This window comes from Nothobranchius furzeri, chromosome 10 (genome assembly GCF_043380555.1).
Source record: "Nothobranchius furzeri strain GRZ-AD chromosome 10, NfurGRZ-RIMD1, whole genome shotgun sequence".
Lineage (NCBI taxonomy): Eukaryota > Metazoa > Chordata > Actinopteri > Cyprinodontiformes > Nothobranchiidae > Nothobranchius > Nothobranchius furzeri.
Window position 1 is genome coordinate 44,894,335 of NC_091750.1, and position 285,113 is coordinate 45,179,447.

The 285,113-nt window shown below is 42.8% G+C and overlaps 15 protein-coding genes across 30 annotated transcripts in view; 8 read left to right on the forward strand and 7 right to left on the reverse strand.

Moving 5' to 3' along the window:
* The first annotated feature begins 6,055 nt into the window (after positions 1–6,055).
* On the forward strand, positions 6,056–30,311 carry LOC129152418 (V-set and immunoglobulin domain-containing protein 10-like 2). The gene is made up of 12 exons (XM_054730513.2): positions 6,056–6,290; positions 6,836–7,210; positions 8,109–8,384; positions 13,816–14,091; positions 16,835–17,104; positions 17,182–17,439; positions 17,519–17,809; positions 17,916–18,269; positions 25,753–25,875; positions 25,953–25,977; positions 26,048–26,142; positions 30,102–30,311. The coding sequence occupies exons 1-12, from the start codon at positions 6,221–6,223 to the stop codon at positions 30,245–30,247; spliced, it is 2,559 nt and encodes an 852-aa protein (XP_054586488.1). The 5' UTR covers positions 6,056–6,220; the 3' UTR covers positions 30,248–30,311.
* A 195-nt stretch (positions 30,312–30,506) lies between these two features.
* On the reverse strand, positions 30,507–40,446 carry chek1 (checkpoint kinase 1). Of its 2 annotated transcripts, none has more exons than XM_015960710.3 (14): positions 40,293–40,446; positions 40,062–40,105; positions 39,289–39,403; positions 38,458–38,566; positions 38,262–38,326; positions 38,123–38,192; positions 37,853–38,041; positions 36,585–36,689; positions 36,417–36,500; positions 36,256–36,322; positions 36,010–36,178; positions 35,734–35,865; positions 30,972–31,073; positions 30,507–30,825 (listed from the first exon to the last, which is right to left on the reverse strand). In XM_015960710.3, the coding sequence occupies exons 1-14, from the start codon at positions 40,347–40,349 to the stop codon at positions 30,736–30,738; spliced, it is 1,398 nt and encodes a 465-aa protein (XP_015816196.1). In that variant the 5' UTR covers positions 40,350–40,446; the 3' UTR covers positions 30,507–30,735. The 2 variants fall into 2 exon arrangements, with proteins under 2 accessions (XP_015816196.1, XP_015816197.1); XM_015960711.3 differs by having other exon boundaries at positions 40,062–40,130; positions 40,293–40,443.
* Positions 40,447–46,119: 5,673 nt separating this feature from the next.
* cfb (complement factor B) lies at positions 46,120–66,605 on the forward strand. The gene is made up of 19 exons (XM_054730507.2): positions 46,120–46,196; positions 46,418–46,476; positions 47,361–47,567; positions 47,672–47,857; positions 48,112–48,288; positions 48,997–49,083; positions 49,272–49,411; positions 58,311–58,455; positions 58,624–58,752; positions 60,401–60,511; positions 60,626–60,760; positions 61,120–61,226; positions 61,669–61,798; positions 64,492–64,630; positions 64,750–64,826; positions 65,621–65,721; positions 65,819–65,948; positions 66,037–66,086; positions 66,294–66,605. The coding sequence occupies exons 2-19, from the start codon at positions 46,425–46,427 to the stop codon at positions 66,465–66,467; spliced, it is 2,277 nt and encodes a 758-aa protein (XP_054586482.1). The 5' UTR covers positions 46,120–46,196; positions 46,418–46,424; the 3' UTR covers positions 66,468–66,605.
* A 9,410-nt stretch (positions 66,606–76,015) lies between these two features.
* layna (layilin a) lies at positions 76,016–84,432 on the forward strand. 2 transcript variants are annotated; one of them, XM_015960715.3, is made up of 8 exons: positions 76,016–76,444; positions 76,566–76,586; positions 77,236–77,533; positions 79,894–80,051; positions 80,130–80,174; positions 80,256–80,312; positions 80,387–80,483; positions 83,292–84,432. In XM_015960715.3, exons 1-8 carry the CDS (start codon positions 76,369–76,371, stop codon positions 84,190–84,192), a joined length of 1,653 nt encoding a protein of 550 aa, XP_015816201.1. In that variant the 5' UTR covers positions 76,016–76,368; the 3' UTR covers positions 84,193–84,432. The 2 variants fall into 2 exon arrangements, with proteins under 2 accessions (XP_015816201.1, XP_070411786.1); XM_070555685.1 differs by lacking the exons at positions 76,016–76,444; positions 76,566–76,586 and having other exon boundaries at positions 76,625–77,533.
* Positions 84,433–88,221: 3,789 nt separating this feature from the next.
* On the reverse strand, positions 88,222–112,117 carry alg9 (ALG9 alpha-1,2-mannosyltransferase). Of its 2 annotated transcripts, XM_015960716.3 has the most exons (15): positions 111,767–112,117; positions 110,864–110,999; positions 108,735–108,869; positions 108,490–108,560; positions 108,119–108,207; positions 107,317–107,452; positions 107,131–107,218; positions 96,024–96,129; positions 95,237–95,359; positions 93,739–93,893; positions 93,519–93,648; positions 93,287–93,434; positions 90,128–90,257; positions 89,919–90,049; positions 88,222–88,802 (listed from the first exon to the last, which is right to left on the reverse strand). In XM_015960716.3, the coding sequence occupies exons 1-15, from the start codon at positions 111,904–111,906 to the stop codon at positions 88,679–88,681; spliced, it is 1,842 nt and encodes a 613-aa protein (XP_015816202.2). In that variant the 5' UTR covers positions 111,907–112,117; the 3' UTR covers positions 88,222–88,678. The 2 variants fall into 2 exon arrangements, with proteins under 2 accessions (XP_015816202.2, XP_015816203.2); XM_015960717.3 differs by lacking the exon at positions 108,490–108,560 and having other exon boundaries at positions 111,767–111,904.
* Positions 112,118–121,050: 8,933 nt separating this feature from the next.
* On the reverse strand, positions 121,051–124,861 carry fdxacb1 (ferredoxin-fold anticodon binding domain containing 1). Its single transcript, XM_070555686.1, has 5 exons — positions 124,383–124,861; positions 124,148–124,304; positions 122,731–122,934; positions 122,457–122,615; positions 121,051–122,382 (listed from the first exon to the last, which is right to left on the reverse strand). The coding sequence occupies exons 1-5, from the start codon at positions 124,558–124,560 to the stop codon at positions 121,215–121,217; spliced, it is 1,866 nt and encodes a 621-aa protein (XP_070411787.1). The 5' UTR covers positions 124,561–124,861; the 3' UTR covers positions 121,051–121,214.
* Positions 124,857–129,438, forward strand: si:dkey-71l1.1 (mitochondrial import receptor subunit TOM40B). The gene is made up of 11 exons (XM_015960719.3): positions 124,857–124,949; positions 125,091–125,209; positions 125,474–125,668; positions 126,868–126,935; positions 127,021–127,113; positions 127,213–127,314; positions 127,401–127,506; positions 127,675–127,797; positions 128,015–128,091; positions 128,162–128,264; positions 128,359–129,438. Exons 3-11 carry the CDS (start codon positions 125,485–125,487, stop codon positions 128,496–128,498), a joined length of 996 nt encoding a protein of 331 aa, XP_015816205.1. The 5' UTR covers positions 124,857–124,949; positions 125,091–125,209; positions 125,474–125,484; the 3' UTR covers positions 128,499–129,438.
* Positions 129,439–129,651: 213 nt separating this feature from the next.
* Positions 129,652–135,229, reverse strand: bicdl2 (BICD family like cargo adaptor 2). Its single transcript, XM_054730510.2, has 10 exons — positions 135,100–135,229; positions 134,134–134,543; positions 133,480–133,695; positions 133,261–133,377; positions 132,682–132,828; positions 132,283–132,429; positions 131,948–132,022; positions 131,130–131,212; positions 130,735–130,849; positions 129,652–130,656 (listed from the first exon to the last, which is right to left on the reverse strand). Exons 2-10 carry the CDS (start codon positions 134,377–134,379, stop codon positions 130,486–130,488), a joined length of 1,317 nt encoding a protein of 438 aa, XP_054586485.1. The 5' UTR covers positions 134,380–134,543; positions 135,100–135,229; the 3' UTR covers positions 129,652–130,485.
* Positions 135,230–135,326: 97 nt separating this feature from the next.
* On the forward strand, positions 135,327–137,292 carry mia (MIA SH3 domain containing). Of its 2 annotated transcripts, XM_015960723.3 has the most exons (5): positions 135,327–135,461; positions 135,589–135,672; positions 135,786–135,919; positions 136,831–136,941; positions 137,019–137,292. In XM_015960723.3, the coding sequence occupies exons 2-5, from the start codon at positions 135,624–135,626 to the stop codon at positions 137,040–137,042; spliced, it is 318 nt and encodes a 105-aa protein (XP_015816209.1). In that variant the 5' UTR covers positions 135,327–135,461; positions 135,589–135,623; the 3' UTR covers positions 137,043–137,292. The 2 variants fall into 2 exon arrangements, with proteins under 2 accessions (XP_015816209.1, XP_015816208.1); XM_015960722.3 differs by lacking the exon at positions 135,327–135,461 and having other exon boundaries at positions 135,474–135,672.
* A 1,941-nt stretch (positions 137,293–139,233) lies between these two features.
* Positions 139,234–139,849, reverse strand: cryabb (crystallin, alpha B, b). Its single transcript, XM_070555231.1, is given in 3 exon segments — positions 139,234–139,637; positions 139,639–139,655; positions 139,727–139,849. Coding segments are annotated over 3 exon segments (240 nt in total). The 3' UTR covers positions 139,234–139,537.
* Positions 139,850–141,527: 1,678 nt separating this feature from the next.
* dixdc1b (DIX domain containing 1b) lies at positions 141,528–154,379 on the forward strand. 6 transcript variants are annotated; one of them, XM_054730514.2, is made up of 22 exons: positions 141,528–141,723; positions 142,343–142,472; positions 142,655–142,780; positions 143,436–143,676; positions 145,919–145,972; positions 148,436–148,537; positions 150,204–150,289; positions 150,413–150,510; positions 151,491–151,574; positions 151,798–151,851; positions 151,986–152,036; positions 152,127–152,231; positions 152,330–152,383; positions 152,675–152,746; positions 152,836–152,907; positions 153,003–153,068; positions 153,169–153,321; positions 153,409–153,472; positions 153,560–153,656; positions 153,753–153,861; positions 153,990–154,069; positions 154,153–154,379. In XM_054730514.2, exons 1-22 carry the CDS (start codon positions 141,661–141,663, stop codon positions 154,160–154,162), a joined length of 1,971 nt encoding a protein of 656 aa, XP_054586489.1. In that variant the 5' UTR covers positions 141,528–141,660; the 3' UTR covers positions 154,163–154,379. The 6 variants fall into 6 exon arrangements, with proteins under 6 accessions (XP_054586489.1, XP_054586490.1, XP_054586491.1 ...); XM_054730515.2 differs by having other exon boundaries at positions 153,172–153,321; XM_054730516.2 differs by having other exon boundaries at positions 150,210–150,289.
* Positions 154,380–156,353: 1,974 nt separating this feature from the next.
* dlat (dihydrolipoamide S-acetyltransferase (E2 component of pyruvate dehydrogenase complex)) lies at positions 156,354–166,453 on the forward strand. Of its 2 annotated transcripts, none has more exons than XM_015960726.3 (14): positions 156,354–156,744; positions 158,207–158,308; positions 158,384–158,508; positions 158,600–158,753; positions 161,864–161,990; positions 162,504–162,697; positions 162,930–163,065; positions 163,172–163,239; positions 164,522–164,635; positions 164,943–165,050; positions 165,127–165,245; positions 165,677–165,839; positions 165,916–166,052; positions 166,132–166,453. In XM_015960726.3, exons 1-14 carry the CDS (start codon positions 156,502–156,504, stop codon positions 166,259–166,261), a joined length of 1,920 nt encoding a protein of 639 aa, XP_015816212.1. In that variant the 5' UTR covers positions 156,354–156,501; the 3' UTR covers positions 166,262–166,453. The 2 variants fall into 2 exon arrangements, with proteins under 2 accessions (XP_015816212.1, XP_015816213.1); XM_015960727.3 differs by having other exon boundaries at positions 164,525–164,635.
* Positions 166,454–172,976: 6,523 nt separating this feature from the next.
* Positions 172,977–182,670, forward strand: zgc:165604 (immunoglobulin superfamily member 11). Its single transcript, XM_015960734.3, has 7 exons — positions 172,977–173,058; positions 173,686–173,840; positions 173,927–173,993; positions 174,067–174,198; positions 174,712–174,867; positions 178,326–178,448; positions 182,040–182,670. The coding sequence occupies exons 1-7, from the start codon at positions 172,995–172,997 to the stop codon at positions 182,240–182,242; spliced, it is 900 nt and encodes a 299-aa protein (XP_015816220.2). The 5' UTR covers positions 172,977–172,994; the 3' UTR covers positions 182,243–182,670.
* An 11,611-nt stretch (positions 182,671–194,281) lies between these two features.
* LOC107386383 (pecanex 3) lies at positions 194,282–219,170 on the reverse strand. Its single transcript, XM_015960736.3, has 35 exons — positions 218,786–219,170; positions 217,751–217,959; positions 217,555–217,660; positions 216,541–216,580; positions 215,905–216,000; positions 213,949–215,670; positions 212,207–212,336; positions 211,900–212,069; positions 211,431–211,488; positions 211,217–211,358; positions 210,946–211,103; positions 210,646–210,799; positions 210,053–210,085; positions 209,755–209,926; positions 209,516–209,626; positions 207,835–207,926; positions 207,649–207,758; positions 207,351–207,456; positions 207,186–207,278; positions 206,936–207,086; positions 205,206–205,350; positions 204,843–205,020; positions 204,608–204,716; positions 204,275–204,404; positions 204,136–204,194; positions 203,824–204,039; positions 203,418–203,671; positions 200,150–200,380; positions 199,946–200,049; positions 199,725–199,872; positions 197,689–197,919; positions 197,309–197,583; positions 195,828–196,000; positions 195,357–195,745; positions 194,282–194,650 (listed from the first exon to the last, which is right to left on the reverse strand). The coding sequence occupies exons 1-35, from the start codon at positions 218,936–218,938 to the stop codon at positions 194,495–194,497; spliced, it is 6,804 nt and encodes a 2,267-aa protein (XP_015816222.1). The 5' UTR covers positions 218,939–219,170; the 3' UTR covers positions 194,282–194,494.
* Positions 219,171–235,085: 15,915 nt separating this feature from the next.
* Positions 235,086–285,113, reverse strand: part of nrxn2a (neurexin 2a) — a 143,027-nt gene continuing 92,999 nt past the window's right edge. For 3 of the 6 annotated variants that reach the window (XM_015960739.3, XM_015960738.3, XM_015960737.3), the window contains 6 exons: positions 260,605–260,786; positions 247,552–247,723; positions 243,897–243,986; positions 239,212–239,540; positions 237,721–237,805; positions 235,086–236,081 (listed from right to left, as the gene is read on the reverse strand). In XM_015960739.3, coding sequence (XP_015816225.1) covers positions 235,279–236,081; positions 237,721–237,805; positions 239,212–239,540; positions 243,897–243,986; positions 247,552–247,723; positions 260,605–260,786 — 1,661 coding nt within the window. In that variant the 3' untranslated portion in view covers positions 235,086–235,278. Of the gene's footprint in view, positions 236,082–237,720; positions 237,806–239,211; positions 239,541–243,896; positions 243,987–247,551; positions 247,724–260,604; positions 260,787–281,271; positions 281,678–285,113 lie in introns of those variants that run through there. The other 3 variants (XM_015960742.3, XM_015960741.3, XM_015960743.3) reach the window with 2 other exon arrangements.

Genomic DNA, 285,113 nt, shown 5'->3' on the forward strand with positions numbered 1-285,113 from the left:
CAGACTGGTCTCGAGATGTCTCCAGGTCACCACAGTTGTTTGCGTCTTAGGAATAACTCTAAAGGAGTTGAAGTTGGTTCAGCTTTGTTCTGGAGGAACAGTTTGCGGTATCAGCTGTAGCATGCAACAGGTTTTGACAGCTTGTCAAAGATGCAACGGGAGCAGAGTTTTCCTTCGATGGCCAGTCAGAGTTGGGCTCAACTGAATCCCTCGGGAAGTGATGCTGTTTAAATAATGGCCATATTTTGGTTTACTGATAAGTCAGAACTTGCCCTGTAAAGAGAGTTTGCCAACAAACTCAGATACACACCTCTCTCAGATATGAAGATGCTGATTTTGTGGATAAGAAAATATCTATGTGCAGTGATGTTAACTTGCGTCACGGAGATATGGTGTGTCTTGTCCAGTCAGTGCGCTGATTAAATATATGGGTCATACATTCATTTCATCCTTGTTAATCTGCCAATGTAATAAAAATATTCATTTCAACTTCAGTAATTTAAGCACAGATCAATCAAAACATTTCATTTAACCCTATTGTCCATTTCATTATATGATTAGTTACTCATATTGTTCCGTCATTCCATCTTTGAGTCTCTTGCCAGGAGAGGGAGTGCCCAGCTGTTCCTGATCAGCAATCAGCAGGGTGTTTCCTATTTAAGGTGGATGGTGGACACAATTCAACGCCGGAAGATTGCCTCAGCTTGGTAGTGCCCAGCCACTTGTGTTTAACCTCTAGTATCTCTAGGATTTTTATGCTTATAGTGTTTGCTCTAGGTATTTTTGGATTTCTGACTTTTGCTACTACCTGGAGCTTATTTTGGATTATCTCCCTTCTTCAGGATTCCTGTTCGTTCTCTGGTCGCTAGCTTTTGGATACCTACCTCTGGACTCCAGAATTTGGATACTCTGCACGCGGACCATATCACCAATCTCCATAACTCTCCTCTCTCATCTCAACCCAGTGCCCCAGCCACCAGGACGCCCCGCTTACCTCCACCTGTGCTCCCTCTCCTGCGCTTCCCCCGGCTCTCAGCCTGCTCCCTCCTCCAGCCAGCAAACTCTCGTCCCACAGTAAGTCCCGCTGAACACCTCTGCCTAAATGGATTTCCAATTCTGAATCTATGCTCACCAGTGTTCTCCCTCCTCCAGACGCTGAGCTGTCGTAGCAATTCCAGCCACAGATATTCTGTGCATCCTCAGTTCCTTAAATAATTTTTTTACCCCGTTCTTGGTCTGTGTTGTGTTCTGCATGTTGTGGGTTAGGTACCTTCCCCCAAACATGACAGTCTTGTTCTGTGAATAAATGCCAGTCTTAGATAAGAGTGAGCTTGCGAGGGACCTTGGCCAAGCAACAGTATCTTTCTTGCAGTTTAAAAGCACCAGTTAAGACTTATGTCTCCAAATGGCCAGATACTGAAGAGGCCAGACTGTAGGTGGAAAACTGACCATTCCTGGAGGCTACAGCAGTATGGGACAGCGGTCCCCCAGCAGGTCTCTGAGGTCCAGTGACCAAAGTGCACCAGGCTAAAGACCAAAGGTGACAGATCATCTGCTGCTGTGGCCCCCAGACTCTGAACCTATCTCCCCTGAGCCTGAGATCAGTGGACTCAGTGGTCTCCTTTAAAAAGTAGCTAAAAACTCACCTGTTGAGGCTGGATTTGGTGTGACTTCCTGTTAATTCTTCCCCTCTACCTTCTTTTCATGCTGCTGTTTTTACCAATTCTGCCTTTCTCTGAATCCCACGATTACCTTTTCATATTCGTTTTTGTCTTCCTATTTTCATTTTTACCCATTTTTATTACAATATTTAACATTTCTTTTATTTTTTTATCTTGAGATGCGCCTCTTCTTCTTCAAACACATGTAAACACTGTAGTACAGAGTATTTTGATGCAGGCAGTCAGTCACTGGCGTAAATCAGCATGCAGCTTATTTAAATTCCATGCCCTAGCCAAGTGACAGGAAAAAAACGATTTCCATTCTGGGGCTTTATTATAGGGTTCGGCATTTATCAAGGCCCCTGGGCTATTGTGAGCCCCAACAAAGTTTTATAGAGGCTCACTCAATTTTAAAAATGAGTAGTTTTAGGCCCTCTTTGAACTCTGCCAGATCACACCATACCATACCATTTTATTTTAAATGTGCTTTCAACATGGCATTACAACCAACCAAAGCACTGAACAAAAGAAAACAACAAAAGCATTAAATAGTCGTGTCATAAAAACAATTAAAAAATAATACAAATACAGGCCATTTTACCATTTACAATGTGTTTCTCTCCCACTTAGTTATTAGTCTCTCCTGGTCACTTTGGTTCACACTCTCCTCCTCTGCTTGGTTTTCCCTTCCCATTTAGTTAATTGATCTCACTATTCTCTCCTCAGTTCTCTCCCACACACCTGCTCCTCGTCTCCTAGTCGCCCAGCCCTGTGTATATAACCCTGTCTGCAGTGTTTTGGCGGTCCATTGTCTGTGTCAGCGTTGTTGTTTTTTTTCCCCACTAGGTCTCTAGTTATCTGCTCAGAAAGTGAGCTTTTGGTTTTGGCAGGGTTTAGATATTTGGCTTGGCTTCCTGCCCTTTTGGATTTTTTTTTTTTTTTGTTCCCCATCCTAATAAAAGGAATTTTTATTTTTTACATCCGCTCCTGCCTCGTGTCGTTCTGGGTGTTCTGCATCTTGGGTCCTAAGCCCCTTTTATGGAAATTTTATGTCTATTATTTCTTGATCATTGATTCAATCAAGTGAATGTAATATGTATTACTCTATGCCTCTTTGCATGCCCACGTATTCAGACACACCCACACAAGCCACTCACACACACACACACACACACACACACATTCTTGACTCTCCCTACACACACAATCTCTCTCTCACTCCCATTTCTTATCTTTTTGTTTAAATAAAGTCTGTGACCAGATGTTCGGGGCATTTTGCTTCGTGCATATGCCACAGTTATAACTGGTTGACTTGTCTGCTTAATGGTCTCTCCTCTTCGATCAGGAAATGGGTTATTGGTAAACATACAGATAAAATGCATAGCACCCCCCTTGCTCTCGACGTGACATTAACATTGTCCCCTGTCATGGTCTGCATCCTGCGGCGTCTCCCTCATGTGTCTCCTTGTGTTCTCCATCCCTCTCTAGGTTTCCCTCATGTGCCTCCTTGTGTTCCCCAGCCCCACTCCTGGTTCTCTCCTTAGGTTTCTGTGCCCCTTTAGGTCTCCAGCTCCCACCAGGTTTTCCCAGGTTCACTTATTCTTTAGTTTTCTTTATATTTATATCATCTAGCTAATTTTTCCCTGTAGTTTCTTAGATTCAGGTTTTCTTCCAGGCCCTTCCCCACCGGTTTATTAATCTCCTTTCCTCTTTAGATCATTAGTTATTTGTCTTGTTCTTCTAGTCGTTGGGTTTGGTTTTCATCCATGGGTCATGTTTTATTTACCCTCCTCAGCTTAGTTTCCTCTCCCTGATTAGTAGATTGATTTCACCAGGTTTCTCTCTCCCCACGCACCTGCAGCTCATCTCCCAATCATCCTGCCCCTGTGTATAAAAGCCCGTCTGCGTCTCAATGTGTTGTTGGTCTGCTGTTTGTGTCAATGTTTTCTCCAGGTCAGCTCTTTAAGTGTGCTCTTTGCCTCTAGGTCTCTTGGGGTTTTTCATACTTGGATTTTTGGTTTTAGCTTCCTACCTTTTGGATTTACTTTTTGGACAATCGCTCCTAATAAAGGATTTTACGTTCATTCCAACTCCTGCCTCATGTCTCCCTGGTTCGGCATCTTGGGCCCTACCCCCCCCCCCCCCCCCCCCCCATTCACAGTGTGACAGTCTCATGAGTAAACAGGAGAAAATACACCAAAGAGACAAAAATGGTTGGCATATTTTATGTTGCCGTTGTGGCAAAGTTTTGCTTTTTCACTAAGAAAAGTATTTACATGATATTTTTTGTATCCCTTCCAAAAAAATAAAACTGTCCTGCTTATAAACTGGTCAGTGGGGTCCAACACAGGTTACAACCCAACAGGTAAGGAGAGAATGGAACTAAAGAGGAGCTAACCAAGTGTAACCTGTAATAGCATCACTGACACAGGAGTCATGCAAAAAAGAAAACTAAGACCTGACTCTGATCCTCGGTTTTCTTGTCACAAGCCTTTACTGTCATTCTGACTCCATTACATAAGTCAAGATGAGAAAATTACCACTTTCAAAATTCCTGAACAGACATTTACCTTGAAATGTGGGTGGTTTGGGTGGAAATCATTGTGTAAAATCTAAAAATGAACAGTCCAGTTGACTATAAATTTATAAAAGTTCAGCTGAGGATCTCTAAATGAATCCCATGTACTTTCTATAGCTATATAATTAAATAATTCAACAGAGTAACAGGTTCATGTTGTGTTAAAGTGGATTAAAAAAACCTTCAAACAAAAGCAATAAAATGATTAAAACACCTCTTGAATATTCTGTTTATTGATGTTTTTAAGTGTGGCGTGGCAGATCCTAACTACAAACCTGAGTCTGTGCTGAGTCTGCCGTCCCCTGCCATGTCAAGAAACCCGATCTCTGTCCTGCATTCATTCATGAAAATCATCTCGCCTTACATTCTCATAGCTGCACTCAGCAGGCCCTCCTTGTCACGGTCTAGGGTGAGCTGCCTGTCAGTAATCTTGTCCTCTGAGTCTTGTCTGCAGGTGGGCGTGTCTGAGAGCAACCAGCTGCAGCTGATCTTGTCATCAAGGCCCAGGGGATTTAAGGAGCAGGGTGACACAACACCACGTTGGATGATTACTCTGTTTGGGTTTCATTCCTCATCCCCTCGTCTCCATAGCCAGCTCGGATTCCTGCACTCCAGATCACACTGCCGTTCCCCTGGCCGCCCGCTCTCAGCCGCTCACCCGCCCTCACCTGCCTCCGCTCCAACCTCACCTCTGGACAAACTGTTCGTCGCCTCCTGGATCTCCTCAGCTCTCCTGGACCTGATCAAACTCCCCTCTGAGCCTCCTACCGCTACCGGAAACGGCAAGCCTTCGTCCACATCAATATCTCCACAAATCCCTCTGGAATCTCACCCTGTCTCCCTCCTCAGAAACCCATCCTGGAATCCTGCCACCAGTATGCAGCGCCTTCAGTTCCTGATCTCCTCTTTAGCTCCTTCATTTAAAATAAACCTTTTACACTTACCTGGTTTCCCGTGTGTGATTCTGCATGTTGTGGGTCAAGAAACTGCCTCCCAACATGACACTCCTCTTAATGCTAACTCATCACCCACATCATACAAAGTCGACACAAAATATTTCATCAGTTGTGTAAGGTTTAGAAACATACTGACTCCACATGCAGCTTCAAAATTTTCACATGAAGCATAAAAGATTTCTAAACATATTTAGGTCTTTAATGATATTTCTAATGAGAGTATGAAATTTAATATTTAAAAGGACCAAGATCACAACATCGCCACAACTTAATGAATGACTTCCCTTGATCAGCTTGAACAGTTTCAGCAAATCTTATATTTACAACTTTTTGTAAATGTTTGTCTTTATGCCAAAAATGCATTTACTGGACCAAAGAATGCCAGAGAAAATCATGGAGAATGTAATTTTAACCCTTTTTAATATCTTTAATTATAATGCATCCTTTATAAAAATGGCTGCAAAATGCATTCTGCGTCCATCTGCATGCACACTGAAGCCAGACAACACAGCTGGGTTGCATATTGAATGATTCTTTCTTGTTTGATGAGCTGAAGTCAGCGTGTTGGAAACAAACTAGAAACAGTTTAATAAAAAAAAAGGAGAAATAAAGGAATGATTCACATTAATCAAACCTGACGTTAGATGCATTTGATGAATGTGTGTTTTTAGGTGCACAGAAGTCTCATCCGTCCACCTACATGTTTGTTTTGCATAATGAATGAGCTCTGTATCACTGTGTTATTCTAACCTCACCGAAAGGACAGAGAGAAAGGAAAACACATCAATAATTGAGCCCAAATCAGTTTAGTGACCCTCCATCTCTCTCTGCCCTCAGTCTGATGAAGTCAGTGCCTTCAACTGGACTCTTCCAGGAACCTGTGGATCAGCGAAATGTAAAAGCCCAACTCAAACAACGAGCGAAGGAGATCACAGGTGTTTTATAGGTTCAGGATAATTTCATTTTTGTTTCTGTAATATTTTTGGGAGTAAAGACGCTGCTGGACCCAGGATCATCATGATACCATGGTGGCCGAACTGCTAGTGCTGGCGTTTCTACATCTAACAACCAGTCCATTCATCTCTTCTGTGCATGGTAAGAGTTAGATTTTTTATTATATTTAGACTGAGTTCAATTGTAGCTCCATCTGAAACGGTTAGAATCTCAACTCCAGGCAAGAAAATCTGTTCTTTCTATATAAATGAAAAAGTAGGGTTACTTTTATTCTTTCAGTCTGTTGGATACATTTTAGTCACAAAAAAAATCTTCAACAAATGTCAAATTTAAAATCTTGTTTTATACTATAACCGTTACTGACTGTAACGTAGTTAGATTCATCAGGATCTAATTTTCTCTGGTGTTCTGTTTTCAGTTTAGAATTAGATGTATTGTCCAATTCACAGCAAATTCAAAAACAATTACATGAAAATGTTTGGTAGGTAACAGACCAATGAAATTAAAGGAGGAAAGACTTTTTCTATAAAAAGAATGAAAGAAGAAGAATCTAGATTCCTGTTTTGCGATCACACTTTTTTATCTTGCAGTGAAATCAATCCTGCAGTAGAGCACCAGCAGAACAACTGACACCACCATCTCTATTTCTCTCTCTCTCACACACACACACACTTCCTGGCACACAGTGTATCCTGTCCCAACTGCAGGTGTGGAGATCAATCAGGGCTGGGAGGTGATTTATCGTGACACCAATGTGTTTGGAGTGGTTGGAAAAGCTGTGATCCTGGAGTGTGGAACCACCCTACCTGATTTGTATATATGGAGCTTCACCAAGCCCGGCACTGAAGCCATCAAGGCAGTGGTGTACAACTTGGGGAAAGGACCGGTGATCCAAAAGTTGGCTGAAACGCTCGGACAGCTGACGGTCATCTCAAACAGTGCAGCTGTGAGCATCGAGAAACTTCCTCTGGCTGCACAGGGCCTGTTTACCTGCCAGGCTTTCTATAACATCAACGTGGACCCTAAAGTCTACTACTACTACGTCCACCTTACCGTTAGAGGTAAAACCAAGGAGCACTTATCTTCTACAGACAGAGGTTTAGCTTGGATCTGGAATGAATCCTGTTATTTTGTTGAGTCCTGCATTCACAAAAAACAGAAACAAACAAAGATGATACTTCAGGTGGTTTTTGCTATTTTGGTTATCAGTTTGTGTACAAATGAATGTGTACATGCAGTAGAGCTGAATGATTTTTTTAAAAAAAGATTGAAATGCGACTTTTGATCAATTTTCTTCAAACCAAGCTTTAGCACAATATTCACAGTGACATTATCCAACATACCAGGAGATAACACATGTATCATCAAAGTGGTCCTAGAATTTAAAACCAGTTTTATCTTGTTGCTGTTAAGTATAGGCAGCTCGGGGTGTCAAATGTACCAAAAAGCCTGTGCTGTCTCAATCCTGCTTTCCTTTGTAAATGATTAATGTTGTAATGGCTATGGAGGAACAGATTGTTCTGAGAAAAGTTGGTTTAACACGTCGTAGGCTTACAGACACCATCTTACATTAGCATGTCCCAACCCACAAACAGTAGAATGTTAGCCCAAAATAGTGCCAATACTGCAAAACGCCTTTGTGGAACAAGAGGAAAACAACAATGAAGAATATTGGAGCTCTCAAGGTCCAGAATGTACTGAACAATCCAGACTCTGAATGACTGCCAGATAGGATCTTTGTTCTCTTCCTTGTTTGTCTGTACACCCCCAAATACACACACGTCGGAGTGCCTGGGCATTTTCTCTCTCAAAAACACCACTATAACCCTGAACAATGATGCATTTTACATGCTTAATTTGAATTACTGTAGCTCTGCCACTGTTTATACCATAAGAAAAAACAAAGTTATACATGCCCACATATGTTGTAGGAATTAAAATGTCTTTTCTTTCATACAGTCCCAGTCACTAAGCCATACCTTTTGCTAAGTGATGCTTCTCCAGTGGAAGGATCCACCATGTGGATGCGATGCGGTTTGGATAACGGAACTGAGCCAATCCGGTATGTGTGGCAATATGAAAACCGAACTGGGAACGTCACGACCTTTGCTCAGAGCAGCAGCAACATCATCAACATCACCAACGTTAACAGGACCAACACTGGATGGTACCGATGTGTGGCCAGCAACGACGTCAACAGTGAGACCTCAAGTCGATTGTGGCTGGACACCATCTGTGAGTAATAATACATTTGATTTCATTTGTGTTGATCCTCATCCCAGCTGCCCTGGTCATACAAATTCCACCCATACATATTTTGAATGGAACCAGTTACAAATGGCAGCCCTGGTGGATTCCAACCCTCACCAAGGGTAGGTCCAACATATTATCATATCATACCACTTTATTTATATAGCACCATTTAAATTGCCGCGTGAAAATGACCAAAGTGCTGCAGGCAGGTTCATTGAAGACAAAACAAGACAAAAAATAAAACAATGAAAGTTTTACCTCATTGTAAAGCAGCAAAAGCAATGCAAACAATAAAAAAGACAATAAATACAATAAACGAGTCATAAATGCAGGTCTTTAAATTATATTTAAAAACTGTCAGAAAGGATGCCTGCCTAATTGTAAAGGGAAGTGAATTTCAGAGCATGGGGGAAGCATTGACAAACGCTCGTTCACCCCGTGATTAGTAGGACATCCGGGAGGTGCAAAGTAGCAGGAGATCAGCTGACCTGAATGTACGCACAGGTACATAGATGTGAGGAGGTTGGACAGATAAGGAGGTGCTAAGTCATGTAAGGCTAAAGTCAATTACTTAAATCATAAACGGAAGGTAACGGGGAGCCACTGGAGATGTGCCAGGACCGAGGTGATACGGCTACATCGGTTTGTGTTTGTTAAAACCTAACAGCAGCGTTCTGGAAGACCTTCAGCCGGTTCAGGGCTGAAACAGATGTACCAACAAGGGGTGTTTACATAGTCCAAATGAGAGGGGATGAAAGCATGTATGACTCATTCCAAGGGCCTCCGTTTCAGGTTTGGTCTTAGATGAGTTAGAAGACGTAACTGATAAAAACAAGGCTACACCACTGAGTTTATCTGAGGGGCCAAGAGGTCGGCATCCAGTTTTACCCCTTCAGAAAACCTGGGGGGGGGGGGGGGGGGGGGGGGGGGGACGACTCAATATGCAAGGTTGGAGGTCGTACTTGGAGATATGCAACTATTGCCGTAATGAGATCTCTTTGGTGCAGTGATGGAATGGCCTTACCATGCTTTATCCAATCACAACAGGTGACAGCAGCCAGTACCGGTCGCTCGTGTACGTCAAAGTTATATTTCATAAGATGATAATCAGGGTGGGGGACGCTCCAGGAGTATGGGGTGGGTGGCTTTCTGTTAAGGGCCATTCAGTCCCTTTACCAGAGGAGCGTGAGTTTGGTCCGCATAGCCGGTAGTAAGTCGGACCTGTTCCCAGTGAGGGTTGGACTCCGCCAGGGCCGCCCTTTGTCACCGGTTCTGTTCATCACTTTTATGGACAGAATTTCTAGACGCAGCCGTGGTGTGGAGTGTGTCGAGTTTGGTGGCAGGAGAATCTCGTCTCTGCTTTTTGCGGATGATGTGGTCCTCCTAGCTTCATCCAGCTCTGACCTTCAGCTCTTGCTGGGTAGGTTCGCGGCCGAATGTGAAGCGGCTGGGATGAGGATCAGCACCTCCAAATCTGAGACCATGGTTCTCGACCGGAAAAGGGTGGCTTGCCACCTCCGGGTCGGGGGAGAGGTCCTACCTGAAGTGGAGGAGTTTAAGTATCTCGGGGTCTTGTTCACGAGTGAGGGTAGGAGGGATCGGGAGATCGACAGGCGGATTGGTTCGGCGTCTGCAGTGATGCGGACGCTGAGCCGATCTGTCGTGGGGAAGAGGGAGCTGAGCCAGAAAGCCAGGCTCTCGATTTACCGGTCGATCTACGTCCCAATCCTCACCTATGGTCATGAGCTTTGGGTAATGACCGAAAGAACGAGATCGCGGATACAAGCGGCTGAAATGAGTTTCCTCCGTAGGGTGGCCGGGCTCAGCCTTAGAGATAGGGTGAGGAGCTCGGACATTCGGGAGGGACTCGGAGTAGAACCGCTGCTCCTCCGGATCGAAAGGAGCCAGTTGAGGTGGTTTGGGCATCTGGTCAGGATGCCTCCTGGACGCCTCCCCGGGGAGGTGTTTCGGGCATGTCCTGCCGGCAGAAGGCCCCCGGGTCGACCCAGGACACGTTGGAGAGGTTACATCTCCAATCTGGTCCGGGAACGCCTTGGGGTCCTGCCGGAGGAGCTGGTGGACAAGGCCGGGGAGAGGACGGCCTGGAGCTCCCTAGTTGGGATGCTGCCCCCGCGACCCGGACCCGGATAAGCGGAGGAAGACGAAGACGAAGACGAAGACGAAGATAATCAATAAAACGATTTATATAAAATGGATCCAGAAGTTGTAGCCCGTCTCTACCTACAATATTTTGATATTTTTCACCCTGTTGGTGGTTTTACTGAGCAGGTGCCACTTTTGTCATACGTTTATTTTAAAAACATGTTTAGACTGTTCAGAATACAAATCCAGGCTCTGTCACATTTGATTGTTGTAATTAAACTTTGTTGGTGGGGAAGTCAGAAAAGGATCAGATCATTTTGTTTTTCCCTCATTTACAGTGACGGAGATAACGGCGCTGTGCCGGCGCAGTGCGCCTGGCTCCGGTGTTAATCAAGTTAAATTATATCTCTTTGCAACAATTTTCACAAGAAAACAGAACAGTTAAAAGCAGGGCTTGTGTTTTGTTGACCGGACAGTTCCCGTATTTGACCGTTTATTTTGATGGAGAAAAAATAGAAAGAATTACCCCGACGCATGCATACGAAGTGACATTTTATTCGTTACGCACATCGCAGATGTAGCTAAATCACTCATGAAAAGATCCCCATCTGAACATCTGAGCTGGACACTGCTCAGTGCAGCTCACTGTCAGCGTGTACGTATGGTGCACAAAGAGCTGAAGATGTGGAGAGGGGCTTGGAGCCCGTCGCAGAACCTCAGCGCATGCAGCAAGATTCCTCCGACTGAAGCAAGCGTTTTCCAAACCTTGTTTCTCAGAGAGACTTGTCACTAGAAAATGTTCCCTGATTATGAAACTTTGGCTGAATAGCGCTTGTTCCTGTCTCCAATGTGGCGACACATCCAGGAGCCGTCTGAGGAGAAGCCCAGAATCTCACATCCTCTTCAGCTCAGAAAGCGCCTATGATTACGCACAAGCGTGACCCGTCAACCCGGTCTCACAGTAAGACCTTTCTGGACCTGTTCAGGTTCACGCAGACAATCTTTACATTTAGAATTGGCATACAGATGTAAAATTAATGCGGTAAAATATAAAGCATTTTATTTAAATATCCAATCGTTATTTTACAAGCACAGAGAGCCGCATCAGATGGATGGAAGAGCCGCATGCGGCTCTAGAGCCGCGGGTTGCTGACCCCTGCCCTAAACACACATGGACACACATGGACCCCCCATAAAAAAATAGGAACCGACTCCCTAGTCAGCCACTCCATAGGCACTCCTTGTATTGTCCATGAAATACTGCAGTGATGTGTCAACTAAAACAATCATACATCCATAGCCTTGAGATACTCAGCATTATTCTTGTCAACCCCCAGAGTGCCGCCGCATGTTTGATGACCTCAGCTACCTCTACTCTAGAGACTGGCTAATCCACGTCTAAGTCTCCTTGCTCTGGTTCCTCTCTAGAATAGCTGGTGGGATTGAGAAGATCTTCAAAGTATTCTTTCCACCACTTGAATTCATCCACAGTTTACACCAGCAGCTCTCTGTCCCCATCATAAACAGTATGAATGATTGCCGCTCTTTTCCCTGAAGTGAAGGATGCTTAGCCAGAGCATCTTGGAGCCAATTGAATACCATTTACCAAAAATGCCATAATTGTCCCTGCTGTACTTGGACCTGAGATCCATACACCAGCCTTGCCCTGTTGGTCTCCTTCTGCCTGACACCTGCCCTAACCTCTGATGTTCACCAGCATGTACGGGTGCTCCATCAACCTGTGACAGCTGCCTGAACAATACAGGGTGGACCATTTATATGGATACACCTTAATAAAATGGGAATGGTTGGCGATATTAATGTCCTGTTTGTTGCACATTAGTATATATGAGGGGGCAAAATTTTTCAAAACGGGTGTTGACCACGGTGGCCATTTTGAAGTCGGTCATCTTGGATCCAACTTTTGTTTTTCAATAGGAAGAGTTTCGTGTGACACATCAGACTTATTAGGAATTTCACAAGAAAAACAATGGTGTGCTTGGTTTGAACAAAACTTTATTCTTTCATGAGTTTTACAAGTTTCTGACCACTTATAAAATGTGTTCAGTGTGCTGCCCACTGTGTTGGATTGTCAATGCAACCCTCTTCTTCCACTCTTCACACACTGATAGCAACACAGCAGGAGAAATGCCAGCACAGGCTTCCAGGATCCGTAGTTTCAGGTGCTGCACATCTCATATCTTCACACCATAGGCAATGCCTTCAGATGACCCCAAAGACAAAAGTCTAAGGGGGTCAGATCGGGAGACCTTGGGGGCCATTCAACTGGCCCACAACGACCAATCCACTTTCCAGGAAACTGTTCATCTAGGAATGCTCGGACCTGACACCCATAAAGTGGTGGTGCACTATCTTGCTGGAAAAACTCAGGTAACGTGCCAGCTTCAGTGCATCATACTCTCCAGTGACATATGGCGAGTGCTACAATGTGGGCTCTTGCAGAATGAAGCTAAGGCAGTCACTGATGTTTCTTCATTAGTGACAGTTTTCATGCGTCCACATTTTGGCAAATCCAACACTGAACCAGTTTCACATAATTTAGCAAGCAGTTTGCTAACGGTAGCATGGGAGATGGGTGGTCTCGTAGGGTGTCTTGCATTGAAATCTGCTGCAATGACCCGGTTACTGAGTTCACCAGATATCAACACAATTTTGGTCCGCTCCTCACGTGTTAACCTCTTCGACATGGCAATGGCTATGAACAAAGGGATACTTGTAAATAACTCTTGAAAGAATAAAGTTATGTTCAAAGCAAGCACATCATTGTTTTCTTGTGAAATTCCCAATTGGTTTGATGTGTCACATCACCCTCTTCCTATTGAAAAAACAGAAGTTGGGTCCAAGATGGCTGACCATGGTCACCATGGTCACCACCCATCTTGAAAATTTTGCCCCCTCACATATAATAATGTGCCACAAACAGGATGTCAATATTGCCAACCCTTCCCATTTTATTAAGGTATATCCATATAAATGGCCCACCCTTTAGTAAAATGGAACAAGGCCCAGTTACACTCAATGTCCCTCACAGGCCTCAGGCAAAGTTCTGCCAGAGGTAGAAGTTGAAGACCTTATCAATATTCTCCCTCCAGCCATTCCCAGGAGACACTCACTTTATGTTTGAGCCTACCAGATGTACATTGAATTATCCCTTCCCATCTGATCCAGCTCATTATTTTTACCTGTAGGTCCAAAAGAGTGGTTTCCCAATGTAAATAAATTAATTATGTCCCTGCTGCTTATGTATCTGAGTTTCTTGGCTTCTAAATGCATTATTTTTCTTCCCTAGTTGGTCCAGACATTCCTCAGATAGAGGTGACTCCGTACAGTTTGACGGAACGTGGATACTCAGCTCTGGAACGAGAAACTGTCTCACTGATGTGTCAAGCCCAATCCAATCCAGTCAGTCAGTACGTCTGGTTCTACAACAACTCACAGGTGTACGCCGGGCCACAGTACACCATCACCAAGATCCTTCGTATGCACACTGGAGACTATGCCTGCTTAGCTCAGAACACCTACCTGAACACCCGCTCCAAAAAAACCATCAGCCTGACTGTCTACTGTGAGTGTGACCTTTGACCTCAGATCACATTTTACATGTCTTTTTCATCAGCTGTGTGCTTGCTGTGGTTTTCATTTACAAATTGAGATCTTTCTTCATTTTAAAAGTCTTCTCTTTTCACTGTTTCACTCTGAGCTCGTCTATTTTCCCTCTGTCTTCTAAATATCAATCTTATCCCCTCATTCATCTAACACTCCCATACACACAAAAACAGCCAAGGGAGACACAGCAGACCGAGTCTACCTTTTGGAGCTTCGAAGAAGTTGTTGGGACTCTGACAGGTACATCTCTGTCTCAGCCACTCTTAAGCTTGACAGGAAGTAGTCTTTAGTCATTGATGTAGCTGAGCTTTTGCCTTTTCACTTGGTATCTGGAGGTTTAACAATACATACAATCTCATTAGACATCTTTGGGTGGACCAGCTTCATCCAGTGAACAATTACAAGTAAGATGTTAAATAAATATCTTCTTGATGGGAGGAGTTCGGTGATACCATGGAGCAAGACTTCCATACAGCTTCGAAGAGATTCTGGTCCACCATCCGGCGCCTCAGGGGGGATAGCAGTACGCTACCAACACTATTTATAGTGGGGACGGTGTGCTGCTGACCTCTACTCAGGACGTTGTGGATCGGTGGGCAGAATACTTCGAAGACCTCCTCAATCCCACCGACACGTTTCCAGTGAGGAAGCAGAGTCTGGGGACTTTGGGTTGGCCTCTCAAATCTTTGGTGCTGAGGTCACTGAGGTGGTTAAAAAGCTCCTCTGTGGCAAGGCTCCAGGGGTGGATGAGATCTTCCCGGAGTTCCTTAAGGCTCTGGATGTTGTGGGGCTGTGTTGATTGACGCGGCTCTGCAATATCGCGTGGACATCGGAGGCAGTCCCACTGGATTGGTAGACCGGGGTGGTGGTCCCCTTATTTAACCCTTGGGGCAGCAGTAGCTCAACAGGTTGAGCAGGTTGTCCAGTAATCGGAAGGTTGCAGGTTCGATCCCGGCTCTGGACAGAGAATTCTGCTGTTGTGTCCTTGGGCAAGACACTTAACCCCCCTTGCCTGCTGGTGGTGGTCGGAGGGACCGGTGGCGCCTGTGCTCGGCAGCCTCGCCTCTGTCAGTGCGCCCCAGGGCAGCTGTGGCTACATCGTAGCTTATCACCATCAGTGTGTCAATGAGTGTGTGAATGGATGAATGATACACTGTAGTGTAAAGCGCTTTGGAGTCCTTACTCTGAGAGGCGCTATACAAGTGCGGGTCATTTATCATTTAAAAAGGGGGACCGCAGGGTGTGTTCCAGCTACAGGGGGATCACACTCCTGAGCCTTCCTGGTAAGGTCTATTCAGGGGTTCTGGAGAGGAGGGTCCTTCAGATTGTTGAACCTCAGATTCAGGGGGAGCAATGTGGTTTTCGTCCTGGCCGTGGAACACTGGACCAGCTCTATACCCTTAAGGAGATGATGGAGGGTGCGTGGGAATTTGCCCAACATGTATTTTGTGGATTTGGAGACGGCGTTTGACCGCGTCCCTCAGGGGGCCTTGTGGGGGGTATTCCGGGAGTATGGGGTACCAAGCCCTCTGATACGGGCTGTTAGGTCCCTGTATGACCGGTGTCAGAGCTCGGTCCGCATTGCCGGCAGTAAGTCAGGTTCGTTCCCAGTGAGAGTTGGACTCCGCCAAGGCTGCCCTTTGTCACCAATTCTGTTCATAACCTTTATGGACAGGATTTCTAGGTGCAGCCAATGTGTGGAGGGCATCCGTTTTGTTGGCCTGAGGATCAGGTCTCTGCTTCTGGCAGACAATGTGGTCCTGTTGGCTTCATCAGAACGTGATCTTCAGCTTTTGCTGGAGCAGTTCGCAGCCGAGTGTGAAGCAGCTGGGATGAGAATCAGCTCCTCTAAATCTGAGACCATGGTCTTGATTTGGAAAAGGGTAGAATGCCTTCTGCGGGTCAGGGATGAAGTCCTGCCCCAATTGGAGGAGTTTAAGTATCTCGGGGTCTTGTTCACGAGTGAGGGAAAACGAGCATGAGAAAGATAGGCGGATTGGTGCTGCATCTGCAGTCGTTGTACCGGTCTGTCGTGGTGAAGAGAGAGCTGAGTCAGAATGCGAAGCTCTCGATTTACCGGTCAATCTACGTTCCTACCCTCACCTATGGCCATGAGCTTTGGGTAGTGACCGAAAGAACGAGATTGCGGATACAAGCGGCCGAAATGAGTTTTCTCCGAAGAGTGGCTGGGCTCTTCCTTAGAGATAGGGTGAGAAGCTTGGTCATTCGGTATTTCGAGAGGGGCTCTGTGTAGACCCGCTGCTCCTCCACATCGAGGAGCCAGTTGAGGTGGCTCGGGCATCTGGTCAGGATTTCTCCTGGACGCCTCCCCGGTGAGGATTTCCGGGCACGTCCAACTGGGAGGAGACCTAAAGGTAGACCCAGGACACGGTGGAGGGACTATGTCTCTCACCTGGCCACGGAACGCCTTGGGATTCCCCCGGAGGAGCTGGCCCAAGTGGCTGGGGAGAGGGAAGTCTGGGCCTCTCGCCTTAGGCTACTGCCCCCGCAACCCGACTCCGGATAAGTGGATGAAAATGGATGGATGGATGGATGGATGGATGGATGGATGGATAAATATCCTCTTGTGAATTATTGAAGCATCCAAAACAGAGGTGATATGCTGTTATTATCCCGATGTCGTATATAAACCCAAACTTTTATGCACCACTGCCTTGCTGCACTGTGCTTCCTCCCTTCAGACCCCCCTGATGGATCCCCCTCCTGCTCTGTGGAGGCAGCTCTGAACCACACCTTTCTTAGACTGGTCTGCTCCTGGCCCGGTGGATTTCCTTCTCCTTCCCTCCTTTGGACCGGAGACCTGATGCAAGCAGGACAGCAAACAAGTCTACAGAGTAGCTCCGCTGTCGTCCTGTTGTCTTCTAAGAGCCTGACTTCATACGGCAGCTTGTTTACATGTGTGGGCTCTCATCTTGTGCTGAAACAACAGACAGAGTGCAGCACTCGCTCATGTGAGTGCAAAAATAACATTACAATAATTAAAACATTCATTGATTCTGTTCTTTAAGGATTTATTTCCCTCCATCAGATGTCCCTCCAGCAGAGCCAGTGTGTTTTGCCTATGCGACCAACAATCAGCAGTATCTGATGCTGTCCTGCACCTGGGATGGAGGGGCCCCTAAAGCCTTAGTGTGGTGGGAGGGACCAGGGGGTCAGAATCAAGGAGGACAGGAAAACTCCAACATCCTGGTGCTTCGCTATGGCACCGCTCGCAGTGGGAATCCTTACACCTGCTATGCTAAACACCCACTTCTGCTTCAACCAAAGACCTGCAGCCTCACACTGGGTCAGTCCTCGTTACAGTAACGTGCAACAAACAGCAGATAGGTTTGCTAATTTACCAGTTAGTGTTTTTCTACATGCAGAAGCTCCTGTGTTGCTGACACAGCGCAGAGTCGTGTCCGTGTTTGAGGGCAGTGATGTGCAGCTCACCTGCAGCCTGAGAGACAACTATCTTCCTGTCAATGAAATCACCTGGTTTAACAATCAGGGTGTCAGTGTCCAAGACAGGTCCAAGTACCTGCTGCTGCGGACATCTGCGTGGGCTAACCTGACCGTGAAGGACACAGACGTGATGCAGGACAGCGGCGAGTATAGATGCTCCACTTCAAATGCCGTGGGAGGAGCAGACATCAACGTCACTTTGGTGGTCAAGAGTAAGAATCTGTTTCATCCTGAATCCAGCCGAGTTTTGTCAGAGCTTTTTTCATCGGCTCAAACCAACAAAAGTGTCCTTTTGTGTTTGTTTTGTCTCTATCTCAGAATACCCCATGCCCCCTAACGTAACCCTGGTCAGAGTGATGTACAACAGCCAACAGCGTAACGAGGTGGACCTGGAGTGGACGGTAGAAAGTCAGGGAGATGGAGGTTGGACAGGTTTCTTTTTGGAACATCGATGGATGTCAGAGAAGCCAAATAAAAGAACAAGAAGCAATGACTCCCAAGTGCTGAGAGAGGAGAGGGCTTCCTCCCAGGACTGGTACATCAACATCATCCAGGATCCAGATGCCAGGATTTACACGGTACGAGGACTGACTCCAACCGTCACCTACCAGTTCAGAGTCACGCCTGTGAACTACCGCACCATCGGATATCCTTCTGCAGCAAAGACTCCAGGTACAGTGAAGAAGAAACGAGTTTCTAGGCAATGTTTAAATAAATAAGCTCAATAATAACAGACAAAACAGCAATTTTATACATATTTGAAGGGTAACAGGTGAGTTAGATGATTTTATATTTTTAAAAGTTTTTTAACGACTGTTGCTAATGTCTAATTTTTTTCCACTTAGGTGAAAGACACTCAAACAAAAACAAACAACACACCTCCTGAGACTCTTCTCCTCTTTTTCTCTTTTCTTTGCCTTCTCCATAAACTTTCCTTAAACCATTTATGTTGCCTCTCTTATTGATCACAACAGTACACCAAAGGGGTGCATCGCAAATCTTTAGGTGTAATTTGGAGTCAGTGGAATAGTGAGATGGTTAAGCTCAAAGCCAGAGTCCTCAGATAGAAACTTATTAGGAGACCAAATTTGAAAATACTATTGCGATTTGCAAAAAGTCTAGAACAATTACTGGTCTGGAGTTTCTCTGACTCTCTCATGTAGAACATTTCCTGAAATTTCTGGTTGAGGGGAAAATGCTCCCTACTAAGTAGAACTAATGTGCACTCAAAAAATAACAGTGATACAACCAGAATTTTTTTAACCCTTGCTGATCTTGTACGTTTGCCCACTAACAAAGACATGATCTCTCTAGAATTTCAGTGGTAGGTTTAACTGAACAGTAAAAGACAGAATAACCTAAAAAATATGCATCTCTTAAAAGTTATTATTCCATTTGTATTTTCATGCAGGAAATATGCATTTGATCCCTTTGCAAAATTGTGCTAGTAGTACTTGGTTGCAAAACCTTTTGTCAGGACTCCTCACCTTGGCTCAATGTAGTGAGCAGTGAGAAGGAGTGTAGCATTTCACAAAATGCGGAAGTGCTAGCGACGTCTTAAGCTCTGTCAGCTCCAAAAGGGAGAGACATGCACGCACAGACGGAGACATTTTGCCCTCATACTTCTCCATCTCCTGGGGAGTGTTGCACAGCAATTCCCCTCCAGGACAACAGAGGGCGTAGCACTGTTCTGTGGTATCCTGTCAGGTTTCCGGTCCAAGATAGTGTGTTTATATTGTGGTTTTTGTATATAAGAGACTTTTTAACACAGACAAATTTGTCTTTCATTCTCCTCCACCTCTTCATGGGCTCGCCCCCTCTAAACCCACGTTTCCCATCATTTCTGTCCACAAATAAAACGCTTGCTGTGTATCGTTTTACTCCTCCAGTCACGGGGGAATTAACCATTCATATTTTTTAGAGTTTTGTCGTGAGGTATTCTTCAAGCTTCTCCGTGTCTGCCGCTAGTTATCCTCGGATCTCTTTATGTTTTTGAGGGTGCAATGGTGGCAGTGTAGACGACAGCAGTGCCCTGACCAATCACAAAGTTGCGTTCTCCATCTCGATGGACAGACATTTAGAAAAGAGAGCTCGACTCCGTCCGTCCTTGTGAGGGCTCTCCGGCAGGCACGCAAGGATGGATAATGGCATTGCATGTCTCCGCACTGACGCAGACACAGAAGCTTGACTCAGGCTAAACACGCAGTTAATCTAGGAATGCCGGCACGAGCCTCATAGAGGAATAAGGACGGGGCGACGTTCCAGAAAGTAAAAGGAACAGGCTTACTGTTAGAACGTTGCAGATGGTGTTGCTCTGGAATCGCCCAGCGTGAGTGATGAGCCATGACAATGAAAAGGCTTGAGCTGTGGCCTTCCGTCTGGAACTGGATCTGCAGCAACAACCAGGGAGCCACTGGAAGAGGTGAGCATGGGAACTCTAGGAGCGCGACATGAGGGAGTGAGCCGATGTGCTGAAAAAGTAAAAGTTAAACCAACTGAAAACACGCTACCGTGCTAGATGCCGTTAACCGACCCAAACCAGGAATGCTAAGCTATAAGGTCAGAGAGCGAGTGCTGAGCCCCGACTGTTTTGAGGGACTTCCTGAAATAGTGTGAGCATGATGACATGGAGAGGAGGAAACCGGTGCGGGGAATGCTGGGAAGTAGAGTTCAGGTGGTGTCTGGTGTAGAGCGGATGGCTGGAGGACTGGAATCGTGACAGGACCCCCTCATCTTAGGGACGGCTCCTGACGGTCCAAAACGGAACGACTAGGAGGACCTGGGGTGGCGAGTACATAATCTGAGAGCTTGGAATGATCTGACCTGACTGGGAAGGAACAGACTTGACTAAAGGGGTGCAAAACTTACCTGATAGAAAGGGACTTGACTGAAGGGACTGGACGTGACTGGAAAGAACTGACTTAATTTAGCTGGACAGGGCTGGAACATGAAGTGAATGGAAAGGATAGGTAAATGACTTGACCAGGCTTGACCGGGAAAAGGACTTGGCTGGACTTAACCGGGAAAAAGACTTGGCTGGACTTGACCGGGAAAAGGACTTGGCTGGAAAGGACTGGAATGCCCGGGACCAAGCTGGAAAGGACCAGACTGGATCTGTCTGAGACCAACTGGCAGGGACTGAGTTGGACATGACTGGAAACGGACAGGGCTGGAAGGGACAGGAGTGGACTGGACCAGAACTTGACTTGAGAGGAGTGGACTGGATCGGAACTTGACTTGAGAGAAGTGGACTGGACTGAAACTTGACTTGAAAGGAGTGGACTGGACTGAAACTTGATGGGAGTGGATGGAACTGAAGCTTGACTTGAGTGGATAGGACTGAAACTTAACTTGACAGGACCAGACTGAAAGAGGCTGGAACTGGAATGATAAGGACTGGATTGGAGTGAAAAGGACTGGATTGGGGTGAAAAGGACTGGATTGGAGTGAAAAGGACTGGAATGGTCCTTATTGAAAAGGGCTGGATTGGTCTCAACTGAAACCAGCTAGAGAGGGCAGAATCTGAAAGAATGGGAATCTACTTGACTGGAAAGACTGGACTGAAGGGAACTGGAGTGGACTTGACTCAAAGGGACTTGGCTGATGTAGCGTCACTGAATGGCCTGATTCTTGACCTCAGGTCAGAGACACAGCCTGGGTCACCTCGATCCTGGCTGCTACGACAATCTACAGTGTTTCTTTCACAAGAGACTGAATGTCTGTCTACCACCCCTTTAATCTGACTGCCTTTATCTGACTGCTGTTCCATCCGCAAGACGAAGGACACTTCAAGATTTAAAAGAATCATTTTTAATACACTCTTTTCACTGTTTATTACAGTGTTCATAAATAATCATCATGGTTCATTTTAACGGTGTTTAATTACTGAAATGAATTATTATTCTTTGGTCAATAATAATAATTATTTATGATAATCAGTAATGTTTAACAGTGACAAGAAGATCATGTGCACTTATACACAACCATACAAGGCACAGTAAATCAGGTTAAGGTTAACTGCATTCACATGATTCTTTTCTCATCCACGAGCTTTCTATCTTGGGAAGGCGGGCTTCTGAGGTATGTCAAATCTTCCTGTCAAAACCTGATTCATTAGACCAGGAAATGCCCATCTTATAAAACAGAACTCTCTGAATTTAGCGAGTGGGTTCTAGAGAAGTGGGACACACGCTCTTTAACCAACACGCAATTTCTGTCACGTTGGCAGAATTGCTACGGCACAACAAATTAAACCTGCAGAACAAAGCTGACGCAAACTCCTTCAGAGTTATTATTTTTGAGACGCAACCAGTTTCATCAGTCGTGGTGGCCAGGAGACATCTCAGGACCGACTTGGTCGCACTAAGGTTCTTCTACCCACCTCGTGCTTGGGGTCATCATCTCCTCCTGACATCTCGGACCAAAAAGGGGGTCTCCTAACTGGGTGAGGTAGACACTTCCGACAGATTGCGTCTGAATGCTCTTTAAAAAGAACAACTTTAGTTTATCTGCAAACCAAATTCTTTCTACCCAGAACGCGTCTTCTCTCAAGATACACGTTCTGAGAACATTGCATTCACCAGCAAGAAAACACACTTCATCTTAGATCCATCCAACACAGAGGTTGTTTTAATACCAAAGTTTTTAAAAATGGTCTTTTAAATTGTCACATTTAAATTGTTTAGTAATACATTTCTTAACTTTTTAAACTTGAGTCTTCATTGAAATAAACACAGAGTGGGTGTATATTGATCACTGAACGAACAAAGATCTTTAGATCTTATGAATTAACAGATAACTTTGCTATTAAATAAAATCTTTAAAATTAAATATTAATGTTTTGATTAAACATAGACCAAGCCAGTTGGTGTATGAATTTCTATCCATTATATTTATATATCTATATATATATATGCATATAATTTCATTTGTCAATATGTTTGATCTCTTAGGAATTAAAACATAAGCTGAATAGCAACAGCCTTTAATTCCTAAATATGTAGTTTATCAACACTACACTGAGGAGGACTTGGTTGGAAGGGGCCTGACTGAGAGAGACATGACAGAAACTTGGCTTGAAGATACTGGACTAAAAAGGACTGAATTGAAGAGAACTGAACTTGGCCGAAGGGACTTGTCTAAAGAGGACTTGGTTGAAAGGGACTTAACTGAGAGAGACTTGACTGAGACTTGACTTGTCTTGAAGAGGCTGTACTGGAAAGGACTGGACTGAAAGAAACTGGAGTGGACTGGAGTTGGCTGAGAGAAACTTGACTGAAGGAAACGTGGATGGAGAGAACTGAGCAGGACTGGAAAAGTCTTGACTGGATCTGACTTGTAGTGGCAGCTGATCAACTGGGCTGGAAAGCTGACTGACTAGACTGGACAGCTGATTGACTGGACTGGAGGACTGACTGACTGGACTTGGAGACTGACAGAGTGGACTGGAAGGCCTGGAAGACTGAGCTGGATGGCTGATTGGCCGGAGAGGAAAGCTGGCTAGGTGGAGGGGAACCTGACTGGAGTGAACAGTTTGACTGACTGGACTACACAGGGTGGGCCGTACGGGACCGGACTACACTGAAAAGAAAAATTCATTGGTCCGGACATAACCGGACTGTCTCAAAAAGATTTTCAAATTGGACCGGACGAAACCGGACTGGACTGAGTTGGGCTGGATGGAACCGGACTGCACAGAATTGAGCCGGACGAAACCAGACTGTATTAAAATAATTTTATTGGTCCAGACAGAACCGGACTGAATAGGAAATTACTTAAATTGAGCCAGACCGGACCGAACTGAAACAGGGAAGGCCTCAATGAGGCCCGTCTCTAGTGGGGGACTGTTGGCGCTGGCGGTAACTAACAGTGTGAAACAAGCACAAAGGCGCGTGGTCGCTTGCACATCGTCGAGTCTCTTAACTGGCTCAGTCATCCTGTCAGGTTCCTCGTTTGGCTCAACCTAGTGAGCAGTGAGGAGGAGTGTAGCATGTGACAAGACCCAAATGCAAAAGTGCTAGTGATGGGTGACGTCTAACAAGCAGTTAATCGAGGAATGCCGGCACGAGCATCGAATGGAAACGAGGATGTGGTGACGTTCCAGAAAGTAAAAGGAACGGGCATTCTGTCAGGAGGTTGCAGATGGTGTAGAGGAGCGTGGGAGCTCTGGAATCACTCGGCATGAGTGAGAAGTCGTGACGATGAAACGGGTTGAGCTGTGGCCGTCCGACTGGAACTGGATCAGCGGTATCGACCAGGGAACCACTGGACAAGGTGAGCATGGAAGCTCTAGGCGCGCAACGTGAGGGAGTGAGCCGATGCACTGAAAAAGTATAAGTTAACCCAACTCAAAAACACGCTACCGTGATAGACGCCATTAGCAGACCCGAACCGGGAATGCTAAGGCCAGAGAGCGATGACTGAGTCCGATTTTTGTGAGGGACTCCTGAAATAGGTTGAGCGTGATGACATGGAGAGTTGGAAATGATGCGGGGAATGCTGGGAAGTGGAGATCAGATGGTGTCTGTTGCAGAGCGGATGGCCGGAGGACTGGAATCGTGATGCCTTTACTGTCAAACACGTACAGTAGGTGTTCTCTACTCAGTAGGTGGCCTCAAGCTTTGCACATTTCGGGGGAACTTGTCTAACTCCTCCTTGCAGATTTTTTTTCGAGTCTTTGTTATTTCATGATTGATGTTTGGCAATTGGAATCTTCCATTCTCTCCACAGATTTCTTATGGGATTAAGGTCTGGAGACTGACTAGGTCACTCCACCACAACCCATTTTCAGTATCTTGGCTGAGAGATGGAAGTTCTCACCCAAGACAAAGCATAATGCTTTCACCTCCATGTTTTACAGCAGGAGCTGTGTTCTTGGAGCCAGAGGCAGCACTGCTCCTCCTCCGAACACAGCTAGTTGAGTTGATACCAAAGAGCTTGATTTTGATCTTATATTACCATAACGTCATCTAAATGACTCACTCCTCTGAGTCATTTAGATTTTCAAATGTTAACTTCAAACAGGCCTGTACATTTGCTTTCCCCGCAGTTCCACCAGCAAATTTCTAAGACATTTCTGAGAGGGGAAAAGTGACAAAGAAAATTTGCTGAAACGGTTCTTCTGTGCCAATTTATGCAGTTAAGAGGGTGGCTGTGTGACACAGAATGCAGTGTTCAATTATCAGAATATATCTTATTTATGACACCAGGTAGGAGATCTGAGAGGCTGAGGCTGCTCTTCAGTATTCAAATATTCAAACCAACTGTCAGTGATCTTGCAGGCCATAGTATTTTATACAGGTATCAAGTTGAGAGGGTTCTCAATGTCAACTTGTTAACTATATCAGAAACTCTCTGGAGCAAATAACTTGCTGATTGATAGAGGATCAAATACTTATTTCCTTAAAGAAAATGCTAAATCATACATTTTTATGTACTTTTGTGGGTTTTTTGCTTATTGCTTTTTCTCCCACTCTTCAAATAAATCTACTATTGAAGTTATAGTGATCGTCTCTTGGTTAGTGGGCAAATTCACAAAATCAGCAGGGATTCAGATAGTTTTTCCCTTATATGTAAAAAAATATTGGTGTATGATAAATCTATTGGGTTCAACAACCTAAAAATGATTTATTTTCACTTTACCACAACACTCATTATAGGTTTTGATCAGGAACAACAAATCAGAGCAAGGAAGGAATCAAACAATGGATTTTTCTAAAATATCTGAACCACAGATACCAAAGATTATCCACCATTTGGAGAAAGCATTGACAGATGCAACTCTGCTGATGCATATTCATATATATTTTAACGATAAGGGGTCCTGTCTGCAGACCTAGAGGGCTCTGATGGTTGGCCACTGATAGCATAGTACAGTGCAGCAGAACTTGCTTTGTAATACACCCCTTTGCACATGCTTGATGGATGGGTTGGTGGTTTTAAACCCATGTACTATTGATGTTTCACTGACATCCAACTTAAAACATTTCATGTCATTTGCATTCACAAAAACATTCTCATCATTTTTTTTTTGCATTTTGTTTTATAAATGTGGCACATTCATGGGTTTGGAACCACCCAAAAGGATTGACCATCTAGCTTGTATGTTTTTAGAGGTGTGCCATTTTGCAATGTGTGTAACTGTGATGTGTTGCAGCGGAACCACGCTCCAGTATGTACCCCGCGGTGATTGGAGCTGCTATAGGCGGGATGCTCTTTGCAGCCTTCCTTACATTGCTGCTCCTCGTGTTCATAATCCGAAACCGTCACAACAACCCCCGTGAGTCCCCTGCCGAAACTTCCTGTTGATCACAAAATCACTGAAACAGAGTTAAGGTTCTATGTTCTCTCCCACAGGACTACATGACATGCTCTTTGGATTGTGAGTATTCTTCAGCATTCACACCAAAAGGAAAATGCTAATTCTCATTTTGTTTTGATGTATTTTTCAGGCAGCACAGCCAGTCAAGAGAGAACATTAACTTTCCAGAGGATGAAATGATTAGAGAGGCAGGTCTAGAGGAAATCGGTGGATCACCTAGTCCAGGTGAGATAACCTCACATCAAAAATGTGATTATACATAATTAAAGACAAATTCTATGTGTCAGGTTCTCTATGGCAACAGTGGATTAAATTTACGAGCATGAGTTGGGATAACATGGTCCCTGACTTTAATGGTTTCAGAGATTCAGGTTTTAGACTCAACTACTGCAACTCTTTTTAGGTCAGTTTGACCACTTCCACACTGTCAAAGCTGCAGATGGTGCAGAACGCTGCTGCAAGCTTCATTACCGAAGTGATAAAATGGGAGAGCATCACTCCAGTATTGCATGCATTGTGGTGGCTTACAGTAAAACATTGCATTGAGGTCAAGATTCTGGTATTTACCTTCAAGTCACTAGCAGGGGCTGCGCCACCTTATCTATCATGACTACTGCAGAAACACCCCCCGTGAAGATCACTGTGCTCCGCTGCCAACAACCTACTGCTTGTTCCATGATCCAAATGTAAGAGTCGCGGAGATCGAGCTTTTAGTGCTTTTGCCCCAAAATTGTGGAATCTACTGGAATTAAGACTCACAACTTCACTTAGGGCCTTTAAAGCTAAATTAAAAACACATTAGACTCACAGCACCCCATCAGGCCATTGATCTGACTGTTTTAACAATTTTTTTCTGTTTAACAGATGTGCCTGGCTTTTAGTCTTGTTTTGCATGTAGTTTTAGCAAAATTAAGATTTTATCTGGGATTTTATTGCTTTGGTACTTAACATGAATTCATGTATAGTACTTTTTAGTAAATTATGGGTTCACATACAGGTACTGGTCATAAAATTAGAATATCATGACAAAGTTAATTCCATTCAAAAGTGAAACTAGTGTATTAGAATTATTCATTACACACATACTGATATATTTCAAGTGTTTATTTCTTTACTGTTGATGATTATAACTGACAACTAATGAAAATCCCAAATTCAGTATCTCAGAATATTAGAATATTGTGAAAATATTAAAGATCCCTGGTGCCACAATCTAATCAGCTAATGAACTCAAAACACCTGCAAAAGCCTTTAAATGGTCTCAGTCTAGTTCAGTCATGGGGAAGATGCCTTCTCCAGGTCAGGGATGAGGTCCTGCCTCAAGTGGAGGAGTTTAAGTATCTCGGGGTGTTGTTCACAAGTGAGGGAAAAATGGAGCATGAGATCGATAGAAAGATGGGTGCTACGTCTGCAGCGATGCAGGCATTATACCAATCTGTTGTGGTGAAAAGAGGAATGAGCCGGAAGACTGGGGACACCGTCTCTCGGTTGGCCAGGGGAATGCCTTGGGATTCCCCTGGAGGAGCTGGCCCAAGTGCTGATGCTTCTCACACCAAACCTTCTGTCAGGAATCTTGGCGTGACCTTTGAACCAGCTCTCACCCTGGATTCTCATGTCAGTTCTCTTGTTCGCTCTTCCTTCTTCCATCTCAGGAACATTGCTAAGCTGAGTCCCATTCTGTTCTGCTCTGAACTTGAGACAGTTATCCACACCTTCATCTCCTCACGCATAGACTACTGTAACTCTCTTTTCACGTGTCTGAGCAGAACCTCCCTGAACCGTCTACAGGTGGTTCAGAATGCCTGTACTCGGCTTCTGACCAAGTCCTCCAAACACACCCACATCACCCCGCTTCTCCTCCAGCTTCACTGGCTGACAGTCAGCTTCAGGGTTCATTTCAAGATCCTGGTTCTGGTCTATAGGGCCTTACATGGACAAGCACCATCTTACATTGGTGATCTTCTTAGTCCCTACACCCCCAGCAGGTCCCTGAGGTCCAGTGATCAAAGCCTACTGGTTACGCAGCACCAGGCTAAAGACCAAAGGTGACAGATCATTTGCTGCTGTGAACCCCAGACTCTGGAACTCTCTCCCCCTGAGCCTGAGATCAGTGGACTCAGTGGTCTCCTTTAAATAGCAGCTGAAGACTCACTTGTTCAAGCTGGCTTTTGTATGACCTTCTTCACCACTCTCTCTTTATTCTGCTCTCCCCACCTATTCCACCTTCCTCAGGATCCACTGATTTCCCTCTTTCCTGTTCACTCTCTCTCTTTCTGAACTATTTTTAATCACAATTGCCTATATTTTCTCATTTTAAATATATTTTTTAACATTTTCTAAATGCTATTTAATATTTTTACATTTTTTTGCTTTTGTGAAACGCCTCGTGATTTTTATCTTGAGAGGCGCTATAGAAATGATATTTTCTTCTTCTTCAAGCTGGGGAGAGGGAAGTCTGGGCTTCTCGGCTTAGGCTGCTGCCCTCGCAACATGGACAGATAATGCCCATTGACTCATTTAATATGGTTTCGATATAAAATGGGAGGTTCCCACCATTTTGACCATGTCACATGTCTTGTCACGCCCAGACAATCCAAAAATAGGAAAAGAGGCGGAGCTGTTACAGTTGGAACAAATGAACCAATGTAGCTACTAGCTATCTTAGCCTACCCAAGAAGCTAAGAAGGAGCTCTGGGGTAGCCAACCCACACAGCCGCTTGGCTTCCGTGCGAGGCTGTAATTCCATGATTAACATCAAAACATGGACACACAGAGGACACAAAGTTCAGAGAGTTTAAATGGCTGAACATCTATTAACATGAGGCCCAGGCTGAGGCCTTTCCCTGAACTAGCTCCTATTGCTAGCTGGTGGCTCTGATGCTCTTTAATTATTCATAATTTCAAGCATTTAATACACTTAACAAAAGAATTACAAAAAAAGCACCCCCCTCAGAGTTGTCATGAATGTAAACAAGATCTATTAAACCTAAACTGCTTTGTTTTTTTTAAACCAGGCTGTAAACGTGTTTATTTCGGCTGTGAAAATGGCATTTTTAACATGGGACTCATTGAGTACTTGCTCTGTTTTGGTGCCAACCCTTAGCAGATGAGGGTGGAACTGCAAATATTGGCACTTCCTTGTTGGGAGAAGTTCTGGATTCAGGGGGTGACCCCTTGGCACAGACATATGCAAGACCTGGTTTCAGCTGTCGCTTTCCTCGTGTCAAGCCCCTCCTGAACGAGACGGCATCAGAAGCGTCTCTGGTCTAAAGACAAAAAGGACTGGACTGCTGCTGAGTGGTCCAGTGTTCTCTGATGAAAGTAAATGTTCAATTTCCTTTGGAAATCAAGGTGCCAAAGTCTGGAGGAAGAAGGGAGAGGTACAGAATCCACATTGCTTGAGATCAAGTGTAGTTTCCAGTCCAGTGGTTGGGGTGCCATGACATCTGCTGGTGTTGGTCCATTGTGTTTTCTGAGGTCCAAGGTCAACACAGCCGTCTACCAGGAAGTGTTACAGCACTACACGCTTCCTGCTGCTGACCAACTTTATGGAGATGCAGATTTCATTTTCCAACGGGGCTTGGCACCTGCACACAGCACCAAAGCTACCAGTACCTTGTTTAAGGACCATGGTATCCGTTTTGATCGGCCAGAAAACTCACCTGACCAAAAATCGACTGGGTATTGTGAAGAGGAAGATGAAATACGCCAAACCCAACAGTTCAGAAGAGCTGAAGGTCACTATCAGAGCAACATGGGCTCTCATCACACCTGAGCAGTGCCACAGACTGATGGACTCCATGCCACGCCGCTTTGCTGCAGTGATCCAGGCCAAAGGAGCCCTAACTAAATATTGAGTGTTGTACATGCTCATACTTTTCAGTTGGCCACCATTTCTAAGTCCTTTTTTTGCATTGGTCTTAATCGACATTCTAATTTTCGGAGAAAATCTAGGATTTTCATTGTCAATTATAATCATCAAAATTAAAGAAACATTTGAAATATATCTGCCTGTGTGTAATGAATGAATCTAAAATACAAGTTTCACTTCATGAATGGAATTACTGAAATAAATCATCTTTGTAATCATATTGTAATTTTGACCAGCACCTGTTTTTGGGTACTGTACTCTGTCAGCATCACCTTACAACTAACTAGTCTAATCACATTTCTGTCTCCCCCAGGTCCAACTGTGACTATACCCCGAGCTGCCTCACCCCTGAGTGCCACTCCCAGTCCCGCCACCCCTACCATCAGCCATTCCCCTCCCCCTGGAGATGACAATGAACCAGTCAGTGTCACCATCACAGTCAAAGCTACAGGCTCCTAAAACTAAACTAGATGCCTTAGGCAGAATCTGAATCATAGAAAGTTATAGAAAATTATTTATAAACTTTCTTTATTAAACATATTTCCATGTAATTTAGTCATAAAAAGCATAAATGACTCAAGTCAGTTTTTTTTGTATGAATCATATAATTTAGCTTGCAACAGGTTTCACCAAGCTGTACTCATTTATCTCTGAGACTTTTGAACAACAATAAAAACTGTTTATGCTTCTGACATCATTTAATCACTGAAATCCAACATAAAGGGGTGTTTTAATAATTTATTCAACTTTGGATTGTAACACAACAAAGAAAAAGCAAACACTTGGGTCACAACGGAAGGTTGAGTAAAACCATGTCAACCACAACTCTGCTCTGATAAATATCCTACTTTGAGCTTCCCTAATAACAAAACTAAAACCACGATTCACCTTCGACACGTCAGCAGAACAACAAGTCCACTTTTAGACGGGCTGTTTGTAAAAACGTCTCATGGAACTAAAACCTTCTGAGTGCTGACGATGTCAGCAAGCTTGTGTTTTATCCTCACAAAGACGCGCTTGAACTCCAAACCGTCACCCTGAAAACACACACACACACACACACACACACACACACACACACACACACACACACACACACACACACACACACACACACACACACACACGTCAGTTTCAAGGAAAAACTCAAAGGCAGAACAGCACACAGTTCTGAGAGAACAACCTTAGACAGCCTGAAGTCCAGCAGCACTCGCTGGCTCATTTCTAGTAGATGGACTTTGAAGATGAGCTTGTTGTTACGTTTGTCCAGCATGCTCACAGTCACCTGAGAGGCAGAGATCTGTTAATCAACAAGAACGTACTAAAGGAACGGGTCTGAACCAGTAGTCTTTGTACTTCCTGGTTTTTGATCATTCGTTTTAGAAGCAGAAACCATAAAACCAAAATGAAAGACATCTGGAGTTTTACATTAAATAATAAAGTGATGGAAATAAGTTAACCAACAGAACTGACGAGCTTCAAATTACACATGGACTCATGGACCCGTTTGTGATACACATAATGAAAATGTAGAAATTAAATAAATAACACGCACACATTACGTTATCCAAAACTGGACCAGACAAAGTTACCAATGTCTCCACGTCTGCAAACAAACAAAGCTGTTGACTTGTTAAGGATTCGAGATCCAAGGATTAGAATCTTTATTCTGTGCAAAAGAAAATGTTGTTACAGCCACCATGAAACTCTTACCTCGTCACCCAAACTGCCAAACTAAGCAGGAATAAAATAGATAAGATTAAATAAACATAAAAAATGCTATCTTAAGTGTAGACTGTACAGAAAGTTGTGGTACACACTCTGCAGAGAGGGTTGTGGAGTCCGGGTAATCTTTGAAAGTCTTAACTATGCCCTGCAGGCATTTAGGATCCCTGGTGCTGTTCCCACACCACACTGTGATGCAGCTAGTAGCTGCTGAGGCATATTTAGCATTAAAGCAAACACAATGGTCCTTGTTGTCAGCTTATTGAAATGAACATGTGTGATACCCAGGGCTGGGTTTGGATTTTTTCTGATAACAGTACCAGTATCTGAATGGCACTTTTTGGGGGTATCTATACTTTAAGGGTTAATTTTAATAGAAAAAATTACTTGCATGTTTTTTTATTTAGTACATAAAACAAAATGACTATTTTTCTTTGTGCAAACAGTGAACTATAATTAAGCAAACATCTTTCTTTTAGAGAAATAATTATGACACAATTTTCTTAAGTAAATTAAATAACTATTTATCTTTTAGTGCAAAACCAAAGTTTAAATTCTGAAGGTAAAGTACTAACTATTATCCATCTATCTATCAATTCAATGCCCCCACGACCAGACTCCACTTATCCAGAGTTGGGTCGCGAGGGTAGCAGCGTAAGCCAAGAAGCCCAGACTTCCCTCTTCCCAGCTACTAGGGCCAGCTCCTTCAGGGAATCTCAAGGCGTTCCCTGGCCAGCCGAGAGACGTAGTCCCTCCAGCGTGTCTTAGGTCTTCCTTTAGGTCTTCTTTCGGTTGGATGTGCCAGAAAACCTCACCAGGGAGGCATCCTGACCAGAAGCCCGAGCCACCTCATCTGACTCCTTTCGACGTGGAGGAGCAGCGAGTCTACTCTGAGCCCCAACCCAGCCGCTTCACACTCGGCTGCAAAACGCTCCAGTGAAAGCTGGAGATCATGGTCTGATGAAGCAAAAAGGACCACATCATCTGCAAAAAGCAGAGACTCAATCCTTAGGCCACCAAAACAGATCCCCTCAACACCTTGGCTGTGCCTAGAAATCCTGTCCATAAAGGTTATGAACAGAATCGGTGACAAAGGGCAGCCTTGGCGGAGTCCAACTCTCACTGGAAATGAGCTCGGCTTACTGCCGGCAATGCGGACCAAACTCTGGCACCGGTCATACAAGGGCCTAACAGCCTGTATAAGAGAGCCTGGTACCCCATACTCCTGGAGTACCCCCCCACAGGACGCAGTTAAACACCTTCTCCAAATCCACAAAACACATGTAGATTGGATGGGTAAACTCCCACACACCCTCCAGGATACCCCTAACCCCCAAATTCCACTACCTCCGCTCCGCTCCGGCACGAACTCCGGAGCAAAGTCGGTCCCGTTGTAGTCAATCAGAGCAATTCCACTACTGCGGCCGTGCTCCGGCAGTGCACCGCCCTCTGTTCCGGCGTCCAGCATGAATCGATCCTATTTTTGCCGGACGCCGAAGCACCTCCGCAGTCAATGGACAGGAATCACAACTGCCCAACAGGAAAAGGAGCAAGCACAACTTCCGTTTTTCACAATAAATCGATAAACAAAAGGCGTTTTTTGTTTCATATGCACAAGTTTAACAACCTTTAACAACTATCAATGGCGGCTGAACTTTAAATGCACAAAAGTAAGCCATAAATACAGTTTCCACTATCAAAATAGTCACACTTTGTTGATCTAAACACTGCTGACCTCTCAACATAAATGATGGGCAGATTAAAGAGTTCATTTCGATTCTTCTCCCACACAACGGGTGTTTGGATCTAACTTCCGCGTTTATTGCTCGGACTGTATCGCAAGATCTCGAAAATCCCGCGCATGCTCGTTTGCCCACCTCAGGTCTCCGCACCGGAGCGGAGCCGTTGTAGAGCGGGTATAGTATAATTTGAGTTCGGAAGCGAGCGGCTGCGGAAGGCGGGGGCGGACCGGGGCGGAGCGGAGGTAGTGGAATTTGGGGGTAAGGCTGGTCCAGTGCTCCACGGTTGGAACACACTCTGCGGTCCCCTCAGACTGCCAATCCAGTGGAACTGTCCCCCATGCCCATGCGATACTACAGAGCTGCATCAACCAACACAACCTCACAACATCCAGAGCCTTACCCCCAAATTCCACTACCTCCGCTCCGCTCCGGTCCGCCCCCGCCTTCCGCAGCCGCTCGTTTCCGAACTCAATTTTACTGGTACCCACTCTACAACGGCTCCGCTCCGGTGCGGAGACCTGAGGGGGGCAAACAAGCATGCGCGGGATTTTCGAGATCTTGCGATACAGTCCGAGCAATAAACGCAGAAGTTAGATCCAAACACCCGTTGTGTGGGAGAAGCATCGGCATGAACTGTTTAATCTGCCCATCATTTATGTTGAGAGATCAGCAGTGTTTGGATCAACAAAGTGTGACTACTTTGATAGTGGGAACTGTATTTATGGCTTACTTTTGTGCATTTAAAGTTCAGCCGCCATTGATAGTTGTTAAAAGTTGTTAAACCTGTGCATATGAAACAAAAAACGCCTTTTGTTTATCGATTTATTGTGAAAAACGGAAATTGTGCTGGCTCCTTTTCCTGTTGGGCCGTTGTGATTTCTGTCCATTGACTGCGGAGGTGCTCCGGCATCTGGCGAAAATAGGATCGATTCTATTTTTGCCGGACGCCGGAACAGAGGGCGGCGCACGGCGCCGCACTGCCGGAGCACGACCGCAGTAGTGGAATTGCTCCGATTGACTACAACGGGACCGATTTTGCTCCGGCGTTCGTGTCGGAGCGGAGCGCAGCGGAGCGGAGGTAGTGGAATTTGGGGGTAAAGGAACTCCGGGTGAATCTTATCCAGCCCTGGGGCCTTCCCACTGAGAACTTTTTTGACCACATCAGTGACTTCAGCCTTAGAGATTTTAGAGTCCAACCCAAAGTTCCCAGACTCTGCTTCCTCACTGGAAGATGTGCCGGTGGGATTGAGCCACGCTGTTAAACCTCTGGTAGGGTCACCCATGGCAAACTATCATCTATTCTATAAATATGAAACATCTACTCTTAAAAACCTGAATATCCCAAATAAATAAACAAACTGTACAAATAAGAGTTACAGTATCTTTCTGGAGTTTCCCCCTTTCAGAATGTATGATTTTTCAGAAATCCGTAAAAGTGATTGTCTCATCATGTACTGTGATATAACCTAAGCAATAATTAAGTTTTTGTTACTAAGCACGCCCCCTACACCACAGAGCTCCATGCAATAGGAAACTGAGCGCCAACTAGAACTAACCAATAGCGTTAGACTACCGCTTAGACGCTTCAAATTTAAGGAATACCTCGGCTGATGCAGAGTTGATGAACTTTTTACGGACAAGTAAGTCTCTAAAATATAAATATATGCAAACACAGCATGACATGAGAATAATACTTGTAAAACAACGTGTTTTTACTCTGCGTGTCGGCCACAGAAGCACATAAATAACAAGAAAGGTGAAGTCGCCATCTTAAAAAACTGAAGAAATTATTTGTGTGATATGCTTGTCAGCCACTAGATGGTGCCATCGTATAAGAGAAATACTCCTAACAGAGACTTTAATACAAAATAAACTGCGTAAAAATGAGTCTTGATCATCTTTCTTCGGAAAAACTAACCTGATGACACCTTCAGTGTTGCTGCTGCATCAAAGAAAGGTTGTAGACGCCAGGCTGAGTTTGCTCCTACATTATTTATTTATTGCTGCTGAAGACTGATATTGCTTCAGCTGCAAATAGATGCCATGGATGATGAGATGCTTTATTAGATATTTCCTTATTTAGCAAAACAAATCCTATACCAGATGTCACATTTAGCTCTTTTGCTGATTAGCTTCACCAAATGCAGCCAAACCTTTGATGTTCTTTGCAAAAGGCGTTGCTATAAACGAGAGGCAGGGCTGTGCGTGAGACCCTGGTCATGTGACGCACAGCAGCAGGAGGAACTGAGTTTTGAGGTTCTTTAACAAAATGCGTTTTACTGAGAAAGGACAGAAACCTAAAAAACAGAATTCCACATCTAACTGAATGGAATCGAGGAGCAGAAGACAAGAATGGCGTTTTTTTTTCCCTTTCAAGTAAAATAAATAAATAAATAAATAACTAATAGACGTCCATTTTTCTTTTTGAATTTTTTTCTGAAATGAAATTTAACATATGAAAAGTAAGCCCAGATTTACCTGTTTGGTGCAGGTGAGCTTGAAGCCGAGCGTCATGCCGTCACACACTTCTTTCAGAGCGGATAGGGAGGCTTCGGCGTTCACGTTGGTAAAGAAGCGAGTCATTCTCCGCACCAATTTCTGCCACGGAGACTTTAAAAAAAAAAAAGAAGAACAAAGTTAAGATGTTGCATCTGAGAGGGACATTTAGAAGCAGCATCGACCTGAGAAGCAGATTAAAACTCCCACGCATCATCATCAGGAACATAACCAGGTATGGGAACTCCTGTCATCTACCTGACTGGCTCCCGGCGTGCCAACTAACTGACTCCCCAGCAGCATGTGCTCCGGTTTGGTCGGCTGAGAGAAGCTGACCTGACCGTCAGCTGAGCTGATCACCAACATGGCTTCCCAGTCACCTGCTGCCAAATCAGGTTGAGAGCTGGAAAACTGCATCCTGTCATTGCTAGAGAGGGGAACACATCTTCAGCTAAGAGACGGATGGATGTCTGGAGATAAAACATCAAGACAGAAAGCTCTGACCTGTTTGTTTGAGATCTAAGCTCCACATCAGTGTGACGAACTTGGTTTCCTGTTGACTTTTGAGACCCTGCAGACATGGAGATGTGATTTATCAGAGGGAGAAAAAGGGCCAACATTACAGCTTGAATGTGTCTGGATCAGATGCTGATGACATCACCCACCTTGTGTGAACCAGCGGTCTTTTTTTATGTCCGAAACGGTGATTCTTGTATCGGGATTGGGAAGTAATAACTTGGATAACAAACCTGAGGGAATTAGTGGAATAATCATGAATTAGTAACAGTTTTAATATCATTTTAACAGCTTTTTCAAAAATGTGTTAGGCTTACTAAGAGGCAGCGGTTGTATTTTCTTCCAGGGAGGAAGGTAGGTTTTTTTCTGAAGCCAGTCTGAAAACTCCTGACAGGTCTCGGACGGCTGATCCCAGGGCAGCTCTAACAACAGCACATGTTCTGTTAGCTCTTCACATCATACCGCTTGTGTTTCTGTTTAATTCTAATACATCATGCTAGTGTCAAATAAATGTATTAAAGGCATTTTCTTAATCTATAATAGTTTAATGGTCATTACAAAACAAGTTTAGGAAGTTCTTTGAACTAAATCTGTCTCACATAAAGAGATCTCAACAGTTTTGAGCTAGTTTTTGAAGGGCTCTACTCAGTACTTGGACCGGTGCAGCTCAGCCCAACCACGTTTTCCAAAGGAAAGGGTTCAGTACTTTCCCTCTACTTTTCCCAGTATTTAGTCCCTGTTCCATTTAGGTACCTGTCAAGGCTGAGTCGGGCCAGCATCGCTACTGTGGCCACTAATTGACTAGGGGGCGGAGTCACTGGGTGCTCCAGAAATTTCTGCCTGCTGCCGTTTTCTGGTTCAGATTCTGACAGAAATCCATAAAACTGAGCAGAATGTCCAACAACATCACCCTTTCTGTGCCGAGTTGTGTTTCTGTGTAACATACAGATCACTTTGCACCTATGAGGGGTGCAAGCACACTCTGTCATAGAGCTGGCATGGAAACACTCAGGTGAGCCGACTTAACCCACACTGTACAGAGCTGTTTTAGGCTGAGTAGTGGTGTCCTTCGAACACTAGTTTTATTGTTGACAGTTTCAGTACCTTCCAGAATGAGCCATTTTAGGACTCTGTCACTTTAAGAAAACAAGCAGTTGCTGGTCACACCCACCCACCCCCCACTCAGGTTGCTATAAGCTGAGAAGCTCTGACAGCCAGAAGATGCTCGGAGTAGAGCCCTGCACCCCTGGTAGCAGCTCTTTAGCACGTGAGAGACAGTTTACTTCTACTTTCCCCATTTGTGACATCACAAACAGGGACTTTCTGAAACGGCTTGTTTTAGGCACATAAAACCTAAAAACCACACGAACAGAAAACAGATGGATGGATTTTTTTTCCATGTTTGGAGAGTTTACAGAGCCAGTCGAGACCCACATGGTAGCACAAAAGTTCGATTTTGCATAATATGTCGCCTTTAAGTTATTAATTCAAATTATGAAAGTATAGAGCATTGATCGGGATGATTAGTCTGTTACACTAAAACCCCCTGAAAGACAGCGGGTGCCTGGACCGTGTGGGATCTCACCTCCAGCTAGCATGGCCGTCAGGACGATGCCACAAGCCCAGATGTCTGCAGGCTGAGCACTATACTCTGATTGGCTGAGAAGTTCTGGAGCAACGTAGGGAAGAGTCCCACAGAGTCGGTTCAGCTGGCGCTCACGTCCTTTGAACCGAAACATGGTGGCTAGGCCAAAATCAGTCAGCTTTAAGTTGTCTAAAGGTTAGAAGATAAAAAAAAATGATGCATGGTTATGAGAAATCATTAAAAAAAAACTGTGGCACTCTATTTGCCCACCTTTGTCATCCAGCAAAATGTTTTCGGGCTTTATGTCTCTGTGGGTGATGCCAAGGCTGTGGAGGTACTCCTGAGAAGAAGCAAATAAAAGAATAAAAAAAGAGCCCGAATCAGGCAAACAACACAAACATTCACCCACCACAGCTGACATTAGCTGCTGGAAAAACCTGTGAGCATCCCTCTCTGGCATTCCCACATCAGGCTCTAAAACACCAGAAAGACAAGAACTCGAGTTAGGCAGGAACTAGTTAAGATAATAAACTGATCTGCACTTCACAGACACCAACAGTCTGCTGCAAAAATACAGTTTTATCAGAGAGCCCGCAGTGTTTTACCGATCCGGTCAAACAGCTCTCCTCCGGTGCAGTACTCCAGAAACAGATAAACAGTCGCTCCTTCTTTCCGATGCCCAAAAAACTTCACAATGTTGGGATGGTTGAGCATCTGACAAAGAACAAGGTTGTATTTTTAATCACTGATTAGGGCTGCACGATATTAGGAAAACATGCAATGTCCGATAGTGATTAATATTGCGATGATGATATTACTTGCAATAAATAATAACTTAACTCAGGAACTAAAATAATAAAAAAAAATATATATATAAATAAATTTTAAAAATGACAAAAAATTTCTTCAAAATGACAAAAGCAAAAGATGTGAAGAAAAGACAATCAGTGGAACCCGGGAAAAGCAGAATCAGCAAAAAGAGCAGAAAAAAGCTAACTTAAGGTGTTTGCTAACCATCAAAATTAAGTGCCGTCCGCCTCGGGGGCGGGCATCTAACCTATGAGAACCCATCCAATTGGCCAAATGGGTGAAAAGCTGTTTTATTTGTTAAAAAAACATCACACTTCCGTTTGATTGACAGAACGCATTATGTGTAGCAAACATTTGACCCGGACCCGAATAAGCGGAGGAAGATGAAGACGAAACATTTGAGCTGACCATTCATTGCAATATTTATCTGTTCTTTGCGATATGCATATTGCACATGCTGATATCGCGATAACGATATATTTACGATATATTGTGCGGCCCTATCACTGATTTCAAACGTTGAACCAGCACACTTTGTTTATTTCTAAAATCAGAACAGAAGTGTTTGACTTAAAAATCCTCAGAAGAAGGTAAATGTGTTTTCTGCAGCTCAGTAAGACAGGTACCTTATGGACGCAGACCTCCTTTTTCACGTTGTCTGCACACTCTTTAGACTGAGAGGTATCGACGACTTTCACTGCCACTGCCTCTTCAGTGTGTCTGTTCACCAGCAGCCTCACTCTGAAAGAGCATGGTTCAGAACAAAAAGAGAAATAAATCAGAATTTCTATAAGAAAGAAAATAGAACAGACTTTTGGAGTAAAACAAAAACTAGAAACGCACCGGAACCGGACAAATGTCAGCCTGATTAGCTAAACTGGTGATTGACCAACCCAAAACTCTACTTTTCGGATGAGTGAACGCAATAGAAATGACTGGTCCATGAACTCACCATCAGCCCTTTTCTTTAAGATCAGTAAATGCCGCAGATATCGGCCTACAAAATCACAACCGGTGCACATCTGATAAAGGTGATGTTTTTTTTTTTTCCTATTTTTACTTCACCCTGTGTCTTAATGATTTTTAGCTGTTATTTTTGGGAATTTTGTTGTATTTCCTTTTTATCTTTTATCTGTGTTCGACATGTTTATATAACGCCTGTTTAATTAACCAACATTTTTAGTGTACAGCGCCTTGTTTGGTTGTAATGCCTTGTGAATGCGCTTTATAAATAAAATTGGATTGGATGGTGTGAATTACAACGTGCATTTAACCAGAACTTAATTATTAAACAAAAGTAGCTTGAGTAAAGAAAAACGCAGCTCGACTTTAACCTGCATTAAGGTTTGGTGCAGCATTTAGCCCAGCAGCTACTGAACTATATATATGATGTTCTTACTCTCCATATGCTCCTTCTCCCAGAGTCTGAACGAGGTCCCAGTCCTGGACAAAAGGCACCGCCATGATGCTTCAGTAAACACAAAACACACAACACGTATGTAACGTGTATAAAAAAAACTCATCATTAAAGACAAACAGCGCCAAACTTTAACGTTTGCAGGATGTGAAGCAGCGCTAATGTCACGATGCCTCCATATCTGTTCAGCGATGATTCATGTGACTGTCTTACCTCCACCGCCTTTTCCCTGAGCTGCGTTTCCCACATGTGACGAGTCACAAAACACATTTATTCTAACTCCGCCATGGATGTGCATCTGTGATAAAGGGGCACAAATTTGGCGCCTTGTTGTTTTACCGGAGACATTGCGTCATTTCCTCTTTTTCTTCTACGCTTTTGCAGGAAACCTACAGCAAGCGCACACTTCCGCCCCCCTCTGGTGAAATAGTACACAGCACCCAATCATCCACCTGGTTCTCCCTGAGCTGTTCAAAGATTAATGAATGAAAGCCGCTGCTGCCTGCACACAAAGGACTGTAGGTCAAAGCATACTCAGCACAGGACATGCAGATATACATTTTACAGACCACACTTGCATTGTAGGACGTTTTTATCTGCCATGTAGAATAAAATATGCCGCTATAATACCCATTCTGTTGTGCACATTGTCCATGAATTGTCGTATGAATTTCAAAAGTGTGATATGGCGCAACTTTGCACCATTTGTTTATTTATTGTTTGTGACATCACAAACAGGGACTTTTTGAAACAGCTTGTTTTAGGAACATAATTCCTAAAACCAAACACTGACAGTAAATGGATGGAGTGTGATTTTCCAACCTTCTGTTTGAGAAACTGAACAGAAAAATTCTTTGCTAAATCCTGGAGGAATAGAGATCTAGACCGATCCTTTGTGAGTGGATAATTTTTTTGGGAAAAGGGCTCAAAAATGTGTTCAGTCCATGAAATGAAATGTGTTGTTTTTGACAGCTATTATCTAAAAATCTAAGTGTGTAAAATATGTATCAGACGGATGAGCTGTTACCAGGCGTGTCCAGTAGAGAGAGTGAGAGAAAGCATCTCAGAGTTGGAAACCTCAACATCATACATCTGTGTTAAATGTAGATCAGCCACAAGAGACACAAAGATGATATGATGCGCGGTTGAAAACATCCAAGCACCAAACTGAGACAATATCAGTAAAGGATATACTTTTTCTTTCAGTGACTAACCTCTTATTATACATATGAGATTAATCTTCCAGGTGATCAAGAAGAAAATTTACGTAATTACCTGCTTAGCTCATGTAGAATGAGAAGAAAAACAATCGAGATTCCAGTTTGGTTCTTTCTAGTGTTTCATCAATAAATAACTCAACATGTCAACAAAGCTCAAGTGTTTGAGGGTGTGTTAGTGACATTGAGAGGTGGAATGTTATGAAGTGGTTACTTTTAATAAAATTTCAACTAAATATAAAAGTATTCAATAAAAATATGGATTAGCAATGTTATTGAACCTTTAATATTTGATTGATGATGAAACTAGGTACTTTGGATATGCCAGGGAACCAAAACCTTATAATAATTTGACACAGAGGCAAAAATGTAGTTTATAAAAATCTATTTATTACTATATTTCTAATACTAGGATGACGCAGGAGAAATGATTATAAATGGTGATATAACCCTTCCACTGTCTTTACGGGTGACCCCGCGAGGGAAGTTGACTATTGAGCAGGGTTGATGGTTTATCCCTTGAGGTCCATGTAGCAGGGGTGAGGTGGTGCTCACTAGAGCCCTGCACGGAAGCCCTAGGCCCTCGGGTCAGCCCGGCCCGACGGCCCTCAGGCCAGGCTTCGGGCCAACGACTGTGTAATTACCTCGGACACGGGCCGTGCGCCTTTATTTTTAATTGAATTCATTAAAAAAATTGGAACACTTAAACCAGGGGTCGGCAACCTGTTCCCATCAAAGAGCCATTATTACCCGTTTCCCACAGTAAAGAAAACAGTGGGAGCCACAGCAGCAGCGGCGTTGTGGGCGGGGCCTACCCTCAGACAGCAGAGAGCTGCTCACAACAGGTGACAGCAGCCGGTACCGGTCGCTCGTGTACGTCAAAGTTATCTTTCATAAGACGATAATCAATAAAACGATTTATATAAAATGGATCCAGAAGTTGTAGCCCGTCTCTGCCTACAATATTTTGATATTTTTCACCCTGTTGATGGTTTTACTGAGCAGGTGCCACTTTTGTCATGCGTTTCTTTTTAAAACATGTTTAGACTGTTCAGAATACAAATCCAGGCTCTGTCACGTTTGATTGTTGTAATTAAACTTTGTAGGTGGGGAAGGTCAGAAAAGGATCCGATCATTTTGTTTTTCCCTCATTTACAGCGACGGAGATAACGGCGCAGTGCGCCCGGCTCTGGTGTTAATCAAGTTAAATTATATTTCTTTGCAACAATTTTCACAAGAAAACAGAACAGTTAAAAGCAGGGCTTGTGTTGTGTTGACCGGACAGTTCCCGTATTTGACCATTTATTTTGACGGCGAAAGAATAGAAAGAATTACCCCGACGCATGCAGGCGAACTGACATTTTATTCTACGCACATCGCAGATGTAGCTAAATCACCCAAGAAAAGATTCCCATCTGAACATCTGAGCTGGACACTGCTCAACGCAGCTCACTGTCAGCGTGTACGTACGGTCCACAGCGAGCTGAAGATGTGGAGAGGGGCTTGGAGCACGTCGCAGAACCAGAGCGCATGAGGGAAGATTCCTCCGACTGAATTCAGTCGGAGGAATCTTCCCGCTGATCTGAATCTGATGCGGCTCTCTGTGCTTGTAAAATAATGAATGGATATTTAAATAAAATGCTTTATATTTTACTGAATTAATTTAATATCTGTAAGTCAATTCTATGTAAAGATTGTCATTGTAAACCTGAACAGGCCCAACCCAGTCTTACTGTGAGACCGGGTTGACGGGTCACGCTTGTGCGTAATCATAGGCGCATTCTGAGCTGAAGAGGATGTGAGATTCTGGGTTTCTCCTCAGACGGCTCCTGGATGTGTCGCCACATTGGAGACAGGAACAAGCACTATTCAGCCAAAATTTCATAATCAGGGAACATTTTCTAAGTGACAAGTCTCTCTGAGAGACAGGGTTTGGAAAACACTCGCTTCAGTGGGAGGAATCTTCCCGCATGCGCTCTGGTTCTGCGACACGCTCCAAGCCAATCTCCACAACTTCAGCTCGCTGTGCACATATGCGCTGACAGTGAGCTGCGCTGAGCAGCTCAGAAGTTCAGATGGGAATCTTTTCTTGGGTGATTTAGCTACATCTGCGATGTGCGTAGAATAAAATGTCAGTTCGTCTGCATGCGTCGGGGTAATTCTTTCTATTATTTCTCTATCAAAATTAAGGGCCAAATACGGGAACTATGCGGTCAACACAAGCCCTGCTTTTGACTGTTCTGTTTTCTTGTGAAAATTGTTGGAAAGAGATAAAATTTAACTTTATCACCAGAGCCAGTGTGCCGTCATCTCCGTTACGGTAAATGAGGGAAAAACAAATTGATTGGATCCTGCACGTCTTTTAACACATTTTTCAGGATTGACGCACTTTGTTTTCATTTAGTTGGTTAAAAAAAAGTCGGGCTCGGGTCGGGCCAGAGAATCCTGAAAACCTTTTCGGACCGGATCGGGCTGGGGCTCCACCCCCTCGGGCCGGGCCGGACACGGGCTCAGATTTTAGGCCCGTGTAGGGCTCTAGTGCTCACTCCTCACCCCTGCCACATGGACCCAAGAGATAAACCATCAATCCTGCTCAATGGTCAGCTTTCCTCGCAGGGTCACACCCATTAGGACAGAGGGACGGTTAACTTAATATCAACTGAGACAATGAATAAACTCTGATGAAATATGATCTCAGATGTTAAGAGTCGAGTTAAATGACTCAGAAAAAGGGGATGTCTGAGTTCATAAAATAAATCTGGTTAATTAGTTATCAAATGAATCTGAACCCTTTCTACACCAGTGGTTACGGTACCCGTGTGTATGGAGGCTTCTCGGTGATCCGGCTGGTCACAAAGTCTTCTTGGCTAGCGAATAGCTTGACTTCTGGATGTCACAGGCCATATTCCTCTGAATCCGCACCAGCTGGTCAGCCTCCTGGGTCTGTCGGACTGTTTCACGGCTGATGAGTTGTTTTGCAGAATAAACAAATAATAACTGGCTGTTTCTGAAAAAGGATTGCTCTTCATGGGGCTAAAATTACTCTACTGAAAAATCTGGCTTGATTTTCCACAGGATGGTAATTTAGCATAAGCTGGAAGCTTAGCTTGAACTGTTTCTTCTTTTAAGGATTTGCTGTTTATACGTTTTGGACCAACTAGACTGAAAAAAGTTTAATAGGCATTTTCAGAGTCCTCAGACCTCCCCTTTCTCAGACACTTATAAAAGCTTATTTCAATTAATATGTGAAATAAATAGATTAAACAGTCATTTGTTAATACTGATATTAATATGTGACATAGCTGATAATAGATCACTATTAAATCATCAAGTAGTCTTGTTTGGTTTATTTAAGATCAGAAATACGACATTTCAAAAATAAACATTCATGTTGATTCATTCATTACTAGAAAGCAGTCAAGGCAATATTAAATCTCTTTAGGTAAAACAGTCATTGTGGATAAAACACAACATTATTGTTAATAACTTGTAAACTTAGGAAAATATTTATGAGACCAAATGAGATTCTTTATTAAAGGCACAAGTCATGTCTTGTGAGGGACCTTGTGCTTCTGCAGGCAATGAAGCAGGGGAGATATTGTTATGACAGCGTCTCCAGATGGCGGAGCTAGAGGGGAGTAAACAGGATATTTGTTATGGTATGAAATGACATCGTATTCCGGGCAGATAAGCCAGGACACTTCCGTGTTTGGTGACCTCTGACATTGGCACAGGAGTTAAGTACCCGCCCCGTAATCGGAAGATTGCAGGTTCGAGCCCCGCTCAGTTTGTCACTGTCATTGTGTCCTTGAGCAAGACGCTTAATCCCCCTTGCCTGCTGATGGTGGTCGGAGGGACCGGTGGCGCCAGTGCTTTGCAACCATACCTCTGTCAGTGCTCCCCAGGGTAGCTGTGGCTACATCGTAGCTCATCCCCACCAGTGTGTGAATGACTGATTGTGTTGTAAAGCACCTTGGGGGGGTTCCAGAACTCTAAAAGGCACTATATCAAATACGAGAAATTTATCCTTTAATTTACTGTTTCTTACGCTACAGAGGTAATGGACGTGAACTTTATTATGCTTCAAACTCCACTCTCTTCTGTTTATATTGTCCAAATCAAGGGTTCCGAGGGCTTTTAGAAGGTAAATAACAAACAACTACAACAACAAGAAATCTAATTTATTGAGAATAAAATACAGTTTTACAGCTACCTCTGTAGCAGTGACCACAGCAGAACTCAATGAACTTCCTTTGTTCCTTCAGATTAAAAGTTAGGTCATATAAGTGAACAGCGCAGTATAAACAATGGTTTCCAAACCTAAGAGTTTCTTGCCTTAATTGTGCAAATTTTGATTTAGTATTTCCAGCAGTTTGAACCCCCCCCCCCCCCCCATTACCCTTTTCCATCGTACTGAAAATTAGCGGCTGGTATGGTTGCCCCATCGGGTTGCCCTCGCGGCCTGCCTGTCTCTGCTTTTGTCTACATGTTGTGTGTTAACCTTGGTCGGGCTGTGCTGCAGAGACAAATTTCTATGCTCCAGGATGCTGGTGCTCTGACAATAAAGCTGATTCTGAATCTGATGCACAATCTTTCTCTTTCTGTTTTTCTTTTCATTTCAACATTTCAGCTTTAATCTGGACTTTTAGTGTTCTTTTCCTTCTCAGTGGCTCTAACACACCGTCACACAAATGTGACTCGTTTTTGGGAAGTGAAGTCAGTGTTTGTCTTTATTTCACAATGACTGTGTTTTTTGTTTCCAATGTGACTGTATGAGCACACAGAGGAAAACCCCAGATATTTTAAAGAGCCTTTGGCCTTAAGTCAGTAGGCACAGAATTAAACCCGGACAAACGTGGAAATCCTTAAATTCAAACTTTTGTTCCAGTCGTTGTGCTTGGTAGGTCCATTTTTTTCATCTTCAGGCAAAAGTTGTAATCAGGTCCCTTCCAATTAGACTTTTTTGAGACACATCTATTGATTCCCTCTACTGGTTACAAAGTTAATAAATAACAGAATAATCTTTGTCCTGGCCTCCTCTCTGGACATCACTGTCCCTCTCTTACATAAAGTTCCTGCCCGCACAGTTTCGTCTCATTTTTATACTGTTTCCTCTTTTAGGTTAAACATGAGGACATCTGCGGACAGGTTTGCTGCTCTCCTATGTCTTCTCTGTTTGGGTGAGAAACTTAACTTCTTAACAAGACAACTCTAAATCTAAAATTGAAATTCATAAGAATATCCTTGTGTTTATTTTGTTTGAACACGTTTACATGTGAATAAATCTGTGAGCAAACAATTTGGAAATGTTAAGATTTTTAATTTTTATCAGAAAGTGTAAATAATCTTAATGTTTAAATGCACATTAAAAAAGTAAAAGTAGATAAAATTCAAATCTTTTATTTTTTTATAACACACACACACACACACACACACACACACACACACACACACACACACACACACACACACACACACACAATCTTAAACACCAACATCCAGCTCTGTCTTTAGACACAATGACAGTGTTTTACATGACTTATGTCAGTCAGCTGAATAGTAAATTAATTAATCAGGCTAATCAAATTGTGCTAAATCAGGAGAAAGGGTGACTGTATGATTTCCTTTTTTTGTTCCACCCAAAATTACAAACCTGTGAAAAGCTAACTTTATTCCAAAGAAAGATAGATAATTTATCTAAAAGTGGTGTCTTGTTCTGCTTTGAAGTTTGGAAATTTTTTAACTTAACAATTTGTACATTTTATATGATGACAAATGGTTATACAATCATTTTGTTAAAAAACAACCATGGAATTGGCTGATGTTAACATATTAATCATAACTACGGTAACTGTGTGTAATGTAATTATGAGGTAAAACAACAAATAAAGTACCTAAAGTGGGCACTTTCCGTTTCCTTAGAGCCTCCATCAGGAGACATGATAGGTGTACAGGACTCAATAAAGCAGATTTGGGAGGAAAATATTCATCCTGTTAAAGAAATAGCAGATCAGATATGATACATGTATTGCATTCACTAAAATTAGATCTGTGATCTTTACAGTGGTTGAGGTGCAGTGTGATTGCACCCAGACAAGCATTGACATCATAGGTGGGAGTTATACACTGACCAAGAACCTGGAGAAAGGTAGCCTGCTGGTCTATCACTGCCCTGAAGGACAATATCCATACCCCACCTTGACCCGGCTGTGTCAGGCTAATGGATCCTGGGGACCTCTACCCAAAAAAAGGCCAGCACAGATGTGCAAACGTGAGAAAAAATATTGTTTTCCAATTGAAGAGTAACTAATAGCCAGAGAACCAATAAAGCGGATCCTGTCTGCTCTAATTCTGATCCTTTTGTTGTGTTTCCAGGTGTGACGTGCCCAGATCCATTTGTTCTAGAAAACGGAAACGTTTCCCCTGCTCAGGAAAATTACTTTGTGGGAGATGAAACCACATACGAGTGTTACTCTGGATACACGATGCGAGGTTCATCCAGCCGGATCTGTTTACCAAACGGGAAGTGGAACGGCTCCACTCCCATCTGCAGCCGTGACTGTAAGGAAAGATTTGGGTTTGTTTCAGTGTCTTTATTCAGCCTTTTCCAAACCGATATTTCAAATGAACACATAAAATATGAAAATTGTATGGTAAACAAAGTTGTTTCCATGATTTCTTTAATTTCATTGATGCAATCTTCTTAAAATTAATAAATTTATTGAAAGAATCATCCTCATTTCCTTCTGCCAGGGTTTTAGAAAGTAAAACAATGACTTTTTTGACTAATGGTGTATTTTATTTTTCTGCTGCAGCTGGAGAAGCTTGTCCTGATCCAGGGATTCCACCTGGGGCCTCAAGATTGGGAAGCATGTTTGGTATTGATGACAAAGTGAAATATGCCTGTAATGGCAAGATGTTCCTGGTTGGCTCCAGTGAAAGAGTGTGTCAGGAGAACGGCCAGTGGACGGGCAAAGAGCCGGAATGCTACTGTAAGTCAGACATGTAGATTTTCATTTGGTTACGAACTGTATGGGGAGCTGAATGTAAATTTTCAGATTAATTTTCAAATTAAATAAGTAAAAAAATTGCATTTATTTCTAAATATTTATTTATCTAATAAACATTTATTTAATAATATTTTAACAAATGTGGAATCTTTGAAGTAAACATTTCTAAATATTTATTTATCTAATAAACATTTATTTAATAAAATTTTAACAAATGTGGAATCTTTGAAGTAAACTTTTGGCTAAAATACTAATTCAGTAAAACAGATATAGCCTAAACAGTAAAGAGAACCTCAGACTCACGTTGATGGTGAGATTGTGAGTCTGTTCAGCCACGGATGGTTTATAAAAGTGAGGGTAAAATACAGACCAGGCCTGTGTTTTAGGCATTTCCGGGCCTCACTTATCCTGCTTTAATTTTGATGAGTTACGTCCTTTTTTTTATTTCAGTGTTTGAATTTGAACAAAAATTTAGTTTAAAGGTGCATTTCTGTTTGTATTTCAACACTTAGATGTAATATTAAATGTCTTTAAATTATAAGATTTATTGAAACAAAATTATGAATATTTGACATAAATATTTGATTTATGTTTAAATATTCGGTCATGAGATGTCATTTCCTTAAAAACGGGGTGAAAATGACTAAATGTCATAATAAATGCTGAGTTTTTGACCACTGTTTGTTGCAGTCAAATACACCTATGATACTCCACAAGAGGTATCAGAAGCATTTGGAAGTGCAATCAAAGACAGCCTCACTACTATGGAGTCTCTGAGTAAGTTTCTGCTCCTAATGTGATTATCACGACTATATGATAACATTCACCCTGACCCTAGCAAACAAAACAAATACAGGATAACATTTAGACAATTTAGCTCTGGTTAGATCTTTATAGATAGCAAAAAAAAATTATGAAATGTGTTTAATCCATTTTGCACAATAATCATGTTCGTTGTGATTCAGATGATACGCAAGGCGGGAGAACGATTAGGATTTCCAAAGAAGGGACGCTCAATATCTACATTGCTGTGGACATTTCTGAGAGCATTGACCAGAATCAGTTTGATAAAGCCAGAAATGCCGTCATAACGCTCATCAAGAAGGTACTAAAAATACACTAAAAGACTGGGGCTCCTGGAGGATGTTGCATTTATAATTTGTTTGTTTGCAAAAGGCTGACCTGTTGTTTGTGTTTCTCCTCACAATTTGTAAAATAATAGGTGTGTCATTCAGTTCAATTCATCTCAATTCAAAAGTCAGTCCTTAGTTCTAGGGTTCATTAGATATTGTTGTAACTCTTATTTAAAATAACAACAAGTTTCCAACCTGCAGCAGCCCACTGGCTAACGCTAACAAAGAGCTAACGTTAACACAAGCCAACTGATACCAAATTATGCATTTAATTTGTCCTCGGAATTCGAAAATCCCATCTTCCAAGTAGGAAAAATGTAATGAAACTCCAAGTCGGACCTCCCAGTCGGAAACAAGTCAGAAAGAATTTCAGAACTCCGACGTCAACACACAAAATGGCAGCACTCCATATCAACAACAGTAAGTTTTGGTTGGAATGTGTTTATTTTACAAGATGCATTTATAAGGATGTGTTCAAAATCAATGTTACATGTAGTGCTTTCAACTAAAAGCTTCTCTCTTGAAACATTTTTGAAGAAGAGCTTTACATGTGCTAATTAGTCATCTGTGTTTGTTGAGAGCTAACAAAACAGCAGTTTTCAAGGGCGTCACCATATTGGAATCCTGACTTCTCTGACCACAGTAACCAGAACGCGGTTAACTCGAGCGTGACGTCATTCCCACTTTCCGAGTTCTAACTTCAGAGGTAAATCGAACGCACCAAAAGATCAACACTATGGGAGAAAAATTATTGTTACTTATACCTCCAGCAGTAAAAGAGCCAGGTCACACCATCAGTTGGATTTTGTAGCTCCGTTCAGCTCCCTTCGGTGAGTGTAGGCCTCGCCGATGTTCACGGACAGTGACAGAGAAGTGCCCGGCTGGCCCATGACCAGAGAGTTGCAGGTTTGATGAGCTACTGTTACAATTAACAGCTGTTTCCATAAAGCAGATAGAGACCTCCCATTACCCACACCACAAAACTATTAAAGCTGTTGTAAAGAACAAGAAACAAGCTAGGTTTTGAACACAAACACAGTCACAAAACACTCACTACCCTCGGGTGTCTTCCCTGAAATGCTTCTGCCGGAAACGAAAACCCACAATGCCGGAGGAAACAAGACATTGCTAAACCACTAGCGGAACAAATCAGAGCCGAGCCGGGGGTGGAGTAAATGTCCGGGCCCTCAAAACCCAAGTAAGAAAGGTCATGATAGCACGATTTCAGCAGTGGCAGCCTATGCAGTTGGTTCCTGGGCCTTCAGTGCCAGTTTACAGACCTAATGTGATGTTACAAGAGTGGCGGACTGGCCTGCTGTGATTTCTGGTGAAGCTGGTGCTGGCCTTCCCCCCACCCCAGGCTGCAGGAACGTCCAGCCTCCCACCCAGTGGACCGGTATGGCCACATCTAATTTTGGGGTTTTCCAGTCATGTATTAGTCGAAAACTCAGAGATTTCTGATATATCTGTCCGTCCTCAAACATCAGCCATCCACATCCACCCAGCGCTGCCCCTCCTGATATGCCGGACTCGCGCTCCATGAGGGGCCATTATCTGCGCACAAGGTGCATCGCTGCGATGAGGCGTGCTGCGCATACAGCACCTTCAAACCAGGCACAGGAGGGGTAAAAAGAGACAAGTTATCCGACACCGTGCTTGTTACCGACTGATAGCACCAGCATCTGAGTGGTTAAAGGCCCCGACAGGCAGGTATCCATGAAGCTGGATAAATGGCACCAAAATGGAAATACGAGCAAGCACAAAAAGACGACGTCAAAACAAGAGGAGTGTGCTTGATTTCAAAGTGGGCACGTTGAAAAAGCAATCTAACAAAATCCTTTGTGGTAAACATCCCAGCTGCTGCAGATCATGAGACAGAGGAGAGGATTCTGTCTGGATGTGGACTCACTAGTCGTGTTTTATACAAATGAAAAAAGAGAGAAGCTTGTTGGAATACATTTTTCGGGGGGTTTCATTACATGGTGCATGCATGCATGGTGGCACAGTGGTTAGCACTGTTGCCTCGCAGCACGAAGGTTGCAGGTTCGAAACTCGGCTCGGCTGCGGCCTTTCTGTGTGGAGTTGCGTGTTCTCCCCATGCATGCGTGGGTTTCCTCCGGGTTCTCCGGTTTCCCCCACAGATCACAACATGCCCTATAGGTTATAAATTGTAAGTCGCTTTGGATAAAAGCGTCTGCTAAATGAATAAACATAAACATAATCATGCAGCAGCAGATTGTTTATGAAGAGCACCAATAGAGGAGGGGGTGAGGGATCGGGTGACAGGACGCTGTGTAATTTAGAGATTAAGAATAGATGTCTGTTTAATCTAGTTAACAATTAAATATTATGAAGGGCATTTTGTGTAATGAGAGGGAACACCATTGTGACCCCCCCCCCCCCGTTTCAAACCTCTACATTACAGCCGCATGATCAGCAGGTAAAAATGAGTTTATTAATCTGGTTTACTGTGTAAATAAAATTAATAACACTCACCAAAGCTGCTGATTATTTATAGATGAAAAACATCCTATTCTCTGCATAGGAAGACTTCAATAATTTTGTCATAGAGCTGTCTCTGTGTTTTAGTTCAGTGAGTCCTTTTCTACGGCCATGGAGGCCAAGGCTGAGCCGCCGCTGGCTGAGACAAACAGTGACGGGTTGGGCGGACTCCCGTAATGATGATCAGCTTCTCTGAAACGGTCTGGCTTGAAAATGGAACTGAAATAATCCCTGAGACCAAATCAATATCTCCTTCTCCATTAGGCACCTAGTTTGCTATCTGTTGGCAAGTGATGATGATGTTGGTGGACGGCTGGTGACGTTTTACCCATAACACGATTTCGGAGATCCACTTGTAAATTTGCAGGTCATAAAGTTACACGTGAGAGTAGAAATAAAGCCTGTCATGCAGCTCAACATTTTAGTCAACATTTACACCAACTACACCACTAAAGTCAGTCGGTTTTTAGTAACTGTGACTCATTCCTGACTGGGGAAACCTACATAAACCCTAAATAAATATGCATGAAAGGAATTTTGAAGAATGGAAATCATTCTCCTCTGAACACAAGCTATGGAAGTGCTTGTCTTGTCCAGCATACTTGGTTAGTGTTAGAGGCGCCATTCCCTCTCATCTGCCTCTACAGCAGCAGGCCCTTCCCAAGGCCGGGCCCGGGGACTGCTTGCACCCCCAGCTCCCTCTGAATCCCCACCCCTGTGTTAAACACTAGTTTTATAGGCCCAAATGCCTTTTGTTGTCTGTCAGTGATGTGCGATACCTCTAATTTTCTTTCCCATCCAATATAAAGTAAAATGAGATCCAGTCTTGGTGAGACTGAACTGATACTTTGATCAAAGATATTGTAAAAGAGTTAATTTACATCTAATTAATGGACCGTGAGATGTAAGATTCCATAGTAAATATGAAATCAATCTTATGGACCGTTGGGTTATTTTAACCAGAAGACTGGAACTTTTTATTGCAGGGATTATGTAACACTTTGTATTTACTGAGAGACAAGAGAAGAGAGATTCACATTTAAAACATTTAAGAAGATTTATTTCTAAACAATTTTAAAGAATTTTAAACAAGACTAACTTTAACTCTAAGTGATGAATGGATCTGGTGTCAATGAGATGTGAGATGAATGGTGTGTGTGTGTGAGTGATGTTGTAATCAGAACTCTCGTATCCGGAGAAGCAAGTCTGAATGATGTTGTGAAGTTTTGTTTTTAGCTATGATCAGGGTTTGATCGGAGTTTCATAAACACATGAGACGCCATATTGTCGCTCCACACATACCCTTGAGATGAGACCTCCGTACAGATCAAGACTGCCAGGTCCTCGGACCCCCCTTTGGCACCGGAGCCGGTGAAACAGCGTCAGCAGTACGACAAACTAGTCTTTGGATTGTCTCCAGGTAAAAAGCAACAGTTGGTTCACAGCATCAGATGGACCCCCCTTGGGTCAGTGAGTTCAGCTTTTATTCTGAAAGGAACCGCTCCTTGGTTGGTAAAATGCAACAGATTTTATCCATCTTGTTGGTTCTTTGCTTAAAAAGGAAGTCCGGATGGCCGGTCTGATACTTCGCTTAAAATGCGGTGAACTGCAGTGAACTGTAGAGAACTCAGAGAACTGAACTTAAGATGGCGTGGGGACTGGTTTTATTAATCTGGATGTTTTGATTTCAGGTCGAATCAAAGTTGGCAGATTTATAAACACCACAGAGACTATGCCATGCTTCAGAAAGGAAGGTTCTGATTGGATGAGTAAACAATGTGTCATGCGTGTACATTACGTGTAGTCAGAATGTCTAGTGCAGTTAGATTAAGTCATATTACTTATTAAAGCATATTAATCATAACAATGTTATTTCAAACTGCTGGAAATACTAAATCAAAATTTGCACAATTAAGGCAAGAAACTCTTTGGTTTGGAAACCATTATTGGTCAACATTATATTATTGACTAACACTTTGTTTGATTAGCTTCGAAGTTATGCCCCTGGTCGCTGTGGAGCTCGGCCGGGACCCCAAACCGGGTGAACATCTCCTCCACCAGCTTCTCCGCAATCGTCGACGCACTCTGGTCCGGCACAGCGTAGACTTCCGGCCACTTTGTGAAATAATCCATGGCCACCAACACGTACCGGTTCCCTGACTCCGTAACAGGGAAAGGCCCTAGGACGTCCACTCCCACTCGCTCCATCGGGGCCCCACCAGGTACTGTTGAAGAGGGGCAGTGGAGCGTTGAGTTGGGCATTTCTGTGCCGTGCAGGTGTCACAACAGTGCAGATGAAGCTCCACATCCCGTTGACAGCCAGGCCAGTAGAACCGTCCTCTGAGACGGAGGAGGGTTTTGGCATTCCCATAGTGGCCGGCCTCCACCGAGCCGTGGACGAGCTCGAGCACCTGCGACCGCAGCGACCGAGGCACCAACAGCTGCAGGAGATCTCTGCCCTGCCCGGGGGCCCGCCATCTCCGGTACAGGAGGCCGTCGTGGGTCTCCAGGTTGTTGTACTGGGAGTAGTAGGCCTTCACTTCGGGCTTCTGTCCCGACACCCCCATCCAGTCGGGGCGTTGCGCCGCCTCCAGCCAGTCCCCCACCTGCACCAACATCGTATCGGCCTCCTGTTCCCGCTTCAGCTGCTGCGGGGCCAATGGGAGCCATCCCCCTCCGCTGGCTGTGGCCTGAGCAGCAGCCACCCCCAGCGCCTCCTGGACCCGCTCCTCCTGTCGCAGACAGTAGCGGCACTCGACGGCCATGCATGGCCTTCTGGAGAGGGCATCAGCGTTGCCATGCTGTCGACCTGCCCGATGCTGGATCTCAAAGTCGTAACCCTGAAGGACCTCCAGCCAGCGGGCCACCTGACCCTCTGGGTGTTTGAAGTTCAGGAGCCAAGTCAGAGATGCATGGTCAGTGCGCAGGAGGAACCGGCAGCCGTGCAGATATGGCCGGAAGTGCTACACTGCTTGCACCACGGCCAGCAGCTCCCGCCGGGTCACACAGTAGTTCCTCTCGGCTCGCCCCAGAGCTCGGCTGAAGTATGCCACCACTCGTTCTCCAGCATCATCCTGCTGAGAAAGGGCCGCCCCGACTCCTTCATTGCTAGCGTCAGTGTCCACAATGAAGGGTTGCCGGGCGTCGGGGTAGGCCAGGACTGGGGCTCTGGTGAGGGCCTCCTTCAGCAGTGCGAAAGCCGCAGCGCAGGCATCACTCCAGCCAAACGGCTGGCCCTTGTCGGTTAAGCGGTGGAGGGGCATGGCTGTCGTTGCGAACCCCTTAATGAACCGACGGTAGTAGGAGGCTAGGCCCAGGAAGCTCCGCAGTTCTTTGACGTTCGAGGGGGTCGGCCAATCCCGGACCGCCGCCACCTTAGCGGGATCAGTGGTGATACCCTGAGCGCTGATCACATGGCCTAAGAACGTAGTCTCTCATCAACAGCCGGCACTTCGCAGGGTTGAGCCGCAGCCTGGCTCGACGGATGGCACTGAAGACCTCTCTCAGGTGGGACAGTGCACTGTCGAAGTCGCCACCTTGTACCAACAGGTCATACAGGTACACAACACAGCGGCTACGAGGGATGTTCACGAGCACCCTCTCCATCAGCCTCTCAAACGTCGCTGGTGCATTGCAGAGCCCAAAGGGCATGACCCTGAACTGCCACAGCCCCTGTCCAATGGTGAATGCAGTCTTAGGCCTTGCTTCAGGGGCTAGCTCCACCTGCCAGTAACCACTGCATAGGTCGAGGGAGCTGAACCAGCTGGAGCCGCAGATGTAATCTAGGGCCTCGTCATCTGCGGAAGCGGGTACGAGTCCTTCTTGGTGACTGCGTTGAGACGGCGAAAGTCACGCAGAACGTCGGGCTGCCATCCTTCTTCCCAAAAGGACCACAGGTGCCGCCCATGGGCTGTTGGACGGCTCGATCACCCCAGCCAATGCCATCTCACGGATCTTTTCCTCCGCCACCTGCCGTTTTGAGAGGGGCAGCCGGTGTAGGCATAGACGGATGGGTTGGGCAGAGCAGGTGTCGATAGTGTGCTGGACCAGCCCTGTCTGCCTGCAGTCTTTGTCACTGGCGGCAAAGATATCCACATTCTCATCCAGGAGGCACCTCAACTGCTGGCGCTGATCACCGTTGAGACCTACGCTGCTGCGCTGCCACAGGTCACCAACAGCCTCGGTTGTCTCGGTCAAGGGAGATTTGTTGGGCTGAGGGGCCGGGGTTGAGGGGAGTAGAGATGACCTGGAACCACTGGCACCCGAAATCTGCTGAGCGGCAGCTGCCTGACGCCTGTCTCTGGTCCCCTCCGCTCCCTGCTTTTGCCTGCACTGGAGTGCGAGAGCCTCTGTGCCAAGAGTGATAGCCCGCTTTGCGGTGTCGACGCAGGCCCCCCAGCGGGTCAGCAGATCAAGGCCGATGATGCACTGGTCTTGAATGTCAGCCGGCCAGAAGTCGTGAATCAGCTCCAGATCCCTCACTCGGATCTGCAACGGTTTCTTCCCCCGCATATCAGTTCTCTCTCCGGTCACTGTCATCAGCTGGGTGTCGGTAGGCGTCCAACCCTTCACCAACAACCTGGACATTCCAGGGAGCACGCCAGGTCATATCAGGGAGATGGTAGACCCCGTGTCAACCAGGGCCCGGCATGGCTGGCCCTCAATGCAGCAGCTCAGGTAGAGTCCCTTGAGGTGCCCAACCTGGCCCACCACCGTGCATCGTCCTTGGAGGGGGACAAGAAGCTGGGGCGGTGGTCCCCTCACTACACCGCTCCCACCCGGTTTCCCAGAGTCTCCGTAGTTCTGACCGTCGGGGCAGGTGCCGGGCAGTCTGCCGGGCAGTCACGCGCCACGTGGCCAGGCTCATCGCACCGGTAACAGCGGTCAGTGGGACGACGAGGACGCCTCCAAGGCACCGAGGGCCACAGCTGACATATCTCTGCGACCGCCCCCTCCCCATTGCAGTCTGCGGCTCAGATTTGAGGGTAGCTTGGGGGGGGGGGGGGGGGGGGGGGGGGGCACCTGCTGGTGGGGTGGCGAGGTGAGCACCAGCGTGGCCCTTTCAGCCTGAAGGAGCGCCTCACTCAGAGTCTGAGGCATGGCCAGGCGGACGTGTTGGCGCAGTCGCTCTGGGAAAAGTCCTCGCAGGAAAGCATGCAGGCTAAGCTCCTCCCGGGCTGCTGCTGGGAACTCTGGGTAGCCACGACGAGCATACAGCAACACATCCACTGCAAAAGTGCCCAGGCTCTCCCCCGGCCTATGGCTCCGGTTGGTCAGCAGCTCCCTGCTCTGATCAGTGGAGTGCCGCTGCCCAAATCGCCTCTCGAGTGCTGTGGTGAGGGCCCGGAGCTCATGCTGCTCTGACGCGGCTAGGTCGAGGAGTACCTGCAGTGCATCTCCTTCCAATGCTAGCGCTAGGTGTGTAGCAGCTTCGCCGTCGCTCCAGCCATTATGTCTCGTGGCTAGCCGTACTTGTGAGAGGTAGGGCTCTAGCGGGGTTGGCCCGTTATACTTCGGTACTTTAGCTGGCGTAGCAGGCATCACTCCTCACTGTTGGGGGCCCGGTGTGTCGGCCGCCGGAGGCAGCCCATCAAGCATTGCCCTAGCGTCGGTCACGGCGGGCCGCCGCCTCGGTGCGCTCGCGCCATCGGGACCCATCGGGGAGCTTACATGGCCGCTCACATCCTCTCTCTTCAATCGCCAGCTTTCCAGGCAGGTAATGTTCTCCTCGATAGCTTGCTCCAGCCTCCGAATGTCTCTCTCCATTATGGCGAGGGTGAGTATCCCACTTCTGACACCAATGTGGTGAGCTCAGTCACGGAGGAGACAGAGGTTTCTTTGGGAGCACCCGTTTAATCTTAAACTCCTCAGCGCGGCCACAGCAACAACAAAAAAAAAAGGGCGCGCTCTCACCGGAAAAACATTCGCCGAGAGAGCGCGTCACCCGTCACCATAACAACATGACAACAAGCACATAACTGTAATAACAGAACAAACCCCGAACAGCCCTGGCCCGCTACAATATATTTAGGTTTTTACATAGACACACATTTGACATACTGCAGATAATGTGAACACACATTGTTTCAAACAACTCCAGAGGAACAGGCCTTTAGAAGTTCATTTCATTATGAATTACAAATCATAATCTGACGGATGTTTCTTGGCAGGAGTTCTTGGCTTGGTGCCTGACCACACTTCTGGAAACGTTCTGCTGATAAATGCATCAATTACTCAACAAAACCATAACTAATGTGAAACGTGTTGCAATAACAAAAAATAATTACTGCTATTTCACAAGTTTGCCTTTTTATAAAGATGCACCAAAATAAATAAGATTACCATTTAACTTGAGATCCATATCCACAGATTGCCAGATTCAGTGTGTCACCAAACTACGAAATCATCTTCTTCTCCTCTGAAATTTATGAAGTTGTCAACATTCATGACTTCTTTGACCAGAGAGCTGATCTGACGAAGGTCATAGAGGATTTAGAAAATTTTGAAATAGGCGGTAAGTCATGTAAACACAGACATTGTCATTGTTTCTAGAGACAGAGCTGGATGTTGGTGTTTAATCCAGTGTGTGTGTGTGTGTGTGTGTGTGTGTGTGTGTGTGTGTGTGTGTGTGTGTGTGTGTGTGTGTGTGTGTGTGTGTGTGTGTGTGTGTGTTCATTTAAAGACAAAAACACTGGAACAGATCTAAATCTGGCTTTTGTTACTTTTGAGAAACGGATGTCTTTCATAAAGGAGCAAGCTGGACCTGAGGGTTTTAAGGAGCATCGTCACGTGCTGATCATGTTTACGGATGGTAACGTTTACATTTCTTACCAACATCCAGTCATAGACTCTGATGCTGCAAAAACAAGGAGGATTTTCCACTTGTTCACTCACAAGTTAATAATAGCATTGTCGCTACAGTTTCAAGTTAAAGTTTAAAAGAGCTATTGTCTCAAAAGTATAGCAGTGACTGACATTACTTGTTTTATTTCTTGATTTTTCTTTTCATGAAATCTGTGTTATTTATATATATATGGCATAAGAAAGTGTTATATTTTGTTACCATATTAGTTTAGCTTACAAAGTTGCTTTAAAGCAGAAATCCAAAGTATTTTGTCAGAGATAATCTTTTATGGGGTGATAAATACGGTATGTATTTTACCATTTAGAGGTTCTAAACATATTTTATTAATACATTTGCAGTGGTCTATAGTAGAAATGAATGCCTTGTAAGTCACTTTTTGTGGGGGAAAAAACTGTGGTGCACTTGTTTTTGCATGGACAACGCAGCCAGGGGAGAAAGTAGCTTCAGACTACAGGATTTGGAGCCTTATTTCCTGATATTTGGACATTGGCTTGACTAACACATAGACTGGACTAACAGCAATGCAACTCTAACAGCGACTTTGTTTGCTTTGCAACGTTGATGTTTTATCTCCACAAATAACACAAACCTGAAGGAGTTCTGCCGTCTTGTCGAGTTGCTAATGCTAATGGTTAGCTTCTGCTAGTTGAGAGGTTCTCTCTGTTTCCTGGACGCAAAAGTTTTTTCCGTGCTCCATACAAAAGTAGGAAATTACTTCATTAGAAAAAATATATGTATTTTGTTGACTAAAATTGCTTATTTTTACCAACTACAATTACTTGTTATTTTCATTGACTAAAATGGGACTAAAACTAAAATAAATCTAATGACTAAAATTGGACTAAGATTAAAATTAATTTTTAGCCAAAAAACTAAGACTAAAATAAAATTAAAATTTCCTGTCAAAATTAACACTGCGCAAAACAACAACAGATCTCAGTCGTGGGGCAAAACTGTTGTCTTTCAAACTGTCTCCAGCATCCACATCTTTTTGTACAACGAACAACGTGACCTACTCACCGCAACGAATGTCTGTCAATGGGGCAGTCTGCCATTAACCATCAAAGAAGATGCAAACACATCCTTATTCTAAATAAAGGACATAAGCACCTTTATCTGCCCTTGACTCACAGAAAAGTCTGAATCTAAATAATCCAAAGTTCATGACAAAGCAGTTATTATTATTATAATTATTATTATTATTGTTGTTATTATTGTTATTATCATTAATAATAATAATAATAATACATTTTATTTTCAATGGGTCGCTGCCATCTTGGTGGTTTGACTCAGTCACAGGAACATCCCGCTCACCATACCGTTAGAGCGTTGTGATTGGCCCACCTAACCAATAAAGCGCTGTGATTGGCAAGGCACAAGATTGTTCGGGGCTGCTGAAGCTCTAATGGAGCAAACATAATTCCTGAAAGGGGGAAAACTCAGGATTTCTGCTTTAATACTGGAAGTTCAGTGTCAAAGTAATAAATGTTCCTTCTATTTATCACTGCTAACCTCTCAATGACTCTTGCATAGGAGGAATTATGTGCTATTGTTGTTATGTAGCGCATACAACTGAATGAACATCTATTTCCAGGTGCTTATAACATGGGCGGTTCTCCCAAACCCACTGTGGAGAGAATAAAAGACATGGTTTATATGAATCACACAGAGGGCGAAAAGGCTGGATCCAGAGAGGAATTCCTTGGTGAGTTTTCTTTCTTTGTGTGCGCGGGTTTCCAGAAAAAAATTACTTCAAAAACATTAAAGCTTTTTCATCTCATGCAGATTGACTAAACTCTTTGCTGACACTTGTTTGCAGACATTTATGTTTTTGCTATCGGGGCTAACATCTTTGACGATGACCTGCAGCCCCTTACTTTAGGAACAGGCGAAAAGCACTACTTCAGGATGAAAGACATCACAGAGCTGGGAGAGACCTTTGATAAAATAATTGGTAGGTTGTAGCAAGAGCACACTGCTTGTGTTTGTGTTATAAAAACATGAGTGATGGAAGATAAATGATGATCATAACCAGAAGACCAACATGGTTCATTTAGTTCCAAAAGTACTGAGGATGCAGGCAGAAACATCAGCTGATCTGACATCAATGAGGGAAAAATGATGAAGTGGCTCACTGAAACAGTGCAGTGTGATTAAACTTAATGTTAAGTGCTCAGAACACCAACGCCTCAGGAGGGAAATAAAGTTTAGCTCCAGACACGAGATAAAACAATAACTGTTTTCATTTCTGAGCATGTGTAATAATCAGAATGTTTTTCCATTCATTATTTGCTTTCCTCTATTTTTATGCAGATGAAAGTGAAGTTGTAGGTCTGTGTGGTCTTTACCAAGAATACAATACAGTGGACAAAAACAGCATACGAAAAAGGTTTCCATGGATGGCATTTGTCAGAAACACGGTGAAGAATTTACTTATTATGTTAACTCAACTCATTTTTTAAACACATGTACTGAAGCTAATGAGTCGTCACATTCTGTTCTATGATTTATGTAATGTGAGAGGACCCGAATTAATGTAATGGCAGCAGTTAGGGAGAGATTCAAATGTATTTTAATAAAACGAACTGAAAACAGAGCTCTGGTTAGCAGACGAGTAACAGGTTAGAGAGACAGAGCAGACAAGGAGAGTTGAGAAAACCAGTAGACTTGAAACATGTGAAACCAGGATCAGAAGTCCACAACCCAAAGACCAGAAGCATTAACAAAAAGGAACCTAGAAGCTGTAATGCATGCATATTTGCATTTTGTATTGTTGATTTTATTTTTATTTGCAAAGCTGTACAATTGGGGTGTTAATCTGTAGACCTAATGTAATGTTAGTTTTCTCTTTTGCGATTTAAGGGACTAAAATCAAAGATGTGCCTCGGCTCTCTGGTGTCACCGGACTTTGTGTTGACCGCTGCTCACTGCTTCACTTTTGGTGATGAACCCGAAAATGTGGTTGTTGAACTTCAGGGATCAGGTCTCAAAGGTAATAATTGATACTTGTCTTCACTTAGCTCATTAGAACAGAACATGCTGCCATTTTATCATTATCCACTCAGCAGTTGTATACATAATAGATTTAGAAAGATTTAGTTTAGAAATTTTGAACAAAATTTCTGTTGAAATTTTAGGCACAGTTAATAACGTACCTATTGTAGATCAGATTAACATGCTAACTGCCAGTCTGCAGGTGACCTAATCAAATTGTTTCCATCTCAAAACCACTGTAATGTCATGCTACTTTCTGCTCATATGGGTCAGAGCTGTTCACACTGGAGTCTAATGGCAGTCACACTTACTTTACAATGTGAACAACCACTCCAAAAAAATGTATGTTTGAAAAACTTTGAATAGAGCACCAGGACTGATGGTGTGAACATTGCCATAGTCCATCAAGATTTTACAAGTGGTCCCTTCACTAAAGGTGAAGTATGTGTCTTTTTTCTGGAGCACTTTTTCCATATGGTTAATGTGTTTTTTTGTATTTAAGAGACTTTTTAACTGGGATCATTTTTCCCCCTCATTCTCCCCCACCTATTCATGCGCTCGCCACCTCCAAACCCATATTTCCCATCATTTCCATCCACAATAAAACATCTTTTCACTCCTCCAATCACGGGTGAATTAAACGTTCATATACAGTTTCTCTGCGAGGTATTCTTCAAACTTCTACCGCATGTCTGCCGCTAGATAGCTTCGGCTCTCTTTATGCTTTTGAGGGTGCAATGGCGGCACTGTCGATGACAGCAGCGTCCTGACCAACCACAAGCTTGCGTTCTCCGTCTTGTTGGACAGATGTTTAGGAAATAGATCTCGACTCCGTCCGTCCTCGCAAGCCTGCTGGAGAGCCCTCAAATGGCTTTGCGTGCGAGAATCTGTCCCGACGCAGACTGAGAAGTATAAATTAGGCTTTACAGCATGATAACTATCACGCAGTGCCTCACGCTGCTCTCTGACTTTCTGATCACGTGACCATCCATCTGATCTCAACGTACAAACAAAGACCAAAACTCTCCAAACCCATTGTGAAGTCAACAAAACAGTGGAACAATGAGGCTGTAGATGAGCTCCACCCATGCTTAGAAACCACAGAGTGGGATGTCATCAGGGCTGCCTCTGACAGTTTAAGAGTTCACAGATACGGACACCTCATACGTCCACTTCTGCTAGGACAGCATCATACCATCACTAGGGTGAGTTATAACAATGACAAAGCCTGGTTTACCCCAAATCTCAAACAGCTCTGGTTAGAAAAGAGAGAAGCTTTGAAAAGTGGAGACAAGAACAGCTAAATACTGCTTCAACAAACAATTGGTCAAAGCTAAACACCAGCATCTCGACAAAATGCAGCAGCAAATCTCTGAAAACAAGTCGGCCTCTGTGTGGAAAAGTTTCAGAAACTTTATGATAATCTGCTCTTGGCCCACAACCTAAACAACTTCTTTTGTCAGTTTGATGAGCCATCAGGCAGGTAACACACCTCCAGTCCCAACAGACATTGGTTACCCACCCCCCACTCCAGAGCCATCACCATCGCTGTGGAATTTACCCTCAGCATCCACCTCGTCACCCCCCACCTAGGAGGTCCTCACATCCCACTCCTCCACCACAACCCTACACGCAGATGTGAGGAAGCAATTCAAGACTCTAAATGCATGGAAAGCCTTCCACCATAGTCCCTGTCCCCAAGAAGCCAATGATCATTGGACTCAATACAGAGCTGTGGCTCTGACATCTGTGGTCATAAAGTCATTTGAGCGCCTGGTTCTCCCCCACCTCAAGACCCTCACAGCTCCCCTCCTGGACCACATGCAGTTTGCCCACAGAGCCAACAGGTTTGACGGTGCCATCAACAGGGCTCTACACTTCATCCTGCAGCATCTGGACCCCCCGGGTACCTACGCCAGGATCCTGTTTGTGGACTTCAGCTCTGCTTTCAACACAATTCTCCCAGACTTCCTCCAAGTCAAACTGTCGCAGGTGAACGTGCCTGACCCCATCTGCAGGTGGATAACTGACATCCTGTCAAACAAGAAGTAACAAGTTGGGCTGGGGAAGAATCTCTCTGACCTGCGGACCATCAGCACCGGTTCCCCTCAGGTTTGTCTTCTCTCTCCTTTGCTCTTCTCCCTACACACCAACGACTGGACCTCCAACCACAAGTCTGCCAAGCTTACCAAGTATGCAGACAACCTCACCATCATCGGACTCATCTCAGGCAGGGATGAGTCTGCCTACAGAATGGAGGTCAAACAGCTGGTGTCCTGGTGGAGCCACAACAACCTGGTGCTAAATGCACAGAAGACAGCGGAGGTTGTTGTGGATGTTATGAAGCAGTGGGAATTTCCCCACTGTGGGATCAATAAAGTTTATTCTATTCTATTCTATTCTATTCTATTCTATTCTATTCTATTCTATTCTGTTCTATTCTATTCTATCAAATAGTAATAATCTAAAATGCTAAGAAATATTTGAGATAGGAACTTTTCTGAGATGGAATAAAACTATTTTAGTTTTTGCCCTACTGTGGCTTCAGCTCAGCTTTTTCAAACTGAGGTTAGTTAAAGATCTATGATGGGAAACCCGATTGTTTTAAATCCATGAACAACGACAAAAAAAGTTCCTTACGCTTGTGTGATAATGAACTGTATGTATCATATTGGTTGTGTCTTTCTACAGAGAAAAAAGTACGAAAATTCACATTGCACCCAAAATATAACCTCAAGGCAAAAGCAAATGAAGGTGTTCAAGAGTTTTATGACTACGATGTGGCTCTCATCAGATTGAATGAGTCTGTACAGATTTCTCCTTTAGCAAGGTAAAAACCTACATCTAATAGATGCAGCAGTTAGTGTGGGGAACAGCATCATATTCATATTTCGACTTAGCAACTTATCCAGCAACCTTGTTTTCTTCTTTCACGTGAATATTTTGCAGACCCATTTGCATACCTTGCACCCAGGAAACAAGTGATGCTCTAAAACTGGTCGGGAAATCAACATGCAAGCAACAAGGTGTGGTAACCACCAGTTATCTCCGTCACTAATGTGAATGAAAATATGCTTGTTTATTTCTACAGTATAATTGATGTCAAGTATCATAAAATAACACTTCTGAATGTGACTGATTGTTGTTAATCTGTCTTTAACTGTTTGTTGAAACAATAAAGCAAGAGTAGCTCCATAGATCCAGAGTTTTCCAACCATCCAATTAAAGCTCCAATTCCAAATCTGCAAAACAAGCTAGCTTAAAACACAAACACAGTCGCAGAGCTCTCACCCATCCCGTTGGTTATCAGCCCCAGGCCACGTCTGGTGGATTTGGAACCCGCATTTCCAGAGACTAGAGAGGGCTAAACACCAGTCACCGTTTTCTAGATGGGTCTTTTGTTGTCAGTGATTTCAAATGGTGTTTTACTTTTTGGGACTCTGGTAGTTTGTCCTAAAATTGAAATGGTAGCAGCCGGCTGTTTCTCTTTCTCTGATATTATTGAGTGGAGAACCTCTCACATCAGTGGTGCGGAGAACCCAGATGATTGCAAAAGTGCGGAGGTTCAGTGAGACCTTTAACCAGATGGTCTAAATGTTGCTTTTGGTCTGAGCCGTGTTACTGGCAGTGGCTTTTACATGCGAGAGAACCACTTCATTTTTTTAAATCTTTGCATTATATCTATAGCTATACTACATTAGAAAGATGTTTTAAGGTTTAATTTGTTTTTACAGATTTGCCAAATCAGCTTTAATTTCTTCTCATTTGAATAAAATAAAATACAAATCAAGTTAATGTGTTTTGTCCTTTTGTTTCACAGAGCAGCTTCTTTTAAAGGATCAACTGGAAAGACTCAGTTTTCTGACCAGACAGAATTCTTTGGTAGCTGAAAAAGATGTTTTTGCCAAGCTTGGAGGAAATGTGAGATGCACCTCCTCTCTGTGTGTTTGCATGTGGGTTCTTGCTTATGGTTTCACTTTTACAATTATATTTCATAATATTTTACTGCCCAACATAGAGGAACTTATGCATTCAAAAGGCTCTGAATGCAAATGGGATAACGGCTAAAGATCCAAAGGTGGCTGTGACCGATAACTTCCTGTGCACTGGTGGGCGGATTGAACAGAGAAATCACATCGCTTGTAGAGGTGTGTTCTCCCCATCTTATATCTATATGCTTCCAAATAAACCTCGGTTTTGTTTATTAACCCTGTATGTGGGGATTTGTTGAGACAGGTGATTCTGGAGGTGCTGTCTTCAAGAACTATGAGCTTCGCACTGTACAGGTGAGTTGCAAAATAATGGTAAATCCGTCCATCCATTATCAACCCAGCTATCCTTGTGTGTGTGTGTGTGTGTGTGGGGGGGGGGGGGGGGGGGGGCTTATCTCCAGCATTCAATGGGCAAACAAGCAGCCCAGAAATTATTGTAAATATTTGTTAAAATAAGGGTTAAGTACCAAATCTATTACTTTATACACTTTTTTCCCACAGATTGGAGTGGTCAGCTGGGGGACCCATGACCTCTGTAGCACGGGTGGTCTGGTTGAGTCCAATGACGAATCCCGAGATTTCCACATTAATTTGTTTAAAATGGTGGATTTCTTTAAGTCTGTCCTTGGAGATGACAGTCAAGAATACACATCACTTAAATTCCTGGATGAATAGAAACACTGTTTTGCTCTCTTAAAAACTAATACTCTGACTCAAACTCATGATTTGTCTCGTCTCGTTCACGTTTTCAACCCATGATCAAACAGACTTTGTTTCACTGCAATCTGTAAATAAACACAATGGTAAAAAGTTTCCTTTTTTTTTCTTTCTCGTGTCCTGTCTGGCTGTGAAGCAAACAGAATTAAAGTCTGAATGCTGGTGACAAGCCTTACAGATTTACTGTCAGGTGGAGCATCAAAGCGTCTGCTTTTAATGTCACGCCTGACACCTAAAACTTTATTGTTATTGTTTTTGAATGCTTTATAATTCTGACCAGACACGAAGACAGAGGTGGAAGAGAAATGAAGAAACAAAAGAGGGGGGGGGGGGGGGGGTCCACAAAAATAAACAATCAATGATGAACAAGAGTCTGCTTCTAGACCTGCAGAAAGAGAAAAACAACACTCAACAATACAACAGGAGCAAACTGTCACTGCATCAGCCTGATGAGGAAATATAAAATTAACATTGTTTTACTGAACAATCACATGATAATAAATCACAGGGCATTGTGTGCCAACCATAGCCTTAAGACATATGTTGAACGTGCCCAAGTCCATACTTACGAGAGCACCATGTGAGCATGTGTGTGTACACGCGCTTGTTTATGGAAGGTTTCTCTATAGGAGTGTCCAATAGAGAGTGAGGGGCCACAGATCTGCCCCCAAAGATGTGTAGTGTAGGAGATGGAGGGAGCTCCAAGTCCCAGAGATCCAGGAGCTGCCCCCAGAGCGCAGGGACCCCAGGGAGACTACCCAGAAAGCCCCCCGCCCCCCTCAAGAGGCGCAGAGGATTGCCCCGGGGGGCTACAACCAGCAGCCGGCAGAGTCCCGGGAGATATCAGCGGCAAACCCACAGGCCCGCCCGCAGCCTCCCACCCCCAAGTCGTCTGAGCCTGGAACCCAACGACCCGGGATCCAGGGACGACCAGCCCCGCCGGGGACCCAGCAGAGCCCAGGGACTCAGGCCCCACTAGGCAGCCACCGGGATTAATTGGGCAGACGCCAAAAATCTTTAACCCCCTGACCCGGGAGCCGCGAACACTCAGGCAGACCAAGGCACCGCACTCCACACCAAATGTGGCAGGGGGAGGGTAGGCGAAGATGTGTAGCAGCACAAGAAGTCCAAGGAGAGGGGAGGAGTCCAAGACCCTCCCCTCTCCCTCCCCTCTCCCCTCTCCAAAAGCTGAAGTTGGACTGCAAGCCACTTTGTTTTGTTCATTCTCAGAAAAACACTGTTAGAACTGTGTGATTAAAACTGTAAAGGTTGACTTGTATTAGTGGAAGCCTGGATGATCATTCTGAATCAGTCGCTGGCTTGTTGTAAATTGCAATTACTTTTTAAAATGTTTTCCTTTTTTTGTCTCAATATAAAATAAGTATACAAACACATTTTTTTAAAACTTTATGCGATAAAATAATGTCTGATATTCCCGTTTCTGTTTTTTTGTTTGTTTGTCTTTCATGTACCAGCTAAAAAGGTCTTGCATAAGTCTGAACTTGCCAAAACAAACTATTGAAAAGACATCAGTTCCTGTAAATGAGGTCAAATGTTCAAGTCCTCACCTGAACTGGACCAAGGACAGAGAAAAGTCAACAACTGGCCCAGGTGAAACCAGAGAGCAAAGCTAAACAGATATAAAAGGTTACAGGAGTATTGAGAGTAAAGGCACTATTGATTTTATATGTTATAAATGAAATACTGATGCATTTAAAAAAATTACTTTAGGAAAACTCTAGGGAATTCTTCGGCTGATAATTCAAACATCGCAAATCTCAACAAAGACTTAAATTATCTGGAATTACTTTTATAATCATTTAAGTTGAAACACTGATACATTTCTGTGCAGTGAGGAGGTTGCAGGTTCAAATCCTAGCTACAACCTGTGTGGAGTTCAGATCCTGGAGAGTCAGATTGTGGAACAGAACAACACAAGTTGCTGCTCATTAAGCGTTGTAAACTCAGAGCTGAACTCCTGAATATATGAGCTAACATGAGAAAATAAAGAAATGCCGCAACAGCAGATAAAGTTAACTACACTGTTATATTGTTCATGTAAACAGCACTTTATAAACAGTTAGCTGCACAAACAACCCTGGGAGACTTCACGCCCGTGAATTACAATAAATTCCTACCAAATAAATTATAATTTTGTACATTTGTAAAATGCTTTTCTGGGTCAGGAACAAACCTGTTTACACTACAATCCTTACACTGATGGTGAAGAGCTACATTAAAGCTCCAGGGTGCACTGATAAAACATCTTGGATTGATAACTACAGGCCAGTTGCCAACTACAGGCCAGTTGCCTTGGCGAGTGTGTTGTCCAAAGTGTTTAAGCAGATTCTTCTGGAAAGACTCAGTGATTTTGTAGCAACAACAGATAATAAATTCCAATTCTCGCGCTGCTCTGGGTGGCTGCATGTTGGAGTAGCTCTGTTAACTACATGTGTTATGGAAATTTTATTTCTCATTACCTTAGTCCTATTAACAGACCCATTAATTGAATGTTCTGAAAGCATTCGCGCGCGTGCGCGCGCACACACACACACTCACATACACCCACTCTCTCTCTCTCTCTCTCTCTCTCTCTCTCTCTCTCTCTCTCTCTCTCTCTCTCTCTCTCTCTCTCTCTCTCTCTCACATGATCCACTCCCATTCCTCTCTTAAGTCCTATTCAGATTGACATTCTGGAATATGTGTGGACAATTCAGTCCAGTTTTTAACCAGAACTGTGTTTTCAGACACACCACTTTTGTACCTGAACTTGTCCTTTCGGCTGCCTTCACACAGCAGGGAAAAGTTCCAGATATCTGAGGGGGAGGGGGTGGGAAGGCTGTACCCGGATATTGCGTAAACATAGTGTGGCAGGCGTTCATGCGTCATTTCCCCAAACAAAGCTATCCAGTCAAACATGGCAGACGGAGAGATAGAATTCCTCTCACTGATCGGACTTATGTTAAGCATAATTCTGCACACACAAAGATGCATAAGAGACCTGGAGGGTGAAGCTCAATGGTTAATAAAGGAATCACGGAAGCGGTGTGAAGTGCTCCGTCGTGCATCTAGGAGACGGCACCGTAGGAAGCGAGCTGCCATGGTTCGCTGCATGCTGCAGAAGCAAGCTATACGGCATATATGGAAACACCGCTCACCCTCACCGTGAGTAGGTCGCGTATCTCGGAATCTGTCCAGTTGTTAGACATGTTGGAGATGCTCTGCAGAAGATGTTCGCCTTCTTTCTGCTGGGTTTTTGTGCTCAGGAGGGACATCACGTGATATACCTTCCCGGTCACGTGATATATATGTAATCTAGGTGCGCACAGCGTCACCCGGTCCCCTCCCCCTCCCCCTCTTCCCTGTCCAGAAATCGACCTCAACAGTCTGAAGCAGCCACTCTGTCCGTGACAAGTCTGGTCCTGTTACTAGGGGCTTCGTCTGGTTTAATTACGGAAAAGGTTATCTGGATGTTTGTATTCAGACACTAAAGTCTTATGGACAGAGTCCCGAACATTTCCGTTTTTCATGGCCTGTCTGTTCAGGGCATTTGCCCTGGGCACTTGCCACTAAATCATGATTTGGTTGTATGTCTGCCTTATTGATTCTTTTCTCTCTCTCTACCTGAAGGAAATGGGTTTATTGGTAAACATATTGAAAAAATCCTTGACGTAATTTTGTCCTTCGAGCCAGGGTCCCGTCACCTCGCTGCGCCAAGAACCGACACCGGAGGACTGTCGACAACCTAAATCTCCTCCAGCGCTGAGTTTTGCTGGGGGGTTGGCGTGAGGGTCTTGACATCTCTGGGAGGAAATGCGGATCCATGAACTACTCAAGACCTGAAGTGGAGAGATTTGGTGAGACAAGTTTGTTTTTTGTCGTTTTTGTCTTGTGGTGCCAAGAGAAAATCCTAGGTGACCAGAGGTTAAATTTGCTTTTGAGCGTTTGGCCGAAAATATAAGCATAACTCTGTTTGGCTTGGATTTTGAGCATTTTAGGCAAAATTATAAACGTGACTCTGTGTCATGATCCACGAGCTGAGGTGAGTGCTCCTCCTCACTAAACCACCTTTGAAGTTCTTTTTCCACAGGTGAGGAGCGCGATGGACACCAGCTGTGCGGCATTCGTAATCAGAGGCTCTGGTATAAAAGGAGGATGGAGACACCACTCAACGCCGGATGATTGCTACAGTTTTGGTTAGCTCCAGCCTCTCGTATTAGCTTGTTCGCTCGTTTTGACTTCTTGTGTTTGGATTATTGGATTTTTGACCTTGGACTGTTTTCTTGGATTATGACTTTGGACTTGCCTCTGAACCCCTGTCTGCTTGCACCATTTAGGAATACCATCACCTCCTTAACCTACTCCTCCGAGAACCCCGGATCTTCAGGACCCCGTCCCATCCTCCTCCACGGCTCCTGCTCCTCTCTTCTCCACTTCCTCACCCTTCCCACTCTGCTGGACCCCTGCCCTCGCTCACCTCGGCTCATCACCTGCCCCGCTGCTTGCTGAGCTGGAACTCTGGACTAACGCCTTACGGCACCCTACTCACTGGACTTCCAGTGCACCTGCAGTTCTCGTTCTCCAAATAAAAGACAATTTTTCTTTACCTCCTGAGTCCCGTGTTGATTCTGCATGTCTTGGGTTAGATGCCTCCCACAAGTCATGGCACTCTGGTATGATAACTAAGAGGTTAAACTGGCTTTTGAGCGTTTGGCCGAAAATGTAAATGCAATTCTGTTTTGGCTTGGTTTTTGAGCATTTTAGCCAAAATTATAAATGCAACTCTGGTGTGATAAAGTTACAAATGAATGGACCGGTGTGATAACTAACAGGTTAAATTGGTTTTTGAGCATTTTGGCCAGAAGTATAACCGCAACTCTGTTTTGGCTTGGGTTTTTGAGCGTTTTGCTTTGAATAGAAATGCAACTCTAGTTAGCTGTTGTTGTTTGTTTGTCTTAGGCCTAGTCCACACGTAGCTGTTTTTTTTAAACGAATACCCGCCCCTCCAAAAACTTGCATCCACACCACCTCGTTTTAAAAAAAAACTCTGTCCACACGTACCCGGATAAATACGTTGTTAAGGACATGCCAGACCTGTAGGCGGCAGTACTTCCCCCGTTCTTAACCTCGTCCTTCGTCTGTGGTCTTCGGCAAGGAGCAGTAATTCCACTTGCAAAAACAAACAAGCAAAAAGCGCTTGGACAATTGGTAAAGCGAGCGCAGCTCTGAGGGCATCCATGCTGTCGGCTAGTGTAAACACAGGTCGCACACGTGATGTCAGCATTTTTTTGTCGCGGAAAGTGACGTTGCGGACCTTAAAACTCCGGTTTTGTCTGTCCACACGCAGACACCCAAAACGGAGAAAACGCAGATCTTCACTTTGGCCGGAGTTTTTAAAAAGATCTGTTTTCGTGTGAAAAAACTCCATTTTCGTGTGGATGACAGGCCAAAACGTAGAAAAATATCTAGGTTTTGGCAGATCCCCGGCTACGTGTGGACAGGGCCTAACAGCCACTTCGCATATTAGATTTGAGCTCTTAGACCTTTGAGATTTTGATGTTTTTGAATATTGGATTTTAGCATTTTTACCTTCCTGCTCTTGTTCCCAGAAAAACCTCCACCCTTATCTCAGACTGGCAGCATTCTGGAACTCCAACCCCGCTCCTCTCTCAGTCTCTCCCTTGCCAGAACCACCTCCGGTAGCCCACCTATGCTCTCCTGGATTTATGTCTTCAAGCTCAGCTACCTCCACGTCTCACTCTTTGGATCTCAGCCTCAGGATGACCCCTTCAACCCAGACCGGACCACTCCTCCTTCGAGCGATTCCCTCTCTCCAGACTAAGTCCTCCACATAATTCTGATTCCCTGTTCCTACCCTCGAGTTGGATCTACCTCCTATCTGTCCGCAGATCCCCGCACCGGATTCCTGTTTGAAGATCTCAGCTACGTTTATGCTGCTCCCTTGGTTCCCCTTTTAATAAATTATTTAAACCTTTTACCCAAGTCTCCGTGTTGATTCTGTATGTCATGGGTTAGATGTTTACACCACAACATGACACATGCAGTTCAAGCTAAAATTCAAGACAGAAGTATTGTCTTTTTTAGACACAGGCAAAGAGTAAAAATAATGAAAAGTTCACAGCTAAATCCAAATGGTATTAAATGAACAAAGATGAAATGTTTTTAGATGCCAACATGTTTCATCTGCAAGTAATGAATGGTGTGCTGTAGACTAAAGCCAAACGTCTTCATTAGAAAAATTAAAAATATCATTATTCCAGCAGGAGGATCATGCATCATGACTTATTGCCATGCAGTTGTTGCATTTATTATCAAGAGCTATTAAATATTTTGCTCTCAAGCCTTTTTCCAAAGCTACTGACTTAAAGAATTACTTCAGCCCTTAAAAGGTTTCATCAAAACTCTTTTATGACTGCTCAGCTCTGCTGATGAAGCCATCCTGCTCCCCTCAGGTCAGGGACTTCAGGCCCATTTCCAGCTCCCGCTGCAGACGCAATGCGGACGCTCTATTTGGCCGCGTGCCCAAGTCAGATCATTTAAATTGAATTTAGCGGAGAGTTATTCTTTTGTGTAATTAGGTTTTGTCTGACTCTCTCTGCCTCAAAGATGACAAGGAACTGAATTTGTCACTTGTATTTTTACAGTCCTCCTGACACAAACAAGGCCATTACACCGAGAAAGATTTGTTGTGGTCAGAGGCCTTTTACGTCTTCAAATTATTTAATTTTACCATCTAACTATACAGCTTTCAATAAAAAATATTACACTTTGCAAGCCTCTTTACTAATGTATGTTGGCTGCAGCATCGGAGTAGAATGGAACAGCGGTGGATTTTCAGCATTAATGGTGGACACGTGTGTGTGCATGTGTGTGTGGAATGGGGTGTCTGTAATTTACTGGCCTCCCTTGGGACTGTTCATTTGGTTTCCCTTTAACTAATTGGGAGAGAGGGAGGAGGTCAGAGGGATGAGAAAAGGAGGCAGAGACGGAGGAAGTCAGACTGTGAGAGGAGGAGGAACAAATGGGAAAAGTTTAATTGAATGAGAGTCTCTTCAGGTCTCAGATGCTGTAAACATGGAGGTAATTTAATCCAGGGATCATAGCTTATTTGATCCCTCCTGAGGACTCTCTAACCTCTCAGTCTTCTCTTCTGTGTCTCAGATAATGCCATTGGCTCATACTCCGCCTTCAATTTACACAAAGCTGAACCCCAGCCTTCCATGGCATCAATCTGATTAGTGGTGTTTGGATAGATCACCATACATAAGGACTGCATTTTCAGGATAAATTGGCTTTCTCAGCCCATGCTCCCTATTCAGTGATAGCCCACACAGCATACTCTCGATGAAGCATCCTGCTGTTTAACTCTGGCTGATCTGTCTCAATGCGAGCCCTAAATCAACCTTATGGGCCATCTCAGAAATTGCTACCATTAGGAACTGCATACATACTCTTTTCCTCCTCTTTTAAGCTCTAAAGATGCAGATTGCATACATTGAATCAATGGCTTCTGCTGATCCTGCTGCTTGAATATGAAATTAAAAAAAGGGCAGCAGAAACCATTTTTGTTGCTAATCCTTTAAATTGATTTTTTCCCCTCCTATGACAATGTTTGATGATTTTATTTTAAAGATTTTATTCTCATGTCCTGCTGCGTATAAACACAACCCGAGAGCAGATGTGGATTCTGGTCCGACTTAAAGGAACATTCCTGCATCTTTTGAAGGATTTTTTTCTGTGGATAACTACGAATAATTAGCACCTTACTGTAGATAGCTTCCTAAGCAAACTCGCACCAGAGAAATACAATTTACAATCAAAAGAACTGATGGGCTAAAGGCTAGGTCAAATAGGAAGGCTACTCCTGGAGTCTTTCAGCTGTTCCAAACTCCATTTTTTCATAGTGGTTATTGCAAAGTTTATTTCATTTATGAAGTTTGAAATCTGCCGATTTTCACAAGCAGTGAAGTGAAGCTTGGTTCTTTACCTGAAAAGGGTGAATTGACCAGAGGTGTGGACTCAAGTCACATGACTTGGACTCAAGTCAGACTCGAGTCATTATTTTAATGACTTCTGACTTGACTTGATAAAATCTATAAAGAATTACAACTTGACTCCGACTTGAACGCCAATGACTTGCGACTTTAATTGACTTGCATCTGTTGACTTGATGATGACTTGAGCATATTTGATATTTTAGCACAAAAGTGGCACGACATGGACAAAAATCATGAATCATTCTTGGTTCTGGGTTTGATTTACTGCTAAATGCAGCAGCACTTTGATTAGAATCCGTTTCAGTTGCACTTTCTTCTTGTTTGAGCAAATAAATGAAGCTTTAAGAAGCTTTATTTCTGGAATTCATTCATCATCATTGTTATTAAATTTAAGTTGGACAGATGACTTGATTATGACTTGAAAATTCAAAGTTAAGGACTTGAACTTGACTTGAACTTCCACATCATTGACTTTGGACTCGACTTGGACTTGGTTGTCTTTGACTTGGAATTGACTTGAGACTTTACCGGAAAGACTTGTGACTTGCAAAGCAGACTTGGTCACACCTCTGGAATCGACAATTCCAAGTCAGAGGAGAGGTCCTACCTCAAGTAGGTGAGGTCAACGTCTTGCTGATGAGTGCAGAAAGAAGGGAGCGGGAGATGGACGGATGGATCGGGGCAGCATCTGCAATGATGATGATGATTCTGGGCGGTTGTGGCGAAGAGGAGATAAGTCAGAAAGCAAAGCTCTCAATCTTTATCTGATGTGTGTGTGTGATCTGTGGGTTCTCTTGTCTCAGGTCCGCGTGTCACTGTGATATAAGAGATGGCATCAAATGCAACGTTAGATATTTCATTTAGTCATCAGATATTTGTCCAATCTCATAGCTTGTTACTATAAAATGAATTTTAGAGGTTATGGATGGCCACATTTCACTTTGGATGTGGATCAGCTTGGTCTATATTGATGAGCCAATAAAGGTTTGTTCTAAAGGACAAATTTCAGTGTTTCAAAACTGCTGAAAAGCCCATAAATGATTATGTATGGATCCATATTTCAGATAAATTATTTTTAACTCGCTGTTTCACCTGCAACCTCCTAACTGACCACTTTCCAGTGTAATAAACCAGACTCAAACATGGACAATGCACATAGACAGTGTTCTGGGCTGAAACATATTTATTTGAGGAAAACATTGATGTTTGATTTTAAACACATTCATGTTTGATGTGGATGTGAAAACAATTCACAACTGGAGCATCATCGACTTAACGTGTAAGGATGCTGCAGCGTAGATCTGAGAAAAAAATGATTTAAATGATCTCTGATCGAGTTAGAGGAGATCATTTTCATGTAACACTTTTGTAATGATACCAAAAGCTTAAGTAATAAAGGAATGAGTGGAATCTGCCTCTTGTCAGCGTTTACGATGAGAAGCACTTGCATGATTAGATGTCTTGGAATCGATGCAGCCTCTTCTCTTATCATTAAGGCTGCTCTTAACAGATTACAGCCCCCTCCCAAACCACGCACCGCCTTTACTCCTCCTCCTCCTCCTCCCTGCTTCTCCTGCACAATTTCAGATCCTCTCTTTCACCAGATACAACAGGAACATCAGGAGACTTTCATCTCTAACTCTTATTTTACTCAGATCCTCTTTGAATTTAACATTTTTAGAGTTTTTTCTCCCACCACAGCTCATGTCTTAGAGCTCAGGTGGGGGTTATTTTGTTTAACTTAAACTAGTCTGATGAGCTGACTGATGAACAGAGAACAAAATGAAAAAAACTAAACTAAAACACACAATTTGGTTGTAAACAGCTGATAGCTAAGAAAGATGGACCTGGTCATAATTCATTGTTTTTTTCAGTTTTTGTGTTTTCATCTGTCTGCAGCTGCAAGCCTCATTACAGGTAAGCTTCTCACTAAAATACACAAAAACCCTCGCAACAAGGACTCTTCATTAAGCTTGCATATCCACTTTTCCTCATAACCTATTTTCCTGACTCTACGCTGGATGTTTGGCTTCTGAAGCAGACTTATTTGAAGCTAGAGGTAAACATTTTTCATTATTCAAAAAGGTCAATTTAGTCAGTTGTACTCTAGGTTTCAAAACTGTGGCCCACGGGCCACTGGTGGCTCTTGATTGCGATTGATAAAAGGTAGAATTGTGTCCCACCAGAAACAGACCGATGATGCAAATAGACACTTTATTGCTGTTAGCCAAGAAAGTTGAGTGTTGAAGATATAAAAGATTAGTAAAAGTACTTTTCTTTAATTATCCAAGCCTATGACCTATTGTCATGTCAACACAAACCTTCACTGAGATTTACTACAAAGCAGAACTGTGAGCACCTTTCATTAAACTTGACTAAATGAAAAGAAAAGTGACCCGCACTCTGTTCTTGTCACCAGTAGAGGGTTGCAATTTAGTTTTCAGATCAAAAACCCACAAAACAATTGAACCATCAGATATAGAGCAGTTGATGCTTTTGTGTAATAAAGCAAGACAAAATCATTTTGTGTCTCACATCAACAAAAATGTACAATCTTCGTGTGTGTGTGTGTGTGTGTGCGTGCGTGTGTGCGTGCGTGCGTGCGTGTGTGTGTGTGTGTGTGTGTGTGTGTGTGTGTGTGTGTGTGTGTGTGTGTGTGTGTGTGTGTGTGTGTGTGTGTGTGTGTGTGTGTGTGTGTGTGATTTCAGGCCAACGGGTGTGCAAGGCAGGAAAAGGCAGGCCGTGTTACAAGCTGGCCTATTTCTCGGAGCTCCGTTGGAAACTGAACTTTGCGGAGGCGGAGCTGGCCTGCAGGCGAGACGGGGGGCGGCTGCTGAGCATCGAGTCTGAGTCTGAGCAGAAGGTCATAGAGCAGCTCATCACAGAGCTCCGCCCATCAGATGGAGACTTCTGGTTAGGACTCCGACGTAACCATGGAGACGAGGACAGCAGCTCTGACTGTTCCTTTCAGTACTACTGGCTGGATGGCAGCACGTCTACATTCAGGTGGGACCAAAGAGGAAGACACAGAGGTATAAAAAGTATTCAAACTTGTGTACTCTGGTAAAATGTGGTGAAGCTTTGATCAAGTGCAAAAACCTACTCAGGTAAAAGAAAAACTATAACTCTCAATGGTGTGGAACACTGAAAACCCATTTTTCATGAATATTTCTGATTGTAATCATCACTCTGAGGTTTTTATGCAGGCTGAACATGAAAATAGTCTCCTACACCTGTCTCCTGCATCAGCTTCTGACAGAAAATAGACAGTGAAACTCTAGGATTAGAAAAGCCTGACATGTACGTCACACTGTCACTAACAGTCATGGACTCACCCATTATCACTCAGGACGGGGAAGGCTGATGTTGGTTTAGCGTCCAGGAAACAGCAGAGAACGTCTCGACTAACAGAAGCTAACTGCTAGCAACTCCACCGCAGAGCTCCTTCAGGCTTGTGTTAGTTGTGGAGATAAAACATCAAAGTTGCAGAGCAAACAGAGAAAGTGGTAGAGATGTGCTGCTGTTAGCCAATCAGAGGAGAGATGTATCAGGAATTAAGACTCTAAATCCTACCTTCTGAAGCTCTCCTCTGATGAGGCTAGTGATACTAGTGATACTAGCACCAGAAACAGACGCATCGGGGCCTTTTTTCCCCAGAGTACAAGGCATTCATTCCTTCTAGAGACCACTGTAAATGTATTGATTAAACAGGTGTTCCACACCTTTAGGGCAGCTTTTAAAAGGCTTTCTAGTTTAAAGACAATTTTCCTTGTGGCTACATTTCTAGAGTTCCTTCTCAAAAAGACTAAAAACAAAATATGAATTTTGTGGTTTTTTTTTATTATAATCTGTTAATCTGAAATTAATATCTACATTTCTTTGTTTGGTTTACTGTATTTGCTGTTCTTGCTTCTGTAAAGCACTTTGAATATCGTTTGTATTTGAAATGTGCTATACAAATAAAGCTGCCTTGCCTTGCCTATATGCATGGACGTAATTTTGGGGGGGACAGGGGGGACATGTCCCCCCCACTTTTTCCAAAGTCAAGTTTTGACCCCTGTACTTTTTACCATCCAAAAACATATAACGCTATATTAAAGTGACACTGGTTGTGCTCTACGACCAAGCGGAAAACAACCATTTGTGTTGAAGCCCATTTGCCATTAGAGCATACTGTAAAGATTCCCCCCCCCCCCCCCCCCCCCCCGTGTCTCCCCTACTTCTAAAGTGAAAATTATGTCCATGCCTATATGCATTGCATGCAACCTAAACAGGTTCAGGTAAAATTGCATGGTGACGAAGTGATTAGCACTTTTGCCTCGCAGCACGAAGGTTGCAGGTTCGAAGCTCGGCTGCGGCCTTTCTGCGTGGAGTTGCGTGTTCTCCCCATGCATGCGTGGGTTTCCTCCAGGTACTCCGGTTTCCCCCACAGATCACAACATGCCCTGTAGGTTATAAATTGTTTGTTTATTCATTTAGCAGACGCTATAGGGCATGTTGTGATCTGTGGAGGAAACCAGAGTACCCGGAGGAAACCCACGCATGCATGGGGAGAACACGCAACTCCACGCAGAAAGGCCGCGGTCGAGCCGAGCTTCGAACCTGCAACCTTCGTGCTGTGAGGCAACAGTGCTAACCTCTGCGCCACCATGCAGCCCAAATTGTAAGTCGCTTTGGATAAAAAGCATCTGCCAAATAAATAAACATAAACATGGACAGCTGGACTCAGCTGCTGCTTATGAAGAGATGCCTTCACATCTATCAGTCATCCTTTTAATGGGATTTCATTTACCTTAAAGTTACGTGAACAACTTTGGACTAAAGATCTGCAACAGAATCAGTTGATGACCCAAATTTGCTAAAGTTAGTTATTGATGTAGAGCAACAGGCTAATATTTCTATCTAAACTGATGTTTGGTATGAATTTTCAGCAGAATTGAACTGAACCAGGTTCCTGCAGTGTTTTACTAAATAAAATATCGAGCAATAATCCGGTTAAAGCAACCGTGGTGCTTCAAGATTATTGTTGTTTGGTGCTGAAAATGAGCTGAAACATTACAAACACACAACAGTGAGGTTTTCTTCACCCCTATCAAAATTTATAATAATGCAGTTTTCCGTTTAAGCAAAAGGACGTTACCATGGGGCGGTGTGATATTTCAGTTTTTCTTTTTTAATATATCTGCATACATTTCTAAAATTCTATGTTTTGCTGTCAATATGGGGCGCTTTGTGTACATTATTGAGGAAAAATGCATTTAATTGAATTTAGCAAAAGGCTGCAATGTAACAAGGAGTGAAAAATTGACAGGGGTCTGAACACTTTCCGTACCCACCCATTGTATTATTGTATCTGTGTGTTTCAGGAACTGGCACCTGGATGAGCCGTCGTGTGGCTATGAAGTATGTGTGGTTATGTACCACCAACCGTCTGCTCCCCCAGGACAAGGAGGACTCTACATGTTTCAGTGGAACGACGACAACTGTGAAACCAAGAACAACTTTATCTGCAAATACACTACAGGTACATAGGAGGGCTAATCGGCCTCTGTTTCACATTGAGAAGGGCCTAACTGGATGTCACCTTTGGTTTTCTCCTCAGAGACACTACTGGACCCCACTCTGTCTCCAAACTCCACTCAAACAGGTGATCATTCAGCAGTCATGCTGCAGTTGGAGGTTCCCCTATTTAGAGACAAACAGAGTCTTAACACCGTTTTCATTACAGACGCCTTCTTCCCATCTGTGCAGCCATGGGGTCCAAGTGATCACAACAGAAGCACAGGTTATACTATTTTTTATTTAAACTGTGACAGTGATCACTAATTCTGCATTTCTAACACTGAGTCTGTTTTTCAGTGGTAAATTTAGTTTATGTGATCATTCCCACAATCCCACTCATCCTGCTGCTGCTGACAGCGATGGGAGTTTGCTGCTTCAAGCTGCTACTCAGGCGGTGAGAACACAAAATCAACACAACAAAGGCTACAACACCAATGGGAGTCAGAAATATCACAATACATGAAGAGTGGGTGGTTGTGTTTAGGTGAAAACAAAATAAACCAGATAAAAAGTAGGTGAACTGCAAAACGTATAGATACCTTCTAAATTAAAAAGAAAAAATGTTGTCTATAGCGATGCCTCAGCAGTTTTTGTAGCAAATCAAATCTACTGTGGAACTGCTTTGACAACAAACCGTATCAGACGTTTACCAGAAACAGTTATAGTTCTACAGAAATGGCTTCTTTGGCCTATTCTTGTAAACGCTACAATCTTATGGGAGATCGTAACATGATCTGTTGGGACTGACTCTCAGCTGACATCAAAAGTTATTGTTTCTGAATATCTGTAAAACTGTCTGCTTTAAAGGAATGTCTGATTTTTCTACCCGGAATTAACTTCACTTCAAAAGTTAGTCGGATGTAAATGTACATCCAATTATTACTTTCCGAGTTTGAATAAAATCCAGCCAGTGGTGCAGGCTAAATGTTGCTGAAAGACAAGCTCACTCTGACAGAAATGTTAAAATTCTCAATTCTGCACCAATAGCCGTGTTTCCACTATAGGAATTTCTGGGAAATTTCTGGAGAGGGGGAAAGTTACAAGGGAAATACACTGCTCGGTTCTCTCAGCCGTTCGGCCCTTTCAGAACTTTGCTAAGATGTCAACATATGGTAACCATTTTGGCAGTGAGCGACATCCCTGATTGGCGCCAAAAGGCAATTTAAAATTAGTCATAGTGTGGCGTAATTTCATCCATTTACTGGACAGAGATAACAGCTGTGTGTGTAGTAAAAAGTGGTGTTCAACGATGATCAGAAGAAGCACCAGTTGTTTGGCTACATCTGCAAATTAGTTGACCATAAGACCCGCCCAGTGACTCTACTGGGCCTATTCCCAGTACATGCCCCAGTTTAGGTACTCGGTTGGTCCCTGAAATGGCTTGGAATGTGATTCTTTTAGGCAAGCCTCATGAACTGGAGATGAGGGCATGCCACGAAGGTCCGGTAAAGTTACAGAGAAGGTCTGATAGTTGATATGGGCCATTTGTCTACCTATAGCACAATTCACACGGCAGGATTTTCAATTTTTTCACAGTTTTTAAAGCATGGGAGACCACGGTGGTAAAAAAAATAAAATCATTAATTCACCAGAATGTGTCCTTTAATGTGTAATAGGGGTGTGTATATGCAAAATTCTGTCAATATGACAAATGTCACAATACAGGGGAGAAGATTTGATATATTGCGATACAATTTTAAAGACAGCAGTAGCAGGTTGTTGCTGCTGTTGTGTCCTTGGGCAAGACACTCAACCCACCTTGCCTGCTGGTGAATTGTGTTGTGAAGTGCCTTGGGGGGTTGTAGAACCCTAAGAAAATGCTATAAAAAAATAAAAGCCATTTACCATTTAAGACAGAGTTTAATTGAAAAACTATTTCAGGACACATCTGGTGTTATCGCCAGATCTCATTTTCTGCCAGAGTGAAGGCGGTAAAAGCTGTATTTTGATTTGCACCAAACAAAAGTAATATTGTTAACGTTTCCAATAAACTCTCAATTTAAAAATAGTAATACTCTGCTTTTAATGATCAATTCAGTGTCATAACACAAAATGTTGCTATATTTCTGTATATCTACATTTTCTTACATCTCTAGTGTGTGGTGTGCAGCAACTCGACCCAAACTACACAATAAACACAAAGTGATTTCACTCACTGACTTTTCCTGGTCTAAAGAGAAAGACCAAATATGACTTCAAAGAAAACAAACATGGTGGAGAAGGAGTGCTGCATGCTCCCCTTACTTTGATTTCTAATAGTCAACACATCTCATTCAACAGTCAGAATGTTTATTTGTCTGTGGAAAGAAGACTAGCCTGAATTTTCCACCACTAAATCAGCTGTGAAACGTACTTTCCGCTGGCAGTAAAACGTTTTTGACGCGTCCCAGAAGAAAAGGCACGCCATCATTACATTTCAAGCTTATTTTTTACACGTTACGGTTCCAAAACATGTCAAACTCCACAGTTTAGATTGAGCCAGACAAGAGGTCAAACACAAGAAAAGTGTAAATTATCCAGAAACTTTCAAAGTAAAAGTCCCGTGCAGATGAACATACGTCATTTCCTGTTAAAACCCCTGTAGTCGATGTAAACACAACAAAAAAGAAGCCACAGACCTTTTTGGATACTTGCAGCTGTCTTTCTACTTGTTTGTAATTTTCAAAATCACGCGTGGTGTTGCAATTCTCCTGTGATTTTGTGACCTCAGGATCAGTTGTGTGGAACGCTTTCACTCCCGTTTTGTGTCAAAATCGCTCCCAGTTGGAAGGGAGCTCACAAGTAAAATGCCTCTATTTCGTTACACGGCACTTTCGTGTCCCGTGGAAAGAAGGGGTTAGAAAATCAAACATGTTCAAAAGCCAGGATTTATGATCGGCATGTTTCCAATATGTTTCCTGCCCTAATCTACCTGATTTTGTGGCTCACTTCATTCTTCAGCAGGTCCTCAAGATCTGCAGAGGCCTGTGAACCCACTGATTAAAATCAGGCGTGGAACACAGAAACCCCTGAAACAAGCCTGTCATGGATCCTCAAAGAATCAGTGTTTAGGTCTAGCTTGAGTTGTCTTTTTTTATTTACAAGAGTGTGTGTGTGTGTGTGTGTGTGTGTGTGTGTGTGTGTGTGTGTGTGTGTGTGTGTGTGTGTGTGTGTGTGTGTGTGTGTGTGTGTGTGTGTGTGTGTGTGTGTGTGTGTGTAACAGAAAGAGGAAACAACACAAATCAGAAGTATGTCAGACAGAACCTGGAATTGGCCCCAGTCCAACTACACCAGACGTCTACAATGTCATTCGCTCTCAGAAGGATGACGACCTGGTCTCAGCTCGGCCTCACACCAAAAACACCTCCTTTTTATGCTCTTCCCCCGACACGCCAACAGGTGACTATGACAACCTGGGAGGTCGGGACACAGAGAGTGGCTTTGTGACGCTGGCGAGCACAGAGAGTGACTTCCTAAACTTTGATCTTGGCGAGCTTAGCTTCGGGCGTCGTGGGACCCATGACTTCTATGACGGCAGCTTGGGTTGTCCAGGAAAGAGAGCGCTGAACGATAACAGTCTCGGTCGTCCAGGAAAGCGAGAGTCGAATGACGGCAGTCTTGGTCGTCCAGGAACGCGAGAGCTGAACGACAGCAGTCTCTGTCGTCCAGGAACGCGAGAGTCAAATGACGGTAGTCTTGGTCGTCCAGGAACGCGAGAGTCGAATTACGGCAGTCTCTGTCGCCCAGGAAAGCGAGAGCTGAATGACAGCAGTCTCGGTCGCAGTGGAAACAGAGAGTTTTATGACAGAAGCATGGGCTGTCGCACCACTAAGAGTGAGCACTACAGCAGCAGCTTGTACACAGACCACGGTCTATACGACAGCAGCTTCCGACCAGGAAGTGACCTGTATGATGGCAAGCTAAAACCTGGAGGTCAAACAGGAATGGTTGACCTCTACCAGACTTACGTCACCAGCGGGAAGCACAAGACATTTCACACTACCCTGGGAACACAGCGAAAATCCTTCCACACAAATCTGGACTGCTACAAAAATGGGCTGAACCTGGATTCTGGAAGGAGGTATTTTAACGAGCAGGACTGGATAAACAGAGAAAGTTACTGATCTTCCTTCATGACTCACAGTGCATGTCTTAATGTTTGTGAGATTTTCCATGAGAAGTGTGAGAATGTGAAACATCTTAAAGGTGCATGAAGTAAAAATGAAATCCTGTGGTCAAATCTGGGCACTGCAGTCCATGTATCAAAAGCAACTGTTGCCAGTCACAGCGCAGCACAATGAGCAAAGACGAGTCATACCCAGTAAGTTGGTAAGAAGGTAAATACACTTCACTCTAATATTGAGTTGTTGGCAATTGAAAATGCAGTTTGAGAAATTTTAGAGTCGATTATTTTTTACTAAGTGACCGTAAGCATTGTTAGCTCAACGTTAGCTTGTTATTGTTGTTAAATATTAGAGTAAAGCAAAAAGGTGCAGTGGTTTCTTAGGGGTAAAATAACTTCTGAGCCTTTTTCTGGCCAACATTGTTTTCACAATGCCGTTGTCAAATTACAATTGCCAGTGCAGACTTGGCAACCCCGTAGTTTCACATACGATTGGTTCTGGAACAAGGAGGTATGGAGGTGGGACATATTGTAAAAGATTGTGTCCCTCGTCTGCCTCTTTAAAAGGAGAAAAACTGACCACACAGTTGGCTGAGAAGGAAATCTGTTCCAATAGCCCTTTTGAGAGGACACCATGCCAGCAAATCACACGGTGTGTGGCAGCATGGCAATGCGGGAATTTTGCAGCATTCGTGCCGCCACCCTTGGTAGTAATATTGCCGCAACACCGGACTTGTGAATCAGTGGCGGCTCCAGAATTTTCTTTTTCTGCATGTGCTATGAAGGAGCTAGTCTTTTAATTGAGGGTGCTTTGAAGGAAGTGGTCATGTGTACCTATTGTTCTCTAAAACACCTTGAACACTAGCAGATACGCATGCGTGCACAAAACCTCAACATCACCTGAAACAATCATTAATGTACATCATAAACAAATGAACAATCTCTTTTCCATGAAATCATAAACACATACAGCCACACAGAAAACCATCTATAGTGTTGCAAGGTTAGCTAACGTTAGTGTTAGCATTTCCAGCAGCTAAACCCTCGACTGCTGTGGCGGTTGAGGGTTGACTCTCTTCATCCAGATCCGTAGGTTTTTGTGGGTCTGAGACCACTTCCAAAGATGCATTCGTTTCTGACTGAACCCGTGGAAATGTGGGCAACAAAAACCCGATCCATTTTACCACTTGCTCTACCTTTCACTCGTTCGCAGGTGGAAAATGAGGTCAAAGGTTAACATCAATTTCCTGTTTTGATGTAAGTTTTTACTATCTATATGATAATTTACTGATTATTTTTGTTTTGTATGTTAAATATTATCACATCCACATGTTAAATTAAAATTAAATTGTAAAAAAAAAAAAATCTAATATTTACTTGGGGGTGCTATGGGGATGCAATGACTAATCCAGGGGTATCTATAGCATCCCCTAGCGCCCCCCTGGCGCCGCCACTGTTGTGAATACATATTACACCTTGGTGCAACAGAGGGTGTTGTTAATTCTGAGCTCTGGCAGGAAACTTCATTAAAAACTTTTCATAAAAATGAAAGTAAACATGGGCAATATGTTTCGCTTTTTGAACAGCATCAGCTTAGATGATAAACTAGAGTGATGCAGAGCTCTGCAAGCTTCTCTCCATTAGAGATGGAGGTCAGATCACAGTTTACATGGACTGTGGAGGACAGACATCTTTAGGAGCAGCTTGTGAAAAAACCTAATGAGCGCAGCTTTGATAGCAATAAAAAGCATGCTATGCCCAAGTTAAACGGAAGTCCGCTGCAGCGCAGAGACCTCCCCATACCACCTTTATAATGTCACTGTGTAATTTTTGTAAAAAGGACATGATATGCACCACATTAGCACCATGGTTTGACCACTTAGAAACGACCTATGGCTCCCAGATGCCAGCTCAGCCTTGTGGCAAGTTGGCAGCGTTGTTTTCAAAAAGGGGCTAATATAACCTTCCTTCCGAGACATTAGACCATTTTGTGATTATTTCACTGTAAAATTCTTACTTTGAGAGTTGGTGATTTTTTTTTCTTTCTTTCTTTGCAATTGTGTGTCTCCAGCAAGTCACCAACAGCTGCAGCCCAGTGAGACACTGGATAGGATTAAATGAGCCCAAGGCTTCATAAAGTGCTGCTGCTCCACCTCAGGGCCAGACAAGGGCTTGCTTCAGTTTGGACCAATAGTTATTTTAAAACGTCTCAGTATCAAAGCCACTTTGTTTTCTGATGTTTCAATGGTTTAAATAAATCCAAAAGATGGCACTAAAATTATTTAGTGGAAATATAATTACTTAGTAGAAATATTCCTGCTGGTTGCATGAACCATGAAATTTAGGGGATTGTTAGAAGATAGCTGCACTCAGACTAGCTGTTAGCTTATCACTCCTAAAGAATGTAAACTGTTTCTCAGCGTAGAGGCTGTTCTACTATGTAGCAAATGTTAAAGGGGTTGCTTTTCATTTTTTATGTAAAACAAAATGCTAAAATGCATTTAGGATTCAGTTTAAATTGTTTTTGGTCTGTGTATTCTCCGTCTTTGCACCCTAGTTCAGTGATTAGTGATATTCACTCTTTTCTGAGACTACTTTCAGGTTATTCTAGATTCAGGTCTCTAAAGAAACCCTGTGGATTACTGAGATTCAGAATGTTCATTGCATGGCAGGTTGAGACAGGGATATTAAAGATTAATATCTTTACAGCCAAGAAAATCTAATCAAAACTCTGTAATGCATCTTCTTGTGGGTCCAGATGGAGCTACGGAGGACCGAATAAAATGCTTCAATCGATTTGATGTCATTTGGATAAAAGAGAATAATAGAAGACAGAGATTGAAGATCATGGAGTTAGAATCTGTGGCTCCTTAATCCATCCAGGGCTACACGCCACTCTAGGATCACAAATATGAAGCTGTTACAGTTGAATAACATTTTGATTAATCTATGCACCAGGTTTCTGATAAAGATGCATGAGAAAAAGAAGCACCTGGGCCAACTGCATGATTTGTTATCCTCTTTATAACCTTTTCATTGTTGAATAGCATTTTAGAAATCAAATTGATTGAGCTGAATTCCTTGTCACACAAGTGATAGAGCCCCAAATGTCACCATTTCTCAGGATTTTTACATTTAACCTTCCCTACAACAAAAATATCTTTAATTATCACAGGCAGCTCTGAATAAACAGCTGATTGATCTTATAAAACCTCTAAAGTAGAGAGCAGACAACAGTGTGTGTGTGTGTGTGTGTGTGTGTGTGTGTGTGTGTGTGTGTGTGTGTGTGTGTGTGTGTGTGTGTGTGTGTGTGTGTCTAACAGCTTGTTTGCATGGTCTTGTCATGCTGTCCTTGCTCGGTCAGATCATTTGAGGTCATCGGCTAAGTTTTATGGGCCATTCCCATCTGTACCGGGTCGGCCCGGGCCGGGTAGCCCTAGTCGGCCCCAGCCTGGCCCGGTTGATTCCACACATCCTTGCCTTAAGCCCATGTGGGCTGATTCTACCCACCAATCAGAGGCTTGCTCTAATGGAAGGTGTGAATTTGCTGTCAGCAGTGGGTGTGTTGGCCTGGTCGGCCTGAAGCAGACCCCCTCGAGAAGAGGGCTGATAATGAGCCTTGGTTGGCCCGGAAAAATACCAGGCCACCCAGATATGTAAACAACCTACGCTACCCGGCCCGTGACGACCCGGTACAGATGGGAATGGCCCAATAGTTGTTTGGAGCGACTAAACATTTTTGAATCTCACACGTTCATTTATAATTTAGAATAAACCAAAATCAGCTATTTTATTTAAAGCCGCCTTAAACTGTAATGAAGGCCTGTTCCTCGTCACTGTGGTTTGGTTTTCTCTTGAGGAAATAGAAACAAAAATGCTTGCTTCAGTGCCTGCAGCCTCTAGATATCGGCATGAATCGACAAAAGCGTTATGTGTTCAGTCATCTGGATGTTTTCTGCTCTAAAGTAAAATGATTTGTATGTTTGTTACACAAGAAAAAGGCTCAAATAAATAAATAAATAAATAAATGTTGGCAGTCAATAATTTTTTTATTCATATTTCAAGGTAATTTAGAGACAACCCCTTATTTTTACTCCTTTACAGGATGCCTTAGGGCAAATTTTCACAGGAATTCTTCTATTCAGGTCATATTTTCAAGTACAACATAAAAATAAAAACACTTATGCTGCAGACCATTACAGGTGAATTTAGTGCAACATCCTGCAAAGAGCATCCCTCATTGAGACAATTATACATAAAAACACAAAAGAAGTAAAAAAAAAAAAAAAAAAAAAGTCCATCGGATGGCTGCTACCTGTACACGTTTTCTCTTCACTCACAAACACAAGCCTGACAACAGCAGACGAGAGACGAACGTCTTTAAAGGGTCTGAAGTCTGATGATGTGAATCACATGCATGCTGACACAGAGGCCAGCTGTTTAAAGAGGACGTGACAAACTTCTCTTGTCGGATTCCGTTCTGAACGTCAGCCGTTGGCTCGCTTACGAGGCTGCTTTTGCCGTCGGGGTTTTAGGATGACGTAGCGCCTGTAGGTGGTGTGATGGTCGGAGAAAAATGGGATGTAGAAGGCTCTGAAGACAGGAGAAGACCTAACAGAGAAAAGGTGTCAGCAGTAAAATAATTTAAGGTCCCCATAATCCTTTAGGCGCCAAAGTCACAATATTGCGACAAGCGTCATTGCTTAACGAGCCACAGCTATAAATATGATCCCTCGTGGAGTTACTACTTTACATCAGAAGATAGTGGGCATGTGTAAATTCAGGGTGACCAACACTTATGGGTGTGTTTATATTGAAAGTTTCTGAGTTTTTAGGGTTTGAAAATCGCCTACTGCCAAGAGGTTCCCGGTAGGGGAGAGGACGAGACGAGGAGGTGAGTGCAGCACGAAGAGGGCGAATATTAGAGGGATAACACTTACAATTGCTGGCAGGTCTGGTCTTTGTTGACTGATCTCTTTGTCTGGTCATTACTGACTTCGATCAGGAAGCAAAATATTCAAGCTCTGATGAAGAATTTCACTCATCCAGCCAGAAAGATTGATCAGACAGCTGGTGCCGCATGAGAGTAAGGTGTCTGGAGCTCACAAGCTCCAAACGTTGGGTTTGATGTTTGTTCCACCGTGTTTGGGACATGGTGGATGTAGAAATGATGGTTAAAAAACACTGCTAACCCTAACCACAGCAGATGCACTTTATATGGAGATCCAAGTGTGCCACATAATCATCAAAATATTCTTTCCCTTGGATCAAATGATCATTATATTCAAGGGAAGGACATCCCTGAAGCCGTACAGGCCCAAAGAAACCAGACAAATATGGCTAAAAAGCATCTCTCTTGAATGAGGCCAAAATAAAAATTCTAAAGATACAATATAAAAGATAATCTATGAAATTTAAATGTCTAAGGAGCTTTATTTGTACATATAAATAAAACATTTCTAAATTTGATGAAAAGTTCTAAATAACATGTAAAAAATGATGCATTCCAATACGGCAGCCTTGTGATGTCATAATATCCAAATTAGATTGGCGAACACAAACTGTGAGTCCTGCTGAAGATTTTTCTCATTTACAGTTTACCTTCATCTCCAACCAGTTCCAAGCTACAACCTTTTGAAATATTCATGTCAAAATGGATTATTTTCTTGAAAAATCTCTGGCGCCCATGTTAAATGCAGAAGAAAGAAAACAGATTTGTGAAAATACCTTGATGCTTGAAGGAAAGGCTTAAAGGCAATGACGCTCCACTCCTCCTTGTTTGATGAGTACCGTGGCTCGAGTGGCGTCTCCTCATCCGTCTCTAGATCCACCAGGTAGTGGCACTGTTTTACATCGACCTGCACAAAAAGAGATCAATAGTCAGTTTAACTGCAGGTAAACTGGATGCCAAACATCTTCATGACTCAGTAACTCACGTATCTGGACGGCTCCTCCAGGTTCTGGTCATTCATGTTAGCCGGAATGATCTGTGTGGCCAGAGGCCCCGGGGCGTACGGCTGAGGAAGCTGCCCCTTAAATTCAGACTGGATGAAGTGCAGCTGCCAGCTACAGAGACACAGAGTCACTTATCAGGAGACCTACGACACACTTGTATCTGAAATAAATCAAAAATCTGAATCCCCTTTTTAGTGAATCTGCAGAATGCAATGCTAAATTGTGCTAATGTTTTAAACACTTTCCTCAAGAAAAGCGTTAGCTAAATGGTGGTTCATCGCCTTAAAACAGCAGAAGTAGATGGAACAAGATCAAATAAGTCAGCTAGCCTAGAAATCTAGACAGAGAGCAGCCAAAGCAAAACAATTTAGCTCTGCATGTCTGAGTAGCCACGCCACTTTGGAACCTCCGCAGCCCAGGCCAGTCAGGTGGTTGGCCAATCACAGCACTCTGTCAGTTTTTTGGGCCAATCACAGCACTGTCAGTTTGGTGGGTTGGATATTACTGCGACTGAGCAAAACTAAGATGGCAGAGGCTTGTATGTAGGCTTCTTCTTCCGGCTCTTGGAGAGTACAGACGCTTTTTTCCTCCTCTCCTCCCTTTCTTATCCCAAGGCTCTTTGTCTGTCTTTGGGCGTACGGCGCTTCAGCATTTTTTCTGGAAACTGGAAATTATTAAAAATGGACCTGGTCAGTTGATCTCTCAATGCGATTGACAAGATTTTTTCAACGATGAGAGCGGGAGAATGAGCTCCCGGATGCACCTCTGGGACAGAGCCAGCCGGGCACATCATGGACTCCTGGAAACAGTGGAACCTGATCTGCCTCCCTCAACTGTCTGTAGAGGATTCTGAAGACGTCTGGATTTCGTGGTGTTGGTGTCGGGATTCCTGCTGTTTGGCCTTAGCAGTTACCTGGCTTACCGGAAAATTAATGAGCTTTCGGGGAATATTGGCTCAATCCCGGAGCTCAGGGATGGATTACACCGCGCTGTGAACGCACAAAGTCATATAATTGTCGAGATGAGTCGTAAGCTTGGAACTTTGGCTGAGATTCAGGCTCTGGCACAGAAGGTTGATTCCATCAAGGAGCGAGTTGACGGGACGGCACGGTTGGGAATAGATTAATTTACGCCATTATTGGATTTAGAGGGGTTGGAGACCAACAGAAATTTAAGACAGAGAGGAATTTATCTCTGTCTGACCCAAAAACAAGTTCTTATCTGAATCGGGTGCCCTGTTGCCTTTGAGCCTGTGAGGCTGAAGTGATTACTCCCCCTCAGAAGAAATGTGGAATGCTGCCGTCACCATGGCAACTCTGTCTCCCTATCCCAGCCTGGGCGGGACTGCGAACGGTGAAGGCTGTGGAACAGTTTCCAGAAGTCACTGTGCTCTCTAACCCAAATACCTCCCTCCCCTGTCCAAACGGAGGTGACGAGCGCTGCTTATCGCAGCTGTGTGCACTGATGTGAGGAGAGTAGAGACTTGGGCTTCTCTTTGACCAAAAAGCAGATAGTACGTAAACGTAGCTAATAAGTCGTGACCAGACTACACATTCAGATTTATAGAATGGACTGCCAGACTGTAAGTCAGCATCTCACAGGACTAATTTGTAAATCGTCCCCGTGAGGAAGTTTCCAGATCGTCTCACTACTCCTGGGGGATTTGGGTGAGCAGCAGCGACATGTTTAAAACATTTGCAAGACAAAAGTTCACACGAGCCTCAAACTCATCACAGTTACTTCTTCGTTTATTTTCACCAAATGCAACGACACATTTGTTAATGCTAAAGGCAGACTAGGCCAGCGTTTGTCCCTGCAGGCCCAGCTCGTGCCACATGGATGCCGTAAGCTCCATTTTATTTTTGTGGCCCATCCTGTTAGATCATCGCTCTGTGATGGCCGGTGTTCGAACGGACGGTGGGCCTCACGAAAGTGAATATTTTTTTCTTTATAAGTCAGATTGGTTGGTGTTCCCCTGGCAGCTTGGTGCCCTACACACAGTGCTTGATGCATGTGGGTTAGGGTCTGCCACCTTTACAGTAGGACGAGTTGTTTTTCCTCTCAGTTCACTCAAAATAAAACCCATTACTGTTGAAAAGAGTCATCATTTGGAAGGTCCAAAGAGCCACCTGTGACTCGAGTGTCAGGATGCAGATCGCTGCCAGACAGCCATAGCAGCAATTAAAAAGGATTCCCAGTTTAGTTGTGCTATTATTCCAGGATGGTTAAGGGAAATTGTTCAACTCCTGGAGCGTCTTGGGCCAAAAGTCTGCTGGAAAGTCGTGAGACATTTGTGCAGATTCATTTAGATTGTGCACATGTGCCTTGAATACAAAGGAATAAAAGTAAATCTGAAAATGTACATAACTGTCTTGTTAAAGACCCCCATACAGAAAAGGAAAACTTAAGAGACAGAGAGAACTCTTTCATCTTTCATCATTTTATCACCAGAACCCCTTCCTTTCACCACATCACGCCGGTTCTCCAGCAGCTTCACTGGCTCCCAGTTAAATTCAGGTCCATCTTCAAAATTCTCCTCCATACCTTCAAAGCAATCCACAACCTCTCTCCTCCATATATCTCAGACCTTATAAGTATTCACACCCCGTCCCGTTCACTCAGATCTTCTTCTTCCATCCATCTTGCGGTTCCTTCTGCCCGTCTCGCTACCATGGGGAGCAGAGCTTTCAGCCGCTCTGCTCCTCGACTCTGGAACTCACTTCCCCCAGACATCAGGAACGTCGACAGTTTTACCCTTTTCAAAACAAAACTCAAAACACACACGTTTAAATCTGCCTACAACCTCTGATTTTATTGAAATGTTTCTCTCTGTTTTTTCTTCTTTGGGTTTTATTATTGTTTTATTGTATTTTATTACGTGTTTTGTGTAAAGTGACCTTGGGTGTCCTGAAAGGGGCTTTTAAATAAAATGTATTATTATTATTATTATTATTATCATCTAGCTAAAAATCTGGAGATTTTAATGTTTTAGTAAATTATCTCTTCTTCGTTTCCTTAATCCCTTATTTCTTGCATTCTTTTCTCTCTAAACCAAATTTTCTTTTTAGGCCTCCCCCCAACATGACAGTCATTTAAATCATCAGAAGAGAAACGCTTCTGTAGAAGTTGTGGGTACTGACTTGTGTGGCAGGAGGAAGCTGCTCGGGAAGCGGAACCACTCTTTACCAACACACACACTGACGGGTCTCTCATCAGGCACCGAGTGTAGCGCCGGATCCTTGGTGATGCGGTGGAACTCTGGGTACAGGTCCAAAGGAGCATGGTAGCCTTCAAGTAGAGGAAAGGTTCAGCCTTGTGTTGTACAAAACTGTCGATCTGCGTAGGGAGAGGAATGTGTGTTTAAACACACACCTCTGAAGAGGGCAACCGAGCGAGACAACGACAACACGGCAAAGACAACAACTGCACTTAAGGCCAGCCAGTTGGAGGAGATGGTGTAGTGCTCCAGTCTGTACCGTTGGAACAGGAAATGGTAGCATTTCTGAGAAAAATAAAATAAAGAATCCTTTTATTCTGATTATTATTAAAAAGAAACCCAAACACACCAAATACAGCAAACAGAATCTCAGACCTGCAGAGAAGAGAGAGCTACTGCCCCGCTGAGGCAGATGAGCGGGTAGATGGGAAAGAGGAAACGCTCTTCTTTGTGAGGCCTAGTGAAGAAGACCAGCATCCACAGATACATGGGAGACAGAGTCAGCCAGTATGGGCGGCCCAGGTTCTGCACTGCAAAAAATAAAATAAAATCACAAGAAGATCGCATTTAAATCAACACTAAAGAGTTTATACCACTTTAAGCTGTGATTCTTGAGCATATCAACTTCACATTAGACAGCACACTGCTGCCCTCTGGTGACCATGGCTTGTATTTGAGTGTGGCGTGTGTGTAGAAAACCTTTTTTTCTTTGTTGGTGCGGCTAATATTGAGGTGCGCTCTATAGTCTGGAAATTACGGTATATGTTGTGTGTGTGTGTGTCTGCTCTGTCTTCTCCATCCCCAGTGAGTCGTGGTGGATGGCTGCTTATACTGAGCCAGGATCCTCTGGAGGTTTCTTCCTGTTAAAAGGGAGTTTTCCTCCCCACTGTTACTAAATGCTTGCTTAGTATGAGGATTGCTGTAGTCTCTGACACTAGTCAGTGACTCGATGCAATTTGCTGGGTTCCTTATAAAGGACTTCTTTCTGATTGGTTTAATGAACTGACCTGTATTGGAATGTTTTATTATGTGAAGTGCCTTGAGACGACGCTTGTCGTGATTTGGTGCTATATAAATAAACTTGAATTCAATTGAATTGAATTGAAAGTCTCAACAGAAATCGAGACTCATCAGACCAGACAACATTTTTCCAGTCTTCAACTAACCTATTTTGGTGAGCTGGTGCAAATTGTAGCCTCTTTTTCCTGTTTGTAGTGGAAATGAGTGGTACCCGGTGGGGTCTTCTGCTGTTGTAGCCCATCCGCCTCAAGGCTGTGTGTGTTGTGGCGTCACAAATGCTTTGCTGCATTCCTCGGTTGTAACGAGTGGTTATTTCAGTCAAAGTTGCACCTCTGTCAGCTTGAATCAGTCGGCCAGTTCTCCTCTGACCTTTGGCATCAACAAGGCATTTCACCCACAGGACTGCCGCATGCTGGATGTTTTTCCCTTTTAACACCATTCTTTATAAACCTTAGAAATGGTTGTGGGTGAAAATCCCAGTAACTGAGCAGATTGTGAAATACTCAGACCGGCCCGTCTGGCATCAACAACCATGCCACGCTCAAAATAGCTTAAATCACCTTTCTTTCCCGTTCTGACCTTCAGTTTGGAGTTCAGGAGATTGTCCTGACCAGGACCACACCCCTAAATGCATTGAAGCAACTGCCATGTGATTGGTTGATTAGATAATTGCGTTAAGGAGAAGTTGAACAGGTGTTCCTAATAACCCTTTAGGTGAGTCTATAATGGAGTGAATTAAAGTGCGCAAACAAATGATTCAATTAAATATCCACAGAGGGCCGTTTGTTGCTCTGTGCAGCTTCCGAGAGCCTCTTGTGACTCACAGCTCATCAAAAAAACATTCAGTCCTCACCATTGAACCTGTGCAACAGCGTTTCCATGAGAGCAGTGAGCGGCAGGGAAAGCAGTGCCAGAACAAATACCAGATTAAAGTTCAGGACGCCGTTCGTGAAGTAGAAATGCCATGGCTCCGTACCTAGGAATGGAGTGAAACCAATCATTAAAAATACCCCAGAAAAATCACAGACAGGTGTATTTAGAATAAAAATATTGAATATGTCTGAAGTTTTACTAGAAAAGTATGTTACACCAGCCTGCTTCAGAGGAATATGTCACGATTTGCACAAGAAGTTGCTGTTACCTAGTTGGGAAAACCTAAAAACTTCTAAAATACAACATCTAAGATGGTTTATTAAAGTTGTACTTTGATGAAAACCAATTTTTAATTATTATTTTTGATTATAATTAGTCACTGTTTTTTTTTTCATGCAGCCTGGACATGAAAATAAGTCTCCTAGAAAATAGACAGTGAAACTTTCACCCATCTTAACTTGTGACGGGGACGGCTGTTGTTTTAGCATCCAGGAAGCAGCAGAGAACATTTAGCAGAAGCTAACGGTTAGCGTTAGCAAATCCACCACACAGCAGAACTCCTCCAGGCTTGTGCCATTTGTTGAGATAAAATATCAATGTAGCAGAGCAAACAGTCAGTGGTAGACAGCTTGCTGTTATCCAATCAGAGGAGAATTATCCAAATATCAGGAAATAAGACTCCAAATCCGGCTCAGCTCAACTCTGATCAAATTTCAGGACTGATTTTGACACCAGTATGAAATAATGTTAAGTGTTTTGTAGGTTACCATACAGATCAGGTCCATGTGGGGTGAACACGTTGTACAGGAGGATGTTGAGTGGAGCGATCACTAGTTTGCCATAGAACAGAGAGTCTACTGTCACCAAGGGGACCTGACAACCACAGAAGAAGAAAAAAGTGGATCAATCTCCGTCTTGTTAACCAAGGATGTCCAAAGTGTGGCCTGTGGGCTGCTGGCAGCCCTCAGTCATTTTATGTGGCCCTTGAATGAAATAAATCATATTAAGTTAAACTGTTTATTTAACCCTCCCACTGTCCTATTGGATGACCCCGCCAGGAAAGTTGACCATTGAACAGGATTGATGGTTTATGTGAAAATGGTGAGGTGGTGCTCACTCCTCACCCCTGCCACATGGACCTCACGGGATAAACCATCAATCCTGCTCAATGATCAACTTTCCTGGAAGACAGTGGGAGGGATAAACACCGAATTTGCGCCAATGACAAAATCCACAGCTGATTCTTGAGCATTTGTATGTTTTTGTTTTCCATGTGTAACCCATAAGCTAGAACCTTAATGAGGTATTAACTAATTGGCTTACTAATATGATCCATCCTCAATTTAGATAAAATATAAAATATAAATTAAGGAAATTAACAATACTAATTAATAGATATCTAATTAACTAATAGATAATTTCATAATGAATTATTGGAAGGGTGAATAACTAAAATAACGAGTTTAATATTAAACATCGGTTAAAACAAGAATCTTGAACATCACTAACAGAAACAGAAGAGGAAAGCTGTATACTATTGGTCCAGGTGGGAATCTGAAATTTCATTGGCTGAGAGAAATAAGTCCCGCCTCCGCGAAATAAAACCGTGCGACGCAGCTGAGCGAGAGGAGAGACAAACGGCTGTGCAGCACGCAGATACAGAAAGCAAAGACTGAGCGGTTAGAGAGAGAGAGAGAGAGAAAAAAAAACAACGGTCGAGGCCGTGAAGAACCCTGATTTGGGTGCCGCATAGATAGAGGGAGAGGCGGACTTGACTCCTTCTAATAAGAGCTAGGAACTTGGAACCAACGCGGTGAGTAAAGAAAAAAGAAGAGAAAAAGCTAACGATGCAACTTAAAAAAAAAAGGAAACTTAAATAGCTTATCAAATTAATTCCATTCTTATAGATTTGTGTGGAGACGACAGAGTGAACCAATCCTCTGTAGGAGGGAACCGTTGGAGCGCGTTGGTGAGTGAATGAGATTAAATTCAGTAAATTATTAAATTCAAAAAGCTAATTACAGCAACCGAGGTGACAGCAGTGGGCTGCTAGACGTTAGATCCCAGGAGTTAACATCTCAAACTACCAGTTAACGGTGGTAGGGCATATAGGAGTTAACGGCTCAAACCGCCAGTTAACGGCGGTACGGCATATAGGATTCCCAGGAGTTAACGGCTCAAACCGCCAGTTAACGGTGGTACGGCCTAGATGTACAAGGTCCTCAGGGGCGTTATAGCTAACGCCATAGAATTAGCAATGCGTCCCTTAACCAAACATTTAATAATAAAAAAAATAGATAAATAAAAATAAATAAAAGCTAACTGATTAGGGAGGAATTATTTTACAAAGGTGGACCAAAGGACCAGAATTTATATTTTGTTGAATTTTGTTATAGAACATTTTATTTATTTATTTATTTATTTATTTATTTATTTATTGTGTTACAGATATACAAGGTGTCACAATGCTGTATAGAAACACAACTAAATGTATCCTTGTTGTCATGAATGTATTTCTTGTTGAATAGTGTAGAGTAATAGAATCTAACTGAGCCTATTGAGCTGAACAATTGTTGTCATATGTAATTATATTTCCAGAGCTACTGAGAATTATTTTAATAGACAATCAAATTGATGTTATGTTAGTTGAACTGTGAACCCAAACATGATTGGCTATGCCAATAGAGTGAAGCATTTGTTTAAGTCTGTAAGACTTTATGCTGTGATGTGACGAGAAGGGTCGATGCCAACTCGCTAACAGTCCTGTTGTTTACAGGCTGGGTTTTTTTTTTCCTTGGGTTTGATCCCGACTCCTATGATCGCTCACTTGGAACGAGAACTGGATTTCTTCCTGACGAGGGAGATGGCGAGCCTTAACCACTGAACGAACCAGGACATCTCAAGTAACTGAAGAGCAGACTGCTCTCTTCTGTGAACAATCTCAACGGTGCGGTAGGAAAAAATCGCACCACCGGACTCTGACTTTCACCCCAAGCGTGGGGATTTGACTTGACGCCGGCTGACTTGTGACTCATATGATCAAATCTCATACCGAGCATTTTACTATTGTCGATTGTTTTCATCTGTTTTTGTGTGTTATCTTTATGTGTTATATTTCCCATTATTATTAAAATTTAGTATATAAACCGTTTCATGCTATACCCGTGACTCCAGTCATTCTTAAACAACCTCCAATTCTCCCCGAACCTAATTATTGGCCCATTTGTTTATTTTTTCTTTTAATTATCTTATTGTATCCTGTAATCCGGTTACATAAAACTTGGCGAGCCAGCCAGGAGAATTGTAGAGTTGTTACCTTAGCTAACCATTGACTGACATCATAAGAGTGCCTGGAGGTCACAGTGGTTTGCCATTTTGGCATTATTGGTACTTTTGAGTGTTTTAAAATGGAAGTTGTGAAAACAGAAAAGGTCAAAGTTTCAAATGCTGTTTTAATCAGTGGGTTAACTGATACAGACCTTGATAACGAAGTCTTTGGGTTTATGGAAGGATTCGGACCAGTTAACAGGCGCATTAAGTTACCAAACTGTGATCAGATTATTGTGGAGTTTCAACATGAAGCCACTGTTAAGGAATTAAAGAAACAATGTTTACCCTATGACAAACCTTGTACTAGGAACCCAGATGTTTTCTTTCATATTCAAGACCTAGCCAGCGCGTACAGTCTAGAAACTAGCACATCTGCCACTGATGCCTATCTGTCAGAGCTCAGGGACATAGCTGCGCGTAGCAATCAATCATTTAAAGACCTTCTAATGGAGGAACTGGCAAAAATTGGGGAATCTTTAGGAAGGGATACCCATGCATCTGAACCAGTCACTGAACCAGAGCCAATGCTCCATAGTGACCAAGTTACATATTCCCTGCCTTTAACACCAGAAGTTAACTATATGAACAACTCAAAGGACAATTGTCCACCTACAGAGACTGGAAAACAAAACCCTTGCATTCCACCAAATCTTTTAAACACACCTGAGGTTCAGCGAGTTATTGTGGAACACATTGTTAAAAGCAGTGAGGTTATCCCTCCGCCTACTTCACAATACAGACTAAAACCGTTCTCAGGGCGAGTTCCACACCCTTCTTTTGAAACTGACTATGATACTTGGCGTAGTAGTGTAGTGTTATGCATAAATGATCCTTCACTCACCAAGTCCCAAATTGTACGAAGAATCGTGGAGAGTCTGTCAGCCCCAGCAGCGAGCATCGTTAAAGCTCTTAGTCCAAAATCCGACCCGGAAACGTACCTTGAACATCTCGATTCAGCTTACGCAGCTGTCGAAGACGGCGACGAGCTCTTTGCTCGCTTCTTAAACACAAACCAGGACAGTGGTGAAAAACCTTCCGATTACTTTCAGAGGTTATACACCTTGTTAAACCTAGTTATTCAGAGGAATGGAATTTCCTCCAGTGACGCCGACCAGCAGCTGCTCAAGCAGTTTTGCAGAGGCTGTTGGGACAGCTCGCTGATTTCAAACCTGCAACTCGAACAAAAGAAAGACAACCCGCCTCATTTTACAGCACTTCTCCTCAAACTGCGCACTGAAGAAGACAAACAGGCTACTAAAGCAGCACGCATGAAACAACACTTAGGGGCACAACGAACTAGAGTGTATTCAAATGTGCAAACAACATGCTCTCAGAGTAAAAACACTTGTGAACTGGAAATAGATGATAACTGTGATGACTTACGCAAACAAATCGCTGAGCTCAGGAGCCAAATTGCACAGCTTAAGGTTAACAACACAGATAAAAAGGCAAAGAAAACTCAAAAAGAGTCAAAACCCCGTGTGGGGACTAAAATTCCAGATGAGCCCAAACAGATTCAGCAGATAACAGCAGTGGTGCCCAGACCAAAGCCTGGATACTGTTTTAAGTGCGGAGAAGATGGGCACATAGCTTCTAGCTGTAGCAACGAGCCAAATCCAGCACTAGTTGCAACTAAAAGACTTGCTCTTAGACAGAAGCAGCGCGAGTGGGAGATGTCAAAGCCAATTGCTCAGTCTCCTCCTTTAAACCGGTAGAAGCTCCTATCGTGGGACAGATAGGTGCTAAAGTAGAACCAAGTCCCTCTAAGGAAAGGACAGAGAGACTTTTTTGCAAGCCAGTTCATGCTCATTCAGTGCCAAAACTTCCCAAAAGATTAGTGGGTGGGCGATGCACAGCTACAGTCTCAGTTAACAGTGTTGAATGTAATTGTTTACTGGATTCAGGGTCCCAGGTAACCACCATTGCCAATTCTTTTTACCAAGAACACTTACCTGACCTCTCAATTAAACCCATCAGTAATCTGTTAGAAGTCGAGGGCGCAAACGGTCAAGCAGTTCCTTATTTAGGATACATAGAGATAAGTGTCACATTTCCAAAAGAGCTCGATCAGTCTGGACTTGAGTTACCTACCCTCGCGTTAGTGGTTCCGGATATAAGCTCAAACTCTGATACACCACTACTCATTGGCACAAACACACTCGATCCTTTGTATGAGCAATTGTCTGCCAATAACTTACCTGATTCCAAGGCACTCTCTTATGGGTACCAACACGTGCTAAAAGCCTTAGCAGTCAGAAAAAAACAAAGCAAAGATGGACGAGTTGGTGTGGTGAAGCTTCGAGGGAGAACCCAAGAAGTTCTCCCTGCAAATAAAAAACTGTTACTAGAAGGGTTTATGCAACCCAGCCAAAACAAGCATGAGCCTTATGCACTCATTGAACAACCCACCAATGGTTCTCTACCAGGGGGTATAATTGTAGACTGTTGCCTCATTTCCTTACCTTCACATGGTCCATACAAAGTACCTGTTGTACTAAGAAACGAAACTAACCATGACATCACATTACCCACTAACTGTGTGATCGCTGAGTTAGTTAAAGCCGATCGTGTTATGCCATATCCAGAACCTGACAAAAGTGATCAGAAAGTACTTGCGGCGTGTAGTTCGCAGCAACAGACTTCACCTTCAAACCCTCCTCTCAGTTTTGACTTCGGTACTTCGCCCTTGTCCGAAGAATGGAAAGGGAGGATCACCAACAAACTTAACACTTACTCCGATGTGTTTTCGCACCACGATCTTGATTTTGGTCATACACAACAGATAAGACATCACATCAACTTAAAAGACGAGACCCCATTCAAACAGAAATCTCGGCCGATCCATCCACATGATTATGAAGCCGTGAGAAAACATTTGGAAGCCCTCTTGGAAACCGGTATAATAAGAGAGTCGGAGTCTCCATTTGCCTCACCAATAGTGGTAGTTCGGAAAAAGAATGGTGAGGTACGTCTATGTATAGACTATAGAAAGCTTAATCTGCAAACCATTCGCGACGCATATGCCCTGCCTAACTTGGAGGAGTCCTTTTCTGCTCTCGCTGGATCACAGTGGTTTTCTGTGATGGACCTCAAGTCAGGTTACTATCAAATAGAGATGTGTGAAAAGGATAAACCTAAAACTGCTTTTGTTTGCCCGTTTGGGTTTTATGAATTTAACCGTATGCCACAAGGAATAACAAATGCTCCAAGCACTTTCCAACGGGTTATGGAAAAGTGTATGAAGGACATTAATCTGAAGGAAGTGTTAGTTTTCCTAGACGACTTGATCGTCTTTTCCAACTCCTTGGAAGAACACGAAACCAGACTTTCTCACGTTCTTGAACGGCTTAGAGAATACGGACTCAAGCTATCACCAGATAAGTGTCGTTTTTTCCAGACATCTGTGCGTTATCTTGGACATATAGTATCTCGAGATGGCATAAAAACCGATCCAGATAAGGTGGAAGCACTCAAAACATGGCCGAAGCCTCAGACTTTGAAGGAACTCCAATCTTTCTTAGGATTTACCGGTTATTACCGACGCTTCGTTAAAGATTACTCAAATATTGTCAAGCCACTAACATCTCTCACGGCTGGTTATCCACCCAAACGGAAAAACTTTAAAACACCACCATGTAGATCAAAGTACTTGAACCCCAAAGAACCCTTTGGGAATCGTTGGAGCCAAGACTGTGAGAAGTCCTTTCAAACTATTATTGAAAAACTTACCACTTCGCCAGTTCTTGGCTACGCTGACGCAAAACTCCCATATCTAGTACACACAGATGCTAGTACGACCGGACTCGGTGCAGCGCTATACCAAGTGCAAAACGGTGTCACACAGGTAATCGCTTATGCAAGTCGCGGTTTAAGCTCTAGTGAAACTAGGTACCCTGCGCACAAGTTGGAGTTTCTAGCCTTAAAGTGGGCCATAACAGATAAGTTTCATGACTATTTGTATGGGAACACATTCACTGTCATTACTGATAATAATCCGTTAACTTACCTCTTAACAACGGCAAAACTCGATGCAACGAGCTATCGTTGGCTAGCTGCGTTGTCCACCTATAATTTTGACATCAGATACCGTGCAGGTACACAGAACGTTGACGCGGATGGCCTGTCTAGGAGGCTGCATGATAAACCTGAAGACAACTCAAAATTCACTGAGGAATGCCAACGACTAGTTGAGTTCCGATCTCATCTTTTATCCTCTGTCAAAGAAGTCGAGCTTCAACTTCAAGCCGAAGCAGTGAAGGCAACATGCCAAAAGCACATGGTCTTGGATGAGACTGATTCTCCTTGTGGTTTAGTTCAGTCACTTGCCATGTCTGCAGCGGCCATTCCAGACCTATTCCAGTTGGAAGACAATAGTGACAGTTTCTTTGCTGTGCCCAAGTATAACCATGCTGACCTTGTCTCCTTGCAGAGGAAAGATCCAACCATTGGCCGAGTCATTCAGCTGCTTATGACTGACAATAAACCGCCAACTGATACTATTGCAGAACCCCCGGTGGTTCTTAACCTTTTGAGAGAGTGGAAACGGTTTGAGTTTCAAAATGATTTACTGTACCGGAGACGCCAATTAGGACCAGAGACATCATTGCAGTTAGTCTTGCCTGATTCATTACGTTCAACAGTCATGCAAAGCCTACATGATGATATGGGGCATCTTGGGGTTGAACGTACGACAGATCTCATTCGGTCCCGTTTTTACTGGCCAAGAATGGCTAGTGATATCGAAATCAAAGTTAAAACTTGCGAAAGATGTATCCGTCGGAAGGCCCTCCCTGACAAAGCTGCTCCAATGGTGAGTATTACCACCACCAGACCTATGGAGTTAGTTTGCATGGATTTTCTCTCCATAGAACCAGACAGTAAGAACACTAAAGATGTCTTAGTGATTACAGACCATTTTACAAAGTATGCAGTGTCCATCCCAACCAAAGATCAGAAAGCCACCACCGTCGCGAAGAACCTGTGGGAACATTTTTTAGTCCACTACGGGTTTCCTGAGCGTCTTCATAGTGATCAGGGACGGGATTTCGAATCACGTACAATCAAGGAACTTTGTTCTTTACTTGGTATCCGTAAAGTCAGAACGAGCCCTTATCACCCTCGTGGCAACCCCGTTGAACGGTACAATCGTACATTACTCAGCATGTTGGGAACTTTACAAGCCACTGAGAAACATCACTGGCGCGATTTTGTAAAACCACTTACTCACTCGTACAATTGTACAAAAAATGACGTGACGGGATACTCTCCCTACGAGCTAATGTTCGGTAGGCAGCCTCGGTTGCCTATAGATATTGCCTTTGGGTTACCGCATTTGAACAAGCCCTCTATAACTCATTCTCAGTATGTTAAAGAACTGAAGAGTCATCTGGAACAGAGTTATGACATTGTCATAAAAAACTCTCAAAAAACAGCGAGGAAGAACAAAGAACGGTTCGACAGAAACATTCGTGAGTCCACACTAGGTGTGGGAGATCGTGTTTTAGTCCGAAATCTTCGCTTAAGAGAAAAGCATAAATTAGCAGACAAATGGGAGCAAACAGTGTATATAGTTCTCAAACAGATGGAAAACTTGCCAGTATACACTGTAAAACCAGAGAACGGAGAAGGACCCAACAGAACACTCCACAGAGATCTTTTACTGCCTTGTGGTTTTCTCTCTTCATTAGAAAATGAAACAGAACGCGTTACGAAACCTAGCAGACCTCATACAAGACAGAGTTCAGCCTTAGAACCTGACCCAGATGAGCCACTTGACGAAGAGGTAGATGAGTTTTATTACTCTGATCTTCCACAAGTGCTAAACCGACCATCCTATCAAATAGCGGTCACCTTGCCAAATAGGGAACTCATAGCAGATTCAGGACCGGTAAATAATATTCAACAACAAAACACACTATCCTTACACACAGGGGATCGCAAGGAACCAACCTTAGCTGGTAATGAAAATGCTGAATTGTCCTTACTTGACAAAGGCATCAACACCGAAACATTCTTACCTGAAAGAGTGAAAGAAGCAGCAACATACTTACCTGAAAAAACGAAAAAAAACGAAGTATACTTACCCGACGTAGAAACGGGGGATGAAACTAACACAAACCTACCTCAATTGGATGGTGTCCTAAAGTCGCAGCAACGTGATGTAAGTTTTGAACCCATCATACACGATCAGACACATACATCTGAAAAGACCAAAGTCTTAGAGAATAGCTCATCAGCTCTGTCGGAAACAGAGAGCTCACTTCGTCCTGTCTCAGTTGAGAATCAAACCGAAACGGATGAGCATGATACTGTGCAACCAGAGATGTATGTCAGGAGATCTGAACGAAGTAGTCAGCCTACTCAAAGACTAACTTACTCTCAATTGGGCAATCCACTAGTGACCGTAGTTAGGTCCCTTTTCCAAGGACTTAATAAAGCTTTTATTGACTCTCTTACTCAAGAAGTTGTGTACCCCGTAGAAACAATGCACAGGGACGTGCATGATATTTAATGGGGGAGGATGTAACCCATAAGCTAGAACCTTAATGAGGTATTAACTAATTGGCTTACTAATATGATCCATCCTCAATTTAGATAAAATATAAAATATAAATTAAGGAAATTAACAATACTAATTAATAGATATCTAATTAACTAATAGATAATTTCATAATGAATTATTGGAAGGGTGAATAACTAAAATAACGAGTTTAATATTAAACATCGGTTAAAACAAGAATCTTGAACATCACTAACAGAAACAGAAGAGGAAAGCTGTATACTATTGGTCCAGGTGGGAATCTGAAATTTCATTGGCTGAGAGAAATAAGTCCCGCCTCCGCGAAATAAAACCGTGCGACGCAGCTGAGCGAGAGGAGAGACAAACGGCTGTGCAGCACGCAGATACAGAAAGCAAAGACTGAGCGGTTAGAGAGAGAGAGAGAGAGAAAAAAAAAACAACGGTCGAGGCCGTGAAGAACCCTGATTTGGGTGCCGCATAGATAGAGGGAGAGGCGGACTTGACTCCTTCTAATAAGAGCTAGGAACTTGGAACCAACGCGGTGAGTAAAGAAAAAAGAAGAGAAAAAGCTAACGATGCAACTTAAAAAAAAAAAGGAAACTTAAATAGCTTATCAAATTAATTCCATTCTTATAGATTTGTGTGGAGACGACAGAGTGAACCAATCCTCTGTAGGAGGGAACCGTTGGAGCGCGTTGGTGAGTGAATGAGATTAAATTCAGTAAATTATTAAATTCAAAAAGCTAATTACAGCAACCGAGGTGACAGCAGTGGGCTGCTAGACGTTAGATCCCAGGAGTTAACATCTCAAACTACCAGTTAACGGTGGTAGGGCATATAGGAGTTAACGGCTCAAACCGCCAGTTAACGGCGGTACGGCATATAGGATTCCCAGGAGTTAACGGCTCAAACCGCCAGTTAACGGTGGTACGGCCTAGATGTACAAGGTCCTCAGGGGCGTTATAGCTAACGCCATAGAATTAGCAATGCGTCCCTTAACCAAACATTTAATAATAAAAAAAATAGATAAATAAAAATAAATAAAAGCTAACTGATTAGGGAGGAATTATTTTACAAAGGTGGACCAAAGGACCAGAATTTATATTTTGTTGAATTTTGTTATAGAACATTTTATTTATTTATTTATTTATTTATTTATTTATTGTGTTACAGATATACAAGGTGTCACAATGCTGTATAGAAACACAACTAAATGTATCCTTGTTGTCATGAATGTATTTCTTGTTGAATAGTGTAGAGTAATAGAATCTAACTGAGCCTATTGAGCTGAACAATTGTTGTCATATGTAATTATATTTCCAGAGCTACTGAGAATTATTTTAATAGACAATCAAATTGATGTTATGTTAGTTGAACTGTGAACCCAAACATGATTGGCTATGCCAATAGAGTGAAGCATTTGTTTAAGTCTGTAAGACTTTATGCTGTGATGTGACGAGAAGGGTCGATGCCAACTCGCTAACAGTCCTGTTGTTTACAGGCTGGGTTTTTTTTTTCCTTGGGTTTGATCCCGACTCCTATGATCGCTCACTTGGAACGAGAACTGGATTTCTTCCTGACGAGGGAGATGGCGAGCCTTAACCACTGAACGAACCAGGACATCTCAAGTAACTGAAGAGCAGACTGCTCTCTTCTGTGAACAATCTCAACGGTGCGGTAGGAAAAAATCGCACCACCGGACTCTGACTTTCACCCCAAGCGTGGGGATTTGACTTGACGCCGGCTGACTTGTGACTCATATGATCAAATCTCATACCGAGCATTTTACTATTGTCGATTGTTTTCATCTGTTTTTGTGTGTTATCTTTATGTGTTATATTTCCCATTATTATTAAAATTTAGTATATAAACCGTTTCATGCTATACCCGTGACTCCAGTCATTCTTAAACAACCTCCAATTATCCCCGAACCTAATTATTGGCCCATTTGTTTATTTTTTCTTTTAATTATCTTATTGTATCCTGTAATCCGGTTACACATGCATTCCTTAAATGATTCCCACCAGCAGAAGAAGAAGAGCAACAGCCGACCAGATGGTGAAACTTTTCCACTCCCTCTTAATCACCAGCAGGTCAAACGCAATTGGAATCCTGCAATCGATTACCACAATAAAAGATGTTTTAAATAAAGCTGTGATGCTTTAAAACAAGCACGTCCTGGAAAATCGACCCTTTAAAATCAGTCATACCCAATTAGAACGGAAAAAGGCCATCCAACAATGGCACCGGCGGCTACACCCATAACTGCCAACGCCGTTGAGTCCTGAAACCATCCCGTCATGGCTACCAGAGTTGTGTACATGCAGAAGGAGGAAGGCAGGAAAGCTGAGGAGAAAAACAAGCAGGATTAGGAATGATAAAGGAGCAAAATGCTCACAAGAGACTGCTACAGACGCACATCACACATGGTGGGTGTCCTGCACTTCACCTGGAATTCTGAGCTTCTGATGAACAAAATTACAAAGGAAAGAAACCAGAGCTAAAGCAGAGAAGTAAACAACCAAACATTATTTACTTCTGAGCAGATTCTGCTCCCAGTATGATAGATCAGATCCGTCCAGACTTTCTACTGGCCTCTGGATGATTCAGGCATCAAAAACCTGGACTGAAATGGTGAGTATGAGAAAACTCATTATTGTGCTTTTGGTGAATAAATTATGCACGAAAAGTGCCAAGTAATAAAAACCTTACTAGAGCTCGGCCAAATTCTTTTCAGAGTATAAGACTAGCCAAATAATTTCAGCCCAGTCGAGAGCAGATCATTTCCATAAGTACAGTGTTGGAGAAGGGAGGTTCTTAATGTAAAAGTAGGGAATATTAGATTTGAATTGTGTTTCCATGTAGAAAAGTGCCCAATCATCAGGTCAACACTTCAATGCTGTCAGAGTGGATCTGACTACGAAGGAGGCACAAGACTCTGTAATAATCTCATTCAACAGCAACGTGTACAAAAGGACAGAGAGAGATAAACAAGTAGTAAATCTGACCAACCTGCGGATGAGCAGAACATTCCCGTGCTCAGAACAAGGAACGCCAACATCAGACGGCCCACGTGCAAACCAAACTTCTTACAAACAGCCCTGCATCACATGCAAACAAACCAGGCTCTTTACCCCCATGTCTACGTAGCACAGAGCAACACAAATAAAACCCCACCCGCTTAGACTGAACAGTTATCATAATAGCACATTTCTGCCATGTTGTGATTTCCATGTCATTCATTTCTAGTCTGGTTGCGTTATTTTTTTCAGCAAGTTCTTCTTGTTTAGGTGGCGGCTTTATTGTGGGCAGAAAGTAAGAATTTAAATGCAGTGCATACATGACAGCTCAGCACCAACGTTCATCTAGGGGAACAAACTCACTTGTAGAAATAGAGTTCACAGACACAGCAGCAGAAGGCTAAGACACATCGTACAAAGTAGAACACCAATACCTGCAACACAATCATAACACAAGCCTGTAATTACTCTGGCTGTATTTTCCCAACAAAGCCAGACTAAAACTGGTCCAATAGCTCCAGCTGCAAACACAAACTCTTTGTGGCTTTAAGCTGATTAGAACATTTGGTCTAAATGACACAAGATGCAATAATTACAAGGGATGTTACCTTGTTAGTCTGTAGAACATGGGCATGTAAACAAGCAGGTAGCGCATGTAACCATAAGTAAGCATAGGACCTGATGGCGTACAGGGGAGAGTATTCCCAGGTTTGCATTCCTGTGCCGTACAATAAATAGTGCATCTGCAGAAACACATTTAGAAAGGAGAAATCAGATTAATCACATGATTATACTGTAGGTAGCACAAGTAGCATGCACCAGTAGCTGCTGCAACAGTTTAAAATACATGCTTTTTTATATATTTATTTATTTATTTATTAAAGTTGCATGATGCAAGAATGACATCCTATGCTCAAGATTGTGTCCTGCAGTCCGTGGATCAAAACAAACATCTCCTCTCCGAGCTACTGTTGCTAGTTGCCGATCAGCGCCAGAAGACTGTAAGGCGAGTGAAGACGAGTCACACGGTCATTTGATAAGTAGATAAATATATTTCACGGTAACATCAAGTTGTTGGCAATTAAAAACGTAGCTTGAGATATTTTTTAGAGCCAACTTTTTTTTTTTCTAATTCATCGTTACCTCAACAGTAGCCACTAGCCTTCTTCACCCCATACTATAGTAAAACAAACCAAAAAATGCCGTGGCTTCTTAGGGTTACATGAAATAACTTCTGGGTCGCTCCTTTTACTGGCTTCCAATCTGTCCACAAGGCCACTGCTTTCTGCTAGCCGGTATCAATCAAATTACCCATGCAAGTAGGGCTGAGCAATATGGCAAATATGGCATTTACCAATATAGCTCTTTTTGTATCCTGAAAACATTATTCATAACAAAATTGCATTATTTCTTTTAATGCAATTCATACTTCGTATCTTGGATCAAGTGTTTGCACCAACTCAAAGCCTACATTTTTCAAGGTGTAGACTGGAACCATATCTTTGCAGATGTGCTTGGCAACTGCAGTAGTGATCTCTTTCCATCTGCAGGGTGTGCGTCGGGTAAATGGCTGTTGCAGCGTCTGTGTCTGGAGTCTGTTATGAGCGTTTACGCTACCACTCGACGCTGCTCTTACGGCTTTTGCTTGTTGACTCTGTAATAGGGTTGGGTAATAAATCGAAAATTTATCATTATCAAAAATTCTGATTCTTATCGAGAACTTTTTCCCATGTCAATAAATTTGATAATAAAAAAATGAAAAGGTGTGTGTAGGTTGGCAACATTCATGTCCCTTTATGAATGTGTACCACCTTGAGTCACATAAAAATGTGACTCAAGTAATACACGTGACAGCTCCATCTATTGGACAACTTTTGTTTCTGCGCATACCTGTAGTTATCGTCCATTTATCGTTATCGAGGTGAAATCCTCAATGTATCGTGATATTGATTTCAGGCCATATTGCCCAGCCCTACTCTATTCTTTTTTTTTTTTTGGTTTTCGCTCAGGTGATAAAATACATGTGTAGTGTCGGGAGTCCATTGCTGGCACCGGAAGCCAGCAAACTCTACAAACAACTGTTTTATGGACCACGTCAGCTTTCCTATATCCAAACCACATCCATGCAACAGACGTTGCCCCTATTTTAAGTACAAGCTCCTCAGTTTGGGTTGGCAGGCTGTCCTGTTGAAAATTACCCTGGTCTGAACTGTGTCCGCTACAGTCTTCCTCCATGTTATTTTATGCATGGCTAGCGTGTGTGGGCATGCTGTAAGGTGCATGTTGACATAAAATACTGCAGTAAAATGCCTAAACGTGGTGTAAATGATAAAGCTTCATATAAAACAATAGACATTTTCTATCGTACAGATGAAATATTTTGTCATTTCGCCCAGCCCTACATGCCGGCACAGATTTGGCAACCCCCAGGCCCACATACGACTGGCTCTGGAGCCAGGAAGTATTGAGGTTGTAAAGACTTACTACAGCCCTCTTTAGCATTTTTAAAAGGAGAAAAACTGACAACACCCCAGAAGGAAACCTGTTTCAGCAACCTTCCTTCTAGCATGCTTGAGAGTGTTTTGTAATTATTTCACTGTAACATTATTATTGTACAGTTAAGCACACGGTAACAGGAACAAACGAATAGCAGAAATAAACATTGTATGTTAGACATCAGCAGCATTAGAAATTATTTAATTGCCTAAATGTGATCATGACAGCAGGCTGCACTCACAGGCTCCCAGTAGTTGAACGTTTCATCACAGTCTGAGATGTTACTGAGCAAAGCTGCACAGAAGCGTGCAGAGAGAAGGCATTTGAATGCTGTTGAGCCTTCTGGAGCCCACACCTGTCCTCCACGGCTTATCAACCTGTTCAAGACAAGGTATTCATTCAGATATACAATTTTTCTACTGAACTCTGGAGTTGAGAGACAAATTAACTGAGTGGTTTTGAGCAGTGGAGCTAAATTCTTACTGTACGTCTCAAATGTCAACTGTTTCACATGCACTTCAATATTCTAACATATAGTCCTAATAATCCAGTTGGATCCTACAGGTACTATAATTTTTAAAGCATCTGCTTGAAAAAGGCAGATTTTTTTTTTGTAATTCTTCAACCCACAAGAGGGAAGCTCTCTATTTGCTGAGTCTAATAGAAACAGAATAGAATAGACAATCAATCCCACAGCACTGCTCAGCGCTGACCCTCACCTTACTTTTTATTACACGTCATCTTCCAATTCTATCAACATTCCTGTGAAACACCTCCACTTGTCAAATAACAACAACCTCTATTATAATCGGAAAAGCTGCTGTTACCTAGTTGTGTCTGAAGAAAACGAGATAAACCATCATCTGTTGATGGTGTAATCGCTTTGATATAGAATGAATGAATCGTAAACACACTGCGTTGCCTACACACGCCGGGGGACTGTTTTTCTGGAGCGGAAGCACACGAGCATTAGTGAATTTTGTGTGAGAAAACGTGGCGGTCCAGTTGTCCGGTGGACGTTACCAGTTGTTGTTGCTTGTTACTGTCAAAACCTGATAGTTAGCTAGTTAGCTAGCTGTCGGTCACTCGGAGCTCGAGCAGCGGCACCGCGGACTCCACGTTCAAGACTCCGGATCGTACTCACTCTGGCCCAGTCTCTGTGGATTTACTGTCTTCACTGATTTTCTCCTCTTTAGCTGGACGGACCTCGGCGCCGGCGGGGACATTGTTGGCATCTTGTCTGCTGCCTCGTCTGTTTCGCTGCCGAAGCGCCTTGGCCGCCATGTTTACTTATGCCGAGTTGCGCGCTTCGTTCATTTTCGGGTATTTTCGCCTCGTCTCCTCCCCCCATTGATGGCAAATAAAATAATCCAAGTACAAAAATCTAATCCATACAGCCTTACTTCTAGGATTTCAGTTATCTGTTGTGATGAGAAAGGTTTTTATGAAAAAGAAATAAAGTCAGAAATCACATAAAAGCAGTTTGCCAATGGTTGGACACACACACACACACACACACACACACACACACACACACACACTATATATATATATATATATATATATATATATATATATATATATATATATATATATATATATATATATATATATATACACTGTGTTGTGAAACCTTATGAACTTCTAATTACTACCTTGAAGTTATTTGGATTGCAGTTTTTTTATTCTCTTATTCATTTGACCAAAGTTGATTCCTATTTTAGGTTTCTAATTCAGGAACAGTAATTCCAACTAATGTTTCATCTGCCTCAACAGCTTTAATCTACTCTAATTATAAAATGTGAAATATTTAATTTCATGACTGACCAATCAGGACTTAAGATAAATCGACTGTTTACAAACATCAATCTAAAATGCTGAAAAATATGTGGACAATATGATAATCCAAACTCTTGATAAAGAAAGTGAAGAAAGTGGCCTCCTTTGAACTTTAACCAATCAACTGAAGGTTTCACAAACTATCAACATTATTTAAAGGACTCTGTAAATGTTTTTAGTGTCTTTTTTTATTCTTATAGGCAGCTTTTAAATCAGTATTTATTCTGTGTATATATCAGTATATATCACTAGGTATATCTCACATTCCATTAACTTGGTTTAAGTCATATTTTACAGACAGAACTCAGTTCATTCAGCTGGACACATGTACCTCCACCCCCACTCCTGTAGTATCTGGGGTTCCTCAAGGTTCTGTCCTTGTTCATCTGCTGTTGATCATTTATCTGCTCCCTTTGGGTGTCATTTTTCGTAAATGGAAGATAAATTTTCATTGTTACACAGACGACACCCAGTTATACACAGTTATATTGAGGTGCTTCTTATGGGCACAAAATCTGCAAAAGCGAAGGCATCAGTGTTGTCAGTACTAATAGACAACACTTCTGTTACCTGTACAGATCAGATAAAAAGCCTTGGTGTAATTCTGGACAGCACATTTTCATTCTGGTTCAAAAGTAGGCTGCTCATATAATCACCAGAACACCCTATTTGAATCACATCACCCTCGTTATTCAGCAGCTCCATTGGCTGCCAATAAAGTTCAGGGTCCTCTACAAAATTTTAGTCCTTACTTATAAGGCCATTAATAATCTTGCCCCCTCTTATCTCTCACAGCTCCTACAAGTCACTAAACCTTCTCGCGTGCTCAGATCGTCTTCTTCCATCAACTTAAATAATCCACCAGCACGTCTTGTCACAATGGGATACCGAGCATTTAGCAGATGGGCACCCTCCCTAAGGAACTTATTACCTGCTCATCTTAGGAACACGACTACCCTTCACCAATTTCAGGCTAATCTCAAAACTTATCTGTTCAAAATAGCTTATTCACTGTAACTGTTATTAGTGTTTCATCTGATGTTTTATTTGGGTTTTTAAATTTCTAGTCACTGAATGTTTTAATTTGTTTATTTTTAACCTGATTGTACAGTGACCTTGAGTTTTTTGAAAGGCGCTCCAAATAAATTGTGTTAATATTATCATTCAAGAATTTCATAGATGTGTTGCTTTTGGACAAGTTGTCAAGGGTTTAAAACAGGGGACAGATGAAGTTGTGGCTCTCAGATGTGTCCAAAAGGATGACAAGGGATCAGATACCAGGGAAGTCAGTTTATTAAAACATCTCAGGGAGCTGAACAGAACAACCTGATTATATTTATTATGTTTATGTTTATTCATTTAGCAGATGCTTTTATCCAAAGTGACTTACAATTTATAACCTAGTGGGCATGTTGTGATCTGTGGGGGAAACCGGAGTACCCGGAAGAAACCCACGCATGCATGGGGAGAACACGCAACTCCACGCAGAAAGGCCGCAGCCGAGTTTCAAACCTGCAACCTTCGTGCTGCGAGGCAACAGTGCTAACCACTGCGCCACCATGCAGCCTTACCAAGCAAATCAGGAGTTTATATTCTTCAGAAATTTCTGGGAAACGGTGCATTTGGTGAGGTTTACAAGGGTTTAAAACAGGGAACAGCTGAAGCAGTGGCTCTGAAGTTTATCACCATGGATTAAGTTAATCGATCACTTTGAATATAATGACAGCTTCTGTCTAGTGTTTGAAACATATTACATGAATATATTTGGTTTATTTAAAATGAGAGAGGGGGAACCACTAGATGTCAGTCAAGTCCAGGTGGTTTGCCCACGACCTACTGGTGGATCTGAGTGAACTCAAAAAGGGGAAGAAGACGAATCAAAATACACCAGATTTCATTGTTACACAGACCTTGGATACAGAGGTTGATTCTGATGAGGAAACTTCAAAGAATGAAAGCAATCAAAAGAACTCCATTTAGTTTGAGGATGTCACCATCTGTCAAGGGGAAAGAGTAATAAGACATAATTAGGATGCAGTTTAAGTTTTAATAACTTTTATTTCTATCTAATAAATTTCTATCTTTCCCTTCATGTAAAGATACAGAATACATTCTTAGTGAGTTTAAACTAGTGTCTGATTCAGCTTTTTAACTTTCAGTGCAGTTTTAAATATTTGAAAGAATTCTATTACAATTATGTCCGTCTGTGAACATCAGAGTGGTAGAGGACAAACAAATCTTCATGAGAAATTTTTTTAACTTCATTTGTCCATGCAGCTCCTTACTCGCTCCAACTCGCTACTAATCCATCCCAACTAGAGGAAGCTGTTTTTATTCTGAGACAGCCATGGTGAGTTTAGTTAGATATGTAGATCATTTGACAGACAGCAGCAGCATTTGGCATATCATCAGTAAAGTAAAATGTGATCATGAACATGAGTAATTATTTCATTTTTTCAGTTTAACCACATGATGCTGACTTCCGTGACCTGCTGAAGCATGCTACACACTCAGGATAACCATGGTAACACGACGTGTCTTCCAGAATAACCAGAGCTGAATCAGGACATCTGAAACACAGAACCTTCACAACGTTGGTACTGGCTGGGTGATGGGGCCTTTTACAGGATCACTGGTATTAAAAGGAATGGTAAGGGAGCTAAAATCCCTCCAAAAACACCACCCATCTGTACTGGTGCTGGAGCGTTGGTGGGGGTTTGCTTGTTGTGGTGCTAGATGATGTGTTTCTTTGTTTTTGTCTCTTTTCATCCGGGTTCATGGTGTCAGAGAGAGGGATCCTCTAGTCCTGAAGAAGTCTGGAGCTTGCTGAGCTCACTGAAGCAGAAGTTCTTTTGTGGGGTCTCGTGAGACTAAAACATGTCAACGCCTGACTGAAAATGTTTGTGCAGGTTGAACTTATCACACATTTTTCTGTTATTATGATCTCTGGCTTTTAATAAATAAATTAAAAAAATGTTTTTTTACTCACATGTTGTTTTCTAATAAGGTTTTAACCAGAAATAGCTTTATTTAAATTAACATTTTAATAAATTTGTTACTATTTTACACTAGTTGTTAGGCTGGAAGCACAATCAGCAGGGTTATAGATGCATTTACAACCACATGTTTTCCCCCCAAGTCATTAAAAACGTGTTTTAAATGAGTTTAGATCATCTCATGTTCCATCTGACAGCAGGCAGAGAGAACAGACAGACTGAAGATTAAATCCTGGAAACAGTTATCTCGCCTGCTTGGTAGATATGAAGGAACTACATTAAAGTTTATATTAAGACAAAAAGAGCATCTATGCTAGCATGCAGAGAACAGAAGCTCTCAAATTATAAACCACATTCTTTCATTGATAGGTGTATTCTATAAACACTTATTTTTATAGTTATACCTATTTTAGCTAAATACGATCTGTAACCCACGTGTTTTCTACGTTTTGTTTGCAATACACCTTTTAAAAATATAAAGCTGATAAATGTTTGTGGCGCTCCAAGAAAATAAATGCTTTGATAAAATACATAATTTGTGTAATAATACGCATACATTATTGGTCAAAAATATCTGTAGAAATGAGAAAAGGGTCGTTTTAGCGTCGAGTCCGGCCAGAACCGCTCATGTTGACTAGCACCGCTGAGCTGTTAGCATTAGCGTTAGCAGCTAAAGGCAACGTAAATCACGTGACCACTGGGTGCTTTGATAACGTCACGTGATCACTGGTTGCTTTGATGACGTCACTACTATGCGACTATAAAGGTCAGATCAGATTCCAATATCAGTGTGAACAGATCACAGCTCCAGAGCGGTTGCGTTGCATAAACTTCCCTTCTGACAGTATTTAGAAGGACTCATTCTTTTACTGACAGGAACTTTGTGAGTAGCATATCACAGTCAAAAGCTGAAATCAAATCAGTTTTAAGAGACAATCCATATTTTGAACTTGATAAGATTCAGTTATCAGTTACCAGTCTTTCAGCTGCAGGATTCAGAAGCTAAAATGGCTCTTAACTTTTACAAAAACGAGATCCTTACCGGGCAATCTGGAGTTTATATTCGTCAGAAATTTCTGGGAAACGGTGCTTTTGGTGAGGTTTACAAGGGTTTAAAACAGGGAACAGATGAAGCAGTGGCTTTGAAGTTCATCACCATGGATCACAGTGACTTAGCTTTCAAAGAAGTCATTATATTGGCACATCTCAGAGAACTCCAGGCCCACCAGAATAATCTGATTAAGTTCATCGATCACTTTGTTCACAATGATTGCTTTTGTTTAGTGTTTGAGATGCTGGACAAGGATTTATTTGACTTATTGGAAATGAGACATGATAAACCACTAGATGTCAGTGAAGTTCGGGTGGTCGCCCACGACCTGCTGGTGGCTCTGAACGCACTGAAGAATGCTGGAGTGACTCACGCAGATATAAAACCAGACAATATTATGCTGGTTAATCATCAGTCGCTGCCTTTCAGAGTCAAGCTGATAGATTTTGGGCTTGCTATGGAAACACACGATCTACGGAACGATGACGTCATACAGGTGTGTGGTTTCAGAGCACCAGAGGTGAACTTAGGTCTCCCTCTGACTGAAGCCGTTGACATGTGGGCTGTTGCCTGTACACTGGCCTTCATCTTTCTTGGAGATTATATTCACAATCCTATTTGTGAGTTTAACAATATGAGGCAGATCTTTAAGCTCCACGGTCTGCCTGACCAGGATTTACTTGGCAAGGGAACGAAAGTGGACCGCTTTTTCATTTTTGACCAGTCAAACCAAACTTGGAGGTTTAAAACACCACACGAGTATACGGAGACGATAATGATCGATAGCGACTACCGTGATATTGCGTTAGACTCTATCGATGACTTTTTAACGATTCATCCAGAAATACAAGACCCCTTTGAGTTAGAAGATCTGCAGTCATTCATAGACCTCCTGAAAATGATGTTTACAGTGAACCCCTCAGAGCGGATCACTCCAGAAGAAGCTTTAAATCACAGATTTATAACAATGAGCCACCTTCCTCCTACCAGCGATAACTCATATGTGATATCGGCATATGAAAAAATGAAACCGTATCGAATGGAGAAAGAAGAACCGAGCATATCCCCTGATTTCAATGTAAGACAGACTGCTGACAGAAAATCAGATCTCTTTGATTTCAATCCATCTGATTATGATCTGTCGGACTCAGATCTCTCTGAATTAGAAGATCCTGACTGTGATCTGTTTGACTCCGGTCTGTCTGACTTTGATTTATCAGATTCTGATCTGTCTGACTTAGATACAGATGAACAATGTAATGAGCCAGCAAACACCTCAGATTTTCAACTCCTTAAGATTCAGGAAGCTAATTTATCAGATGTGAAGCTGCACGATTCAGAACTGGAAGGCAGTAGAAGAGACAGACTAGATGAAACATCGTTTGAATTATACAAAGATCAAACAATCACTGGGGAATCAGGAGTTTATATCGTTCAAACATTTCTGGGTCATGGTGCTTTTGGACAAGTGGTCAAGGGTTTAAAACAGGGGACAGATGAAGTCGTGGCTCTCAAATTTATCCACAAAGACGACAGTGAATCAGCTACCGGAGAAGCCACTATATTGAAACATCTCAGGGAGCTCCAAGCTGACCAGAAGAACCTGATTAAGTTAATCGATCACTTTGAATATAATGACAGCTTCTGTTTTGTGTTTGAGATGCTGGACATGGATTTATTTGACTTATTGGAAATGAGACATGATAAACCACTAGATGTCAGTGAAGTTCGGGTGGTTGCCCGTGACCTGCTGGTGGCTCTGAACGCACTGAAGAATGCTGGAGTGACTCACGCAGATATAAAACCGGACAATATTATGCTGGTTAATCATCAGTCGCAGCCTTTCAGAGTCAAGCTGATAGATTTTGGGCTTGCTATGGAAACACACGATCTACGGAACGATGACGTCATACAGGTGTGTGGTTTCAGAGCACCAGAGGTGAACTTAGGTCTCCCTCTGACTGAAGCCGTTGACATGTGGGCTGTTGCCTGTACACTGGCCTTCATCTTTCTTGGAGATTATATTCACAATCCTATTTGTGAGTTTAACAATATGAGGCAGATCTTTAAGCTCCACGGTCTGCCTGACCAGGATTTACTTGGCAAGGGAACGAAAGTGAACCGCTTTTTCATTTTTGACCAGTCAAACCAAACTTGGAGGTTTAAAACACCACACGAGTATACGGAGACGATAATGATCGATAGCGACTACCGTGATATTGCGTTAGACTCTATCGATGACTTTTTAACGATTCATCCAGAAATACAAGACCCCTTTGAGTTAGAAGATCTGCAGTCATTCATAGACCTCCTGAAAATGATGTTTACAGTGAACCCCTCAGAGCGGATCACTCCAGAAGAAGCTTTAAATCACAGATTTATAACAATGAGCCACCTTCCTCCTACCAGCAATAACTCACATGTGATAACGGCATATGAAAAAATGAAAGTTTATATAATGGAGAAAGAAGAACCGAGCATATCTCCTGATTTCAATGTAAGACAGACTGCTGACAGAAAATCAGATCTCTTTGATTTCAATCCATCTGACTCTGGACTGTCTGACTCACTGATGAGCCAGTGAAGACGTCAGAATTGGATGTTGATGAGTTTCAGAAAGCTGATTTATCAAACTTTAAGCAGTACGATTCAGAACTGGAAGCCAGATGAAGAGACAGCCTAGATGAAATGTCATTTGAATTATACAAAGATCAGACAATCCCTGGGGATCCAAGAGTTTATTTTAGTCAATATTTTCTTAGATAAGTTTATTTAGACAAGTGGTCAAGGGTTTAAAACAGAGGGCAGATGAAGTCGTGGCTCTCAGATGTATCCACAAAGACAACACGGGAGCAGCTACCAGAGAAGCCACTATATGAAAACATCTCAGGGAGCTCCAAGCTGACCAGAAGAGCCTGATTAAGTTAATCGATCACTTTGAATATAATAGGAGTGGCTGGATAGGCCTAGAAAAAAATTTGGGGTTTGCACACCAGATTAGTCCGTGTATTAGCTCTAGTAGAGTTCAACCTGTGGTGTTGCATTGCACATTCCTTCATTCTTTTTCATTAAAAAAGGCAAAAAGCGTCCATTATACTCAGAACAAAATTGAAGAATGCAAAATTAGTTACACTACTGTGGATACAGAGGAAGATTCTCAGGAGGAAACTTCAAACTTAGCATTCAACGTTTTAGCGTTTAGTGTTAGTGTTTATTGTTAGCGTTTAGTTTTAGTGTTTAGCGTTTAGTTTTAGCGTTCTAAAACTGGGTTAGGCCATGACAGGGTTGGGGTTGGTTGGGTTAGTAATAAAGTAAACAAAAAAACTAAAACATAAACAACAAAAAAAAAATTATCCTCTACTATTAATCGCCACCTTATCGCGGTGTAGGGGTTTGCGTGCCCTGATGACCCCAGAAGGTATGTTGCCTGGGACTGTTTGTCCCTGTTAGGTTCTGCCATGGCAACTGGGCTCTGGGTCAGGGGCCAGACTAAGAGCGATTAATTAATTCTTATTAGGACTACAAAAGCAGTGGAGAAAAACTCTCTCCAAGACTTTTTAAATGATTGAGTTTTAGTAGTTACGTAGTTGGTATAAATGAAAAGTTTTCACAGAAAATATTTTCCGTTATCTAGATCAGTGGTTCCCAACATGGGATTCGTGACCCTCCAAAGGGGTCCCCACAACTGTGTCTGTGCTGAGGTTGTTGGGTTACAAAGATTATTTATTATTTGTAAAAAATTACTTTTCTAAAATCCCAATTACATGCCCAACAGTGTAATCAAAAATCTGTGTTGGAGTTACAACACCGCATGTCTGTGCAGTTTGTAACTAATCACTTGTGATGTGTGTTTGTAGATGGGGTTGGGGGGGTCCTGGCTTGTTTTCAACACTGGTATGGGGGTCTTCATGGTAAACAGTTGGGAACAACTGATCTAGATGAAATATGGTGTTTACTAATTAAAAAAACTGTAGAAATTTTAAAGTAGTATATTTTATTCTGAAAGTATTTACAGGAAGTGCCAATCATCTTGTTTAACTTGACATAAACGCTGTGGTAACAGCTTCTGTCCGCAAGAGGGCGGAAAAATCCTTCATCGTGAAAGTCAGACAATGAAGGGTTTGCTTGTTTCAACCATCGACATGTGGTTTCTATCCAGTTGATCTGAAAAATTACGTATAAATCCATTCGATCAAATGCTGATAACAAATAAACCAATTAAAAATCAATTTAGACAGAAACATGTATACAAAAGTATTTCTATTTGTTAATGCTTATTTTTGTGCATTTGGTTTAGAGTTTTATTTCTGAATTTCAGAGGTTATTTTTAAAGTTATTGATGAAACAAGGACCAGTAAGTAGACTGGATGCGGTCAAAACTCCAGAAGATGGCAGTAATGCAGCTCTGCTGCTAAACAGCAAAATCTTTAATACCAGGACCATTAGCTTTACAACAGGTGTTTATTATAAAATACTCACCTGTGTCAGTATGTTTTTAAACGACTGAGTGTGACTTTTATGTTGTGGTTTATTATCAAAAGATTAATGGTTAATACGTTTTATTATAAGATTAAACTCAAGACACATACAGGATTATTGATGTTTAACAGATAATTTCAACTACTGTGAATATTTGATTAGTTTCATTCTGATCATGATTCGCTTCAGCCACAAACATTCCGAAAATGAGGACGTTCTGCAACGTGCTACCTGATGGTGACCTGCAGTCGAGAGGACAATAGAAGCTCCAGGTGTTTGTGGAACATCAGAGCTTGTGTGTGTGACAGAGCGTGTGTGTGTGAGTGGTAGGTGAGTCTGTAACAGTAACTGGTCTGGCTCAGGTCAGGATGCGAGAACGTGTCCATGAGTTGAACCTGCTCCACCGTCCCTAAGCTGGCCTCTCGGATCGCTGCGTAGAACTTCTTCTCCTCCCACGATGGTCCAGTCCAGAAACTGATATCGAAGCTGAAAGGCTCTGGGTGCAGAGAAAAAGGACAGAAAGGCGTCCCGGGAGGTGGGCCATGTGAAAACTGTCTTATGAAACGTGGCTCGTGAGACCAAAGCAAACGCCAGTCAGGGAGTGAAAACAGGAGCACGGCGAGGAGGTCCAGGTTCAGAGAGACAGTGATGGTGACATGGCAACTATCAGCTACACTGCTTTGAAAAACCTCACCAACCAAACCCAGTGGCTCTACTGTCAACTGCAGGCTTCTCTCCTCTGTTGCTACAGAGACTCTGTAGGGAGAAAGGAGTTTTTCCAGCCTACTTCTTAGTAATTTAATTGGCTCGGTGTCTGAAGGGAAAACACCTCTGAGGAGAAGCTGGTGGAAAGCAGGCAGGGCCCACAGGCTGATGGCTATGTTCCTGAACACCACACCACTAATGCCAAAGAATGAGCTGATGGCACCATTACAACCCTCATCGTTTTTATTCTTTTCCCCTTCAGACCTCACATCTCTCCCCCCCTGAAGCTGTGCTTCTTTTCCAGCCAGAAACTCGTTCAGCTGAGGGAGCAATGTCGGACGCAGCGCATATAGACCACTTTCCACTTCAGGGTGAACATCACTGGAGCACGCCGGCCATAAGCTCTTCATCCTGTTCTCTTTATTGCAGGCAGCTTTTGAAGCACTTGATGCTTCTTGTATGTTTGGATCTTTTCTTTCAGCGGGACAGGTGAGGTCTCTCTGCAGCAGGTGGATCCAGTAACACTGCGAGTTATCAACGCCGTGGCAGCATGAATGCAGCTGTTTGGCCGCAATAAGGAAGGGAGCGGAGGCAGTTGCCATGGAAACCGACCAGTGTGCCAACAGTTCCTTTAGAAAGAAATCTTGCACCAACTTGACAGGATGGACAGAATCTGGACTGAGAAATCTCCTGATGACAGAGAGGAGACAGTAAGTGGCTTGTACTTAAAGCTGGACAGCAGGAGAGCAGCTGTGTTACTGCACCTGAACACGTAATCACTCAGCTCCGCCGGGATGTTGTAGTGGACATTCTCCCCTTCGACCACTTCCTCCATGTGAGTTATCTGAACAGGAATGTAAGGGAAACTGCGAGAAAAGATGTGGAGCAAAGCTTTCTCCACATGAAAGCCCTTGTCCTGGCTCCTGCGCAACAACAAAACAGCCTCAAACACACCAAAAACACACGGGGGGGGGGGGGGGGGGGGGGACTAAGAGGTGCTTCTGCTCTTTAAGGTCAACACTCACCTTGGTTTCTTACCTGTATCCAGTGCACTTGTAGCTTGGATAGTTCTCGTTTTCAAACGGACAAACAGCACTGAGGATTAAATGTGCTTCTGCTGCCATAGCGGCCACCTGCCAGCTGTTGTGCCACTCACGCCTTGGCTTATCCGCCGGTGTCCCGCCTTGACCGTTGCACAGGGAGACGTGAACTTCCCCATCCTCGGCCAGCACCTGAATACAGCTGAGCAAGAAATAAATATCAGTACACTGAATCTGAAAACTGAAGAGAATAGCACAAGGAGACGGTCGTAGCCACAGCAGACCAAACGCTGTTGTTCATTCTGTGGTGACATTATATCCTATGGCAATGGCACCCACCATTTATAATGTTGCACATCAATATGAGTTGATTTCAATAGATTAATTAAACATTAAAATGTCTAAATGTCCTTATAATAATCCAAAAGGCTTAGATAGTTGAATATTAATATTTGACATGTAACCACTGTTATTTATTCTTTATGTAACCAGGAAGGTCCCATTGAGATTAAAAACCTCATTTTCAGGGGAGTCCTGGCCAAGAGGCAGCAAAAGTTACAGTCACTAAATTTTCAGCTCCACAGACATGTTATGTACTAAATTACAGAAGGCAGTTAAAACACAGGGAATCTGTCTCAAGGGCGCTCAGTCTGGTTTTAAATGTGTTCAAAAATGTATTCAGGAAAAGCGGTTAACTTCCTGTTTTCCTGCAGCCTGTTCCATGCAGAAGGAGCAGAGTGGACTAAAGCCCTTTTGCCTCGTTCGGTGCGAGCAAACGCAGCACTAAGTAACAGTTGATCATTTGTACACAGACTGTAGAAGTTACACTTCTCTGTGAGATTAAGTTACAGATGTAGGTGGGTAGTAATCCAAGCACGGCCTTCTAAATGAAAGTGTACCAATGTCCCAACCTCCTGGTGGACAAAGACGGCCATCCCACTGGAGAATGCACTTCTAAATGATGGGCCAGTGGTCTACAGTTAGCAATAAACCTCAGTGAGGCATGATAAACCACATCAGTCTTAACAAGACACTGTGCTGAGGCGTTCATATACAAAAGGTCCCCATAATCCAGAATAGACAGAAACGTTGCAGTGACTAGTCGTTTTTTACCTCAAAAGGAAAACACCGTTTATTTACAAAAAGAAACCCAGTCCGAGTTTCTTCACTAGATTATCTATACGGGGCTTGAGGGAGAGGGAGTCATCGAGCCAGACACCACGGTATGTGTATGTGTGGCCCGCCTCTCCCTCAAGAGTGGTCACACTAGTTATAATTGAAGGTGACACCATGAACTAAGCTTTCAAATAGAAAATATGGATATAAGTGTTAAATGAGCAGAAAATGCCCTTTGCTTTGTTAAAGGACTGAAACCTGGAGGATGTTAAGAGATGATGATGATGATGGTGGTGTACCTGAGGAAGAAGTTTTTCAGCAGCTCTCTGTTCTTCTTCACTCCACTCTTCCTTCCACAGTGAGGAAAGTTGAACACCACCCGATCAAACACTCGGCCCTGCAGGGAGACACACTCCCCCAGCTTGGTGCAATCCACCCCAAAGAGCACGCATCCTCCTGTAAGAACAAACAACAACAACACAAAGTCAACAACACAAAGCATCAAAAACACAGAAGCAGCTGGGGGTTCATCACCTGAGTCCTGGATGGTCTGGATGTTGATGGCTGCACCCTCCTGCCGCAGTGCCTCCTCCTGATGCTGCAGACAAGTGGCGGTGATGCTGCTCTCTGCTTCTAGCTGACACACAGAGGAGGAAAAGGAGAAGTTCCCCTCTCCCACCAGCAGTATGGACCGTGCAGGAGGCACATCCATCCCAAACACAAACTATTGGAATTGACCTAGAAGCTCTTAAAGTTGTCCCAAAATACTCTCCTTGCGTAGATTGATGAAAAAAGTGAGTCAGTGACCCCCCACCTGCCTCTCACCGGTCACTAATCTACTTCCGGCCGGAGCAGACTTTAGAATAAAAGCAGCGTTTCGTGTCTAGAACGGCCGACTCCAATGATCCAATGTTTCTGATGCAATCTGTTCATTTGCTGCAGATGACCTTCTGTTCCTCTCCGCTGCATCAAAGTCGACCGAGTCGCCTGTGCAGTCGCCGTGGCGCTGGTGTCACACACAAAACAGTCCGACTAGAAACACGTTTCATGGAACGTTACGTAATTTCCTCACGAAATCTCGCATTCTCCAAACAGCAAAATGTAAATTTTCAAAATATGTTAGAACAAAGCTGATTTTCGTTTATTCTTCTCGTTTTAACGCATTTTTGTTCTAATTTTCCCCCTGGCTGTGATTCTTATGGACGGACATATTTGCTGAACGGGGCGCCGCATCTCCTGCAGGAGCAGCATCAGTCATCCTCAGCATCACTTCGCTTTTTAAGTTAGTAGTTTGTTAAATGATAAAACACGCCTGACAGCGGTTCTGATGCGTGGTCCGCAGCACCTCTCTGGATTTTAAGGTATCTTGAGTTGATGAATGAATGATATTCTCTCATAAATGGTAGTTTTGGCATATGCTAAGGTCATACAGCTAACGGGAATGCTGCACCTGCACACATATTATTCCATCATCAAAGCACCTAATGTTTTAAACTCATTTTAGAAGAAAAACACATTTTAAGGATTCGCCATAATAACTTAAAAGTGTTATTTCACATCCTGTCAGTGTTTTTAAGATCCCTGGTCAAGAAAATCAAGCAGAGGTTTGTCTTTGTGTCCTGTAGAAGAAGCCCTGATGGGCAGCGTTCTGGCCTTGTCTTCCAGTCTCGGCCACCAGAACTGGCCTTTCTCCACCGAACCCCCTCCCTCTCGCTGGGATGCACATCCAGCTCACTGGGACAGCCCCCCCCGCTGGGAGAGGAGAGATGACCGTTTGCCCAACCCAGGCAGCTTCCACTCTCTTCACAGGAGCTGCAAAGGTACATCTGCTTTAAAAACACGATTAACATGTTTGGTGGAAGACATGGTAGCTCCAGAGGAAAGTACACACAGTTTGGTGCTTTTGAACAAAGAATTCAGTGTGTTGTTGATGAAGTAGAACAGTAAGATAAATAGCTCATCTATGGATCAGTCTAAGCTAAATACATTAGTAGTAGAGCTGTGCACTAGAAAGAATTTGGTGTTATAAGGGTAGCACGGTTCTTAGTAAAGCCAATTTAAAGGCAGGCACATCCTTGGGCAGCCCGGTGCCCTATTGCAGAATTAAATTTGATGTATTTTTAAGTTCACTATGAATATGAGCATAATAAAGACTCTAAATTAACTTTATTTAGAGTGACTGAGCAGTGCACAAAGTTAAGATTTAACTGTTAAATTCAGAATTTAAAAAAATATTCAGCTTCAGAAATGTTGTACTGCAAATTATGTCATTTTAGCATGAAAATTAGGTGGAAAACATCCATGAAAATTATCCCATAAAAATCTGCCGTACATATCGGCAATTGGCTGATTGTGTCTCACACACACACACACACACACACACACCCACCCACCCACCCACCTATCTATCTATCTATCTATCTATCTCTCTCTGTGTGTGTGTGTGTGTGTGTATGTGTATATATTATATATATATATATATATATATATATATATATGCATATATATATATATATATATATATATATATATATATATATATATGCATATATATATATATATATATATATATATATATATATATATATATATATATATATATATATGCATATATATATATATGCATATATATATATATATATATATATATGCATATATATAATACGATAAATTGAAATAAGAAAAGCGAGATGATATTTTCAGTTTTTAACTGAAATGAATTGTACAACTCAGACAGGACGCTTCCAGAACACATCTAGCGTTGTTGTGAGATCTTGCTTTTCTATCAGAATGAAGGCGGTAAAACTGCTGCCACCTTACAGTCGGCGTTTGAACTGCACCGAACAAAAAGGGCAGTAAATATTTGCCTGTAAATTCTCAATAAAAATGATATCCTACTTTCAAATATTGATTTATTATCTTAACACAGAATATTGCGATCTTTCAGTGCATCGGTATTGTCTTACACCCCCAATTAATAGCATTAGTGTTTCTGATCTGTTTCCTCTTTAACCCTCAGACGTGTTTCCCAATCAGATTGAGGGTGTCAAAATGATTGTTAACAAAACTCTGAGCAGTTTCTTCAAGGTGAGTCATATACTCACATTCATTTGTATTAATCCTGAAAAGTGATTGTGTTTTTTATCTGATTTTCTGGTGGCTCTACCTCCAGGTCAGTCATACGCTCCACCTCAGTGCTGTTAGTCCATCCTACTATCGATTCCACGTGGAGCATCTACAGTCTGATGACTGCAGCAAAGACAAGGTCATACATGATCAGATCAATGATGTTGACCACCGATTATTTATTTGTCAGAGTTAAATCAAAAAGAAGGTGACTGAGGTTTGTGGTGTAATACTGCAGGATGCCCCAGCATTGATCGGTGAGATGGACTCTTCAGGAAGTCTGAACGCTCACGCTCTGCTACATCTCACTGAGCACATTCGAGCCAGAACAGTGTTTCAGGTAACGTCCCAAGTTTCTGACCTTTATCTTCTTTTATCCAACTCCCATGATAATAAACCCTAAGACCAGCCTGAAACGTGTCCTAGACCCAGCAGTCTCAGTTTGTAACATGGCAGTTTGAAACCGAGTACCGAGGCAGTGACTTCACCGCTGCTGTGACGGTGGCCAACCCAGACATCCTCAGAGAGTCAGGTATGTATGACTGGATTGTTAGCTGTGGCTGATCAAGGTGCACAACAAGGTTTGGCTTTGTAGAAAACGTTCAGATGATATTTCCTCTGCGATTGTTGCTATTTTTTCAGCATGTCCTAATTTCTAGCATACATTTTACGGTATAGACTTTAATGTCTTCTTCTACAGTCATCCTTGTGGCACACTTCCTGCAGAGTGTGTCCTCGGGACTGGTTTTGGGTGGGGAACTGGTCTACCATCGAGGGCGGGCAGAGGAAGGGGGAATCCTTACCTTGGCGGGCCAATACTCAGGTGAGAATTGAATAACGGTCTAAGTTTGGAAACATTACCAGAGTTCACGTTTTCAGCAGAGTGCAGTTACAGCCCCAGAGTTGGTTTTTATTTAACGAGCACACCATGTGAAGGAAAATATAGAAAGTGTTTAGATTAAAGTTAAAATGTAAAGATTACCTGTTGATGTTGATGCATTTGTGTTTATTTTATTTATTTTGTCTGTGCCACCATGCAGGACCCAACTGGGTCGCGACGCTGAATGCTGGCAAAGGAGGCGCCCATGCCAGCTACTACCACAGAGCCAATAAACAGGTTTGGACAATTCAGCTGAGCAGAGTAAACATTTAAATGTAACATATTTATGTGGATTTGTGCTGATTAGATCCAGGTCGGGGTGGAGTTTGAAGCCAGCACCAGAACACAGGAAACAACAACCTCGTTTGGTTACCAGATGGAGCTCCCAGAGGCCAACATGGTGTTTCGAGGTGATTCTGTTTCGCAACTTTTATGACCAGTGTGTCCCAGTCAGTGCTCAGAAAACGTCCAGTGCAGATGATATCCTTTTGTTTGTGCATGCAGGGATGATCAACAGCCGCTGTATAATAGGAGGTGTGTTGGAGAAGCGTTTGACGCCGCTCCCAGCCACCCTGATCATGGGTGCCTTTGTAAATCACAGAGGTGACAAGCTGCAAGTTGGCCTCGGTGTCAATGTTGGATAACCTCCACTTCCCTAAAATGGAAGCATGATTCCCCGTCAGGACAACTTTCCAGGCTTTCCACGGTTTATCGGCTGTACCAAAACTCTTCCTGTTTGTCTACCCTTAATGGATCTCACCTGCAGCCTACCTCTCAGTTCCCTGAGGATGCTTCCTGATGGACATGAGAGTTGTACTGAAGAAATGGATGGGACTTTAAGTAGGTGCATAATAAATGTGTGTCCCTCTTAACCCTTCCTGCGGAGGAAAAGTCAAAGGACCACAAACTTTATGTACCACAAACCTAAAATATCATTTTTATACTATAGATAATTCAGCAGGAAATGTGTATGGATCTTGTTGAATAACAGATCATTTCCTGTCTACCTTCACTGGTGTTTTTCATCATTCAGGGAATTGTTGGTTGAAAAATGACCTTCAACGTTATGCTTTTTGCAGCATTCTTCTGGAGTTTATGAGCTTGTTTACATATTTTAGTGTAAAGTGCTTTGGTGTCCTCTGACTCAGAAAGACACTGTGCAAGTGCAGGTCATTTATCATTATCATTTATCATATTCTAATACAAATCAAGTACTAATGGATCCAGATTTTGTGACCGGATTCATCTATAAGTGAACTAAACTGCAGTAAAATCCTCTCCTAAAGCATCGGTATGACCTCTAAAGTGTAGGAGTGTGTTTGGTACAGGGTATATGTGACTTGATGTGAAGGGGGAAATGCTCATGCTCTGCATGAGGAACGTGATGGCTCAATGCACAGAGAGAAGACATTGTTTATAAATGAAGATGTGGAAACACTAACGACTTTAATGAAACTGGCATTTCCAGCCTTTTTTTAACTCATAACAAATTGCAGATGTCTCATTTTTGTCAGCATGAACAGAGAATCAAGAGAGGTTGTTTATTTGATGTTAATTTATTAAAAACATTTATTTCTGTGTTTATTTTTGTTCTTGTCACTAATAAACCAGCAGATATTTCCTTCTACTCTTGAAACATGAACAGAACCTCAAAGTGCGTTTAACTTGTTTGATTCCTGTCCCTTTGTACACTTCCTGCTCAGACCTCTCTAACTAAATTACCTCGTGTGTTTTCCTGAGCTGCTAGAGGTCACATTTATTGTGTTTTCTGGCCTTATGCAAACATAATCATTATTCTATTTCCTGTAATGTTATAGATAAACACATTAATTGCTCGTTTTCTTTGTGGTAATTAGAGACATCAGGTTGAGTAGCTGCACACTATTCATGTAATAATAAATACAATTTCAGTTTGTCTTATGGAAAGGAGTTTTCAGCCATTCTGGAGTGTTTCTGAACAGAGTCACTACCGTTTCCCAACTGCAGATATCTTTCTAAACAACCTCTGTTTGGAGAAATAAAGTTCATATCTAAAAGGATCGATAAGCTAATGGCTAGGCCAAACACATCCAAGAACAAAGTGTATTGTTCTCTAAAGTTTCATCAGTTCATGCAACATTATTTGATGAACTTTTACACCGATGACTTTGCAGGATGTAGAATTCCTCTCACAGGTAAATTTTCACGTCAGAATTCATAAAACATTCATAAAATAATGTTACCGTGAAACACTGAAAGGAGATTTTATAAGATGTAAGTAATGCACTAGCTGTCAGCTTGTCAGTCCTTTAGGAATCTATCCAAAAAGAGGCCATTCAACAAGTTCTGGACATGCCAGTAATTTGTGAATAACTATAAAAGTGGCTGAAATATCCCTTTACAGCAAGCTTCTGTCTAACTCTAGAAGGCTGAAGTGAAGTTTGTAATCGGACACATCCTGCTCTCCTGAAGTTGGTTTCTGTAGTTTCGTTCATGAACACTATAGAATATGCAATAACACTCACTAATGTGATGCTTTATTATAAAATCTAATATTAATAATGTACTGTACACTTAAATACATTCGGGTATGAAATCTGTAAACATAACATTCTGATGATGACATCAGGTGTTGTGTAAAAGCGGATCATGTCATTTATCTTTGAAAAAAGAAGCGAAGAACCTTCTGCCGCCTTCTCCCTTCACTTTCAACGACTTGCTCCTCTGGAGTCCGGCCATGTTTTCTTTCTCTTTCTCGTCCTCTTTTTTCTTCTCCTCCTCTCTCTGTTGCACTTGTTGACAGATCACCAGACGCATGTCCTCCTGCAGAAACACAGAAAACGAGGATTAGATGTGTTCATAAGGTGTATTAACGAGGCTTTTAAAAATCGGACTATTTACCTGCCAGGCGTCCAGTTCCTGAGACAGCACCACCTTGTGTTTGATGGTGTTGAGAAGCTGCTGAGTCAGGGATTCTTTTTCCTGACGGACTGTGGCCAGTTCACTCTCCAGAGAACTGGATATTTATTGATAATCAGCAAAACAGACAGAAGAATACAATCAGTTCAAACCATTCCTGACACCACCTGTCATCAGCTAGGATGGAGTTTTAGTCACCTTGGTCAAGTCTAGAACACAAGATCCCATACTCCCAGTTAGCTTTTTAGTGTTGTGAAGGATTCTCTGCTACTCGTAAATAAAATTGTAGCTTCTTTGTGTTTGCTAAGGTCGATTAGCTGTGCTGAATTGGACTGAGTCAAAAAGTGAACGAGTCACAGATGAGAGCTGAGTCTTACCTGTAGCTCTGCTTTCCTGGGCTGCTTCTGAAAGGTTTGAGTTCCTCTTTCTGAGACTCAAGCTCTTTCTGTTGAGTTTGCAGCTGCAGAATGAGAAGAAATCTGATTAGAAACACCTTCTAAACACTAAATGTTTTTATCTTGTCTAACAGACAAGGGCCTAAACTCAACTTGTCTTTTATCGTATGACTTTTGATTGAGACAGAAGATGGGGATGAACAGCAAAAGTCAGTCAAACGTACTAGCAGCCCTCAAGCTAGCTGACGCCTCAAGCTAGCTGACACTTAACTTTTGTAAACAGCCCCACCTCAGGGTGCTACCTCTTCCAACGACTGAACTGATCTTGAACTAGTAGAAGCCAGACTAAACTGACACACAAAAAAACCTTCTGTTGCCATGTTATCTCAACATTCACTGCTCTGTAAGTCACTGCTGATCTCCATCATGGTGGATTCACGTGATTAGGTGACTGGGCTAAGGGTCAACCAATGGAGAAGCTCAGAAATTATATCTCAGAGGGTTCAGAGTAGGGTCACTGTCCCTCCAGCATCAACAGGTGAGGGTGGTTGTATGCTAATTTCCCTAATTGTGACATCACAAATGGGGGCTTTTTGAAATGACCCTTTTTTAGGCATATATTTCCTAAAACCAAACAATTTCATGGACAATTTTATTTAGGTTTGGAGAGCTTTTATTCAGGCAGTAGAGACCCACATAATAGCACAAAAGATGAGTTAAATGTACCTTTTAGACATGTTGTTTTAGGTTAAAGAAGAACAATTTAAAAAATGTGTGTGATAATGTTGTGTTTATCAGACCTCCTCCTTTAATCTTTGTATTTCTTCATCTTTAGCCTGCAGCACAATGGAGTGAGCCATAAGAGCCTCTGTAGTCTGGTGGGAGAGAAGTAAAACACAACACTAAAGGCTCAAGCTTTTAAATCTCAAGGATTACTAAAACTAGGTGTTTGAGTTACAGATGCAGATTACACAACATGAACAATCCCAGGTGTGTACACAGTTTTATCATGAGAGGGGCGTCAGCGCAGAACTAGTTCACATCTAAGGTAGATTGTTAGTGTGTGTGTGTGTGTGTGTGTGTGTGTGTGTGTGTGTGTGTGTGTGTGTGTGTGTGTGTGTGTGTGTGTGTGTACCTGTGTTTGCTGAATTTCACTCAGCAGAGACAATGGTTGTGTGTGTGTTCTGTCCAGGAGGTTCTCCTCTCCGAGGTTCAGAGCTTTTTGTTGTAAAGAGTGATTTAAGGTGCGCAACTCAAATACAACCCCTTGCTCCTGCTCGATCTACACACACACACACACACACACACACACACACACACACACACACACACGCGCGCGCGCGCGCACACGCACACGCACACGCACACGCACACACACACACACACACACACACACACACACACACACATTGTAAGGCAGGAGCACAGGCATTGTTGTTGCTGTGTGTGTGTTAGTCACATTTGTCTGAGTCATGATTTTGTTGTTTTTCTCAGCAGCCGACTCATTGGTTGATTTCAAACACCTGATTCTCACCTCAGACTGTTTCTCACTCAGCTTCTCCTGCAGATTAGAGAGTTTCTCTCTCAGTCCCTCTCGCTCAGCTCGGACTCGCTGACAGTCTTCCTCTGAAGCTTTCAGCTGCTTTTCTATGTGTGACATGCGCTCCAGCAAAACTCTGTTCTGAATATGAGTGAATAAACAATTAAAACCTTAATTTAAACTAAAATTCAGCAAATTAAATCAGTTAGATTCAGTTTCTGCTAAACTATGGCAATTAAAAATATTTAATCCTGCCTCAAAAAAGGTAGACCAAACTAGCAAAAGTGTGCAGGATGTGAGATGTGATGTCAGGTTTAAGTGTTAAAGGTCTAATTCCTGACATCGCTTTGCAGAGAACAGAGTATTTATAAGAGCTAAAATAGAAGATGAAGTTAAATAAAAATCTGCATTTCATGCAAGACATTAATTGATGTTTTTCTTGATCACAGCTATTGGGATTCTAGAGCAATGTTCAGCCACGTTTTTAAAATATGTGTGCATGAACTTTTACAGTATACTGTAGTTTCCAAACTAGAGACAGTGATAACAGTATTCTGTCTGTAGTAAAAATACCTCTGCTTGCATATTTTCTAATTGTGAAAGGCTGATATTTCGACTAAACGATGAATCCTCCATCTCTTCTCTGAGGGAACGCAGCTCAGTCCTCAAAGTGTGCTCCAGGGTTACAGCCTGTAACGTGTGGGAGATGTAAACATGTCAGACCTGTTTGGTTGCATTGTAGATATCTAACCATGATAGTCAGACAGAAACCATCTGTCTGACAGAACTGACCTCAGACAGCTGCTCCACCAGACGCTGGTTGTGATTGGCCAACTGGGCCATCTGTTCGCTCTCATCCTTACGCCGGTCCCGCCCCTCATGGTGGTACTTCTCCAGCTCGGCTCTCAGAGCAGCTAGATCTGCTGAGAGCTCAGACTCTCTCTGACCAGACTCCAGCTGGTTCATCTCCAGCTTCCTCTGGAGGTTCAGCCTCTGCTGCTCTAAAGCCTGAAGCAAGAAACTCTACATGAACCATCATGACAGACGAGAAATCACTAATTCCCTCCTATCAGAGACAAGGAAACGTGTCTGTTGTTTTAATTGCACTGTAGGACATTTTTATTAAAGGAAAAGGTACAGAAAGCATTATCACACCTACATGAATGCATCATGAGGAACAAATTACTGCACTGGAGCAATAATGTCCCATGTTGGACAGCAAGGACAGAAATTTGTTGCTAACATTTTTAAATTTGATGCATTGAAATTAAAGTCAAAATTATGTTTCCAGAAAAAGCTCAAATTTGATGTTTTACTGGAGAACTATATATATATATATATATATATATATATATATATATATATATATAGTCCAGAACATCTTCAGCCAGTTGTTATTTAGAATAAATAACTTTCTACATGAAATAGAATTGTACTTCTTCCTACCTCAATCTCCCTTTCTCTGTGCTCCAGAGAAGCTGCCAGCTCTTCATTCTTCTCCAGTAGCGCCTGGCCAAGCTCTGCAGCCAGGATTAGATCGGTCTCTATCGCTCCTCCACTGTCGACGCCACCAGGGGACGATGAAGATGAGGGTAGACTAAATGAGAGGGCCGCTGAGGAGGAAGAGGAGAGATGAAAGAAAGAGTCCTCCATGCTGGGAGAGGGGAGACTGTTTTTCATTGGGGTGAACATCGCTGATGGAGATGTTGAATGTGTAACCCACAGTCAGACAGGGTCAGAATTTATATTTATTGGTTTTCTGGTCTTGATTGGATCATGTTCCCATTTAGTTTCCCACAAAATTCCTCACAGGAGCTGTTTGAAGTGTGTAGAACTTTAATTCTTCTCTGACAGATCTGTAAACAAGAACAGAAGGCTGTAGATGAGTCTGAGACTAAAGAAAACGTGTCACTTTTGAACCTTTTTTTCCTGGTAATATAATCTCAAATGACCTAAAAGAAGGTCTTTTGTCCAGCAGGTGCTTTGGTTTCTTTGACAGAAATAGCAGCATGGTTGTCATTGTTCTGCTCCCCTCCTTAAATTCCTCTGAGCTGAACTTTCATTCCAGTAACACAACTTTTTTTATCTTCCTGGGAAAGCTGAAATGAAACATTTTGGCCACATCTTTAGGAAACAGTTATGACTAAAGACGATGGACAAATTAAATAAACCAAATGGAATAATACAACACATGTCAATCTGATTATAATGCTTTGCTGTCTCCATATGATCCTTCTTAGTCTCATTGGCAGTAGTTTCACAGGTCAGCACCTCTATCTGTCATTTCCATTCCTCATCCAAACTTAAACTGTTAAAAAGACATTTATTCTGTTTCTTAAAGTTCAGTTTCATGTTGTTTTGTTAAGATGTGAATTATTTAATCTGCAGAAAGAAAAAAAGGGAGTCTCTTACCTTACAGTTGTGTGTGTGTGTGAGTGAGTGTGTGTTTTGTGACGGAGTGGATTTGCGCAAGAGAGGCTCAGCTGGTTTCCTTGGCAGTGGAAGCATACCACATGTAAATACACTCAATGGCCACGCCTCTTCCTGATTTCACAGGTAAAGGGCAGACAGTCAGGAAGAGGAGAACAGAGGAAGAAATGAGCTCAGATGGACTCAGAAATTCACCTGCCTGCTGAACCCACGGCTGCTTGGGTGGAAAATGGACACAAACAGCAGTCTGTTTACTCCAGTGCACCCCCTCCTCTTCCTCATCCCCCCATCCTGTTTACCTGCTTGGAGGCTTTCAAGGGAGCTCTGTTCATTATGAGGAAAAGGTGGGTGAGGGGTGACTGCACCTCCCCCTAGAAGTCAGCACAAACTAGAGCTAAGCAGCACTTCTGCAGCTCTAGGTGTGTTTCTCTGTTGAAATGGCTTCCAGACTCTGGCTTTTGCTTTCAGCAGGGCTCCTCGTGGCAGCGTGTGAAGCCGGGAGGCAGATGCCTAAACTCTCTGAAAAGAAACTCTGTGCTGATTCTGAATGCAGTCGTGAGTATATACACCTTTGACTGTTTGGTTCTGCCTGCTTTCTTGGACTATATGTTAATATAATAATGATGCATGCCAAACTTGTGTGAGTCTCACACTATATTCCTGCACAGATCCCATTTTGATAGCTCGTGCACTGCAGGACTTCTACCCTGGAGACTGCAGGTTCATCCCCATTCGACAAGGGCAGCTCGTCTATGTTTATGCAATGCTAAAAGGCAGAGGCAACCTGTTCTGGGCTGGCAGCGTAAGTGCATAGCTGACACCCCATGGCATACCTTTGGATTCAGCATCATTCAAGATGGCTGTCACAGCTGATCAAAGATATCAAACATCACAGATGTTGTTTGACTTTAGGAGTGTGTGTGTGTGTGTGTGTGGGGGGGGGGGGGGGGGGGGGGGTCCCGGCCCAGGTGCCCTGCGGGAATCTGTGCAGGGCCCTGGGGATTGGGTCCTGGGATTGGGTCCTGACATGTATGCTGCCGGGAAGAAGGCGGGAACATGCGGCAGCGCCTGGCCCTGGCACTGGCTCAGGGTTCTCAGGTGGACCTTGGCTCCTCTGAAAAAATAATTCTGGGGTCTCCATGTCCTGGGTGGCATTTTGGGAACAGAGGTGCCTATTGGGGCCAGTGGGGGAGCTGGCTCCCTGGAGGGCTTAGGCCAACCAACCATTCCTCCCCATCCCCATACATTTTTCTCCTCCTGCTCCCTCACATCATCACACACACATGCACATAGGACCTTGGGGTATGGACCTCATTTCTGCATTCCTGTGGCAGAAAACTACAGCCTAGAGGCTCTTTGATGCAATGTCAGGAATGCAGAACTGTCAAGTAACAGGTGGCAGGAACGGCCAATCACATGTTAGCATGTAATGATAGAGCCAATAGATTAGCTTATGGATGGTTCTAAGGCTTCAACGCAAGCAGTTGTTTTCCGCTTGGTCCTAGTGCTCAACCAGTGTCCGTTTAATATAGCGGGGGGCTGGACTGGACCCTGCCCCCCCTCCAAAAAAAACCTATGTCCATGACAAACACTAATTGTCCCCCACATGTGATCAAGAAATCAATGACAAAAACATATTTTCAGAAATCGGACAGAGCTTATCTCCATCTGCAGCATTACCTTTTAACCCAGCAGGTGTGTCTGCTTGTTCAGGTACAGGACTCGTACTACGGGGAGCAGGAGGCTCGCATCGGCCACTTCCCCAGCAGCGTGGTGGAGGAGACGCACGCTCTCACACCAGCTAGCACTGAAGTAAAAACAACTGTGAGTGAAACACACGTCTGTGTTTAAAAGCTCACATTCATTCATTCTTACGTCTCCTGTTTTCTTTATTCCTTCAGAAATGGGACTTTTACTGCAACTGATGCTGCGTCCAATGATCAACATCAGGGAGAAGCTTGTTATTGAAGCGTAGCTCTTCGATGCCTTCATAGAAATATAGCAATGAAATGAGAAAAGAAAAAACATCTGTTGGCCTGCATGATCACCAGAGCAGCGGTATTCTAAAAATGTGTCAAAAATATTTGCTTTGATTATGTGGTTAATCTTTCTTTGATACATTATTGTTGATTTCAAATTAGCTTCACATGTAATAAAGGGCTCAGCTGAAGCAGATCTGAGTTCTGTCTGTTTGTTCTTTTTTCTGATCAAATTAATAAATTCAATTCAGATTATTTATAAAGCGCCAAATCAAGACAAGAGTCGTCTCAAGGCACTTCACATCGTAAACACTCTAATACAGGTCAGTTCATTAAACCAGTCAGTACAAAGTTTCCTATATAAGGAACCCAGCAAATTGCATCAAGTCACTGAATAGTGTCAGTGACTTTACAGCAGTCCTCATACTAAGCAAGCATTAAGCGACAGTGGAGAGGAAAACTTACTTTTAACAGGAAGAAACCTCCAGAGTATCCTGGCTCAGTATAAGCAGCCATCCACCACGATTCACTGGGGATCAAGAAGACCCCCCCCCCACACACACACACACACACATGTATACAACTATGTGTTCAGGAGGATGCTGTCATTGCTGATATATGGATGCATCCTTTATTAATTTGTAATAGTTCTATGGTCGATTCAAAACCTGTTCATTAAGCTCTTGGCACTAAATTCCTCTCACATGAAGAGATCTCAGCAGCTTCATCCTTGACAGTTTCAGTACTTAAAGAATTAATTGTTCCAAGAATTTTTCATTTTTCAAACAAAAAATCTTTGAGCAAAGTATTGGTATCGGATTGGTATTGCCGATCCTGGACCTAATTTTATTTGGTATCAGTTTGGAAATGATATTAGTGGTATTGCACATCACTCGTTGCGACAGTGGACTCTAACAAGTACCTGGGTGATCACCTCAGCAATGAACTGGACTGGACTGCAAATACAGACACCCTGTATTAGAAGGGCCAGAGTCGACTTCACCTGCTGAGGAGACTGAGGTCCTTCGAAGTAAGCAGGTCTCTGTTCGATGCTGTCATCTGCACTTTTCTATGCAGTGGCCTGCTGGGGGAGCGGAAGCATGGACAGGGACAGGAGAAGGATTGACAAACTGGTGCAGCGGTCTAGCTCTGTACTGTGATGCCCTCTGCAGTCTGTGGTGGTGGGTGAGAGGAGGATGTTGGCCAAGCTGACATCCATCATGAACAACCCACATCTGCCTCTGCACGAGTTGGTGGGTGCTGCTGGAAGGAGCGCTTCCGTAGACCATTCATTCCAAAAGCCGTTAGGTTTTACAACACATTATGATATCATGAGTCACCCAGCTACTTTAACTAAGGTCCCAACGGTCAATGCACCTGGTGGCACTTACATGTTCATGCATGTGTTTACAGATGTCTACCACTCGGACAGCAAATAGTTGTGGTAGAACAGCTGACTCTTTGCTGTACTTTTTTTTATCATCTGTCCTGAGCTGTCGTAACGCACAGATTTCCCCGCTGTGTGATCAGTAAAGTCTTATCGTATTTTATTCGAACACCTGGCTTCTGATAGGCTAACAACAACACAACTCTTCCGTTGTCTCCATTCACTCTGGTAAAAAAAAGCAACGTTGATGTTTTATCTCCACAAATAACTGAAGGAGTTCTGCCATGTTGCGAAGCTGCTAATGCTAAGCTTCTAAGGCTTATCAGTGAATCTGCCATTTAATGAAGTTTTGCATGGCAGGACACTTAAACTTGTGTTTCAACATGTATTCAACAGATTGTGTATCATGTAAATCAATCAGTGGCTGTTCTCCTTAATGGAAAAGAGACATACATCAGTTTTGCCCCTTCTGCCCCCCCCCCCCCCCCCCCCGTCGGTCATCTCCATCTTCCTTGTATCAGAGAAAACATCTGGTCCAGAGTCTTTATGTGGCTTTCTTCCACAAATTATAAACAAACGAACCTCCTCTTCCTCCCCCTTCTCGTCCTCCTGCCCCTCTTCCCACCTACAGAGACCAATATGGCCGTCACACAGGAAACATCACCAGCAGATCCAGTTCCAGTCTCTCATCATCCTTCAGGAGAGACATGTGGTGAAGGATTAGCTTGTTTGTCTTAATCAGGAGCTAAATGTTTGTAAAATTAAATTCATGGTGAAAAAAAGAAAATTTTAGGTGAGAGGTGTGAATATTTAACGTTTGCTCTGTTTAGCATTGAGAATTCAGTGTGTCAATAGAAGGATTCTCGTTCCACTACCAGGTTCTTGTCGTTTTGTTGGCCAGACGTGGTTAAAGCATGATTGTCAGTCTGAGACATTAGAGTAAGTCAGACGTTAGCGGGTTTATTAGATGGCATTTGTTCATGGAGACAAAATTTAAATGCTGATGTAAAAAGAAACAACAAGAAAACTGGCTCCAGTGCTGTGAGAGCTTCCTCTACATTTTCTGTGATTTCTCGTCAAAGGAAATGGGAATGTTGCATCTGGTCCAGGAGGTGATCGAGGATGGAAGCCTGTACTTCCTCAGAAACTCTTGAAACAAAGCCTTGATCGTCCTGAAAGCAGAATACATCTGCATGTTAGTAACAATTCCCTTAGTCCTGCAGGTAATTCTGCTGATGCTCACCTGTCTGTGTTTGTGCTTGGTGTGCACTGTGATGTACTCGTCACTAACGCTGACAGACAGCTCATGGGGGGAGAAGTGCATCACATCCAAATAAATGACATACCGATCCTTTTCCATTCGCATCTGTGATTACATACCGGCAGAGATGAGACATGAGGGGAAAAGTCTGATCTAACCTCTGAATAATTTATTCTTCTGGTTCATTTTTGCTTTGATTTAAGGTCAAACATGTGGATCTCTAAATGTGATGAATATCAAATCTTATTTAAATATAAATCACTTTAAAATCAGTCCGAGTGGACTAAAGTGCTGTTTAAAAAACTCACAAAACACATTTGACAGCATTCAAATAAAAACCCCAAAAACTAGTCATTTAGTCATTTCACTAAAAAAGTTTAAAAAAATGAAACAAAGTAAAAACAATAAAAGTAAATAAATGAGAAGTGATGAAGCCTCCTGGGACCATCGCAGGTTAACACAGAGACACACAGGTCAAACAACCATGCACACACACACTCACACCTAAGGACAATTTAGACAGACCAATCAACCTAAAGCAGTCATGTTTTTGGACGGTGGGAGGATGCCGAAGAGAACCCTCGCATGCACAGGGAGAAAATGAACATTCCATGCATAAAGATCCCAAGCCGGTAAGCGGACCCAGGACCTTCTTGATGCAAGGCAACAGCTCTAACCACTCATCACTAGGAAGCCTGCACAGATTCAATAAGAATAGATCATTTCAGCCTCCTTGTCTTAATGAAGCTTTAAAAAATCTTAATGCTTTGATTTAAGGTCAAACATGTGGATCTCTAAATGTGATGAATATCAAATCTTTGATTCAATTTTAGCCATTTAGTATAGAACATTTTAGCCTCCATGTCTTAACGAAGCTTGAAAAAAATCTTAATGTTTGTAATAAACATTTTGGGAATTATAATATTATAAAGGAGAAGGAGGAGGATTTGAAGGGGATGAACCTGTATTGGTAAAGATAAAAGACTTCCTTAGTAGAAAGCACTGTTTTTTTCCTTAAAAGAATGGTACATTTGCGCCCTCTGCTGGCCTCAAACAGCAGTAAGGAATAAAGAGAAGGTGGGAAAATGCTGCCCTCCGGTGGCTATTTGCTGCAACTGTACCTATTTCATTTTAGCCATTTAGAATAGATCTGAGACAAATAATAGCCTTTGTTCATCGGGGGGGTGGGGGGTGGGGGGGCAGACCGCTCATTAGTCTGGATCCACACCAGAGCAACCAGCACAACCTTTCATTCATTCTCCTGATTTAACAGGTACTGGAGCGTCACGTGACAGCTGGTCGTCCGGGTTACTCCACAAAGAACGCACGCGTTACAGACAACAGAGAAAATTCCCTCTTTATATATATATAAAATAAAAAATAAATATAATATTTTGTTCTCTTGATTAAAATAATTTCAATGTAATGTTGAACAAGTACAAATTAAACTATGCTTGTTTTCTAATTAAATGCAATAAATCTTATTAAATGAGTATTCGCAACAAAAGGTTTGGACACACAATTATAAATTAAAATAAATGACCAAAATTAGCTCACTAGCTTCATGATGGTGTTTCGAAGACTTCTGTGTATTTTCTGGCTCCCTTGTTTTCTTTTTTCATTTATTTAATCTTTTTTTATTTTAGTTTTCTTGTCTTTTTAAAATCATTTAGAAAATGTACTGTACTTGTGACGCGCCTGTAACTTCTTTTTCTATTTACATTACTTCCGGAGTTCTTTCTCAGTTTTATTTTGAAACCGGAAGTAATGCTTGCCCGCGTCAACATCGTAAAGTGCTGCTCAGAGTAACGGTAGCCGACTTTGACCCATTGTCTGGCTGGAGTCATTAATAACGGGGATCCGCCGGTGTGGTAGCTAACCGGTTAGCTGTCCTAAATGGAGTTTCGAGTTAAAAGATGATCGCTTCACTCTCAAGAGGAAGTTTGCTGGATGAGGTTCTTCATGGAGGCTACAACGAGGTAACGTTTACTCGGCGTTACTCGACAGGCAGCGGAACACAACATGTAAAAACACCTGCCATGTGGACCAGAAGGACTCGTTGTTTGATGTTGCCTTTCATGTTAAGTCCACCTGTGTGAAGCTCGCGAACGTAATAAGTTAAAAACATGTTAAACTCCTAAAACGTGATATGAGTCGCAGTAATGGGGCTAGCTGCGCTATGATAACACGGTAAATAGCTAAATTACCGACTTCTTTATTTCCGAGTGATTTAGTGAAAGAATAGAAAGCGCAGAGGGAATTTTCTCTGTTGTCTGTAACGCGTGCGTTCTTTGAGGAGTAACCCGGACGACCAGCTGTCACGTGACGCTCCAGTAACTGTTAAATCAGGAGAATGAATGAAAGGTTGTGCTGGTTCCTCTGGTGTGGATCCAGACTAATGAGCGGTCTGCCAGAGCTAAAGTGAAACTCAGCAGATATTTGGGACACTGGGCTACCCCCCCCCCCCCCCCCCCCCCCCGATAAACAAAGGCTCTTATTTGTCTCAGATCTGTCTGGCTCCCATCACTAAGCCCTTTACTTGTCTATGTGGTTATCTTGTGATGTGTTGGATCTGTGCCTCCGGTGGCTGAACTGCAGCAGCAGCTGGCAGTTTATGTTTCCTGGGTAAACTCTCAGCTGAGGAGGAAACCAGGTCTGGAGCCCATCACAGACCTCAGGCACGATCTGCAGGATGGAGTTGTGTTCCTACAGCTAATTGAGATAGTTGGTAAATATTGCAAATTTGTTCTCTGTGCTATTCTCTATCTGTCTATGGTATTAACCACAAGTCTAGAACACCAGTTTCCTTTTTCTGGTTTTGTGTGGTGTTGTTTTGGAGGTTAAATGTAGACCAAAGCTGTATAATATCCTAATGTGTTTCCCTGTTGCTCATTTCATTTTGTTTGGCAGCTGGTGAAGTGCTGGAGGGCGTCTACAAACCTCCACAGAACAAAGAGGAAAGCAGAAAGAATGTGGAGGAAGTCTTGCAGTTCATTTCCTCCAGACACATACGCATGCCACATATATCTGCTAAAGGTAAACCGCAAACCGTTCAGAGTTTTTAATTCTCCTGTTCTGTATTTTTTGATTATTTTCTGTACGAACATCTTAGGCTAACAAAGAAATTATTTTATTCAACATCACTGCTGATATTTAAAGGTGTGCTTCACTGGAAAAATAATTTTTAATGATTATTTTTGATTATAATCAGTCACTCAAGAGTTTGTCATGCAGGCTGAACATGAAAGTAGTCTCCCACACTTGTCTCCTGCATTAGCTTCTGATAGAAAATAGACGGTGAAACTCTAGGATTAGAAAAGCCTGACAGATCTATGTCACACTGTCACTTAGCATTCATGCACTCGTTCATCTTGACTCATGACAGGGAAGGCTGTTGTTGGTTTAGCGTCCAGGAATCAGCAGAGAACGTCTCGACTAGTAGAAGCTAACTGTTGGCATTAGTAACTCCACAGAACTTCTCCAAGCTTGTTTTATTTGTGGAGGTAAAACATCAGTGTTGTAAAGAAAACAGTCAGTGGTAGAGTTGTGTTGCTGTTAGCCAATCAGAGAAGAGATGTCCAAATATCAGGAAGTAAGACTCCAAATCCTGCTTTCTGAAGCTACTTTCTCCTCCAGCTGACTTGTACTTCCTGGAACTCTATATAAATACAGGCAATGTTTCTGTTTTCAGATGTTGTCGATGGCAATCTGAAGTCCGTGATGAGGATCATTTTGGCATTAGCAGCTCATTTCAAGCCATCAGCCAATCACAGAACAACTTCTGGAAGTGGGCGTGGCTCAAAAACAGCCAGCACAAGCCACAATCCTCACTCCACTGTTGCACTGGCTCAGGGAGCCGCTGCTGCTCTGGCATCAGCTCGACTGGATGTCTCACTACCTACAAATGGCACATGCATCAACAGGTCTAACAGGTGCGAGCACTAAAACCACCAGAGTGTCATTCTGCACATCTATAAATATATATATTTCATTTCAGTTCAGTTCAATTCAAGTTTATTTATATAGCGCCAAATCACGACAAGAATCGTCTCAATGCACTTCACTTAGTAAACACTCCGATACAGGTCAGTTCATTAAGCCAATCAGAAAAAAAGTTTCCTATAGAAGGAACCCAACAAATTGCATCAAGTCTTTACAACTTTACAGCAATCCTCATACTAAGCAAGCATTTAGCGACAGTGGAGAGGAAAACTCCCTTTTAACAGGAAGAAACCTCCAGAGGATCCTGGCTTAGTATAATCAGCCATCCACCACGACTCACTGGGGATTGAGAAGACAGAGCAGACACACACACATCCACACACACAACATATATACCAAGTAATGTTTCTATGGTTACATTGTGATTTCTTAGTAAATATTCTATGTGGTGAGAGATAAACTTTATTGTATTTATCCACAGCTCAGCAGAACATAATGATGTTCATTGGGGAACAAATAAAAAATAAAGTTAACATCTAAAATTGCAGGAAATAATGCAGTTAAAGAGCAAATTGTAGAAGAAAGTAATTGAGTGTGGAAAGTGGTCAGTATGTACTCCAGCAGTCTAAGCCTATAGCAGCATAACTACAGAGATAACTCATGATAACCTAGCCTTTTAGATGGAGGCATGTTGTAGGCAGGGCAAACCGTTTTTACCGACTGTACATTCCACCTCCCTCTACTCCCCCCACTTGTCCAGATCTGGGCTAACATCAGATTTTAACCAAATAAAAAAATATTTTAAGCCTAGTCTTAAAAGTAGACAAGGTGTCTACCTCACGGACTAAAGCTGGGAGCTGGTTCCACAAGAAAGGAGCCTGATAACCAAAAGATCTGCCTCCCATCCTATTTTTAGATATTTTGGGAACCACCAGTAAACCTGCAGTTTAAGAGTGAAGTGCTCAGTTAGGAACATATGGAACAGTCAGGTGGAGCTTGATTATTAAGAGCTTTAAATGTGAGAAGGAGGATCTTAAAATCTATTCTGAATTTAACAGGCAGCCAATGTAGGGAAGCTAAGACAGGAGAGATATGATCTCTCTTTTTAATTCTCATCAGAACTCTAGCTGCAGCATTTTGGACAAGCTGAAGACTTTTAGCTACATTCTGTGGACTTCCTGAGAGTAATGAATTACAGTAATCCAGTCTTGATGTAATAAATGCATGAACTAGTTTTTCAGCATCACTCCTGGAAAGTATGCTTCTAATCTTAGCAATATTCCGAAGGTGGAAAAAGGAAATCCTACAAACCTGTTTAACCTGGGATTTGAATGACATGTCCTGGTCAAAGATAACACCAAGGTTCCTTACTTTGTTCTCAGAGATAATTTTGATGCCATTCAGGTCAGGTGATTGACTAAGCAATTTCCTTTTCTGGATTTCTGGTCCAAAGATGAGAACTTCAGTCTTGTCTTGATTTAAAAGCAAAAAGTTTAGAGTCACCCAATTTTTTATGTCTTCAAGGCAAGCCTGTAATCTAACTAACCGATTAGGTTCATCAGGGTTAATGGATAGATATAACTGAGTATCGTCAGCATAACAGTGGAAGTTTATCCCATGCTGTCTAAACAGGTGTTTGCCGGTGTCACATGTGTATGGTTAATTCACTTACCTCCAAGTATAAACCTGAGTACATTATCTTGAGCAAATGCAGTTCTAAAGTCAGAGGTATAAAATACAGTTTTGTTGTTTTTGCACCTCTTTTTAATAAAATTAGTTTTCCCCCCAAATTGTTTGTGAGGTTAGAATCTGAATCAAATATCAGTGCTCTAGTCCTCCAGGGGTCTAATCCTGCATGTTTTAGTCGTGTCCCTGCTCCTATTTCAGAGTCAGACACTGCAACAGGTGAGAGACAGTGGACTCAGATCTACTCTGGACTTGCTTGCCCCATCCAAAATCAAAAAACTACAGTCAAAACATACATCTCCTTGGAGAAATTAAAATCTAAAGCAGCTAAAGAGAACTTGCAGGGTGGCAGAGAGGAGATGGAGGAAAAACAGGATCACAATAAATAAGCAAATCTATAATGAACAGTTAAAATTATACAATAAAGCAGTTAGAGACTCCAGAAACAATTACTTTTCCAAAATCATTACAGAAAACAGAAATAATACTAAAGTGCTTTTTTCTACAATTGCTAATATTTTAAATGGTGATTCTAATTCTTCCCAGAAAACCCCCTCAGACACTCTTTGCGAGGAGTTTGCAGCCCACTTCAGAGGGAAGGTAGACACCCTCAGATGTAACATTTTATCCTCCCAAAGCAATAATGCTTCAGATCAGTCTGAGAGTGTGTGTCTACCTGAGGAAACACTGGACAGTTTTGTCTCGGTTGAAGCTGAGATTCTTGATAAAGTTTTCTCCTCAGTGAGACCCACCACATGTGTCCTGGACCCTATTCCCACAAGGTTTTGTAAACGATTTTATGATTCTTTTAAGGATGATATTTTATCTCTGATGAATTACTCGCTTCAGACGGGGGTCTTTCCTGCTGCTTTTAAGCGGGCGGTGGTGAGACCCCTGTTGAAGAAGAGCAATTTAGATTTTAATGATTTAAACAACTTCCGACCGGTGTCCAACTTGCCATTTTTAAGCAAAATTTTAGAAAAGCTTGTGTTAAATCAACTTAACAATTTTGTTAACACTAATGATGTCCAATTTCAGTCTGGTTTTAGGGTGAACCACATCACCGAGACGGCCCTTCTGAAGATTTTAAATGATTTTAGAATAAATTATGATTCCCGGAGGGCAACAGTGTTGGTTCTACTGGATCTAAGCGCTGCCTTTGATACAGTGGACCACACTATTCTTTTAGCCCACTTAAAACAGATCGGCCTCTCTGGTGTTGTACATAGATGGTTCACTTCCTACCTCACAGACAGGACTTTTATGGTGAGTTTGGATACCTGTTCCACTGGGGTACACAGCATCACATATGGTGTGCCCCAGGGTTCAGTTTTAGGCCCAGTACTTTTTAACCTCTATATGGGGACTGTGGGACTGCTCCCTCTTGGTGGCGTCATCAGGAGACACGGGGTGAATTTCCACAGTTAAGCTGATGATACACAGCTGTACATCTCTGTGTCTTCTGATGACACACGGCCAATAGATGCACTTTTAAACTGCATTTTAGACATTAAATCCTGGATGGCAGAAAACGTTCTCCAGCTCAACCGGGACAAAACTGAAGTTTTAGTCATCGGTCCTGAGGCCCAGAGAGAGAAGCTTTTACCAAAACTGCAGTCAATGTCTTTTAATCCATTTTCACGAGTGAAGAACCTGGGCGTGATTTTCGACTCTCAGCTGACTTTTATCCCCCACATTGAAAACATTACTAAAATAGGTTTTTATCATCTCAAGAACATCGCCAGAGTCCGCCCCATTCTCTCTCGGGCCAATACGGAGACGCTGATGCATGCTTTTATCACCAGTAGAATTGACTACTGCAATGCCCTGCTTTCTGGTCTTCCTAAAAAGAGCACTTCAGGTTTACAACTTTTACAAAACTCTGTAGCTCGTGTCCTGATGAAGACCAGGAAGCGGGAGCACATCACTTCGGTTTTAGAATCACTGCACTGGCTCTCCTTAAGTTTCAGGATCGATTTTAAAATACTTTTAATGGTTTTTAAGTGTCTTAATGGTCTTGGCCCATCTTATCTCTCACCACTGCTTTTACCATATAAACCCTCGCGGTCCCTGCGCTCCTCTGGCAGCCGTCTCCTTGTCATTCCCAAAGTCAGGACTCACACTCACGGCGAGGTGTCTTTTAGTTATTCCGGCCCTCGCCTGTGGAACGGGCTGCCGGAAGATCTCAGGGCTGCAGAGAGTGTTCATGTGTTTAAGATCAGGCTCAAGACCCACCTATTTAGTTTAACTTTTAACTGATTACTTTTTATTGCATTGCTTGTTTTACTTATTTATTTATTTTTAATTACTGTTGTGTTACACATTTATGTTGTTTTATTTGTTTAATCACATTTTATTGGATATTTTACATCATGCATTTTAGATATTTTCCATAGTAGCTCTTGTACATGCTTTTTTACATGTCACGTATTTTAATCCTTCCAGTGTTTCCTCTGTGGAGCCCTCTGCCTCGGGACCGGTGGTTGGTAGCGGCGGCTGGGGCACTCCTAGGGTAGTGCCCAGGTAGTGGTGGGGGTTGCCACCCTCCCTCCCAGGGCACCCTGGATTGGTGTCTTGGCTGCTGCCGTCAATCTGCTGCTGTCGAGGCAGATGGCTCCCTTGATGGCATTACCTGTCCAATCTGAGCTCAGCCTAGTGTTTACTGTGGCCTTTTAATGTGCTATGTGGACGAGTGTGTGTGTGTGTGTGTGTGTGTGTGTGTGCGTGTGTGCGTGTGTGCGTGCACACTTGGGAATGGTTTGTGGATTGGGGTGAAACTATCACAGTTGTTTTAAGTGTGGGAAAGGGAGGGAATGTGGGTTATATAGGCCATTTTAATCTGTTAAGCACTTTGTGTTGCATCCTATGCATGAAAAGTTCTATATAAATAAAGTTTGATTTGATTTGATAGAGCAGCTGCTCCGTGAGCCTTTGCTGCCCTCTAGTGGAAAAACTGTAGTCCTTCCAATACAAACCTTATCCAGCTGACTGATTTTAGCAACACTGTTCCAGCTTTTATGTTTAAACACACATGGTCTTCTCTGTGTGTGTGTGTCCTTTAAGTGTGTGGGGCTTGGATGAGGAGAAGAGCGTGTGTGTACGTGCCTTGGTTCAGCAGTATGAAAGAGGTGCCACAGATGAGCCGGCCAACCCCCCACCAAGCAGGTAATCTGCTTCTGCATAAAGTAAAGTTGCCTGTGTGAGTGTGTTTCATCGTGATAAAGTAGATTATGATAGAAATGCTCCCTTTTTGTGCAGAATCGTTGTGTTAGAGACAGAAGTTCCTCTAGAGGAAGTGTTTATCATGGGCAGATATTTGGTTTTGATGAACCAAAGGTTCTGGTGTTTGCTGATCATGTGACCAAAGCAGCTGGATTCATTCTGACGTGTACGGGGATTTACTTTCTGCTCCATTTCAACCAAATGCAGATTCTTCATAACACAGATGGACTTAAACATCCCATGAGTTTGCCTGCAATAGACTCTCTATAAAGAAATAAGACTAAATGTTTGACTTCATGTTAAATAGTCTATTTGAGTCTTTAAATGAGGAGGATGTGTGGATAACTGGTTACAGAAGTCTTCTCTTACTAAAGCAGCACTTATTCACACTCAAAGACGTCTCTTGTGTGTATTTTTGTGCTCAGTCCATGTAAGAACAGCCTGGTGAGGTTTATGTTGGGTCAGTTTTTTATGGATTTGATTTCTCATCACACGCTAGCTTTGTTGCTTTCTTTACCCAGTTCATTGTCTTTATTATTTAGTGACACAGTGGATTACATTATGTGGTGTGTGTGTGTGTGTGTGTGTGTGTGTGTGTGTGTGTGTGTGTGTGTGTCTCAGCCTGACGAAGCATATGACTCTGGTCTTGGTACTTTGGTAAGCGTTGTGCTGTTCTGTTTATTTTTATTCCGATTGTTCTGACACAAGCCATCTCTACTGGCTCCGCTCTCGGGTTTTGCGCTTGGACCGATGTGGTCTCTGATTCAGCATAGCCATAGCTGCACTACAGAAGCAATGTCTGGTTGCCGTGGTAGAGGGGTATCTTAAGGGTGAGGGGCGGGGCTTATCAGGGTGAAGAGAACTGCAAATCTTCACAAGTTTGTGGGGCTGCTGATGCTGAAGACACAGAGCGGAGTCTAGTTCTGTTCCAGTCAGACCAGTTGACGCCCACTATGGGGGCGACCCAGTTCAAATGGTAAGACGAGGCTCTCTCAACTGTATCGTTTCTCTGGTAAAGACTGTAACTGTTGGTGCAGCGCTGTGGAGCTCTCATGCGATTCTGATTCTATCACTTACCACATTGAGGCAGAAGTTGAACAAATATTAGTTAAGATACTGTTCTTTATTTGTATTTGCACAGTCATCTCATAATGCTGGAGCTGGATCCGGATCTTATGGCAATTCCCAAATTTCCAGACTGCCATCAGCTGTGGTGTGCTGTGAGGATTGTAGGACATTCATGTGGTCACACAAAGCTTCGTAACATCCAGCTGAACTGACCTTTATGAAAATGCTCTGTATGGAAAGAAAACAGCCTCCACAAACTGTGATGGTCTTTCAGCACATGTTTGATATGCAGACCCTTAATCTGGGTTAAAGGTGGGAGGTGTGCCACCTAGCTGTAGCTCTGGACCCACATGTGACCGTTCAATCCCTCTGGGTGCGTTTGACCAGAAGACGAGTCGTTTTTCCACCCAGTGTGTTTTCTTACTGGTGGCTCTTTACAAATGAGCTTCATTAAAGCGCTCCAGAGCAGTGGAGGATTGACGGGTTTTAATAAATATAAAATGAATGAGTGAACTGATCTGTGTTTTCTTTCCTTTATGAGCCTCAGCTCCATCAGTCCACTCTCATCACCCAGAGGTCAGTCGAGCCACACGGACCGACAAGACCTGCAGCATCAGGAGAGCAGTGGTACGTTCAGTCTGCAGGAACCCACAGCAGGATCATCTGGCTTCTGTAATACTGCTCTGTGTGTGTGTGTGTGTGTGTGTGTGTGTGTGCGTGCGTGCGTGCATGTGTGTGTGTGTGTGTCAGAGTCACCTGGTGCTGTAATGGAGCGTTGGGAGGATTCCATCAGTGAGATGTTGGAGGAGGAGGTGCAGGAGGCCCGTAAGATGGTCTCTGCTCTGCAGGTATCTGTTTATGTCACAACATTATTTACGTGATTAATATTATCCTGCAGCATTTTGATGTAAGCTCTCATCACCATCATTTTTCAGTAATAACTGTCCGTTAACTAGTTGCAGCTGACCATATAGTAATGGTTTTATGGTGATTTAATTCCATTAGAAAGGTTTGGATCAACGTTTGGGGTTTTGCTTTTGTTTCAGGATTAGCCAATCGTGTTACACAGCTGCTTACGTACAGATGTCAAACAGAGAGCAGGTGCGGGTTTGTGGAAGTACCTAGACTGATGCAGTGTTGGTGAAATTCTTAGGGAAAATCAAGTCCTTAAAAATGAATAAACAACATAATGTGAGATTAATAAATGTAAACAATGTGTTTTTGTTCTGTTGGTCAGCTAGAGGTGCATGTGCTTGAATGAGAGTCGTCGTTTCAGTCGTAATGACAAGTAGGGAGAGGAGCTTCAGGTGCGATACGCTTTCCTCCTCTAGATGGTGCCCTCTGACATAAAGCTCCAGATTTCTGCTTTTCAAAGTGAGCTCGAGAAAACGCTGCATTCTTACCAGACTGGTTACCAAATACCAGTTTAGAAAAAGGGTTAAAGGAGGAAGTGTGAGTTCTGCAGAAGAAGAAGCAAAAAGACTGTAGGTTGTTTACAATTAAACGTACTTATTTATATTTTATTCAGTAAAACTTACCTGAATCCTCCACTATTAAAAACATCTAACCCAGTCAGCCTCCATCAGCTGTTACTGATAATGGCTCCTTTCTACTTTTTCCTGGAAATAGATTTATTTTTGTCATTTGGACACTTCTTTATTCTCCTCTCAACTGGATAATGGTTGGAAGGGTAGAAAATCCCTCAGAGAAGACAGCTGTTACAGTAGATGTCTGTTCATTTTTTGCTGTATTGAAACATAAACGAGTTGGTGACCAGCTGACGCTTTAACCAGGCTCAGCAACGAGTCACGTGTTTGTGTTTCTGCAGGCTCTGCTGCTGCACGGTTCTCTACCTGAGGAAGAGCAGGATGTGTGTGTGTCGTTGGACACCAACAGCGCTGAGCAGCAGCTGGTAACGTCCGTATGCTTTTCACAGGTTTTGTCTGTTGGTGATTTTCTCTTTTCTTTTACTCGCAGTTTATTTTTCTCCTCTTTGTGTTCAGCGCTGATCAGATTACCTCCTCTTAGCTGTGTGTGTGTGTGTGTGTGTGTATGTGTGTGTGACACGAGTATCAGTTTCCCTGTATTCTCTCTATTGCAACTCTCTCACACACCCCGGTTTCCTGCTTTTCCAGGTCGTCCTTCGTGGTCGTTTGGATCAGAGTATGGAGGAGATCAGGGAGCTGAAGGTAACTTGTCTTTTTACTTTTCCACCAAGGTGCAGGACAGTTTAGGTGTTGTTGGTCTTTAACATGCATCAGCTGACTTGTGGAATGGTCTCCGTGATCAATGATTAATTCGTCGTGTTTGCTGTTGGCGCTAGAGAGAGCTGCTGCGCTGTAAGCAGGAGATGAGAAACCTGCAGGGAGTCAAGGTCAGAAAACCCACATTCACCTTCTGGCCGTGCAGTTAAAGCTGCTCCCACGATTTTTAACATGTTTTGTGTCCATTTGCTGGTGAGTAGGAGGCCCAGCAGCAGAGGTTGTGCTCTCAGGAAGCATCCATACTGCAGACGAAGCAGGAGCTGCTCAGAGCCAGCATGACCAAGGACGAACTCAACAACCAGAATGTAAAAACCTGTTCTAGAAACTGAGACTGGCCTCCACTCTATCTGCTAAAGTCTAACATGCTGTCTGTTGTAATAGCTGCTGTGATCATGTGTTGTAGGCGGAGCTTAAGTGGAAGCTGGAAGAATGCAACAGACTATGGAGCGAATGCAAGGTGACATCATTCATCCTGCTTTAGTTAGTTCATTTAGATCAGGGGTGGGGAACCCTGGTCCATCGAGGGCCGGTGTCCAGCATGTTTTAGTTTCAACCCTGCTTCGACACACCTGATTTCAATCAGCAGGTGATTAACAGGCTTCTGCAGAGCTTGTAGAACAGGTGAATCAACCGCTGAATCAGAAGTGTTGGAGCAAAGAGATGCAGGATACCGGCCCTCGAGGACCAGGGTTCCCCACTCCTGATTTAGACAAATCCACTCATTTGTTGTGCTTGTGTGGCTGTGCAGATGGACGTGGGACAGAAGGACAGGTTACTTCAGCAGCTCAAATACAAGCTTGAAGAAAGTCAGAAAACCCAGGTAGTGGTTCAGCATCACTAAGAAACTATCAAGCTAAAATGCTGACTCCATTTTGTTACTGAGGATTATTTCTGGGTGTTTGCTGACAGACGGAGTTACAAAGAGAGCTGCAGCAGAAGCACAGCCTGCTGCAGGACCTCATGAGTAGAAATCTGCCAGAGGTAGGAGTTTGTGTGCCGGCTCTTTGTGTTTGTCACAAATCCACGTTTCTATCACACCTCTCCCTTCTTCCTCCGTGTTTCCTCCTTCTGGTCAGATCCCAAACAGCCCTGAAAACAATGGATATTCCTACTCTGGGAATCCAGCTCCTCCTGTGTCGGGTGTAAGTCGAGTTTGCTCAGAACTGTTTAGGTTTTATTTCTGCTTCATGAAACGTGACTTGTTTAAAAATTTACAGCTCAGATTCTGTTTTTGTGCCTCAGCAGCAGGCAGAGGAGGTTCAGCTGCTCCGAGATGCTCTGAGGAGTCTGAGGAACAACTTCAGTGATCAGGACCCCCAGCAGCACACGCTGGACACTCTGGAGCAGGGAATAGTGTCCCTCATGGACAGGCTGCGTGTCCTGCATACAAACAGGGTGGGGGATGCTTTACTCATCTGAGTCTGAACAAACTAACAGTAAAATGGGTCCTGACCTGCTGAATGATCACGCTCATGTGTGCAGGGAAGAGGGAAATCCCCACGACGCAAAGGTCAACACACAGATCTGGACTCCTGGCCTTCCACCAGTAAGAGACATGTCCCAGTTCCACATCAGACTATGCACTGGTTATTTGGGCCTTTTCTAAGGGAGATGTTTGTGTTCTCGGTTTCAGATAGTCGTCAGTCTCACAGTAACCCACCTCCTTCCACTAAAATCCTGTACTTTACTGGTAAATCTCCGACACCCTCCATGATCCATGTATCCAAGAGGTGAGTCTGGTCGTCTCAGACACACCAGCACCGCGTTCTTAACGTCAGAATTCAGATTTGTAAGATGTTAGAGGAGAGGGATTTTCCTCTGCTCAGGCTTGGTGAGGTGACGCTCAGAGATGTGAAGGCAGCTGTTGATCGAGAGGGAAACTACAGATATCATTTCAAAGCTCTAGACCCGGAGTTTGGCACGGTGAAAGAGGAGGTAAGGAACAGCTGGGGTTTTTCAGCCACAGCAGGGTTTCACTGGACTCTCAGTGGGATGAGTCTGGTTCTGTGCTGCAGCAGATCTAAACATTCACACTATGTGAAGTCATTGCTTTGTTTATCAAGGTGTTTCTGGATGGAGCAGTCGTTCCAGGCTGGGAGGGAAAAATCGTGGCCTGGCTGGAAGAGGATGGTGGCGAGGAGAGGTAACAGGATGTCACGTCTGAGGGTTTCCTTTAATTATGTTAGCTCTGGTTTAAAACAAGCTTGTTTTCTCTTTCTGTTTTAGGCCGCTGTAGGTGTACAGCCATGATGTGTCATCGATCAGCTGTTCATCACCCAGAGACAACCACCAGAGCTGTTCGCCCTGCTGATGCCTGAACTCAGGCCGTAACTGTAGCAGTAGTGTTGTGGTTCAGGCTGTTAGCTCCGGGAGGTGAGACAGAAAGTCTCTCTGTGTTTGGTGTCGTGCACCAGCGAGGCCTCGTAGACCCCAGATTCAGTCGTGTAGTCTGGTACAATGGTGCATCAGAATCAGCAGCATTAGCCACTTATTCATTAAAGATTAGGAACAGATGTTCTGATAGAGGTGTTAGTGCGAGGTTGAGTCTACACGAGTGCATGACCTGAATCCAGACACTTTTCTGTTTATAGTTTTAGTTTAATGTAGGCTGAAAAGAGCATCTGCTGTCAACAGAACTAAGGTCTAAATGTATTTTAGGCTCGTCTGTGTTTTGATGTCATTGTAAAAACAAAAGCATCACTTCTTTTGGATTAACTTCAGGGTTTGTTTTATGATTTTATCCACAATTTTATTATTTGAAGAAATGAAAATATTTGTTATTTGTTCAAATAGAGATTATTAGTTGAAACCTTCATTTGGTTTTTGTTGGGTGCAATTTTTAATGTTTTGAGGAGCCTTGTTTTGTAATCAGCTTATTTATGGTTTGTATTTGAGTCTTTATGCATGGGCGTGGCACCCTTGGGGGATGTGGGGGATTCAACACCCACTTTTCTTATTGAGATCGTTCAACACCCACACTTTTCCAGCCGTTTTGCCCACCTCCACACACCAGTCTGGTTTCTCTACTTCGCACTCACTCTGCCTCATCTCATTCTCCCCCTCCCTCTCCTGTTTCTCCTTGAAACCCGACATTGGCAGAAACCTTCTAACAATGGTAGTTTTTGCATCTTCACTGTTCCCCGCTTCAGGATATGAGCCGACATGAATGATCGCCTGTTAAATTTGTTTTTGAGGTGGTGACACTTTGAGAATTTTACTGTGGCCGTGCTCAGGACGCATCTGTCTGGAGCGCATCAACGATCAGAGCTCTGCACCTCTCAGGTCAAAATAATCCCTGGAGAGGCCACATGAATAATGTAATATAAGTAGAACCCGGATCGTTATTGGCTCCCCCTGAAGCTCCCTAGCTCACCCGTAATGCGAATCCTCTGTATAGCACAAGTTTGTCGCGTGAGTTGCCAGATCCTAGCAGACAGTTGCTGGAACGGTTGTTTCAAAATAAGATAGTTCCTGGATCTTGTTCCGGCAAGACCCGGCTCAAATTAAGCACTGATTGGTGAATATTTAGCATGTTTTTGGAAGGGCTTTGTTACTGTGAATTATGCGCGGACCCGTTACTGGATTGGGGTTGAGTTTCAATTTACAGCTGATGACATCCACAGACAACATCCCCCACACTTTTGAAAAGCTTGCAATGCGCCTGTCTTTGTGAGTTGAAATGTTTGAAAAAACATCAGATCTTTTCCTGTCTTTTTCCAGTTTAGGTCAACGTGAGCCAACACAAAGAGAGGAGATGTGATGAGAATGTTTTTAATGCCGCAACTGCCTGTACTGTAAATATAGAGTTTACGAGATGGTGTTTTTGCACTTATGTTGTTAAAAGATTTTTTCTTTAGCAAAACATGGATACTGTCTGATTAAAACATGTTGAAGAAATCGTTTTGAGGAATGTTAGATATTTTGAAATAAAACAGATTTTTTTTCATAGCAGTCTTATGTTTCTGGTTTCCATCGCTGTATTTTCATCAGTAGATATATTTTAGATTTGTCTGATTAAATGATATTGATATTGCTTATTTGGTCACAACTCAATATGTTTTCTAATGTGTTTAATAAATAAGATGTTTTACAGTCGTAGACCTTGCTTTGTTTTGGTTATAAAAACCAGGTCAGTTATTAAAATTAAAGTTTTAATGTAAAGAATTCTCAAAATGAACTGGAAGTAGTAGAGTTGCTGGGTTATGCTTGTTTTTACTGCCCCCGTGTGGCAATTGAGGATATTACACCGTTTGACCTTGTAGATCTAAAATATTTTAAAGTTTAAATAAACAAAATTTGTAATCTGCTTTAATATTTCACAACTAGCACTGTTTGTTTATAATCATGGCTTCGTGTGAAATGTATCTTGTTTCATTTGAAGTGTCTTTTTTTACGACACTTGATTTGAAGCAGCGACAGGAGTGCCGTAAAGCGTGTGTTTTTGACAGGAGGAGGTCATTAGAAAGTGAGGAGTAAAGTCGGAGCGCCGGGTTTTTACTGCCAGCTCGTCTCTAATGCCGCTGTGAGGCAGGTAAATTATTTATCAGACAGGTGTTCGATTCCACACGCAGCAGAATGCTTCGTTTAATGCTGCGGCTCCGGCCGTGTCCCGGTGTCTCCCGTTCCCGTGTCCTACCGGCTGGGCCTGCTGCCTTCGGCTCTCTCTCCGTGTCCGGAACCGGGTGTCTCAGGCGTCTTCACAGCGGACACCGAACAGTGGCCCTGGGCTTCAGCCACAGAACGACCTTTGTGCGGTGTCCCCGCCCGGCTGGCGGCGGCCAAAGCAAGCGTCTCTACAGTCTGCCGCCGCACCAGAAGGTAACGTTAACCGCTGTCCGGTTCTGGCACCGGGTCAGAGCCGGTACCGATAGATTTAAAACACCTGTACACCTAACAGCAGCACTTAGCTCCATAACGAGGCGGTGGCGGTGTAATGTGTCCATTAGTAGCTAAAGGATGAAACATCAGATGTTTCAAACTCTAAATAATTCTAAACATGTGCTGCAGCAGCAGACCTGCTGCTGTTTCCATCAGAACATCTCCACCAGCAGATAGATCCCGCTGGTGTTTATATCCAGGAAGGATGTCTGAAATCTGCTCTTTAGGGGCGGTGATGATGCTCACACTAATAATAGAAAAACAAGGACAAACTAAAGATTCTCAGCATTAAAACTCTGTGAATCAGATCCAGACGCTATATTCATAAATATTCATGAGATTTGACCATAAACTACTTTAAAATGGCCTGAAAGGAAAGAAACAACCAAAAGGAGAAGCTTAAAGAACAGGATGGGTGTTCGCCCAGATGAATAACAGTGATCAGGAGTTATCAATTTCCCTCTGGGATTAATAAAGTATTTTTGAATTTGAATTGAATTTGAAACACAGATCTCGTTTATTTATTTATTGTATTACTTACATTTCCTGGTGATTTTACTTTGAACATGTAGACAATGTTTTTACATTTTAGGTTTTAGCCGTTAAACTAAATAAATAACTATTTTCTTATAATTGAAGTAATGAGATTTTGGTTGAATTGGTTGAATGAATGACTGAAAAAACAAAACGTTTCTTTGTCTAAATGCAGGAATCATTTCTTTAACTACTACTTTAACTGTTCTTATTTGTTTTATTACATGTTTATTCTGTTCTTAACAAACACCTATGATGCATGCATTTATTGCAGAAAGATGCTCAGATTGTCGTCAGAATCTACTTTACATTTCACTGTTATTCAAAAAGAATAGATCAGATTTTTATGTTGACGTTTTCAAAAAGCTTCTGTTCACAACAGTTAGACGAGTTGTTTTAAAACAGCTTACTAACAAAAATGAGAACTTTATCAGGTAAAAATGAGATTCTGGTTCTGCTGATATAAGTTTGGGCCAATTTTGATTTATCTCAAGAAGCTGTAATTAGAAAAAGACTTCAACAATCTGCTGAAGCTGAAAACACGATCCATCCACGCTACACATACATTTAAAGGAGTGGGTCCTGGTTGATCCCTGATTTTGTGTTCCTGGATTGTTGCATACTTATTTGGGAACCCTCCGCTGGGAGCTGCTGCTTATCTCTGCTATTGGATGTCTCTTGACCCAGAGCAGTGACCATAAAGTCCACCCAGATGTGAGGAAATCAGGCCTGTGGGTCATTCATTAAGCTGGGATGGGGTGACACTGCAGCTGCGCTCACATCACCTGACATTCGGCTGGATTGGGATCCTCCTGTTATGAAGCGTATTTTTGTTTGTTTTTACCTGGATTTGTTTCCGGCTCATCAGGTGGAGCTTCCGGCGCTCTCGCCTACTATGCAGACCGGGACCATTGCTCGCTGGGAGAAGAAGGAAGGGGAAAAGATCAGTGAGGGCGACCTCATCGCTGAGGTTAGGAGCTCTGTGGATCATAGATAACTGAAATATCATCACGATTTGTTGAGTAAATAAAGTGTGTGTGTGTAGGTGGAGACTGATAAAGCCACTGTAGGGTTCGAGATGCTGGAGGAGTGCTATCTGGCTAAGATCCTGGTTCCTGAAGGCACCAGAGACGTCGTCGTTGGATCAGTCATCTGCATCACCGTCGACAGGTCGGTATCTTTATCATTTACATCGTTTAGATCTATGTGTGGTGAATTAAAGTTATAATATTAATAATAATTAATATGTTTTCATCTGCAGCCCAGATCTAATCACAGCCTTTAAAGATGTAACGTTGGACTCCATCAGATCTGCTGGTGCTACTCCTGCTGCTGCTACCTCTGGTGCTCCTCCTCCATCAGCTGCTGCTGCTCCTCCAGCAGCACCAGGCAGCTCCTACCCCCCCCACATGAAGGTAGGCTGGTTGTGATGGGAGCTCTGGTGGCATAAAAGAGCTGAGGGATTCTTACAGCAGCTTGAATTCCTCGAAAATGAAAGCAGAGACCCCCCCCCCCCCCCCCCCCCCCCACACACACACACGTTTATGACTGTGGATGGATTTGCTTCCATAAAAATAAAAGTTCCACCACATCGACTGGATAGCAGACAGTAACCTCTCTGATGAACCACTTGACTGATTTTAGTGAAACTGTCATCAGAGGGTCGTCTACAACTGATTTACTTTTGGAGTCAGTCCAGTTCAAGATGGCTGCCACTAGACCAAAATGGGTTTTTCCATTCCCGATACCGATGCTGATGTAGAGGTCATGGTTATTTTATGAGCTGCAGATTTTGGGGGCTGATATCTGGATGTTTTCCACCTTCTCAGCCTGCTTAAAGGTCACTGATACCAACAACTGATGCTAGGGCTGGACAATATAACTCGATAGACATGTGGTGCGATAGAAAGAAATGGGTCAATCAAAACGTCGATTTCTTTTTTTTCATGTAGCCTGAGCCTATCAGGTTGCTTAATACTAGACTCCCAACCAATCAACAACACCGATCCAGGCACGCTCTGTCACCAGGCCCTCCCCTCTCAAGCCCAGACAGACAGCATGTGGTTCTTGAGTCTCACTGAGAGAGAGTCGTAAGCAGCATCCTTCATATCAGAAGGCTCCAAAAGCAATACTGCTCACACACATCTTTGCTTAATGAGAAAATTTGTAGTTTTTTCCGGTATTCTCTGAAAATATCCATCAAATGTTGTTTAACACAATGCCCAGTTGTTGAAAAACATTTGCGGCTTCATAACATATCACCATAAAAATCTGGTCTAAAATACACGGTAGCGGGTCTAAGTCTCTGGGCGATGCCATATTAGATGCCTCGTTTACTTCTACGGCAGCCTGTGAGGACAAAACGTATTTATTGATTTGTAACAAACGGTTGCAAAACGTTCACCATTCATAAATGTTGTTTTACACATTTACTTTTTCACTCGTTACCAGTGATGAAAGGGGGTCTGATGTGCTTGTCATTCTGCTGGAAGTTATGCTCCTAGGCATGGATGTAGTTTTGGGCTGGGGACATGTCCCCCCACCTTTTCCAAAGTCACTTTTTGTCATCTGCACTTTTTACTGTCCAAAAACAATATAACGCTATAGGGAGCCTAAGTCTCCTCCCTTTCCGGTCGGCTCACGGGTCCCCGGAAGAACGAAAAAATGACTGCAAGTCAACGGGGCTAAAAACGCTATTTTCTAATCTGCCTTGCCTTACGCCCTGGATCACACACACACACACGTTGTACTGCAGTTTAAATGAAAAGTAATGATGGGTGTTTCTGAAACACTGTTTCAACTATGCCAGTCACCTACTTTGAGATTCATCAGCTTGTAAAAGTTTATAATTATTGTAGCGTAGGCAAATCGATGATTTTTATTTGTTATGACCAGGAAGCTAAATAGACACTGGGTGAGCACTAGGACCAAGCGGAAAACAACTGCTTGTGGTGAAGCCTGTTTCCTATTAGAACCGTCCATAAGCTCAGCTATTGGCTCTGCTGATACTTGCTAACATGTGATTGGCCGTTCCTGCCACCTGTGTACTTGACAGTTCTGCATTCTTGACATTGCATAAAAGAGCCTCTAGACTAGTTTTATACATATGTTTTGTATACTTACTATAAAGACACCACCACCCCACCACCCGTCCTCATGCCAGTTGTGTCCCCTACATCTAAAGTCAAAATTACGTCCATGCTTCCAGGAATTTTTGACCCTAAAGGCCATCCATTAGTAAGGTTTTACTCAAACACATAAATACTGCTTACTTGCAATGATTTAGGTATGTACTTCCCCCTATTGCCAGGGAAAATACACACAGTCACTTTAAATAAAGAAAGACGGCACAGACTTCTCTGCGTATCTTTTGCCCCACCCACACGCTCGGAGATTTACGAGTTCCAGAGAAATGTGTTTGAACATGTGAAAAGCCAAATAGCTACAGTTGGAGGAGCCAAAGTGAGTGACACACACACACACACACACACACAGATGGGCAGCTCGCTTTCGATCGCTGTGACGTGTGTGCGCGGAATGCCAGGAGCAATTATTACATTAACGTGAGGGACGAGTAAATATCGGTGCGGACAAATCGGTGAAAGAGGAAGAAATAAATAAACAACGCTACTGAAAAGTGAGGCAGTGAATGACAACAGGATGGTAGGAAGTCAGATTTGTAAATATCACTGTATGTGGGGGATAATGTGCTGCAGCTGAACCTTGATTTGAAGAAAATCAGGATTTGAACTGAAATATTGATTTTTATTTTTTTTCTGGAAAAACTCACACAATTCATTCTTTTCCTGTAACCATCCAGTCCTGGTAAAATAAAGATGTTTAAATAAAATACTGAATTTAACTACGTTTTCTGTTCTTTATTTAAAGTAGTTAATTAAGGAATAGCATAAAGTGGCCAGGGCAGCATTAAAATATATTTTCTACATGTAAAAAATATTTATGAGTAATTATCGATCATTATGAATATTCCTTTATCTGTATGCGTTTTTGAATATCATTCAGCCCTAGCTGATGCTCAACGTTTCTGAACCTGAACTGGTTTTTGAACTCTGAAATTTTCCAACTCCTGCATCTTCAAATTGTGCAAAATCAAACTTAATAAAACAGATCAATAAACAGGCCCGGTATTATTAAAAAGCATGTGAACTGAAAGAAAAATCAGTTGACAGTTATGTTTTAGAGCATTTATTAAGCCAATGCATTTAAAGAGTCTAAATACATAAATAAAAATCAGCAGCGGCACTGGGCTGCCCGCAGATGTGCCGGACTTTAAATCAGCTCATTGTCAGCCTGATTTATCGCTTTATCCCAAGTCGCCACAACAATTCAGTCACTAAGGTAAAATCTAATGTGCTTGTAGATCATCGTCATTCCCAACACCGCTCACATGACGTCGCATGTGATGTCACGACTAACTTGGCCTTTACAGACGATCCTAGTTCAGGACACACTGGAGAGTGATGAGCTGGTCCTCTAATGAACCAAGTCTCCACGTTTGTTACAGGTGGCACTTCCTGCTCTCTCTCCCACCATGACGATGGGAACGGTTCAGCGCTGGGAGAAGAAGGTCGGAGAGAAGTTGAGTGAAGGAGATCTGCTGGCTGAGATTGAAACCGACAAAGCCACCATCGGTAAAAGGACCTGGAACGTTTTGGAAAGCTGTTGTTGAGGCTGACTCGGTTATCCCATACTATCCAGTTTTTTTTAGTGTTAATGTTTTACTTAAAGAGGGACTGCACACCATCAGAAAACATAACTCCACCCCTAGTCAAGATTTGAAAAATGCCATGAAAGTGGGCTTTGCCTGGAGGCACGGAGTGGCATGGCCAAGTGTGGGGAATTTCCATCTGGAGAGGGGGGAGGAGTGGGAGGAGACTGTTCCAGCCCCAGTCAATCACAAGTTTAAAACGCAGTAGCCGCTGTTCTGCCACAGGGGGCAGCACTGAGACGTTTTCAGACCTAGACTCTAGATTTAAGCAAGTTTACACAAACATGTCAAAAAATGCACACAAACAGAAAGATTGCATTTGTAAAGACCCACTTAGACAGTTTGTAAGCAAAAAAAAAAACGTTTTTTGGGGGGTTTAATTACTCTTTAAAGACTATTTCAGATGAAAATCTATCCCATCTCTAATGTGTCGCAGGCTTCGAGGTGCAGGAGGAGGGCTATCTGGCTAAGATCCTGGTGGCAGAGGGAACTCGGGATGTTCCTCTTGGAGCGCCGCTCTGCATCATCGTGGAAAAAGAAAGTGACATTGCTGCCTTTAAGGATTACGTAGAGACCGGAGTAGCAGAGGTGTCTGTGCCGCCGTCTCCTCCACCCCCTGCTGCTGCAGCGGTGAGACACCCAGAAAGTTCAGGACGTGCTCACACATGCACCGAGAACATGGAATGTTTTAGGCATTGATCAGAGTTTTCAACAGTCCAGATGTCCTCCCTCTGCCTGGCTCCATACTGTTGGTTTTGGCTGAGTGATGATGTTTATTTCCTTCTTGTGTTCCATGCAGATCATCCTAGAAACCTGATAAGTTTAGCCCTTTTATTAAGGCCTGTTTTTGTGCCGGCTGTAGGCTCCGGCCCCCAGCGCTGTTCCGGCTGCTGCTCCAGCTGTTGCTCCTGCAGCATCAAGGAAGGGCCGAGTGTTTGCCAGCCCACTTGCCAAAAAACTTGCTGCTGAGAAGGGAATTGACCTGGCGCAGGTTAGCGGTATGTAACCACGGCAAATTTGGCTAACGTGTCCTGCAAACAAACATTTAGCAGCTCTAGAAATACAACAGCAGGAGCAGAAATATGGTGGTATTTCTTTCATCAGGTTCGGGTCCAGATGGACGCGTCACCAGGAAAGATATCGAGAGCTTCGTTCCAGCAAAGGCTGCACCTGTAAGAGAAAATCTTCTGAGCTCTCATTTTTATTAATTACATAACATTTCTTATTTGAGGAGACTGAAGTGTGTTGCTGTGTTCAAAAAAGATAAGAAAAAGCACCCCTCGCTGGGTTTTTCCACTAGATGTGTAAGCGGTGCATAAGATAATAGACGCGTTTTCCCCACAAGCTCAGTGGTGATGATCGGAGGTGAATAGGCAGTGAAAATGTCCACGATGCTGGTCCAGCGAGCTCAGAATATCCCAGGAGAATCACAACTCGTGTGATGTTGGTAGGTCACATAACAACAAGCACGGAGAAAGGTCTGTGCTCTATTTTCTGTTCTGTTTACATCAGCTTCAAAGGCCACATCCTGTTTTTCTTTAATAGTCAAGCATTAGGAAATCTGCACATGTCTTTTATTTTGAACGTTTCCAAATGTTTTAAACTGCTTTCATGTCTTACTTCCTGTCTGGCCCGATCTGAACTGCTGAGCTTGACACATTCTGGAAGCATAGCGCGTAAAAAATGGGCTTGAAGCGTATATTTATCAACGTGACGCGACGCTTTGCAGCTGGTGGAAACGCACCCATCCGCTGTAACAGCAGCTATATGCTGCATACCACGCTTTGAGGACGGTACGCATCCAGTGGAAAGGCCCAGTAGCCGGCCCTGGTCTGAAATTTAAAAATCTTTATTTCTGGGGGGTAAAAGTATCCATGATGAAGATTTTACCTCCACAGTGAAACATTTCAAGCAACTCAGAGGATAAAGAATTCAGTTTTGACAGGTTGGTAACTGGTATCGGGCTTCAAAACGGTGCATCTATAGTGCTAGCGGCTTGTCCAAGCCCAGACTAAAGTGTTCTGCTGCCATCGGTTTGAACAAACATGATTAAATATGCTCATATAGAGTGTTTTATTCTACTTCAGGAGTAAACTTGACCAACAGCTGTCAAACGTAGCTCTTCTGGTGCATCTAGACGTCAAATCCAAGCAACCAATATTCCTGCCTAAATAACCGTGTCCTCCACATGTGTCAAACTGGAGGCCTGTGGGCCTAAATTTGCCCATGCGACAATTTACTGTTGCCCATAAAATCATTTTAAAAAAGCATTATAATCAGTTTGTGGCAGGAAGCAAACACTTCGAGTCCCAGGATGCTCTGGGATTCTAACCTTTACACAGAAACACACTTCAGAAGGACATGATGACTCATCGTGTCACAGCTGAACTGTGACATCAGCGATCATGTGACAGAATAGCTTGTTTTCATTCTAATGAAAACTTTATTTGTTAGCAGGCTGCAGCAGCTGCTCCTGCTGCAGCTGCTGGTCGAGCTGCTCCCCTACCCGCTGCAGCCACCGCTCCAGCTGGCACCTTCACAGATATCCCCATCAGCAACATCCGCAGAGTAAGAGCACACACACACACACGCACGAACGCACGCACGCACACACACACACACACACACTCCTGGCTGCTGGTGGGTTTCTGATGCTTCCTCCTGTACAGGTTGTTGATCTGCTGGGCTCAGAGCTTTGATGTAAACATCCGGAGGCTTTTTCACAGCTAAGCTCTGTTATCTCTGACCCGGGTTTCCATATTTCGCCCTGCAGTTGGACTCTCCATTTATCAGAACCGACTCAATCAGCAGTCCTCACCCCTCTGCGATGAATTATGAATCAACACTGAAGTGCGTATATTTGTCTCTCCTCCAGGTCATTGCTCAGAGGTTGATGCAGTCGAAGCAAACCATCCCACACTATTATCTGTCTGTAGACGTCAACATGGACCTGGTGCTGCAGCTTCGAAAAGAGCTGAATGAGGTGAGCGCTGCTCGTGTCTGCACACCGAGTTTTGTAGGACTGATGGACAAATGAGCATCCTCTTTCTGCTCTCCAGGAGGTAAAAGCCCAGAACATCAAGCTGAGTGTGAATGACTTTATCATCAAAGCCAGCGCTCTGGCCTGCCTCAAGGTTCCTGAGTGCAACTCCTCCTGGATGGACACGGTTATTCGCCAGTGAGTAAGCATTTGTCCAGACCTGCGGTCTCTAAGTGTCCTCACCGTCAGATGTGGTGGCAGACACTGTAGCGGTTTGATGGATGAATTATGATCCAGTCATTAAGAACGGGTCCGTCACAAGGTTGGGAAGAGTTTTTCCCAGGATTGTACGTTTCTGAGACGATAGCTTTCTATCAGTATGTGAAGAGCATCTGGTAGGAGCGATATGGCTAAAAAATACTCCAGAAACACATCTCTACCCCACCATTAAATGTTCACTGTTCAGTTATTAAAAACAACCAAACATTAAATATTAATGTCAGTTTTTATATAGCACTTTCCTCTTTGTGCCAGCAGAGGGCACTCCAATCACACGTTTCTCAACCTCGTAGTGGGGAATCAGAGTGGTTATTGATTATATTTCTATTGACGAGTTTAAATGCTTCCAGGAATCACGTGGTGGACATGAGCATAGCAGTGAGCACGGTCAACGGCCTCATCACACCCATTGTGTTCAACGCCCACATCAAAGGCTTGGCTGCCATCAGCTCTGACGTGTCGGCGCTCGCTGCCAAAGCTAGAGACGGCAAACTGCAGCCGCACGAGTTCCAGGTACTCCACAGTGTCCAGGTGACGCCTAACCCTAACAATTCTTTATCTAATAACAAACTGTCTTGTTTTCCACCAGGGAGGAACTTTCACCATCTCTAATTTAGGGATGTTTGGTATCAAGAACTTCTCAGCTATCATCAACCCTCCCCAGGCCTGTATCCTGGCTGTAGGAGGCTCAGAGAAGCGTCTGATGCCCGCTGACAACGAGAAAGGGTCGGTACCACTACAGCAGAGCTCCAAACACGCCGCTGCTCAAAGCTCCTGCCTGACTTGAGTGTGTTTGGTTCTTTAGGTTTGACGTAGCCAGCATGATGTCGGTGACTCTGAGCTGCGACCACCGGGTGGTGGATGGGGCGGTTGGGGCCCAGTGGCTCGCTGAGTTTCGCAGGTTTCTGGAAAAACCCGTCACCATGCTGCTGTGAGAAGGCGGTACCGCCATGTCAACACAGCATCAGACAGAGAGGCCTCACCGGACAAATCCAATCGGTCCGGATCCTCCTGCCACCAGGTCACTCCCAGTTACCCTGAAGGGGAAGAGGCAGAACTCACTCCATGTACCTGTCCATCAGTCTCATCATCTGTCTTTCCTCTCATCCTCTTTTATTGTATTTATTGTGGCCAGATCTCATAAGAAACTTCAATTCAATTTAATTTATCCCCCAAAAATGAAATATTTACCCTCAAATGTGTGTGTGTCCCCATGTATGTCTATGTGTGTGTAATTTTTTTTTTATTATCTAGGATCACAGGTGGGAAAGGAATAAAACTGTGTTACATTTTATGGGTCTTGTAATCCTCAGCTGGTGACAAAATAGATTAAACATGTGTTTTTATACACACACACACACACACACACACGTTCCATTTCTGTTGGTTAGCGTTAACCCACTGTGGATGAACACAGTGCTGTATATTTCTGTACATGGAGATGACACCGGTTTAGCCAATTCCCACTTCAGTGATAAGTTCTTGATCCTGCAGCTGGAACGCACAAACCTGTTGGATGTTGTTTATTATTTAAGAGCCAAACCTTGGTTTGGATTCTCACCAGTAGACTTATTATGGGAACCAGTCAGAACATGTGGAACCCAGGAGAACTCACGTCCAGGTGAAGATGTCAGCCTCCTGATGCGACTCTTTTCTTAACATCTTGGTCAGCTGTTACTATGACTTCATGTTGACCTCCAATAAATAGCTTACGGCACCTGGAAATGGGCTGGCTGCCTCGTGCTTCTTTACTGTCTTCGTCTTTTATCATCAGAGTTCTGGAACTGCGCTGCTCTGGGTGGCTGCATGTTGGAGTAGCTCTGTTGACTATATGCAAGTTTTGCCTTTTCTTGGGCATTTTTTCTTCGAGTTTCTCAAGAAAAACTATTTTTTGGACACTTTACTTTTCTGTTTCTGGTGCTGTGAAGCTTGGATGATTTTTACAGCTATTTTTTAGCTTTTTTCACTTTTTGAGCATTTATGATGCGTAACCATGGCAACAAGCTGTTTACAACAGGAGCAGCTGATTAACATTGGAAAGGCTGAAATAATACCTTAATTAAAGCCACAAATCCCAAATGAGCTAAAACGCAAGAAGTGTGGATGCAGAGCGGGAGCAAAACGGAGACCGAGAAAGACAAAATTCAAACCACCTCTTCCATCGATCATAATGGGCAATGTGAGATCACTGGCCAACAAGATGGAGGAACTCCAAGTCTCATCATTTCCCCCAAAATATAAAAATATAATCGTATATTAAATAAATATAAATATATAAAATTAATTATGACAGTTGCAACCCCCCCCCCCCCCCCCCCCCCCCCAACTGTTTGGTAATTATTTATCAATCCTAACACACACACGAACAACAAATACACACATGCACACACAAAACTATGAATAAATAAGTAAAATATAAGTAAACACTAGGCCGAGGGCGAGAACCCCCACCCCCGCCTAAGCACTCCTCGAGGTGCGCCTGGGCCGCCACAGTCGACCACCACCCCTGAGGCAGAGGGACCCACAGTGGACAACACTGGCACGAACAAATAAGTAACATAAAAAAATTAAGAGCTATTATGGATAGTAAAATAACTAAAAAGTTATTAAAAGACAGTAAAAAAACTAAGACAAATGTCTAATAAAACAAAAATGCAAATAAAATAAAAATAAAACAAGCAATGCGGCTAAAAACAGACATAAATTAAAAGCTATGGTAAAAAGGTGAGTCTTAAGCCTGCTCTTAAAAGCATGAACATTCTCTACGACCCTGAGGTCCTCTGGCAGCCTGTTCCAGATCTCAACCCAATAGAGCATCTTTGGAAGGTGGTGAAACGGGAGCTTCGTGCCCTGGCTGGTCATCCCACAAATCTCCATCAACTGCAAGATGCTACTTTATCAATCTAGATAAAGTGAGTCAGATTTAATAAAATAAAAGCCTCCCTTCACCTGATGGGTTTATTGACTAGTTTTTTAGCCTCGTAGATAAATGTTACCCTGGGTAACTCTGTGTTCGTCTCTGGTTATCTGAACATGAAAGTGTATCAACATGAGTATCTGCACCAAAAATTGAAAAATGTTGAATTGTTGCCATCTAGAGCCACAAATGGCCCTTGGTCCACAGTCTGACACCCCTGAGCTGTGATCTGACCCATGCAACAAGATGTCAGACATGGGATCCATGATCTGTTACCTAAACCAGAAAAGGAACCTAATCCAGAGTGATGATATGTTGTTCAATGACAGAACAGACAGTAACTAATGAACCACCTTCCTGAAGTTGCCATTGTAACAAATCAACAGGAAAGAGAGATGACAGGAGTCAAAACTAGCTGCAAGAAGTGAGTGAGTGAGACAGCTGTCAGCAACTGGAACTTGGCAAAAAGGTGAAGTTTGAAAACTTGCTGCTCGGCTGGTCATCCTGGTTTCAGAGCTCTGGTGATGAACTCTGCAGGCTCCTCCCACAGTAAAACAGTTTTAAATGAATGCAAATGATCACAGAATGCAACTATATGAGGGTTTAATATTGTGTGAAGCTCCTTAATTCTCACTAGCTTTAATTTTGGCCCTTGTGGCAGAAATGAGAGCCAACTTGAGGCGTTTTCACTCTGAACTCAGTAAAATTAGGATGATCACAGGAGAACTTTGCAGGCAGATCAGCACATATGAGTCACAAAGTCTTTATGTAAATCCATCAAAAGGCAGTTTGTTGAGCCCACAGGCCAGATCTGGAGGATCTCCTCATCTCCACACAACTCGCTGGAGGAGTCAGAAACTTGTCTCTGATTGTTTCTTCACTCCACTGATGTCCTCAGATCTTCCACTGTCTTGAATAAAATAAAAAAACTACTGATAGTACAAAAAACTAACCATGTGTGTGTGTGTGTGTGTGTGTGTGTGTGTGTGTGTGTGTGTGTGTGTGTGTGTGTGTGTGTGTGTGTGTGTGTGTGTGTGTGTGTGTGTGTGTGTGTGTGTAAGACTAAGCTAGTTGTATGGGTGCAAAACAGGTCTACTTCCCTCTGGTGGAAGATCTGAGTAGGCAGTGAGTGCTGTTTTTATTCATATCCAGTAAAAAGTATTAAAGGTGTGGTTTACTTGTTTATTTAACACATTTGGCATGTTTCCCGGTGTGAATCAATGCCTTATGAGTAATAAAAAAAACTATGATGCTCCTGTTCTGAGATGCAGATATTTGCTGGTGCACACGTGGGCTTAAAACAGCAGCATCTGTCATAATTATCAATGATATTCGCACATCTTGTTTCTGATTGGCTAGCAGAACGCATTCAGCTATATTGCAAAGTCGTTATCACCAACACACTCTTCACTCTCTCTCCTTGCTGCAAAAATGTTTTTAAAAAAGCCTTCCTGTGGGCAGGCGCGAGTCATGATGGGTGAAGCCATGAATGCAAATTCACAGAGTGACATCACAGTGTGAGGATTTTCAAATCCTAGCATTTCACCATCTATTTTCTATCAGAAGCAAATGCAGGAGATAGTTGTAGGAGACAGTTTTCATGTTCATCCTGGATGGAAAACTTAGAGTGACTGATTATAATTAGAAATAATGATTTAAAATGTTTTGTCAGTCAACCACACATTTAAAAGTGTGGAATGCTGACAAACGATTTTTTCTGTGCCGACCCAAATGTGAAAACCCTAAAGCCTGGTTTATACCTCTCCGTGAGCTCCACAACGGAGAGACGAGTGTTGAAGAGGTCTTCACATTCGAACTTCTGTTCAGGCAGCGGAGTGTTGCAAAGCAATCCCCCCCCCCCCCCCCCCCAGGACAACGGAGGGGATAGCATTTTTCTGTGGTATCCTGACACCATAACACTCATGTATCTGATTATTTGATATTTACTAATGTGTTTATATATTTCAGAGCCTTTGAAACACTGACAAATTTGTCTTTAGTTCTCCTCCACCTCTTCATGTGGTCGCAACCTCTAAACCCACGTTTCCCATCGTTTTCTTTCACATTTGCTCCGTATTTGTACTCCTTCACTCACTGGTGAATAAAGATTCATATTTTTGGACTTTTTTAATGAAGCGTTTCTGTTCTGGGTCTGCCTCTAAATATCTTTTTACTTTTTATCGGGCAACGGCAGTGCTGGTGATGAATTTACAAGAGGTAGCATCCTGACCGGTCACAAGCTTGTCACTTTCCATCGACGTTAAAAATTTTGGGCATGCCTCCGTCACCCCCTGGGAACCCGTCGGAGAGCCCTTGGTGTTGCGTGTCTCTGCATTGACACAGATGGAGAAGTATAAATCAGGCTTAATGGACTGCTGTAAAGAGTTAGTATCACTTCAGGGTAGTGGTCCGGAGAGGCTGAACTTGCTTTCAAGGGAATCCTGCTCACAAAGAACTGGGAGACTTTTCATTTACCAAGTAAAGGGTCATTTTAGCACAAAAGTTGCTTAGTGTGCCTTAAAAGAAGCATTTGGTTACTGCCCCATTTTAGACATGATCAGACTATCCGTAGTAAATGGATACGTACCACAGGATTTTAAGGTTGCTGTGATCAAACCTCTACTTAACAAACCTCTGGATCCAGATGACCTAATGAATTATAGACCAATATCTAACCTTTCATTTTGAACTAAAGTCCTTGAAAATAGTGGCCAATCAAGTATGTGAGCATCCAAACACTAAAGATCTGTTTGAGGAATTTCAGTCTGGTTTTAGAGAGTATCACAGCACTGAAACTGCATTAGTAAAAGTTACAAATGATATTCTCATGGCCTCAGATAAGAATCTTGTGTCTGTTCTAGTCTTGTTAGATCTCAGTGCTGCTTTTGACACAGTTGATCACAATGTTCTTTTAGAAAGGCTTGAGCATGTTGTAGGGATCAAACTAACAGTGCTAGGCTGCTTTAAATCCTACCTGTTTGACAGATTTCAGTTGGTTCTTGTACATGCAAAATCTTGGTAAATGGTAAATGACTTGTATTTGTATAACACCTTTTTAGGGGTCTACAACCCCCCAGGGTGCTCCACAACACAGTCAATCATTCACCCATTCACACTCACGTTCACACGCTGGTGGGGGTTGTAGCAAAGCTGCCCTGGGGAACATTGACAGAGACGAGGCCTGCTGAACACTGGCGCCACCGGTCCCTCCGACCACCACCAACAGGCAAGGTGCCCTTGCCCAAGGACACAACAGCAGCATCTTCTCCTACTCTAGGGTTACTTGTGGAGTACCGCAGGGTTCAGTGCTTGGACCAATTCTTTTCACTATATAAAGGCTTCAAATTGGTAAAATAATCAGATGGCCCCCAGACTCTGGAATCTCTCCCCCTGAGCCTGTGATCAGTGGACTCAGTGGTCTCCTTTAACAAGCAGCTGAAAACTCACCTGTTCAGGCTGGCTTTGGTGTGACCTTCAGTCAATTCTTCATCACTCCCTTCACCTCATTCAGCTCTTTCTACCAATTCTGCCTTTCCCGGGATCCACTAATTACCACTTTCTTATTAATTTTCTATTTCCCTTTTCTTACGTTTTTTAATCACAATTTTTTCTTTTCCCAATTTTATGATATTTTAAAAAATCCTTTTGAAATCTTTATTTTTTTATTTTTGCTCTTGTGAAGCGCATCGTGATTTTCATCTTGAAAGGCTCTATATAAAAGATGGGTTAAACTTCCACTGTTATGCTGACGATACTCCGTTATATTTATCCATAAACCCTGATGAACCTAATCAGTTAAGTAGATTACAGGCTTGTCTGTTAAATCCAGACAAGGCTGAAGTTGTCACGTTTGGACCAGAACCTCTGAAAAGGAACCTGCTTAGCCAATCGCCTGGTCTGAATGGCATTAAATTAGCATTTAGGAATAAAGTAATAAACCTTTGGTCCAGAAAAAATAAACTCCATGCGGAAACTTTCCAGAGCTTTGAATTTGGATCCACAAATCACTGCAGCCAGTGTGAATGCTCTGACTGGACTCAATGATTTTTGGTCTATGTGGAAGCCGTACGGAATCCTCACTGCATTCGTTCAGCATTTGGTGTGAACGCGGCTTAGACTGCTTAAGGCCATACTGACTACTTTTCCACTCTCTGCTACTTAGTGCATTTTTTTTTATTATTTCAGCTGTTCTGCCAGGTTCTGCAGGAGGTTTCTTCCTTTCAAAGGAGTTTTCCTCTTCACTGTCGCCACATGCTTGCTTAGTATGGCAATTGCTGCAAAGTCTCTGACACAGTTTAGTGACTTCATGCAATCTGCTGGGTTTCCTTAGAAATGTTGAACTGAACTAAATCCAGTGTTTAATAGGTCCAATTAGAATGGTTGCTTTGTAAAGTGACTTGAGATGACATGTGTTGTGAAATATGGTGCTGTATGAAAAAACAAAATTTAATAGAATTTAGGTCTGAATTCAACAACTAACAGCATATAAACACCACACCCTGGCACCTAACCATAACACACAAAATGAGATACAGAGAGGAATTCCATAAATCAGAAAAGCTAAAAAAAATCACGATAAAAGGTTAATTGGAGCATTCCTGCAGTATTCGTTGACAGCTCTCCAGTGTTTCTGAGAAAAGAGAATGAAAAAGGGGGAGGACAGGGGAGGGCTGTTCACATCATTCAGTAAATTAATCATGCATGCCTGGATCATCTGGTTACCAGTTTGTGAGGCTGGGAGGACGTTCGGCATGGATTCTCTTGGAGGATGGATGTTCTGGATCGTGTGTGTGTGCTTCAGCGTTTGGGAGAATGGTGAGTTGGCTGGTCGGCAGTCTGTTGGGACAAAGATGAGAAATAATGGTGGCAACCTCTGCTCAGCTACAGCTTTGAGGGTTTTGGAGAATTTGCAAGGGATAAAGTTTCTTCAATTTTTCATAAAAGCTTTGTTTAAAGAACAACTGGAGGGAAACTTAATAACATGCACAAAATGTTTCCCATGGTTGGATTTCTAACTTGTGAAAGAATTTACAATGCAATGTTGTTTTGTTGAACTAACCAGGTTCCATTTGAACATGTTTAATTTAACTACAGAGGCTCATTTCATTTAGATGGTTTAAAAACTGCTGATTTACTAAGGAAGTGAAGCGGGTTGTTGTTCTACTCACTCTGATCACTTTGGCTCCCCCTCAAATCTGCCAAGTGTAATTAACAGCTGATGTGCACACTGAATCACCCACCCCAACACACACAAACACACATTGTAAATGGCCTGGGGAGGTGTCAGAGGAGGAGGTTCATTACTGCAGTAATGATGAGGGACAGGAGAACGAGCTAAACAACAGGAAACCTACAGTTGGAAGCAGATTTGTGACAATAAAGCATGTAAGGAACTTAGAATGGTGAAGAAGTCTGAAGCTGCTTATTCCACCGTGGTTCCAGCTGCCCTCAAGGTGAACATAAGGGAGTCCAGCCTGGAGGTGGTTCGAGGAGATTCCGTTATCCTACCCTGCTCTTTTTACACCTCCTCCCGCCTCTCCACGCTCAACATCATCTGGACCCTGGCTCGCTCCTCCAGCCCAGAGACCCCCATACAGGTCTGGATGTTCAAACACACCCATGATGTCCCTCTGACACAGCAACAAGCTGATCAGAGCATAACAACCTTCTAAATGACTTCCAGGTGATTGTTTACGACTACGGGCAGGTGATAGAAGACCCGTCCCTCATAGGCAGGGTGGCTTTTACAGGTACATGTTAGAACTAGTTCTTCTTTCTCTGGCTCAAACAAAACAGATTAAAGCTGATGGGTCTCTATCACAGGTCTTCCTCTGAGTGCCGACATCATCTTGAATTACACTCGGCTGTCAGACGCAGGGACGTACCGCTGCATGGTCAACAATCTACCAGAGAAGGCAGATCCAGGCATCGGGGAGCTGGAGCTCAGTGTTCTGGGTACTAAACCTTACTAAAGCCTTCTGTCCCAATAAGCTGCAGGGAGCCGAGACATTTATTCATGTGTTTGTGACTGCATCACTTTTTGTCCAACACCTAAAAATAGTTAAAGAAATGTAAGGCAGAATAATTGCTTTAAGGCCTTCGGGTTTGGTGTCGCCTCTAGAGATTCACCGACCTCGCATTAAAATGTTCCAGTGATTTCTGTGTTTTTATTGGAAAAATGGATTTTAATACAAAGATCAAAAGGATCTTCCTCACTGGTGTCACCATTGTTGCTCTTGGAAAAACAAATGTCCTGTTCTGTGAAAGCAGTGAAACCAGGGGAAAGTGAATGACAATTTATGAAAAAAAAAAGAAAAATAATTCTTCCATGAAGATTTAAAGATGGTATTTGATGCCTTTTAAGACAATAAAACCACAATTCTATTCACTCCAACAGCTGGACTGAGGTAGAGTGGAAGTCACATCTGAAATGTAAAAAGTGACATAGCTTTGGGTTCATTCCTGCAGAGCCTCCTTCCTTACCTGACTGCAAATGGGATGGAGACATCAACCTGGGAGGAAGCGTCCGTTTGTCCTGCTCCGTGGCAGAGGGTGTCCCGACACCGGACATCCGCTGGGAGAAAGTAAATCCAGAGGAAATCCCACTTCCCATCAACATGGAAGGTCAGTGTCACACAGCTCTTCCAAAGTGTGTGTGTGAGTGAGTGAGTGAGTGAGTGAGTGAGTGAGTGAGTGAGTGAGTGAGTGAGTGAGTGAGTGAGTGAGTGAGTGAGTGAGTGAGTGAGTGAGTGTGAGTGTGAGTGTGAGAGTGAGAGTGAGAGTGAGAGTGAGAGAGAGTGAGAGAGAGAGAGAGAGAGAGAGATTATAAATCTCAGATGTCAGATCCTAAAAACATAATTAGACTGATGCAGTGGTGGATCTAGGATTTTTCGGAGACAGGGGCCTTCAAGTGGCTACAGCATTTATACAGGGGCCACGTATTCAGCCTAACTTATACTTCTCCATCAGCTCCAAAAGGGACAGATACGCACGCATGGACAGAGACATTTTGCTCTCGGACTCCTCCTTCTCCTGGAGAGTGTTGCAAATGTGGCATACGGGGGTTGGCTGTAGTTGCCAGTAACACACAATGCCACCTGGAGAGTTGCACCCCAGGAAATAAGGACACACAGGTCCACTCTACAGATCAGGCAGGAGACGTGGTCTGACCAATGACATGCTTTTATTTAAAATATAAAAGAGAAAGAAAAGATACTAGATTAATCTGAACAGGCTGACGCTTACCAGGGTCCAATTCGGCCAACCAAACAAAACACACCAAACCAAACTAAAGTCACCCGTCACAGTGCCATGCATCTAGGAGATGCACGATGAAGGAACACACACACACACACACACGTGGAAAACTCCCACCACCAAGGCCGATGGTGCCCACTGGGAGCAAGCAGCCTGCAATTAAAGAAAGAAACGGTTAAAAACAAAAACAACAAACAGTTGGCTAAATGTATTAAAAAGATGGACAGCCTGCTAGTTCACCAGCCAGGAGTTGCAGGCTGTCTAAAATAAATAAAAATAAAGCAAAATAATTTATTTTAAAAGAGCAATCAGTCTAGCTGAGGTGCGTGCCAGACGTGCGCCACGCACAGCAAATAGCTAAACAGCTCGAAAGTTCCTGCTGCTGGAGACACAGGTGTTACACCAAATTCTACGACCCAACACAATTTGTGACCCCAGGGGGCAGTGTTGCATTTTGTTGCATCTGTACATCCTGAATTGGCATAAAAGAAGAAGATGCTACGTTCAAACCGTAAACTACGTAAGCTTTGAGGAAGTTGTGCGGCGGGGACCATGGTCACACAATATGAGAGTGGCTATCACAGAAAGTGACCATCTGCATCTCAGTAATAATGCAGATGTCTTTAATTTTCACTAAAGATAATAACAACAAAAGGTGTTTCGGGATGTTTGTGTCATTTTATTTCCCTTTTATCTCCACCAGTACATATGAGTGGCATTGGAGTGAACCAGATAATCTGCAGTGGTTTCTAATAAACTGAGGATGTGGATAACGATTTATTTCAATAAATGGAAGTTCAGAACATTTTACCTGCGGACCTCGCATGTTGTAAAATCAATGTTTGACGTTAGCAAACATTTCTTGTCAAAGCCATGGTTATTACTGCATTTATTGTCCCGTTTGTTTGCAATAAACATTGATAAACACTCTTTTTAATTTCCATGGTCCACGCCGCACAACTCCCTCAAAGCTTACGTCGTTTACGGTTTGTAGCATCTTCTTCTTTTATGCCAATTCAGGATGTGCAGACGCAACAAAATGCAACACTGCCCCCTGGGGTCACAAATTGTGATGGGTCGCAGAATTTGGGGTAACACCTGTTACTAATCATAAAAATCTGGAGAAGCAAAACAGCAGAGTCTGTGGAGGTCAAAAGCTAATTAAAATGAGCAGCTGAATGGTGAAAAGGGCAGGGTACATACCTTAGGCATGAGTTTGCCCACCTGAGCCAGCGAAACACTGGTACGTCCCAGAGCTGATCGGTCAGACACCAGCCACCACTAGAGCATTAATATGATTAACACAGACTCCTAAGCTGCCAACGCCAAAGGGATAATTTTACTTACACTTTGCACTGAGAGTTCCAAGCCCTGCTACATACACGACCGGCTCGACAACCCAGAAGTAAAAGCCAGTTTAGTGAGAGACAATCATCAAGGGAACCAACCCTTGTCCTTATAACAGGGCACCCTCTACAGGTGATTGGTTAAGCAGCATCCCCCCGCTGCAAACAAGCATCCTGCTACACAAAGCAACTCCCCGCCAGGCGCCAGGACAACAAAGGGCGTAGCGCTGTTCTGTGGTATCCTGTCCTGCATCTGGTTCAAGATAGTGTGTTTATATTGTGTTGATATTGTGTTTTTGTATTTCAGAGACTTTTTAACACGGATAAATCCTCCTCCACCTCTTCACGTGCTTGCCACCTCTAAACCCATATTTCCCGTCATTTCCATCCGTGAATAAAACGCTTGCTATGTATCATTTCACTCCTCAAGTCACAGGTGAATAAAGCGTTCATAATTTTAGAGTTTTTCCCAGAGGTATTTTTCAAGCTTCTGTGGCTAGATATCTTTGGCTCTCTTTATGTTTTTGAGGGTGCAATGGCACAATCACAAGCTTGCATTCTCCATCTCGTTGGACGGATGTTTAGAAAGGAGAGTTTGACTCCGCCCGACCTTGCGAGCCTGCTGAAGAGCCCTAGCAAGGATGGATAATGGCGTTGCGTGTGTCTGTCCCGATGCAGACAGGGGAGTATGAATTAGGCTTAAGTCCAACATCTGCGCACACAGTTTCACACTAGAAAGTCCATTTTGGCTCATTAGCACCTCTAGTGTTTGGACTTGGAATTGCACCCACCACTAAATAGATCATCACGCAAAGGATGAGTGACAGGACAGGGGCACTTCAGGAGCCAATCAGATTTCAGCTGGGGCCAATGCCCCTATGGCCCCACCCCTTGAACCACCAATAGGCTGATGCACACAGTTTAGTTTGAATTCTGAGGAATAAATGACTGAAAATTTTCACGTTAGTTTGCTCCTAAGACAAATAACATCTTGTGAGTAACTTTACATCAGATTTGTGAATCTGATGATACCTTATGAATGGAATGCCATCAGGGTCAAAAATCCCTGGGAGTGCAACCTTCAGCAAAAAGACAAGCACACCAAACACAACTGGCAACGAGTGAAGATGTAAATGTGTAAAACAATGTTTATAAATGGCAGAAGTTTTTGAACCGCTTCTTACAAATCACTAAATACATGTTGTCCTCACGGGCTTCCGTAGAAGGAAACATGGCATCAAAAATGGCGTTGCCCAGAGACTTAGACCAAGTCCCATGTATTTGAGACCTGATTTTTATGGTTATATGTTACGAAGCCGCCATTATTTCCCAATAATTGGACAGCCTTTAATTCATTTTCCAGAGATGAACAGTAAAAACTACACATTTCCATGTTGATTCCTCTGTAACCCACAGAAAACAGTTGTGTTCTCAGATCATTTCCCTCAGCAGCTCACTGATGTGTCTCTCGTCTCCCAGGGGACTTTTCAGGTTCGGTCCAAATAGTCAATGTGTCTTCTCAGACGTCGGGCTTGTATCGCTGCTCTGCCACCAACATCCTGGGAACAGAAAACTGCTACGTCAACCTGGCTATTTACAGCAGTGAGTATTTAATTCAGATGATTTTAACAACAATATTCTGACAATCCAAACCTTCTCAGACCTTCCCAGCAGACAGGGTTCGCGATGCTACAAAAAACATACGTTTGTGTCTACTGCTCAAATATTTCGTGATCATCTGGATGGTTTCTAATGAAAAATGATCAATGGATGAAAGTCTTCAAACGATTCACTTTTGGAATCAACCCCATTCAAGATGGCCACCACAACAAATCAACGTTAGCCAATGCAACAATGGCTACTGAGAATATTTAATTGAAATCGGGCTAACATTTTAGACATTAAAAACTAAAAATGCTTAATAAATGTTTCATAGAAAAGAATCATAATCAGAAAAAGCTTTATTGCCAGCGCTCCAGCGAACCAGAGCATAGGAACTTGATTCCGCAGCACAGCCTGACCAAGGTTACACACACACATGTAGACAGAACAGATACAGGCAGACCACGAGAGCAGCCATAACGGTGCTCATTTCAATCAGATGAAAAGGGGATTACATGAGGATAAATTGGCGGAGGGAAAAAAACAGACATAAATTACTTCAAAAGTACTTATGTTTGTACAATGGCTGAATTCCATTACTGTAGCAGTGCAAGCCTAACCTTCTCTAAATGGAATCCTCCCTCGTTAATCCACCACTTAGTGAGCTGTGTCTGACAGGAAATAGGCCTATGGTGGTAAATATGTCTGATAGATGAGATCAAGGGTAAGCATCATCTAACCATCCATAGAAATCAGACAAAGCCAACAAAATGTATTCCTGGATGTCTCTATCTAGGCTAGATTGTTATTAGTATAATTCTTTGGTGTGAAGAACTGGAGCATAATAATACTTAAAGGTGTTCACCGAAAAAACATTTTTTAATCATTTTTTCTGATTGTTTTTGGTCACTCAAACTTATTCTTGCAGGCGGAACATGAAAATAGTCTCCTACTCCTATCTCCTGCATTAGCTTGTGATAGAAAATAGACGGTGAAACTCTAGGATTAGAAAAGCCTGACAGATCTACATCACACTGTCACTTAACATTCATGGACTCACCCATCTTGACTCATGACAGGGAAGGCTGTTGTTGGTTTAGCGTCCAGGAAACAGCTGGTGGAAGATAACCGTTGTCATTAGCAACTCCACCACATAGCAGAACTCCTCTAGGCTTCTGTTACTTGTGGATATACAACATTAATGTTGCAAAGCAAATGGAGTCAGTGGTAGAGTTGTGATGCTGTTAGCCAATCAGAGGTGAAATGTCCAAATATCAGGATAAAGTAGTCCAAATGCTGTCTGACGCTTTCCTCTGATGTGGCAGTTTTCAAGTTCCTGAAACTGGTTCACCAGAGGATTTCCTCCCCAGAGTACAACTTACAAGGCATGCATTCTGTTGGGTATTTTTATATCCTGGAATGAACCACACAGGAGAGAAGTCAGTAAGTTTTATACGCTGCAGGAGAGGCAGCGGAGAGAGAGACTGTCCCAGAACCTGTTTATGCCCTGTTCCAATCAACTCTCTGGCGCGTTCTCTCTCTCCAGCTGGTTTTATTGAAACACAGGGAAACAAGGACAAAGAACAATCCATCACTGTCCACACTTAACCAATAACACTGTTGCTTTTAGGCTAAGGTGGGACATTCCAGACAGGAAGTCTTAATTTATGACTGACAGCCAGAAAGTCAGTAACCATGGATACCTGTTGCCAGACAGGCTATTTCACCAACCCCCACAGCATACCAGACAAACATCAGGGCTTATCAGCCGCTTTCCACAGTAAGAGAGAGAAGGAGAAAGAACTCTGTGGCTTACTTATTAACATATGATTCCTTAAAAAGGAACATTTAAGACAGTAATACATTCAAATCTCCAACACATTCCTATTAGAGATCACTGCAGATGCAGATTTCAGCAGTGAGTGATGTCATGAATCAGTGCCAAAAGGCTTCCACGGACTTCACTAACAGTACGGTTTAATTCTGTTAAAATGTGTCTTAAACCTGTTTAACCCTAACACCCTCCAATTGGGGGCCTCAGCAGTTTCATGTCCCAAACATCTACAACTGTCCATATTCTCCAAACAACTAAAACCACAAACAGCCCAGATGGGAAACAAGGCCATTTTAAATTGTAATAAATTAAGATACAATGATATTGAACTTCATTTTAGAAGAGCATCTGACCTTTTCTGGTGTCCTTGAACAAATTTAGTTGAGGACCCCTGGAATAAATAAAACAATTGTCTACATTTCCTAAATGGAATTTGAACTCATAACCTCCATCCTGTCAGCACTTTCACACAGGGCTGCTCTTCTAAAATAAAGTTCAAGTATTATTTTATCTTAATGTATCAAAAACCAAAAATTGTTTTGTTTACAATCTAAACTGTTTTGATTGTAGCTGTAGCTGTGCTCGGGGAATGCAAACAATCACTGACACTTGGGACATGAAACTCCAAAGGCCCCCAATTGGGAGGCGCCAGGGCCCAAAGAAAAAAAGCCTAGGGCCTAAACAGTTAATTTAATTCATCCTAGTTTTCCTTCTAATCTGCATCACCAGCAACTCTTGACATTTTACAAATGCTGGCTTGTTTGGTGACATCTGTCGATTTAATTTCCTACTGAGTTACAACCAATCAGCATGAGTTAACCACAGGCTCTGCCCAATGACTCTATTGGGCACATTCTCCCAGTTCAGGTACTCGCTTGGCCCTTGAAACGGTTTGGAAAATGGTCCCTTTGGGCTGGCCGAGTGAAATGGAGATGCTGTGAATTATCCGGAAGTTCTGATAGTGGAGACGGGTCATTTGTTGCTATACTTTTTACTACTTCTTTAAATAGCATCTCTGCCCTAAAGAGGGGACCAAACTTCTGCACAACACATTATTAAACTGTACTTTTAGCTAAAATAAACAGAGGCTCATTTGATCATTGTATTTACTTAATATATTTTTCCTAATAAATAATGATAACCTGTCAACTTCACCCAAATATTTCTCACCATTTTCTGTCTCTAAAATATTTCTATTTAATAATGATGACAGACATTTTTCTTTCCTACCTGCAATGTTTCACATTTGGTTTCACTGAAGCCTAAAAGCCATTTGTTTGACCAAGGTGATAACATTTCAGTTTGCGTAACCTTTAATAAAAGACAAAAACTGGATGGTAAAGTTTAGTGTTCTTTTAAATTTGGGAGGTTTCAATGGGATTTAAAAAAAATAATAATGTAGGCCAGAAAACAACCCTGAGGGACTCCACATTTAATTAAAGGCATGTGAAAAGTTACAAGCTAAAGGCTTCATTTATTTGAATAACGACACCATATTTATGTAATTTGAACATCAATCCATCATGAGGCACATAATCAAACACTTTCCCAAAGTCCAAATGCCAAACGGTGTTAGTTGAGTCCACTCTTTTACGATAGCAAGCTAATTTTAGCAAATGAGCTACAGAAATAAACCACAGACTTCTGCAGGGAACAATGAACAATCACTCAGGTTAGCTAAGGCATTTTTCTCACTGACCCTCACTCTGCTGGACTGCACTCATTCCCCTATCTAATTGTGTTTTCTGTGTTTGTAGCCCCAGACAGACCCTCAGGTTTACTGCAGGCAGTTCTGCTGACGATGGCCATGAGCCTGGTGTTGCTGGCTCTACTGGTCCTCATCCTGTGGCTGCATCGCACGGGGCAGGATGGCAGGTGGAGGCAGAGGAAGCCAGAGGAAGAGGAGTCTTACAATGAGATCCGCTACACCCCATCTCTGATGAAACGCTCATTTGTCTGAAGATCATCAAGTTCAAACATAAACATGGCGCCACTCAGTGACCTTTAATGACCATGAAGGAGACCTGGTGTAGCCTGAGTGCTGCTCCCAGCACAGCAACATGTTTTCAAATCAAAATCTACCTTCTGGTATTTCATTTGCAAATATAGCTTCAGGTTCTACCCGGATTTGTGGAAAACGAGCCCTTCAAATGGTGATTTTTCTTACCACCACTGCTGAATTAAACATGAGAATCTGCATTTTGTGTATATGTCTCCAGAGGTTCAGGTCTCTTAAACACATGAGTAGGAGCTGAGTGTGAACCTTTAATCATGAGCTGTGGATCATAACTCTCAGGTCTCAACATGAAGCAGACTATTGACATGACCTTAGCTCGGGGTTTTTCAACCCACTGCTCCAACACACCTGATTCAATGAATGTGGGTTCTTTGAAACACACTGCCAATTATTTTACTAGAAAACAAGGTGTGTGCCAGGAAATCTATCTTCCTCATCTAGCAGACGTGAAACTAGGTAAGGGGTGAAAAAGGTGAGGAGACAACATCTCTGGGGGGGGGGGGGGGGGGGGGCTGTATCAGTTATGTGTTTACGTTATTAATCCTATCATTTATTTGTGCACAAACAGCGGTTAGACAGAAAAGGCCAACAAAAACTATCTCTCCCATCGTGGCTTTGGCTTAGGTGTATACCCACTTTTTGTGCCACCGGGCCTGTTAATCACCAATTGATGCAAACCAGGTGTGTTGGTGCAGGTAGTGGCCCTCAAGGACCAAAGTAGAACAGTCCAACTTTAGATGAAGTCCTTGGGTCGTTTCAGTTCCTGTAAACACCTGTCATGTTAGACAGGAGAAACATACGGGAGTGTAAAGAGTGAAAGGAGACTGAAGGCTTGAACACTGTTGCTAACCACTTAAACATTCTCCCTCTCCTGATAATAACATTTTACTTTCTTTGACATTGAATGTGCTACTACTAGTTTACCATTTAATTATAGATTCACTAGGATAAATACAATAAAGTTTATCTCTCACCAAAAAGAATATTTACTAAGAAATCACAATGTAACCATAGAAACATTACTTGGTATATATGTTGTGTGTGTGTGTGTGTGTGTGTGTGTGTGTGTGTGTGTGTGTGTGTGTGTGTGTGTGTGTGTGTGTGTGTGTGTGTGTGTGTGTCTGCTCTGTCATCTCCATCCCCAGTGAGTCGTGGTGGATGGCTGCTTACACTGAGCCAGGATCCTCTGGAGGTTTCTTCCTGTTAAAAGGGAGTTTTCCTCTCCACTGTCGCTAAATGCTTGCTTAGTATGAGGATTGCTGTCAAGACTCTGACACTAGTAGGTGACTTGATGCAATCTGCTATTGATTTATTTTGGGTGAAAAAAGCTAACTAGTAATTATCTGAAGTTGTTTGTTGAACGCCGCAGGTTTCATAAGAACAACCGCTCACAAGCTTATCCTTTATACTGCTCACGTGAATCATTGTTTGTAGCAATAAAATAACTTTCCCTGGCTCTGTGGCGCTTACAACGGACACTCGAGGAAATGCATGCATGTATGCAGGCACACACACACACACACACACAGGCCGTCCTCCCCCTGTTGCTTTCTATTCTAAGGGGCGGAAATCCCACTTTATTTTGGGAAGATAATAAAAAAAAAGGCCATCTCTTGCTGTTTTGCAACTAGAGGGGTGGGCCTCCAGCATAAGCAAGTTCACTGAGAAACGAGCTTATAAGAGGCAAGATATCAGGAAATAATATAGAGTAAGACTCTAGATCCGGCCATTTTCTGCTCCCCTCTCCACCAACTAACTTCTGATCCTTGACTGCAAAAACTAGCTCTTGGTATGTGGAATGCCACCTCTCTGGTGGAGAAACAGCCAGAGTTGGTGGTTGAGGTTGAGAAGTTCCAGCTAGATATATTTGGACTCACCTCAATGCAAGGCTCTGACTCCAGAACCAGTTTCGGTGGGCAAACTTGTTGCCCCCCATCTTGGTGCCTGTACGTTGGGGATTTACCCCAGTGAATGAGAGGGTAGCCTCCCTCCGCCTTCATGTGGGGGACGGGCCCTGTCTGTGGTCTGTGCTTGGACACTAAACTGCAGCTAAAACTACCCACTTTTTTGGAGTCCTTGGAGGGGATGCTGAAGAGCGCTCCTTCAAGTGACTCCCTCGTTCTGCTGGGGGACTTTAACGCTCATGTGGGCAACGACAGTGAGACCTGGAGAGGTGTGGTTGGGAGGAACGGCCCCCTGATCTGAATCGGAGCGGTGTTTTGTTATTGAATTTCTGTGCACATCATGGATTGTCCATAATGAACACCATGTTCAAGCCTAAAGGCACCATGTTCATGCTCTTGGCACCAGGATACCTTAGGCCGCAGCTCGATGATCGACTTTTTTTTCATCTGATCTGCAGCTGCATGTCTTGGACACTCAAGTGAAGAGAGGGGCGGAGCTGTCAACTGACCACTACCTGGTGGTGAGTTGGCTTTGATGGTGGCGGAGGAGGCCGGTCAGACCTAGCAGGCCCAAATGAATTGTGAGGGTCTGCTGGGAACGTCTGGCGGAGTCTCCTGTCAGAAGGCGCTTCAATTCCAACCTCTGACAGAATTTTGAACACATGCCGAGGGAAGCGGGAGACATCAAGTCCAAGTGGGCCGTGTTCTGTGCTTCTATTGTTGAGGCAGCTGACCGGAGTTGCGACCTCAGGGGTGTCTGTGCCTGTCGTGGTGGAAACCCCTGAACCTGCTGGTGGACTCCAGCGGTTAGGGATGCTGTGAAGCTGAAGAAAGAGTCCTATCGAGTCTTTTTGGCCTGTGGGACTCCAGAAGCAGCTAAAGGTACCGGCAGTCCAAGCAGAATGCGGCTCGGGCGGAAGTGGAGGCAAAAACCCGGGCATGGGAGGAGTTTGGTGAGACCATGGAGCAAGACTTCCGTACGGCTTCGAGGAGATTCTGGTAAACCATTCGGCATCTCAGGAGAGGAAGGCAGTGCGCTACCAACACTGTTTATAGTGGTGACGTTGTGCTGCTGACCTCTACTCTTAGTTGTGGATCGGTGGACGGAATACTTTGAAGACCTCCTCAATCCCACTGACACATCTTCCAATGAGGAAGCAGAGTCTGGAGACTTTGAGTTGGACTCTCCAATCTCAGGTGCTGAGGTCACTGAGGTGGTAAAAAAAACTCCTCAGTGGCAAGGCCCCGGGGGGAATGAGATCCGCTCGGAGTTCCTTAAGGCTCTGGATGTTGTTGGGTTGTGTTGGTTGATATCGCGTGGACATCGGGGGCAGTCCCACTGGATTGGCAGACTGGGGTGGTGGTCCCCCTATTTAAAAAGGGGGACTGCAAAGTGTGTTCCAACTACAGAGGGGTCACACTTGTGAGCCTCCTTGGTAAGATCTATACAGGGGTTCTGGAGAGGAGGATCCGTCGGATTCCAATCCAATTTTATTTATAAAGCGCATTCACAAGGCATTACAACCAAACAAGGCGCTGTACACTAAAAATGTTGGTTAATTAAACAGGCGTTATATAAACATGTCGAACACAGATAAAAGATAAAAAGGAAATACAACAAAATTCCCAAAAATAACAGCTAAAAATCATTAAGACACAGGGTGAAGTAAAAATAGGAAAAAAAACATTTTACAAAGAACCTCAATAATACGGAAGTCGATAATTGTGGAGTCAGTTTATAAACAGTGCAGATGTCAGTGAGGTTCATAATTATGTTGTATAAGCTAGGTTGAAGTATTGAGTTTTCAGGCGTGATTTAAAAATGCTAGCTGTTGGTGCTAGCCTCACTAGCAGTGGTAATGCGTTCCACAGCTTCGGTGCACAGACAGAGAAAGCCCTCTCTCCACGGCTTTTTAAACGTGCATTCGGAACAGCTAGGAGGAGCTTATCTTCAGACCTGAGAGCACGCGGCGGGTTGTAGTAATGGACCAGTTCACACAGATATGGAGGAGCTTGATGGTTCAAGGATTTGTAAGTGAGAAGCATAATTTTGAAGTTTATCCTGAACTGCACGGGCAACCAGTGGAGAGATTTCAGAATTGGAGAAATGTGTTGTCTTCTGTCAGCTCCAGTCAGCAACCTAGCTGCTGAATTCTGGACCAGCTGAAGTCTAGAGAGAGCTGCTTTACTGATGCCATATAAGCAGGAGTTGGAGTAATCCAGCCTTGAGGTGATAAAAGTGTGGACCACTGATTTCAGAAGACGTACACTCAGGATGTGCTTTAGTTTTGAGATGCGTCTTAGTTGGTAAAAACATAATTTAACTGTGTTATTGACCTGGGCATCCATCTTCAGAGCCTGGTCCATTTTTACTCCAAGGTTGGAGATTACAGAGGATACATTAGGTGAGAGATAGTTGAGGTCAGGTTGTTGAGTTGCCGTGATACTGTTAGGACTGAAAACGATTAAGTCAGTTTTGGAGTCATTGAGATGGAGGAAGTTGTCAGCTAGCCATTGCTTGACCTCAAGGATACAATCAGACAGAACTTGCGTTGACTGAGTTGGCTTAAATGAAAAATAGATTTGACAGTCGTCAGCGTAAAGATGGTATGAGACAGCGTGCTTTCTGAAAATGGCTCCTAAGGGCAGTATATAGAGGTTGAACAGTAACGGGCCGAGAATTTAACCTTGTGGGACACCCCAACGTAGAGGCTGTGACTCTGATGAACAGCCGTCCAACATGACCCTAGCAGACCTGTTACAAAAGTATGACCTAAACCAATCCAGGGCAGTGCCTGAAATGCCAGCCCAAGTGTGAAGTCTTGTGATCAAAATGTCATGATCGATCGTGTCGAATGCTGCAGATAGATCCAAAAGTACCAGAACCACATGGAAACCTGAATCTAAAGCCAGAAAAATGTCATTAAACACCCGAACGTGAGCAGTTTCAGTGCTGTGCTGTTGTCTAAAACCAGACTGACAGGTGTCCATTACCTGATATTCATTTAGATGGTTCACCAACTGTGCATAGACTACTTTCTCAAGGACCTTAGATAAAAACGGTAATTTGGAAATTGGTCATAGATTAGAGTAATCGGTGGGATCGAGGCCGGGTTTTTTCAAGATTGGTTGAAATTGGTTGGATTGTCGAACCTCAGATTCAGGAGGAACAATGTGGTTTTCATCCTGGCCGTGGAACACTGGACCAGCTCTATAGGGTGCGCGGGGCTTAGTCCAACTAATTTACATGTGCTTTGTAGATTTGGAGAATGCGTTCGCCCACGCCCCCTGGGGGGCCCAATGTGGGTACTCCGGGAGTATGGGGTACCAGGCCCTTTGATAAGGGCTGTTAGGTCCCTGTATGACAGGTGTCAGAGCTTGGTCCGCATTGCTGGCAGTAAATCGAGCTCCTTTCCGATGAGAGTTGGACTGTTCATAACTTTTATGGACAGGATATCTAGGTGCAGCCAAGATGTTGAGGGAATATGTTTTTGGTGGTCTAAGGATCAGGTCTCTGCTTTTTGCAGATGATGTGGTCCTGTTGGCTTCATCTGAACGTGATCTTCTGCTTTTGCTGGAGCGGTTCGCAGCCGAGTGTGAAGTAGCTGGGATGAGAATCAGCTCCTCTAAATCTGAGACCATGGTCCTAAATTGGAAAAGGATAGAATGTCTTCTCCGGGTCAGGGATGAGGTCCTGCCTCAAGTGGAGGAGTTTAAGTATCTTGGGGTCTTGTTCACGAGTGAGGGAAAAATGGACCGTGAGAACGGTAGGCGGCTCGGTGCCGCGAGGTGGTGCTCACTCCTCACCCCTGCCACATGGACCCAAGGGATAAACCATCAACCCTGCTCAATGGTCCACTTTCCTCGCAGGGTCACATCCGTTAGGACAGTGGAAGGGTTAAAACAAGTCAGAATGAGGCTCGGTAGCGCGTGTGTCCTCCACGTGCCTGTAGGACCTCCCTACAACACCTGGCCATGCTCCTGATGAGGTGGTGGATAGTCCCTCCTCCCAAAACCTAGATTAAAGCATCCATCCACTCCTGGCCAGTCTATGGTGGATGGAGCGAGACGTGGTGTCCCAGATGTGCTCAGTTGGATTCAGGTCCGGAGAACAGACGAGTCGGTCCAAAGCATCAATGCCTTCGTCTTGCAGGAACTGCAGACAAACTCCAGCCACGTGCGGTCCAGCATTGTCTTGCATTAGAAGGAACCCAGGACCAACCACACCAGCATATGGTCTCACAAGTGGTCTGAGGATCTCATCTCGTTTCATAATGGCAGTCAGGCTAACTGACGAGCACATGGAGGGCTGTGCAGCCCCCAAAAGGAATGCCAACCCACACTATTACTGACCCACTGCCAAACTGGTCATGCTGGAGGATGTTGCAGGCAGCAGAATGTTCTCCACGGCATCTCCATACTCTGTCACATCTGTCCAATGTGCTCAGTGTGAACCTGCTTTCATCTGTGAAGAGCACAGGGCCAGTGGTGAATTTGCCAATCTTGGTGTTCTCTGGCAAATGCCAAAATTTCTGTACGATGTTGGGCTGTGAGCACAACCCCCACCTGTGGATGTCGGGCCCTCATACCACCCATGGAGTCTGTTTCTCATCCTTTGAGCAGACACGTGCACATTTGTGGCCCGCTGGAGGTCATTTTGTAGGGCTCTGGCTGTGCTCCTCCGGTTCCTCTTTGCACAAAGGCGGAGGTACCGGTCTTGCTGCTGGGTTGCATCAAGTACCGCAGCAATTTTCTAATGTTGGGATTTCTCGCACATACGGCAATAAAACCTTCTGAGCCACTTGTGTGGGTTGTAGGCTCAAGCTACCACTAGAATGAAAGCATCACTAGCATTCAAAAGTGACCAAAACATCAGTCAGAAAGCAGAGGAACTGAGGAATGGTCTGTGGTGACCACCTGTTCGTGCAATTGGGCCTAAAAATGATTTAAAAATCAGTTTAATGCTAACTTTTCACCACTGGAGGGCATCAATCCCCCTTCCCACTCATATGAAGTCAGTTTAAATGAGGAGAGTGATCATAGGGCATAGCGGGCAACTGCCCGCTGGGCCGACTCTTTCATCTTTTATGGGCCGGTGTCTGTTATTTATTTATTTTTTTCCTGGCCTCTAGTTTTTGCCTACAACTTGTTTGCCCCGCGCCACGCGACGAGACGCCTCGTAAAAGTTGGTGGATTGGCCAATTGGTCATAATACACTGGACGCAGAGCCGGATTAACGCAAAGGCAAAGTAGGCACGTGCCTAGGGCCTGATTGGCTGGATGGGGCCCAGACAAAGGGACAAAATTAAAAATAAATAAATCAAAAGTAAAATGTACAAATGTCCTGTCATGATCAGAGGCAATAAGACGCAGCGTTCTCAAGCACAAACCGCTTTAAATGTCCATATACGACCAAACTTTCAGTGATTTCAAAATGCTCTAAAATAGAAAATTGCTGTTTCCACAGGGTAATTCCACTTTAGATCAACCGTATACAACCCCACAGTGATACCATATCAATATCAAGTCATTCTGATGTTGCCTTCCAAAATAAAGACCTTTTAAATTGCCCATATAAGACCAAACTTTCAGTATCACTGTGGGGTTGTATACTGTTGATCTAAAGTGGAATTACCCTTTGGAAACAGCAATTTTCTATTTTAGAGCATTTTGAAATCACTGAAAGTTAGGTCAATTATGGGCAATTTACAAAGGCCTTTATTTTTGAAGGCAACATCAGAATGACTTGATATTGATATGGTATCACTGTGGGGTTATATATTGTTTATCTAAAGTGGAATTATCCTGTGGAAACAGCAATTTTCTATTTTAGAGCATTTTGAAATCGTTAAAAGAGTCGGTCAAATATGGGCAATTTCAAATTGCTGTGGTTTGATAGTGTTGATACAAAATGCAACTACTCTTTGGAAATATGACTTTTGCTTTGAAGAGCATTCTGAAGTCATTGAAAGAGTAGTTCAAAAATGAAAATTCACAGGGCTTTTACTTTGAAATCCAAAATAAGATGGCCTTGATATTGACAGGGCGCTAATAGTGAACAAGCCTAAATTATTTGTTATTATGTTCTTAGAATTTCTGATAATTCACTCGAAGTTGAATTTTATTTTGAAATCCGGTTTCCCCAGATCCATTCCCGTAATAATTTGAATAGACGGGAAACAGAAAACAAACTGGAGGCTGGCTTGACTGCAATGCTGGAATTGGAGGCTGACTTGACACCAGTGGTCTGCAGAGGCTGTCAGCAGGAGCCTCCAGAAAGGGTGTTAAGCTACCCACTGATCCTGCAAAGTGGTACCAAATTGATGACAGGATGTGTGAGTACTTTGCACTAAACCATCCCTCTCAAAATATTGGATATTTCTCTGCATCACAGAGGAAATCTGGAGACATAAACCGAAGCTTAACCAAGGAATATTTCTTTAGACGTGTTTCTGCTGTGATTGAGGCATGTGATGCTGGAAAGATGAAGATTATCCCGGAGTGGAGAATGCTAAATGGTTTCCTTAGTAAGTGTTGCTGGTTTTATTAATTTTTTATTAATGTTCAGATAGCATAACAAACAATAAGTTCACACTCAGAAAATTGACACAGAATTTCTGATTCAGCAGAGGCAACAACAGCCTGAATGAGCATAAAGCAGGATCGAAACTTAAGATAATGTTTTCATTTTATTAAAATACTTTCTTTTAAGATTATAGATTCTATAAAATTTATACTGTAATAATTTAAGCTGCGTGTTTATAGTTTGTTTTGCGCCTTTAAACATGCTTCAGTCCATTAAAATTCATCTATTTCTTCTTGAATGTCTTTCCACTATCATGTGATTAATTTGTCAACATTTATAAATGTTGTAAGCTATTGTATTTAGCAGAAAATCTTTTTAATTAAATGTGTTGATTAAATGTAAACAGAGCAAATAAGATAATCATGTTTGCTCTGTTTACACAGTTTAACGACACCTAGTGGTTATTTACTGGTACTACTGCCTTGACATTGACACTCCTAATGGATAAGATGAGGATAATTTATTAGCATTTAAAACAGCTGTGTAATGACGTATAAATTAGTAATATCAAAAAATAGTCTGATAAAATGTTTAACATACAACAAACGACTTATTCTGGCACACAAACAACCAATTTGTAACCAAAGACTAGTGTATGTAAAACGTGAATGAACTTTTTTAAGTAATTTTGGTAAGTTTCAGGTTTCAATTCATTAAATAACATCGAGGGGGGGGGGGGGGGGGCGGCTCTGGCTGGACGGTAACTCAGATAGAATAACTATCACACCACGGTGTGACGTGAAGACCATTTTTGTATCCATCTCACGCTCATTGCGTGAGCATTGGCAGCCCTGTGAACACATGCAGGTCTGTGGCTCATCGGTTATTTCCCTCATGAACTCATAAGTCATATGGATCATGATACCTGCTTTTGTGCCTCTGCACCAGCTTCCACCACTCGCCACAAATGTGGGATGGGGTTCAGAGACACCATCACATCACCGAGTGCCAGAAGCAGCAGTCCTCAAAAGGTCCAGGTCATCCACTGGTAGGTTTAAGGAGGTGTGGCTTGACGGGTTAAAACAGCTCTTCTCAGAACCACCCGTTTCTGTGTGAGCCTTACATTTACAGACAGGCCAGGCGTTTGGCATGGTACAGTACACCCAGATCTCTGCCTTTATTCAACAAGGTAAATGTGCTTTTAAATTCTAGGGCTGCTTTAATAAAAGGAAAAGAACTGACTCAAAATCACCAATTTGCAAACGAAGACACAAAAACTTTAATTTAAATAGAAGAAAAGAATCACATAAAAAACTGTACAGAACATTGAATTAACGTTCTTAAATAAAAGACCTCCCAAAACAACTCGATTCAAAATGAACTGGTAGGGTGTTTGATATTTTTTGTGCAAAAAAGATGATTTTCTCCAAACTGCACATTTTCATCGTGGAGCGCTTCAGTCCTCGCAGCTCCCTACGGCAAAGAAAACTCAAGAATCCCACCCGAAACTCAGCAAATAGTGTCTTTGATGAAGGAACCAAAACCCAATAATAATAAAATAGATTTATATTTTAAATATATATTTATATAAGAAACATGCTGTACATCATTTCAGAGATTAACAATCCCTTTTTGACACCTCTGTCTGTCTGTTAGCTTGTGCTTTCCTGACTCCCAGCAAAAACAAAAACAAACAAAAAAAATCCCCGTTTCTTTATTTACAAAATTAATATATAAAAAAACAGCACTGATCAAAAGAGTTTTTTCCTGAGCTGAGATGGTGTTTGGAGAGAGCTACTGACACACGCTTCACTTATTGTAGCTCCTGGCTGACAAGTTCAGAGCTGCTAGAAGAATAAATGTTCATAAGCAGCTTAAAGAGGAAAACTCGTGGCTTCAGCAGCTGAGCGTTTAGTAACAGAAACCCTAACTCTCCCTCTAAATGTTTAGGTTTTTTTTTAAAGTGGGGCTGTTTAAAGTCTGATATAGGTCAGCGTGTTCTGTTTAGAACGGATCCGACAGACGGGTCAAGCCAATCAGAGGAGGCCGCTTTCTGTACTGGTGACAACTGAAAGCTAACATTTTGGTTCGTTATGCTGCATTTCAGCTCAATGAAAATCTGAATGATGCAGCCATGGAAATTCCAACAACTCCACTTAAAAACAAACTCCTCCTGTAGAAAAGTCTAATTCTCAGGGTTCTGGTCTTGTTCCTGTTTCCTGCGAGTGTTCTTATATTAGAGATTCGTGTTATGGCACAACGTTATAACTATTGCAGACACAAGGAATAATTATAAAACCAACAGAAACCCACTGAAGCAGAGGAAACGCAGACAGCTGCTCTCCTGTTTACTACAACCCATCAAAAACTCAGTGTTTTATCTTTTCACAGTGGTCAAAAATAGTGCAAGAGAGGGAAAGAAAACATCTCCAATGTGAGTTGTCAGGAAAATTCCAGTTGAACTGCAAACTCAAAGGCCCATCAATGTGTTTTAAAACTGCTGCTGTGCAGAGCGCCTACAAGCAGCCAGACTCCTCTCATAACCTGGTTCGGACCATCGGCTAGCTTAGCTTGGTCTTGACAAGTTGTGACTCCCCATAAATGCACGACACAACTCAGCTAAAACCAAACCCAAACACTGTGAGAAGATCGCTGTTGCTGAGATGATGAAAAAATGAAGAAAGGGGCAAAAAGTTTGACAGAAGGCATTATACCAGCACACCATGAGGACAAACCCTGTAAATATTTGTGTAAGACAACATTCAGATTAATAATCCACTTTTGCTTTTTACTCGTAATCTCCAACTTAAACGCTGGATTAACTCTGGTAGAAACAGCAGAAGTAGTGGGCTTCTTAGTAGTAGCAGTAGTACAGTAGTGTGTGTGTGTGTTTGTGTGTGGGTGTGTGTGTGTGTGTCCTACCTGATGGGGTGCTACTAACCCCTAAGACAATAAACAGCTCTATACATTGATTCTTCAAGTAACCCCCCATTCATAAACAGAGAAGCCCCTCCTCTTGATGATGACCAACAGAAACCAGACCCCCCCCCCCCCCCCCCCCCCCCATCTCCAGTCTGATTCAGGACTCTGTAAACTAGCAGATGCAACACCACCCTAGCTTGGATGGAGGGGATCTTTTTCGGGGGAGGGTGGGTGTGTGTGTGTGTGTGTGTGTATGTGTGTTGGGGTCACTGACAGTTGCTCCAAGCCAGCAGGAAACCAGCCAGAGCTGTGGAGCAGTGGAGGAGAGGTCCTAAATGGTGACGTTCACACAAGGCTCATCGGGTTTCCACGCATCCTTCAAAGCAACAAGCTGATGTTTTTTTTTATTGGCTATGAAAAAAATAAATCAAATGAGGGACATCAGAGGACAGCCTCTTTTCTCCTGTTTAGAAAAATAAGCCATCCTCATAAAACAACATCCCTCATAATTGCACTGGCCTTTGTGGCCTGTCACTACTGATCCAGCCTAAAGGCTGTCCACAGAGACACACAGAGTCCATCTCAGTAAAAAAAACCAGCGAGCAGATACTCAAACCCTGTGATGATTTGACACGTGCATCAGCTCGGCCTTTCTATCAGATGGTGAGAGACCTCATGGCCCAGAAGAGAGGGGTACTCAGATCCAGTCCGTATTGCAGTGGGACACTGGAGGGTCTAGAAATCCCAGCTAGATCAGATGGAATGAGTCCAGAAGGCGAGACTGAGACCGAGTCTAGGTGGGCCCGAGTCAGTCCACTGTGTGCTTCTCGTTTGTAGAAAATGTCACCGAAGCAGGTGATCAAGTAAAGGCAGCTCTGTGGATTCATCTTTAGGGGTGGGGGGTTCTCCTGCAGCCAGCATCATGGGGTCCAGAGTCTGAGTGACCCCCAGAGGATCGAGAGTCAGATTGGCCTCTTGTAGAGGAGCTGGGGGGGCAGGCTGTAGAAGACACGAGGAAACAGATTACACAATATAATCCTGGAAAACACAAATGATCATCACAAGACGATTTAAGCATGTTCTCTGCTAACCTGAAACCAGCAGGTGTGACTCACCTGAGAATAATAAACCCTGTTTGTGTCTCAGCAACAATAAACTCACAACTACAGAAGTTCACGTCCATCCCCAAAGCTGGCCTCAACAGGACGAAACCCAGTGCTATGGTTGCCTAGGTAACAATGATGATAGCTCCCATCCTAGTCATCAGTGACCTCAGTCAGTAACTAGGTCGAGCAGCACCAACATTAGGAAGGATGGAGTGACTAATGCACCTAACAGACACCTGCTGCTCATCATGAACCTGCCTCTACACATTCAGCAGCATCACTCACATGACCTCCACATGAGGGGGGGGGGGGGGGCAGAACATGTAAACATCATGGCTGCCGTCAGCGCATGAGGGCGCTGGCGGCTCTGTGAGCTGCTACGGATGGAGTTTCTGTGATGGCTACACCCCCCTCAGTTAGCTCTCCATCACTTCAGGAACATTTTGAATTTATTACTGAAGCACATAAAGCGACACTTAGCAGCATCTGGTTTTGTTCACCTTTTTGCTGCAGACATGCTGTTTTTGTTCATGCACTGTCTAAAAGAACCTTACCAGAAAACAAAGAACCCCGAAGGTTCAATCCTGCCGTCTCCTTACCTGTGTGCGGATCGTTTGGATCGGCCCTCCTTCCCCCTCTGCTGCAGCTGGAACACTAAAGCCCTTTCTGCCTGAAAAGCTCCACTTTCCAAAGTGACTCTCATAGTGCAGCGCACTCCGCTGGCTCGCTCTGTGCCCCGAGCTCTCCAGGTGAGTGGCTGGGCAGATGCGCTCTGCGACAAGCAGAGGAGGGGGAGCCACGGAGCTGCTGAAGGAGAGCTGGGAGCTGGAGAGCTGCTGGCCCAGGAGTCCCTGGATGGAGGACGTTCGCTGTAGAGAGGAAAGCAAGCCTGCCTCTATCCTGCCCTCGGATTGGCTGATGAGAGCTAATGGGAGAGGTTGAGGGTGGTGAGGCCAGCTCTGGGTGGGGCCAACAGGGTTGTCAGTACCTAAAAAGGAAGACAAAATAATAATTCAGTCAGTCTGAAATTAACAACTGAAGAAAATGAACAGATATGTGAGAGCACAAACCCATGATGGAGGGCTGGATAGTGGTGATTGGTGGCTGGGGGAGACTGGAGGCTGGTGTGCTCTGAGTGGTGTGAATGGCTGGGTTAGTGGAGATGGAGGCAGAGCCACCCCCACAATCTGAGTCCTCAATGTTTCCTCCACTGTTACAGCCTGCACCACATCCTTTCTGCAGTCTGCAGGGGGCGACATCACCAGTTAGACCACGTGTCAGACACAAGGGCTCGCGGGCCAGATGTGGCATTTTTATGTAGCCCGCGAGATAAATGTCAAAAATATATTAAAATTGACCCGCCGGCCGATTTTACCGCAAATACTACAACTCCCATGATGCTTTGCGGCGTTAGCACGAAGTCGAAGTGCCCCCTCCTTTGTGTTTTTCCAGCGTCTGCTGCTGGTGTCTGCAGCTCGCTGTCTCGGACAAACTAAACACTCCTCTCACTCAGCGCAGAGTTTACTCAGCTATTTGCCGACGTTGAAGCCCAGAAACGGAGATTTTAACCGCTCAGTAATGTGTTCATGACTGAAAGAGAAAATTTTCCAACTAACTTCCAGACAGAGCTGATATAACTCCAACGAGCAGCGACACGCTCAAACCAGCACGACTTTGTGGCTGCTGTAGTTTTTATTTTTCCTCCCCGACACACAACAACGTGGTCAAGCTGCTCAGACGCTCTCCATGCTCACCAGCATAAACCTACGTGAGCAGCTGTTGTCATGTAATGTTGTCATTATTATGATGAAGATGAATAAAACAACAGGAGTCTCCTCCTCAGCTCAGATCAACCCCATGATGCAGGTATCTGGCTGGAACAGGTGAGCATCACAGTAAACCAGTGGAGCAAACTGAGCTTTAAATATGTTGGTTTTATGCTCTTTTTCTGCTCCAAAACATGAAAGTTAACAGGTGAGATGTTGCATTTTCATTTAAGATCAAATGATATTTTTATTTTGTTGTTGGCCCGTGAGAAAAGATTTAACCTACAGTAAACAGGAAGTGGAAAGGCTGCAGATAGATGAATAGAATAGAAAATCCCTTTATTGTTCCTCAGTGGGGAAAGCTAGATGTCACAGCAGCGATGAAACTTATTACAGGAGGAAAAAAGGAGAATAAAAATAAGATGAATGAATAAACAAGAAAACATAAATCCTGAATAGATTTTAAAAATGCTGATTATACCACAAGTAATGAATACCACTGATGCCTTTTATTTAAAACTGACTTGCTCGTGTGTAATTTGGTTATTCCACATTCAGTGTTAATGCAGAAATAAGTTTGTTACCAAATTAAAAGGTTCAAAATTGCACATATGTTGATAAAGAAAATGTGCTAATTTGGCGTCACTTTTTCAAAAAATATTAAGTTTGGCCCTCGACTTCGTCCCAGATTTTCATTTCGGCCCCGTGTGAGTTTGACACCCCTGGGTTAGACCACCGGCTCAGAAGGACGTGAACAGCTAAAGCCCCGAGTGAAAAAGGTGTACCTGTCCCAGCTTCTGATGAGCCAGGTGTAGATGTTGTGTGGACTGACAGGCCCCCCCCACACAGATCTCAGCTGGCCGTGCCCCCCAGCGTACGAGGTGGTGAGCGGGGACACGTAAATGGGATATCCGATGGGCTGATCACAGGAGGAGTTGATCATATTTCTCAGAGCTTGTTTGGCGTTCTGGATGCTCCCACGCTCTGGATTACGGTTACGCAGGAAGACCAGCTCCTGTTGTTGCCCCGCCCACAGCCCCCGCACACACTCCCTGTTCACCTGAAGGGGGCAGGACAAAGAGATGGTTACCTACAGAGCAGCTGAGCCTCAGTTAATGAAGCAGCACGTGTCCATTTAAAACTCTGGTCAGCATAAAGCAGAGACCTTGATGACTCTGAAGCTGAGGAACCTCTTGTTCAGCATGATGATCTTGTACTCATCGCTGCCGTCGTCCATGATGTGGCGCAGGGCGAGCAGTGAGGGCATGTTAGCTAGGATAGCGCTCCGCCACACAGGGTCACCCTCATGAGATATCAACATCTTCTCTTCGTTGGCAGTGATGGCGTCATAGAGAACCACTGGATCTTCGTACTCATCTGGAGATGTGAAGTGATCCTGGAGGAAGCGTGAATTAGAGTCACATTAATGTTTCTGTTTATGTTCCTGGTTTCATTTTTACTGCCTTTTGGTATGGTCCTTGGATAGACTTGAAATAAAATGTATCATTATTTATCACACACTAAGGCTGGGTGATATGGCCTAAAATCAATATCACGATATATTGAGGATTTAACCTCGATAACGATAAATGGACGATAACTACAGGTGTGCGCAGGGACAAAAGTTGTCCACTAGATGGGGCGGTCACGTGTGTTACGTTGAGTCACATTTTTACGTGACTCAAGGTGGTACAGCTTCATGAAGGGACATGAATGTTGCCAACCTACACACATCTTTTCATTTTTTTATTATCAAATTTACTGACATGGGGAAAATTATCACGACAAGAGTCAGAAATTTCGATAATGATAAGTTTTCGATTTATTGCCCAGCTCTATCCTACAGCTTGACTTGGTGTTTATGGTGTTTTCCTTTTTAATTACCGTCAAATTTATGTCCCGCTAAAACAAAAAGACATTCCCTGTTTTGCCATTACTTCAGACTTTTAAATTCAAGAAAGACTAAATAGAATTTCTGTTATTTGGTTCCTCGGTCGAGTATCGTGGACCAACCTGCCATGAACCTGGAGACTAGGTTGATCTAAAACCAGAGCCGTTGTTAAATGACACAAGTGGCTTGAATAAACCCCGCTCTTTCTAGGCAGCACTTTGAAACAGGTAATCTGTTACTTTGATCCTGTTCTAGCTACTTTAAAGATCAAGTTCACTGGGTTTTTTTTCAACACATCCAAGTGGTCTCTAGTATAACGAATGCCTTGTGAGTCGATCTCGGTGGCAAAAAAGCTCTGGCACTCCTGTTTCAGAAGGTAGGAGGGAGCCAGAGACGAGGCGAGCTTTAGACGACAGGACTTCAAGTCTTATTTCTTGATATCCAGACATCTCTCCTCTGACTGGCCAACAGCATCACAACTCTACCACTCACTCAGTTTGCTTTGCAACGTTGATGTTTTATCTCCACAAATAACACAAGCCTGGAGGAGTTCTGCTGTGCTGTGAATTTGCTAATGCTTCTACTAGCTGAGATGTGCTCTCTCCTGGATGTTAAATCTACAACAGCCTTCCCTGTCACGAGCCAAGATAAGTGAGCCCATGAATGTTAATTTTCAGTGTGACGTAGATCTGTGGTTCTTGAGCCAGAAACTAGAGCAACTTCACATTGGACTGCCCTCTGCTGTCTGAAAACTGTACCTAACGTATTTTATAGTTTGGGTAGAAACACTAGCGGGAGGCCGTTACTTCTTTAAAGCAACAGCTGTTTACTGTGCTGGTAGCTTATCTAAAGGCTAGAAGTTAGCTTTGTCAGTTTGGTGACCATCAATAAGCAAAAGAAGATCAAGTTTGCTTCATTGTTGGCATCATGGTGGAGCCTGAAACTAAAAGTAAGAGAGTGATGTCTTTGGAGGTGAAGCAAAGTGCTAAAATAAGAGTGAATATTGGTGTGGTCAACACTCGTTTGAGAGAGCTGAAGGAGGCTACAAAATCATTGACTGATGGTGACCTGGCTTTGTTACATGTAATTATAATATTTTTTATCCAACAGTGTGGATATTTTTAATTGGGGCTTTTTAGTATCAGTTAGTTTGTGTTAGTTAGCTCGTTAACAGTAGCTACAGCAGGCTGCAGCAGGGTTGTTTATGACAGTTGTAATTCTGCTTTGAACTAGTAGCAGTGAGAAGTGGCAAACTTATTAAGCATTACTTTGATGTGCTTCATGAATAAAGTAGGACTGGATCGGACTACCTGATGTAGCTTGAGGGACATTCGTACTCCTGGTGCCACAACCCGTTTCAGGAGGTCCATGTCTGCAAACACCCACTCATCTCTAGGAGACGTGATGCGAAAATCTCCTTTGAAGAGGGCGTGGAGGCCGTAAAGAAATGGCTCTAAACTGAGACAAAATGGTTGATTACTGCTGGTTGTATTATTAATTTAAATGATAAACTATTCTGGTTTGGTTTTACCTGGCAGACATGCTGTGGGATGCCGTTCCCAAAGCTCTTCTTCCAAGGATACACAAACCAAAACAAAGGTTGACGAGTGGGGAATCTCTTTCACAAGCTGCTGGCTAAAAAACAACAATAAAGTCAAAGTACATGAAGCTTTTTTCCGAATACAAAAAATCGCCAGGATCAAGCCCAGGTGAGAGCTTAGTGTCCATGTCTCACCGTCTGACGCCTGCTGTTACAGTACTGGATCCAGTCCAGGTAAACCAGACAGAAGGAGGAAGGGGTGATGCCTGAGGCTCTGTGGTCGTAGTCTTCATCGATGTTCAGGTTGAAAGTGGGATCGCTGTCTACGTAGTTGGACCCGAGACATGGACGCAGAGCATCCTGGACAGTCTCATTAGTCAGCCACTCGTCAAGCTTCGAGGAGCGACTCACATAGTAAATGATGCTCTGTTGGTGCCGAAACATTAAACAATTAAACCAAACTATTTACTATGACATATTAACTGTCCTACGTGGGCAAAAGAAATTCATATATTTTTTTTGTTGTAAATACAGAACACCAAAATTTATTTAATCCAAGGGTTTAAATCAAATTTATTATACGCTTATAAATAAATTATTTCTATATAAAAAGGTAAATTACATGGTAAAAAATAAAAATCAAAAAGTCCAATTTTAAATGCTTCATTAAAAACATGCCTGTAAATCAATAAATGAAAACTTTTCATGTTTTTTGTAAAGTATTGTCCTTTAAAACTAAAACTATATTACAAATGTATAATTGATTTTTTTCATATGAATTATAAAACCTAGTGTTTTGTTCTTTGTGTCCTTTTGACTCACTGACGTTCAGGATTCTGAAGTTTTGTTGACAATGACTTTTGTTTCCACTGTTGTGTATCAGTCAGATCTACAGAATTGTCAATAAACTCATGTCTCTTTTCTGGGGATGTAGCTTTGCAGAACATCAGGATGTAACTTAAAAATAAAATACCCTGAGTAGGGCTGCTCGATTATCGCAAAAATAATAATCACGATTATTGTGACTGAAACTGAGATCTCGATTATTTAAGACGATTTTTCAATTTATGTTGATTTTATTTGTTTTTATTCAGTCATAAAATTGCTCAGGGCACAATCAGGACAAAAATAAACTAAATAAATTGGATTTCTTGAAGAAATGCTGTTTGAATGCTGGATAGGTGTGTAAGTCCATTTAGCCAGAAGATGACTGACCTCTCTCAACCAGTCAGGGAGCTGGGAGGGAGTGGGGCACTTTCTCACCGTCTGACGGTCAATCAAATTTAACTTGTTTCTAGTTTTAAGTACAGTTAGTTCAAAAAGATCAAAAACAGGAGTTGTTATTGGCTCAATATTCAGCTTTTTATATTCATTCCTATGAAACTTGGTTAAAGTGTCCTTGTGTTGCCATGGTAACAGATGACAGGAGTCTGCTTTAACAAAACAATGTACAATGTCACATGACTCTTTTAAACTTTGAATAACATTTCTATATTAAAGTATGTTGATACAGTTGTGTCTAAAATGTTATTAAATGTTGTTGCTAAGCATGTTGCCATGGTAATGCAGAACACAATATCAAGTTAATACAAGACTCCTGGGACCAAGCAGGTTGAATTGATGCATCATATGCGTGGGTGCATATTTCCTTTTAGGCAAAAGACGATTGAAAACTCTCAGCCAATGAGAGAGCAATGAAGGAGGAGGGGGCGGTTCCTGCCTTCTGACTAGTGTTAAAATGTCAGCTATGCTGCTAGTTTTAAGTGTATAGAGCTCAGAAAGATAAGAAACAGGAGTACGTTATAGGCTCAATATTAGGCTTTGGGGATATCCTTATGCACTTGTGTTACCATGGTAACAGATAACACACTTAAAATTTAAAACAAGATTCCTGAGACCAAGCTGGTCGATTTGATGTATCATATGTGTGGGTGCTCAATCCTGCTTGGACAGAAAATGGTTGAACACTCTCAACCAATCAGAGAGCAGCACTGTTTCCCCGCTCTGAGTTAAAATAAGTGATAGGATTTAGCTGAAAATAGAGCAATCCCATTCATTTCAATGGGACCAAAAATCGCAGAAAAAGCTGAATATCTCAAAAAGTTTAAATTGTTTTAATACAAAAAGTCATTGCCGGCGTAAGCTGAACAAGCTGAACGTTTTGATACCAAAATTGTTTAAATAGTTGAAGAATTGTGGAAGTAGTTAAATGCCAAAAAACATAAGGAAGCAGAATAATAAGCTAACTATAAAGAGAAACAGGATCACTACAGCATTCAAACAATAAAGCGAAACAGGAAAACAATAGCATTCAAACAATAAGAAACAAGATGATCACTAAAATAACTCCTGATTCCCAGTATAAAAAGACCAATATACTTATAGCTCATAGTTTATGACCCAAGGGCTATAGACCTTGGTTTAACTCATTTAAGTCTAACCAGTACAGACCCAAATACCAATATCTTGCAAATACTGACAGCAAGAATTATACAGTGGCATTTATAACAAATAGATGCAAATAAATTGATGTTCACAAAATGTTGCATAACATTTATTTAGTCGAGTCAAGGTGCTGTAGGAGAGTGCACTAGCACCGTGTCCTCATAGAGATTATCAGCGTGAGGAACTTATTTCTATCTATTTATACCTTATTTATAAACTATTTATTTACAGCTCCATCAGTCAATGTAATAATTGTCCCAACCACAGCTGCACCCCCCATCCCCCAACCCGGTCTAACAGCAATCAGGGGCAAGCTGCATGTGTGTTTAGCGCGCCGCACGCACACATTTAGCCGTTTTTAGCGGCTCAGGAGCCCGCAGGTATGGTGTGTGTCACTCACTCTGGTTAATCCAACAGGGAGCTGGCTCTGAAAGCCATTTCCATAGCAACTGACACATCACTGCATCATTCCCTTTCAATGTCCTGAAGAACGGTACGGAGCGCAGGCAGAGTGTTTAGCTAACCTGCAGGAAATGTCAACGACAGTTATTGAGAAAGTAGCTAAGGGTTACCAGAGATGTTTCTGAGGTGTTCGCTAGGTACTTTTAACATTTAAAAAGTCAAGAAGGGGGTCTGAGAAGCTGTTAGAAATAGTGTCAAAGTCGCTAAATTGGCAACACTGTGGGAGGAGTGCTTCATTTGCAACTTGGGGCAGCGCAGGTGGGAGGAGCAAATAATCAGCTTGTTTTGTTTTTATAATCGTTCAAAACTCAGATCGTAATTGGGATTAAAATTCGATTGAGCAGCCCTAACCCTGAGGGTAATTATTATTTTTTCATATAGCAAATTTATCTGACATCAGTGGGAATTTTCATGGCTCAGAGTTTTACTGTAACAAGAAAGGATGGACTGAAGCACAGACACACAAGAGCACAACGACTTGGTCCTCAGTCAGCTAAGTGCTAAAGACAAGATGTATGATCCATCAAGAAGGACTCTCTTTAGACCTGTTTTGTACCTTGACGTAGTACGTGATGAGGATCTTTCGAAGGTCAAACACTTGCAACATGGAAGCTGCATTGTTGTCGCTGATGCTGTAACCCTCCAGGACATATTTGGTGGCAGCCACCTCCCAGGCCAACCAGCGCTGTCCAAATGCAGCATTGAACGACAACATGTGAGGCAGATGACCCGGTTCACAGCAGCAGCAGCCCTCGTCCTCCTCCACCCCCTCTGTGATGGCCTCTACCTCCCTCTGCTGACAGTAGGTACCTACACAGATGGAACATTTATTTTAGGTATTAATTAAAGTCAAACACTATAAATCTAAAATTTCAGCTCAAAATTTCTGTGAGTGCCTGATCTTAGTGAATAACATCGATTAACAGCATATTTTCTTAGCCCCCATCAAACCCACTACTGACCTCTGAACTCTAAACCCCTCAGCTGGAAGGTAACCAGGCCGTTTCCGATCTCAATGATGTGCACCAGAGCGTTGAGGTAATCGGACGCGAGGATGAAACAGTCGCCCGTGTTGTAGTTGCCCCAGCGCCCGAGTAGCAGGTCTCCACACAGGCTGTGCTGCAGGGAGCGTGTCAGGTGCTCATAGAAGATTGAATTCAAATTGTTGTCATCAGCGCCTTCGGGAAAAGCACACACCGTCACCATGGCTACAGAGTAAAACTAAAAAGACACCAAACAGAGATCATTAGGTGTGAAAGGACACTGTGGCATACCTGGGTTGCGGTCTAATTGGGTGGCGAGCCTGGTGTTTGAGTGATCGACCCGTTTGGTGCTGCAGAAAGTGACAATTAACTATTAGACAGATATGAGCAGTGGTTTCACTCCTGCACGAGTGGTTTTATTTAAACATACTTATAGTCTCGTTCCCAGAACTTGACAGGTCGGGTGTAAGAGGTGACAAACACGGCGCTGCCTAGAACAGGATTCAAGGGGGTGGAAAAGATGGCAGAAAAGATGGCCTGGATAAATAACACAGCCGAGTCTGAAGCAGCGCCGGTTAAGGACACTTCCAGGATTAAAAATAGTGGTTCTTTACAACAATCATTCAGTGAAAAGAAGCTCAAAATGTCCAAACTAGTCTGTTGTTTATGTTAGGTTTTGTAGACGCAGGTTTTGGATCTATTAGTGTGAAAGTTTAAAACTTTTCTTTCAAACTGTCAGAAATTCAGACAAATAAAAGGATACGGGGCACAGCGAAGGGTTGAGCAAAGGCATGAAAGGCTGAGCCCCAGGTGATCTGCCACGGGGCTATATAGGTCAGCACGAAGCGCAGCTTGTACAGGAGGTCCCACATCTGATGAGACAAGGAAAAACACAATGAAGCCACGCCACTAACTGTCTAAATGCTTCTAATGGTAGATAAATGTGTGCTCTACACAGCAGCTAACATTGAAATAAAACCCCTGAGGTAGGTTTTTACCTTGCTGAAAAGTATGGACATGAAGTAGTAGTCAATCAGGAAGGTCTCTGAGAAGTGTGGGTAGTCGAAATGAAAGAAGAGTGTGGTGAAGCACAGCGTGACATACTGCTGCGACGGCGTGCAGAAGGACGAACGCAGCAGCTTCATTCCTGCCACGGAGATGAAAAGAGCTCGGCTGCTGCAGGAAGACACGGAGACAAAGTCAGGGACACTTGAGCTGCCATAATCAAGACATTATAGACAAATCTTAGCTGAAAAGAAGTAACTTTAGTTGCTCTTCCAAACTACCTGATATTTATCAGATGCTACAAAAACGGCACAGATTATAAAAGAAAGATAAACATGAAGCAGCAGAAGGCTTACTAGATGTCTAGGTCTTTGTGGTTCTGGCCGACTGTCCGAGCTTCAGTTGTAAGAGAGTTCAGCACCACCGCCGGGTAGATGAAGTATTTCTCCACACACTGAAGCCACGCGTACAGCTTCTCAAACCACATCAGCTGAGCAGCATCTGGGACAGAGAGGAAGCAGTGAAGACCTATACCTGCATCTCTGTTAAATATGCCCAACTTTACATGTTTTTGTGTTAATGTTCAAACGATGAGAACTCGGCAGTTCCTTTCAAGCGTCCTACAGCCTACGCAGCAGAAAGCAGACTGAGGCGCAAGTAATGCTAAACATCAGGGAACAAATAGTTTAAAAAATCAAATATTAAAGTACACAAACAGAAATTTGTCTCAGTATCTAAAACCCAATTAGACATCCTAGTGAGAGACAGTCTTGATCTGACCACTTTTTCAGCAACAAGGAATTTAACGCATCGCTAATTAAACCTGAATAGTCAGATTAAAGTTATTTTATTGTTCCTGATAGAACAGGCCCACCTACACCTCCAATGCAAAGAAACGGATGACCAGCCAATCACAGTCAGAGTTATCCAAAAGAGTTCAAATGAAGGCAACTGGACTTCTTTGGTTTCTTAAAGACATTTTGCTTCTCATCCGACGAGCTTTGTCGATTCTAACTGGAATATGGGAGATATTAGATGCAGGAAGGTGTGACCTAGACTGAAACTGCTTAGGAATGAGATTCAAAGCTGCATCACAGGTGCTGGAAAGGTGAAATCTAAGCCCCCTTCCCTATTTAAAGTGGGGTTTTCACGTTTTAAATAGAGGAAGGGGGGAGGGCTTAGATTTCACCTCTTAAAAGAAAGAAACCCAGTAGCCCATGTTTAGCAAAAAAACCCACTTTGTTTAAATAAAATACCATAATTAAAATGTTGAGTCCAGTTGGGCTGGAGAGTGAGAAAAACACCACTATGGCGGCAACGCTGTTAAGCTATACAATGCCCAGTAGCGCATCTACATATTCATGTCTATGATTGGTGCAGTCGGCTCTCTTTTTTTCTCTCTTTGTGTTTATCAACATATCTTTCACTGTTGGCTGGCTCTGTGTTTCGCTGTGAACTGGGAATTAAGACTGATGATTCTCTGTGGCGATGCCAGAAGAGAAAGGAGCCGAAGGTGACCCAAAAGACAAAGTAGTTCATTTTGAAGGCAGCTTATCATGCAGCTGTCTTTTCCAGCTTGTTAAATGCCCAGTATACACACATTACAAGTGGCTGATACACTGCCTTTGCTGTCTGGTTTAAAATACCACCAAAATACAACATTTTAGCTCTTCTGTGGGGACATGTTAGCTCTGCGCTAGCCTATTAGCTAACAGCTGCATGTTATGGTGTCGGAATCGTCACCTGTGTGAGGTGATGGTGTTGGTTTCTTCCAACTAATAAATACTGATACAGAGGAACTTGTTGAGATAAAAACTACCCCCTTGTTGTTCCGTCTGAAAATCTCCATCTCAGGATGAATTAGAAAAGTCATATTTGTTGTTTGATAAAGTTAAATGCAAATCTTTATCACCAATTCCGATTTTTTGAAAACCACGATCGGGCCCGATTTCCAATCAGGTGATCAGATCGGAGCATCCCTAACTTTAAAGCGATTCTCTCAGACTGTGCATTTCATTTTGTCCAGGTAGTTTCTGCACCATCTTACTTCCCGTTTAAATAAAAGAAAAAACAACCAGACTCTCACCTCGGACCTCAAACTGACTGTACTCCTTGGATCGAAGCACAGGGTGAGCCAGGCAGAACCACGGCAGCTGTTTGCGGAGCTGAGGCAGGAGATAGTGTGTAAGGAAGCCGATGACTCCAGCCAGGATGTATAGAACAAAGCTGAGCGCCGGCTTTGGGTGAAGCAGAAAATTAAAAAACATTTATAAGAACCACTTCTGAACACCTGTGGAAGTATTCTTAGAGAACAGAACAAAAATTCAGCAAATGACCTGAAGAGCAATAAAAACTGTGCTGGCACTGATGGCAAAGGTGATAACAGCCATGAGGGGGCACATGACCAGGTCTGAGTGAAGAATCTCCCTCTGCAAAGAGTGAATATGAGCTTGGAGAAGAGAAAACAGTGCCACCAAAATCAGGCAAGCAACAGTCTTTACCACAGAGTTACGAAGCTTCTCAGGGAGAGGGTCCTTGATCTCCACAGAGGGTTCTTCAGGTGATCGGTTCTCAAGTTCTGGAAATATTTTAGACCGGACCAGTGACCTGATGTAAAAAAACAGAAACTCATTAGGAACATCAGTTTTCACAGGATGAGCTGTAAAAACGGAAAAGCCAGTCAGCACAATGAACATGTCCTCCACCACCGTTCTTCCAATGCATGAAGGTTACCAAGCCGACATCAGATGATTTAAATTATCCGGGGCCAGATTTAACAATCACAGAGAGAATACTGACCACAGAATGGTGGGGTCGCTGCTTTGGCGGCTGAGGTGATAGGACAAGGCCAGGAGAAGCCCGCAGAACACAGAGAACAGCACTGGCACATGGGCATCGCCCCACGGTGCCTAAAGACAGCAAATCAAACCCATGAGGGTCCAGGTTGGAGCATTTGAAAGTGGAGGAAGTTTGTGTAGCACCTACGTTAATAGCACCGAGGCAAAATCCATAAAGCAGAGCAGCCACCAGCATGCTGCGAGTGAGGCTGAAGAGAGATGAGAGAGGGCTGGTGGTGGCTGAGGAGAGAAGAGGAGAAACCATCGACACATAAATATTGGACAATGGGTTTCCATAGGCTCCAATTATAAGTTTTTGTGCTAAAATGGGAGGTGGCCACCACCGCCATTTTGACCGTGTCACAGGTTCCGTCAAGCCCAGACAATTCCATAAAAGGGAAGAGAGGTGGAGCTGAGGGTGGGGCTGTAAGGCTGGGATCAACTGATGACACCCGGTCGAACTAGCTACAAGCTAACCTGAAGCTAACCCAAAGCTAACGCGGAGGTGGGAGCCAAGCTAACGGAGGTAGCAACCTAGCTACAACTGGAGTTAACTGTGCACAACACCAGAGCTTCTGAAACCGGGTGGAACACAGAGGTCTCCGAGACCTCCACAAGCTGGCAGCTGCACAGCAGACAAGCGCCGCTGCACAGAGCTGCTGCGCAGAGCTGCTGCTGGGGAGAACCGGGTGGAACACGGAGGTTTCCCCAAAGATGCTGAAAGCCGGCAGCCCGTGCAGCAGACAGAAGCCGCGATCAGACAGAGATGCGCCGGGCTGCGGGGAGGGGAGAACCGGGTGGAAAACAGAGGTCTCCCGAGAGCTCCACAAGCCGATAGTCGGAACCCAGCTCCACCAACATGTTATATTTCAACCCATTTTCTAAAGTGCAGCATTATGTTAAATGCACTGGGTTTACCCTATTACATTTAAATGTCATGGTTAAACAGTACATGTTAAAATCTAAGCTCAGCTCGGCAGTGACCTAAAATACATAAATATAATTTTACTTACTGAAAAAAATGAAGTGGAGACTACTTGGACACGTTATTAGTGCAATTGATGCCACAGCAAGTCATTTTGTCCAACAATTGCACAAAAAATATCCAAAAAAGAATACACAAACACAGACTCAAAATCCCAGAACAGTTTCCAGGCCAGACCGAGGCTCAGACTGAGGCCTTTCCCCGGAGCTAGCTCTGTGGTCACGTGGGTCTGATGCTCATTAATTATACAGAATTTTAGGCTTTTAATACACTTAAACAGAAGAGTGAGAAAAAAATTCACCCCCCTCAGAGTTGTCATGACTGTAAACTAGATCATTTAAACCTAAAACATGTTTTGGTACCAGGCTGTAAACATGTTTATTTCTGCTGTGAAATTGGTATTTTTAACATGGGAGTCAATGAGGATTTGCTCGCTTCTGACACCAGCCCCCAGTGGATGAGGGTGGAACTGCAATTTTTGGTACTTCCGGGTTGGCCTCAATTTTTGAGCCGCATTGTGGGGGCTTGGGAGAAACACGCTAAAGTGGAGAGAGCATTACGGCTCTTCACCTGTTTCTAAAGTCTTTTCAGTCACACATCAACGATTGCATTTTGTTTTTATTCTTGTAACGATTCTTCTCAGTAACGCATCTAACATTGTTAGAAAGCCTGACTGTCACCTTTAGTGTGAAGTACATCTGGTAAGGATCATGCACCTGTGGAACGAACAACAGCTAAAATGTTCTAAAATCACTTAAAACATGCTCCTGCTGGTTTTCACTTGAGTTTCTAAATCCTCAACTAGTGTAATTTTCCCCACAATGTCGTATAAAAACGATCTTACCCGTTCCACCAAAAACGTGCATGTCGATCTGCTCCAGCAGACACATCACAAAAGTATTGACCTGAGGTAGCAACCCAAACAGGAAAATGACCGGGAAACACAAGGCAAAGACTGTTGGATGGAAAAGGAAAAAGAAATAAATGAAACCCACAAATTGTCCTTCATCAGGTTACAGAGCGTGAATAACCTCCAGACTAATGACCTCGAGATCTACCGCAAAGTTAAAGCAAAAAACTAACCAATCAGCATATCTCTGACAAACAGCAGGAAATGTGCCGAGAAGAAGGTGACACCATAGAGGGAGATGGGCTGCAGGCTTCCAGAACGCCCAGAGAGGTCAAAGATCCAGATCATCACACCGCAAAGGCAGAAGTAGACCGGACGGCTGTACACGATGATCCAGTTATGACCCTAGCAAACCACAGACGCATTCATGAGACTGTAATCCAGCTGTGCTTTCATTTCTACATTTCATATAGTCTGAGTTTCTAAAGGGAGTTAAACCAACAGCTGCTTTAGTATAAAACCTGAACTCACATGCATGGGAGAGGCCGCATCTGGTTGGACGCTCTGAAACAGAGGGTAAAGGTCAGGTTCTCGTGTGCATTTGACATTTTAAAATCTTAAGCAGGAATTCCGACAAGAAAATAACAGCACAATAGATTTGATGAAGCACACACCAGTATTGTGATGCTCCGACCTAGTGCAGGCATTCGTGACATATCTATGAAAGATATTTATACAAACTAGTAGTGATGCACCGATATGAAAGTTCTGGGTCGATACCGATATTAATTTCACTGTTATGGCCGATAACCGATATTTGCCGGTAGCGATATACGGACATTAATGTTTCTAAAATCAGCTATTTTGTATAAAATGAAAATTATTTAAGCTGAATTTATATTATTATGTACACACACCACACACTACGCTCACATTACACATCACCCCCCGAAACAGGCAAACAAATGGAGAGAAGATGGAAAAAATATTGGTTGTTAATATCGGTCCGGTTTTATTTATCAAACCGATAAGTGAAAAAATGACTAACATCGGCCGATACGGATATTGATGCCGATGTCCATCCCTACAAACTAGACTTTTGGTGAAATCCACAGGTGAGGTACCTTCAATAGGGAGTACTGGCAGCTAGCAATGACAAGGCAGAACTGGAAGACCCAGATGTCCCTGAAGAAGCCCTGCAGCAAGAGCAGAAATCCCAAGAAGGCTACTAGACTGGCCAGCACAACAGCAAACACGTTCTCCCCCACACGACGGTTCCTGCAGTCAAACACAGAAGAAATCAGGTTCCAACTCTTCATTTTACAGATTCAAAATTAAAAAAAAAAGTACCAAATTGAATTTAAAATGCTTTCATGTACTCTACACTTTTAAAGAGTTGTGTTGAAAACAACAGCTTCTCTCACCTGTCCAGTAACGCCAGCAGAGCAAGGCGATCATATCGGACCCTCAGCCACTTTCCAGGTACCACCCAAAAGCGATAGTACTGTTTTGGCTTGGCCTTCTCTTCGATCATCAGAGTGTTCTCATGAGATTCTTGAAGGGACTCGTGGTCAAGATCAAACTAGAAGCAACGTTTAAATAAAAAACTTCAGTAATTAAGTCCAATAAATAAAAACCCCAAAAAGATTTTGAACCTTGACTCTTCAGTAAGAAGAAGAATGAGAGCGTGCTAACCTCAGGCATCTCCAGAGGAACCCTGCGGACCTGCATGCCCTGTAAAATCACTGGTCTGGGCTGGAGAACGGAGAGGACCGGTGCTCCATCCTGAACCTCAGTGGAGGTGAAACTGGAGGACTGAGACTGCCTCTCTCTTTCCCTGTAAAGACAACCTTTAAGCTACAGGGTTTTTCTTGGGGGGGGGTCACATAACAGAACCTTTTTTACTTACTGAACTGGGTCTTCATAGCCTCCCCCAGCAGGTCCAAACGTGTAGGACCTCTTTACTCCTGTTACACAGCAAAGGAAACAGAAACACAATTCTCTTAGCAGCACAGAAGCAAACCTGGACCACTTTCAACAACAACGTTCAATTTCCAAAGACACAGAAAGTAATCTTCAAGTAAGATTAAAAGGAAAGGTCAGTTTGTGTTGGTGCTGCATGGTTTCCCGTCTTGAGGCGTGTATTTATTTCTGCTCTGCTGCATCTGTAATTTGAGGCTTTCCAGAATAAAAAAAAAGTGTTAAGACTTCTAGCGTAGGATGTAAAACATCATGTTTGTTCACTTTGGTCCAACAAATACGTGCCTATCTTGGCATAAAACAGCAGAAGCCCATTATGATAAAATCAACTCCTGGTCTTGGGGTGAAAAACTCAATCCCAGGGCTCTTTTGGTGTTCCTTCAAAGCCAGTGACTCACCACTCTCATCATAGAAATAGTGCACGGCTCCCTCTGATGTGTCGTCGAAGGTAGAGGCCTCGTGGATGCCAGTGCGAGGCAGGAGGAGTGAAGAAGCAAACTGTAAGGCTGAGGGAAGTGTGCGGGTGCGTGAATGTGAGGAGGTCCGAACTTGCTGAAGGTCCTGGAGGCTACAGATGAGAGACAAACATTCTAAGTGTCACAGCAGCATCCGATCGAATGGATGGATATGAGAGTTACAGACAGAGGTGAACAGTCGACAAAGAACCAGCTAAACCCCTCACCTGTGTGGGTTAACCAGACTCACCTGGGAGGGGATCCCATGGTCGAAGGTGGTGGTGTAGGGTTGCTCCCAGCATTGTGTCTCCTGCGGATTGCCTGGGTCCTCTTAACACTGCTGATTGTTTCATGCTTGTTCCCGTCGTCTGGACCCAAAGCTGCAGAGCGGTTATCAGTTACAACGGGGAGGTTCTAGCATCAGCAGCATATAAACACATCTAACAATATTCTGTTTAGCCAACTGGCCATTAGCCAATAGTGTTAGACATCCGCTTACGTGCAGACGGAGCATGTATGTTTGTGGATGTACCTAGACTGATGCCAAGCGAGCTTTCCTCAAGGACAAGTTAGTCTTTAGTATAAATATCAGTCCAGAAGAGTGCAGTTCTAGGAACAGCTAAGATACTGCGCCTCACAAACGAGAGGTGTTGCTGCCAGCCATGATCACGGAAGTAGGGAGAGGGACTAAAGGCGTGATAGCTTTTTCTACCTCTAGATGGCGCCCTCTGAGAAAACACTGTGGTTTTCTGCTTTAAAGGGTTAAAGGGTTAGTAGGGCATTATGCTCCAAGAACAGAAAAGAAAACTTCCATGTTCAAAAATATAATCTCTTTACAGTAAAAACGAGCAGCTTCACAAAACTCAAACAAACCCGAGCTAGTCATCATGAGCCATCGTTACTTGTTAGTTAGATTAGCAACCTTTTCTATTTTTTTAAGTGCAAATATTAAAAAAAAAAAAAAAAAACTAATCTTAGATGTTAAGCCAACAAGACACTCAACTCTTAACTGTGATGAAAATGATGAAGCAATTTTACGGCTGGTACAGGGGTAGGTAAACTTGGTCCTCGAGTGCCACTATCCAGCATGTTTTAGTTGTTTACCCGCTCCGACAAAATAATCAGTAGGTGATTAACAGGTTTCTGCAGAGCTTGATAACCTGGTTAACAGTTGATTTAACCATTCAATTGGGTGTGTTTGAGCAGGGACTTTTTCCACTATGCGTTCTTCAATCTGTTCTGGGTCTGCCGCTAAATATCCGTTTATTTCTTAACGGAGCTACAGCGGTGTCGGTCACGAATATACAGGAAGCGGTGTCTCCATCACTTTCGACGGATGTTTAAAATTTTGGGCACGTCTCCGTCACCCTCTGTGAGCCCGTCGGAGAGCCCTTGCGCCGACACATAATATTGTTGCGTGTCTCCACACCGACGCAGACAGAGAAGTATAAATCAGGATTTATACTGAGCCAGGATCCTCTGGAGGTTTCTTCCTGTTAAAAGGGAGTTTTCCTCTCCACTGTCGCTAAATGCTTGCTTAGTATGAGGATTGCTGTAAAGACTCTGACACTAGTCAGTGACTTGATGCAATTTACTGGGTTCCTTATTTAGGAAACTTTTTATTGATTGGCTTAATGAACTGACCTGTATTGGAATGTTTACTATGTGAAGTGCCTTGAGACGACTCTTGTCATAATTTGGCGCTATATAAATAAACTTGAATTGAATTATGTACTTTAGACCCGATTTTCATGGTTATATGTTATGAAGCCACCAATATTTTTCAACGATTGGACATTGTTTTAGTCATTTTCAACATGTCGGTGGATATTTGCAGAGATTAATAGTAAACCTACTGTTTTAAGCTAGCTTGTCAGTCATGGAGATTTACCTTTGTAGCTTAAATTACCTGTGTGTTAGAACAATAATACCTGTTTCAACCAAATAGCATAACTGAAACACATTTAAACCACTGATTACAACAAAACTAACCTCCACCCACAGCTCCCTCTTCGATTAACTCTCCGGCCCTCCAGCCCATCTGATTGCCGGTCCAGGACCCTCCTAAAGAATCCAGTCGATGATGATGACTTCCAGAAAAGCTATCGGTGTGCAGGGTGCGCGCCTCCAGGTCAGACTTCGACATGGTGAGAGTGCGAGGCGTTGGCGTGGAGGTGGATGGCATTGAAAGCAGGGTAGTGGGGACAGCCGCTGTGCTGCTCTGGCCTCCACCTGCTCCATCCATACTGAGTACTCTGGCGTGAGTCTTAGCACTAGCTGTGCTAGATGAGCGCTGAGCAGCACGAGGATGGCCGGAGCCAGAGGTTTCCAGTAAATCCCCCTCCCTCTGAGTAGGAAGTTGAGCAGCAGTGGAGAGAAGAGATGTAATGTCAGTGATAGCAAGATCTGAAGAGTAGCAGGAGGTAGAAGAACTTGTGTCGTCCTCATCGTCGTTCTCCTCATCTGAGCTGTACCGGCGTTGAGAACCCAGACTAGAACCAGCGCTCATGTCACTGCCGTCGTCCTCATCACTAGAGTCTTCAAACAAACTTTCACTGTAAGCTTTAGCCCCCAATCGGCTGCGCACTGGGAGGTAATCTCTGTGCTGTCTGTGATTGTGGTGACGCCTGTAAGAGCCACAGTCAAAACTACTGCTGCCCGCTCCAGCTCGCCTCCTTTCAGCTTTCCTCCGGCCAGGCCTGTGTCCGATGCTACCGCCACTGGCCCGCAGCAGCTTTAAGTCCTTGGGACGCACAACCTGCTGGGCCTGGAGAGCAGGCTGCTCCGAGAGCAGGAGGGGGATGGACGATATGGGAAGAGCAGGCTCAGAGCACACTAGACCCAGGGCCAGCCCTGAAGGCACTGAATTGGCCTGCCGTGGAGGGGGCAGAGGAGGACCTTGGACATTTCTGTCTAAATCACAAATCTCTGAGTGACCACTACTTGAAGGAGAAGAGTTTTGGAGAGGAGGGGGCCGTGCTATGTCAGCAGGAACAGGGGGCAAGTCGTCTCCTTCAACAAGTGTCCGGTCTAACCCCTGGCTGATAGATAAATCTTTGGAAGGGGAGCGAAGCAGCACACTGTCTGACAGATTGTCAGTATCACTGCCACCCTGTCCTGTTGTGTCCTCTACGTTGTTGGGAACATTGGCACCCATCGCTGGTGTCGAGGACACCTGTCCGTCTGCAGGCCGTGGCTGGCTGAATGAAGGACTTTCCAGCTGAGTGGAATCAGTCTTCTCACTGCGATAGCTGCTAACAGTGCTTAGTGTCTCACGGTCTGTTGTAGCTCCGCCTGCACTGAAACAACTGTCCGTGGATCCAGCAGCCATCGCTACCCCACTGCGGCTGCCTGGTTTCCCCGTGCCTGGTGCAAATGCTCCTGGGTCCAAACCTAAACCCATGAAATTTTCACTTAGCTCATCACTTAAGCTGCTCTTTATAAGGGGGCTAAGGGGAGTATCCCCCAAGCTCTCCGATTCAGCTGAAGGACCAAGTGGAGAATAAGATCCCATCCCATTGTCCTTGGGGTTCGGATGAGACAATTCTTCTGGCAAATCCTCTGGCTGCTCCTTCTCGCCTCCATCTTCTTGACTTGAAGGTGAAGGGGGAATAGACAAGCACTCTCTACGTACTTCAAGTCCAGCTAGCACACCAGACACTCCCATGAGATGTGGACCATCACCTCCCAGAGAAGTAGGGATGCAGGACTGTACTGCAATGGCAAGCAAGAAATGCAAGTCAGAACATAACACACTTTGAAGGGCTAAAACTTTATAACTCTGCTATGTGACATTAAGAAAAGTTAAAAAATAATCCCTCATAAACGGATTTGCGTGCGCGTACTAGTATGCTTTGAGCTTGTGTTATTTTATGCAGGCGAGAATAGACATTAATCAGAATGCAATAAAGCTCACTGCAGATCAGACCAAAATAATAACAGACTTACCTTGGGTGTCGTAGGAACTCTGACGTAGAATCTCACGATGGGCTGATGTCACAATTACATTATTGCTTCCTTGTGCCTGCGTTAGTTCTTTGAGGTCTGAAATAAAACAAATGCAAGTAAATGTATGTCTGTAATAGCCTAGAAATCTAGCAACCAAAGCAAAATCATTTTGCTTTGCAGGTCGGTCTAGCCATGCTCCACTGGAACCTCAGCAGACCCAAATAGTCTGGTCCTTGCTAATCACAGCGCTCTATCGGTTAGGTGGGCGGGATGTTACACCAACAAGAGTAAAAAAACAATAAGCTAGAACCTTGTAAAATTTTACGAAACTATTCTTGTTTCATCTATTGGTGCAGCCTAAAATGCTGCGAGTGATAACCATGCTGATAAGATTGAATTTTGTTGCAATTTAACTCAATTAACTGGCAACTGACAAATAAAAATGGTGGCCAATGGGGACGCGCCGTCGTCTTGCCCCCCAGTTTCTGGCTGGGGTCTTGAGCATGTGACATCATGTGTCATGGGGATTATAGTCACATGTAGAGGATGGCTTGTCAGGTTACTTCTGTAAGGGTAGTTTAGGAGAAAACATTGGGTTTTCTGTAGCATTCAGGGAAGTTAAATAAAAATGCTTACCTTTAGTCCCTCCTGCATCCTCCAGCTGAGGCAAAAACTCCTGCAGAATCAAATACATGACATTAAAGTAGCAGCCTAGAAATGTAGGCCAACAACAGCAGATTCAAAAGACTTTCTGCTGCAGCTCGGTCTAGCCACGCTCCATTGTAGCCTCAGCAGGTCTACCACTAGCCCAAGTAGTTTAAGGTCCAGCCAGTAACAGCTTCTATTGGGCCATTCCCATCTGTACCGGGTCGGCCCGGGCCGGGTAGCGTAGGTTGTTTACATATCTGGGTGGCCTGGTATTTTTCCAGGCCAACCAAGGCTCATTCTCAGCCCTCTTCTCGAGGGGGTCTGCTTCAGGCCGACCAGGGCCAACACACCCACTGCTGACAGCAAATTCACACCTTCCATTAGAGCAAGCCTCTGATTGGTGGGTAGAATCAGCCCACATGGGCTTAAGGCAAGGATGTGTGGAATCAACCGGGCCAGGCTAGGGCCGACTGGGGCGTCCTGGCCCGGGCCGACCCGGTACAGATGGGAATGGCCCATTAGTTTGTAGAGACATGCTGGGCGGGCTTAGCACCACAGCCGTGTTTAAGAAAAACTACAAATATGGCGTCAACTCAGAAACGACACTCAGTTGAAATGGCTATGCCATCAACTTTGGACAATTTAAACTCTCACTTTAATTTTAAACATGAGCAGATAGAAGAACTTTGGTCCTTTATTTTGCAAAATAATGCATTTGGCTTCTGGTTCTTCTACTATGTATGGTGGACTGCCCTGTTGACTGATTTACGTAGCAATGAATACATCATGTTGTTCATTAGTTTGAAAGACAACCGTAGATTCTGCCCCACAACTGAGCACTTTCTATGGTCTTTATAGGATGGCTTGCCAATCAATCGAAATAGTTCACTTAACAGCTATAGAACTGCAGAAGACATAATTGCTCTACTAAACAATAGCTAATTTAGCAGCGTATGAGAAATGATGAAAAAAGTGGAGAGAAACAAATGCAGCAATCCTCACCGACACTTGGTTTAATCCAAACAGAGAATGCTGGGAGCTGCAGCGAACAGGAGGTGTCGAGTCAACCTTCCGAAACACAGTCATCTCTACGCCGACATGACTATCCCTAAAAAATAAAACACACAAAAAACATATCAAAAATGCTCAGAGAATGCAGCTTTTCTATGTAAGGAATAATCCAGAAAGAACAGCTTACCTGTGCTGATTCCCATCATGAGCTCCTGAGCCTTCATCTCCTTCTTCTGTTCTTGGAGCATCAGCTGTGAGTGATGCCTGTTTTTTCTCCACAATCTCACCAAGGTCAAACATAGTATGCAGACGGAAGTTCACCACCTTTATGGCCGTGAAAAAGACTGCAACCACAGCTGAGTATGCACCCGCCACCACCAGGCTAGGTGGAAGAGCCTGGAGAAGGGTTTAAAATACAATAAACAATTATTTAACAATGATGGAAATTCAGCTAAAGGAATCTGATGTTTCTTCCAGTGATGCTAAATTTAAAGAACTACCTTTAAAGCGCAAATCTGGAGTTTTTTTTTTATCAGAGGGCACCATCTTTAAACAGAAAAATGTACTGCACCTTAAGCCTTTCTCCCTACTTGTGTGTACGGCTTTGTTCATGAACGCACACTTCTAGGCAACCAACAGAGGTAAAGCACATTGTTTTACAATTAGAATTTTCACATTATACTTTTATATATATATATTTTTTTTTAAGACTTGCTTGCCCATAAGAAATGTTGCCAATTTAGCTTTGTTAATGCTCACACCCACCCTGACATTTGTATGTAAGCATATGTCTTAACGCTATTGGTTAATGCTTAGAAGCACTCAATTCAAATTGCACGAGCTCTACAGGACGGGGGTGGGCTTAGCAAAAAAAAAAAATAAATAAATTTAAATAAAACTGACGTATTTCTTAAATCATATGACAGTACAAGGTAAGACTATCACTTTTACGTATTTCTACAAAACATCATACATAACTTCTAACAGATTCACAAAGAGAAGAAATCTTTGAAAGACCTGAAAAACTATTTAAATGTTTTAAGCAGGTTGCAATGTTAAAAGTCCAACTACTAGGCTAGACTATCACAATGAAGCATTTAACATCAAAAAATAAGAAAAGGAAAAGTGATTCTGGTTTTTTTTGGTAAAGCTTTTATGTCAGATAAAGAAAAATTAGAAACCATTTTAAAAGTTTATTAAATTGCTCTGAAACGGTCCTTACCATGTACAAAAGGAAGGGGAAAGCCAAGAGAAAAATCCAAAGGTACAGGTGGAAGCAGTTGGAGAACGTACTCTGATGGGGGTCCACATACCAGCCACCTGTTAGTGAAGCCCACACACCCTGCCGCAATATCTGAAGAGCTTGGGAACCCATCTCCACGTTTGGATTACACAATAGCTTCAATATTAAAAACACTGCGCAGTCGTTACCATCACCACGGTAACCTGAGTCTATGATGGCACTTCTTCTGAGGAGAGCATGGTGACCAAGACTGTTTCATCAAGGACAACAGTTCTGTGTGGTGGTGTATATATATAAAGGTGTCAGTTGTGGGTGAGAGTCCTTGCATATTCTTCTGCCAGCACATGCACCCTTCCTGTGTCAATGCTGCTACACTCTATCCTAACCCCCGCTGGGTCATCTGGAAGGTGACTTTTTGGCACATTGGTATCCCGCTTATTATATATGGAAAAATTCATCTGTAAGACAAAACAAAATGTGTTACCATATATCTAGCAACCTTTCCAGAGTCATTTAACTTTACATTCAGATTTGTATCTCGTTTATCTTAGGCGTTTTACACATCATAAACGAGTAAAGTAGATCAACAGTGATGATCAGTTAACCAGCAACTAGTACTGGAACAGAAAACATACAAAACAGGCACTGGCACAGTCGGTAAGACAATCAAAACATCTGCAGGCAGACGCCTTTGTGGGGACAACATATGTCTGGTATTTACATTTGGTATTTGCGACAGGATGACGGAGCAGAAACAAAACATTTGTTGTATCCAAACCAGTGCTACGTCTCAGATTAAGTTTTCAGATTGGCATTAGCAGGCTAATAGACAATTTAACTTAGTTTATAGAACTCAAAAGACTTTCTGAGACTCCAACTCCATCGAGCAGGGCCTTTAGTCAGCAGCAGTCTTAGTAATGTTAATAATTGGGCAATGCTCTGATTAGATGACTAAATAGTATTAGTATTCTTAACGCTAGTTAGCGGCTAATGCTAGGCCCAGTAGTCTAAACTATGTGAAGTACCTCCCGTTCATGAGATACATTTAACAAGACAGCTCTGAGATATCCACCAGTCAGCTACGGAGTGACTTTAGCGAACGTTAGCTCAGGCTAAGTTGACAGAGAAAATATTGTGCTCACAGTGAATTTCTTTCTGATTTTGGATCCCAGCATAGCTCACAGTTAGCATTAGCCTCTCAGATTGCCTCATATTCTCCTTCCGCATCCAGTTCTTGTAAAATCTCAAGAGGTTTCCTCTTCAGGATGCCAGCGAGGACGGTTGTTTAACTGAAGCCTCGCTGTTTTTTGGCGCTAGCTAACTTACTCCTGTTTTCTCAAAGTCCGACATCATATTTGGCATTAGAGGGTGACCGACATGTAACAAGAGAGGCGATTCCGTATGTTGACAGCTGTTTCCTGGCATACACGGAGCCTGGGTGGAAATGTTTCAGCGGGCTAGCTTACCGAGTCGCTAGCTCGAGCTAGTTGGTTGACACGCGCACGTAGGCACGCAAATACACTAAAAATCATCAGTTTGTTAAGTCAGCATAAAGAAAATTGGGAAAATAATCATAATATTCAATGAAATATTTTTCGTCCAAGAATTAAAATTATTTAAACTGACATCAACTGGTAGTTTGATCAGCATAACCTTTAGGACTCATTCAATTTCTACACAGCACATTTGGTATTTACTTTTCCTGATTTTAATTCTTGGCACTTCCGGTTTAAACAGGAAGTGCCAAAAACAAGGTCAAAATATATATTTTTTTAATTTTCAACTATTGGTTTGGGGTTTCTGTTTGTTGAGTAAACTACAAAAAGCAATGTATTGAATATAAAGTGCACAAGGACTTTGGACTTCTGCAGCAGTATTCACTTCCCCTAATCTTTCCTTATACAAGCCATTTTGCACTAGCACCTACAGCAGGCCACATGGGGGCCCTATGTAGGAACCATTGACACACACACACACACACACACACACACACACACACACACACACACACACACACACACACACACACACACACACACACACACACACACACACACATATATATATATAGTGGTGAGCTCAGTCACGGAGGAGACAGAGGTTTCTTTGGGAGCACCCGTTTAATCTCACACTCCTCAGCGCGGCCACAGCAACAACAACAACAAAAAAAGGCGCATTCTCACCGGAAAAACAGTCGCTGAGAGAGCGCGTCACTCGTCACCATAGCAACATGACAACAAACACATAATTGTAATAACAGAACAAACCCCGAACAGCCCTGGCCCGCTACACAGCCCCCACCGGGGTCAGCCGTCCCCGACAACCCCATTACCCCACACAAAGTCCTGCAAACGTCAAGGTGCCTTCTTCTGGTGCACTGGCCGGTCTCGACAGGCGGGGGAAAAGTCACTCGGGTCAGAACATGGGGTGCTGCTAGCATCCCCTGCCCCGGTCTCAGCCTGAGCGAGCGGTCGATACAGCGAGAGTCTGTCCTGGTGCAACACCACCAGGCGCCCCCGGCCCGGCATGCGAACACGGTACACCACTTCTGTTAGCTGCTCCACGACCTCCGCCGGCCCTTGCCAGTGACTGCAGAGTTTGGGGGACACTCTTCTCTTGCGAACCGGGCAGTACACCCAAACCTTGTCACCAGGCGAGACCCCCCCCCCCCCCCCGGCACTTAGTGTCGTAGGCTCTTTCCTGTCGCACTCCGGCGCTGGCCTGGGCCTGGCGGGTGTAGTCATGAACCACCTGCAGCCGCTCCCCTAGCCTCCTGTAGTAGTCCATCGCTGGCCCACCGTCAATCTCCGGCTCGGGGGGGTGGGGTGGGGGTGGGGGGGGGCAAACACCAGATCCACGGGTGTCCGGAGCTCCCGTCCAAACATCAAAGCGGCAGGTGTGCACTGGCTGGACTCCTGAACCGCAGTCCGATACGACCAAAAGACCAGGGGCAGATGTTGGTCCCAATCTCGCTGGTGGCAGCCGGTGAGAATGGCGAGCTGGGTGGCCAGCGTACGGTTAAAGTGCTCGACCAAGCCGTCACTTTGCTGGTGGAGTGGTGTGGTTCTCGTCTTCTCCACCCCCAGCCGCCGACAGATCTCCTTGAAGACCTTCGATTCAAAGTTACGCCCCTGGTCGCTGTGGAGCTCGGCCGGACCCCAAACTGGGTGAACATCTCCTCCAGCTTCTCCGCCGTCGTCGACGCACTCTGGTCCGGCACAGCGTAGGCCTCCGGCCACTTTGTGAAATAATCCATGGCCACCAACACGTGCCGGTTCCCTGACTCCGTAAAAGGGAAAGGCCCTAGGACGTCCACACCCACTCACTCCATCGGGGCCCCCACCAGGTACTGTTGAAGAGGGGCAGTGGACCGTTGAGTTGGACCTTTCTCTGCCGTGCAGGTGTCACAACAGTGAACATGAAGCTCCACATCCCGTCGACAGCCAGGCCATTAGAACCGTCCTCTGAGACAGCGGAGAGTTTTGGCATTCCCATAGTGGCCGGCCCCCACCGAGCCGTGGACGAGCTCGAGCACCTGCGACCGCAGCGACCGAGGCACCAACAGCTGCAGGAGATCTCTGCCCTGCCCGGGGACCCGCCATCTCCGGTACAGGAGGCCGTCGTGGGTCTCCAGGTTGTTGTACTGGGAGTAGTAGGTCTTCACTTCGGACTCCTGTCCCGACACCCCCGTCCAGTCGGGGCGTTGCGCCGCCTCCAGCCAGGCCCCCACCTGCACCAACATTGCATCGGCCTCCTGCTCCCTCTTCAGCTGCTGTGGGGCCAATGGGAGCCACCCCCTCCACTGGCTGTGGCCTGAGCAGCAGCCACACCCAGCGCCTCCTGGACCCGCTCCTCCTGTCGCAGACAGTAGCGTCACTCAACGGCCCTCTGCTAAGTTCCTCTGATATACTGAAGACAGTAAAGATGGAACAGTTAATTCATTAGATGCTACAGCATTGTCAGATAGAGACCGACTATAGTGAAATTTACTTTCATGTCTGGAGAACTCAGTTATATATATATATATATATATATATATATATATATATATATATATATTGGCTGAGTTTGCGTGAATGGGCGGGGCTGACTCTGGTGCAGCTCCATCTTATGGTGCAGCTCCGCCTTTGTGGTTCTGCAGCGAGCACCCTCTCAAAACATTCACCTCCCTCAGAGTTGTCATGAGTGTAAACTAGATCTATTAAACCTAAAACAAGTTTTGGTACCAGGCTGTAAACATGTTTATTTCTGCTGTGAAATTGGTATTTTTAACATGGGAGTCAATGAGGACTTGCTCACTTCTGACACCAGCCCCCAGCGGATGAGGGTGGAACCGCAATTTTTGTTACTTCCTGTTTGGCTTCATTTCCAGACCCGAATTATGGGGGCTTGGTCCGGACACAACACCGGATTTGGCAATATAGAAATAAACTGAATTGAATTGGTTTCATTGGTGTTTTTCCAAGTTTAGTCACCTTTGGCATTCTGTAGAGCCACTTCCACTCAGTCTACAGTTCCTGGCACAAAGTGGTGAATATTTAGGACAACAACTATATTTCAATATTACCGACCTAAGAAATGAGAAAGAATGCACATGACGATGAATGAACCCTGCCTTGTGTGACCAGCGGTTGGTTGGACAGATGTCATCTGCTTCTGTTGTTGTAGCTCTTTAGTCAAATTAACCCGGTGACATCTTTGTGATTCTCAGAAGTGGCTTATCTTGTCTTGTAGCAAACCTCCCTGATACCCTCTGTCAGCACGAATCACTCCTCACCTGCACTGGACCTGTACTGACACCACACCTCTGCAGTCCACAGGACAATTCTCATCAGTCTCAGCACAAAGACACTGACAAGACAAGCAATCCCGCTGGCTTAAAATATAGCTGCTTTAAATTCTTGTCCAAAGTGATAAACCTCTAGAGCAGTGATGGCTGCTACAGCCTCCAACCAAACTGAAGGAGCAGTCTCCATCTTACAGTACCTCATGGTCTCAGCAGGGGGGTGTCCAACACCAAATGCTGCCAAACTTATGGGTCTGTGAAAACAATGCTGCTTCACACAAACACAATCAACAACATGGGACTCAGACAATGAAACTATATTTAGATTTAACATGTAAAACCAGCTGTTTTCTCTGCATCTTCACTTTCTTTTCATCCTTTAAAGTGGTTTTTGATCCATAGTTTTCCAGACCTTCTGAAACATTCTAAAATAGTCAGAACATTCAGATTTTTTGGTGTTTATCGACCCTTTTAACAAAATCCACAAATTATTTTTTGCAAAATCATGTCGTTCATGAGATATTTTTTGTATCGCATTTGATACGGTGGGTGTCTTTGGCAACTTTTTGTTAACATTAATGTTCATTCTATACAAAAAAAATGTCCTTCACATTTTACAATTACAGAACATATTTTTTCAATTTTTTTTTCACCAAACACTTTTTACAGCCTTTTCATTTCACATTGTGGTTGTCATGAGCCGGGGTGAGTACTCCTGTCATTTTCCACCTCTGAGCTGTGTGTTGCAGGAGAGGGAGGTTATCAGCTGCATCTCATTGGCAAGCAGTGGGCTCGGCTACATAAGGAGGAAGGAGAACACACCTTGGCGCTGGATGATTACTACAGCTTGGTAGTTTCCTCCTAGTGATTCTTGGTTTTTGTGCTCTCATGTCTCCTGGATTATTGTGAGCTTTGGATTTTGTGATTACCCGTCTCCAGGTTTTTGGAACGTCTCTGAGTCAGCGACTCCTCAGGATTACTCACCCATGCTTCATAGGATTTCTGGACACAGCTCTCCACCGTTCTCCATTCCTCCTTACTGACTCGCTCACTTGCCCTCCTCACGCTCCCTCTCCTGGACCCCTCTCTTGGATACACTTTGGCTCTCAACCTGCCCTCCCTCATCCTGGTTCTTCCCCATCTCCCAGTAAGTCTTTTCTCTGCACCCACCAAGTTAAGACTTACCTCCCTGGACTCACCTCTATCTGCTCTCCCCCCTCAGACGCTGCACTCCCGTCGATTCCCCACTGGACTTACCTTGTGCACCTTCAGTTCCCGTTATAACATTTTTTTTTCCTCAGTCCGTGAGTTGTTGTGATTCTGCATGTCTTGGGTTAGACGTATTCCCCAGACCATGACAGTGGTAGGCAGAAAAACCGTTTCTTTCCTTGTTCAGGCAAAGATGCACCTTACACTTCCCACAGTAGACATGTGAAAAGTGATTGCCCGTGCACTGCTTGCATCTCTGTCGGGTTTCCCATGTAGGAAAATGGTCCATCCCACCCTTTCTCACATCAGGAGGTACAATGCAGCGTGGCCTTTTACGGAGCGGTGTAGGAGTCGCCTCAGCAGAGGATAATGGCCTACCACACTTGGCCTTTTCTGCAATTGTGAGAGAAGTAGCAACCAAAACCTGAAACCTTCGCAAAGCCATGTGTTTCTCCTGGGGCTCAAGCTTCTTCTGGTCTCTTCTGTAGAGGTTCCATGCATTGATGACTGCCGCTGTAACAGAGTGCCACCAGATATACATGTACCATCTTCGGGATCTGAAGCTGAACTTGTAAAGTACGGACAGCATCTCAAGAAGATCAACACCTCCCATAAACTTGTAAGTTTGAACAATCGCTGGCCTGGGAACCATTATGTGAGTTTTGGACTTGCGATCCCAGCGTTTCACCTTCCCCTCAGGTTCAATGCCAACAAAAGAGGAAATCAGGTTGACTCGTTCGTTGTCATACCATCTTACAATGATGTTGTTGTCCTGGTTCACTCTAATAGTTGGTTTATGCTTGACGCGTCCGCGAGGTCCGCACGGCGAAATTGCGTCATTTTAACAACCACGCCCCTCCACCGTGTCTCCGCACGGCCCAAATTTCCACAACGCGCACCTAGGAAAATTTCTAACCACGCGGACGGTCGGACGCAGAAAAACATGGCGGACCGGCAAGAACTAGTATGGCAGAGGTTCGTAAATACAGACATTTGTATGATTCAGCTCTCAGAGATCACCGTGATCAACATGTAGTTAATAATTCTTGGAGAGGAATAGCTCACACTGTCGAAAAAGACGAGGACGCTGTTAGAAATGCTGAAATGCCATGTTGTAAACAGTCTTTTTTACTTCTACTATGGTGTAGTGTTGGATGCATGCCGTAGAGCTCCATGCTGCCCCGTTCAGTCTGGGAGAATATTGGCTCACCGCAGAGACAAGCCGCATGAACCATGAACGCTGCAAGTTGTGAAGCGCGTTCCATCCGCGAGCCGCATCACCAAGCGGAAAGTGAATGCGTCAAGCATAAACCAAGCTTCAAGTCCACTGAACCTCTTTCCTTTTTCTTCAGTTCTTTTTCGTCCATCGTATTGCACCCTGTTCATCCGGTTCGTACAGATGTAATGGATTCCTCTCCCTTTTAGGCATTGCATCAGGGGAACTGATGAAAAGTAGCTGTCTGCAAAGACCTTGTGATTTTTTCCTGCTGGAAGTGTTGATGTCATTTTCAGCACAACTTCTCCGGTAACACCAACTTCAGACTTTTCTCTTTCTGGATTTTCTGCACCTTGACAAACATCAAAGTCATAAAGTCCCTTTGTCCAGCACATCCCCACATCTTGAATCCTCATTTGTGAGGTTTTGCAAGCATGTAGACACCCAAATTAGACTTTCCCTTGAAGGACACCATAATTTCAACAGCATGTTGCGTCAGCAATTTCTGAAATCGATTTCGAGACATCACATCACAAACCGCAGGGAACTTTGTCTCCATCTCCCAGTAGGCTCTCAAACTGGACATCTGTACTAACCCTATGTGCAGGTACATAAAACCTGCTCTATCTCTTTGGCACTTGTGTTTACTGACCTGCCCTGTTTTTGCACACTATACAGGTTTGTTTGTTCGGCAATTTCCCGTAACATTTCTTTGGTGACAAACTGTTTGAAATACGTGTATGGTGTCCAGTCACACCTGTCCTCTGTCCCTTCATCAGCACATCCAAGAAAATCGTCAGATGAAGCTTGATATTGTATTTTTTCCATCTACATTCTCTCCTTTTTGCATTGCCCATCAACAAGTCTTTTCTGCTTATGTCCTGTGTTGTTGGAACCTCAACATCTGTGCTTGTCCTGGCTACACTTTCCTCTTGATTGTCTTCCTCATCAGAGCTATCTGAACTTTCATGCATGTCCTGTGGAGTCCATTCCTCTTCCTCATCCTCATCTTCTGCAAACTGCTCTGTCACTTGTATTACCATCCATTATCATGCTGATGATATTTTCAATGTATTTTCTTTCTTTCTCCTCCCTCAAATCTTTTTGACATCTAAAATAGACACATGGGCCAATATAGACATTTTTCAGAGGGACTGTTATTGTGGAAGTACTTGAAATATATTTCAGTGATTGATTAGATTCATTGAGTCATCAAAATAATGTGTAATTGTATTTTAGTAAGTATTATGTAGATAAAAATTAGAAAAATGTCAATTCAGGGAAAAAGCATATTTTATACCTGCAGTATCAAATTTGATACATACATTTTAACATGGTTTATTTGTAATGTAAAGAATGAGTTAACAAAAATGCACTTTTTCAATCGATAAAACACTTATTTAAAAAAATTACTTAGAATTCTGATGTTCTTACCGTATCTTCTCAAAAATTAGCAATGATTATCCTGAAAAATGCAAATGCATCATTTACTGGGAGCAGCCATGTTGGAAATGACCAAAACTAAACTTTAGCTGCCTGGAATGACTAATTAACCCACCAGGGTGCAGGATACATGTATCAGATTATATACAACAGGTTTTTAAGGAAAGTGTCAATCATGTTGATGAGATAGAGGTCTCAGAATCTCATGTCGCTTTATGCTTGCTTAGTATGAGGATTGCTGTGTAGTCACTGACACTAGTCAGTGACTTGATGCAATTTGCTGGGTTCCTTATATAGGAAACATTATTTCTGATTGGCTTAATGAACTCACCTGAATTGGAATGTTTATTATGTGAAGTGCCTTGAGACGACTCTTGTCATGATTTGGCGCTATATAAAAAAAATTGAATTGAATTGAATGTAACAAATATGATACAAATGGCATTATAGGGTTAAAGGTGCAGTATGTAATTATATATTTAGTGAGAATTTTACAGTGAGAAAATACCAAAAGAGTCTAATGTTTCAATCATTCTGGAAGGAAGGTTATACTGAAACATATTTCATATCCAGCTGACTGTGGGGGTTGTCAGTTTTTCTCCTTTCAAAACAAAGGAAGGAGTGATGTAACTACTGTTTACCATCAGTGAGTGTGGGGTTGCCTTGTCTCCTGTGAGCTAATACTGCAACGGTGACAATTGTAATTTGACGACGGACAGCAACAAGCTCCAGAGTTGTTTAAAGTGGTTGCAGTAACCAAATTTTACGACAGGATGCCATTTTTACTTCATTTCTACGTAATGCACCTTAAAGCCAACAGAATTTATACAGTCTATTTAATATTGAACCAGAACCCTGTAGCAAAAACATTAAAAAGGGGAATTTTTGAATGAGTTAAAAAAATGACATTATAATATATAATGACCCTTATAAATTAAACGAATAAATGAAAGTCTCAAGTAAAAAGAAAAAGAGCAGACCCGACACAAGACTAGAAATTCATCTTATTTATCATCATCTGCATTCTGAAGATTTCTGCATAATGTCAAATTCTGCTTAATTTTTTTAGTATTTTTTTAGCATTTTACATAAGAAATTTGAACCAGTAGTGTTTAGTGGTCAGTTGCTGGTGACAAACGTCTTAAACATCCAATTTAAAACTTGATTATTTTAATTGTCTCTTTTATATAAACAAAACACTGATGATGACAGAAATGATAAATTGAAAACAGGATCTGCAACAAAATGCGACAGAATGACTTTGTTTACGTTCTTCAGCTTCTGTGAATTTACTTGTTTGATCTCGACATTATTGAGCAGCTTTTGAAAATAAAAAGCTCCCTTTGCTGAGCAATGGGCCATCCATCAATTTCTTTACCTGTTATTCTTTTGTTTTCAGCTGCAGCCATTAGAGGAGCTTTAGCTCGTGGAAAAGGTCACCATTCTAAAACAGTTTACACCAAAGATGCTCATGGGAACAGAAAAGATGTCCTTGGTTTTGAGACAACTTATATATGATGATCTGAATGATTAATTTAATCATTCAAAATGTGTTTTTATTCATTGCTGTAAGAATGTTTGACGTGAGTCCAGTCCAATTCTTTGATAAAGCCAAATAACGATAATGATGGAAACAACAGGAGCTGCCAGTAGGAAGTATAGAGGAAATAGTTTGTGTAGAATACTAAACGTTATACACACCACAGGTGATTTTTTAAAAATTTAAGATGTTTTATGCAACCCTGGCTGAAGAATTAGGATCCACCATTTTGCACTAAATACATGCAGACTTGATCCTCCTACTCCTAGATGGAAGAGCTGGTGCATTCCAGCTTTTGGTCTGTTTGAAAATCAAAAACAAACAAACAAACAAACAAACAAACAAACAAACAAACCGCAATTTAAACAGGAACAGGTCATTTTGAGGCCAGTAGCAGCAACACTAATCCAAATAGAGAAGAATCCAGTTGACTGAGAACAGAAACAGTTGTATTTGTTTTAGATCCTCACTCATGTGAGCTCTCACCTGGTGGAAATTAACACCATGGCCACCAGAACTGAGCTGGATGTGTCGACTCGCTGCCTCAGTTGGTGTGATTGACTGGGTAGCTCGAGTCATGCTCACATACGTGTAAATATGACTGAGCATGTGTGTTTATGAGTGTGTGACTCAGCTGGCTTTATTCTTTGTGGTTTTTAGACTTTGTTGGCAAAATCAAATTAAGACGTTAAGTTTTATTTGAAACCTGAAGTGGCAAAAAAAAAATCCCCACGGCGTTTTATAATAAATATTTGATATGCAGGCACCACTAAACCACCAGAAGTGTGCAGCCTCCAAAACACAGGGCTGTGAGGAAGTGAGGGAGAAAATGATGATGAAACTGGAGTGTAAGACACATTTTTTACACGTTTTTTTAAAACTTGCTATTTGTGTGAAAGGCTGTTTCTCCATGTTAAACATGGTAACAGCTAAGTTTGCTCCTTGTAGATTGTGTCAGCCTGGATTTTGTGCATTTCTTTTTTCAGAAAATATTCTCATGCCTAATTGTCACCAAATAAAATATTCAATTAGAATAATTGTTCTAATAAAATACCTTTATTTATATGTGCATTTATGCGTGCCATCATTGACATTTAAGCCTTAATATCATTGATATTTAAGTCTTACAAACGCATCCACGTCAGCCAGCCACTCCTCCAGCTTAACTGGCTGTTGATTAACTTCAGAGTTCATTTCAAAATCCTGGTTCTGTTCTATAGGTCATGGACACCTACATCATACATCGGTGATCTTCTCAGTCCCTACACCCCCAGCAGGTCCTCGAGGTCCAGTTTCACTTTTATAGGGCTTGTGGTTCCAGGAAGGGCGCTATACTTGTCTTCTTCTGTAGTTTTATTTAAATATGAAATGTTTAAACAAATACAATCTATGATTATTATTACAGGCTATGTATAAACATTGAAGAACATGCATTAATTTTGTCTCTGCTTTTATCCCTGTGTTGCTGCGTAGCTCATTTTTCCTTGTGCAGCATGAAAACATGTATTTCAGTCAGTATTGGTATGGCTTTATGTTGCAGTGCACCATAGGGCTTACAGGAATTATTTCCACATACAACAACAATAAGAACAAGAAGAAAAAACAACATTTAACATTTAAAGGTTGAATATGGAACAACTGAATAAAAAGCTATTTGTTTAAAAAGTATGATTTACACGGGGGGTTTAGAGGTGTGCAGGATCAAGGTACAGTATTTCCTTTATAGCTATATTCTAATCAAATGTTTATTTTAATGGGCACAACACTGGGTTTATGTTAACATCTACCAGCCAATAGAGGGCACCGTTGCACATTGCCCATCAGTCTGATCAACACAGCAAGGCTGGCACTGTCGAAAAGGACAGACTCTGCAAGTCAGAAGGTGAAGTCTACAACAGATGAACCCAAATAAAAAAATTAACCTGTAATAGAAGAGCACATCGCTCATCATCCAGAGGACATCAGGTGCTCCGACAGCCCATGGGACATCAGATGTAGAGAATAAAGTGTGGCTGGAGCAAACTGGTCCTTAGTACTTTAACAAGTGCAAAACAAACAGAACTGACGTTTCGACAGATCATGTCTTCTTCAGAGTGACCATGAACTCTGAAGAAGAACATTTTAGGTTTAATAGATTTAGTTTACAATCATGACAACTCTGAGGGGTGTGAATTTTTTTTTAGTGCCTTTTCTGTTCAAGTGGAATTTAATGCTCACATTTCAGAATAATTAATGAGCATTGGATCCACGTGACTTTAGAGCAAGCTCCGGGGAAAGGCCTCAGCCTCACGTTAATAGACGTTTGGCCCTTCCGACTCTCTGAACTTTAGTTTTTTTCTGTTCGTTCATGTTTGGGTGTTGATCATGGAATTAGTAAGACACAGAGGGCAAGCTGTGGTTATTGATTGCAGGTCATCCAAGCAGTTTCTGCTTCTTTTTATTAGTAAGTTTGATTTACTTTCTTTCCTTTGTTTTCCTCCTCCAACCCCACAAATCTCTGTGTGTCCTCCTACAGCACTCCCGAAGGACAACAGACATTAATACCAATACAAAAAAATGCTGGCATGTTGTGTAAAAACTGCTATTGTTAGCATATTTTTAGGTCCAACGTGTTGCTACCAAATTTAGGGTGTGAGCAGTCAGGTCGCATCTGAGAACTGGGTCGTGCAGTGTGAGCACATGACTCGTGATTTGCTCTGCGAGGAAGTTTGAGCTGAAACTGATTGTTATAAATGAAAAAGTTCCACAGAGTTTGCCCACCTTAAGTAACACATTGGTTAATTTGTTCCAACTGCAACAGCCCCACCCTCAGCTCCACTTCTTTTCCCTTTTTGGATTGTCTGGGTGTGACGGGGTGTGTGACACAGTCAATAAATAAATAAATAAATTATATATATATATATATATATATATATATATATATATATGTATGTATGTATGTATGTATGTATGTATGTATATGCTCTGCAGGTTGGTTTAGCCTTGCTTCCTTGTAGCCTCAGCAGATCTACCATTGGACTAGACAGTTTTGTGTCTAGCCAGTCACAGCACTCTTTGTTTGTAGACAATGGGGGAGGTGGTTTAGCACCAGAGCTGCGATGGAAAAAAAAAATACAAAGATGACGTTGGCTCTGAAACGACGCTCATTTGAAACAGCTTTAGACTTGGGCTTTTCTTGACATGACATGAGCAAATAAAGGTACTTAAAGACCCAATTGCAGGTTAATTATTTTTTCTTACTGATATAAAATGCTGTACAAAAAATACTATTTGAAATGCTTATTGTGGATATTTTGTTTTAAAATACATAACAGCAGAGTATTCTAGTATAAAGTGGCCTTTCTCAGCAAAGCTTCTAAAAAAGCTATTTTTTCTAAATCTGTACCTCTGACGTGACCGAAGGGAGTATAGGCGCTGCCTCAGCTCAGTGTGGAGAGTGGCTAGTTTTAGGGTAGAGAGGTCATGTTATCCAGTCAGTGTGTGTTTACTAGTTATGGATTGTGTTCATGTTGATAAATAATAGTTTGTGAAGGCTGTACCAACTCCAGCCTGTCTGGACATCGAGTCCACGGGTTTCCAGATAAGAGAAACAGCGCCTCTATCTCCGTGCCTGAGGGTGTTTAGTGCAGCTGAAAAGACGGACTTCTGTAGCCCACATTGGTTGGTACTGGGACAGGGAGGTCCGCGCTGGGCTCCGGAGACCCGTGGCGGGGTTTAAAAAATGAAATGCGAATTTCTGGAACTCAGATCACCGTCAGAACCAGGTCAGAACAAGGTCAGAACCAACCAACAGAAGAGACGCACAGCTCAGCGGGCCAGTGGAGCTGGTTTCCGGGTCTGAACCGCTGTGGACCTCCAGGAGAGGATGTGTGGCTTTAAAAAATACCAGCTCAACCGGCTCACTGGTATCTGGGTTGGATCCAGCTCACAGAAGCCCACATGAGGTCCAGAACTGGATGAAAGACGTCTCTCTCCCTCTCTAAGCGCTAAACTACGTTACATGAATGGATATTAACGAGTACGAGACAGCTGACAGACGCTCATTTGTATTAATATTGTATTAACTGACCGATACTATTTTAACTGTCTGGTACATGATGGTAACCTGTACAATATTGTGATGTTAGCACACAAGTTTAAGCTAGCATCGTTAACTCACCTGCTTCTTCTTCAATGGGACCCTCTAACAAAAAAAATTATGTGGTGGTCTGGCCTGTTCTCTGATTTCCATGGAGATGAATATGTCACCTTGTTCGGTGAAAGAAACAATTGTAGATTCTGTCCCATTACTGAACTCTGTCTTTGGGTAGCTAGCCCATATATTCACATATACAGGATGACTTACCGGTTTCCTACTACAGACCTCCTACAGGTAACTTTGGATACGAGCATCTGCCACGTAAGGAAATATAAACACAATTCAACCTCAAATCCCTCCAGAGTGTTCGCTCACAAACTCAGACTTCTACTTTAAAAAGCTCAAAGTTTTCTGATGGAGAAATGAAAAGGGCTTGTCTCCAACATAAAACACCGGCGTAGACTCCCATAAATGCAAATACTGAACCGGCTGGGCCTGTGCCTCAGAGGTGAGTGGTTATGGAGCCATGGCAATGGCGGCTAGATACAAGTAGACTTGTGAATTTGTTGGAAGCACCACTCAACACAGGTGTGTACAAAGTATATAATCAAGTGTATTTTCATCTTTATCCACGTTCTGTACACATATTAAGATCCATTTCACATGAACACTATACAATAGCAATGAGTGAGGAATGGAGTATTTTCTGAGTGCCGAGCAGCTCATGTTGAATGGCACTTTCATAAAAAAAAAGTTAACAGGAATTTACAGAGCATGAATAAAGAACAAATGGCTTTATATAATCAGAATCTGCACATATAAAATGCACAAAAAATAGATTTGGTTGATCCTTGCGTTTTCTGTATGACCTGGATGGTGAACAGTTCAAAAACACAAGATGTTTGCAGCTATTGGAGGAGCGGAGTGTGCTTTTTGTCCAAATTTATGTAGAAAGTAACCCAAAATGTGATGTGTTAAGAAGGGCGGCAACAAGATACATCGAAATATCAGAGAAATATCATTACAATTCACAAATTCTTTAATTATTCATCCCATAGAATAGTCTTTTGATAACTTATAGAAAAAAAAATCTTAAACAATACATGTTTGGCTGCTTTACAAGGAATTTCTTTGCCTTGGAGATATGCTTCCATTTCCTGTGTGCTTTTGAAATACCCAATGACAGTTTTAAGGAAAGCGAGGTGCATTTTCCATCAGCAACCAGAAAATCTTCTTTAAATGTGATTCTGTGCTTCTCAAAGCTCCTCGGGCCGCTTGGACGCAGTCATGAGAAAAGGAGGGCTACTGAGTATCCTTTGGGGGTGCTCTGTCAATCTAACCTTTATATGTACAGTACATTGAATCAGTGTTTTCTAGAGAAAATACTTCCGCTTTTATTGGACTTGTTCACACTTACCCCTACTAGGAACATCATGGCAGACGGCCAATTCTCACACAAATAAAGTTTCTGAATTATCGGACTGGGAAGATTCACTGAGAGCGCGTTTTCTTCTCTTTCAGATGCTGTATGTTTTTTTTAAACAATACTGTGTCCTCCTTTACAGCACAACACCTCCATGAGCAGAATTACTCCTCCTGCTTCTCGTGGACGCACACAGACAGAGTTTCAAAGTCACATAGATAATGTGGAGGCTGCAGATGCAATGTCTATCCAAGTAAAGGCTTTCTCTTTGAGTGTGCTTAGGATGACTGTTGGGCGCTCTCAGCTCATCTATCATAAAAATTCAATAACTGGCCTGTTCTGCCTCATGTGTCATAATGGGGACATTGAGACTCAGGATGGAGCATTACAAAGTAGTCCAAAGAAACTGGATGTTCTCAGCACTTTCCTCACAGTACCATATCCATGCTATATACAAAGCCAAAGTGGATGTTCCCCTTCCTAGCTAAAAACATGAACTAAAATCATATGCTGCTAACAAAGAAACAGTGAATGCAGACTGAGTGCCCATTTTGACACGGAGAAAGAGTCAGATCTTGTGTCACAGAGCAGAATTTGTCACTACACAGGAAGCCAGGAAACCTCCACTGCTGGAATCATGTAAAAGTAATATATATTTGCTTTGTGCAGTTGAGTTCTTGTGACTTTTAAAAATTTCCGACAGAGAACCTGACAAGTTCAGGCAGCAAAATGAAAGCTTCCTCCTCCTCCTGTCTCAGTCCCCATTCTCCTGCAGTTTCAAACATAATATTCTTTATCTTTGTTCTTTTTGCCCTTTGTGATGGCCTTGGCCACAGAGGCAGTCGCTGTGCTTTTGTCTTTGACCACTGCGCCGTTGCCCTCCGCAGTGGAGCTGTTGGCGTAACTGTGGCTCTGGTCTGCCGGGTAGGAGCCCTCGTCCCGGTTCCGGTACTTGTACATGGCATAGAGGAGGATAAGGATGCAGAGAGCAGCAGCAGCCACGATGCCAACCACCATTCCTGTGGTGCTACTGGACTCCCTGATCACCTCCACGGCACCGGGCTGGTTCTTATCATCGGAGGCGGTGGGGTTGGCTGTGGGCACATGGGGAAAATTGGGGGGGTAAGTTAGTCCTGGCGTGTTTCGGGAGGATGGGGGGGCAGGAGGCAGAAGCACCTGGTCACGGTTGTGTTTTTTGCCTGCGGGAATGTGGAGCTGGTCAGGGTTGGTGGTGGGAACAAAAGGAGGTAGGGGGCGGGGTTTATGGACTCCACCCTCACCAGCAGCGGGAGGTGGAGGAAGGACTGTCCTGTCAGTGACCATGGGGGAGTTATTATTGTGAAAGTCCTCATCGTCAGATTCCGTCATCTCCCCTGAGCCGAAGGCCGAGACTTCCACAGGGTCACCGCAGTCCTCCTGGTCCGGGGGGCAGGAAGGGTGAGGAGGGAGGATCAAGGACTCTCTGGTGGTTTCAAGAGGGGAGAGGAGGGTGGGAGGAGGAGGGATGACGGGATAATGGGTGGCGATGGATGGGGGCTCAAGGGAATCCACTGTTATTATAGGCAACACTAATTCACCTCCTAGAAAGGAAAGAAAAGAGGTAAGGGATCCTAAATTAGAATGAGCAATGATGCAGAATATTCCTGTGGTGTCATTTTGCTGCATCATCATCCTAAAAGTATGATACTGACATAAGTGGGAGCCTGAAACAGAAATCTTCAATAACACAAAGATAAAAGGCTACAGGAAAAACACGAAAAGCTTAAATTCAGACAAAAATGTACACAGAGCCATGAAAGGCTGCAGATGAATGCAGAGCGAATAAAAGAGAAGTAAATAAAAGAGCCAGCCATGAACAGCGCTCGTGCACATGTGGGTGGAGGTTCACGTCCTGCCTGGGACTGACTCTTAGCCGTGAGTCTGTTGGTCAGGAAAAGCTTTCATGCCAGCTTCTGATCTAAGCCTCACAATTCATGTGATTTAGTCAGAATTTAGATCCACCATTGTGCAAATTGTTTATTTAACCTTCCTCTATATTTTGTTTTTAGCAGTTCAAAGTATCTCAGATATTTTATCAAAGTCTTCAGCATTTCTCTTTAGCCTTTTGTTTATTTCATACTTTCTGTCTGTTCCTCGAACAGAACCATGAAATCATTAATATGGAACTTTAAAAAGGGTCAAGGCCAACCAAACAGAACCATCTAAGAGTCAAGTTATTCAAAATCATCCATTAACGACTTGAAACCAGACCTGATTAATCTAAAGTTTGATAGGTTTTCTGCTATTATCTCTTTGTTGAAGCACTAGAAGCCTTTTATATGTCATGTCTTCGTATTTAACTTCCGTTAAAAACAGGAAAGAGTGCTCAAAGATCTCAAATGTGGTCCTTTACCATAAATGTCTCTTATATGGTTCATCTCTCAAATTTAGGGGCCTTTTCTGCCAGAATGACTCAAATGTTAAATAAATAAATGAATAAGTAAACAGTTGCTTTTTGAACTGAAAATGAGAGACAAATTAGAAACCTTAACCCTCCCACTGTCTTTATAGGAGATCCCGCAAGGAAAGTTGACCATTGAGCAGGATTGATGGTTCATCCCTTGAGGTCCACGTGGCAGGGGTGAGGTGGAGCTCTCTCCTCACCCCTGCCACATGGACCCAAGGGATAAACTCTGCTCAATGGTCAACTTTCCTCGCGGGGTCACACCCATTACGACAGTGGGAGGGTTAATAGAACGACAGATTAAATTCATTTTATCAGATTAGGAAAATAAATAAGAGAACATAGAAACAAAAAATACAGAAATAATAATGAGTCAAGATTTCGGCACAGCACTAAGCCACTTGGTGAATGCACACACACACACACACACACACACACACACACACACACACACACACACACACACACACACACACACACACACACACACACCCTTATGGATTCTCTTTCATCTTGATTTCAGTCACACGCTGCAGTCAACACCCAGCTTTCCTGATAAGGTCATATTATTAACGGAGACAACCATAATAAGGTCAAACTCATTCATAAGCTCCTGAGTCTGTCCTAAAGACCACTCTGTATAGCTCCAGCCAAACTGATGAGCTGAATGACCAAACTCAGAATGAAACAATAATTTCATTATCAAATAAGAAATTCAAATTACTCATTAACTATCCACACCTGTACTCCAGGTTTTTACTCCAAAGGGAACCCACCTGTTCCTGGTTCACACTCTTCCAGATCCTCATCATCACTTGGGCACTCAGCTGATGCCACCAAAATATCATCAGAGCTCTGAGGCTGAAAGAAAATTGAGAATGTGTTGTTTTTCCTCAGTAAATGAATAATTAACACATTTTCCTATCCAGCATCTGTGTTTTTGAAGTGTGTTTATTTTTCTGCTGACTGTTCTATTTAAGGACTGTTGTGTTTTTGCTTGCAGCCACTTTAGACAGAACAAGAGCGAATGTAGCTGCTTTTATCCTGCTGGCCCTGTGGCTGTTTTCATGCACTCATGTACACAAACAAACTAACACACATTACTGAGAAATTACCTGCAAGCTAAATACCACTTTTGTGCTTTTATTTTATTCTATATGATTATTTTAAACACAATTAGGACCACAATTCACAGAATGGGCTGGATAATAAAACAAGAAAAACTTTAACATTTAACGTGAGACAGCCCTGAAGTTGTGTAGGTTTTATATAAAACCAGGAAAAATTGGGTCATACATAAAACCCATCATGAAAAAATACTAATATTTCTTCATCAGGTCTTTAGCCTTATGCTGGTGTATTGGAACTATAATAAATGATAATATAAGAAAAAAATCCCAGAAATTCGGAGATTAATCTGATGTATTTAGGAGATTATACAGATTACAGATATTCTCTAGTGTTGGAAAAACAGCAAGACGAAAAGTCATATTTTCCATGATTAAATGAATTGATTTAAAAGAATAAAAATCCATTGATTTTGCAAGAAAAATTCCCAAATTTACAGCAGAAAAATCTTTAATAATTCATCATTAAACTTTGAATTTTAACTCAGACTGATAATTGACATATGTATTAGTTTTTACTAATTTGTGACTTAATGCGTTGGAATAAATGTCACAAATTTGCACAACAGAAAACACATTTGAAAAACATGTACTGTAGCTGTGGTATTTTCTGCTATTTTAACAAAGCGTGCATCCATTATCCACGTTATTTTTACAATTGATATTGTTGTTAATTTATTGTAATGGAGGAACCGATGCTCGTTGTTCCTAAATATCTCAGCCTTGGTCAAGTTTAGAGAGGAGCCGAGAGGTCAGATATCTGATTTTCTCACTGGTTTCAAGCTGTTCTTTCATTTGAGTTTGAAAGATCATGAAACGGTTCACCCTTTGTACTTTCTGGTAACTTTTGAAGCGCAAAGCTCTTTCTCAGACTTCTAGCTATAGCTATGTTTGAATTATGTTGTGTTTGCACAGACACAGAGGCATTATGTCTGTTGTATGCATCACAAACAAGAAAGATAATCTTAAATTGATATTTCCTAATCATATCAACTTTTTATAACATTAAATCAATAATACCCATTTTGAAGTTCAGTCAAATTATGTCTACTGGTGACAAATGTCTAAATTAGGCCAATGGTTGCAAATATAAAACATAAAAAGAATTTCCAAAGCCCAGTAATTCATCAATTCTCCAACCTTTGAGATGCTCTCCCTCATGCTGGTTGACCTGGGCCTGCGGGTGGTGGTCGTAGCCATGGTGGTCGTGGTCTCCATGATGGTGGTAGACATATCGGAAACGGCCAATGGTGTGGCGGAGGTGGTGTCGGTGGCCAACACCGAGAGTGAGTCTCCAACCAGGCGCAGGTTCCCCTCCACCTGAACACTGGGGTCATTGTCGGCTGCCAGTTTAAGAACCTGAAGGCCGTTGTAGTAGAGTCCTGAAATCTGACCCTGGAAGGGCCGACCTTTGTCATAACCGCCAATTTTAATGGCTGCCTGGCTGTTAAAGATGGTCAACTGTCTCCCTAAAGTTACGCAGAGACACAGAAAAGAAAAAGTGGAGAAATGGAAAGAATAGTAAAATAGACATGGACAAGCCATATGGGAGATGTTTTTCATAGGAAGACAAATTTTAAGTATTATATAAATTAGCGGTACAGATTTTTTATGTTACATTCAGAAGGAACGCAAGTTTAGTCGTTTTATTTTACACTTACAGCTGGGGGGGGGGGGGGTCAAAGCTATTTAGATGTGTATTTAGTTCATTTAAGACATTTTGAGGTTGTTAGCAACAGGTCTCAGGATTAGAAAAGTCTACAGATCTTTTACCTTAGCTATAGCATAAAATTAAACCCTCCTTGCTATATTCAGACTTTGTAAAGCTGACCCAATGCTCTGACTAACTAGTCACTTGTTCCTCCACCGTCCAAGTGTTTTACGATCTGAGAAAAGTCAACAGCACCACTGATAGCAGCCTCACAGATAAACACTTTAAAAGCCCTGAACTGGGGCAAACTAACAAAAATACCTGTAAGCTGCTTTGTAGCTAATTAGCCTATTCATTAATTAGTTTTTATCACTAAGTAGTCAATGGGGAGGCTAAAAGTCAGACCCATCTGCATTTTTCATGTACTTTAGTATGTCAAAACATGTAAAGATAAAAAAAAAAAACAATCTGTCCATGGGTCTCATATTGTCACAAAAAAAAAAAAAAAGAAAAAAAAAGAAGAATGAGAGTCTATGGAGCGATAAAAGTTATTTTCAGATCCTGTTTGATATGTGCCACGAATTTCACATATGATGTCTGAGAATTTTAAAGACACCTTTTGAGGCCTAGAATGCCTTTATTTTCGACAGGCAGCAAAATTTATTTTAGGTTTTTTATGAAAACACAAAATGGACTACAACAGCTTGTCTCATCAAATTTACATCATCAAACCAAACATGGAGAAGAAGAAAAATGATTGAGTTTAGCGAGCTTCCTATCCTTCCTCAAAGATGACAGAAGGAGCATTAACCGTTGAGAAAATCATGATAAATCTGACCATGCAGTAAGTAGCACCTATGCTGGGGAGAAGAGATTCTGCTGTGACGTCATATATGAGACTTATGATTTGTAGTCTTTTAATTAGAATTTTTTTCCAGGAAATAAATCTGAAATTAAGTGACAGACATAGTTGAAATGTACATAATTATTTTTCGTTTACATTGAAGTACAACACATGACTCAGGGTGTAAGGCAAAGCGGATCAGAAAATAACTTTTATAGCCTCGTTAACTTAGTCTTTTGTTTTTTTTTGGTCAAGGGACACATGAACTGACCAGAAGGAGAAGAGACTTAGGCTGGGAATATGTTTGCTTTTTAACCTAGCGTTTATGCGATCACATACTTGATCATATTGACCCTTTGCACGTGACGTCACGCCACTCATGGGACTGCCCCGTTCGCCATGATGGACGGCAAAAAGACCGTTTACACATGTTGAAACTCCGGTGAAGCTAGTCATAACAAGCCCGTTTGTAGCCTTTTATCGCTTTTATTTAGTTGGTTTCATAGTAAAATGGTAACAACTTGCTATGTGGCTGGCTGCACTAACAGACAGGATGTAAAGTCAACTTGTTTTGTTTTTTCTTTCAGATAACGTTGATCAAGACTGAGGACGGAGATGATCTGCAGCAATCAATCGCATGGACTAGCAGCCCTCAGGTTTACAGCGAACGTGTTTTTACCGGTTAAGATTAACGTTTATTTATTTCATGACGAAGACAGGGACAGGGACGGGACAAATGTGATGCGTTCTTCTTCTGATGGATATTTCACCATGGAGGACACCCGGTGCCGCGGTACCGTCCACTGTAGTGAAATGCAAGACAATTAATTACAATATTGCTCCAGTGTATGATTACGTGTGTTAAAATGACATTATTTCGTACAAGCGTCGCCGTTAAGAGAGATCTTGTCTCATCCCGGTGTGAGAGCAGCAGCTGAACATGCGGTGACTCCACCAGCAACAAAAACTAGTAGGGATCCGGACATTTTTAAAATCAGCTTTGGTGTAAAGTGAAACGCTGTTTATAACATAATGTTATAAATCCAATCGGGTGAATTCAGGCAAAGTAGGCAGCTTGTGTACATTAGTGAACAGCTGCAGAGACAACTTAAGCTAACGTTCGTAAGCTAGTTAATAACTCTTGACTTTTGTAAATGCCGCTCTCTATGAGCCCCATCTAGGTGCGCTACTTCTTCTGATAACTGAACATGGGCTTGAACTAGGAGAGGGAACGCTAAAGATTGCAAAAACTATTACAGGCTCTACTTTTCCCTTTGTTTAGTACTCGTGTCGCTCACTGTTTACATGCTTTTGCTGTCCAGTATGGCGGACCCACGTGATTAGGTGACGTAGGTGCAACGGGTCAGTACTTGTTGCTGCATGGAGTACTGGAGGATTCCACTAGGGGGGACAGTACAGTAACTCAGACTAAATAGAGGGCCGAATTTGTAGGGTACAAATAACACAAACATAACAGCAATAGAAGTATAATGTACCAGTGGTCAAATTCTCACCTACAAATGACCAGAAATTAACTTTAATTTGCAGACCCAAAAACACCATCTGTCTGGCCCAGAAAAAAGAACTCTGCTCCAGTCCTGAGATATAACTTTCTCAGTCAAGGTCTCATGCAGCCGAAAGTTACGGCTTATGTTACAGACGACATCAGGGCCGTTTCTCAGTACTCTAGCATGCTAGTACGTTCTTGTGTACTGGACAATAATGTTCTTGGCAAGTACACCAGAAAGTCAAGAGTACGGCAGGACAAGGACTCCATTGCGTCATGGCAACAAGCGCTGCTTGTTTCTAGCTACGGGTAAATGACCTGACATAAAAATAAAGTAACCCTAACACTGATAAAATATCAGCATTTCCCACTGTTCAAAAAATAAAAAAAATTATTTTCATCAAAACAGAGCCACTCCGCTTTTATTTTGAAAGTGGGTTAGCTAATTAGAATTTTGAGGGATCGTGAAAAGTAAACCCCAAATATACACAGCAGATTTTACAGATTATACAAAATTATTTACAATAACTGACAAATTAATATTTCTTTATTAGTGTTTCTGATATAAAACTGTACTGTTATTAGCTTTCTCCTCTGATGTTTGGAGTATAATGGTTGCGATGTAATGCATTATGGGAAATTTTGCTGTCCCAAGTCCGCAGAAGGACGCATTATTGCACCCTCGATACGTTGGACTGAGCAAGAACACATCTGGGAACTGTGAGCGAACTTGCCATGATGAATACTTAGGATTGGAACAGTCCTTGGACCATTACTGATGACATTTCATAAGGACTGAGTACACAAGTACAGACAAGTATGCATATTGAGAAACGGACCAGCAGTTAGTTAATTTTGAGATCACCACAGAAAAATAGACAGCAGTAGTATATCGTAGATAGTAAGACCGCTAAAGCAGAGATGACATGATGGCACGTACGTTCCGCTTGTTTTGTCAACTCCCTCTAGTGGTTACTCATATATTACAGCTTGCAAAAGCATCGCTTTGATTTTAGAGGATGCACAAAAACACTCTAACAAGAGGAAGTTATGGCCATGATAAACACGCTTATTTGTAATTAAAAGCAGGTATGTTCCAGCCTTTAGGTGCCCTATAGCATTTAATCATTATGTAGCAAAAAAGCTAACTATGCTGTTAGCGAAGGAGCTAGGCTAAATAGCTACTTACTAGGCTTACAAAGTGAATAAGCTAGATTTTGCCTAGCTTATTTGCTAATTATCAAACACTGAAGAACTGTATTTTACAAGCTTGTTTGGGTTTTTAGTAGTTATAAAAACAGAGTAGAATGAGACCCTGGCGTAACATAAATAAATAGGTCACAAAAAAGAAAAGTTAGAAAAAAATTCACTGTTCTGACGACAACAAAAAGTTAGGGTTTAAAATGTTTTGTTATTATGAAAGTAGTATTTTAAACAAGTTAGTTTAGTTATTAAAATGTCACACAGCAATTTTTTATGCTAAGTTATTACACACAATATCTATTTACACACAGTAGTTGGGAAGAGTAAATGGGTGTTAGACAAGGGTTAAAAGCTTTTTAAGTTTAGTTTTAAACTTTAAGGTGCAGCATCTTCACAAGGTGCAAGGGTGACATAACTTAGCTTAAAATTGAAAAGATCTTAAAGCAGTCGTGTGGCTGTGAAAAATCACTGCCAACAGAAATACCAATTTATATGGAAACATGTAAAACATGTATCAGACTAATGTGACCCACTTGTGTTCTGGCACTGCACCTCTTAAGGGGAAAGGTTATTTTCTAGTTATTTCAAGGTTTAATTAACTAATTAATTAATATTTTTACCTTTATCGAGTATCCACTCGTCAACTACCCGACCAAGTCTGTACGGGATTCTTTGCCTGGCTATAGCCAGTCGTTCATTATCATAGTGTCCTTCAGAGAATTTGGAGAAACAGATTAAAGGTTAAAGTCTGCAAGCTGAAAAGTCACATGGTTAGAAACAAGGTTATAAGCTAACAGGGTTAACAAGTTAGCAATTTTCATTCAGGAACATTTGCTTTGTTACCTAGTTATTACTAATAACAGCCTTTATAAGGTAATTAGAGTCATGTTTAGGCTATTTATAATTTCCTACACTAGTTAGTGTTAGTCAACTTTTAAGTTACGTCATAGTAAATATCAATAAAAGAACAGCAATTTTATGCAAACAGAGGCTAATTATCAGTAGACACAAGAAACACATGAATCACTTCCAAAGACATTCAGGTAAATCCTTTCATTTAACAAACACATAGAAAAATCATTTTTACACTGAATGCACAATTATTCCAGCTGATTATCCTTTTTTCTCCGGGGTGCAGGTGTGTGTGCACGGGTATCGGACATGTTTTAGAATTACAAAAACAATTCCCAGCTTCTTTTCTTTTTCCTTATGTAAATTGATATAGGAGAAAGATAAAATTCCAAGTAACGAGCATTTGGAGCCTTTATGGTTGTGTTGTCTTTCAGAAACTGCGAGAAGCTGGACAGAGGTGTCAGTTTGGTTACATTTTTATAGCAGCCGCCTCTGAATCGCTAATCAAAGAGGCGTCATGTTTGAGACAAGTACACCAACCTTCAATGGGATTTATATCAGGTGAAGAAAGTGGGAAGGCATAGTTCATAATTCATCATACTCCTCTCTGTCTAGCACTTGAGTACTTGGATGGATGTGGTTACGCTTAAAGAGCATGGGCTATTTCTCTCATCACTACCACATCAGAAAAGATCTTCCAGCAGCTAACATCAGGTTCACCCCATCTTCTACCTGAGGAGGCCTAAGTAGCTGACCCTTAATGATTGCAGCTCCCCTTCACCTTTGTGCTCCCTGATTTTGAATCGATGCCCTGAGTCCATTAGTGATTCAGAGACAGGTGTATCCATCTGCTCCATAAACACTCACTCCCACTTCATCTGTCCATGCAACCGATAAAAAATCTGTCTGAGGTGCTCACTAGGCTGCACGCCGTGGTGGTCAGCTTCAGCTCTCTTCTGCAAAAACCGCTGGGTTAAAAACGACCCAATTTTAACCACTGGGTGAAGTTGCATCAAACACTGGGTCGTTTTCACACCTTCAACCCCACTCCTGGGTTGAACTGGGTTTCAACCAATATTGGATCGAACTAATTCAAAATTTGACCCAATGGCTTCAACCCAGCAGTTGGGTTATGAAAACAGCCCAGTATTTTTTAGAGTGTAGCTCTCACAATGTCTCCAAGGAACTCCACACCTAAGTCTGCTCGACAATCCCTGCAAGAAGAAGTTCTTGATGACGGCAGCTTCTTGTAAAATTTTAATCACATCTTTTGAAATAAAATGGCCCTTTCTTCTTGTCAAGGTGAATTTTGAACACTGACACTAGCTTTGAAGCAGCCCAATAACTGTGCACACTTCTGTCACCCAAGGCGACAAGGATTATCTAAGGATTATCATCCTGGATAATCATTTAATTTCAGACAACAATCAACTTTATTATTTTTTGGGGGTTGTGAAAAAATCCAAACAGAAATAATGATAATATCAAAAATGTCACTCTTCAAATAATTGTGCATGAAGTGTTAATGAAGTGCATGGTTTAGTGCAGGCTCATGAAATGGAGCCCCTGAGATCAGATCAGTCTGTTAATAAAAATGTCTTACAAAACAAATTATAAACAAACAAGCAAACATTGAGAAAAACAACATTGCTGCCATGAGCTCATCTAGTTTCCTGCAATGGATGAAGGGTCAGTCAGCTGTAACATGAAAACCGCATTTCAGCTTTTAAACAAGATGGAAAACAAAGCATAAAAAACACAAGTGAGGCATTAAAACAGCTCTTTATTAAACACATGCAAAAATAAACAAACAAGGAGAAATGTGCATCAAAAGAATAAAAATCTCCCTGGATAATAGGAAAACATTATTAATTCCAACATGGATGGATGATATAATTTATCATTAGAGACAAAGCTACAATTTTTTTTTATTGTCAAGAAATACTTAGCTTCCTTGTCTGTTGAACGTTCATATGAAAGCATATAATTGATTAAATTGATTTGAAAAAAATCAGTTCAGCCTTGTGACTAGATAGTGTGGGAAGTTATATGAGATGTGTGAAAATACGCCTCGTGAATATTCACATTAAAACGTTTCACACAAAATCTAAATGTTTTTTTTTAAGTGAGGGTTTGACATTGTAAATTTGTGTTTGAATAACAAAGATTAGTGCTAATCAGATCGATAGGCTAATAGTTAGTCAGAGTAAAGCCAATTACAAAAATATGTCCATCAGAGATGTGTGCAAATGCGTTTTAAACCCATTTACCTTGTTGACAGTCAACAATGCTACAGCTAGCTTTCTGCTAATTTCCACTGTAAATAATCCTAATATTCAATATAAACAGTTATGTGATGCAAAAATTCAAGTTTTTTTCAAAACAACTGAAACTATTATTTTTGAGAAACAGAGAGATTCAGGGAGTAATCCACTTTAACTGGTTGTTAGCTCCTCAGTTTAGTCAGAACTAATTCTTATTTCTCCAAGCTGAGGCACTTCAAAGAACAAACTACAACAAAATTTCATACTTTTCAGTATTCTTCCACGAAAGCAGGTTGAATCGCTTTGTGGTTCTCTCAAAGGAGAGCAAGCCGTCGGTGTTCTGAATTTTCTGGTTTAGCACACAACCCTGCAGGTCCAAAGCAGACCAACCATGTTTTATTTATACGTGTCATTTACAGCGTGTGACACCCACTCGCGCTGCATTTACCTGTTGGAATGTTTAAAAATCCCTGATTACTGAGTGGAAGCTGAAAACGGGCACACACACATGCTCGTGTGTGTGTGTGTGTGTGTGTGTGTGTGTGTGTGTGTGTGTGTGTGTGTGTGTGTGAGCGCTTGTGCTGAAAGCACCAGCTGGAGGCAGAGAGGAGACGGTTTCTTCTCATTATACCCGTTCACACCTGCTCTGGATGATGTTAATTAGCTGATTGGCTCAGAGCAGGTTAAAGGAGACTGTTGTCGTTACATTAATGTTTATTTTATTTTAGAACATGTATTTTATGTCTTTGTGTGTGGGTCTGTTTTCAGTATGTGTTTGATTCCAGCTGATTTCCTTTGTTCTTGTAAACGTGTGATTTGATGCTTTTCACCAGACAACATTTAGGTCTATATATAAACAATCATGAAGATAATTATATTAATGTAATATTTTTTACACGGTTAACATTTTATGCTAAATCTTAGTTAATTAGGTCTGGTTGCTTATCCAGAGTTGGTATAATTAGATAAGTTTGATAATCTACTGAAACATCTTTTCCAGATCTCAAAAATCCCAATATTCTTCCTAAAAAAATGTGATGAAAAAAAATGAGTTGACACACGAGATCTAAGATGAGCCACAGAGCAGAAACGTAATTCTGATGGACAGATATATCTGCAGCGGTGCAATGCTAACTAAAGCAGCCATCAAGAGCCTCACCTGGTGGGTACCGCTCTATGACAGGATGGTTGTCCACCTGGAGAGTGGCGTTTCCACCACTGCGTGTAAAGCGCACAACATGGTACTTGCCATCATTTACAATGACGGCAGGCTCATCGATGCTGATGTCATCCGTTCCAACGTTGAAAATGACGCCAACCTTCCCTTGATCCTTCAGGAGAAATTAAATTAATGTGAGAAATCAAACAAATTCAGAAGTCTGTCATTTCCTCATTTTAAACACTTCTCCATGAACTTTTGTTTAGAATCAGCTTCGTTGCATCTTTGATTTTAAACGTTGTTCCTGCAAATCAAATGAGCCTGGAGTGCTTTTGGATGCATGATGAAACTTGAGGTGTTTGACGGAGCACGGAAAGAGGGATGTGTGTGTGTGTGTGTGTAGGATGCAGCCATGTTTTGCTGCACAGATTGCAACCAGTCGAATATCTTTCACCAGCTCACAGCTATGACTGGGAGAAATGAGAAAGACCCTGACAGCAGTCATTTGGTTTATTTTCAAATACTCACAAATACAAGCATTAGCAAGATTTCTATAGAAACTATATGATCTGACAAATAAAACAATGGAATACAACATTCTGAGTCAGCTTTACTTGGTTTTGTAAAAAGAGCTGATGGACTGTGGGAGGCAGGAATGGAAACTCGTGAATAAGCTCAGCCTTTTTTCTCTTTGAGAGAGGAAGCCAATTTTCACCAGAATGAAAGAAGAATCAAATGTTAGCCAAAAAATAATAAAAAAGAGGTTCCCACAGGCATATCTTGGTTTTTCTCTGACGCGTGACCAAGATAAATGGCTCTGGTCCCGTCAGGAACTTCCACTCTGATCACAGTAATGCCAAAACTGATCCTATTTAACAACATCTCACAGTTTCAAATAAAGAAATGGCATCGTCGGTAGAGGTGGAAATCGTGTTCAAGCAGAAAAAAACCAACACGTCCTTATTGTCACGGACGATATACTGTGTTCATCCTGTAGGGTCTGGTGCAAGTTCTCCTCCACAGTCCACTCAGGTTTCCTGATCCTAAACACTTCTGACAGAATCCTGCTGTTTGCCTTTTGGTTAGACAACGTCTCTTTCTTTTACCCAACTCTAACCAAACAACCTCCCTTAAAGGTCACAGCTGCACAGGCTAGCCTTTGGCTGGCACTATTAAGAAACATTGGAAACAAAAGGCGTGAGGTGCTTATTAGCTCCAGGAGACTTACCATACTGAAGTCTTTCTAAATGCAAGGCATGGTCACACACACACACACACACACACACGCACGCACGCACGCACGCACGCACGCACACACACACACACACACACACACACACTCACGCACGCACGCACGCATGCACGCACGCACACACACACACTCACACACGCACGCACGCATGCACGCACGCACGCACGCACGCACGCACACACACACACTCACGCACGCACGCACGCATGCACGCACGCACACACACACACACTCACGCACACACACACACACACACACTCACGCACGCACGCACGCATGCACACACACAGAGGTCATAACTGTTTTGAAATTACAAATAATATTAAAAGTCAGTGTAAAGAGATCAGCACAGGCCTGTTTTTCAGTCTCATCCATCCACAGAGGGCCGGTGATGCGCTCACACTCAAATGTAAAGTAACATGTTGCACACTAATAGGCTGTTAAATCCCATGCCTGCACCATTTGTGTCTCTGCTGTTTACTATCAGGAACAAACAGTCTGCAGATTCTTCTCTAAACAGCAGCTGGCTGTGTCATATCACACCTCCAACCAGAGAATGGAGAGTAAATAAACACTGAAATTAGAAATGAGAACCCGTAAATAGAATGCTCCTGCATGACAGATGAAGTTTACAATATTGACTTGCCTTGCAGCCATTTTGTTGATAATTTGCAGGCTGAGCTTGACCTTTATGTCATACGCTCAATGCATCATTTAATATAAATGATTATACATTACTGACTGAGAGGCTAACACACAACTCTAAACATGCAGATGGACTGTATTGTCTCAACAACAGCCTAGTATTTATTGTCTCTGGGGCACTGGCCGATAGCGTCCCAGCTGTAGGAAATAACTAGCGTGCTAAAAAGTACTGGATCTCCTTTCCCTTCTCACTCCATCATGATTCCACTATAAGAGTTCTCGGAAATTTCTGGGATGGGTAAAAGTGACTGGGAAATATGACTGCTTGGTCCCCTCAGCTGTTGTGTCTCCATACAAAATCAACCCTTTCAGCACTTTGCTCAGACTTCAGCATGTCGCCACTGCTTTGGCAGTGAGTGATGTCACTGATCAGACCAAAAGGTGTAAACTGACATTAACCCACTGGAGTCAATCCACGCGCCGGCGCGTGGTGGCGCACTGGTCGCATTACTCCAGTTATAATGCAACCTTGAAGCCACTTAGTGTCATGATTGCAGCTTGATTTGAAAAAGGGGGCTTAAAACTAAATAAACGTTGTGATTTCACATGTTTTTCCAAGTAAATGTAAAACATGTAAGATAAATAATTCATGCCAAGGTAAAGGTGCTTTTGCGCATTCCATCTGTGGCAAATGCAGAGCAAAATCCTGCCAACGGAGATCTCTGTTGGCTCCGTCGGCTCTCTCGCTGCTTTTCACCATGAGCTGGGTCACGGGAGTCGGGAAGAAAAACAAAACCAAGCTCCTCCTATAGGCTGGGATACCAACCAGATCACCCAGTCACAAAATCACTCATAATTTGTTCACCCAATCACAAAATCATGCGTTAATAGTTGCCAGGTGCAAGCAGGAACCGATGCTGCTTCCAGGTGGACAAAGCTCTGTGAATTACAGCCTTTTGGGGGGATTTTCACCCTTTTCTAGGTGTTGGAAGTTTAGAAACTGCGATTTTAAAGCAGTATGAACTGCTCATTGTCTTTTCTTTCTATTCTGTTTCACCAACTCTTCCAGTTTTAATATTGTTGTTTTCTTTTAGTGGTGTTTGCTGATGTCATTTCCTACTGAGTTACAACCAATCAGCATGAGTTAACCACAAGTCCCAGTCAGCGACTTCACCGGGCCATTCCAAGGACCTACCGCTGTTCAAGTACTCTGTTGGTTCCTGAAATGGCCTGGAAAATGTTCCATTTGAGCCAGCCTGGTGAAATGGAGACACTCGTATATGCCGTGAAGACCCGGTGAAATTACCCCAAAAGTTCTGATAGTGGAAACGGACCTAATTGGTTGCTACTGAAAAATGGTAAACATGTCTTAGAACTTTGGCCTTAACCTGAAATTATGTTTAAAATAATTCCAGGAGTCTTTGGAATTAAAGTAAGTACAGAAGAGCCAAGTTTTCCAGAGACCTTCAGCATCATATTAATAATAGAACTTGACAGACAGGCTAGCGGTCAGGGGCGTGTCTGAGGCTAGCTGGACTTCATTGTGATTTGTATGATGGCTGATTTAGGATGCTACAGCTACAGCTGGATATTCAAACCCACAAAGCAAATGAAACCCTTAGTGTCCAACATCTCCATGAAGCTGCTGCTAATTAGAGTCAGTGTTACAGTACCTTGGTTGAGATGATTAGAGCGTAAGGCCTTGCTGTTAAGAACACCTAAGTCACATGTTCTACTAAAGCATGCTGGGAATGCCCATTATCACCTTTTCACATATATAATTAACAATAGTTACACTATCTCCTGAGTTATGACCCTCACAATTAGTGTTTGCTGGTATTCTGCTTCCTTTTAAGAGGCTATGTACTGTATTTTCCGGAGTATAAGTCGCACCAGCCATAAAATGTATGATGAAGAAGAAAAAAACATATATAAGTCTCACTGGACTATAAGTCGCATTTTAGGGGGAAATTTTATTATTTTTCTTACAAAATCTGAGACCAAGCGTTTCACCTTGCAAGACAAGTACCGGTAACAATAACAGAATAAAAAACCAGGGCGCAGCAGTTTCAAACCCTCCCAGCAGGCGGGGAGAGCTCATTCCTGGGCCGGAGCCGGCCGGCAGCAGTGCACAGTAGTCTCCAGCAGGTGATGGCAGGGCAGGGGAGCTCATTCCTGGGTCGGAGCCGGCCCGCAGCAGCGCGGTATACATAATTTGGTATATAAGTCACTTTGGTACACAAGTCGTAGGACCAGCCAGACTTTGAAAAAAAAGTGTGACTTATAGTCCGGAAAATACGGTATTTGTCCGTGGTTTAATTACTGTTCAGGTGAAGCCATCTGATGAGGAATTGATGCACATCTACGGGATAGTGCGACCTCAGGTCAAACTCAACCGTGTCTGTTGGTCAACATTAAAACAGGCCAGAGCAAAAGTCTGTCTGAACAGCAGCAAGCTTCCACCAAGATGAGAGAAAGCTACCGAACCTTTTTGACATGTGGCGCCACAAGTTTGGTATTTCAATTCGTTCATCGTTAGTGTAAAACTAAGCAGGTCTTCGTGAGAAGATGAGATATCTCCCGCTTTAGTGACACCAGCTGCAAATCAGAGCTGATGTTGTATTTTGTTGGAAAATTTTCAGACAATGATTATGAGGATTTATCTTTGTTTAGGAGAGAAACCCTTTCAGGCCTCTGACAATGACGCATCTAAAATGAGATACCCATTGCCACTTGATACATCTTTTACCAGAGCATTAAAGTGGACCCATCATGATTCTTTTAAAAGACCGGCACATCTGTCTGTCTCAGTTTGTCGCCAGCGACCGCCTGTCTCTGTTCCAGTTGGCTTTATTCGACTTTTAACTGAAGATGTCTCAGAGCTGGTGGGAATTCAGAAGCTTCTTATCTTTTAACGTTCCCACAGGAACAAGGGAGTGTCTTTTCAGCAGCTCGGCGATAGTGATGGCATGTGGTAATAGAAACAATTGTCAGTGAGAGTGGAGCGCGGATTTCTTTCTTTTTTATTTCAGATTACGTGATAGAAAGGAAATATATAAGAAAAACGCTCTCTTTTCCCAAACGATCAAAGGCTAGTGTGTAGTTTAAAATGGAGTCTGTGTGAAAACAAGTCATTAATGTGAACTTGACATCAAACACAAGCAGAAAGAGTTCACTTCAAACATTCTAATTTAACTGGTGTTCATGTGGAATATGTAATTACTAGGCTGTGTGCCTGTGCACGGATAATGTGAAGGGGCGGCGCATTGTAAAAGGTGTTCTCGGTTGCCCAAGTCCTCTTTTCATCAGGTCTGTGCTAACAGAGCTGGGACTGAAACTTGCAAGGAGCACAACAGCGGTGGCATGTTCATTTATGAAGCAACTCGAGATGGTGGTGTTTAAAAACAGCATTTATTTGAGGAATTATATCATTTAATGGCCATTGGTTGATTGATGGCGTTATTGAACTCAGTTCAGGAGAATCTCTGTGTTTACTATGTTGTCTATGATGCTAGATGCAGCACAGCGAATGTTTTAAAAAGGTAACACCAGGAAGTTGTAAATTGCATACGACCACTTCTGCCTTTAATTTTCTTATTTTGTACTTCGAACATTGGTGCTAAAATAAAGGCTTGCTAGCTAAAAAGTCAGAAAACAAAATGGACCAATGTGGTTTTCATCCTGCCGCGGAACACTGGACCAGCTCTATACCCTAAGGACAGGGGTCCTCAATTATAATGGTCCGAGGGCCACTCACAAAAAAGACCCAGAAGCAAGAGGGCCGGAGGGGGGTGGGGGTGGGGGTTGGTTGCTGCTGCTGCTTGGATCACTGGCTGTAATGCACATAACACACAAGCTTGCAATATAAAGAAGAACAGCACCTGTCCCCCTCCAGCTTGGGCTGTGTGACTGCACTAACCTGTCCTGTGTGACCCTCACCATGTAACCCTCATGTCCATGCTTTGTCTGGAGGAGCAGATAGGAAACAAGATCTCCTGTAACTTAAAATGAACCAAAGCTTCCTTCCAGTTTCTCTTTAAGCTGAATTTAACATCAGTTTATCATCATGAAACAAAAGAATAAAGTGGAACAAGAACTTCTATCTTCCATTTCTCTCTTCTTTTAACTTCTCAGTGTCCCTAAATAAGAGACAGGTTACGCTGCAGCTGCCGTCACTCACCCCGCTCCCTCCCCAAGACTGGATCTCCCGACATCTCAGCACTTGGTCTGACTGAGCGCTTCCAGGAGAAACAATAATGAAATTATGAAAATAATAACGCGTGTTTGGAGGAGCGTCCACCGATCCTCTCTTTTGTGTGAGCAGACTCTCTCTCTCTCTCTCTCCCTCGCTGATTGAGCAAGCGGAGTGCGCCATGCGGCAACCCGCTCAATTAACATAACTCACGGCCCAAATCCAACAGAACCGATCGGGCTGATTCGGTTCGGGTTAGATCTCAGGTTATAACTCCAGCGCTCAGCTCTGCAGTACCACATAAAGGCAGATCAAAGTTTCCTACCCGGTAAATGTGGAGAACACTGCTCTGACAGATCTGGATGCTGCGCTGGTGCCACCATTAAAATAACAAAACCACATTCCACTATAATTGATTATGGTACTCTTCTATGATGCAGAATGGGTACCAGGCCCTCTGATACGGGCTGTTAGGTCCCTGTATGACCGGTGTCAGAGCTTGGTCCGCATTGCCGGCAGTAAGTCGGGCTCGTTCCCAGTGAGAGTTGGACTCCGTCAAGGCTGCCCTTTGTCACCGATTCTGTTCATAACCTTTATGGACAGGATTTCTAGATGCAGCCAAGGTGTGGAGGGCATCTGTTTTGCTGGCCTGAGGATCAGGTCTCTGCTTTTTGCAGATGATGTGGTCCTGTTGGCTTCATCAGAACGTGATCTTCAGCTTTCGCTGGAGCGGTTCGCAGCCGAGTGTAAAGCAGCTGGGATGAGAATCAGCTCCTCTAAATCTGAGACCATGGTCTTGATTCGGAAAAGGGTAGAATGCCTTCTCCGGGTCAGGGATGAGGTCCTGCCCCAAGTGGAGGAGTTTAAGTATCTCGGGGTCTTGTTCACGAGTGAGGGAAAACTGAAGCGTGAGATCAATAGGCAGATTAGTGTTGCATCTGCAGTGATGGGGGCATTGTACTGGTCTGTCGTGGTGAAGAGAGAGCTGAGTCAGAAGGCGAAGCTCTCGATTTACCGGTCGATCTACGTTCCTACCCTCACCTATGGTCATGAGCTTTGGGTAGTGACCGAAAGAACGAGATCGCGGATACAAGCGGCCGAAATGAGTTTTCTCCGAAGAGTGGCTCTCCCTTAGAGATAGGGTGAGAAGCTCGGTCATTCGGGAGGGGCTCGGAGTAGACCCGCTGCTCCTCCACATCGAGAGGAGCCAGTTGAGGTGGCTAGGGCATCTGGTCAGGATGCCTCCTGGACGCCTCCCTGGTGATGTTTTCCGGGCACGTCCAACCGGGAGGAGACCTAAAGGTAGACGCAGGACACGGTGGAGGGACTATGTCTCTCACCTGGCCAGGGAACACCTTGGGATTCCCCAGGAGGAGCTGGCCCAAGTGGCTGGGGAGAGGGAGGTATGGGCCTCTCGCCTTAGGCTACTGCCCCTGCAACCCGACTCCGGATAAGCGGATGAAAATGGATGGATGGATAGCTAAAAAGTTAGCATAACTATTGAGTTGCTGGATACTACAAGACACTTATTGGAACGTGTCCTTTCAAAATAAGACAAATTAAGCTCTGGCGCGTATCCTCAGTTATCCTCATTTGAATGCTATGAAACGACCAGCTGCTCCGCCGCACTGTGAACCTGTTTCCGGCTTCACAGATGATCACGTAACCAACGTTACTTACAAAGCTAACAGCCCAGAAGAAGCCATTTGAGATCTGCGGCGTCGGAGCTCTACAGCAGCGGAGTCCCAGGAACGCACTAACGCTACAACTCTACAGGTCCAGCTTGATGGAACATCACCACAGCAATGTACCAAAGCAACATTTCCGGCTTCAGAGACAACCAGGTTTCTTTTAATTAGATAGATGGTTAAAAAGACATATTATTATGACATTTTTCTTAAGTTATAACAGTTCTTTGTCGAAACATGTTCATGAAAGTTGTGAGCAAAATCGTTCTCCCATAAAGAAATGTCATCAGTTTTATTCTAACAGTTTCAGTTCCTTCCAGAATGAGCCGTTTCGGGACTCTATCCTTTTAAGAAAACAAGTTGTTGCTGGCCACACCCACCCATCCCCTGCTCAGGCTGCTATTGGCTGAGAAGCTCAGATATACATGCTGGAGGGGCTCTGAGGAGAGCCACTACTCCTCCAGCAGCAGCTCTCTCTTGCATGTGAGTGGTGGCTCTATACTAATTTCCCTATTTGTGACATCACAAACGAGGACTTTTTGAAACTGTTCATTTTAGGAACATAATTCCTAAAACTGAACACAGACAGAAAACTGACTGGCTTTTTAATTTCTGGAGTGTTTATAGATGCAGAGACTCACATGGCAGCACAAATGGATGCATAAGGGGAGTTTTGCCTAATCTTCAACTTCAAACAAACATGGGAGAAAAATAGAAAAGCTGTGTGTGAAAAAGTAAGTGCAACTCATGATCCAACAGCTAGAACCTCTCATGCATAAATGAACTGATAATTTTCTTCATGAGACTCTCACACTGGTAGTGTGTTTACACACAAATGATCCACACCAGCAAAAACCTTCCTTTTCTAAAGGTGATCCCACTGTCCCCTTTTTTAGAACCACCAAAAAATGGTCCGTTTTGTTTTGTTTATGCTTTCTCATTACTGACATGGTATCATTTGTAGTGGGATTAATTTTTACATTTGAAGTAAGATTTAAATCTTCCTGGACCTTGCAAAGGGCCAGATTCTGTTCTGATCTGTGAAACTCAGGTTCATAATGAGGGGATATTTTGTTTTTACCATGACTCTATTTGCACCTCTCTTATCTACCTGCAAGTATGAAATGAATAATACATCTGGAACAAACTCGTTCCCAGACAGACCACCCCGTCCCCCAATATTTACTGAAATGTATAATTTTGAGATTCAGCTTGCTTTGCCCATTACTTGATGAATATGTTATGGAAATGCATAAGAAAGCAGCTTCCAGACCTCATCTGGTTACCAAATCAGTCTCCACAGCATCTCTGTGGTTTGAAGCGCGGCTGTGCTGCAACACTTCTCAAGCTTCTTTAATTCTCATCATTTTGCACAATGAAATTTCTTTTTGTTTCATCTCTTAGTTACTCATTAAGAACATGACCATCTGAGACCAGAATTAGCTTCTGTAATGTGCTCTTCAGTGAATATGGCGATGGTTTGATTCAGAATAACTGGTCTCTGAGCCAGAGTTTCAGTGCTACTGCAGCGACAATTTAAATGGAGCGGTCTTCTGTTGGTCCAAATTCCTACTGTGAGTATTGATTATGTCGCACTTTCAAATAAAACACTGATATGTGAAGAGGATCGGAGGAAAGGATTTTAACCCCAAGGCATTTTATCTGATTCACACAAATCCCTCCAGCTGGTAAAAGTCATAAATCATCTGTTTTCTTTATTATTTTCAACTCTCCCTTGTGGACGGTCTTATTTTGGCCAGAGGTGTTCTGTCTCTTTTTGTCGTCCTTTGCCGTTCTTCAGCAGGCCATTCGAAATGTAAAACAAGAATGTGATATAATGCAAAAACAAATAAGGAAGAAGAAGTGACATGCAGCTTTAGTTAAGAAACTAAAAGTCCACTGCAACAGCCTCTGAGCTCTTCTAGATCTTCTTCCACTGAGTGGTAATAAGGTGTCAAGCAATCTGTCCGGTTGTAAGAGATTTGGCAGAAGCTGTGAAAAAAAACAACCTCTCTGCCCTTTTTCCTGCCTGCTGCAATCTATGCATTTACTGGCAAGTCAGGTAAGGTCAGTGTCACTTTAAAACTATTACAGTTGAAATCAGGCAGTTAAAAAATAATGATGCAGGGGAGGACTTTGGACTGAAAATGACGAGTGCCTCAGAGGACGAACAGACTAGCACACATGGATAAATATAACAAAACACTGATTGTTGTTAAGCTACATGGCAATATAGAGATGTATTTACCTTGGATTCTGATAAAACGGTTACATGACCTCAACAATAGCGATAAATCATAAAGACAAACCCTCCCTTTGGAACAGAACACGGGTTACTCAGCCCAAAATACCCAGAGTTCCTTTTATAAGCTGTTTATTGCAGCCTAGATTTTATTTTGATTTTTGTTCTAGCAGGATATCAATCATCTCATATACAGATGTGGGGTCTAGATTTATATTAATTCCTGTATTCTTTTACGATTTTCACCAAAGGGAGTGACACTCCAATTTCTCTGTACCTTGTACAACAACACTCTTCTCTTCTCTTCTCTTCTCTTCTCTTCTCTTCTCTTCTCTTCTCTTCTCTTCTCTTCTCTTCTCTTCTCTTCTCTTCTATTCTATTCTATACTGACTTTTGACTGTATTGCACATTATTTATATAAACAGGACTCTGAGTGCTATCTTTGCACACATTTATTGAAAATCTTCAGCTGCATAAATTTAAAGGACCTGAAGGATGGTGTGGTTAGTGTGAATCCACAAAGCATTACTTAGCTGTTTAGTTTTTGTCAATAGACAACAGATGTGATTTTAATTATTGCGCCACTCACAGACATCTGACAGATCTCCAGTCTGGTTGCTATCGCGGCACACCCATCTTGTGATCAAATGTTCGAACAGGCATCCAAAAAACAAACTGGCAGCTGTTGAGCCACGTCGTGTCAATCAGCAGACACTCATCTTAAAACACATCTCCTGGAAAATCGCTATGTGCCGGTCTACATTTTTTGTTCCAGTTTTACTTCAATATTTGGACTCAGATGCGACAAATGAGTGACTCATACAAGCTGTGATGTTTGAGTGCCAAGAATAATAGCATCATCTAGATAAAAACTTTATTTATAAATAGAGAAATGGAGGGTTAAGTATTTTTCACTTGACTTTTCGTCTTTTACAGGTGAAGCCTTTTAGCACCATGAGGAAGCTTTGTGTTGACTTTGTCATAAATGTTCTCACTTTGCTTTCTATTCCTCTACCAGAAAGTTCAAAGGCATAAAAAGCTGCAAATCAATGAGGAAACCTACAATTAAGCTGTGGTCAGCCAGAAACTATGCTAAAATAGAATTTATGCTACTACCGTAATTAAACCAAAACGTAAGGATCCTGGGGCTTTTACTGTGCTGAAATCGAGGTGCCTGTGGGTGAGGTAGAGGCACAGAAAAAGGTTTTATTGCCTTCAACTTGCACAGCATTGTAACTGCTGTGGGAGCGGCAGATGGAGAGATCTGTGACAAACATATAATGTAAATTTAAAACCTGAAAAAGAAGTGTTCAGATCTGATGGCGAAGGCAAAGGAGAAGATGGCAATGATCATCTTAATGACGCCGTCCACAACGGTTACATTATGGTGCTCAGGGATCGCTGAGGTATTCCTGATCTAAGAATGATATAAAACCTTTAATTCAACACAAAGTGGCTTTAAGCAAGAAATTACATATATTATTTATTACATCAAACTAATATCAGCCAGCTGATTGGCTAATTCCAGCTGGAATGAGCTGGTTGCAGTAAACCCGAGACTCATCAAAAGTTGCAGGTGCGTCAGCACTGCATGGCTGGCAGCGCTGCAGGCTTTGTGGCTAATACAAGCCGTTATAGTCTATGCTATGGTTTACACCATACGTGTCATGGCACATCGGACAATTAATGCACCAATAAGCTATTTGAAAATGTTAACATCAATCAAACATCATAGAATTTTTAAAAGCAACATACTTTTATTCAGGTTCTTATTTTTATTCTCAGTCCTGAGACGGAGCTGGGGGCTGCATCTGTGTGTGTGTGTGTGTGTGTGTGTGTGTGTGTGTGTGTGAGGGGTTAAAAGTATAACCTTAAACCAGGGGTGTCAAACATATGGCCCGCGGGCCGGAATTCAGCCCGCAAACGGGTTAACTCCGGCCCGCGAGATGGTTGTGTAAACTTTATTTTCATACTTTACAATGCAGAGTGAAAATAAACTTATCTATGTGAGCAAGTTTTCTCTGTAACGAGTATAAATAAAACAAAGCTGCGCTCAAGGCTCCCACAAGAACTTGAATCACATCCTGAAGTTGGCCGCCACTCAGGATGTGACTTCTGATATTGATGTGCTGGTGAAAGCTAAAAGATGTAAAGTAAAATGAGTCCAATATACTTTAAGTGCTGCATGAAACAGATCTAGCCATGTGATCTGTAAGCTCTTAGAATCACTAAGGAATGTTTTTTTTATTTTCATTTTTTCAAATTTTCAAGTACACTTCAGGTGTTGTACTTGTACTACACTGTCCTCAGGCTCCAGCCTTGTTTTATATTGATTGTATTAAAACAAAGAAAACAATCTGAAGTTGTTTTTAATTTACTTTTACCGGTCCGGCCCACTTGGGACTAGATTTCCCTCAATGTGGCCCCTGAGCTAAAATGAGTTTGACACCCCTGCCTTAAACTGACCATTTTGCTATCTCACCAGCTACGCTGCCAGTTTCCTCATCTCCAAATTGTGCGTACACCAGTGTCAGATTTTGCTTAAGGTTCTGCACACTTTCCCTCCACATTTTATTTTTTTAAATCACAAAGTTTGCATAGGAAAGGACTTATGCAAGTTTTGTGTGGGCAAGATTTATCAATGAAGCCTTGGTCTCCAATGCTGTCATCTATCATTTCCTCCTGTCTTTAGCTTAAATTAGGTATTAGCATAACTTCTATTGTTGTGGCTTTTGTCATTTGTTGAACCTTGTGGGCCACCGTAATTATTGTTATACCCTTCAAGTTTCTGTATGTTTTATATTATTTAAATATTTTTTACCTGCTACAGTAGTTTTATGTTCTTACAGTCGTCCATGGCATTAAAATAAAAAATACAAAGTCTGCTATTAATACTACTGCTACTACTAATAATAATATGATTTGAATTTGAATAAGTCTTGCAGGTTAAAATGTTTATGTTTTCTTCATACCTCAGTAAAAAAAGATACAAATAGATAAAACTGATCATTGCACATATAAAATGTGTTCTTACGATGTGCAGCTGAAGGAAGTCTCCAAGACCATGCGTGCTCTCCACCCGCACCAAAATGGCTTCCTTCTGCTGAGTGCTGAAGCCCACCGCTAACCGGTCGGCCCGGGTGCTCGGCCGCTCGTTGGGGGCCCAGGTGAACGTGATGAGGGCCCCACCTTTCCCAAAGATATATGTGGTCCCAGCTAGGAATGAAAATGAGAAGACAGACAGAAACATAAAATATTAATTGTTTACAGGGTTAAATTAGGGTTCTCACACCTTTATTTGTTTTCCCCATTTCATGTGTCCTATTTGTTTATGGAAACATATGTTACATTTTAATGATATTACTGTTAAGGTAACAAAAATATAAATTAATCTTTTTCAGTGATTTTGAATTAAACAGGAAGTACATTTATTTATATACCACACGACTGTAAACCCGGACCTCCACATAATAGCATCAATTTGTGTAGAAGAAGTTTAAATAATTATGATTTCTATTTTATGAATAAACTAAAAGAGTTTTTTTTAAAGTGGGCTCATTTCTTTTATGAAGATAGTGACAGACACTGTCTTTTCATTTAAATTTCAACTATTTTAGCTGCAGTTTAATAAAAACAATTCAAATTAAACCTTTTCTGACAGATCTCTAAATTTGAATCAATATGCACCATGCAGCGTAATAAATGAAGTGATCTAATTGATTTAAGCCGACTTAAATCCCTCCACCTGCTTCATCAGTGTGAGGCAGGTGCAAAGCAAAGCACCTGCTGCCTGAACTTTTATGCCTTAAGTTATTCCTCTCCACTCAGACTGATTCTGGATAAATGAGGCGTATTCATGTTAATTTGTCATTTACAAGTCTAGTTCGAATTGCAAAAACACCTGAGAAAAAAAAATCTATGCAGGCATGAGCTTGAATCGGCTGGCTTGTAAATCAGACACCTCTGTGTGATGTGAAGTGTTTTATTCCTCAGACTGTTCATTAAAAAGGCTGCAAAATTCCTCCGTTTGTGTGAGGGGTATCATAAGCAGAACCGTAATCCATCTTTATAACCCACACAAATTTAAATCATGTCAAAGTTTGGACTTAATGTGTGCTGATTGCAAATGAGGAAAAATCCTCCTACAATCTTCATAAACATGTTGGTAGAAACAACAATTTCCTGCATGACTCAAAAACTAGATTTATGGCAGACGTCTTCCTGCACCTCAAACCCCCGTGTAAAAAAAATCTTTGTTTTCTGCTCAGCCTAACAAAGGTTTCCAGTTGACAAAATGACCTGCTAGTGGGTTCTTATTTTAACATTAAACACATCATCAGACGGGTTCGACAACGCCTTCTGACTTTGAATTTAATTGAAAGGGTGACTTCTCTGAAAGTCAATTATTTCTTACTGCGTTAATCTTAATTAATGCCTTGGATTTGCAGTCAAATGTGAGCCAGTAACATTAGTCACATCAAAGAGTCTGGACGAGTGGGTTTATTAGTTTCCTCCTTTTAGTAAATGTTATCTACATCTGGCCTCTTAGTCTGTCCTCTTTCCCCCTCAATTAAATTACTTTTCTTTCACAGCATAATGACAGGAACCTCGCTGCTTCTGGCACAGACGGACTCTGGGATGCATTTCCAAATATTCAATATGTCTGTCTTAAACACAGCAAATAGGTAGAAGATAAAAACTCACACAGCTACTAATCTATTTCACTACGCTGATGAGGTGTCCTGGAAGGGTGTCACGAGCTGAAATTTGACATTAGATAGTATTTTAGGTCTCTACTCGTGTTCAGAGACTTGCTCTGTTTTGCTCACACATCCACTTGTCTCTAAATCAGTTTGAACATTTAGGTTAACTACACAACAGGAGGAGTATCTTGTAGATCAAAGAAGCACTTTTAGGGCCGGGATATACTTGCCGTTTAACCTCGCGTTGGCACACGTTCACATACTTGCTGCTACACAGCACAGCACTGCAGGGATGAGCGAGTACACCACTATCTGTATCTGTACCTGTATCTGTATTCAACCATCTAAATTATCTGTATCTGTCTCAGAGTGGGCGTGGCCTAACCTGGAAGTGGGCGTAGTTTAACCAAAAGTGGGTGTGGTTTACATTAATACATTATTTTAAGTCTGAGATTGATATGGATTGATCAGAAGTTGCTATGCATATTGTTTATTTGAAAACTATTTACAGAGCAGCCTCGGAATTGAGATTAAATGTTTTTGATCACAATAGTAGAGGAACTATTACAGAACAAGTTTTTCAATAAAATCAGAACATTAATATTTAAGTGCATGAATTAATACATACATACAGAGAGAGAGAGAGAGAGAGAGAGAGAGAGAGAGAGAGAGAGAGAGAGAGAGAGAGAGAGAGAGAGAGAGAGAGAGAGAGAGAGAGAGAGAGAGAGAACCCGAGCGTAGCGGATGCAGCACAAGCCGTTTTCAGCTGTCTTGTCAAATGCACCACGTATGTTATGAAAAAGTAACTTTAAATATTAAACCAAAATGAGGCGAGCTGAAGAAAACCTAGGGAGTTCTGAAGAAACGTGAGCAACAGCAAAGCAAACACAGAGAGATCCGTTACTGTCTGTGTGTGCATGGATGGGTGGATGGACTGAGCTCCCGGCTGCAGTTTTGTGTGTAGAGAGGGGTGGGTGCACTATGTGACTGGTCAATCACACAGCGTGAAGACAGTCAGTTACCCAATAAGAATATTCCTTCAGCACAATTACAGATATTTACGAGTTTTACTCATTTCATGCTCGTATTCGTCAAAAATACTTTATCCGTACCGGATACCCATTTGAAACGAGTATCCGGCTCATCCCTACTGCGCTGCATGATGTGTTAGAATGTTCCACAAGACTCTGACCAGATAGAGAGCCAGGTTTGTGGGTACAACCAAAACAAACATGGCGCCAACAAAAGAGCTCACTAACTGGTTAATTTTGAGATCAAGACAGCAGCGGCATCAAAGATGGTGTGAAATAGCTCTAAACCAGAGACGGAGTCCCCATGGTGAGTGTGCCTTGCTCGCTTTGTCAACTTCACCTACTGGTTACTCGTATATTGCAGCGTTCGGACGCATCATGTTAATTTCAGGAGATGCGCAAAAATGACGCTTCAAATCGACCAAGTTATGCGTGGCAGCCATTTAAAACACGCATTTATGTCGTTAAACAGCAAGTATATAATGGCCCTTAGTGACTCAGATCCATGATCATATCTGTCTGTTTTAGAACTGTACGAAATGCACTGATGAGGAAATAATCCCTTTAGTTTGTTTATGCGTTTCTGAAATCATTTACAAATTATGTAGATATTTAAAAATATTCTTGAAATAAACAGTTAAATGGAGTCTGTTTATTTAAAAATAAAATAAAAATGAATATTTCCAAAATGTATTGAACCAAACATCCTACAACTATCCTTTGCTAATGTGTATTATGCAAATGACCACACATTATTCTGAATGACAAAACACTATTACCAGCACAGATTTATGACTGGCGTTGTTTTACAACTATAACTGCTTTCTGATCAGCTGTTAGCTTAGGGTGCTAATCATAGCTACTTCTTCAAACTGAGGTTGTTCACTGAGCTAGCTTAATTTAGTTAGCTGCTGTTAATCTTTCAATAAGATCTGAACTATTCATTTGTAAATGCATAAAATGGTTACGACTGCTGAACTAAATGCTTGTGCTGAATAAAAAATACTAATATGCTTTCTGTGCACTGAGACGGTTAGCTCATATTTTCCCTCTGAACCAATTCCTTACTGGTTGCACAGAAAGCCTTGGCCAAATTAATTTTCATTCTGCTGAGATTCTTCGGTTTAGTTCCAGCAACAGAACTATTAGTCTGCAGCCGCCTGAATAATCAAATAAGTATGTAGCAGCTAGCGCTCTTTAGGCTGAAATCCTCCTTGTTGTTCAACAGCAGCAGCTAGCTAAGCTGTGGGGAAAAGTCAGTGTTAGATATCGTCTCCTGGACCCAGAGGTCTAAAGCCTCAGAAGATTCTTGTATGAACTTAAAAATCATTTTTTGACCTCAACCAACAAAGCTCGAATTAAAGTTATTCCAACTCATGTTAAACATTTCACAAACAATTCTTTTTTCTACTGAAGATGAACTACATCGCACTTCAGCACAGTGAGAAAAGAAGGCTTCACGTGAGAATACATTACTGCTCATCCAGCTAAAACACAGCTGTCAATAATCTTTTCTTTTCTGCACATCAGCCATCAGGGCTATTGACCTAGTTACTGAGTTTGATAGTTTGTATTATTTTGGATTTGAAACCAAACATGCAGGGATCTGCAACTCACATCCACGGGGCCACATGTTGATGTTTTATTTATGGACCAGGGCCAGGGCTCAGCTAAATTGGGGTGTTGTTTCCATGAAGTTTGGTTTACTAACCACATTATCTGGGGACCGTAGTTCGACCAGGAGCAATTTGGTTGAACTTGAGTCAGACTAAGGCAATAATTCAGTTTTAATGAGACCGCACGTTAAATGGTAAAATGCCTGTATTTGTATAGTGCCTTCTTAGAGTTCTATACAACCCCCATGTTGCGGGAGCACATCACTCCGGTTTTAGAATCACTGCACTGGCTCCCCTTACGTTTCAGGATCGATTTTAAGACACTTTTAATGGTTTTTAAGTGTCTTAATGGTCTTGGCCTGTCTTATCTCTCGCCACTGCTTTTACCATATGAACCCTCGCGGTCCTCCTCTGGCAGCCGTCTCCTTGTCATTCCTAAAGTCAGGACACACACTCACGACGAGGCGTCTTTTAGTTATTACGGCCCTCGCCTGTGGAACGGGCTGCCGAAGGATCTCACGGTCGCAGAGAACGTTCATGTGTTTAAGATCAGGCTCAAGACCCACCTTTTTAGTTTAGCTTTCAACTGATTACTTTTTATGGCATTGCTTGTTTTACTTATTTAATTATTTTTAATTACTGTTGTGTTACACATTTATGTTGTTTTATTTGTTTAATCACATTTTAATGGATATTTTACATCATACATTTTAGATATTTTCCATAGTAGCTCTTGTACATGCTTTTTTACATGTCACATATTTTAATCCTTCCAGTGTTTCCTCTGTGGAGCCCTCTGCCTCGGGACCGGTGGTCGTTGGCGGAGGCTGGGGCACTCCTAGGGTTGTGCCCAGGTAGTGGTGTGGGTTGCCACCTTCCATCTCAGGGCGCCCTGGATTGGTGTCTTGCCTGCTGGCGTCAATCTGCTGCTGTCATGGCAGATGGCTCCCTTGATGGCATGCCTTTCATTACCTGTCCAATCTGAGCTCAGGCTAGTGTTTACTGTGGTCTTTTAATGTTTTATGTGTGTGTGTGTGTGTGTGTGTGTGTGTGTGTGTGTGTGTGTGTGTGTGCCTGCCTGGGAGTGGTTGTGGATTGGGGGTGAAACTATCACAATTGTTTTAAGTGTGGGAAAGGGAGGGAATGTGGGTTAAATGGGCCATTTTAATCTGTTAAGCACTTTGTGTTGCATCCATCCATCCATCCATCCGCTTATCCGGAGTCGGGTTGCAGGGGCAGTAGCCTAAGTTGAGAGGCACATACTTCCCTCTCCCCAGCCACTTGGGCCAGTTCCTCCGGGGGAATCCCAAGGCGTTCCCTGGCCAGGTGAGAGACATAGTCCCTCCACCGTGTCCTGCGTCTACCTTTAGGTCTCCTCCCGGTTGGACGTGCCCGGAAAACCTCACCAGGGAGGCGTCCAGGAGGCATCCTGACCAGATGCCCGAGCCAGCTCAACTAGCATCTCTCGATGTGGAGGAGCAGCGGGTCTACTCCGAGCCCCTCCCGGATGACCGAGCTTCTCACCCTATCTCTAAGGGAGAGCCCAGCCACTCTTCGGAGAAAACTCATTTCGGCCGCTTGTATCCGCGATCTCGTTCTTTCGGTCACTGCCCAAAGCTTAGGACCATAGGTGAGGGTAGGAACGTAGATCGACCGGTAAATCGAGAGCTTCGCCTTCTGACTCAGCTCTCTCTTCACCACGACAGACCGGTACAACGCCCGCATCACTGCAGATGCAGCACCAATCCGCCTATCGATCTCACGTTCCAGTTTTCCCTCACTCGTGAACAAGACCCCGAGATACTTAAACTCCTCCACTTGGGGCAGGACCTCATCCCTGACCCGGAGAAGGCATTCTACCCTTTTCCTAATCAAGACCATGGTCTCAGATTTGGAGGAGCTGATTCTCATCCCAACTGCTTCACACTCGGCTGTGAACCGCTCCAGCGAAAGCTGAAGATCACGTTCTGATGAAGCCAACAGGACCACATCATCTGCAAAAAGCAGAGACCTGATCCTCAGGCCAGCAAAACAGATGCCCTCCACACCTTGGCTGCATCTAGAAATCCTGTCCATAAAGGTTATGAACAGAATTGATGACAAAGGGCAGCCTTGGCGGAGTCCAACTCTCACTGGGAACGAGCCCGACTTACTGCCGGCAATGTGGACCAAGCTCTTATACCGGTCATACAGGAACCTAACAGCCCGTATCAGAGGGCCTGGTACCCCATACTCCCAGAGTACCCCCCACAGGGCCCCCCGAGGGACGCGGTCAAACACCTTCTCCAAATCCACAAAACACATGTAGACTGGTTGGTTAAATTCTCACGCACCCTCCAGGACCCCCCTAAGGGTATAGAGCTGGTCCAGTGTTCCATGGCCAGGACACAAACCACATTGCTCCTCCTGAATCTGAGGTTCAACAATCCGACGGACCCTCCTCTCCAGAACCCCTGAATAGACCTCATCCTATGCATGAAATGTGCTATATAAATAAAATTTGATTTGATTTGATTTGAAAGGTGCTTCACAACACAGTCAGTCATTCCTCCATTCACACACTGGTGATGATGAGTTATATAGCCACAGATGCCCTGGGGCACACTTGTAGAGACAAGGCCTGCCGAAAACTGGCACCACTTGTCCTTCTCACCTCCACCAGCAGGCAAGTTGGTTTAGGTGTCTCACCCAAGGTCACAACAGCAGCATTCTCTGGTTGGAGTTGGGATTGAACTTTCACTCTTCTGATTATTGGACAACTCGCTCTACCTCCTGAGCTACTGCTGTCCCACATGTTAACACACGGATTTAGTTAGGGTAAGCAGGAATGTGGCCTTTAGTTTCACATGTGACAAAAACTCAGCCAATCAGGAAATGGGTGGGTGTGGCCAGTCGTAAAGTGACTCATTCAGGAAGGTACTGAAAATGTCAAGTAAAGCCAATGAAGTGGCTTTATGTGAGAAGGATTTTGGGCAAAAACATGTTTTGAGTAGGTCATATAAGTAGTATAACTTCAGAATATGTTCTCTTTAATAGAGATAAATTAAATATTAACAAATGTAGAACAAAAGACTTTTCATACGTCCATCAACATTGACACTAATCTACAATTTGTGACAGAGACACTTCGTTGTGATCGCAGATTTTACGAAAATACATTCTCTAGGAAAGTGTAGCTCCCTCCAAGCAGCTACAAAACCGGAGCTTAAAGCATTGTACAAAACTGAGCAGCAGAAAAGTGAAACGGCAGGACGATGGAGGTTAACATGCACCCCTGTTATGCACATCATGAAATATGGAATATTAATGCACCTGGAGGAAAACACGAAGGCTTCTATCTATAGACGGCAGTTCCTGCATTCGTAATGACATTGAAGCATTTCATTACACCTTTCTGCCTCGCTGTTTGACTCCCAACTAACTCTTCCCCTCTGAGTTAGGCTTGCATCGAATGAAGCCGCTGGAGCTGGATTGTTGAGCTCTGAAACACCTCAGCATGCGGGGCTTTGCAGGATGTCACGTGGGAGCGCTCTGCTTCCCTTTTCTCTCATGGCCATACCAGGCATCTGTGCTGGAATAATAAGGCATGCTTGGAGATTCTCAATAATCTGAGTACAGTATCACATCAACACTAGAAATAACCTTGAAAAAAAAAATTCAGATGGCAAACAGGCCTTTAAATATGTGAAAAATGAGCTGCTGCTTGATTATAACGCACATTTTATTTCTAGTTTATTGTATCAAAGAGCAAAAATATTACAGATTTTAAAATTTAAATGAGTTATTCTAGGGCCAATTAAACTCTCAGTTTTCCATCACGACTGCCTTAATGGATCCTTGCACGACAAACGTATCAGTATGGAGCACTTGTTTAAGCCAGAACGCATGCTACCCACTGAAACATCCTGTCCTTTTCATTTCCTTCTCCCAGCCAGCTGAATGTGCAGGAAAAAGAAACACGTTCACGAGAAAGACACACTGAGATGTCGGCGTTGATTAGCATCACATGTAACACTAGGTATGAAAAGGTTGGAGAGAACGACAACAACACCTTTGTGCTTACGGTTATGGAGCGTTTTAAAAAGCCTGAGTGCCTATTACTGCTCACAATACCTGTAATCATGAGTTTATTGGCTAAAAAATAAAAAAATTAATAATGAATGTGAATCATGTAAGTGGCAGCTCCAGCTGTAGCAGTGTAAACACAGAGCAGACAGTCCGTCTCTCTCAGCCATTAAGATGATATCTGGTAATTTTATTGTCAATAAATATTTTGGATGAATTCCAGCCTCCATTATTGTCCAGTATGTCGGATTGTGTGTGCTGTTTTGTGCATCTTTTTGGAATGAAGAGCATATGAATCAAATGGATTCTTTAATTTGAGCAGGATTTGCATGTGTTCTGAGTTCTAATTTTTTATCTGACTTATATTATCCAAAGCGTACTTCCCCCCATGTCCCATTAGATACAGCTTAGTGAAATGATGAGAGTAAATAGTTGAGCCAAGAACTGTCAGAGAGAACATATGCCCTCCCAGCTGAAATATAGTGTTCAAGTTGGAAAGTGGTATCATGTAAATAGTACAATGTTGTTCACTGGCTTTAGGGATAAAAATCAATCACATCAATAAAACACTGGGCTGAAAATCTTAAATGAATTTTAAGTTAGCACACATCATGCACCTGGCACTCGCTGACTTCAGCTTTATTATGGCTGAACTGCTGTTTCTGCTCCTTTCAGGGAGATGCATTCACACTGCCAGTGTTCAAATTGAATGTCTGCAGCACGGCACTCACTTCAAACAACCATTTATTCTCTATTATAACGTTAAGGCTTTCTCCCTCTGAAGTCTTCAGGTGATTGGGGGGGGGGTGAAATCTTGCTGACTGGAGTGCAGCTCCAGATGACTATTTTTTCCTGTTGCAAAAGTCACCCAAACCATTGTTTGCAGCAGAGTAGCCCAGTTGAGTGAAGTCCGGTTCACACGGCAGGATTTTTAAATTGATGATTTTTCATGACCATTCTCGCGGTGATAAGAAAAAATAAATCAAAGGTATACCAGTTTTGGTCCTACGGTGTGTGCAACGCCATGGCAAACACCACACTTGAACTGATTCCACACAAGAACATTCAACCAGGAACTCTCAAAAGATCTAATGTGACTTTGGAGTAAACAAACATGCCTCTGTCAGCGCGCCCCAGGGCAGCTGTGGCTAACATCGTAGCTCATCACCATCAGTGTGTGAATGTGTGTGTGAATTGATGAATGATACACTGTAGTGTAAAGCGCTTTGGAGTCCTTACTCTGAGAGGCGCTATGCAAGTGCAGGTCATTTATCATGGTGGAATAGGAGAAGTGTGTGGCATGCTTCATTCACTTCACTTGCTGATTTCCTGCACGTCACATTCAACAGTCAGCTTGTTTGTTTGTCCTTGGAAATCTGACCAAGACAATCCAAATGGCTGAAGGCCCCAGTCTAAGATCAGAGCAGTCCTGACGTGTGTCTGAGCAGTCAAGAGAGCTTTTAACATGGTAACAATATCTGATAAGATTGTCTCCAGCGCCATTATATTAATTGGGTGCACCTTTAGAGGGGGCTTACTTCTACAATAGTCACCTTTTACTTCCTTATGTGCTGCCACTTGGGCGTCTACTGCCTCTAAAAACACTCTAAATCTGTCCATCTATTTTTCATCAGTGTTTGGTTTTAGGTGTTTTCTGACTAAAATGAGCTTTTCACTTCGCACCTCTACAGGCTGGAGGAGCAGTGGCTCTACTCCAAGCCACTTGGAGCTTCATATCAGAGCTTCTCAGCTTACAGCAGTCTGAGCGTGGAACAGTAGGCGTGGCCAGCTCCAGCTTGTTTTCTTAAAGTGACAGAGCCCTTAAAGAGTTCATTCTGGAAGGTTCTGAAAATGTCAAGAATTTAACTGCTGAGATCTCTTGTGCGAGAGGGATTTTGTAAACATGTTTGATATCGAACATAAAACTATTACAACTTAAAACAAAGTCCTAATAGGTCTCCTTTAAGATTATCACGTTAACGGGCCTAAAGCACTATTTTCATGTATGAAAGATAAATAATTTTCATGTTTCCATTGAATTTAACTAATACTTTATGAGCAGAGGGATCAATGAGCAGTCACAAAATCCAGTTTGTTAAATGCTTCTGATGAGGTTGAAATGGAAGACAACAGACATTTATACAAGCACACGCTTTAACATTTCAATCTTTCCCACTCGGATTCCACCTTTACATTTTCTTAGGCTTCAACTTTGTTTTAAAAAAGATGTCATAGGCTCAAATATTTATATTGTTAAACTACTTTCTAACTTTTTCAGTCTGAAATAAACTGAGTAATGATAGATGGTGGCCCTGTCCCCCAGTTCAAACTGATGGGTCAGCGGCGCAAAACGGGCGCGCATCAATCCACACTGGGAAGCGGCTTCTCCGCCATCCTCCTCGCTGCACTCGCAAGATCATGAAACACTTTGAGACTTCAAAGGTCAATGTTTGTTTACATCATCTTCCATTAAACCAAAGAGAGGAAAAGAGAAATCACGTTTGATTTCACTGATTGCTGTCATATCTAATGTTCCTCTCCACTGGCAGGAATACAGCTGTGAAAAACATAGTGATGCACTTCTCAAAAGACCCTGGAAGTAAATAAGCCATTAGGTCACATGTATTGACATAATCTACATAGAAATTAAATCACATCTCTGCAATGGCCTAATTAATAGTTTAAATTACAGAATGTTTCACACTGATTCCATGTGTGATTTCCTGTCTACAACCCAATCCGAGCTCTAACGGTGTGGCGTGGCGAGCCGCTTCTGGGACGTGCCTGTAATGTCCTGCGTCGTGACCGATGTCTAATCCCTGTTGGGTCAAGGTTAGGACTCTTTTCAGGTCAGTCAAGCTTGCTGTGATGCAACAGTGCAAACCACTGCGCCACCATGCAGCCCACGTTTAACCATATTGTTCCAATCCACAATGTTCTGGTCCTTTCTGACTATAATAAAGAGCATTTTATTAAAATTAAGATTTAAATGTCTACCTATAAACATCCCACAGTAGATCATCATCTCAATCTACGGTTTCCATAGTAACGTGTTGCACAGCCAATTACTGGACAGCAGAGCTTCTTAGACGAAACAAAAATCAGGACTGTGTTCTTTGGTTTAACAGATTCCTTCTCTAAACAAATAAATACACACACAAATATATATATATATATATATATATATATATATATATATATATATATATATATATATTTACTGGATAAAAGACAGAAAGGATGTCAGTGAAGAACATGATGTGGTAAAATGAATATTTTTAAGATGACAGAGAAAAGTAATTTTTCTGTTTAATTTGGACATAAACTTAATATCAATCTAGATTTTTATACAGAAGTCAGCTTTCATTACTCCTGCCTGACAAACTAATTGTTCAGTGTGATTTATATTTTATTTGGGATTTGATTAGAAAGAGTCAGTCTTTTGCTGACAATTTCAGATGAAACTGAACATAAACCACTCTGGATCACCGTCTGTTACCAAGGCGATCTTCAAATAGTCTCTCCTCCATGATGCAGAGGAATCCAACTTTCATATCGATGAAGCCGGTTAACGTCATTAATCACACTTTTACACTTTTAAAATGTTAATAATGTTCACAAAAAAGTTTCAACCCCATCTTCTTTCTAAACTTCTCATCGCCTGAATCTTGAAGTAAAATTCTGCTGCTGTATTTCTGTTCTTAACTTCTTAAAACGTTTCACTTTAGCAAGCAGAGTTCACCGTCTCCCATCATGAACGAGCAAATACTTGGTTTGAAACACATTTTTCTGTGATCACACTGGAGCTAGACTCGAGTCTTCATCACTTCTGCTCTTGAAAACCTGCTTGTTGGTTTGTGGTTTGTCTGTGTGAAGGTTCTGGATGCACCAGATGCAGAAACTTCAAATCTGTCAATTCTCTGCTGAGCTGAAAACAACATGAATATAAATCTAGAAGACTAGAGCTGAAGCACAATCTTTATCTCTAATTATGCAATCTGACATCATATTAAACGGAACAAGACTGACACACTTTGATCCATGTCTAAGTCAATGATTTGCATTGTGGGTAAAAAACAGATAGGCAGTGAGAGAAGACGTATGAAGTTAGGCAAACATCTGTGACTGAGATTTTCTATCCTTGAACTTTACTTTGTTTCAAATTAAGTTTCTCGTCACTTGTAGTTTCGGTTTTAAAACGTTGATAAATTATCAGTAGCCTGGCATCCTAGATATGTAAATATATAACCTGGCCACGACAAACAGAGCTCGGTCATGGGGGTGGGGTGGGGCTGTCCACAGTTATCTCAAAGAAGAAAAGAAAGAAGGAAATACATCCTTTATCCAAATAAACAACTTAAAGCTGTTATAGCAAATCTGCACACTAGCTAGGTATTGAACGCAAACAAGGTCCCCCCTCATTTGGGTGTGTTCCCTGGGTCCGTGTCCACCAGAAACCCACATTGCCAGAAGAAATGAAAGATCGCTAAACACCAGTTTCCGTTTTCTAGGTCCAAACGTCTTTTGTTGTCCGTGACTTCAAATGGTGATTTTCTTTTTGAGACTCTGGTAGTTTGTTCTAAAGCTGAAGTGGTAGCAGCTGGCTGCTTCTCCTTCTCTGATATTATGAGCAGAGAACCTCTCACACCAGTGGTGTTCTGCTGATAAATACGTGAGTGAGTGATGAGTGGAGGACCCAAGGAAGTGTGGAAGTTTGGCGAGATCAGCAACCAGGTGGTCCAATAGTTGCTTTCGGACAGATACGTGTTATTGATGGAGGTTTATAGGCAAGTGCCCGAGAACCACTTTACTAATTTTATTTATTTATTTCATTTCCACAATATAGTTATAGCCGTACTGTTAGAACATTGCTGAGAGGTATGTGCAAAAACCTTTTAAGCTAATTCGTTTTCCACATTTGCTATAGCAGCTTCAAGTACCTCTGTCTGCTCATGAGAGTGGCTGTATCAAAGAAAAGCCCAAGTCCAAATTGTCCAAAGTTGATGCCAAATGCATTTCAAACAAGTGCTGTTCAGGAGCCGCATCTGATAAGGACTGGACGAAGGCCGAAGCCTTTGAATTTGGGCATCCATGACGTAATCGACCTTCCAATGCGACCTTCAAAGAATGCAACTCCTGAATTTGGACACAGCCTTGTTAAACTTTTCTAGTGACATCAACACTGCACACCGACATTAGAAACTCCGCTCTCAAGTTATCATAATCTTAGATGAACATCTGCAGCCAGCAGGAGAGATAAAATCAATCACCAGAGTGAAAATAGTAACCTTTACATGTGTGAGCTTCTTAGAGTGGAAATGTGACTAAAGTAGTCGCTAATGGTGACGTACACCTCTAGAGACGGCTTCAGGAAGGAGAGATGAACAGAAAAGTAAAATTAACACCTTTTCTTCAGGACTAAAATTAGACTTTGCTGACATTATGTTTTTACCTTTCTGTGATTTTCCCATTATTGTTTACCAGCGCTCATAATTATAAGGTTTATGCAGACAGAACAGAGAAAACTAATCAGGGTCACTAATGTTTAGTCTTCTTTAACATTTTTATTTTGATTATTTTGTGACCAAGATTTTTATTATTTATCATATTTAGAAAGCAGAATTTGTGTAGACTGATATTTCCAATTGTCTATTTGTTGTTAAAATAAATCTCATTTACTCAGCAGAAAGAGATTTAGAGCAGAGATTTTCAAATTAAAGCATCAGTAAAGTGCGTTTTTGACCAGGTTACCACCAGTCCAACACCCACGTTAGTTTATTTAATGAAGTTCTATCAATGCAGGATAATTCCTTGAAGGAATGGAAACCAGATTGATGCCAAATTTTTCAAATAATGTGTACAGTCTAAGAAATTAGGATAAATCGTTAATGACTCTCTGGTAAATCTGTGAAAAACACCTTGACTCAGGTGGGAAATAACCAGTTGGAGATGCTTGTCACACAAGGACGTTCTGAGAGGTTTATTCAAATCCATCCAGCGGTTATTGAGACATTTTACCTTTCTGTGGCAGGAGATCATGAAGGAGTGTAACATCAAGTCAGTGATTTATGCTGACGTCTGGTTAACCTTTAAAGCTTTATATAGATCACCATGGTTGCCCTCAGCATGTTGCTGATGTTTCACAGTAAAGTACAGCTGTTTATCCCAGCTCAGAGACCAGATTGTTGCACAACACCAGTGTTCAACCAGACACTGTAGACATTTGTAATCAGAAGGTAAAAATCAAAAGGATGGGAGCATCTCCGGTACTCTGGTGGCTCACCAGCTCATCTCTAACAGATTCATTTAGAAAAGGGATTTGCAAGATGTCGTTTCAATCAGTTTGCACCAAATGCTGCAACCTTTTAGTGTTTTGTTGCTGCCACTAAAAACATTGCCTTTCTATATTTCCTCCTCTGATTCATGTAGAGCAAAAAGCAGTGTTTGCATTAATCTCTCACCTCTTACATGCCATCCTTTGCCTCGTCTACTTGTTCCGTCCTCAGAATCACAAAATAAATGCTGTTTAAATGTTTGTTTCTGAACAACAACGACCACGTTCATCAGAAAGTAAATCATATAATTTGCTCAGTGAACCTTTGCTGCCGGTTGCTTACTAATGGCGTTTGTGTTGTTATGTGTGTGTATGTGACTCTCCGTGTCCATCTGCACACAAGCAGACCTGAGCATCACTCTTGAGGTAATGCAATATGTTACCCAGGGGAAACTGAGCCCTCTCCAGCTGACCCTCTGATGCTCATGACCCTTTGTTTTTCATTTCAGCAGATAAAACAAACATTGAGTCATGTATGACTGCAGAGAGCCTCCCGACAGCTGTTTCTTACACAAATGCATTGATCTAAGGATAATCTGTCCTCCGTGATGTTCAAATTTTGAGTTAAATTCCCTGGAAGACCTAGTTTCTTCAGACATCTCACTGGAGGAATTAGTTGCTTTTGTGTTGCCACAGCCGGACCACTCTGACACCAACACAGAGGCCCTGGAGAGCGAAGTGCAGCAGACATTTCAGGAGTATGTTGAACATGCAGCTGTTTTGGGAGCATGATGAGAGGTTAGCTGCAGTACAAGCTTTACTGCATCCCAGTTGAAGGGCATAGAAAATTCTCTAGCTGTGTTGGCTGTGGTACTGGTGTGTTCTCCCACTGTGCTGTAGTTCAATACGAGCAAAGCCTAAGAGGTGCACTGAAGCGTTGCGGTCAGCGAGAAGCCAGAAGTGTTGAGACTTTGGTTGATTTAAGCGATGTGGAAGGTAACACGGGGTGTTTTTCTCTAACATTGGGGCTTTGTTAAGCATGAATGGAACTTCCTTATTGATCGGATTATTAATGCATCTGTATGAATCAATATCAGGTGCTGGAGGTGTTTGTGAGCTGCTAAAGCTCTCTCTCTCTCTCTCTCTCTCTCTCTCTCTCTCTCTCTCTCTCTCTCTATATATATATATATATATATATAAATCTATATATACATCTATATTAGGGCCGTGACTCGATTAAAAAATTTTAATCAAATTAATTAGAGGCTTTGTAATTAATGAATCACATTTTTAGAGTGTTTCTGTTTTAACTTAAAACTTCTGTTTTCAACTTTAAGACACGTTGTTTGTGATTGTTTACAGAGTAGTGAGACCACGGAGCGTTCTCCCAGCGGCAGCCAGGCACCTCTCATTTGTCTGACTACTTTCATAAACTACTGTTAGGGCAAATACTTTTTCTGTCTGGTGCTTTCAGGGCTGCACAGATGTTACGTAAATGTAGCTTACCGCAACTTTTGTAAAGTTTCCGGTGCCACCGGGCAGCTGCAGCAGAGACGATCTCTGAATAATGTCCACGATACGGACTCCGTTGTTGTCTGGAAGGTTTTTTTCCAAGTTAAAAAAAGAGGCGGACGGGTTTCCTAAATCCTGCATCAGTCCAAGCAAGGCAACTTCTTTATGTTTTTATTCCGTTTTAGTAGCCATTAGCACTGTGCATTGTTGTGTGCATCAGTGATATTCGGTCTACGAGGAAATCATGCAATGACAAAGGTTCCACCCTGCTCGAAATGCAAGCTGTGATTAAATGCGTAAATTTTTTTAACGCGCCATTTTCTTTTCTAATTAATTAATCATAATTAACGTGTTAAAGTCCCGGCCCTAATATATATATATATATATATATATATATATATATATATATATATATATATATATATATATATATATATATATATATGTGTGTGTGTGTGTGTGTGTGTGTGTGTGTGTGTGTGTGTGTGTGCGTGTGTTTTCTCTTTTGTTCATAAGAAATGTTGCCAACTGCGCATCACTAGGTAAGTCCACAAATGCTTATGCACACTCTGTGACTGATATATAAGCTGATGTCTAATACTATTGGCTACTTCTGAGTTATGCTTGGTTCATATTTTTGGGCCTCTAAGGGTTGGAGGGGTGGGCTTAACCAAAACATTAAGACATAATGCCAACATATCGCTTTTATAGATTTCTGAAAATCACACATAATTCCTGAAAGTGGGAGGACTATGGATTGCCTTAAGGGAAGACCAGAAATTGTAAAAAAAAAAAAAAAAAAAAAAAAAATCCTAATAAAAACACCTTTTATCAAGTTTGACTATGAAATTTGAATAATCTGCAGAACATTTTCTGTTATTTGATGCACTATTGAGTTAATATAAAGTGTATCTCAGTGTGTCTAAAGAGATCCAGGAGGGAAAATTTTAATTACTGTAAATTTAAAATAATGTTAAATGTGGCAACCTATAACTTTGCACATGAAGAAATATAACATTTAATTATTCTTTTCATTTAAATCCATTCTAATCTAGCCAGTTGGGTTGCAAATTGTATTTTTCCTCTATTGTAGATAACATGATTAGGATAACTCATTACCCAACTAATCAGTGCAGGTCTAAACTTGTGACAAAGCTTAGTATTTCAGATTAATGGCTAACTTGGTGAACTCATTATCTCAGATACTTCATGCTTCCCTACTGTCTGTTCCAGCATCAGGGTGGAAGGACCTGCTGTACTCTAACTGGTATAATGCAACAACACATGCACTAACCTCTGTTTTGGATGAGAAATGAGAGCTCTGCAGCAGGGAAGGAGTGCTAATAATAGCAAATAGCCCGGGGGCATCCAGAAGACTTTGGCTAGCCTTGAAACACACATTCACATGTATACAAGTGTGCATCCATGAATTATGGTTATTTAGATTCCTTTCTGGATTTTTAAACATAATTGAAACCAACATGATTGTGACATTTTGAGCATTTTAGTCTCGCTAAATTGAGCGATAGCATTGTTCAGCTAACACAGTGAGGTGCAAATTTAACTAAATGAGAGAATAATGTGAGAGGAATTGGTGTAAACAGTTGCTGAACTAGCTAAATGTGCTATTATGAGACGCGCTAGCCACCAAATCTGCAACTACTAAGCTTCTAACCAACCATAGATACGGTACCTGCTTAGGATATTAAAAAAATATTTTAGATATCAGCCCGATATCTAAAATGAGTTGACTTTCATTTAAATTTGCCCCCAAAGTAGTTGTCGGCTTCTGATCCACCATCCTTTTAAAAATACTGTGCTGTATTCTGGGAAATTTTTGACCAAGGCCAGGCTACTAGGCACATCTTGTGTATCCTTGCTCAGCTAGCTAAACAGCTAACAAACAGAGAACAGACGCCTCGGTAGAACATGAACATTGGAACACCCCTTGGTGGTTCCTGATGACGTATCTCCACCTAGGCAACCGGGGCGGGACCAAGAAATTAAGGCAAAGTTCCTTGGCATTGAGAAACACCCCAAAACTCTTTCATTGTTAAGACTCGCTGTCAGTTTTTTACTATTTTACTCGCAAAGTGAATACATGTCAATGAAGAGATACAGACATGGAACAAACTGCACAATTGTTGTTTCAGTTTTCTAATGCCTAAAGTCTACGTGATAAATGACAAAACTCAATTCTGTGTCAGTGTGTGTGTACAGACTTCCCTGGACAATCGAGTAGTGGTAGTTTGTTGTGACTGTGTGGTCTTGTTCACTCGCTCGACTGATTGTGTGCTGCTTTCTGATATTGGAACTGGAGTGCTATCCCCCTGAACAATCTACTACAACCACAGGTCATGTTTCCTGCAGTTGTTTGTGCTCATCAGGTTGGGCCAGTGTTTTTTTATGGTGTGGACTCAGTTCATCACTGTATAACAAACAGCTCAGTGATTAATGTTGGGCTGTCTTTCCTTTTTTTTTCTTGTTTCCTAGTTGACGATTCACCCAAATGCACATGACATTTAAAATAAATTCTGATTTTGTTTCTCTCTTTAAGGCTTTGTGCTCCAGTAATTGTGATTACATGACTTACTATAATGTAGCCTAACGCTTCAACAAATGTTGCACAAAACCCAGACAGTGCAATCTGCAAAGTGCACGAAAGCATTGTGCACATAATGTGTAAATGATAAGAGCTGTCTGTATTTATGTGTCAGGAAATGGAAAGTCTTGCTCTGAAGTTCATAACTCATAATATTCAACAGTAAAAAAAAAGTATAACACAGGTAATTGAAAAATTATCAGGGATTCTTTGAAGTGCTTTTTTTATAGTCTTGTTTAATCAGAAGGCCATCCTGGTCCAGAATGATATGCTATAACAGCAAAGATATAAATCATCACATTTTTTTCCAACACTTCTGCTGACAAAACTCCAATGGGTCTTTTCCTTTTTTTTTAATGGGACATAAAATAGAATATTTGGACTAGGTTTTCAAAGTGAGACATAAAAGAGAGTTGTGTCTGAGCTTTGGTGCAGCCATTTGGAGCAGAATAGCGAATCAGATGCTGGATAGATATGAAGATATAATGTATCACTTTCACCATGACACTTATCTATCATGATTCCACCAGTCCATGAATATTGAGACACAACACCAGTAGAGGCCTCATCCTAAATATCTTGACACAGAAGAAGCTAAATCTGACCAAGAACATATGAAAGCTCTCATTCACCTGTTTTATCAATAAATCTGGTCTCTAGTATAAATGAATGCATTGTGAGTTGTTCTCTGTAGAAACAAATTCTCTGGCGCTCCTGTTTCAGGAAGTAGACGTTAGTCAGATGGGAAGGCAGCAGAAAACAGCAGGATTCTGAGTCTGACGGTGGCACAGGAGTTAAGTGCTCGCCCCGTAACCGGGAGGTTGCGGGTTCGAGCCCCGCTCAGTCTGTCGCTGTCGTTGTGTCCTTGGGCAAGACACTTAACCCACGTTGCCTGCTGGTGGTGGTCGGAGGGACCGGTGGCGCCTGTGCTCGGCAGCCTCGCCTCTGTCAGTGCGCCCCAGGGCAGCTGTGGCTACATTGTAGCTCATCCCCACCAGTGTGTGAATGTGTGTGTGAATGGGTGAATGACTGGTTGTGTTGTAAAGCGCCTTGGGGGGTTCTAGGACTCTAGAAGGCGCTATATCAAATACAGGCCATCTACCATCTAATATACATGATATTTGGACATCTCTCCTCTGATTGGCTAACAGCAACACAACTTTTCCTTTGACTTTGTTTGCTCTGCAATGTTGATGTTTTATCTCCACAAATAACACAATCCTGGAGTTGCTAATGCTAACAGTTAGCTTCTACTAGCTGAGATGTTGTGTGCTTATTCCTGGACACTAAACCAACAGCTTTCCCCGTCCCAAGCCAAGATGGGTGAGTCCATGAATGCTAATTTTCAGTGTTACGTATCTGAGTCTTTTCTAATTCGAGTGTTCCTCGTCTATTTTCTGTCAGAAGCTAACAACAGGAAGTAGGTGTAGGAGACTGTTTTCACGTTCAGACTGCATGAAAAACTCAGAGTGATCAGACATATTTAAAAGGGAACAAGTAAAAATTGGATTTCCCAGTGAACTTGGTCTTTAATGAGAATTTGATTGATAATTCACCACACCGTTGTGTTTTTTACTCTACTGATGGTGTTGTGTATGAAACAGCAACACGGGGAAATGCAACCGACTCTAATGGAGACATAAAGGGATTTAATGATGCACGGTGAGGCTGCCGCACATACATAGCTGCTGGTGAAAGATTCATCCTCCCACTGCACATCACAAGAGAGCCATCCATGTCACCAACAGCACAACCAACAAAACCCCCGTTTTCCACTTTCTAATGCCAGCAGAAAACTATTTTAGACAGGTCCTTCCTATTATTTCGGACCAGCATGACAACAGAGTAAAGGGACACGGCAAGCAGCAGGCTGGGAATCTTGGAGGGAAATGTCTTACCATGGCTCCCTCTGGTAAGAAAAGGCATCCTGTTGATAGCAATGGGAACAGTCCCATGCTTATTATGAAAGTGGTGGACATGGTGCGTGGTGCTCAGGCTCGAAGACACACGTGCCGTTCCAGTCTGGATGGGAAGCAGAGTTAGCACGGTGAACCAGAACGCTAGCTTTGTATAATAACTCAGTCTCATGCCCAGACTAAACTGAGACCAGCTGTTCCGCTGTCCGAGCGCGGGATTGGCTGCAGAGAGTCTCCCCATGTGTGTTAGATCCACGAAGGCCCAGGAAAGGCGACTGGTCCAAGCTCAGGCCTCTGATGGTTGAACCTGGAGACAGCAGGGCATCTCACTACCAAGTAAGGCCCATTTCTTCTGCCCCCCTCAGCTGGGTTAGTCACTCGTTTTGAGAGGCGATGGATTGAAAAATGATCCCGTAGATTTGTTTGATAAAAGAGAATCAATCTAAAAGTAATGATCAAAACAACTCAAGAGTTACTAACTCATCAGTTCTTGATGACGTCTCACCAGAATGTCTCGGAGAAAACAAGAACGGATTAAAAAAACCTCCCAAACACATTCTTCCAAAAGTGAGTGAGACGTACCCAACGTGTAGGGAGAATAAACATCCACGTAAAGACTAGAGATGAATCCAAATGGAATTTCAAACCTCCATGCTGCTCAACCGCCACATTTAGGTGTGAAACGCAGCAGAGCAGATTTTCATGTGATAAGAATTCTGATAAGAGTCTCCATCGCCCACAGGTAGAGCTGGAGTGCAGCTGAGTCTGCCCACTAGGAAGGGAGCCTCTCCACCGCAGCAGAAGATGGAACACGCTTCAGCGGGAAAATGGATCATTTCATCAAAGGAAAAATCAAAATGTGTGCAAACAGGGGTGCAGCGAAGAAGGTTGGAGCTGGAGCTTTTGTTCCCCTTTTCTAACCCGGGGAATGAGAAGAGAATGGAGACAGTGAGAGGAGGAGGGGGGTGTAGAAAGAGAAAGAGGAGAGAGGGAGCAGTATCTGCAGCAGCAGCAGCGCGGTAAAGGAGAAAATCCTGGAAATAAATAAATAATTTGTCAGCAGCTCCTTTTTCAGTCCCTCGTAAGTCGCCGCAAATCCAACAAATGGCAGCCGCTGGCGTGATGGAGATCCATCAGAATGCAGCCGCGGCAGTTTCCTGTTTCCAAATGAATGCAGGATCTATCGCTCACGCTCCACCTGCTCAGACTCATGCAGTACCGACCACTGCTGCATTCCCCTCACTGCTGCTGCTCCTTTTTCCCTTGATCCTCTCCAGTTACCTTGTCCAGATCCGCTGCCTCCGATGGAGGACGTGCCCCTCTCCCCCCACCCTCTCTCCTTCTCTGAGTGTCTCTGTCTCTGGAGGAGGGCAGGTGGTTCTTCTCAGATCAGATGGCTTTGATGGCAAAGGCAGAAACGAAGCTGCAAACTGCTGCAGGAAGAGATATGCTAATCAAACAACACCAACGTATCCTAATAAATCCGGGATTGGTGAAATTCCAGAACAGCCTAGAGCCCCGTAAAAAAAAAACAAAATAACAAAAAAAAAAAATCCTTTGCCTCGTAGTTGTGGTGAGACGAAAGCAAGCTAAAGGAGCTCTTCTGAAGGCATACTGTAGTCAGGGTCTCTGATCCAGAGAGGCACAGCATGCGTCTCTCTGTGTGTGTGAGTGTGTGTGTGTGTGCGTCTGAGAAAGTCTGTGAGCAAATGAGTGAGGAGGGTGAGGGTAAGAGAGCGAGGGTGGATGGATGGGAGAGCGATGGTGGGAGAGGAGGGAGACACAGGAAGAGAGACGGTGAAAAAAGAGAACAGACTGCAAACACTCCGGGAAATATTGAGGCAAGTAAATGGGTTGTGTGAATAAATACATGCTGGAGAATTCACTGGCTTGCAGGTCCTGGCAGGAACACGTAGGAATCATGCTGCAGAGGAGGAGCCTGATTTAGGTGAGCTGTCAGAGCCGGAGCAGAAGGAACTGGAGGTTTTGGTACAAACACGCTTCTAAAATAAAGATCCTGCAGCTGCATTAGATGTGAATGAAGAAGGAGCTGTAATATGTGTCACACAGATGTAAAACAGCTCGCCATATTACAGCCTGAGCAAGTTCTAAGTTAGGATGTGCCGTCCCTTTAATCTGCATCAGGATTCACTCTGAAAGCTGCCTCTTCCCAGCTGTCGAATCATCATACCTCTGCTGCTTCGTAAATCTATCTGCTCAAAGCTCTCCGTCTGACGTGTTCACCTCGCCTGTCTCTGTTTGCTCAGAGGTGCTCATACTGCCTAACCATGCAGAACTCATTCATAGCCACAGCTGATCTGAGGTCAGAGACGCTGGCCACGTCGGGAGCTTTCTCTGGTGGCTGCAACATGACGGGGAGGTGAGACCGATGTCCAGACAGGAGCAACGCAGCGATGAGACACGTGAGAGACAAAGTGGGGAGGAGGTGAAGAGAATATCGAGCCAAGCAGAAGAAAGAGAGATATGGTGGGGGAGCAGGAGGGGAGGGGTGAGTGGGGGCTGCAGCTGTATCAGCTAAATCACGGTCGATAGAGATATCAGCTGGGCTTGCCTGGTCGGTTGAAAGGACACGCATGGAAACAGGAGGACAGAGGCGAAGCCGTGCAGCACCACCTCTCATGGTGACAAGAAGTCGACGCAGGCCATTACTCAAGGAGGGGAGGGGAGGTGCACGGGGTGAGGGTGGGGGGTAGGGGTGGAGGGTGATGGACCAAAAGGAACAGAGGAGGGATTCATGCTCGACACTCTGGAATCACAAACAGCATGTGGATGTTCATCTGTGGCTCTTATTGATTCTAAATAATCTGATGGAGGATTTCTTCCCTCTGACTTTAGATCCTTCATGTTTTCTGTCTTCTGAACGCTCCTCGTTAACCTTAACGAGGGTCAGCTGATTCTAACAGGAAGTGATGGTGGAGACTAAAACCTGCTTATAACATGTAGATCCCGCTACAGAATACACACACACACACACACACACACACACACACACACACACACACACACACACACACACACACACACACACACACACACACACACACACACACACACACACGCAGAAGTTGATCTTTTTACTAGGTCAAATAAAAATATAAGAACGATGCAAAAGAATAGGTTTTATTTGACTAACTTATTTTTTTAAGTGAATCTGATTTATTATTATTGGTTTTTTAGCAGCTTCTGATCATAACTAGTTATTTTTTGTTCAGTTTTATTACAGAAACACACATTTACTTTTGTTTCATGTACAAATGTTTAATTTTTTGTTAACCGAGCTGTTGTCCTTTTGTGGGTTTCCCTCCTAAAAAGCCATTATGACTCACATTCTGTTGTTCTGAAGTGTTGAGTTTGTTGTACGAGAACATGTCGTGTTTTCTGCTCTTCTGAGATGTTTGGTAGTGAATTCTGTTTTGTATTCGTTGGTCCTTGTGTACTTGTCACTGCGCTTTGCAAAAAAAAATATCTAATTTTTTCTTTTGCCAATGTGTTTCTGACTTTGTTCTCGTGTTTCATTGAACAACAGCAGCCATGCAGAAAAATAACGCTAGCTAGAAATCCCCCCTTGCAAAGACACAGTGAGAATAAAAAACAACAACAAAGTATTTCATGTCCAATAACGGTGAGGTCTGTGTACCAGAGGACAGAGTGGGATGATTTATAGCGGGCGACTCATACTGTCAGCTCATCCAGCGTGCGATCATTTTTCTAGGCAACGATGATATCTTGGTGAGAGCTGTCAGCACTGAAAGGCTGGCCTTAATCAATTTATGGGCTGGAGGGTTGTTCAACATGAAGGAAGT

What these genes read in the sequence shown, in the direction of transcription:
- bicdl2 (XM_054730510.2), bottom strand. Translation starts at nt 134,379, where the DNA reads ATGTTCACCCCAATGAAAAACAGTCTCCCCTCTCCCAGCATGGAGGAC. An exon ending in TGAGTGAGAAACAGTCTGAG is followed by an intron (nt 132,430 to 132,681) that starts GTGAGAATCAGG and finishes GTGTGTGTGTAG; the next exon opens with ATCGAGCAGGAGCAAGGGGT. An exon ending in GTGAAATTCAGCAAACACAG is followed by an intron (nt 132,023 to 132,282) that starts GTACACACACAC and finishes CTCTCCCACCAG; the next exon opens with ACTACAGAGGCTCTTATGGC.
- dixdc1b (XM_054730514.2), top strand. Translation starts at nt 141,661, where the DNA reads ATGATCGCTTCACTCTCAAGAGGAAGTTTGCTGGATGAGGTTCTTCAT. An exon ending in GCAGCATCAGGAGAGCAGTG is followed by an intron (nt 150,290 to 150,412) that starts GTACGTTCAGTC and finishes TGTGTGTGTCAG; the next exon opens with AGTCACCTGGTGCTGTAATG. An exon ending in AGATGGTCTCTGCTCTGCAG is followed by an intron (nt 150,511 to 151,490) that starts GTATCTGTTTAT and finishes GTGTTTCTGCAG; the next exon opens with GCTCTGCTGCTGCACGGTTC.
- si:dkey-71l1.1 (XM_015960719.3), top strand. Translation starts at nt 125,485, where the DNA reads ATGGGCAGCGTTCTGGCCTTGTCTTCCAGTCTCGGCCACCAGAACTGG. An exon ending in AGACATCCTCAGAGAGTCAG is followed by an intron (nt 127,507 to 127,674) that starts GTATGTATGACT and finishes CTTCTTCTACAG; the next exon opens with TCATCCTTGTGGCACACTTC. An exon ending in GGCCAACATGGTGTTTCGAG is followed by an intron (nt 128,265 to 128,358) that starts GTGATTCTGTTT and finishes TTGTGCATGCAG; the next exon opens with GGATGATCAACAGCCGCTGT.
- cfb (XM_054730507.2), top strand. Translation starts at nt 46,425, where the DNA reads ATGAGGACATCTGCGGACAGGTTTGCTGCTCTCCTATGTCTTCTCTGT. An exon ending in AGAAAATTTTGAAATAGGCG is followed by an intron (nt 58,456 to 58,623) that starts GTAAGTCATGTA and finishes GTTCATTTAAAG; the next exon opens with ACAAAAACACTGGAACAGAT. An exon ending in TGGCATTTGTCAGAAACACG is followed by an intron (nt 61,227 to 61,668) that starts GTGAAGAATTTA and finishes TTGCGATTTAAG; the next exon opens with GGACTAAAATCAAAGATGTG.
- chek1 (XM_015960710.3), bottom strand. Translation starts at nt 40,349, where the DNA reads ATGTGTTTTGTGACTCGTCACATGTGGGAAACGCAGCTCAGGGAAAAG. An exon ending in AGACCGCTGGTTCACACAAG is followed by an intron (nt 36,323 to 36,416) that starts GTGGGTGATGTC and finishes CCATGTCTGCAG; the next exon opens with GGTCTCAAAAGTCAACAGGA. An exon ending in TGGACTTCAGGCTGTCTAAG is followed by an intron (nt 30,826 to 30,971) that starts GTTGTTCTCTCA and finishes GTGTGTTTTCAG; the next exon opens with GGTGACGGTTTGGAGTTCAA.
- mia (XM_015960722.3), top strand. Translation starts at nt 135,555, where the DNA reads ATGGCTTCCAGACTCTGGCTTTTGCTTTCAGCAGGGCTCCTCGTGGCA. An exon ending in TGCTGATTCTGAATGCAGTC is followed by an intron (nt 135,673 to 135,785) that starts GTGAGTATATAC and finishes ATTCCTGCACAG; the next exon opens with ATCCCATTTTGATAGCTCGT. An exon ending in ACCTGTTCTGGGCTGGCAGC is followed by an intron (nt 135,920 to 136,830) that starts GTAAGTGCATAG and finishes CTGCTTGTTCAG; the next exon opens with GTACAGGACTCGTACTACGG.
- fdxacb1 (XM_070555686.1), bottom strand. Translation starts at nt 124,560, where the DNA reads ATGGATGTGCCTCCTGCACGGTCCATACTGCTGGTGGGAGAGGGGAAC. An exon ending in CCAGACCATCCAGGACTCAG is followed by an intron (nt 124,305 to 124,382) that starts GTGATGAACCCC and finishes TTGTTCTTACAG; the next exon opens with GAGGATGCGTGCTCTTTGGG. An exon ending in TACAAGTGCACTGGATACAG is followed by an intron (nt 122,616 to 122,730) that starts GTAAGAAACCAA and finishes GTTGTTGCGCAG; the next exon opens with GAGCCAGGACAAGGGCTTTC.
- alg9 (XM_015960716.3), bottom strand. Translation starts at nt 111,906, where the DNA reads ATGGCGGCCAAGGCGCTTCGGCAGCGAAACAGACGAGGCAGCAGACAA. An exon ending in CGTTCAACTACTGGGAGCCT is followed by an intron (nt 108,870 to 110,863) that starts GTGAGTGCAGCC and finishes GTGTTTCTGCAG; the next exon opens with ATGCACTATTTATTGTACGG. An exon ending in TGTGAACTCTATTTCTACAA is followed by an intron (nt 108,208 to 108,489) that starts GTGAGTTTGTTC and finishes CATGTGATGCAG; the next exon opens with GGCTGTTTGTAAGAAGTTTG.
- dlat (XM_015960726.3), top strand. Translation starts at nt 156,502, where the DNA reads ATGCTTCGTTTAATGCTGCGGCTCCGGCCGTGTCCCGGTGTCTCCCGT. An exon ending in CCTACCCCCCCCACATGAAG is followed by an intron (nt 158,754 to 161,863) that starts GTAGGCTGGTTG and finishes CGTTTGTTACAG; the next exon opens with GTGGCACTTCCTGCTCTCTC. An exon ending in TGACCTGGCGCAGGTTAGCG is followed by an intron (nt 163,066 to 163,171) that starts GTATGTAACCAC and finishes TTCTTTCATCAG; the next exon opens with GTTCGGGTCCAGATGGACGC.
- LOC107386383 (XM_015960736.3), bottom strand. Translation starts at nt 218,938, where the DNA reads ATGGGTTCCCAAGCTCTTCAGATATTGCGGCAGGGTGTGTGGGCTTCA. An exon ending in TTTGCCTCGGTGCTATTAAC is followed by an intron (nt 207,759 to 207,834) that starts GTAGGTGCTACA and finishes TGCTGTCTTTAG; the next exon opens with GCACCGTGGGGCGATGCCCA. An exon ending in CTCATCAGAAGCTGGGACAG is followed by an intron (nt 196,001 to 197,308) that starts GTACACCTTTTT and finishes CGCCCCCTGCAG; the next exon opens with ACTGCAGAAAGGATGTGGTG.
- zgc:165604 (XM_015960734.3), top strand. Translation starts at nt 172,995, where the DNA reads ATGGATTCTCTTGGAGGATGGATGTTCTGGATCGTGTGTGTGTGCTTC. An exon ending in AGGCAGGGTGGCTTTTACAG is followed by an intron (nt 173,994 to 174,066) that starts GTACATGTTAGA and finishes TCTCTATCACAG; the next exon opens with GTCTTCCTCTGAGTGCCGAC. An exon ending in ACTTCCCATCAACATGGAAG is followed by an intron (nt 174,868 to 178,325) that starts GTCAGTGTCACA and finishes CTCGTCTCCCAG; the next exon opens with GGGACTTTTCAGGTTCGGTC.
- LOC129152418 (XM_054730513.2), top strand. Translation starts at nt 6,221, where the DNA reads ATGGTGGCCGAACTGCTAGTGCTGGCGTTTCTACATCTAACAACCAGT. An exon ending in CATCAGCCTGACTGTCTACT is followed by an intron (nt 14,092 to 16,834) that starts GTGAGTGTGACC and finishes TCCTCCCTTCAG; the next exon opens with ACCCCCCTGATGGATCCCCC. An exon ending in GACCTGCAGCCTCACACTGG is followed by an intron (nt 17,440 to 17,518) that starts GTCAGTCCTCGT and finishes TTCTACATGCAG; the next exon opens with AAGCTCCTGTGTTGCTGACA.
- layna (XM_070555685.1), top strand. Translation starts at nt 77,073, where the DNA reads ATGTACAATCTTCGTGTGTGTGTGTGTGTGTGTGCGTGCGTGTGTGCG. An exon ending in GGCAGCACGTCTACATTCAG is followed by an intron (nt 77,534 to 79,893) that starts GTGGGACCAAAG and finishes TGTGTGTTTCAG; the next exon opens with GAACTGGCACCTGGATGAGC. An exon ending in TGATCACAACAGAAGCACAG is followed by an intron (nt 80,313 to 80,386) that starts GTTATACTATTT and finishes TCTGTTTTTCAG; the next exon opens with TGGTAAATTTAGTTTATGTG.